The following is a 288,358-nucleotide window of genomic DNA, read 5'->3' on the forward strand; positions in this document are numbered from 1 at the left end:
ATCCTTAGGGTTAGTGTGTTGGTTTTTTTGTTTTTTCTCTTTTGATATTTTCACCCAATAAATAAGAATTTTCATGTGACTATGGATTATTTGCATCCTCTTCATCCCTATCCCCCCCTTGAAGCCAATCTTATCTGTGCTTTCAATTTTTTTCAAAAAATTATTTCTCTTAACCTTGTCAACTATTAGTCTCACCATGCATTTTGTAAGTTCATCACAAATTTTACTTTGTTTAAAAATTTCTTGATTTTCCAATTTGTGTGAGTATTACTATTTTCTTTTTTGAAGGTTTTAGGAAGTTCACAAACCTTGACCACTAGTTGTGAGTTTAGTTGTGTGAGCAAATGAGTGTCTAGCAAGTTTGAAGATGTGGTATAACTTCATGTAGGTTCCATTTCTTTTTGTGATAGTGCTTTATTCTTTCTATATGTAGGTTGGTACAAGATGTACATGTTTCCCAAGGATAATGACAATGCTTCATTAAATGCACATCTCATCAAAATCAATATATCACTTGGGTAGTGGATTGTGGGGCTTTATTGTGTGTAACATCTTTAGTATGTACTATTAATGTGAGATTCATTTCCAACATGCAGTTTGTAACTTAAAGGTTATAGCTATTGTGGTGAAGAATACTAAGATGGAGCATAAATATTTTCACAATTTCCTAGAGCATTATGAAGGAAAGAACTTAATCCCTTAGGACCAAAAGCTTCTTTAGATCAATTTAATACATTAGTAATATCTCCCTCTTCCATGCAATACCCTTGGATTAATAGTGGCATGTGCAAAATTTTATGATCCTATATAGAAGGAGATTTGAAAAGATGATGGAAACATGATAACAAAAATAAATTCTGAAAGCCTAGCTCAATCTCTAGGCATTTCTATTAAAAAAATGACAAAGAGGCTTTAAGTGGAGGCTGGTCACAATTATATCAAGGCACATGAGGAATTTTATCTCAATAGCATTGAAAAAACTTGGCTCAAATCTTAAAGCGGGGGTAAGTCCCAACTACCCAATAAATTAAAGAAGTCTCATTTCAAGGAACCCATTGTAGACATAATTACTTTGAACTACATAAAGTGGTGAGAAAAAAATGTTTAGATTTTTTTGAGTTTTGGATATGTAAATTCATTTTGGAGATCTTTGGTAAGAATGATTTCATATACTAGGCCAATGCCATGAGCTATCACCTCAATAAGTAATTAAGGGATTATTTAGGTAGTATGTTGTTCAATTTCTCCTCATTTTTAGTATACGTTGTTGCCAACCAAATTTTTTTTGGGAAGGTTTCTCCTCTGAACAACTACATTCTCTTTGGGCTCCTATATATAAGATGTTTCCTTAATTCACTATGAAGAAGCATAGTCAAGACTATATCTGAGTGAATGATGCTTTCCTTGTCAAATAATTTAGAGAGTTGGATGGGTAACCTAATATGGGATTGTATCAAGTAGATTTCAACTTTGTTTTATGGTTTGGGAGTGTTTAAAGTCAATTAAACTATTTATAATGATAAGAAAGAAAATATAAGGTTTTTATCTGTTGGTTTAGATCTCTATTCAATCCTTATGTTGGTTTACTGATAAGCCTTTCATTATCATCTCTAATCTTGATCTGCTTGGACACCCTTCAAGCAATCAGTCTACACTTCTCATCAACACTTAATCCTTTTGCTCAAATACACTTATCAATAACAACATCACATCTGCAAGCTTTCTCCTTTAGCTTCACATTCACACTCTTGTGTGCTTCTGATCAACCTTGCTCTATATATGAACTCACTTATACACATTGGCTCGAATCAGCTAAGCTTGACTAGACGCAACACCAAAAATTTGATTTGATCTCCCGTTAAATAGGCAATTTGTGCTTTACCATTTTCTACATCCACCATAGATCTTAGGGTTTACAATTAGCTTCAACTCAATTCAATGTATCTATACAACTTCTTGATCATCCTCTAGAATCCTTCTATTAAGTCTTTACCTAATCATCACCTTAAATTTAATGATCCAACTCATCAATGTAATCTTCAACACATTTTACATCACCCAAGAAATCAAATGAGTCAGCTTGATCTTACAATTCCTTTGAATTTGACATTTTACTGTCACTCAGCAATCACTAAATTCTAACACTCGGTCAACACTGAAATACTAGGTCAGTATTTAAGATTTTTAACTTGATATCAACTTACTCAATTGATGCTAATACTCGGTCAACACTAGGCTTTTTTGGCACTAACTATGGCTCGGTTGACACTAGCATTACTCAACACTCCTTAGTAATTTACTCTTTTTCTCGACATGTCTTAGCTTTCTTGACATAAATAATTACTTTGCTTAATTGAAGTCTATCTAATAAAATATCCATTGTAACTTCCTTTTCATAACTTCAACCTTTCATATAGGTGATATAGTAATGAATAACTCTCAAATTCTCTTCATCAATCAAATAGATATGATATTTAGATTAGGTAGCAATATGTCTCATCCATATATTTGACATCAATGACAAAATAATAATTGTTCCAATTGTAAGTTTCTAGCAATATCCCTCTTTGGTATTGATGGGAACATCTCAAATATCCAAAGTACTAATAACTTAGTTACCATACAATCCAAAAGATTTCACTTCCATGAGTGACCACTATTCTTAGTTTGATTCTGTCATCCATTCAAATTGTCAAACTCCCTTTGTCAGTTTACTCTCTTTCATGATTCAATCTCTCCCTCTGTCATCTTCAATTCTTTCATCTTATTTCTCACTAATATCTCCCTCTTTGAAAACAATGCTAAAGACATGTAGTTGTCTCAACTAAAAATTCTTTGTACATTTGAATTATGTATATTTTGCATGTCTAGTTGATACTTGTCATCTGACTATGACTAATCTTTGTATGATTTACTACAGTATTCTACCTTAGGCATATCAAAAGTAGAACTGTATTGTATCATCGTGTAAAACATGTTGTGTAGCACATGTGATGCAATGCATCGTGGCTTCTTAAGTAGCCTTAGTTAAGGGAATGACCCCTAATTTACCTCTAAGATATTCATGAGCATCTTTGGGTAATGGTTTTGTGAATATGTCAAAAATTTGTTCCTTTGTATTCACATATTCTAGCTCCACTTCTTTGGCTTGAACTAGTTCTCTCAAGTAGTGATACTTGATAGCAATATGCTTTGTCTCAGTATGCATCACTGGATTCTTTGAAAAGTTAATAGAACTTTTGTTATCACAATAGATAACTACGGGATCTTTAATCTCTTCTTTCATGCCTTTTTAAAATTGTATTATATTTGAATAGTTCACTGTAACTACCACATACTTGGCTTTGACTATTGGTTGGAAAATACAATTTTGTTTCTTTCTTGTCCATGACACCAATATCTTTCCTAGAAAGAATGCACCTTCACTAGTGTTTTTCCTATCATCAATATTTCTTGCCCAATTTGAGTCAGTGAAAACCTTCAGTTTAAATCTGTCACTTCTTCTATAGTATAATCTAGAATCTTTTGTACCTTTCAAATATCTCATTATCCTTTTTGCAACCATTATGTGATTCTCTTTAGGATTTTTTGAAAATCTAGCAACAATCCCAACTACTAATGTAATATTTGGTCTACTGTGAACAACATATTACAATTTTCCTATCATGGATCTATATGGGGTCTAGTTCACATTAGTAGAATCATCAATCTTAGATAGCTTATGTCCTATAGATATAGGTGTACTCACTGGTCTTGAATCTTCTATACCAAAAGTCTTCAATATTTCCTTGATGTATTTGGTTGTGAAATGAAAATACCAAACTTCATTTGGAACACTTGCAAACTAACAAAGAATTTGATCTCACCTTACATAGACATCTCAAATTCCTTTCTCATTTCATCAGCAAATGATTTACATAACACTTCTCTTCCTCCAAACATGATTAATGAGCCTCTAAAATGTCATTATTTTGACAACCTTTTATTTTGTTTTTAGACAATTATCCTACAGAAACATTCTATGACTCTATAGTTTAAGCAAAAGAGCTTACCTTTTTATGAATATGTTATCTATATGTTAAGACATGAAGATTGAAGTATAGATAGTTTGTATATGTTGTGTTTTCTTCAATCTATTGATTTCTATTGTTTAATGAAGGAATATTACATGCTAATAAATGTTTCCTTGTCCATGCTATGTTTGGGTAGATTCCTTCCTATAGCCATAGGATTTGCAAAGAGTGGTAGATTGAAAATTAATACCTTTTCTAACATTGATGATGAAATGAATATATATGTATGTGGAAGTTATTGTGTTCAATGTTTTGTAGGTACTTGCCATGCATATTCAAAGTTAGCATTTCAACGCTAAGTCAAAGCCGACCAAATTGATGAATCACCACACCAAGCATATTATTGTGTGATTTCTATTATGGAAGCACACGAATATAACTTCCTCAGCCTATTATATTCTTGGAGGAGTTAAATCGCAGTTAAAGATATTTTTGTTGTAAACTTTACGATCTATAATTGATCCTCATTGATGGAGTGATCATAGAAGTAGGAAGTTGTTATAGTTTTCCTTTAAATAATGCATGTTGTAGCTTTGAAAGAAGTTTTTACTAGGAAGAAGATAGAATAGATTGTTTGTTCATATCAACAATGTGTAATCTTTTTTTTAATCAGGTGTAATATCTTAGTATGAATGAATAGAATACAAAGTTCAAGTTTCCACCTTCTATCTTGTAGATTTTCTATTTACAACTTTACTCTAAGATTTAAGACAAGATGTCATTTCAGTTCCTAGCTTAGTTTCCTTTGGCATTTCTTTTATGTTTTAGTTGTAATGACTTAAAGAGGAATTAGAGCATATACTTTGCAGCCACCCTCTCAAGCTTATGCTCCTGGGTTGATAAGATAAAATGAAGTCAGTATGTTTTTCTTAGGAAAACACATGATTCTATCTAATCATAGAGTCAATGTGAAAGGATGTCCAACCCTTTATTACTAGGGTATTTAGCTAATCGACCACTTTTGGCACTATTGCCAGGGAAGGTGTTAATCTAATTCAACCTTGAAGTCATTATGTTAGATTAAATTTCACATTATCTTGCATGCATAGAAGAAGAGACCCCTTTGGGAGATTTCTTCCCCGTAATATTCATAAAGACATTTTTAATCTTGAACCTAAAGAACCTCACAATGAGAATGAAGAAGAACCTTTTGAAAATTCATTCGTTGTTGCTCAAGAATGAATACCCTCATCCTCTAATGAATCCTTGCATCTGAATGATCTCTTTGCTAAACCTAAATACCAAGATAATCCACTTTCCCTTGTCATCTATCAAGCACCACTATCAGTACCCCCTCCAAGAATGGCTCAACCTCAGCCTCAACCAACATTTCCTTTTTCTATCCCTCCTCAGCAAGGTAACCAAATTTTGAAGAACTTACCTACTATTGCACTTCCCAAGTTTTATGTCTTGATCACTAAAGACCCTAAAACCTTTCTCTTTTAGTTTGACATACTGTGAAGAAGTTATGACTATACAACCAATGCCCCCAAACTCAAGTTGTTTCCTTCTACCCTCAAAGAAGCTACTCTAAGATGGTTCATGGGGTTGGATGTCAATGTTGTAGCAAATTCACCTGCAATGAGCAATTTGTTTCTCACAAAGTATAAGGAATATTGCGAAGGTCAAGATTTAAAAAGGGATGACATTTTCAAAATGTCCCAAAATGAAGATCAAACCTTGGAAGATTATGTTTCTCAGTTTATGTTCAACTTGCAGTGTAACACACATCATCAATTAAATGAGGAATCAAAGAAACATCTTTTTTTTGAGAGGTGTAAATGATGGAAGGAGGGGATATCACTCAAAATACTTGGACTGATGTATAGAGTATATACCTAAATTATTCTAGAGCTACTGTAAAGAAAGGTAGGGGACTTAGAGATCTACCACATAAGTCCAATGGTAGTTTAGGAGTATCCAGGATGGAATTATCTAATTTTCTATCAGATTTCAAGCAAGATGTCATTAATGGTGTAACCACTTAGTTAGACACCACACAAGCTTGAAGAAAGAAATATGAAGTCGATGCCATGTTGACTGAATAATTTCCACATTGTAGAGAAAAGAAAAAGCACTGTAGATGTAAGTCTGTTGCAAGTATGGAGACATAACCAATGCCAACCGAGTTCAAAGCCATTGATGAAAATGGGGAGGTACTTTATGTCACTCAAAGAAGGCCATTGGATTAAAGACAAGGTATGCCTCAAGATCCTCTTAAATTTATAACAATAATAATCAATGGAAAAAATTTCAAAATACTAGTTTTAGTGGAATTCATAGTTGGCAACAACCTTAGCAGGATTGGCAGCAATCTCAGTAGGGTTGGCAACAAACTCAACAGGGTTGGCAACAACCTTAGAATTAGAATACCCAATCTAATCAACCAAATCTATTGCCACCACCTCAGTAGCAAGCTCTGATGTCTCCTCCTATAGTCACTAATACACCTTCCAAATAGACCCAACTACCAGTTCAACCTAATCCTAGTCTAAACAATACTAAACAATAGGCTCAACAACAAAGCTATGCCATCTCATTGAATGATATTCACTTAAGGTCAAGCACCACTCTTCTTGCACCCCAAAAGCCTACAATAACTGAAGTTGAAGATCCTTTGACTAAGCATACAAATGAGTCAAATAAGCAGACCTCTCTTGTAGCCAAAGAACCTCCATTTCTCTATAGGTTGATAAAACAAGGCCATTCCATGGAGAACCATGCAATCATTGATTTGCTTAATGAGCTAAAGTAGATTATAGTAAAAATACCATTGTTGGATGCTATTAAGGAAGTCCCTGCCTATACTAAAGCAATTAAGGAAGCATGCATTAAGTAGCCATGAAAGAAGAAGAAAGATCCAAAAACCATTCATGTCCTAGGATAGTTATCTGACTTAATGCTAGAGAAATTAATTGTACCTAAATACTCTGACCCTAGGGGTCCTATAGTTATAGTCACTATTCATGTGATCCAAGTTCAAAATGCTTTGGTTGACCTAGGATCATCTATTAATGTCATGAAAAAGGAGGTATTGTCTCGACTGCATATCATTGGCCTCAAAGAGATGCCCACCATCCTTCAACTTGTTAATTGCTCTACCATTATACCGAATGGAATGATAGAAGATGTTATAGTCACCTTAAATTCCTAGGAGTATCTAGTTGATTTTGTTGTGCTCTCCCCAAAGGCTAATATGGGAGGATATCCTTTAATTTTAGGAAGACCATGGTTGGCCATTGTAGATGCTTATATAGCTTGTTGATCTAGGAAGATGACAATATCCAGTCATATTCATACCAAGAACCTAACTCTATACTCCCCTACTCAAATATTGTTACTAGATGACTGACCATTTTTGCCACCTTGGTCAAACTTGGGTGATGATGATCCAAAAGTCAGTTCCATCTATTAGTTGATGATGATAGGTAGAAAGTCATTTTTAGCTTCTCGAGAAGAAGATGAAATAATTTCATCCATTATTCTGAAAGAATATGGAACAAAATCTCTAATGTGTCCTCAAGTTGAATGTATCCTAGAAACCATTGTACCATCCTTGAATTCACGATCATTTAGAAGCTTCATAGTTTCTCCATTCATTATTACCTCATGAGATGGAATTTTATCCTATTGCCCAATTATTCATGGCAGATAAGGCTATTAAGATGGAAATTGGTCTAAGCAAAGAACTAAATGTAAATAATGCCTTATCACCCTCTCAATAGAAAGCTATGTTGTAGTTACTGTAGAAGAATTAAAGCGCATTTGTTTGGGATTACATGGACATGAAAGGATTAAATCCTATGCTCTACACTCACAAGATTTACATCACCCCTAACTTCAAACCTATTTGACAGCCTCAAAGGAGGGTTAACCCTGTCTTAAAAGATATGGTTAAGAATGAATTGCAGAAACTATTAAGTGTTGGTTTTATATACCCCATCTCTGATAGCCAATGGGTCTCATCCCTGGTCATAGTACACAAAAAGGGAGGAAAATGATGAGTTTGTGTAGATTATAGGGAGCTTAATACAACCACTAAGAAGGACCATTTTCCATTGCCATTTATAGACCAAGTCCTTGACAAGCTTGCTAGTAAAAAGTATTTTTCTTTTCTAGATGGTTTCAATGGTTACAATCATATTCAAATAACCCTAGAAGATCAAGAAAAAATAACTTTTACCTGCCCATGGGGAATGTTTTCCTACTCAGTCCTGCCTTTTGGCTTGTGCAATGCCCCAGCCACATTTCAATAGGCTGTCATCAATATATTTTCAGATTTTTCTACTAAGTTTATGGAGATCTATATGGATGATTTTACTATTTATGGTGCTACTTTTGGAGAAACAAAAGAAAATTTAGAAACGATACTCAAAAGATTTCAAGACTATAACCTTTTCCTAAATAGTGAGAAATGTTTCATAATGATGGAGGAAGGGGTAGTGCTAGGCCATTTCATTTCATCTAAGGGCATCCAAGTAGATCCAACAAAAATTAAAGTCATTAGTACCTTGCCTACACCAAAGAAGCATAAGGATGTACGCAATTTTTTGGGACATGATAGATATTATAGAAGATTTATTAAAACCTTTAGTCAACTTGCAACACCTCTCTACAACCTTCTTAAAAAGGATTTTGAATTTTCTTGGGACTCTAATTGTGTAACATCCTTCAGCTTAAATTAGTTCTTACCACATCATGTGTTTTGAGAGGACCCAATTGAGACTTGCCTTTTCACATTCATATCGATGCCTCAGACTATGCTATTAGTGTTATGTTGGGACAAAAAGTAGACTCTGTTGAACATGTCATTTATTTAATTAGTGAGAATTTGTAAGGTACACAATTTAATTACACAGTCACTAAAAAGGAATTACTTGTAATCATCTATGCCCTTAATAAGTTTAGGCACTACATTACTAGATATGAAATATTTGTTCACACTGACCATTCTGCTATAAAATAGTTGGTGAAAAAACCAATAATTTTAGGAAGATTAGCTCAATGGCTATTGCTTATGCAAGAATTCAACATAACCATAGTTCATAAACCTAGTAAGGCCAATATGGTAGCCAAATTTCTCTCTCAGTTACATGTCCCTGATGATCCTTCAGCCATTAATGATAGTTTTCTAGATGGGCACCTTTTTCTATTGTCTATGCAAAACCCGTGGTATGTAGATATTGATAACTACCTCACCACAGGTAAAATGCATGTTTACTTCTCTACCCAAGCAAGAATGTTACTAGTAGAAAAGAGCTTTAATTATTCACGAATTATTAGGTTTATGTTCTATACTAGACCTGATCAAGTCATGCATAAGTGTCTAAGAGAGGATGAAACATATGATGTCCTGAAGGCATGTCATGATGAGGCCTGTGGAGGTCACTTTACAACTAAAAGAACGACCTTCAAAATCTTGACAAATGGGTATTACTGGCCAATCTTGCACAAGGATGTAGCCAAATATACAAAGAAATGTGACAAATGTCAAAGAATGGGAGGACCCGCTAAATCAGATGAAATGCCCTTGCAACCTCAATTAGAACTTGCCACACCCTTCGAAAAATGGGGGATTGAATTTGTAGGACCCATTGAACCTAATTCACAAGGCAAATCCTACATTTTGGTGTACACTGACTACATAACCAAATGGGCAGAGGCTAAATCCATGAAATACCCAAGGGATATCAACCTGGCAAAGTTTTTGTATAAGTCCATCTTTACATGGTTTGGTGTTCCTAGGCAATTAACATCTGATCAAGGAACTTAGTTTACATCAAATTTGATAATTTCTCTTATGAAGGAGTATATTATCAAGCATGGTAAATCATCACCTTATCATCCTTAGGCTAATGGTTAAGTAGAAGTTACTAATAGGGAGTTGGAATCCATTTTCACCAAGATTGTAGTGTTCCATAGGAAGGATTGGGCCATATGCCTTCCTAAAGCTCTCTTGGCTTATAGAACCACCTGGAAGTCCACAAATAGTTTACTCCCTTCAAGCTTGTTTATGGTAAGTTAGTGGTAATGCCTATATAGAATTTGAATATAAAACATTGAAGATCTCCTTACAGCTTGGGATAGAACTCATTATTGCCCAACAAGACTGAATCTTGAGTTTAAATGGTCTTGATGAATGGAGGAAATTTGCATTGAACAATACTAAGCTCATTCAACACCAAAGAAAATAGTGGCATGACAAGTTTATCAAACAAAAAATGTTTGCTATAGGAGATTGAGCACTCCTTTATGACTCAAAGTACTAGCATAACCTAGGGAAGTTCCAAACACCCTGGTTATGACTATATGAGATTATTTTCATATTTCCAAACAATGCAGTTCAGCTATCTACCATTGATACTATTCGCTTCAAACTACTTGTCAATGGGCATCATCTCAAGCTTTACAATAAACAAGTTAGCCATGAAGAGTTCTTGTACAATTCTAGCACAATGAGGACATTTTCATTCCTATAGCCAAAGAGTCTGGGTCTCCTATCTTGAATCCTGATACTTCTTGACTCTGTTCAAGGTGTTCATAATAAACACTTTCTTTTTTAAAGTACTTTCTTCACATCCATTCCACTTCACCTTCTCTCTCTTCCATCTTACCATTCCATCCCATCACTCTATCAATTCTAATAATCTTTTCCAAAACATCTTTCCTACAACAGTTGCCAAGTACCTACTACATAACTTTGCATGCATTTTATTTTATTTTATTCATGCTTTGTTAGGATTTGGTATTGTTTATAATTATTCACTCTTGCATGTCCTGGCTTAGTGGGACCCATGCCTTTATTTAGTCAAGGAAAGGGAAATATTAAATGTTTTCTTTTCAAATCAATTTAAAATCAAATAGCATGTAACCTCAAAAACTTTATTGAGATGACTGAAAATAATTGCATACTTAATATCACATGTTGGTCACTTGTCCTTTTGTGATTGCGTCATTATGAAATTAAGGACATTAAAAGTAGTTACTTAACTTTTGATGATGATTTGCAATGTGTTCGGGTGATGGACCTGTACACGAGCAAAAATTATGAAATGTGATATAAGAGGGATATTATGAGATATTGTGCATTAAACTCTCCAAGTATATGCTATTTTTCTAAAATAACAAGGGCTAGTGTTGTAATATTGTAAACCCTAATTCACTAAGCTCTGAAACATCACAATTTTTCCACAATTCAAATGGAATTAATCATGGGTGGAGGTATACAGAGGAACAAGATTGTTGATCATTGAGTTCTTTTGGGTGATGCAGTCAGTTGTGAAATATTTAAAAGAAGGGGGTGGTTGGATCATTGTCTTAGTTTGAAAGGATTTGATGAACAGGTAGCTCTTCAATTCATGAGTACTTTAAAGGATGGTGTTGCAGTGGTTAAAGGTCTAAGAATTGAGTTCTTAGAGGAGGTAGTAGCCAAGGTCACTGGGTTTCCCCAAGAAGGCAAAAATTGGGAGAAAGAGTTTGACCTAAAAATAGCTAGGGTACAATTTAGTATACACCAAGATCCTCCACTAGACATTGATAAGAAACAAGGTACTTCTAGGTTATCCTTGCTAATGGAGTTTATTCAACCATCCATGTTTTATCATCTGGTACTTCACATGTGAGGAACGTTAAAAATACCTACATGCCCTACATTTCACAATATTGGTTCACCTATGACATGATTAGAAATAGGTAAACCTTCCAAATTTCTCATTTAATATTGTTAAGAAGCAAGCTTCTCTAGTGCAGTTAGGAAAATATTAGTTTGTCCCTCACCATTGTTTAATAAAATTAATCATAGAAAGGGAATTGAATAAACAAACAATTGGGACATGGGAGTAGTTCTTGCAGTTAAAATAGGTAGAGCCTAGGTTGGTTGGCCCTAGAGGCTAGGGTGTTGGATGAAGGGAAAGAACAACTACTAATTTTTGTAAAGTTGTTCCCATAGCCAAAAATTCTCCTGAAGCCTCTCCCTATGGTCCTAGATCAAATAAGAAGAGAATTTACAAAGATGAACCCTCCATTGTTAACAAAAAGTGAAGCAAAAATGTAGAAGTTGCTAGTGCTCCTGAGGCCCCATCATTTGCTAAGAATATGTCTCCCACTGAGAAAGAAAAAGGTAAAACTTTGGGACTTGAAGCAAAAGGGTTAGAAAAACAACCAAGTGAGGAAAGTAACCTTAACAAACCCCTACACTCTTAAGAGGAGGAAAATTTAGAAAAACCTCTTGAAGCGCCTATGGCAGAAACACTTGCAAGCAAGAGGAAACGAAAGAATCCTCCATGCTTGACAACACCACCCACAAGATGAAGTACGAGACTCTTCAAGAGTAGGATTTCTAAAGCCTCTATTCCCATAGATCCCCCTAAGCTTTTTGAATATGAAAAGGATTCCTCTCTAGAGGAAAAATTATAGCAAACTCAAGTGAGTGAAATTGAGAGAAAAACCCATAATCTACAACCAAAAGTTGATTGTAGTGTTGATTATATGCTTATTGACAGTGATAAGGAGTATGATGAGTGTGAAATATCTAAAGAGTTTGAAAAAAACCTTGATATGCAAGAGATTAGTGAAAAAAATTTAGAACTCCCTTCGGAGAATTACCCAAAATTTAGACCTAAAATTGTTAAGGAAGTACTAGAAAAACTAGATCAAGAAGGGTTAAACACATTAGCTGCAGCAGCCGCTGAATCTAATAGGAAAGAAAATGTGGAGACAACTATTGTCATAAGAAAAGGAGATTTCTCCACAACATAGAGTGTCAAATAAACTTCCCATTTGACACCTGAATGGATAGACCTCTTTAATCAAGAGCCATTACCACTACTCGAGCTCTCTACACCTTTGTCTGCAGGAATTAATTTGCTCAACAGCTATTATGGGAGAGAGCTCAATGGAAATTGGAGAAAGAAAAATTAAAGCATGTTATTAATGAGTAGAGTTACCAGTTGAAACAAAGTGCAGATAAGAATGAAGTCTTGAAGAGAATAATTGAGCAGATCACAGGATTGATTCTTGAGTTAATGGGATGTAGGTCACCATCACGAGTATATACTTTATTTCTTAAAGAATAATTTACAAATTATAAATTGACTAGAATCATGGAAGGTCTTAATCCCTCTATCTCTACCCCACATGAATTTTATGATGCATTTCAATTTGTTCTCATGGCTTTGAAAAAATGACTTTGTGAGTTGTATCTTTATAATCTAGCAGTGTCTAATGACATTGAATGGAACCTAGTGTTATATGTAGGGGATATGCAGTTAAAAGCAACAATGTCATGGATATAGAATGAAATAAGTAGAGAATATCAAGTTACATCCTACAAGGAGAATAAAAAGACAACACCCTTGTTCATGAAACTAGAAGTTCAACATTCTAGATGCACATATTTGGATTAGATTTCTATTTTGGTCAATCCTACAGGACTTGGGAAGATGAGTAAAGTCAAAAAATGGGCCTTTACAGATTGGGAACAACACTTATCTTAGAATGTTAATACAACAACCATTACCTCAAGGAAATGATGGATTAGAATGCCACATGATCTAAAAATAAGAGAACCCCACTCTCCACAACACTTGAGTCTTGCTACAATTAGGATTCCTTGGTATATTGACTTGGGGAGAAATTAGTGCAAAAATATGTTACCATTAAGTTATCAGCCTCCAGTTCTCCTGCAACCACCACTATTAGCAAATGACAATGCAAAAGATCATGACATGACTGCTAAAGTTCAGTGCTAGAAGAGGATCAAGACAAATTATGGTTACTTTGATTAGTGCAGAATGAGCTAGGTGAAAGGACACCTAGTGATTGGAGAGTGTGAACCCAAATCAAGAACTTCAGGATTGCTAAGGACCAACAATAGATCAGTCGGGAGGAATGATGAGCCTCTAAAAGGCCATTATTTTGAGAACCTTTTATCTTGTTTTTAGAAAATTATCCTACAGAAACATCCTATGACTCTATGGTTTAAGCAAAATAACTTATGTTTTATGAATATGTTATCTATATGTTAAGACATGAAGATTGAAGTATAGATAGTTTGTATATGTTGTGTTTGCTTGAACCTATAGACTTCTATGATTTAATGAAGAAATATTACATGTTGATAAATGTTTCCTCATCCATGCTATGTTTGGGTAGATTCCTTCCCATTTGCAAAGAGTGATAGTTTGAACATTAATACCTTTTCTAACATTGATGATGATATGAATATATATATATATATATACATACATACATACATATATACATACTTACATATATATACATATACATATACACATATATATATACATATACATATACATATACATACATACATATACTTCCACATAAATACATATATATACATACATACACACACACACACACACATACATACATACATACATACATATATACATATACATATATATATGTGTGTGTGTGTGTGTGTGTGTGTGTGTGTGTGTGTGTGTGTGTGTGTGTGTGTGTGTGTGTGTATGTATATGTATGTATATGTATATGTGTGTATATATATATGTGTGTGTATGTATGTATGTATGTATGTATATGTATATGTATATGTATATGTATATATATGTATGTATGTGGAAGTTGTTGCACTAGTAAATTTGAACTCAATTTTTTATGATTTTTTGTCAAAATTTCAACCCAGGTTAGTCGAAATTTTGACCAAGCAGTTTGTGGTAAATTTTCTTGTCAAAATTTTGACCAACTTGCAAGTTGGTCAAAATTTTGACCAATACATTCGTAAAAAAAATTTAATTTTTGTTAGCTCTGATTTGTCATTACTGGTTGAAATTTCCACCAATGTTTGGTTGAATTTTTTTTAGAATTGGTGGAAATTTTGACCAATTCTTGGTAGAAAATTATCAAGAATTGGTCAAAATTTCCACCAATGTTTGGTCAAATTTTTTTTTTTATAATTGGTGGAAATTTTAACCAAGTCTTGGTAGAAAACTATCAAGAATTGGTCAAAATTTCCACCAATGTTTGGTCGAATTTTTTTTTATGCTGTATCAAGCAATTGTTTCTTATCCAACCTTTTAAATCTCTACAAAGATAAAGTTGGAGCAGGAGAATTTTTCTTCTCAAAGGTGTCCTCTGATTGTAAAGTGTCCATTCAAAGACAATGGAATGGATGCTTTACAATCAGAGGACACCTTTGAGAAGAAAAATTCTCCTGCTCCAACTTTATCTTTGTAGAGATTTAAAAGGTTGCAAATTAAATGGCTTGGATAAGAAACAATTACTTGATATAGCATGGAACAAATGGAAATTTATGCATAAAGAAAAGAATCAAAAACATATCAAACTTCTTGCCATCCTAAATTTGATTCTGTTATTCTAAGAGCATTATTGATATTACTGAAATTGACATAATAGATATAATTGTTTATATAAATTTATCTCCATTATCTGAAGTAGTCTAGATATAAGGTTTATATAGTTGATATTTGTTTGATTTAGATAACATCCACCAATGGTAAATAGTTAGCCTCTCATATGGGAGTCTTGGGTTAGAAAAATTGGAAAAAAATTCAACTGTGCAAAATACACTTTTTTTACCAATTTTTTGTAGTTTTACAGAAATGGAGATGAAGATCATGAAGAACAATTGATATTTTTTTTGTAAAAATCCATTGTGTTTTGCACAATCCAAAAACAATATAGTAGGGCATTCTGTCAGGAGCTTAAGCAAATCCATATCAACTATTAGTTTAATACTTGTAGTATAAGTCAAATGGGTTTAGTACAATAGTTTAAGTCATGGGTTTTCATGTTGGAGACCTAGGTTCAATCCCTTATGTGACACCTACATTGTTTAATGTATTATTTGTTGTTACAATTGAATAAATTGGGTCTATTACCCTATCCACTTCTAGTAGTGGGAAACCCCAAGGTAGGTGCAAGTCTCATGAGGGTTTGATGGAAGTGATAAACTTAATTTGTGGCATCTAATCCAAAAAAACTCCCTGTATCTAACTAATATCTTTTACTCTAATTCTCATTTCAAGGCATATAGTTACTTAATATGAGAATCAGGCTAAAAAATAAAGTTTGCAAAACACAAACATTTTTGTTAACTTGTTTGTGACCTATTATTGAGATAATTATTTATAAATAGAGGAAATGACAAATGATCTAATACTCTCAATGCTTCCAACTATGGAAGCTCATTTTTACAGTTAGAGGATCATTTTTACTATCAAATTTAGACAATATCACTACTTGATTGTCATAAAATAGTACTCCATATTTTAATGTATGGGTAGAGGTTATTGACTCTCCCATAACCAACACTCATAATTCCTCATCTTAGATATACCCAGCCTTAATATTTATAGGAATGCTACTGGTAACTACTAAAATTCCTTGCAATTTTACCAATTTAGGTAACCTTGATAGTAGTGTTCCATAGGGATACATGATCCCTATCTTGTCATTTCTAAGAGGAGGGGATCCTCAGAAGGCCATTATGCCAAGGAAATGCCATCTCCTCTCCTAGGATGTGTTCCTCAAAGAGGGGATATTTCTGAGGTGCCCTCCCCTAATGATAATATTTAAAAATAAATCTGCAATCAATATGATAATATAGTTGCTTTTGCAAGTGTGTAATACTAGTGCATGGAGCTAGATATGATGAGGAACAATAGAGAGCAAAGAATACTCAAGAAAGACTAGTGGAATGCTCAAAATACAGACAAATGAATACTTAGTGCACAATATTCTTTACATATAAGGTGTAGAAAAAAATCTAGATAGCTTGGAGTGTTCCATAGACCCATAGAGCTTTGAGTGCATGCACATAATCTTGTATAGTGTTTTTGGTAGGAAATTTATATAATAGTAATACATATTTATCATCTTTACTAACTATTATTATATATTTTGAGAAAGAATGTGAATCCAACAATTATCTTTCTTAATTTGTTTAAGATCATAAATCAGTCAAAAATTGTAGTCACAAAAGCATCCTAACCAATTTCTAACTCTAGTTTCATTTCTACATTTGATAGAAAATGTTTCCTCTATGATTATATTTGTGATCCTCTAACACTCATTGCATTCAAATGGAAAATGATGAATACCACAAGACATAGGTGTCTTAAGCTTTCTGAAGGAAATATCAAATAAGTAAGGAACACAAAGTATGAAATCAAACAACCAATAGAGAACTAAGTATCACAGATCTCTGGACATGGTGAGGTTGTAATTCAAAGCATTAAGAAATTTTGATATGATAAAATATTTTAAATGCTCTATGCAAAAAGAAAGTCGAATAGTATCTCATTAGAATAGTATGTACACTTCCCTACCTGTAGCAGCACTATTTGTGTGCTTCCTTGAGATCAAATTTAGAACTATTTGCCCTAATCTAGTTGATAGCACCTTCACTCATAGCATCATACAAATTAAATCAGTTCAATATTTGCTCAAGCCTGACCCCATATGAATGAGACAAAGATGTCTTTACCAAAATCACTTCCATTAAGAACATTGTATTCCAAAACTGAAGCCAGAAATTAACAATGCTAGAGTAATTGTCTTACTTATAGTCATAACAATAAGTGCACTAAGAGCACCAGACAAGACAATGGACTTTGGATGAAAAATTTCCGTGAGTGCAATAATAAAAGTCTCATCTCCAATCTTGTAGGAAAAAAACATGTAATCAACATACTAGAAGTCTTAAAAGTCATACTACAAGAAGCAATTATGGTGCAATGATCCCAGTGAATTCAATTTAAAAGCAAAATGCTCAAAAATATAATACTACCTCACTAACAATGATCATAGAAAAACTTGCAAAAAAACCATCAAGAACACCCAGTCCAAGGGATTTCAAAGCACCATTAACTATATGCAAAATTGCACCACTACAATTTAATGCAAGTATGGCACTCTTTGCCTACATCAACAGAAAGTATGATTTAATAGATTTAAGTAATGTTCCCTGCAGATAATAAAAACATTTAACTTGGTTTATGACAAACATGGCAACTAATATACAAGGCATTCTATAGAAAAACACAACATCCATGACTTAGGTAGCCAAAAGTTGAATCAAATCACACATTTAATATCTTCCTAAAGCAATATATTGACATGTATTCAAGCTATTTGTTGGATATTAGAAACAACCTCCAATCTATTTCTTAACTGCATCCCTGATTTCTTAACAACTACATTAGAACTATAGTAATTAGACTCTCTCTAAGAAAACCATAAAGACAAAGTGGAAAGTGAAACAAAATGACTTGGAATGGACTGCCTCTCCAGGTTTTGATGGCATACCTCCAACTTCGGCTAAACTCTCCAACTTTGGGCAAACTCGAGCAAGGGAGTCAACCAAAAAATAGCTTGAATAGAACTCTTTTTAAGAAGCTGAGTCTTTTCCCAATTTTGGCTTAGCCTTTTTTAACACATTCAAATCTTCTTAGTAAATCAGTCCATCTCTAGCCCAAGTTCCATGTCAATTACTAGGATATATTAACACACAAATTAAAAATTCTACAGTTTAAAAGAATGTCAAGAAATTAGGAGATACAAATATTCGTAGGTAATATGAGTCATCATATGTGAAAGGAACTTTGAAAGATGAGTACAGGAAAGTAGGAGAGATAAAATTAGCATAGTATGTTAACATTTTCAATTTTTCATTGAACTTGACTAGATATGAATCATATTGAGTAGAATTCATGATCAATTTTTCTAGCTTAATGACAAACCAGGCAAGATTACTAAGAAGGTTTTAAAAGCAGTCACAAGCTTCAATGCATGAGGTGATGTATCTACTCTAAGGATTACTAAGAAATATTTGGCTACATAATTGACAAAATTGAAATGGGATTGAAGAGCTATGACAATAGAAGATATTAAGTAGGAAGATGTTACGGTAAAAGTTCATTTGCTAAATTGAAAGATAAGAGAGGTTTAGATCTAGATCATGGATCAAGTTACAGAGATAGTGGAAAAATTGGAAGCCCCTAGACACTCAAATTGTGACACCAAATGTGTTGTGACTGACCAACATTTAGATTTGAAACCCATTGTTGAGACTATTCCTAATGAGAACCAAAACACAAGCAATGTATGTGGAAATAGTTTTAAGATCTAGTGCAATGGCCATGATCCAAATGAATTTTCTATGATTAGGGAACAACTTTTTTAGATTGAAAATCAACAATCTAGCTTGTTGGAATTTATGAAGGTAACTTGCCGAAATCTTGATCCTTTTAGGTTTGCAAAATATCCCATTGTTTTGAATTAGAAGAGCTAAAGACATATGAGTTTATAGTCAATTTCATAACAAACTTGTTAGTTAGAATTCTTTTAAGATTAGCTATTAGGTATTGCTCCTGAGATGCCCTTCAATTGACATGTATGAGAAATAAATACCATGCAGTTTGAGTGTGTGCAATCTATTTCTTTTTATGTTTTTTAATAATGATCCATTCATCTCTATTACAAATCATATATTTAGTAGAAAGCAAAGTGCAATGTTTTGTTATTAATATTCAAGTTTCTCATTTTAGATTCTAGCCATTTTTTTTTGAGTACAACCTCAGAGCTTCTAATTTGTCATAAGTGTTTCTGGTCACTATTGCTAGTTTAACTACTTGTTCAGTTGTTTGTTAATGACAACAATCCTATTATCTTCTCACCCATCTTAGTAAAAGGCTAAAAGCTCTTATGATAAATTTCAAAGTTAGTCAGGTGCTTGTAATTTCTATTGTCATAGAATCATTCCCAAGTCCAACATAGTAAAAATGTTCCTTTTGTTTCTTGAGGATTTGGAAAACTTACAGCACAACTCCATGGGTAAGGCTTAAATTTTTTTAATAGATATTGCAAAATTCAAAGGATCACTAAGATATTAGTGCAGGTGCATGGAAAATCAAAGTGAATTAAGAATATTTGCAACATACAGGGAATAAGAACAATTTTATGTTAACTCCTGAAGAGACAAAAATGATTTGTAGAAGAAGGCTACCCTAGTTTCTCCCTAAGTTACTATTGACTTTAAAACTAGCTAGTACTTCTTGAAAAAAATGTATCTGGAAACTGTCCAAATTTTAAAGTGCCAACAACTCTTTTGATTATGTCAGTTCTTTAGACTTCTTGATAACTTTGGTTGGTAAACTTAATTTTTGCTTCTAGGATTGAACTATGTAGGTTTTGAGTCAAATTCATTGACCCATGTTTCATGAGTCCTAGTTCACAAGAATCCATCTCTCATGAAAATGAAATGAACACTACACTCACTGCATCTAGGTGAGAAATAATGATGAAGAGGCCATTTTTTAATCTTAGTACCCATGTTTCTTCAAGCTTAATATTTTTGTGGTTTTGTGTTAAGAAATCATGATGAAGATATGTCTTAAGCAAGAACTAATACACATGTTCCCATGGGAGTACTTTGTTTGTGCCTGTAAATGGTAATCATGATGCTTGCAAGTTATAATTGCCCTAGAATGTCTTTGTCAACAAGCTTTGATATGTTCCTTAGTAATGTGCTAAAGCCTAAATCTAAAGATATTATATTTATATGGGCTCTTATGTTCTAAGTAGAATTTAGCCCGCTAGATGATGTTCATTTAATAGAGGCTACATGATGAGTGTTCAAGTGTTGCTCTAATTATTTTCACTCTCTGCTTTTCTCTGGGCATTTTTTAAGCAATATGTTTATCCTTTTATCAGATAATTTTATATAGACTATAATGGATAGTAGGACCAAGCATAAGTTGTATTCATTGTTGATCTAGCCTGTTAGTTGATTTTATGCATGCCTAGATGGAATTTAAAACTTTCTGGGGGCATTGTGAAGTACGGACACAAATGATAGATCAAAAATTAACTAAGAATAAAGTTTGAAATGTGCTTAATAATTTCATTATTTGTAGTTGCTTTCATTTTATTTCTAGATAGTTAAAAACTTAAATTTTATTTTTAATTGTTATGTTTTCAGATGTTTATGGGAAGCTCACAAGATGGGTTGCATTCTCTAGAACAAAGTGTACATGGTTTAGAAAGAAATGTAGATGAAATGGCTCAGGATCTTTCTTTATCATCTGGTAGGAATGCTACTGTTGAAGATGGAAGGGATACTTATTGTAAATTCCCTGGTTTTGTGCTTTTAAGCTCCAAATTTTGGAAGAAAAATGAAGATAGATACCCACCTGCACAACTTGTCGCATCTGAGGGATCATCAATGAGTAGATCTAGAAGAGGTGCATCATACAGAGTTGAAATGGGGATTGACATATGGGATAGGAAGTTCAAAGGCTTGCAGGGTGGTTTTATGGTGAATCCCTTGGCAGATGTCTGGGGAACATCAAAGAGGGCGACCACTGAGTTTATTTCAAATGACACTTAGAGGTCTATATTGGAAAAATTGGAAGGAAATCAAATATTTACCAAAGCACGAGATAGAAATAGGTCTAATGAGGGTCCCTCAGTAAGGAGCACATTGCAAGTATCAGAAGATGAAGCTATTAATTTCTCTAGTATGCAAGTTGCAAGAAAGGATGCAAAAATAGAGGTGTGTGATTCTGTGAAAGAAAATTCATGGCCAAAAGCCACTAACAATTTATTGAATAGCAAGATAGGTCAGGGTAGTGACAGTTTTTGGAGTGTTTGGACACGGTTGGTAGAATTTCTATGGAAAGGGGATGTGGAGTCAGCATTTGGTGAGGTCCTTTGCATTGGGGATGATCTCTTGTTGATTAGGCTTATGAATCAGACTGGTCCTGTGCTAGAACATTTATTTAAAGGAACCATTTTGGAAATGATGCAAGCTCTTAAACATTTCTTGTTGAAGCAAAAATTCTTGGGTTCAGTAATCCCCTGGATTCAATAGGTGATTTATCCAATGAACCTATATTAATAGGATGTGTATTCTTTTGTTTTGGTATAATGATAATTATAGTTTATTTCTTTAGCTAAGGGTTACGATTTTTCATTAATTTCGAAGATTATATTGGTGTAGTCCCTTAAAACAATTACTATGACTGCATCATTTACATGTCATCCCCCATCTCTTTGTTATTAGGAAATTGTAAGAGGTCTTTTTAAATATTATATCCTTCAACATTTGCATGATTGTCATAGAGACTAGTCTAGATCAATGGTGGGGTTCACTAATTTTTGTTTTGAATCTAGGATATCTTTTGTGTACAACATTTAATTTTCTTTTCTCCAAGTTTTTGCACAAGTATCCAAACCAAAGAACCATTTTGAAAGAAATAACTGATATAAGTTTCTTATATTATTTCATTTATATTACATTTTTTCTTGATGCTCAGGTTGTTGACTTGACTGCAAGCAATGGATCAGATTATCTGGGCCTCTCTCTTGATGTAAAGAAAAACATGTTATCTGCCTTACAAGAGGCTTCATCAAAGCATTCTTCTAATTCTTCAAATAGAAACTTCATTGCTTAGAGTGCATCCAAGTTGTCCATTCTTGGGATGGTGGACTCATTGAAAGGCAGGTAATCAAAGGAGTAGAAAAAAATTCGTGTCAACACTACTCTTTCTTCCGATGGAGATTGACAAAAAATGAGTCGAGAGCTTCTCTATGTTACCTTCTTTAGGCATGTAAATGTTCCAATTGAACACTCACTTCCACCAAAGAGTATGTTGTTCCTTTGTCATAGACACCAGTCTACTATTTCATGAAAATTTTGAGATTTCGTAAGCAATTTAGCAGCCTAGTAAAATTTTCTATCAGATTATAAGAGATGGAGAACTACTTGCTAGATCAAATATGTGGATGTGTTTCACTATTGAGTTGTAAATAATTCTTCATTAGTAAGCATGTAGTTTAGAATGGGATTGAAGAGCTATGACAGTAGAAGATATGAAGCGGGAAGATGTTACGATAAAAGTTCATTTGCTAAATCAAAAGATAGTAGAGGTTCATATCTAGATCATGGATCAAGATACAAAGATACAAAGATACAAAGATTTGGTTACACAATTGACAAAATTGAAATGGGATTGAAGAGCTATGATAGTAGAAGATATTAAGCAGGAAGATATAAAATTTTCATCTACGGTACTTGGCTACAAAGTTTACAAAAGAAGTAGAATAAATTCTATTTCTACTACCACTATACAATGCCTTAGGATGTTGAAGGAGAATGCATAAATAATTTTTTGTGGAATCTTGAGAGAGCAGTTGATGGAGAATTTGAATATTAAGAAGGATATTTGTCAAAAAACACTACTCATGAAACATGGGTCAATGAAATTGACTCAAAAAACTACATTATCATGATAATTGTTGTACCTAAACATTTGCAGAAATTGGTGTTACTCCTCTATCACAATATCCTTTTTGCAAAAAATTTGTCATCTCCAACACTATTATAGAAGTTCACCTTTTAACTTCATTATAAAAATTGTATTGGTTACACAAACACTAATCTAGCTAATGTTTATCTCACTATTCCAACTCATGTTTATTTAACTCTATAAATGACATCTAATTTTGTCAAGTGGTTCATTTTTAACTCAAACAGGATTTGTGCCCTGTATAATCTCAATAGCTTGTCTCTAAGATAGTATTCAAGCATTACTCTTACCAAACATTTTATAACAACACTAGTCCACCCATATTTTGGGATATTGTATGCAAGGCTTCCTGATAATATAGCATCTTGTCCTTTCTCACTATGATTCTCCTTGTGATGTTACAGAGTTTGCAGATTTTGTTCACCATTTGCATCATGCTACAGTGGCACATAAGGTAATGCTCTAGATAATAACAACATACAAATAATAACATTTAACAGTTTCTACAATATTATGCCTTAAACTTGTTAAAACCCTAAGCTCAACAATTGTCATTTCCTCGCCAAAATAGCTTGGGTTTCATGCAAGAGGTAGCAATAAGCATCCATCCATAAACAAAGCAACCATGTCACTTTTTCCTGCGCTCCTTGGTTCAAGGAAGGCATGCATATGTGCCCACCACCTGGCAGGCCTAAGTGACCAAAGGCAGATTGAAGGGAGCTATTTACTACCTTGAAAATAAAATTTGATTAGAGCCAAAGCCACAAATTTTATAAAAGAATTATTTATATCGATTTAATTATTTTTAGTTCAAATAATAATTTTTAATTGTAAATATGATTTTTAATTATGGTTACTAATTGGTATTATGATTAATTATTGATATTACATATGTATACTTATTTTATCAATTTCTTACATATGTAGACATTTGATAGAGATTTTTAAAAGATATATAAGCTAGTTTATATTGAATTTGTCCCTAATTTGAAAAGGGTGATTCCACCATTAATGTGTTATGTAATTAGCACGTACATATTTAAACTAAACAATAATTAAATATTATCAAATAGGTAAAACTTGGAAAGCAACCAATGTATTGATGAACTTATAATCTTAATGCCTATAAATTTTAATAAGTTAACCTTAAAATTGGAAGTAGGTAATAGTCACACATATTTTTTCCTAGTGCAGAGCATACATAAATTCAAAATACTCAACGATTACTTACCATTACAAATTCAACAAATGCAATACGCGTTGAATGAACTGAATCCCCAAGTAGTCTTAAACAAGAAACCTGAATGTAGGCTTAAAAAACAATCATCAACCAAGTTGAAATTTTTCTCAAAATTATCGAATAAACAAGAGAAGGACGTTGTCCTGGCACCCACCTCACCACAAAGTGATTCAAAAAACATTTGTATGTCTGCTTCAGAAACCTGCAAAGCAATTGAGAACCTACAATTAACTAGTAATCCACACAACTATTATAACAGTATCAAAATGACACATTTCAATGCAACTTTGACTTATATATCACACACTAAATGTCACTGAATCACTAAAACTCACCTTTTTGTCAATGTTTGTACAGTATATTGTGTGAGTACACATCTCCTACTCATCTTCAAACTACAGATAGAAATTAAAACAAATGAAATCCACTAAACTATAGCTAAAATGCATCCTCGCGGTCATTTAGATTCATTTGCATCACAAAAATATTATAGGTATATGCACCAACTAGAAAATTAAAATTAATTCCACCCTGACTGCTACCACATAATTTTGTGCTTTTTATATATAAAAATAAAAAGGATTGATCACATAGCTCACTTTTGGAAGATATGTAGGGTTAACTGGAAGAATTGTAGTCCTTGAAGGAAGGATCCTGATAGGATAATATCCTAGCATGGTTACTGCAAGGCTCAAAGCTCTTCTTGCACCCTCTACAAACACAAACAAGCAGAGCAATATTGCATTCAAATTACAATCCCAATGAATGTAAATTTGCCCATGCACACAACCAATTAAATTGAATTGTATTAAAAAAAAAATGTGGGACTCACCTTCATTATGAAACTCTACAAAAGCAAACCGAAGAACTAAATTTGGGACACTACATATGCAGCAATCAACAACCTTTACATCAAAAAGAAAGTACCCTTTTTAGAAAAACATGTTTCATCCAAGATCTGTGTTGCAAGATTACTAACTAGTCAGTCAATATGTACCATAACACAAATCCTACATTTGATGACTTGACCCTAACCATATAGTGTTTATCATAATAGAAGAAACCTACAAACCACTACAGGGTGTTTATCATATACAACCATTAGTAAGAATTCCCATTAACAAAAAACCTAAAACATATAATGCATAATGAATTGATTAGTACCCTTATGGTTTGAAAAGTAATTCATGTTGAATTTGATTGGAAGATCAGGTGAGTCAGCTGCTGTAAGACCTGGAAAAATTGGAGGATTGACTGGCTTATACAGGGCCCCTAGCTGCAGATTATTGCCCCCAATTCAGTTGGGTAGCCAAGTGGCCATTAGGAAAATAATTTTTCATAAACAACATGCAAAAAATTAGATTCATACATCATATGTGAATAGATTCATATCTTCTTGTAGTTGTAAAGCTAGTTGTTCCTATACTCCTAACTGTCGCTTACTTTTCTTCTGATGAGCATCTTGTAAGGAAATGCATGTATTCTCTTCAATTATATGTTTGGGAAGATTGCTATTATATGAGATCTCTCTACAAGAAGCATGTTACTTTGACTATGAAACATCTTCATGGGTTTTACCTCTAATCTTTTTATTTGTTAAATCTCCCCTAAAAATTGATACTTGAAGGGGCATCAAATTCCTAGCCTTTCCCTCAACTTCTACTTTCCTTGATTCACCCCACTAATAAAATACATCTGATTTAACACTTTCTCTACAAGTATTTGTGCTGAGGGGATTAAACTCGATATTATTTAAGGATTTGAATGCCCACAAACATTGCTTTCTGAATCATCAATAAAGGCCTTGAAATCTTAGAGATTGTAAATTATAGGAAAATACAAATAGTTAACCATAAAAAATTTAAACCCTAAATGTAATTTTTATTGTATTAAAATATCTAAGGTTCTGAAATATTTGAATTGAATAAGAATAACATATATGCATCATGCTACTTTATAATATGGAATTTCTATTGTAGACCCCACTAGATTCGACCCTCTATCATTTGCATCCAAGTGTTATCAAAGTGTTGGGTAAGGAATGGACCCCTAACCTAGAGCATAATTACTCATGGCCCTTAGAATAGTAGGGCCCATGACCTTTGCTTTACCATATTTTAGTCGAGGCACCAATCGCCCATAAAATTCTAGGCCATTTGTTCCCATAAGTGATGTTCATTGCATGTTCTGAGATCCATAACCTACAGAGGTTGAACCACTTTATCCAAATGGAGATCTAGATGTAGATTCTCTAGCAGAGTAATAAGTAGCAATTCTACCCCCACCAAGATAAATAGGACCATATACCGATAGGGGGCGGCATGGGCAGATCCATACATAGATCCTCCTTCACCAAGATAGATCAAAAACATGTATGTATTACACATAATGAACTTTTAGAGAGAAAATACTATACCCACCTCATTTTAGATCGATAATTGAGGAGCTCAAATTTATGAGGCATTGAAACATATACCCAGTTTGGTAATCGAGGGTGTCCAAATAGAGATTTTTATTTCTATTCTTCGGTAATGATGTTCATTGAAATTGGCTCGCGAACAAGTCAATCTAGATCCTCTAAACCAATCTGAAATGGCATCCTCTCTGAATCTTTATGATGGAGCATTGGTTGCACAAATCAAAATTAAACAATTGAAGAAGATACATAGGTAAGACTTTAGTAACCTATTATACTAATCAAATCAACGTAGGATACTGGTAAGTATGCTGAGGATTCAAGTGTAGAGATTCTGAATATCTTAGAAAAATTCACATAGAAGAAAATAATGCAAATGAAAACCCTTACACCATGCTTTAGCTCTTCGTGCACTCCATCAAACATTAATGAAATCAAAAATGATTTTTCATTTTAAAGTTAAGCATGTGTTGGTTAAAATTTTGATCAACACAGGCTTAGTTTAAAAAAATAAAAAATAATTCCTTCTACAATCCGAGCAACCTAAACCTTTTTTATTGATGGTCAAAAATTTTGGTAGAAAAATGAGGTCAAATTTAGTAGTGTTGTGTTTAATGTTTTGTAGGTACTTGCTGCACATATTCAAAGTCAGCATTTTAATGCTAAGTTGAAGCCGACCAAATTGATGAATCATTGCAACAAGTAGATTATTGTGTGATTTCTGTTATGGTAGCGTGGGAATATAACTTCCTCAACCTACTATATTCTTGAAGGAGTTAAATCATAGTTAATGATATTTTTTTTGTAAACTTTACGCTCTATAATTGATCCTCATTGATGGAGTGACCGTAGAAGTAGGAAGTTGTTATAGTTTTCCTTTACATAATGCTCGTTGTAGCTTTAAAAGAAGTTTTTACTAGGAAGAAGATATAGTAGATTGTTTGTTCATATCAATAGTGTATAATCTTGTTTTAAATTAGATGTAATATCTTAGTATGAATTAATAGAATACAAAGTTCAAGTTTCCACCTTCTGTCTTGATCGTCTTTTCTGATCACTCTTCCAAGGGGGCCCAGTTGGTGAGTGAATTATTTTTTTAGAATAGATTTCATTTCCTTGTTTGTTTCTTTGCAAAGTAGACTTTTGTTGTTCCTATAGCCATTGATAACATAATCATTGAACTGTTCCTACAACATAGGTGCATAGATAGACTTTTTGTTTATAGCATTACTCTAAGCTTTAAGACAAGATGTTGTTTCAGTTTCTAGCTTGGTTTCCTTCTGAATTTATTTTCTATTTTAGTTGTAATGAATTAAAGAGGAATCATGGCATATACTTTACAACCACCCTCTCAATTTTGTGCTCTTGGGTTGACAAAATAACATGACGTTAGTATTTTATTCTTAGGAAACTACATGATTTTGTCTAATCATAGAGTCAATGTGAACAAATGTCCAATCCTTTATTACTGAGTTATTTAGTAGACCAACCAATGATATCATCAACAAATATCTTAGGTAACAATATTTCATTATTCTTTCCATTTTTCAAGTATAGATTGTTGTTACCATTTGTTCTTTCAAAACCAATTTTCACTAAATAGTTATGTAACCTTTCATACCATGCTCTTGGTACTTTCCTTAATCCATAAAGAGCTTTGTTTAGTTTACATACCATGTTCCTCTTATCTAGATCTACAAATCCTTCAGGTTGTTCAATGTATAGTTCTTCCTCTAGTATACCATTCAGAAATGCAGATTTGACATCCATCTGATATACCTTAAAGTTCTTGTAAGATGAGTATGCAAGCAGAGTTTTGACTCCTTCAAGTCTAGCCATAGGAGAAAAAGTTTCTCCATAGTCAACTGCTTCTACACAATCCTTGCATACCAATCTTTCTTTGTTTCTTATTACTTCACCATTTTCATTGAGTTTGTTTCTGAAAACCCACTTTGTCCCAATGACAATTTTGTCTTTAGGTCTTGGTACTAAAGTCCAAGTATTGTTCTTTTCAATCTAGTTAATTTCTTTGTTCATAACATGTATCCAATCTTCATTATCTAAAGCATCTTTTATTGATTTAGGCTCGAAATCACATAATAAGCACATGTCACCTTTGAGTTTTCTCCTTGTCATAACACTTGATTCAACATCTCCAATTATTTGATCAAGTTTATGATGTCTTCTCACATATTTTGCTAATACAGGTAGCTTTCTTCTTGGCTCTTCTTTAGGTTCATCTGGAAAAATAATCTTAGGTTCATTTCCTCTTCTTTGTTTAGGTTCCGGTTCATGTTTAAATGCTTGACATTCAGTGTCTGATGGTCAACATTGTCTATTTGTGACTCAACATTCATAATTTGTTGCTTGACAAACAATCTCTATTGTTTGGAAATTTGTATTTTCACTCCATCATTTCATGTCTAATGGGAACTTGTAGCTTGATTTGTCTATTCATTTTGAGTGTTGGGAGCATCATCATCCACATAGATGAATGTACTATAGTCTTTGAGTTCTTCATTGCATGAAGCATCACCTTTTTCTACAATCTCATCAATTCTCACATTTCCACTTTCCACAACTTTGTTAGTGTTAGAATTTAAACACTTATAAGCTTTATTTTTGTGGAATAACCTAGGAATATGCCTTTGTCACTTTTTGCATCAAGTTTTCCATCTCTGTTATCTTTCAATATATAATGTTTACTTCCAAAAAATTTTAAATATTTAACATTGAGAGCATAACCATGTCATATTCCATAAGGTGTAGCATTTGTACCTTTTTTGACTTGAACTATGTTTAGGGTATAGATAGCAATACTAACCGCTTCTTTCTAATATTTTTGTGATACACCTTTCGCCATCATCAGTGTTCTAGCAGATACCATAATTGACATGTTCCTTCTTTTAGCTATTCCATTTTGAGGAGGGGTCCTTGGTACTAAAATATGGCTTTTAATTCCTCTATCATTTTAGAATGTGTTGAACTCATGTAAAATTAATTCACCACCTCAGTCAGATCTCAAACACTTTAAGGCTCTTCCCTATTTCTTTTTCAACTCTAGCTAAATACCACTTGAATAACTAAAAGGCATCAAATTTAGCTTTAAGAAACATTACAATCATCATTCTAGAGTAGTCATCCACAAGTAGAATGAAATATTGATCTCCACAGTAACTTTTAACACCAATGGGTCCACTTAGGTTAGTATGAACCAATTCCAAAATATTAGTAGCAATATATGTTTTGCTGTTAAAACTAGACTTGGTCCTCTTTCCCAATTGACATTGTTTACTCATAGCATTGTCAGGGTTCTTTAGTTTAGGAAATCCTCTTACTTTATTCATCTTATTGATATTTCCAAATTGTCAAAGTTCACATGACATAATCTTTTGTGTCATAACCAAACATCTTCTTGTTGTGCAAACGTACATGTCTCTTCTGATAGGTCTAGATAGAATAAGTTACCTCTTGTCTTCTTGCTAGTTCAAATTAGCTTACCATCACCATCATGTACCTTGGCCTTCCTATTATGAAATTCAACTTTGCAACCTAATTTTTTTAACTATGAAACGATCAACAAATTGTAGTTAAGTCCTTCAATCTAGTAAACATTTTTGCATGTTATCTTGTCAATCAGTTGAATAGTGCCTTTACCTTTTATAACACATGGTATATCATTATCAAATTTAACACATCCTCCATTGTATGGACCAATATATTCAAGTTTTTCTTTATCACCTATCATATGATTGGAACATCCACTATCAATTATCCATCTATCACTTTTGTTCACATAGGAAATTAATGCAGTTTTCTCATCTTCATCAAACTCTTGTTCATGGCAACATAGACAACTTCATCATCATTACTCTCAGATTCATTATTAGTATTTTGTTCAATAATATAACAATATTTCTTACCTTTTTCATCCTTTCTTCTTCTATAGTCTTTGTCATCACTTCTTCCTTTGTACTTGCTTTCCTTCTTTTCATCATCGTCTTCTCTGTCTGGACATCTAGTAGCAATATGACCAACTTTGTTGCATGAAAAAAAAAAAGATAGATAATTTACCTTTGTATTTACTTCTTCCTCTTCCAAACCTTTTTGTGATGAGGGCTCCAAGTTCATCAGAACTATCACTTTCACTCTTCACATGTTTTCCTTTCTTCTTGGCAAGAATTAGTCACACATGTAAGAAGTTGTAAAGATTGTGAGATGAAAATGTTGTGTAATTGCAAAATAATTAATTATATTAGTATGGTCCTATTATAATTCATTGGGAAACCCTCAAGGCTAACTCAAGGAATTATTTTCAAGACACGGTATAAAAGAAGGTTATTTTCCTTTGGTAAAGTGTGTGGTGCATGTTGATGAAGTGCAAAGTGTGCAAACAAGAGCAAAGCATTTGGTAAATGTGAATAAGTGATCCAAGGGATTATTGGATGCAAAATTGGTGATCTGGTATCAAGATAAGAAGAAGAAGAGTAATTTAGTTAATAGGAAAGAGGAAGAGGAAGTATAAGTAAAGTTCATTTCTATTATTCTACAAGGAATAATACAAAGATCAGTTGGACAATGATTTTAGTGATCTTTCCCCTAAAGCTATTTGGATAGTGGGTCTATCTACCTTCTACAAGTCCCAACAGGGTTGGCACAACTCCTAACATGGATTCAAAGTCTCCTAACGGGGACTGATATGTATTTAATGTTTTTATTGACTCTTAATAAGGTTCATCCTCTAACAAGGAATATTTATATTAGTACATCATTTTATGAATACCATCCCTACCAGGGTTTTCCCTATGATCAAGGGTTTCTTTAGTTAACATATCTGGTGTTATTGTGCATGAGTATCTTGTTATGATCATTGATTATATTTCTCAAATGGTTAAGGATTAATAAGGTTAATAATTGTTGTAGTTGGATAATTGATTCAAATCCCCCCTCCCCCACCCCCTCCCCCAACCAGTTATATTGATGGTCTTTACTTTCTAATAATTGGTATCAAAGAATCAAGTCCTTGAAGAGAAAGCTTGATAGCTTCAGGAGATCAACGGCTATTCACTTTAGAAAAGAAAGTCCTAAGTGTGATGGAGTTCACTATGATAGTTGGCAGATTAAAATATGAAGACTCGTCTGGTATGTATGGGTCTAGGATATTGGCTTTTAATAAAGGACAACAAGAAGATTGTGGAATAAAGCAAGCTTGAGGAATGTAATAAAGAAGAAAGTGATTTTTTTATCTATAATATGAGAGCCAAAAAATCCTTACTAACAGCTCTTCCTAAAAAGAGTACAGTTAGGTAAAATCACTAGAAACATCTCATAAGATTTGGAAAGCTCGAGAATCTACTTTAGAAGGACATAAGCATGCTAAAAGAATGATATCACAAAATTGGATTGCTTGTTTCAAGATGCTAGAATGATAGAAGATGAATATGTGAGAAGCTATATTAGTAGAATATATGAGATTATTGCAAGAATTAATTCTTGTGAAAGATCTAAAGAAGAAGATGAAATTGTATGGAAGATTTTGAAAACTTTAACACCGCCATTCAAGCAAGTAGCACATATGATTGAGCTTTTAATACCCTGTACTAAGAAATTCACCAAGGAGACTTTGCTTGGAAGATTGGAAGCAACAAAATCAAGTTTGAGATAATCCAAAGAATTGACAAGAGTGGAGACAACTTTCAGTGCTTTGAGAATTCATCTCTCCTTATCCAAAGGTGCAAGTACCCATGGAGATTATGCTAGTAGTAGCATATCCAGATTTGAAGAGGACAAAAAGATTGAAGAAGGTATAGCCTTACTTGTGAGAAGAGAATATTTAAATATTGGACTTGTAATGAATTTAGTTATTATGCTTTTAAGTGTCCTAAAAGAGAAATTTCAAGCCCAAAAGAACTAGATATTGTTTGAAATCAAAGGAGAAGATGTCTAAATCTAGAAGATTAGGAGATTGTTGGTACTGTGGGAAGCCAAGGCATAATAAGAAAGATTGTTGGACTCAAAAGAATAATGAAGGAGATAAACTAGAAGGGGAAAATGATGAAAATGTGGTAAGTAACAAATATGAAGAGGATGCTTTGCTTATTTCTTTAGAAAGTGTCGATGATTCTTGGGTTTTAGATTATGGGGCTTCATTTCATGTTGCACCCCATAGAAATTATTTTATTGATTATGTCCAAGGAGATTTTGGGTTTGTTTATTTGGGGGATAATGAACCCTATCAAATTGTTGGAAAGGGAAAAGTTAAGATTAAGTTGCGTAATAGGAATCATTGGCTACTACATGAGGTAAGACATGTTTCAAGACCAGGTAGGAATTTATTTTAGCAAGGCAGCTCAGTAATAAGGGTTGTGTAGTTACTTCTAATGATAAAAGTTGGAAGGTTTCAAAAGGTTCCCTTAGAGTAGAAAAAGGTGTGAAAGTGGGCACCTTATATCTTTGGGCAAGTTGTATTGTTCCTTCTACTTTAATTGTTTAAGAGAAAATGGAATGTTCAGGAACAGTTGTTGTAGTTGAGTAGGGAGAACAAATGATTGTTGTAGATTTTGATATAATATAATGACACAATAGACTTGGGCACATGAGTGAGGAAGGTATAAAATTAATTCATTTAAAGAAATTTTTACAAGGTCTAAAATGTGTCAATATGGATTTTTGTGAAAGTTGTGTATGGAAAACAAAAGAGAGTGAGTTTTGTGAAGAGTGGGAAGGAAAAGAAAGATGATAAATTAGAGCTTGTGTATACAAATGTATGGGGACCAACTCAGGTATCTTCCCTTGGTGGCTCTCATTATTATGTTACATTTATTGATGATGTAACTAGAAAAGTATGGGTTTATTTCCTTAGATAGAAATCTGATGTATTTCAAACTTTTAAGAAATAGAAATGCTTGGTTGAAAATAAGACTGGTAAAAGGCTAAAATTTCTTAGATTTAATAATGTCGGTGAGTATTGCAGTTATGAATTTGAAGATTATTTCTCCACTAATGGTATTTGTAGACATAAAACTATTCCAAGGACTCCACAGGAAAATGGGGTGGCTGAACACATGAATAAGACAATAATGGACCATGCAAGAAGCATTAGGTTGCATGCTATGCTACCCTTAAACATGTGGGCAAAGGCTATCAATACTAGTGTATATTTGATTAATAGAGGTCCCTCAACTTCTTTGGACTATTGCATTCTAGGGGAAGCATGGACTAATAAGAAGATGAGTTACTCTTTTCTCGAAACCTTCAATTGTAAAGCATTTGCACATATAGATTTTGAAAATAGAACCAAGTTGGAAGCTAAGTCAAAAAAAAGTGTATTTTTTAGATATGACATTGATGAATTTGGTTATAGGCTTTGGGATTTTGAAAATCGTAAAATTATAAGAAGTAGGGATGTCATATTGAATGAGAAAGTGTTGTACAAAGATCTGTTGTAACAACATGAGAAGAAAGAAAATAATTATGCAATGTTGGATGATACTCAAAAAGGAAGATGTTTTTGCAATCTCTCATGCTCTCCAACAACTACAACAACAAATACCACACACCTTAGTGAATGTTAGATGGTCAACAAGGCTAAGTAGACCTCTAGGCATATTTTCTCCCTCTTTGTGCTCTATTGTACTAATTGATGTCGGTGAACCTTAATGTTATGATGAAGTTGTGTAGCTGGATACTAAGATTCATTAGGAGTCTGCAATGACAAATGAAATAGACTCCTTGTTGAAAAATTAGACTTGGGATTTATGCAAGTTTCCTAAAGGTAAAAGGTCTTTACAAAATAAATGGATTTACAGATTGAAAGAAGAGGATGGAGGTAAGAAATGATTTAAAGTCGGGTTAGTTGCAAAAGGATTTGCACATAAAAAGGGTATTAATTTTAATGAAATATTTTCTCTTCTTGTTAAAATGAATTCTATTTGTACTGTTTTAAGAATTGTGGCTACTGAAGATTAGCATTTGGAGTAGCTTGATGTTAAAACTATTGAATTTGATGAAAGATCAACCCCACATCTCCCAAGAATCAGCTATATGTAAACACCTATCATAGAAAGAGAGAAGAAAAAGCTATGGAGGCTAGAATTCCCAGATCCATAGACGAGACATTCTTGATGAGCAACAAGAGAGATTGTTATAATCAAAAGGTAATAAATCAATAATTACAAAGAGATATCATTCTTATAACAAAGATAAAAACCCTAAAAAAGGTCAAACCTAGGTTGCATCATAATAATTAATAAAAGAATTAATTATTAGATGCCTAAAGTTTAGCTTAAGCAAACAAGAGTTAGTTAGAAAATATCTAATTACTCTAACACCCCCCGCGCCCCCTTAAGGTAAACTTAGGGAGTAGCTAAAAACCTAGGAAGTACTATTGAAAGTAAAATTGGGTCCCAACAACAAAGTCCGATGAGGTACCCAAGACCAATTAAATCTTTGAAAAGAGGTGAAATAGAGAAAACCACATGGGAAAAACCATACTCTAAAAAGAGATGGAGAAAATACCAAAAAGAACTACTGAAGGACTAAAGAATCCTCCAAACTAGGGAATGTCCTAGAAGATAAGAACAAAAGATGATCATGAAGAACACCACTAAAGCATGTAGAAGTTGCAAAGCTATGTCAAAAGTAACTGTTGATATGAAGAACCTCTACTGAAATAAAACCTAACTAGGTAGAGAAAATTGTAATCTACATCGAATCAAGAGGCATACAAAGGAAAACAACTAAACTCAAAGATATAGATGGCATAAAACATGGAAGGTTGCATCCAAAGTAGGAATGAAAAGAAGAGTGTCTATATGGTAGATGATCCATCTCACCGAAATGCATAGGTACCCAACCACTGCATCCACCTAGTACATAGGAACAAATATTGAATACATAGCTCACTCTATCAGACCAAAGAAGTATGAGAAATAACATAAAAACCCTCTCAATCCAGACAAGGGTGAGGTGACAAGCAACTAAAAAGGTGGGCCAAAAGAACTACATGTCAAGGAACCATGATCAAGATGCAAATATATATATATATATATATATATATATATATATATGTGTGTGTATGTATGTATGTATGTATGTATGTATGTATGTATGTATGTATGTATGTATGTATGTATGTATAGGTGATCAATCTCAGACACTTCATGAGGCTAATGTCACATAAGGGAAACTCGTTGGATAAAGGAAGATTAAAGTTTCTACATGTGCAGATTGAAGTGCCACATCAGATAGAGGGAAGACTCCAATAATATGTGGTGGGAAAACTAATGGCACACATGTAGTGAAAGCTTCCACAAAGAACCAAAGGTCCTTTGCAAGCGACCTACTTCATAAATAGACATGTACATAAAAGAGAGGATCACTAGGGTAGAAAAATAAAAGGCCCTCCATTGCACAAGAAGGTTGTTGATGTGGATATAGAAACTAAGGGGCACGCCTTCAAAAATAGAAGATATGCCACATGGTGGGAAGAAGATGTGGGCCTTTTGTCGAGACCAACATGCTCACATGGAATGAAGCCAACTCCAAAAAATGCACCTAAAACTAGTGCATGGAGTCTTGGTCACTGCACTGGTGATCTTCATAAAATATTGCTAAGTTCACCAAAAATTGAGGGGAAAGTACAGGAAAAATAGATGTACCAAAATGCCACAAAAAATGTAGGATCTAAAGTAACTAGTCTGTGATAAATAGAAGGTTATGTACATGCCCAAGCTCATTCATGTTACGTGAAAGGTGGTGGTACAAATTAATGGTGCCAGGCCTATGCTCTCCTAGTTTTCTTTGATCGGTGTAAAACCCTTGCGCCTTGAAAAAAGTGCATCCTCCTTTGCCAAAGTCTATGCAAGCTAACACTATCAACATAGGCCCACAAATCCAAATGAAAATTGGTACCTTTGCGTTGAAAAAGTCACATGCACTTGAAAAAGGTGTTGTTTCAAATATATTAAAAAAGCATATGCTTTCTATTAAAATTTGAAGGAAACAAAATATTTCCCTTTTTCTTTGATAAAAAATCAAATATTCATCATCTGGATTTGCACGTACTAGGTGCAAAAAAATTTGCCTCTAATTTCAACAACATCTAAATTAGACATATTTTATATTGAAATAGGGGTTTTCGAGTGCTATAAGCTCAATGGTGATGTTTGTTTGGGCTCACAATGCTCCAAAAAATAGGTCCTTCCCAAATCCAATACAAAATCCTCTGAAAATGATAGATTTAAAAACTGATGCCAAATCTCTCAACAAAAGAATAGGGGCATGAAGATTTGGAGCTCTAATACCATGTTGGAGTTGATGAAAGATCAACCTCACCACTCCCAATAATCACCTCCGTGCAAGCACCTATCATAGAAAAAGAGAAGCAAAAGCTATGGAGGTTGGAATTCCTAGGTCCATAGATGAGACATTCTTGATGAGAAAAGAGAGAGATTGCTATAATCAAAAGTGAATCAATCAATAATTACATAGAGATATCATCATTGTAAAGGAGATCAAAACCCTAAAATAGGTCTAACCTAGGTTGCATCATAATAATTAATAAAAGAATTAATTATTAGATGCCTAAAGTTTAGCTTAAGCAAACTAGAGTTAATTAGGAAATATCTAATTACTCTAACAAAAATAACACTTCTTTATGGTGATTTGGATGAAGATATATATATGGCACAACCACATGGATTTGAAGTCAAAGGTAAGGAGAACTTAGTGTGCAGATTGAAGAAAAGTTTATATGGCTTGAAGCAACCACCTCGGCAATGGTTTCTTAAATTTGATGGTTTTATGAATGAGCATGGTTATACTTGATGTCATTCTAACCATTGTGTTTATTTTAGGAGGTTAGATGATAACAAATACATTATTTTATGTTTATATTTTGATGATATGCTTGTAGATAGGTCTAACATGGATCATAGTAAAGGGGTTAGAAGAACACTTAGCACATTCAATCGCAATGAAGGATTTGGAGGCAGAAAAACAAATCCTTGATATGAAGATTTGTAGAGATAGAAAGAATATAAAATTGACATTGTCTCGAGATGATTATATTGAGAAGGTGTTGCAATGTTTCCGTAGGGAGAATGCCAAAGTTGTTAGTACACCTTTACCTGGTCATTTGAATTTGACTAAGGAGATGCGTCCAAAGATACAATAACAGGAGAATAAGATGTCCAAGGTACCTTATGTTTCAGCTGTAGGAAGCTTAATGTATGATATGGTATGTACTAGGCCATATATTGCACATGTAGTGAGAGTTATTAGTGTAATCACCTAAAAATGGTCATCTAGACTATTAGCCCCCTTTTCAACATTTTGGCTAAATTAATTGAATCATTTACCTAGACTAAATTGCTAATAATCAATTTATTTGATTATAACCTATAGTTTGACTATGCTATCCTAAGTTCATTATTTGATTAAAAGAACATGTCCCCTTTTAATTAAATAAAAGACCCCATTCTTATAACCCACTTAAAGTGCACACATAAAGTCCTTTTTCTATTTTGGAATTAAAAGAAAAGGCTTGTGAGACTTTTGTCTTATATGACAAGTCAACTTATATTCTATTGGTTGACTTGTGTGTACACATGGATCACACCTATTTTTGAATTCCACCGTTGATCATCCACCATCTTCATCTTGATCTCTACCGTCCGTACGACTTTAAAAGGGAGAGAGCTTTCCCCCTCAATCAATCCTCATTTTGAATATTGTTATGCTGCAAGTTTTCTAACAGGTTTCTTTGGAGCTTTGTGGAGAACTTCTATTTCTTGTCTACATTCTCTCATACCATAGCATTTTAGCTTAGATTCATGTTGCATGTTAGTTTAGCTTCTATTTTGCAATAATATATCTCACATTGCTTAATATTTGGATTGTAACACTCTCATCCATGCTTAGAATAGCTCCACTTTTCATATTCATTCTAGTTTCATCTTCATTTGCATTGCATTTTTGAGGAACTCCTTGGGACATTTGCATTCTTGCATCTTGTCTTTGGAACCTCCCATTAAATGGTTTACTAGCAAGAAGAGTATCTCTATGGCTTATCTGAGAGCCTTCTTATTCTTGAAATATACTCTCTTGCACTCCATGGATAGGGAACTCTAAGCCGGCATCCAAGCATTCCGAACTCATGGAATCGTTTGGATAGAAGGGTTTAGAGTGGGACACTTTCGAGTGTACATTTTTGGCGCCCACCGTGGGGCTTGAATCAAGTTTCTAGCTCCATTTGCTTTTATTTTTCATCTCTAGTTTTTTTACAGCAGCATATTGGATCTAATTAGGTGCTTTTTTAGGATTATCACTTTGATTTTAAGGCCAACCCATAAGTAGATTGGTTTGAAGGCCAAAAATCTAGTTGGTTTAAAGATTTGATCGTATCTTTTAAACCACTTGGATTTTGATTCTGAATTTTTTTTTGTAGGTTGGGTACATATCCAAAATATTTTAGTCCGATTTTTAGAGCATTTTGACGTGATTTTCAAAAGTTATGATATTTTCTTTTTTTTCATAAAAAGTCATTTTTGGTCGTACATCAGTGTCTTTTTCAGAAAAACTTACATTTCCAAAAAGAGTTTTCAATTCTAATGGGGATTCTTTCTTTGTGTTTTGAATTTTGAGGTCATATTAAGGATCAAAAACTCGATTTGATAAATTTGGCCTGTTTTGACAAAATTGATCTCTAGAGCGCAAATGAAGAGATTTTTTTAAATTTCTTGCATTTTTGGAAAGCTCTCTGATTTTTAATAGGGGTCTCTTCTTTTTATTTTTATTTTTGGATACGAAATCATAGCAAAAAAGTCCAATCTTGTTGACTAGGTCAAAATCAAAGAGTAAAAATGAGAGCATTTGTGATTAACTTGCACTTTCTTTGCATGCACTTGGTTGGAAGATAAATTGGATTTTTGAGACAACTCACCACTTTTTATTATAGATTTTTATGCTATTTCACACTAACTTTTGGTGCTAACAAGTTGTGATTATAGGTTGCCATCCTTATGAAAAAAAATTGAAACATTGCATAAAAAGAATGCATGTCAAAGCTTCAAATGCGCAAGGGCTATTAACATTGTTTGCAGGGCTGCCCAAAAGCATAAAAACTCAAACTTTCTTGTTTTTTTGTTTTCATGTGTGGCATTGAATAATTATTCATTTTTCATAGGCACATAAAACTTGTGATTAGAGTCTTTTGGTAATAGGAGAGTATGCTCTTCACCCTTGTGGTGAATCAAAAATCTTGACTTGCCATTTGGTTTCAAAAGCAAGGGGTAACTAAATCTTCTTGTCGTGTTTGGGAGAAAATGATTGGAATAGGAGAGTATGCTCTTCACCCTTGTGGTGAACCAGAAATCTTGACTTCCAAAAGTTGATCCACTTTTTGTGTAGTTAGAATCCTTTAGAGGGCCTGCTCTCGGACAACTTGAGAGGAACGATCCAAGTGGGGACAAACCGATTACCTGGCCCTTCCAACCCACTATAAACTCAAGGCTACCAAGGATACAAAACTTTGTTAGACATTGTGTTTGTCTTCACCTCGTGTGATCACTTATGAGATTTCGACCATAGGGAGATCACTAGGCAAGAATGCTTAAGGTACTCTTGTGATCGCAAGATCGGTTACTCATCGCAAGGTGAGGTGTCCCATAATTGGGAGCAAGAGGAACACTATGAACGGAAGCCCGATCTAAAAACCTTAAGTTAGTAACTACCCTTTTTAGCCGCTCAACTTCTTGGTGCAAGGATCGATCCTAGTGGACTACTCGGATCACCCCAAGATTTTACACTCACCATATGTGTTCCCTTGGTTGTGCTTATGGAACTTCTATGACAAAACCAATATCTCTTGTGGGCAACCACTTGGTGTGACGCGAAGGAGCATCAAGCGTGGGCCAAGTTGTTGAGCAATGAACCATGACTTCTAGGTAGATATTTCTTGATGTGTTCTTGAAAGTGCTAGACCTGTCAAAATCTTTGGAACATACACATGATGATAGTTATACAACTTTCTTTTAAGACCTCACATATGCTTGTATCATGCAAGGTTGCTTTTTCCCTTGCTTGATTGTTTGAAGACTACTCCATGTGTCACTATCTTGCTTGGAAAGATTTTTTTTGAACATCAAACTTGCTATGCTATCAACTATTGTCAAACTTTGTCAACCAAGTCAAAACATCAAGTGCACACATTTTCTTGTGTTGCTTGCTAAGAGGAGTCTCATCATTTGACTCTTCTTTTATGTGTCTCTAGTTCTTGAACATGCTTAAAGTGGCTCTTTGGTCTTAGTGCTCTTGGTCTTTTTGTCTTCATGGTCTATGCATGCTTGCTAGTTATCCTTTTGCTAAAATGGTTACCTTGATTTCTTGACTACACTCTTGGGTTGGTAAAGTTGTTCACTTGCTACCCCACTTGCTCTATCTATTTGGATATTTGGGCATCTTGCCTAGCTATTGACTTGAGTCATTCATGTCATAAGTTTCTTGGACATATTGTTTGACAAGTCACTTTAATCTCTCTCTACTATCTTGGCAAGTGAACACTCTAACTCCTATAGTTTCAACATCAAGTTATCTTCTAGGCGCTTTTATGCTTGGCTTTGCATCTAAAACTATGGGATCTAAACCTTGTGCTACCAAACCTCAACCAAATCTAGATGATCATGATATCCTCCATGTCACTAAAGAGTTTCAAGATCTATATGTGCAATACAAAGAACTAGAAGAGACAAATGATCTTTCTTACCTTCATCTCTCTAAGCGCATGATAGAAATGAAGTCTAAACTTGAGAAAAGGTTAGAGGAGAAGATTGCATCATTACATGAATCTTCCTTAAGGTCTTTACATGCATGTGAGTCACCTTCTTTGAGGTCATCCTCTTCTTCTAGGTCTACATGCTCTACTTTAAGACATCAAATGTCTTCTTCTTCTAGATCTAAAGACCTCTTTAGAGAACAAGCAAGTGATACCTCCTTTGAGCCTATGCTAAAATTTCATGATGGACCTATCTTTGACCAAGATAATGATGAAGACATGGATGCATACCATTCACATGAGAAACAACAAAAGGACTCTAGACATAATTTTGATAGAACTTTTGCTCCCTTGGAAGATTCTTATGATGACACTTTGCAAAAACTTCTTGGCAATAAGATCATCATGTTACCTGAGTCTAGCTCATATGGAAACCCATTCTTGGATATCTATTGTGCTTATCATCAACATAATGAGCATAGTACTTCAGATTGCATTGAGCTAAAACATAAAATCCAAGATCTTATTGATAATGGAATTATTGGAACCTCTAGTGACTCATGTGTTGAGGATACTTCTCTTGAGCAAGATTATGTTGATGAACCTATGTCTAGTAGTGGCTCCATTACATCTTCCACTTCTTCCAACACTCATGCATCTCCCAACACTTCAAATCTTTCCAACATGCCTCTATCAAATAAAGAACCTAATGCTTTCCACATTGACTACATGTATCCTCAAGGGCTACCTCTAAAAGAAACTCAAGCTAACCTTCACTTGGCTACAAACCTTTTCCATGCTACTAATCCTAAACATCCTCAACCTTCATGCACTACTATGCCTAATCCAAACACTACTCCATCCACTCTTCATTATCCCTTGTCCTTAGAAGTGGCTCCATGTCAAGAGGACTCTGAAAAAGAAAAAGCTATAAATGTCAAGAAAGATCAAGATCAAGCACCCGTTCATCTCTCTCAAGATTTTTCCATTCCATATCCTATATCTTGTCCACCTCCTAAGTATGATGAAGATATCACTTCCACTATCTCCCTTACTAAAAATTATGAGAAAAGTTCTCTTCCTATGCTATCCAAAGCTACTTGTCAAGATCAAAGTGTCCCCTCATGTTCTACTTCTCCATATCCACTTCAAAATTTTACTCAAGCTTCAAGTGCTCCTATTAAAAATGTTGCTCCTGTCAAAGCTACTCATGAGTCTATTGATGGCTTTGACCATGTTGCTCACTCTAAAGATGTTGATGTCCCTTTTCACTATCCATTTGCATCTCCTAAGTCTATCCTTGGTCCTTATCCATCAAAGCTAAAGCCTTCAAACCTTCCATCTATATTGGGACCTTATGTTCCGTCATCTCCTACATTTTCCACTCCTAGCTCTCTCGTCATACGTCAAGATCAACAAAGACGCTCATCCTTGATGAATTATCACCCATCTATCCACCTAAACCAGTCATATCAGCCTTATTCATCCACAAATCCCAAGTCCTTTGGAAGTGAGAATAAACATAAGAATCCATTGAAAAAGAAAGACCACTATGTCCCATCTAATCGACATGTGAATGCTAAGAAGGAGAATGCACAAAAGAAACCGCAAAGGTCCACTATTAAAAAAGCTAAATCAAAGAAAATATGGGTTCCTAAACCCATTATTGAAGAAATGTGTTTTGAAGTATCCAAAGGAAAATCTAAAGCTATATGGATTCCCAAGTCTCTTTTAAAAGACTTGAATATTGAAAATATTTCAAAGTTGACATTCAAGCTTCCAAAGGCTTCCATTCCATATTCTTCCAAAAATCTTCCTAAAATTATTCCAAAGCCTTCCACTCCACTTTTTTCCAAATCTCTTCTACCACCTCATACATCTAAACCTCAAGCTACTTCATCCATCATTCCTCCATCATTCCAATACCCTTCAAGGTGTGTGTCAATGTTGATCTTGTACAATATTTCAACTACCCTCATGAAATCCTCTAAAGCTTACACTAACTTTCTATACATGAACTATTATCCTCCATATACTCTTCCTACTACCATTTCTCTTTCATCACCCTATCAACATCTTTAAGCATACCTTTCTATGGTCTTGGCTTATCATGACTTATCTTTTCTATAGGAGCACTATCTACATTCAAACAGCTTGAGCTCTTTCTAAAAATTCAAAAAAGAAGAAGAAAAAAAAGCAAAAAACAAATAAAAATGAAAATGTGCCTTGGTGAAAACCACTTCTTGTGGCACCTTGGTAGCAAAAGTAAAGAGAAATAAATTTATTCTATGGTGAAAACTACTTCTTGTGGCACTTTGGATAAGTACCATGATGAAAACCTGGCAAACAGGCATCATGCGTAATTCTTCCATCATCCATCTATCCCCTCTTCTCTCTTTGATCTTGACAATGTTGAGCTATATTTGCATATTGGCTATCTTATCCACGAGATTTTCTATTGTGCTCTTCCATTCACTCATAGCCTCTATTTGGAGCTTTATTCTTATTGCTCTATCCCATTGCTATACTATCTAGTTGACCCCTTGGTCTTGATCATAATAAATGAAACATGGTTCTCATAGGTCTCTTGATATGGCTACTCTTTTGGACTACACACTTCATGCTATCTCACTTGTTGGCTTCATTTCTTATCCTACATGCTATCTTTCTCATTACTTGCATTGCTTATCCAAAATATGCTTCATATGACTATTTCACCTCTTTCCCTAGCTTGGGTACTCTTGAGGAGTTAGTCCTTGAGGATCACTTTCACTTGCTTCATACTCTTTTTTCATCCATCTTTGCTTATCCACTGGCTCGTTGCTCCATCATATCCTATACCTTGCTAGACATTGGGAGAAAATGATGTGATCTTGCTTGAGAACTAGTGATATCTAAAACCTTCTAAAAAATTCCAAAAGAAATCATATATGATCCTAAAAAAAATCCTAAAAATCAGAAAATGTCCTGAAAAAAAGACCTTCTTAGTGAAAACCTAGCAATAGGCACTTTGATGTATCACCAAAAAAATACAAAAATACAAAAATACAAAAAAATTGAAAAAAGCCCTAAAAAAAATAATAAAATATCTATCAAGTGGTGAAAACCTGGAAATAGGCACTACTTGAAACCCTTGCACCTATGTCTATCAGTCTCAATCACCTACTTTGCTACACATTTCCTAGCTTGGAATTGTTTCTTGTCCTCATCTCGAGGGCATAACTACTTAGCCTTTTTGAGGTATTCTTGTGCATTTGGGTTTCTTTGACAACTCACAAAATAGTGTTTCTCAACACTTCCCCCACCTTGACATCAAGTGTTTTTCAACACTTTTCAGATAGTTTACCTACGGTCTCTAATGTCACAATATTTATCACTATCAGAATCAAGTCTTGAAGAAATGGCCAAGTGACTTGCACACACGCACTTTAACACTTAAACGACTGAGCTATGCTGATCTTTATCTACTTTGTGTGTTGTCTATGATGATTTCTTTGCCATGTGTTCCCTACCTAATAGTCTTTCGAGTATGTCATTGACTAGAAGACTGGGGGCATGGGACATATTTTCTTGATTTCTGCTTGTGGGTATACTTTTGTTTGTCTATAGTGTTGTAAGCATTTATGCTAGTCCTATTTTACATGTTGACTTACAAATGTATCATCCTTGACTGTTTTGCAAGACCACACTTAGGGTTTATCCTAGCGCTTATGCCTTGATACAGGTGTAATCTTGCTAAATTAAACTTAGGGAATCTAATCGTGTAGTTATATTGACTTACATGTCTCTGATGCTTAGATTGGATTTCCACATACCTATATGATATCGATCATATTCATATCCTCATAGTTATACTAGTGATGGTTGTATGATCTCATGATGCCCCTAATAAATGCTCAATGATGAAATTAAGAGTCTAAATGTTATACAATTCTTGCTAGTAAACCACTTTGCATATTAGCTTGCATTTCAGGTTCATTTTCTAGCTTAGTCTTGCATTCTTGCATATGGGGAGAGCTCTCTCTTCATCTTTTCATAGACATATCGGCTAACTCCTTTCATATATTTCTTTACTTTCTTCTTGTTCATGTCTTTTCACCTTCTTAATATTTTGCTTCATCTCTTTTCTATCTTATCATCACATTATATAATTTTTTGACCTCTTAAATAATTTTGACGTTTTGGATTCATTTTCGAAATCAAAATCAAAGTTCATCTTGATGGTCAAAATCGCATTTTAAAATTTTACCTTCTTCTGAGTAGTTAGCTGACCATTTGAGGTCTAATCTTTGAATCATCGCTGGGGCATCTTCATTTCTTCATGACTTCATCATTTCTATGCTTCATATCTACTTCTATTCACCTTTTCACATCTAAGTCCTCTTTCTACTCAATTTGACCTAATTTTCATGATTTATCTTTCGCAGTCAACTTTGGTCAAAATGGGGTATTTTATTAGTTTCTTATAGTCATTCTTGGGTTCTAATCATCTATCTGTCATCTTGGACATTGTTATATCTCAATTTTCTCATGTCTAGCCATTTTCTACATCCGCTTACCTCATTTCAATTTCGATCTAGAGGGGGCAGAAATACTCTATCACTGATTGCTACAACTATCTATTTCTTAGGAGCATTTGTTTGATCTTCTCACTTGTTCTCGATCTATCTACTTTGCTAAGTGTTAGCATTCTTCTTGAATTCTGACATCATCTTTTCCTAGTGTTCAGTACTACTGCTATCAGGTTGTGCATTCAGGACTTGCTATCTATTTCTGCATTTCATTCTTTGAAATTAGATATCTATATCTATCACTGCCTACTTGGCTTTCTATTTTCTTTGACTTAATGTGTTCCCAGATCGATCACGCATTATTCAAAGAGAAGCAAATGTAATCACCTAAAAATGGTCATCTAGACTATTAGCCCCCTTTTCAACATTTTGGCTAAATTAATTTAATCATTTACCTAGACCAAATTGCTAATAATCAATTTATTTGATTATAACCTATAGTTTGACTATGCTATCCTAAGTTCATTATTTGATTAAAAGAACATGTCCCCTTTTAATTAAATAAAACACCCCATTCTTCTAACCCACTTAAAGTGCACACATAAAGTCCTTTTTCTATTTTACAATTAAAAGAAAAAGCTTGTGAGACTTTTGTCTTATGTGACAAGTCAACTTATATTCTATTGGTTGACTTGTGTGTGCACATGGATCACTCCTCTTTTTGAATTCCACTGTTGATCATCCACCATCTTCATCTTGATCTCTACCGTCCGTATGACTTTAAAAGGGAGAGAGCTTTCCCCCTCAAAGGATCCAATCCTCATTTTGAATATTGTTATGCTGCAGGTTTTCTAACAGGTTTCTTTGGAGCTTTGTGAAGAATTTCTATTTCTTGTCTACATTCTCTCATCCATGGCATCATGGCATTCTAGCTTAGCTTAGCTTTCATTTTTACATGTAGCTTAATCTCACATAGTTTAATAATGGTATTGTAACACTCTCATACATGTTTTAGCATAGCTCCACTTTGCATCTCATTCTAGCTTAATTTTCATTTGCATTGCATTCTTGAGGAACTCCTTGGGACATTTTCATTCTTGCATCTTGTCTTTGGAACCCCCCATTGCATGGTTTACTAGCAAGAAGAGTATCTCTAAGGCTCATCTAAGAGCATTCTTATTCTTGAAATATACTCTCTTGCACTCCGTGTATAGGGAGCTCTAAGCCGACATCCAAGCATTCCAACTCATGTAATCGTTTGGATAGAAGGGTTTAGAGTGGGACACTTTCGAATATACATTTTTGGAGCTTTGTGGAGAACTTCTATTTCTTGTCTACATTCTCTCATACCATAGCATTTTAGCTTAGATTCATGTTGCATGTTAGTTTAGCTTCTATTTTGCAATAATCTATCTCACATTGCTTAATATTTGGATTGTAACACTCTCATCCATGCTTAGAATAGTTGCACTTTTCATATTCATTCTAGTTTAATCTTCATTTGCATTGCATTCTTGAGGAACTCCTTGGGACATTTGCATTCTTGCATCTTGTCTTTGGAACCTCCCATTGCATGGTTTACTAGCAAGAAGAGTATCTCTAAGGCTTATCTGAGAGCCTTCTTATTCTTGAAATATACTCTCTTGCACTCCGTGGATAGGGAGCTCTAAGCCGACATCCAAGCATTCCGAACTCATGGAATCGTTCGAATAGAAGGGTTTAAAGTGGGACACTTTCGAGTGTACAATTAGCAAGTATATGAGTCATCCAGGGATTGAGCATTGGAATGCAATCAAATGGATTCTCAAATATTGGATAGGAACATCTAGTAAGTGTTTACATTTTGGGTGCTCTACTACTGATTTATAGGGTTACATTGACTCATATTTGGCAAGGGATATTGATACAAAGAAAAGTACTATAGGTTATGTATTTACTGTTGGTGGGACAATAGTGAGTTGGATTTCTCAGTTGTAGAAGGTTAATAGTTTATCCACTACAGAGACAGAGTATGTTGCTACTATAGAGGCGACTAAGGATTCAATTCTTCATGGAAGAATTGGGACACCCACATGGGGATAATATTTGTTTATAGATAGCCAGAGTGTCATTCAACTTGCAAAGAATTCAGCTCTACATTGAAAGACAAAATACATACAATTATGGTACCATTTCATTTAGTCATTTTTGGATGATGGATAGTTAAAGCTGAAGAAGATACATACAAATGATAATCCAGTAGATATGTTTACTAAGGTAGTAACAAGGGAGAAGTTGAACTCCTTTTCAACTTCAATTGTTCTTCTAAATTGAACAAAATAAAAGAACAACAGAGTCTAGGGTGGTTGATATTCTAGTGAGAGCTACAAGTTTAGCACTACTACGATTAGTCTCCAAGTGGGAGGTTATTGTTGTGGAGTGTGATTAGTCTCTAAGTGGGAGATTGTTGTGATATGGAGCCTAATCAAATTTAGAGGTTTATTCAACATTATTTTCCACCAAATTATTTCTATAGGGGTCAAGGGGTAGCACCCTAGGTGTGCTCCCTATTGTAGTACATGGTGGGGTCAAGTGGAAATGCCCTCAAGTGAGTATTCGAGGGTAGCACCCCCAAAGCCAAAAATGACTCACTATTGTAAAAGATGTCGACTCTTTATTTTTCTTCTATTGGACCAATTATTCTAGCCCTAATTTTTAAGTGACAAAAGCTTGTATAAAATGGCTTAGGGCTAGAGATTTCATTATGTATGATGATATTGTAGCTTCTTGTGGAGGTATTGAGTTGTAAGAGATTGTGGATTATAATCACTGGATAATAATAATATTGGAATTATTGTTGGCAGATGTAGCACAAGGATTGGGTGAACCAAGTTAAATCCTTGTGCCTTGTGTTCTCTTTTGTGTGATTTATTATTCTATGATATTGGTTATAATTTGCATGTAACTGTTATTTTTGTCTATGGTTGATCTTAATAGCCACTGCCAGTGCTAGTGGGATCAACTTTAATTGGATTTGAAGCTTTAACAAATATTTTATTGGGATGACATTCAGAAGTATAATATTTTTAGCCTTTCTGGATGAATCATCTTCAATCTCATCGAAGAGTCCAATGACTGGTTGACTTCCACTTTTTGGTGGGTCTAGTATTGCAAATTTTTTTATTCCAAATCCCTTCACCACTTGCACTTATGGACCCTATACCTACATAACCCATGTTTTGTATCATAGTTTCCCCTTTAGTATATGTTTGTTTAATAGAATCACTCATTTGAAGTTTAATAATATTTATTCAAGGCTACATTGACTCGAAATCTTGAGTACCTTAAATGTCTTCATCAGAATCAAAGTCATTCTGTCTTTGATTATCACTGTCACTGTCCATGCCAAATTGATATACTACAGATGGATGCTCTTTATTCCTATAATTGCTAAAACATTCATAGTCCTCAATTTCCCCAAAAGGTGTTGAGGTCATTGTCTCGCCCATATTTTTCCACATTTCCCAAAAATCATTCATTTTGGTCTTAGACCATAATTTAGATCCGCATGCCTCTTTAATTGCTATCGGCATAGATCTCTTAGAAGGTTCATTAGCTTTCCTGTAGAAATTGAAGTATGTCACAAGCTTTGATTTGTGTGACTTTGATATGTGAAATGTTGTAATTTGGGATGACAATTTTTGCATTGAAATATTATTCTTTGTTGCATGTTTCTCCATCTCTTTCTTAACCTCATCCCACGAATCCATGTTTTTATACTTTTCTATCAATGCCATCTCCTGATGTTGATATTTGCTTGTAGAGTTCCCATTGGAAACAAGTCTTTCTTTAATTATGTTGAGTGGATCAGAATTCCAATGACTAACAAGAAGAAAGCTAAAAAAATCACCAATTCATTTGCTACTTTGAAATCCATTCTCTCAAATGTGAGCCCTCCAATTGTGAAAGGCAAGGAAGCAAATATCACTTTCTTTTGTTGTGAACTAAAAAGATCATTTGCAATCTCTATCTGGTGTACATATTCCAGTGCAAAAACCCTTTCTGTCACATGCATTGGAAGTTTGCACGGTTCAACCACTAAACTTTAAAACCTTAACACAATGTAGTCCTCCATGAAGAACCAGTTAGCCAATTGAATTTGACTTCCCAATTGAATGCAAGCTTTACAAGGCACAAACAATCTAGGCATTATAGTGCCTACAATTTTTTGGTAAATAGGTGCCAAAAATAAGTCTACAAAATGGTTGTAGTAATTATTGCAACCAATCATCCTCATCTTATGTGTCCAATCGTATATTGGACTCATAGTCTTTGATTTCTTCTGGGTTATCTCATCAAACTTATAGACTTCAATATTAAGCTTGCTGTTCTCAGTCTCAAATATTGAGCAATGCTTTTCTAAAAGAAGGTAGCCCAAGTAACTTATGAGCCTAAATGTCTTCATCCTACATGTATTTGTACTTTATTTAATCATTAGTAATTGTTCTTGCATAGATTCAACAATGTGGTGAACTTAGTTATAACTTACTTCTACCTTGTCAAATGAGTCACATTGACAATGAACATTCTAATTCATTTCAAGAACACTGGCCCCCAATTTCTTGTTATTGTCCAATCCAAAAAAAAATGCCAACAAAGAAGTAGTATTTTGAACCCATGGCACGAAAATATGATATTAATAAGGAGGCTTATGATCTCTGTCTAGTGTAATAGTAACACTAGTATGATTAGTAGATGAATTCGAGTTTATTAAACCATTGATATATGAATCTTGAAAAAAAAAAATCTCGTTTATCATAAGCTTGTGCTAGTTTATCCAACTCAATGCGCTTGTTAAAGCTTTCTACTTCAAACTCTAGCCCTAATTCTAACAGAGTGCAAAATCCACTCCTAGTTATAGATAAAATTTCCTCTTGAGTGTTATGGTTTACAATTGCCTTTCTATTTTCATGATAATGCTGAGTGCATAACATTACAATTTATGGGCAAGGGGATACTTCAAGTACAACTAGGTTTGCTAATCCACTAACCAAAGCAACTAGTTTATTTGTATGTGCGCCAATACTCTTGGTATATTTAAAATATTTACTCCCCTTATGTGGATCTTTCCACTTATTAAATAATGAATGTCTGATTCCCATTTTTCCCAAATCTCCATGGATAACAAGATAAAAATATCATGATATTCATTAGTGAAACTTAAGGCTTTTAGCACTTGCATGAGTTTTATAATGTCTTTCTTTGTGCTTGCACTCGTACTAGAGGTTTTTGACTTTGTTTTGCCCATGCGTGCTACTAGTATTACACAAAGTTCAACTTCAAACCCTAATTAAAAAAATTATAAAGTGTAAACCTAAGACTTCTATTGTTGCAAGTGCATCACAATTTTTTTGTTGAAAATTTTAAATACCTAGAATTGAGATTCAATAATACTGGTGCTAGTAGAGACTCATATAATTGGTGCTCTCTTGTGGTCCTCAAGTTTTAGTCTTCAAAACATAAATTAGAATTAAGTCAGAGTCTTCGAAAAGTTGAAAACTCTATAGGCTTAGATTCTCAAAAACTTCATAGTCTTAAAACATAAAAGGAAAAACTTAAAAGTTAAAATGTAAGTAATTAATCGCTTAAAGTATTGTAGTATGTATAATGTATATGTAAGTTAAAATACCAAGTTACTAATATAACAAATATTAATAGTAACAATAATGTACACAATGACAATAAGTAATTACATAATACATTTGTACATTTTAAATAAATTAAAAAAAAAAAAATTGCACTTAAAAATTGATGACCCGATATGATTTTTGGGTTGTCAATTTTTCTTTCAATTGATTGTCAGGATTAACAAAGAGTAAAGAGACCCTTGTTAGAAGAGTACAACTGTCAATGTCATCACTTGTTAACATGCAATTTACAAAGTTTAAGTGACACTTAATTGAGTAATGAGCAAACATGTATCACAATTTTGGATGAAGTTAGGCACAAGGGAAAACATTCCCCAAATTGATCCAAAATTCATCTCAAAGCATCAATCTTTCTTTTAATCAATGATCAAACATAAGAAAGACTACAATTGTCACATTGACTCTTGAGTGATGTTGGGACATGTGTCCTAATTTCAGGTAGAAATAGAGTTTAACCAAAAACTTTTAAAATTAGGCCTAAAATAGAGCTGCGACTGTTGATCTATCTTTCATTTGATAGTCCATATCAATTCCTTAAATCTTTCGCATAACAAATATTAAATTGTCTTATTGTTGCAAATTAAATTATGCACAATACATCAAATTATTTCACATATTTACTATATTAACTAGTATTTAAATGTCACAGTGCACACATTTAGTTAAAACATACAAATTATTTGAATTTCTTGACAAATAATGATGTTATTGCCCAAACAAATATTAAAATAATTATATTAATATAGTAAATTTTACTACTTTAACTTTTGGTGAAACTTGAAACATTATTTCCAAACTTTATTTAATCATTTGAGGATATAATATAATTTAAACTTTAAACAATTAAAAAAAGACCATGATTTGGATTAGAATAATATTAAACATGAAAAAAAATGAAAAATGAAAAAATATAATTAGAATTGCTTGATAATTATAATATTTATACAATTATAATCATCGATCAATACAAATTTATAATTGCTTGATAATTATAATATTTATACAATTATAATCATCAATAAAAATTTGCATGATAATGATAACTTAATTTAATAATCATAGTATTTTTACTTAATTCAAACTTTTATTCAAAATACGATTAACCAATTTATAATGATATTTATACAATTTAGATTATAGTCAATAATTGCTTGGTAATGTTAATTTAAATTTTAATAACCGTAACATTTTTTAGTTAATTAAAAATATGATAATTTTTTTATGATGATATTTAAATAAATTTAGATTTGAAAATAGGAAGTAATGAATTAAAAAATTAATATATAATATTTAAATGAACATTTATATATAAGTTATAATTTGAACTTGTTATTTTCAAATCAAATTTCAATATAATTTATACAATTTAAATTGCATGATGTTACATGTATCATAAATTTATCTTTAACAAACTATTTTTTTATTTATTTAATATTTTAAAATAAATTACTATTAATTAAAAGTATTATAACTATTAACTAGAACTTAGAATAATTAATAACAATTATTATATAACTTTTCTAGCCCTGCGTTCATCTACCATGAATTATAAAAAAAATTCAGATTTCAAAATTTCAAGCCATACATATATATATTACAAATTTTGATTAGAGAATTTTCAATTGAATAATCATTAACTATAATTCATGAATCAAATATGAAACCATAAAGGGATTGTTGAAACCCTTTTTTTGTTTCTAATAGTTAATTTTTTATAACAGAGTCGTAGATTAGCATTTTAACAATGCATTTTAGAAAATCATGATTCATCAGTATCACTTTATTACAATTATAGTTGAAATCAAATAATTTAATTTGTAAAACAAAATTCAACAAAAGCGCACACATTTACAGGAACAATGAATTGAGAAGCCAAAAAATATTATTTTCATTGATTAGAGATTGTACATATTCATAGCATAGATATTCAGAGTAAGGCCTAATCTGAAGTAACTACTAATCATTTTTATCAACAAAACATAATTCTCAAAACATTTTTTGCGATAAGTGCACAAGTTGATTAAACAAGGTGTCAAGGAACAAGGTTTCATGGAACATAAAACAAGTAACAAGGAATAGGGAACAAGGAACAAGGTGAGAATTTGAAGTCTTCAATCAAATAGGTCTTCAAGCCCCTCCACGAGGAATCTCTTTGAGATGATAGTGTTATTGAACTCATGTAGCCATGTGAAGTCAATGTCACTGACATTCTCGAACAATAACCACTTCTGTAGAAAATCCATCCCAAGTCGTGACCACTTCCAATGGCGAGTCAATTGTCGTTCATTCATGCTCAGTGGGAAGGGCTACTTTTTTATAATGCTCCATATGCTTTGCTCCCAATACTTGTCTGCTATATTTGCAAAAGTGATTCCAACGCCCGATAACTATTTGACCAATATAATGATTTTGACGTCATCTTCTAAAATTGTTTCCTTAAAAACATTACATAGAAGCATCAAAATATTTACTTGATCGCCTCCAAGGTTGAGAAGAGACACGAGGAAGCAAGAGTTAATGTCCATGGACACGTGACACCTCTTCTCATTTCTTAAGAATTCATGGGTGAGGACCATGAACAAAGCATAACAGATAAAAGACCTAGTAGTATCTTCCTTGCAAACTATAGCTAGCACATCCTCAGATATCATGCCCAAAAAAGGCTTTTGCAGAGCCATTGTACTACATTTCAACCTAATTGGTGTATCCATGAAAATCTGCAAACTACCATAACTGATAACCAACGGGTTATTAAAGTAGACAACAAATCTTTACTAGACACCTAAGAAATTCTACAAACTATCAGAACTGAGAACCAAAAATAGAATTGAGAATTTGATAATTGATAGTGAAAGAGGATTTGAAGATACTTTTGATAGTAGTTGCATTCAATTATTTGCGATATTTCATATTTTTAGATTTTGTATTCCTATTAATTCACAAGTATGGGAAATGTACTCGCATTAAAGTCAGAGTGCTTGCTAATCTGGCTAGAAATTGTAGAAGTTGATGAAAGCCAACTTCATAGCTCACCAAGATCACCTGTATGCAAATAACCTGTCGAAGGGAAACCAAAGAAGGAAGAGGTGGAGCTTGGAAAAACTAAACGGACTGAGAGAGAAGATATTGCAAACAAAGAAAAATGTATTGCTATACAATATGCCTTGAAAATGAGTTGAGAAATACAATGAGAGAGCCCGAAAATAGAGGCCTTAAGGAGACTTCTAGAACAAGCTAGAAGATGCCAGGAGATAAGAATGAAAACTAAGCATACATCCACAAAAGGTGGAATATCGTTGATCAAGGTGAGAAGATAAGTATGACTTAGATAGGAACAAACTCCCATGTTGTCAACAACTCCTAGACTACAACTAATAAATAAATGCATTAACCTAAGTAAACTTAAGTAAAAGTGTAAATAATAATGATTTACTCTAACACCCCCCCCTTAAGTGCAACTTAAGGGAATGCACTTAAGCTCACAATAGCTAAGATGAAATGTAGAATGGGTCCCGACAACGAGGCCATGTTAGGTACCCATGTACAATGCAAAGAAATGCAACCTCTAAAAATGGGGAAAGAGAGAAAACCACATGGGAAAAACCCTCCCCCAAAAAGAGGTAAGAAAACCTAGTGAAGGATTGAAGAAGCCTCTAACTAGTGAAATGTCCCAGAAAATAGGAACAAAGAGAAGATCATGAAGAGCATCACTAAAGCATGAAGAATCCGCAAACTCTATCATCAGAAAGAAATTTCTAATCTGAAGAACCTCCATGGAAATATAAGGCACAAACCAAGAGTGTCTAATATGGTAGATGATCCATCTCACCAAAATGCATCGGTAGCCAGCCATTGCAATCACCTATTATATAGGATCAAGTACTAAATACATAGCTCACACTATCGAACCATCAAACCACGGAAGCATTAGAATAACAAAATAACCCCCCCTAAATGCAGACGGGGTGAGATGACAAGCAATTGAAAAAGTGGGCCAAAATCCTCTGCAGAAAGAACCAAGAACAATGAGAGAGAGGAAGAGGTACAAACACCTATAAAGGCACGTGTCACCAACACATCATGGGGCTAATGTCGTGGAAGGGACACTCACTTAACAAAGGAAGAGTGCACAAAAATGACAAAAACTAACCCCCCATGGTGCTTTATAAAATAGCACAAGTACAACTATCTCAAAACGACGTTGCTAAACCCAAAATACAAGAGTGGTACTTTATCTTAGTGATTTTGCATAAAGATGCTTACAAATGATAGCTACAATGATTAAAAATGGAAAAAAGCTAATACAAAAGGTAGTACAGCCCAAAACAAAAGATTTCATGCCATGAAAACGATCCTCGAACCTATAACACCCAAGATATCCACCATAGAGCAAAAATGCCAAAAACATGATAGAAAGAGCAAGGGGCGGAATTTGAAGAAAATGACAACATTTCTGAAAAGTAGAAAAAACTAGCTTTTCAAAAATATAATGTTTTCAAAAAACAGAGATGGGACGCAAAGGATATGTTTACTGGAGTCAAAAATAAAACTTTTAACTTTGACTACAAAAATGAGCCATAAAATTGCATCAAAACTAAAAAATACCTGCATCAATGTCTCCATCTCAGAACCAACTTTTTGGTGCTTCTTTCAGATTAGAAAAATACCTTTGTATGCTCAAGTTATGGCTAAAAAACTACAAGTAGGTCAAAAAGGACCCTAGAGAGCCTGCAGGTGTGATGATGTAGCAATGACGTCATACTGACATCAATAAATCATCGATTAAAATTGACGGCCATGGGGCCATCATAGCAAAAAAAGAGCCATGTGGCAGTTGCTGATGTGTTTGGGTGATGTGGCAGGGGCCACATAGCAAGTGCCAACATGACACTCGTGCCACGTAGCACCCAAAAAATGTGCCAAGTGTACAAAAAGACTGCAGATGTGGCAGGAGCTGGTGGGCCACAACAGAGCAGCGCGGAGGTGGCATAATAGGGTGGCATGCTAGTGAAAAAAACCTAGCAGAGGTGGTAGGTTGGAGGCCCACTGGTAGTAGCCTGGCCCTGGTGTTGCCATGGTGGTGTAGCCTGTTGTGGTGGCACGTGGGCTGTGCGTTGGCCATGTTGCCAGGGTGGCACCACGGTAGTGGCCATTGGGTGGCGGCACCCAAAAACCTTTTTTTTAGCATAAAAAATTTGTACAGTCCAAACGACTGGCCTAAGGGGGCTAAAAAAAATCTCCAGATGCCATGGAAGCCAAAATCGAAAAGTTTTATATGAATTTTGACTGTAACCAGCCTTTTCAACTCAATGGTAGTGTTTATTTAGGCCCAAAGTGCTTCAAAAAATTTCTCTTAACTCAGATTGAAGACAAAAATCATAAATAAACTAGGGTTTGTGTCTTTGAATCGCGGCTTCAAAAATCCTTCAGCCTAGAAGCAATAGGGAGGCTTTGATACCATGTAGAAGTTGATGAAAGCCAACTTCATAGCTCACCAATATCACCTGCATGCAAATAACCTATCGAAGGGAAAGCAAAGAAGGAAGAGGTGAAGCTTGGAAAAACTAAACGGATCGAGAGAGAAGATATTGCAAACAAAGAAAAATATATTGCTATACAATATGCTTTGAAAATGAGTTGAGAAATACAATGAGAGAGCTCGAATATAAAGGCCTCGAGGAGACTTCTAGAACAAGCTAGAAGATGCTAGGAGATAAGAATGACAACTAAGCATACATACATAAAAGGTGGGATATCCTAGATCAAGGTGAGAGGATAAGTATGACCTAGATAGGAACAAACTCCCATATTGTCAACAACTCCTAGACTACAACTAATAAATAAATGCATTAACCTAAGTAAACATAAGTAAAAGTGTAAATAATAATAATTTACTCTAATAGAAATGAAATGTATTAATTGTAACTACCAGTCCCACATTTATAATTTTAATCTTGATATGACATTCACTACATTCCAATTAATGGTTGCCATGCAAAACTTGCCAGGTGTCTCCATTATGGAGAATTTAATGTGACTTGAGTTCTTTTTGAGCAACTGATCCCAGAATGCATCTTTTGTCATTGATCTCTAATTAATCAATGGTCAATAAAAGTTACATATTAATAATACCAAAGTGATGGTGGACAAGTTGGTGATGGTGACACTGACATTATTAATAATAAAGAGTACACTAGTCAGTACACTTGGCAACCATAAAGCCTTAAAGGTTGCTAGCCACTACACTTGGAAAATTTGCTTTCAAATTAAACAATTTTTTAGTTTACCACTAAAGATTAGCCAAGACCATTATTATTTATTTTCCTACAAAATAAGTAATTCATCTCTGACATAACAAACTAATTTTTGGCAGGCAAAAGCCTATAACGAAATGGTAACTTGCGAGCCTCTCATGTGGGAGGTCTTAGGTTCAAATCTACCTTCACTTAACATATAATAATAATTAATTCCAACAAATAATAATAATTAATCTAGGCTTCAGTCGTTTATTGATAAAAAAAACAAACTAATTTTTGGCAAGGAAAAAAATAGCCAACATTTATTTATGTGTCAGCAAGAATTATTTTTAATTCACCACATTTGAAATGATTTTTGTTAGGGCAAGAAATTTTTTTGCCATCATATAATATTTTATTTCCTTACATGGAACGAAAAAAGTGCCCTCAAGATGAAAATTTTCCTGTCCATATAATGTTGGATTCGCCAACATTTTAGGTATTTTTTTTTCTAAGGCTTGATAATCCTCATTGGTGACCTCACAGGATTACCACATGTAATGGATAAGCCTATCTACGCAACACACTTGACTACTAGAACATTATGAGAATATTTCACGATAGTGGTCACCTTAAAGATAATGTCCTGACAAAAAGTTAAAAGTACAAGGGAAACAAAATTCTGTTAGATATAGAGAACATATAAGAAGTAGAGCCAAGACAAGATCCTAACAACTCTCGATGAAGTGCATAGATAAACAAATAACATCAATGGAAAAGGAAGACTTTGACAACTCAACACACTCATTTGCTGCTAATGATGCAACCAAGCTACACAATAGAAGGATGTTAAAACTATTGAATCACCCAATAGCAATAAGCATTGCAATAAGTAGAACGATAGAGAATGCAGTGAGTGAAGAACAACTTCAGAAACATATCTTACTTTGCAAAGGCCAACACATAATGCTAACAACAAACATATGGAGAAAAGTAAGGCTCACCAATGCTACTCTCAATGAAGTAACTCAAATTGTTTATGAACCCATCTGCAACTTGCCTAATATTCCGATGTATATTTCAACAAGAATAAAAAATTATTGTGGTCCCCCATGGAATGAAAATGACCCTATAATTATCCTAATAGTTCTCGTGTCGCTAGGAAGCCAATGATAAATACTGATCACAATGAAATGGGCTACAGCAATACACAAATCCCAAGGCTTGACACTACATAAAACAATAGTCGACATTGGTAGGGTTGAGAGGTAGGGCTTTACATTTACCATGTGAAGTGTCAAGTCATTAATCAACCTTTATAGTCAATCAATTCCTTTGAGAGATACAAAAAAGATGCAAAATAACTTGTATACTATACTAAGAGAAAAAGAAGAAGCTCGCTTTCAAAAACATCAAGTGTAAACAAATTAAAAACTGCAAAATCAAAACAATCGTCCCTTCTATATACCTATCAAAATACATTTAACACCGAGGGGAAAAAAATCTACTATCTATACCTATTATAATGTTTCACAATGATACAAGTTAATGTCATTTGTCAATGTCTCTATGAACACAACTATTACACCTCCTCCTAATACAAATACTAATTACTATATTGTTTTTTTTCAAATTTTGATCATCAAAATTAAAATTAGAAAACAATATAACTAAACTTTCACTCCACCACATAAAATCACACTCTTGAAAACAATTTGAAACAATGCGTACTATTTATTAAAGCCTTCCATGTTATGTGATAGGTAAGTAATATATATTTACGTAAAAGGACTTTATTTTTCGCAAAGTAAATAAAATATTTTCAATGCGGGCCGAATTTGACAATCCATACATGTCAATTAATTCTGGTATCTCCTTCGGATGCACTAGCACGATCTATGTCCATAGCGAAAACATTTTTCGTCGCATTTCTACTCTTGCATATACTGTAAGTACAACCGCTCGTTTGATCTCTGTTTCGTCATGTTTTTGTTTTCAATTATTGCTACATTTTTCGTTAGATGCCTTAACATAGTTGGAACAATTAAATTATCTTTGATTTTCGATTCTTATGAGCTTTGATCTAAGAAATGGCCGTTGCTTTTTTTTGTTAGATTATTTGGGGTTAGAAGACTTTTGGCCAAGTTTTGTTTATTGATGCGATTCCAGGGTTCTGTATTTAGTTGTTTGATTACTCTGGTATCTTTTATATGCGTTTAACGAACTTTTGATCTGAGTAATTGTTCTTTATTTATTTGCTAGATTGTGTGTTTTTTCAATGAACTCGACTTGTTTTAATGCAAGGAATGAATTCTTTATTTTTTTGCCGAATTGTTTTGGGTTCTCAGTTTGATAGATCTCGGATATAATACAGGTTGCCAAAACATGAGCCGTGCGAATGTCAGAGATTTTGGATTAGAGTTAGGTGTATTGATCGTGATAATGGAATGGCATTGAACTTGCACTCGGCGAACTGGTTTTTAGGATCTGTTAATGGATTTGTACTTGTTTTAAAGACTTTGTTTTATATATATTCTGTTTCAAAATGAATTCTCGAATATCTTTTAAAAATTTAACTTAATTTTAAATATAAGTACCTTTCTCGAGGTTGTGATTTCAAAATATTAAAAATGTATTGGTATCTTAAAAACTCACAGGTCGATGGAAAGTTTGTTAGGGTGGAGAGGTTGGCGTTTCTCGATGTCATTTACTATTCTAGTTAGGTTCGAAGTTGTTGTTGGAAGCTTGTGAAAAGCAGTAGCATGTTAAGGAACTACAGCATGAATTTTAAGAAAAGCTTCTTCATTCGGAGAGTTTGATTATATTCAATGTGCTTAAGATTGTTTTCAAATCTTGAGGTAAAATATGAACTAAATTGGGAGCGGTTGACTGTTGTGAACTCATGAGATGGGTCACAGAAGAGTTGTCTGGTCATGAGAGATATGTAAGTGAGATAAAGTACTACAAGTTGAACCCTAGAATGAGAGTTTTACTACAGAAAATCTAACAGCCCATGGAGTTTGTAGATATCTACCTCTAAGAGATGGATGCCTGCTCTAAAATCAAAATCATTGTAATGCCTTCTTCAAGCAATAGTCCATATGATAGCTTTGAGAAAACTGGGGATAGCTAACTTTCCAACATGAAAGGAATGTTTCAGATTCCAGAGAGTAACATGCCTTGCCTGTCCTAATATTTTAAAGTTTATTCAAGTCTTTGATTCCTTTAACAATATCATTTTGATGTTTTTAGTTTTGATTCTTCCAATGTGCCTTTTTTTAGATATACCTGATTTTTGTCCTAAAGCAGCAATTCCAACTTAAGACAGAGTGGCAATATATTTATATATATTATTTTATCAAAAAAGTGAAGAAAATTTAATTATAACGTTCAACTTATAACTCTATGAACTATGAGTAATTTAGAAGATAGAGTTTGATTTTCTGAAACAATTTTCATTCATGCCATCTTGTTGAGGATCAATAATATTCAGATCAATAAATTATAACACTATACTGAATTGATGAAATTGTGAATTCTCTTTAAATACCTTTCAGATTTGCTGAGATAAAAGACACCATCCCTATTTGAACAGTGAGAAAACCAGGGATCCTGTCCCTGGTTTGTCAAAGGTAGGAGAAGTTCCCATCCCTCCAAACATGGGGGTTACTTATGAAATCGTGCGGCTGGCAACTCAAGGAAATACTGCACCAATTAATACCATTTTTTTTTGATCGGTAATAGTTTAATATATTTATTAATAAAAAACAGAATTTTCATCAGATATTCCAAAAACATCTGCAGCATATTTGGATCGGGACTTGCTTGACACCATTAAACAGGCTGATAAATAGCTATCATCTATCTATCCTGGGACATATAAACTCCCACCAAATCCTTCTAAAACCTATGATCATAGTCCATCCAACTATTTCTACAGACCCATAGTAGATCAGACCACCAACCCTCCACACTACAAATTACTAGACCTTTTACGGACATCCCAACCTTTAGCAAAACGTGCACTATACATTCATGACAGGAAACAAAAAGCTGAAGAGCAAAAAACAGAGACCACAGTACCATCTTAAATTGGAAGCACTCATTGACTTAGGGGCTCTTAAGATGTTTTAGCTCCTGTCCGGTGATCTCTCTTAGAACACGGATGCATTTGTTAATGATTTGTAGCTTCAGTCTGATAACTCCAATCGATGAAAAATGCTTAAGTGGCCTATTGGCCTTGTACACTTGATGTCCATCCTTTCTCTATACTATTGCTATGAGTATTATTAAATAATTGATATTTATTAGATTGTTATATATATATATATATATATACTTGGTTCATGTAGTGACATGTCTCTACATGAGACATGGCTCGAACCATTATCGCTCGGCACTTAGAACTGTCGTTTCAATATGACTATTAGCATTTTGTATATATATATATAATATGTGTTACTATTAATCTAATAAATATTAGTTATGAATGATATTAACCAAATTTATATCATTGAAGAATATCGATCTGAGAAATCAATAATAATGAGTAATCGACTGTATGGATAAGTTGATCAAACAGCAATAAATATAATTGAATATGGGTATTAAACCAATACAAAATCTGTGCTTCCTTCCATGCTGTCAACAGTGACAAAACCGACTCATTGAACATGCATACGATCATTAACAAAATGCTAATAGTCATATTGAAATGACAGTTCTAAGTGCCGAGTGATAATGGTTCGAGCCATGTCTCATGTAGAGACATGTCACTACATGAACCAAGTGTACGTTAGTCACCTCTCTCTCTCTCTTATATATACTTCTGCAATGCGCCTTGGAAAACTGATAGAAAACCTATCAGTGCTATTACTTGTTACAGCAAGAGATTAATATATATATCATACCTACATACAAGCAGTGAATTATAGTTACAGATCTGCAGCCTTGTTCTCTTGTATAATTCTGTGAAGGAGCATTCACATTAGATTGAAAAGAGATCAAGTCAACAGTCATTTCAGATACATCATATTTGAAAGAAGAAATAAATATAAAATTCATCAATCTCTAATCTGATCACCATTCTTTAACATGTTATCAGAGCTGACATAAGAAAAGCTCGGATCAGATAAATTGGAAAAGAGGTCTAATCACCATTAAAAGTTCCATAGAAGCAAAAATGGTGAGAGGAGTTAGATTTGAAGATAGACTTGAAGGAGCCTCAAATCTTGTCTCTTGCAATTTCAGAGTAATGATGGTACTAAGAGAACATGAATTTAACTCATTTGTGGAGAAGGCTATACCTACACCAAATGATGATAATGAGAAACTTCTATGGACAAAGAACAAAACAAAGCCATGAAGATTCTAGTTGATGCAGTAAAGGACCACATAGTTCATATTATATCTAAGTTAGATACAACATACCAAATGTTCATAGCTCTAGAGAACATGTATGAGATAAATAATACTAGTAGGGCCCTTGCCCTGAAACAACTCCACCATGTCAAGATGAACAAAGGGTAAACCATCATGTCCTACTTTATGAGAATAATATAATTGAGGGATCAACTAACATTGGTCACCAGATTAATATTAAAGAATTGTCAATGCTGGCCCTCAATAGATTACCTACATCTTGGGAAGCATTTATTCAAGGGATATGTGCTCAATCCAAACTTCCAAATTTCAATCGATTGAAGACCGACTGTATTCAGTAAGAGTCAAGACTAATCACCAAAGGGATTGGGTTAAACAATTCTAATGGAGAGTTTCCAAGTATTGAATACAAATTAGTATTCAGTTAGAGTCAAGACTAATCACCAAAGGGATTGGGTTAAACAATTCTAATGGAGAGTTTCCAAGTATTGAATACAAATTCTCACAAGAAAGGGAAGAAAGGAAACTTTGAACAAAAGAAAGTAAAGGACCTCCTATATGAAACACTCATTCAAAAGGAAGAACATGTCTAAAGTATAATACTTTAGATGTGACAATAAGGACACCTTGCTGTGAAGCGCTCACATAGACTAAAAAATCAAGCCTCAATAGTAGAAGTGAGCAAGGATAAGGATACAAAAAGAATTGTATTCTTTTCAGCTTTATCAAGCGAAATATCCACTAGTAGGAATACTTGGGTCATTGACAGTGGGGCATCTTGACCTATAACAGGATTCAAAGAACAACTGGATAGTCTAGAAGAAAACTCAGATGAAGAAGTCACCATTGGAGAACTCCATCTACCTTGTGAAAGGAATTGGGACTTGTATAGTTCAGCTAAAATTTGGAGTTTCTCTTTAACTGTCAGGAGTACTATTTGTACTAGGCATCAAGCAAAATCTGATCTTAATCCCATCCCTTGAAGACAAAGGATATCAAATCACATTCCTAGATGGGAAAGTTCTAACATGGCCTAAGAACTCAAACATAAAGAAGGCATACACCTTAGGAACCTGAGATGGATATGTATACGAACTTTGCACTGCTCAATCTCAAGCCCTAGTCCATGATGTCTTTCTACAAATGAAATATGGCATAAAAGGTTAGGATATCTTCATTTTCATGCTTTACCTTCTATTAGAGAAAATTAATAGTGTCTTACCTAAATTAAATCAAAATCATAAAGGAATATGCAAGGGTTGTGCTCTAGGTAAGAACACTGAGCGGAGTTTTCATATTAGTGAGAGTAAATCAAATAATGTACTTGAACTTATTCATACAAATTTATGTGGACCAATTGTAGTAACCTACTTGGGGGGATTTTTGCACTATGTTATTTTTGTTGATGACTATTCAAGGAAAACTTGGATTTATTTCTTGAAACTTAAAGAATCTAATGAAGTTCTATCAAGATTTAAAGAATTCAAGGCCTTAGTTGAAAACATGTTAGGGAAAATAATTAAAACCCTAAGGTTAGAGAATGGGGGAGAGCATATCTCTGAAAGCTTTAAATAATTTTAATAAATCAGTTGGGATTAAGAGGGATTACACTATTCCTTAAACCCACAACAAAATGGGGTAGCCGAAAGGACAAACAAGACCATAGAAGAAGTAATTAAAACCATGATGCATGATCAAAACATACACATCTCATCCTGGGGCGAGGCCTCTAGCACCACTGTTTACATTCAAAATAGATGCCCTTATTCTCTTCTAGACAACATAACCCCTAAAGAATTATTTACTAAAATTAAGCTTGGTATAAGCCACTTTATAATTTTTGGTTGGTCTATATCCACATTTCTAAAGAGAAAAGGTCCAAATTAGAACTATCGGAGAAGAAGGGGATATTTGTCGGGTATAGTGAATCATCTAAAGCCTACAAGATATACATCTCTAGTTAGAAATTAATTGAGCCTAGCAAAGATGTAACTTTTGAAGAAGACATTGCATTCAAAAGATCCAAAGACATCAATGAAACAAATGATGAGTCTCCTCAAAATATGGAAGAGGATCTTGGCCCTGAGCTTCAAAGGGAGATACTTGTACAAAATAATGGACTCGTGAACTCTACTCCTGAACTTAGTGATTCTACTGTTAATTGGAAAAGGCCTCTTTGGGCAAGGAAAATAATTGAAGAGGCATAAATCTATGCAGCTCCAAAGGGTATCTTTAGAGAACGCGAGGAACCAACTGGTTATTCAAACTATGTTGTTCTGATGAGAGAAATTATTAAGACTGAAACTTCTAATGTTGAGGAAGCACTACAACATCAAGTTTGGAAGGATGCCATGATCAAAGAATACCAACCTATTCTAAAGAATGATATCTAGGACATTGTACTTAGATCTAGAGGCATGTTGGTCGTCTCATCCAAATGGCTCTTCAAAATCAAACATGCAACAAATGGAAGATGGAAAACATAAGACAAGATTTGTCACCAGAAGGAAGGAATTGATTATGAAGAGACATATGCCTTGGTTGCTCGCTACACTTTACTCAAGGCAGTAATTGCTATTGCTGCATCAAAAGGATGGAAAATTCACCAGATGGATGTGACAACCACATTTCTCAATGGAAGCATAGAAGAGGAAGTATATTTAGAAGAACCAAAAGGATTTGTTGTTCATGATGGTGCTTCTCAGGTTTGGAAGTTGAAGAAGGCTCTATCTATATAGCTTAAAATAAGCCCCTCATGCTTGGTATGAGAGGAAAATAGGATTCTTCAAGAATGATGCAGATCCTAACCTCTACTTTAAGGTAATAAATGGTGATGTATTAATTCTCATTCTCTATGTTGATGATTTACTAATCAAAGGAGAACATCATCTTATCACCATGTGTAAACAAGGACCTTGCTTCCAAAATTGACATGAAGGATTTGGGTATCCTACACCACTTCCTTGGCTTAGAAGCATGCCAGGGAGAAAATTGTATTATCCCCAAATCAAGGTAAATATACTATTGATATTTTAAATGATGGACAACAAGCCTATGTCTACACCCATGTAGACAAATCTACATAAGCTATAAGAAGCAACTTTGGAATTGGGATTAACAGATCCTACTCTATATAGACAAATAATTGGGTCCTTGATGTATTTGGTGAACACCAAACCATATATTTGTTATGCAACAAATGCATTCGACCAATTTATGTGTGAACCTAGGGAAATACACCTTGTTGCAGCAAAACACATTATGGGATATCTGCATGGGACTATAGGATTTGGAATTAAAATAAGATAATGTAGATCTAAATCTACATGGATATTCAAATCTAGATTGGGTTGGAAGAGTTGATTGGAAAAGTACCTCAAGATGTTGTTTCAGTTTAGGATCAGCCATGATCTTTTGGTTTAGCAAAAAGCAATCCTTAGTTGCACAAAGTTCTACCAAAGCTGAGTACATTGCAGCTTTCATGGGAGCCCAAGAAGCAATATGGTTGAGAAAACTATTGGTAGGGTTGTTTGGACAAACCATGGATTCTGCAATTGTACACCGTGATAACCAAAGTTGCATAAAGCTTTTTTTGAATCCTATATTTCATGATAGGTCTAAGCCAATTGAGATCCCCTACCATTATATTAGAGACATGGCAGAGAAAAATGTTATACAACTAAGATAAATTAGCACAAATGAGAAAACTACTGATATTGTAACCAAGCCTCTCTCTAAAATAAAAGTAGATCACTTTAGAGGTAAGCTTGGTATGGTAAGAAATGTAAAACTTATTTGAGTTTGAGTCTCAATGAATCTATTGTACTAGTATTAAAAGATATTTTATACATGTGAGTTATTACATGATTTTGTAGAAACATCATGAAAGGTGACGATCTTTCAATGATGTTTATTTGTGGTTGCTATTGTAAAGTGATGACTTTAACAATAGCTTAACCTACTACCATGATGGATATCATATGGTTGATATCTGTGGATATATCATGATAGTTCATATCTCTTACATAATATTAACTAAGTAGTGTGCAACTACAATGAGTTATATTATTGAAATATGTCATGGTAGATTTTATGAGATGTATCATCCATGGATATGCCGTGAGCAGATATCTTCATTGGTAGGCATCACAAGACTTGATGCCAGTGCACACACCATAAAAGATATGAGTATGGTGAATATCATACTCTTGATGATACCGTGAGGTAACATCAATAATGGTGGATGTCATGTTGATGTCCTTGAATATGCCATTACTTCAAATATCACGTTGAGATGATATTCTTCTTGTTAATGTTGTAGGTTTGGTCAGATTAGTTTGATCAAGAGATTAAATTGTTCTTAGTAATCATGTTTATTTGTTAAACATATTACCACTAATTAATAATTATTAGATGAACTATTATATACATACATACATATATATGTATGTATGTATGTATGTATCTATATATATGTATGTATGTAGGTAAATATATACATACACACACACATATTGTGTAATGTTATTAACTTCTAATAATTATTAATTAATGTATTTGATCAACACTTCATTATTATTGATCTGATTGAATTGATAATCTGTATGAAACAATTGTATTACAAATCAATACTGCAAATACCACTTGGTATTATTATCATGCAAATCGTGTATTGCAGATAGGGTTCCTAATAACAGCGATTACATGTTGTAATGAATTGTCATCTTGTGTTGCCATGAACAGATGGCTCCAGTTCATCAGACATGCCCCATGTAGGGTCATGTCCCTACATGGGACATGTCTGTTCCATCTTATATATATAATATCAAGATCGCTGCCAATTGGAAAATACAGAAAACAATAGTACTAATACAATTGTAGCGATCTTAAAGTAAATACAATTGCATATTATATTGAAAGTGATTTCAAGAAGATACTTACCGTTTTGTCAGTCAAAATATATATTCAAAACCTGCAAGAAAAAATAATTAATCACATTATCAAGAAGATTCAAGTTAGTGGATTCATCACATTAAGGGCATTCATATAAATTAAAAAAGTTATTTAATTTGATCCTTATTTCCTTAGTACTTCTTTCACAGGACATGAGCATAATGTACTGTTTATCTGGATAGAAACTATCCTCCCTAGCTAAGAGGGAGTGTTAATGATTTGTAGCTTTGGTCGGATAATTCCAATTGATGAAATCAAATGCTTAACTGGCCTATTGGCCTTGTACACTTGATGTCTATCCTTTCTCTACACTATTGCTATGAGTATCATTAAATAATTAATATTTATTAGTTTGTTACACACACACATATTATATAGGTGTTACTATTCATCTGATAATATTAATTTTATAATAATATTTGTTGATTATGACATTAACCAAAATTATATCATTACAGAATATTGATCTTAGAAATCAATAATAATGAGTAATCGACTGTATGGAGAAGTCAATCAAACAGCAATACGATATAATTGAATATGGGTACTAAACCAATGCAAAATCTGTGCTTCCTTCCATGCTGTCAGTGGTGACAGAACTGACTTGTTGAACATATGAATGATCATTAACTAGTTGTTAATAGTTGTTATGAAACAACAGTTTTAAGTGCCGAGTGATAATGATTTAGGGCATCTCTCACGTAGAGACATGCCTCTCTCTATCTCTCTCTCTCTCTCTCTATATATATATATATCCCTACGTTAGACATGTCTCTATGTTATACATGCCTCTATCTATCTATATATATATATATATATATATATATATATATATATATATATATAATGTATGTATGTATGTATGTAGATCTGCAATGCATATTGGAAAACACAGAAAATCTATGAGCGCTATTATATGTTACACCAAGATATCAATATATATATATCATACCTACATAGAAGCAGTGAAGGAGCATTCACATTAGATTGAAAAGAGATCAAATCAAGAGTCATTTCAGATACATCATATTGGAAAGAAGAAATAAAGCTAAAATTCCTCTATGTCTAATCTGATCACTATTCTTTAACAGCATTCATGCTCAAATTCTTTATTTTTCTGTTTAATTGGGTCTCTTTATATTATGCATCATCCTTTATTAATTAAAATTAATAATATAGGTCTTCCTTTATTAATTTAAATTAATATTAAATATTGACTCAATTGGTTCAAAACTCAATTGGTTAGCACTTATTTCTAATAGTGCTCTATTTCTCTACCAATGAAATAATTCATTTCATCTCATTGTACCTTTTATTAATTTAAAATTTATATTAATATAAAGGGGTTCAACCTTTATTTCTCTTAAATATTATGTGTCCTCTCTTAATAAGTAAATTTATATTTAAATTAAATGACTGGGTCCTATCTTAATTAATATTTTATATTTGCTAATATAATATTTAAATTAATATTATGTGTCTTCTTTTATTTTCTAAATTGAGGTAGACCTTTATTAATTTAAATTAATATTTCATTATTGATATTTAAAATTTCAATTTATTCTCCCAAGAAATCTTATTATGGGCAATCATTTAATTTCACCCCTTTGAGATGGGTCTTACCTCATTTTAAAGTTCAAGACATTGGCCACTTTGAGATCTCTATGAAAGGAAATTCCCTCATTTCTTTTTCTCATCTTCAAGTCATGCTAATATCTTCTAGCAATCTACATATTATGCAAGCATTCACTTTGGCTATCAAGCAAGGTTTTGGAGATTTTGGCATTCAAGGAGTTCAAACAAAGATTCATTTGAGGCCCTTTTTTCATGTTGCATTACCTCTTCAAAATCTAGCTTCTTTCATGATTGATAGTGGAGTTGGTCATCAAGGGAGAAAATTTACACTCATCACCATTGCATTTTCATCCGAGCATTCATCCTTCTTATATTGAGCATGTTTCATCCATGAAACTAGATGGCCTTGTAGATTCATTCCATATTTAGAGATATCCTACATTCAAGTAATTCAACATTCAAGCATCCTTGACAAGCAAGGTTAATATCTACATTTATCTTTTTTACATATATTTTCATTTCAATTTCAAGGTTGAGTCCTCAATCTAGGGCTTGACCAAGGCAAGCCCTCTGATGGGTAGAGAAATAATATTGGCGATTCATGTCTTATCTTCTATAAATTTGAAGATAGCAGTTGTCCAGTATCCTGATAGAATGTAGCACAATATACAACTGACATTTGAATCAATATCCTACTCAGCAAATTAGACAATTCAAGTGAATAAGGTATTCCAAGATCAATACGAGTTGCTTATTATAATTTCCAATTTGAAATGGATGTAGAGGGACAAAGGCCTTTATGGGATACATAATGATTTGAGGATTGAAATAAGTTGCAGCACAGGACAAGGATTGGAGGAATGGACAATATATACAAGTCAACAACCTCACAAGCAAGGGCAACATATTGTCATTGAAAGCACTATGCAATTCTTCTTATAGGTCGAATTCACCAAAGGAATTGTTAACACAGAGTCAAATATTGAAAAGAGAAACACTTTAGGAAGAAGACTCTGAACTTTCATTTCAGCGTGGAAAACAGTCAGCATGAACTTATATGCTTAGCATCTCTTACACTATGGTCAATGAATATGGGAGTTCAGTTTATTATTTGACTTTAATTAAATCAATTCTACAAATTCAAGTGGACCTTTCCACAGGCAGACAAAAAATGAATTACATCAAAAAACAATGACCTCAACATTGTATAAGTATTAAAACTTAAAATCAGAAAATAGTGATAATTGTGGGGAATTACCCATTGAGAGAAGACTGATGAATCCTATATATACAAAGTGACATCACATTAATTGCCAACCTCCAAATCATTCGATAGCAATGGAAAACAAACAAAGATTTATACATAAAAAAGATAAAGATGATAGCATATATTTTTTGATTCGCCAAACTTTATGGACAAGACTCAAACATGTCTATCATGGCTTGTGAGGCAAGTGAGTGGGAGTCAAGAAAATGGTCAACAGAGATCCGAGTCAATAGTCTAATATAAGGAAGCGAATCCCATAAAATAGGAGAACTGAAGGACTAGAGAAGTACATCCTACGCAGAAGGGCATTTGGTGTGGCACAGAACCGGTGAATTTGACGTAGCATTGCAAATATAAAGATTTGCATTAATGCCTAAAGAGGAAAGTAATATACGAAAGGCAAGTAGGAAGAACAAGCATTTAAAATAGAAAACATCACCTCATGTATATATCACCACCGAAGAAAAAAGGGAAGCTATAGTGGATCCATCGTGGGTCATTGAATAGATAAAGTGACCCTAATAAACCTTGGAGCAAAGAAATAAATGTGGCATTAATGAATTAAGTAGAGGGTAATCAGCGAAAACAATAAAAATCTCCCAATGTGATCAACAACAATAAAATAACCAATATATAGCACAGAGTAAATAAGGAAGAATTTGCTTTATTATATGAAGTGAAAATATCCAACAACTGAATCTCCATATTGCAAGAAAGGCGACAAAGTAATGAGAAACATTTGTAGTGTCTTATGGAAGAAGAATTAAAAGATAACAATGATAAGGGATTAGTTGTTGTAACATCCGGTTTCCTGGGTCTAAATTAACATCTATCATACTCAAAGAATACAGTTATTACTTTGTTTTAGAGGAAGACAATTATATCATTCATGTTCATGTGAATAAGATTTACCGGTAAAATCAGTTAGACAAAATTTCTTGACTATAAATTTGAAATACCATCAAATGAAATTACTACAGAAATTGAAAACCACATACCTCGGAAAACTGAGATTGAAATCAAACTAGGGATGCTTTTGCAACCACTCAGGTTAGTCCACAAATACACTATAACAATTTCACATGATGACTATCATCTAAAAACCGCCATCTCAAATCAAATGATGATCACAATTAAATACCACTATATTTAAAATTAGGTCATCACATACCAGTGAAATCATTAGGGCATTGATTACTATTGGAGCCTTTTAGGGTCTTTGATACTGTTGTATCACTTGAGGCTTCTGATACCACTGATTCAAATAGGGCTTCTGTTACCATGGATTTAATTAGGGCTTCCGATACCACTGATTCAAATAGGGCTTCCAATACGCCGGATTCAATTAGGGCTTTCGATACTGTTGTATCATTTAGGGTTCCAACTATCACTCAATCAATTAGGGCTTTAGATTCCTTTCCTTCTGATTACTTAACTGTGACAGTATCTTAAGATTAGAAATATACTTATATTCGATATTCATATAAATGAAAAGCAATATATGAATCTATCTCTTATATCTAGGTGTAAAATAACAGTAACAATGAAATAACTCAATTTAATCTTACCTCCTCATAAATAAAAGTGATATTACCTGTTTCCGTTAAACATTTAACTGCATAGCTTATCTCTATCTGACTCACGATTGACACCTTGGGGAGAGGTGAAACATTGTCAAAGGCTTAACCACCCAACCTTGGACCACAACTTATCCCCACACGATCTCTAAGAGAAAGGCCCTCCCTACTCGGAATAAACAGGGGACATCTTGCCATATTCTCTAGGCTTCTTGGTAATTAACTCACCACACGACTTGGCAGCAGGAGATCACAATAACAAGAATATGTACAAGCTGTTAATTGATTCATATTAAAAATGATAAACGTTGTTCGGTCATATTTGATACTGATTCATATTATTGACGATTCCTTTCTATCTCCTTGGCTACACAACTAGGTGAATCCCAAGTATTTGAAATTCTCAAAGCAGACAACTCTGTCAATTATTCAAGAAGATTACATACATCCAGCATTTCACATGTTGTGATTACATAATTATGTTTTTTAAAGATTTCAAAATTGAATGTTTAATTAATTTAATCATAATTGATTCCTCTACTGCGTTCTTGCAGAATAACTCCACCTCTTCACCTTTTTCATGGCTTCTTTGCCAGTGAATTCCTCAATGTTACAAATACTTTGAATATGTTTGGAAGATTTGTAAAAACATGTGCATTGATGTGGATTTATGTATTCAATTAAGTTCAATACAATTTCCAAATGAATTCACAAATGATGTATATATATACTCAGAGATACTGGGTGAATGATCTCATATACATTTCAAAATACAAATAGCTGGTATTATAATTTGATCTCTATTTAACATGCCTAACCGGCTATGAATGGATACTCAAACAGAGAGAAAAGGATTTAAAAAAAAAGAACATATTTAATACATTCTCAACCCTATCATTATGTATTAGCTGAAGATAGCCATTAAACTCAATAAAATCGATTCATGATTTATATTGCTTCTATGGTATTCATTTTTGAAAATAGGAAGATCCTCTCTCTTTTTTTTTTTTTTAATAAATTTTTTCTAGTCAGCTTAGCATGAGAAAACAAAACAAGAATATATCATTATCAGAACTCATGAACTAGGTTTCGTTTGTATCCTGCCCTCTCGCAAATTTGAGGCTTAAATCCGGCTTCTATCTGACAGCTATGATAAACAACAAAGTAATTGTATTTGCTAGACCGCAGGTATTTGGGTGCAAAAAGTGTGACCTGTAGTAGAGTGTTTCTTCCTCTCGCGGCCTGAATAAAAGAACTCCCACAACCTCCTTTGCTAAGTTCATGTTGACAGTGAAGAAGGGAAAAGGATTCAATTCGAAAATGGCTAGATATGAATTTTGAAATTATTCTGAGATTAACTTGGCTTGCAAAGCTTCAAGCAAATGTAAGGTAGAGGTAAATTGCAATATGAAGAAGAGAGTTGTCTCCAATACAATCAATGGTATTCTAAATATTGGTCGGCCATGTCTAATAAGCTACCTTCGGTTTAAAAGAAATCCATTCAAATTCCCAAGGTGACTATCAGATTCCAATTATTAAATCAACTATGAAGAGAGAAAAGAATAAAAGAAAAATAAGAAGTTGGAAAGAAGAATTGAAAGATTATAATTTGAAATTTATAATAATTCAATTATTATAATTCGAACATTATGATAATGTACAACTAAACATCACTCTATTAAATTATTAAATGATAATGGTGCCAAATCATTTTTATATTATATTAATATGCACATTTATAAATACTTATCAAAATAATATGATGAAAGATAGATTAAAATCCTTTAAGATACATTTTATATTTTAACTCAATTATTTTAATTAAATTATTTATTAAATAACTCATGCGGGTCGCGCAGATGTATTTTGCTCCAAGTCGCTAGGTCCTCTACCCATCTGCTCAGTGATGGTGATGCTCTTGCCTGATTCTTTTCTGACAATGCTTCCACTCCACTGACATGCTCCCTACAAGGAAATTCTCCACTGTTAAATTATATTATCATAATAAATTATTTAAATAATCACAACAGTTAACCATCTTCTTAATTCCATGAATTTGTGATTAACGATCAACTAACATGTTGTCTTCACTTGAAATCATAACGACTAACTATCTTACCATTTCGCTAGATTATAACAAATTAAATTGCCAATTGACTTCATGCGAACCTCAACGGTTATATTTCAAGTTAGGTAAAAAATTGGGATGTAATAGTTGTAGAAGTATGCATCATAGGCCTATCAAAGTGACATTGTAGTCATGATACAATAGCACACAATATTGAATTGATGTATGAATCTTGAAGTTTTTAGCCACATTGATTTATGTATGTTTGTCAAAGGCTAGTTATTCAAAGGAATATGATCTTGATCAATTCACTTTGCACACTAGCGACACTCTCATATTATTAGTATCAAAGTTATGAAGTGCTGAAGTTGGATATGATGAAAATGAAGCAACATTATTAATGATAAGGGTTATCATTGGACAAACATACACAGTGGATGATGACATGTTGTCAAAGAGAAAACACGAGGATGTAATGAATACTTGAACCACAGAGATATAGTTTTCATAACTGAAGTTTGATGCCACGGTAATCAAGGAGAAAACTAGGAAATGAGTGTCATCAAATTATTGTCCAACGATAAAGAGACCTAATTAACTGAATGATGAATCTTTAACACCGATGAAAAAATGGGACATCAGGAGCAACTTTGAACAATGGTAAAAGATGTCTTCATTAAAGCAAGGAACAAACAAAATTCTGTCAGGTTACTTTACACTGTGGCATTTAAAGTTTAAATCGATTCATGCCATATTGTGGACAAGGTTATCATAATCCAAAATAAAACTAAGTTTATAAAATGGTGCACATTGTGATTAGGGAAAAGTGTAATGGTTTTGAAGGGTAATGAGTTTCTTACTATGAAAAGTCATTCTTTTATAATCAAGTATAAATATTGAATGTTTCATTTGAATAGAGGGAGAGCACACAATGAGATATATAAAGAGAAATAAGGAGGAATAGATTTTTTTTGTAGTTTCGGTATATTGAATATTGTAAATGAAGCATAAACTATTTATATTCATTTGTCTTAATTTAATGCAAAAAACCTGTTTTCTTATTCATCTTGAAAATCAAAGTTCAAAGTATTTTATTCAGATTTATTCCTTGTGATTATTGATTTTAAAATCAATTGCTACTAATGGTGAAGAAGTTGATTTCAATATAAGTCTTTGATTATCAGATTTTGCATACAGAGTGTTGTCTATGTGAATTTTGTTTACTTGGTTTTCCCAAAGAAATTAAATTCAACTAGACTAGGGTGTGTTGCCAATTAAAGCTTCAATCTATAGAGTAGTGGATGGTGTAGCACTGTCTCTCAGGGTTGTATGTAAGGGTCTAGAGAAAGTTTGACTCTATTTACCCAAGGGTGGATAAGGGATGGTTCAACATTTTATTTTGTGGAAGTGGGTTGATGTTTGAGGTCTTGAAGTTCAATACTTTGCCACATCCATAACTCATAAAGGTTATTGCTTTCAATTAAATGATATTCATTTCTAAAGTAAATATATCAAATCAAAGCATTCATATAGCTTTATTTTGATCGAGTTTAAGAATTTTGCCAACTTAAGAACTCACAAAGTTTAACTTCACTATAGAAAAGCTTTAAATCAAGTGAATAGGGTTTAAGGTGAAGGTTTACCAACCTAGGTTTAGTGAAGCCTAAAGTGCAGGAGAATTGAATCAGGAAGTTATTCCCGTTCGTTGGCCAAGACTGATCGAGTAATCCTATTAGAGAATTGGCAAAACTCTTGGATTTCCTATCTGTAGTCTTGGGAACCAACACCCTCCTTCAACAAACAAAACCTTTTTTCTCTTTTTCGCAGGTTGAGGATCTAAGTTTCATATACTTATTTGGGTACCCTTTTAGGAGAACTTTTCGGGTCTATAGTCACGAACATGTCCGCTAGGTCCTAAACCTATCGAAACATGTCTGTTATGTTGTAAACCTTCTTGTAATAGGTTATTAGGAATTGCGAAATCGGATTCGAGAATCCACAACTGAGATTTGTTTGTAGGAACATGGTTGGCTTAAATTTTTCTCTCTAGGAACGTCCACCATTACGTTAACATATTGGTAGAGGTCGAGGTCGAGGAGGTCGACCTGTACCTAGGCAAAATTAGAGATTGACCTAGTTTGGATTTTCAAGTTTTTTATTGATTATGTAGACCTTTTTCAGTTACAGGTGGTCAAAAATCAGTATTGTTCTCCACCTATCTATTTTCCTTTCTTAAGGTATGCATTTTTTCATAGCTCTTACCTTAATGTTTCAGATCTGATCTTTCATGCGCTTAGTTACTATTTATGCTTCTTACAAACTCAATCAATTTAGTCAATTTAATCTAATCAATTTACCTTTACGGTGCAAATCTAAGGTTAATGAAGATTGCATGAAAGAGGACTTGCTTGCATACTTGATATCTAAGTCACAAGGTGGGAATTTGAGTTCGAGTTTGACAACTATAAAGTTCAGATGAAGTTCGGCAAGGTCCAAAAAATTGAAAAAAATTCGACAATAAATTCGCCTTGTATAATTTTCAAAAAAAATGAAAATATATGATCCTTCCTAAAATTAATAAAAAAATTACTTTAATTTACTTAGTTACAAATTAATCAATAAATTATATTAATAATAACTAAAATAAACTATTTATTACAATATGATTTTTGTATTTAGATTAACTAGTATATTAAAATAATACTAAATATTAGATATTAAAATAAAAAAATAATATTGAGTTAAACTTTTAACTTCTAAAATAATAAATAAACTTAAAGCGATGTAATATTAATAATAATAATAAGTAGTCAACAAATTAAAACTTTAAATTATAAACATTAGTAACTCTATAATAAACAATAAATAAATAAAGGAAATTGAAAAACCTAAAGTAAAATGTAAAGTTTTATATACATTGAAAAACTTTAGAAATTTAAAACATTTTAGCTCTACAACCATTGGCCAGTCGGCAAGCTTTGGCGGAGAGTAAACGACTTTGGCGGGTAGTGAATTGGCAGGTTTCAACAACCAACGCCGATGCAGGGGTTTCGAGCAATGTTAAGCCACGCATAGGGGTTTCGACCAACGAAGCAACCAAAAGCGACAGATTCCAGAAACGAAGCAACCAGAAGCGACGAATTCCACCAATGAAGCAACCACTAAAGCTAATGCAAACAAGAGACGATTTCCAAGAATACAGTGATAAATTTTGCCGTTCGCCACTTTTGCCGTACGAACTTGATGTTAACTTTTTCGAACTTTAATATTTTTTTATACATTCGCCAAATTTTGAACCTCATGCTGAAAATTCGGCGAACCTTGTGACACAGCTTGATATGATTTTGGTTTAGTATATGCTTCTCTTCATTTCACTTGGGTTGTGCTAATCTAACTTGGTTTATAGTGAGAGCTATGTGTGGAAGCCCCTCTTTCTCTTGTATTGAATGGCTTAGAGTGAACATGTTTAATTAATGCACTCATCTCATCTAGTTTACATTGTTATATTCATTGCTTCCATTTTTCCCCTAAATGACCACAACACACCAAAGCCCAAGTTCAATTTGCATTGTGTTGATGTTGGATAGCTTTTGTCGGAAAAACTCACACGCACATAATTATATGAGATATAATTGAGATATATATATATGAGAGAAATTAATATAATAAAATATACATGTACATATACACACACACACATATATAAATGTTTAAATATATTATTATATTAATTATCTGATTAATGAATAGACACGTCCCATGAAGGGACATGTCTATTAATGGCTTATACTCAATATAAATGTAAGTGTTTGTTGCATTTAGAAAATACATACCAAAATTAAATGGCAGTGCTATTACATTTGCAGCAGATCCAAAAATCAACATGGTATTAGAGTCAACTGCAAATGTAATAAATCCCTTTCTAATATATCAGGAGTTTCTTAACTATGGAATGGAGTCAATGAATAAATGAGTCACCAGTAGAATTATTTATGATCCCAATCTCAATCATATCCTCGATTGCTTTTGTTATGATTTTTCTTTGTTGGTCAAATGTATGAAGTCTTTGTGAGTAAAATCGAATGGAATTCAAGAGCATATTGTAATGCAGGAATCCCACCAAAGAAAAATCAATTAGAAGTAGCATGCCATTTGATTGGGTGATGTCTAAGGCTCATGAATTCTTGACTTTGTTAATGCTTCGGCATCGACATTCAATTTGAGCAGCGATGTGTATTCAACTCATATTATGTGACCTTTACAACAATTATTGGCAATACCTTTTAGAAAGACACATTACTTGGGAGCTGGGCACAAGATAAAGGAGAGTCCAAGACATGATTTTGATGCAACAAAGGGCAAAGCATCCGGTGCTTCTGCTAAGGATCTTGCATTTGGAGGAAAGGACAACAAAGAATTTGATAATGTTGAGAACCATGAAAGAAACCTTCGAATCCAAAGGGTTTGAGATACATCGAAGAAGTTGCTATTGAAAATTGCTGGTAGGCCATGGACAAAGACTATCACAAGTCTTCTAACATCTCTCTCTTACCTGAAAATGCCAAGGATGTTGAGACCCATAAAATGAAATAGAGTTGAACAAAGAAAAATGCAAATAAGATAAGGAAAATAGAAATAAGAGTAGTGAACAGGAATAGAGAGCAATAATCGAAGGTAGGAACAATGATAAAGTACAAATAATATGGGAATGAATAAGTCCAATCAGCATTTAATTGAACTAGCAATATCCTCTGTATTGGCTACAGGTTACATTGCAAGGTAATTGCATAATAATTATTCCCCATATCGTGGATTCCAAAATGGAGCAGCAAATTGGGATCAACATGATATTGTATGGAGGGAATGTAAATTTGAAACTATATTATTAGAAGCTATTAATATATAGACATCTCTACTTCGCAAGACACCCATGTAGTGGAAGACATCAGTGACAGGAGAAGCCTATTGTCCACACCGCGGATGCAACATAGATCAAAGGGCAAGGTGGGTCCATGACATAAAATACATTTTTCATATAAGGTGGATTGTAATGGAACAAGCATCAATAACATATTTTGTTTCAACTTATGGACATAATATGATATTATATAGAGAGTAGTAGGAGAAACATTTGTCGCCTATGCCCACATTCCATAGAATAGAGATAACGTTCGCGTGGAAAGTAAGTTAATGAATTTATTTTCATTTTACATAAATTTATGTTATTGATAGAGACTATGTTATATTCATTTATATATAGAGATGTAAATTTTCACATATTATTTAAACGAATAAATATATGGTGATTGTGTATGAATATAAAGTAAATATATTTATATGAAAGAGAATATCTATAGGAGAATATATGATACTTTGAATCTTCATAATGAAGAAATAATGAATGATTGAAATTGTACATGTTATTAAGTGGAACTCAAGATTAAGGAGATACATAAGTCCTTGTTATTATTATCTTGGAAACTAACTTTATTTACTTTTGTAATTAATTTTTATTCGTAAAAGCTATGTACCTTGATCTTTTTCCGAGAATGTTCTTGTAGGAAAAGGAGGATTGATATCAGATTCAGAGGGAGTCTGACACTTCTTCAAAGGAAAAGAAGATCAAAAGATTGAGATTTAGAGGGAGCCTGATATTTCAGTAGAGGCAACCTTGAAAGAGAGGGAGCAGATAGAGGATTTGATTTAGTCAACCTTTGATGATCTTGGTCTTATTGATTTAGAGGCAGTAAACTATGTTGAGATGGATTCTCCAGTGATCAATAAATTATATCAGTCAAGAGGACTATGATTCATGAATATACCTTGAAACTATGTGATTTTAATGGGCCTACCCCCTGTGTACATCATGAGTGTAATGGACACCCAGGAATGCCCAAAAGCTGAACCAAAGCTGAAATAATATTAATTCTAAAAATGTTGCAATCAAGTACAAAGAGATGTATTCCAAAGGCCAAACCCTAAGGGAATGACGTCTAGAATGTTACAAGAGAGGATGAACGTCCTCTAATGCCAAGAAAGATACGTGATTCACACATCCAAACTCTTATCAAATGCAATTCACAATCATCCGATACAATAATCCCATGCTAAACAATGAGACTCTCACCCCTATTTATCCTATTCCTTCACCCTTCTAGAAAGAACTAAAACATTAATTAATTGCAAGTGCTAGAAGCTTCCCCCTTCCAATAATTAATGCACTCTCTAGAAACTCCTCTCTTGCAATAATTAATTGTGCTTCTAGAGGCTTTCACCTTTCCAATAATTAATACACACTCTAGACGCATCTCCTTTGTAATACAATAATTAAATATAAAGCCACCTTTTAATTTTAATTTATTTAATGACTTTATAAGAAATTAATTTAATTTTTTCTTATCCTCCGCTTAGACTTTGGAGAACGTGAAGGCCAAAAGATGGGATCATTACAAATCCGCCCTCCTTGAAATTGCTTGTCCTCAAGCAATTAAGTAACATAATGGACTCCAACCTCCACCTGGATCCCAATATGTGATATCCATATGGAAGTTAAACCAACTGCAAACCCGCATCATCAGGACCAACCCCTGTAGCCTAGCATTCAAAACTTGTGCTGATGAAGTCAGAATGTCATCATAAGGCAACTCCATAGAAGATCTATGAAACGTCTTCTTCCCTTTATCCATCCACATAATATATATTGGACTGGAATGCATATTATCACCATCATGCATTGAAAAAGATGTAGTTGTAGGTGAACCATATGTACTCATGCTAACTGTATCAACAATAGGTGTTGCCGCATCGAAATATATGGACATAGGAACAACATTAACTGCTGCAACAGAAAACTGAACTGAATTTGTAGTTGATGAAAACTCATAATCATTAACATGTGTGGCTTCATTAAAAAATACATCAACCACTGCATTTATACCATTAAACTCTTCATTGGATGCTTCAACTGACATAGAAGTGGCTGCTGATATGATAGTATCCTCGCATTCTCCTAATTCCACTATTGCTACGTCATCATCCCCTAACAAGGCTTCATATGTGGTCTCCTGACTTTGCATGCATGTCTCTACTGACTCTGCGGAAATTCCCACATCACCAACATCATAGCTGGCTGGCTCTATACGTGTCTCGATCCCATCTGAGAAATCGACTACCTTCTGCTCTGTAGCAACGTACAAATCATCAATGTTGATGCCCATCTGTCTAGCCATAAGCTACAACATCATATCCATTCGCCTATTCTGCTCCTGTTGCATATGTTGCCTCTTCTCTAATGTACCCAATAACTGTCTAAACATCACATCTTGATCTGGACTAATATACATCTTTATCCGGCTATCAATATGATCTCCACAGGATGGCAAGACTTATAGTTCTGATACCACTGTAATGGACACCCAGGAATGCCCAAAAGTTGAACCAAAGCTGAAATTATATTAATTCTAAAAATGCTGCAATCAAGTACAAAGAGATGTATTCCAAAGGCCAAACCCTAAGGGAATGACATCTAGAATGTTACAAGAGACAATGAACGTCCTCTAATGCCATGAAAGATATGTGATTCACACATCCAAACTCTTATCAAATGCAATTCACAATCATCCGATACAATAATCCCATGCTAAACAATGAGACTCTCACCCCTATTTATCCTATTCCTTCACCCTTCTAGAAAGAACTAAAACATTAATTAATTGCAAGTGCTAGAAGCTTCCCCCTTCCAATAATTAATGCACTCTCTAGAAACTCCTCTCTTGCAATAATTAATTGTGCTTCTAAAGGCTTCCACCTTTCCAATAATTAATACACACTCTAGACGCATCTCCTTTGTAATACAATAATTAATTAAATTAATTAAATATAAAGCCACCTTTTAATTTTAATTTATTTAATGACTTTATAAGAAATTAATTTAATTTTTTCTTATCCTCCACTTAGACTTTGGAGAACGTGAAGGCCAAAAGATGGGATCATTACAATGAGGAAGTGACGACTTCCAAATGACGTCACTTGTATTTGCAGAAGTTACTGTAAGGTGACGATCTCACAATAACTTGTATTAGTATAGGGTGAATGTCTTGCATCTCAACATTCTGGAAGGCCATTACTCAAAGAGTATTTGGTGAATATCATTGATATTCTGGGAGGCCAATACTCCTGATAACAGATATGAAACCTTATTTTGAGTACTTGATGAATATCATTGATATTTTGGGATGCCAATACTATTGATATTAGGTGTGATATCAAATCTTATTTTGAGTACTTGGTGAATATCATTGATATTTTGGGAGGCCAATACTCTTGATATCAGATGTGATATCAAACCTTAATTTGAGTATTTGATGAATATCATTGATATTTTGGGAGACCAATACTTTTGATATCAGATGTGATATCAAAACCTTTTCATTTGGTGAATAGCATATGTTGATATTATAGGAGACCAATACTCTTGATATCAAAAGTGAAATCAAAATGATGGGTATCTTCTGATCAAAGATATCCTTAATCTTGCTAACTTGATATTACTTTGAGGTAATACATGTGTTTATCCTCCCCAGCTAAGAGGGAGTGTTGATGTTTGATAAATTCTGTCAGATAAACATATATATAATTATATGAGATATAAGTATATGAGAGAAATTAATATAATATCATAACATATACACATACATATACATATACATATTCATATACATATAAATGATTAAATACATTATTATATTGATTATCTGATTAATGAATAGACATGTCCTATGAAGGGACATGTCTATTCATGGCTTATACTCAATATAAATGTAAGTGTTTCTTGCATTTAGAAAATACATAACAAAATTAAATGGTATTGTTATTACATTTGCAGCAGATCCAAAAATCAAGACATTGCGGCTTCCACAACCAACATGACATCTACCATGCCCACTCGCCCTAGCTTTGGGTTGATGCAAAAACTCCTCCAGTGTTCTAGCCCTTGCAGTTATCTCAAATTCGTAGATACTTATCTTTGGTTTAATATCATTTCATTCAACCAAGACTTGCAGTTCATATACTTCTTTATCCACCATTCCCATCCATCCAATAAATGCAACAATGCCACATTTTTCGGCATCCTCTTTATTAGCATAACCTTCTTGAATGTTAGTTCTAAGCCCAGGCACTGTCCACTCCAAAATAGAATCCGACCTCAACAATAAATCCCGTTCAAACAAGGATTCCACAACCCATCTCACTGTCTCTAGCTCGTCCCCTAGTTTTAGTCCCTATGCTATAACCATGGAATATATTCATGCACCAACTCAGAGTGTTTTCTTGAAACAAGTGTCTAAGAACCCCCAACACTGCATTCACCATTCTCTCTGTTTTAATCTTCTACAACCAATGAATGTGTTCCTTGCTTGCAGGGCTTGGGAAGCCCTTTTGTTGTTTCTTCGTGCTCACTTTGAAGTTGGCTTCCATGTTGAAAAAACCACACCCTTTGCTACTAATGAAGACACAAATAAGAGACATGAGAACATTCTACTTCCAGCTTCAACTTATGAAGACACCTATCCATCACATCTTTCCATGCACTTGAAGTGATAAGACAACGTCCTTTTGTCTAGCTTGGCCACTATCACTCCCATCTTGGGTAATGATAACACACTCATACCACCTTCCTTGGTTAGTTTTTTAATCTTTTCCGTAAGAACGCAATTATTACAAATCCACATTAATAATGAAGTTCTATCCACCAAATCTCTTCACCATCCTGCTGACATCATCAAATCCCTATGCAATCATTAGATTATACTATGGGTATGTCATCAACTCATGTTACAAATCAAATACGCTTCTTAAATGCTTCACTCTCCATTCATTCTGTTTAGAGAAAGATAACGTCCATTTAGATAGTTTCGCAACCTCTATATTGGCTTTTCTAACCACATGTTCATTTTAAAATCTGCTAGAGCTCCCATATCCTCCTTTATGACATCCACAATAGATTGAAGGTGCTAAGCTTCTGTGTGACCCTTCATAATAGCTTGCACTGCTATCATAGAATCCCCGTCCAGATGAATTTGGTGGTAACACAACACCTTGCCAACTCAAATTGCAAAGAGTGCGACCTATAGCTCCACCAAATTGTTCGTTCCATGCATTATTCTTTTTGCTCCAAAAGCACGTGCCTCACCTAATTCATTCCTAACAATTACCCCAACTCCTGATAAACCTAAATTTGAATTGGCAGCCCTGTCAAAATTTATTTTCATCCATCCATTTTCTGGCCTTTGCTATGTGGCCTCCACTCCAAGTTTCATGGAATCTAAACACCATTGAGCTGTCCTACATTTTTAATGTTGATAGCCGGCTACTGTGACATGAATATGCTGATCCCACCATGTACAAGGAACACCAAATTGTAATCTAGCAGTAGCTGATCCCACCACCTCTTCAATTGACAAATTGATTCTGAATTTAATTCGTTCAATAGATTCCCGTTTTACATAAAGATCTATCTATTACGCTCCTTCCAAATTTCCCATATTATGATAGAGGGACATATAATTCACAAACAAGACAATAAGGATTTCTTCTGTTTGTGGGGCCAAGAAATAAACATCTCTCTTAAGGTTTGTGGCATTGGGCCATCCCAAAACATCCCTATCACCATTTCCCAACACTCCCTTGCAAAACTGCAATTGAGAAGAAGATGGTCGACACTTTCCTTAGTCTCTTCATGTAAGGCACATCTAGTAGGTCCTTGAAAGCCAAAGCATTTCCTCCTTTCACCTGTTCAGATTATGCCTCAGGCAGCTGGCCACACAAAGTTTCCTGCCTTTGGAAGACAACCTCTAGGCCATTCATCCAACTCTATTCCCTTAGACAGTAATTGATAGCCAATCTTTACTGAATCAGTCTATCATCTTTATGACAAAAACTGAATGATCTGTTTTTTAAAATTGAATTAAAAAGATCATATTGCTGCCTATTCAGACCCAAACCATGTAAAGCCTTCCAACTCCATTCCAAGCTCGCTGGACCTTGCTTCCATTCAACATAGTCACCAACCCTATCCCACCATCTTTGGGCGAGGAGCACCATCACACCCTGCTGATCCGCATTATCTTTGAGGACGGGAAAGCCACCCCGTGGGTCATCCCAAAATTTTGCTTTGGACCCATTGCCAATCTGCGGTGAAATGTGATTAGTAACTAGGAATCTGCAATCTAAAATAAAGTTCCACATTGCTGACCCCTAGGTGGGTCATTGATCGTCAGAATTCTATCATTTTCCTTGTTATTCAAGTATTTTGCTTTGATAATTTTCATCAATTTAGCATTTGCTCAATGTAATTGTCCACACCAATTTAGCCCCCAAAGCAAGATTCATCTGTTGCCAATCTTGTATCTCCACTCCACCTTCCTCTTTGCATTTGCAGATTCCTTTCCAAGCAATTGGTGGCCCTTTGTCCTCTTCCTGAGCTCCACTCCATAAGCATCTTCTCATTTTCTGTTCAATAGATCTGATAATTTTCATTGGAATCTTCATGCACATCATTGAAAACACTGGAATAGCTGACACCACTGATTTAAGCGTAAGGATTCAACCAACGAACGATAGTCATTTCCCCTTCCATGCCCCCATTTTCTAAAGCAACTGTCTACCAAGTTCTTCCACAGTCTAGATTTACTTATAGAGACCCCACCAAATAAAGGAATGTTCAAATATTTCCCTGGCAGTGACCCAATCCTCATCCCCGTGATTCTACAGATGGATCTCTGAATATGTAAATCAGTATTGAAAAAATAGATCTTAAACTTATGCCAATTAATGCATTGCCCTGAAGCTCTGCTATATTTATCCAGTGTGGAATGAATCATCCTTGCATCCCTTTCACAAGCTTCTCCCACTAAGTATGTGTTGTCTGCATATTGGAGATGTGAGATTGGATCCACCCCATGTACAATCTTTATACCTTTCCATTGCCCCTCCACCCTTCTCTTTGAAACTAGCTTCCCCAACACCTCCGCCATCATGATGAACAAAAAGGGTTAAAGGGTTCACCCTGTTGGATGCCTTTATTTGACTCAAAAAAGCCTTGAGGGCTTCCATTAACCAAGACCAAGAATATCGGGGTATTGATGCAACTTCCTATCCATTCTATCCAATCCTTGTCAAAGCCAATTTAAAAAGAAACTTTTTAGAGAAAGCCATGTTTTACCACATCTTTTGCTTTTTTATGTCTAGCTTAATCATCATTTTTGAAGTGTTCCCCGATCTTACCGAATGGATGGCCTCATGAACAACATTAATCCCCTCATATATTGATCTATTTGGAGAAAATTGACTTTGCTCTGAAGAAAGTACTGTGAGTAGAATATCCTTCAGCCTGTTCGCAATTGTTGTAAACTGTTACACAATGAAATTGGACTATAGTCTTTAATATCCAGTCTATCTTCCTTCTTTGGGATTAGAGTGATAAATGTGGTATTCAAGTCCTTTAGCATGAGTTTACCCTTCCTTGACTCCTCCATACCTCCCCACACTTTATTCTCAACAATTTTTCCAAAATCTCTGAAAGAAGATGGCTGGAAAATCATCTAGAATCGGGGCTTTCTCACCTCCATAGAAAAATGGTCCTTTTCACCTCTTCTTTTAAAATTGGCCTCATTAAGTTTCTGTTTTGCTCCTTGGTATTACATTTGGGGATCACATCTAAAATATCAATATCCTCAGTAAGTTTAGCATGTTCATTTCAGAAAATATTTTGAAAGTATTTAACCGCTTCCGCCTTGATATCCTTAGGGGAGAGTAATAAGTTCCCATTTGCATCAGAAATGGAGTATATCTTATTAAAATATCTCTTCACTTGACTGAGTTGTGAAAAAAACTAGTGTTTCTATCCCCCTCCAATAACCAAGTTTTTTGTGATTTCTGCCTCCATAAATCTTCTTCTCTCGCTAAGATCTCAGCATAATGCTTGTTTAAATCTTGTTCTAAAAGGAAATCAGACTCCACCATAACATTTTTAATGACAGATGAATGGAGGGAAAATAATTCTTCTTCAATCTTTCATTTTCCATAAAAAATGTTCTTAAAGACCTCTCTTTCCACACTAATTGGTCTTTTAGGAACTAAAGTTTCTTGAAAAGAATAAAAGCCAAGTTACCTTCCCTGTGAGGTCCATTGATCCACCAATTACGACCCTTCTCTTGCAACTGCAAGTCACGCAGCCACATTGAATTTAAACTTGAAGGGAGTTCGCTCTGAAGTACAGTCTTCCTAAATTCTTAAGCACACTGGATAATGTCTTGACACTGTGATGGGATGGATCTCAGCTGAACATACCCATCTGAAGCAGCCCAATTCACAGCTAGTAAAAACCGATCCAACATCTCTGCCACATTCAAACAACCACTTCGTTTGTTTGTCCAAGTAAACTGTCCATTGCACAATTCCACTTCTAACAACCCATTGTCAGACACTAATTTGTCAAAATTCTGCTGACTCCTTCCTCATCCATCCTTTTCCCCTTTCTGTTCCAAGGGACTTAAAATAGCACTAAAGTCCCCCCAATGATGAAAAAATCAGTCTTATTACTGTTAAGAATAGCTGAGAGCTCCTGCCACACCTGTCTTTTAAGCTCAGATTATTTGGGCCATAGATATTAAAGGCCTGCCACACTTTCAAAAGTTGTTTTGAAGCAATTTCTATCCATATTCAGTTCCTATTTGCAGATCTGATTCTAAACTCTGCCCCCGAATGTGACCACAAAACCCCCAGTCCTCCCGAGGCCCCCACTGAATCAACAAGAAGACTCTTCCATTTAGGGAAGCATCTCTGAAAACACATCACATTCTCCTTGCTTAATTTAGTTTCTTGTAAAAAAATAACATCTGGTCTCACATGATTAAACTGTCTTCTGATTAGACAACATTTGTCAGGGACAATGCAGCCCATGACATTCCACGTAATCATCCTAATTGTTCCTGGGAAACTCCATACCCCTTTTCTCGCTCTCAAGTGCTTAGTTTGGTTGGCTGCGCTCCCTGCCAATGCCAGTTTAATGGAGTTTGGACCTCGCTTTTTCTTTTCCCAATATTGGGCTTGTCAATATTAGAAGATAAGTAGGAGATAATTTCCACATCAAGTCAAATTGTGATATTGCTATCAGGATTTAACTGTTTGAAGACCCACAGATTGAAGACCCGCCAAGGAATCATATTGTCATGCTATCTGTGATGTCTGGAATGTCCAAAACCCCTAAATCATTTGCTTCACCATGTTCCTCTAGTTAGTCTCATAATCAGAATCTGTGTCACCATTACTATCCTTGACCCCTTTGAAAGAGCTGCACAACTTTTGGATTGGGGAGATTTCTACGTCTTAAAAGGCACTATCTTCTTGTCCATCCCCATGTCCAACTTGATAGATTGATAGGCCCAGGTCGCATAGGTCTTTCCCCATCTTTGAGTCCTTATCCAAAATTTTATTAGGCCTAAGATTCCGTCCATGTGATAGAGGCCCATCCTTGCATCCATCAAACGAACCTTGCATTACCCAATCCTATTCCACAGTCTGCATCTTAAAGCAGTTCCCCTCTGATTCTGGTTCTATATTTTTGGTCTAAATCCTAGCATCTGATCCCATCTCCTCCGATGTTCTTTTTACCCGTCACTCATGTGGCTGCACAGTGTCAGTATGTCCATGAATGAAAAAGTCTGAAGTAGGCTTCGTTCCATTGAGGTTTGTCTCCATAACATGATTCCTTGGTGGGTCTTCAATCTGTGGGTTGGACGAACTACATTCTGACTCAAAGGCAGAGATGATCACTGACTGACGATCAAAGACTCTATCAAGGTAAGCATCATCCAAGGACCAAAACCCACATGTCTAAAACATTATCCCAAATTGCATTGGTTACCATCATTTCAAAATCTACACATCATTTCTTCTCTAAAACCTTGACAATCTTCTGCTCGAGTTCATTCCGTTCCAAACCTTTTGCCTAGAGGATCTAACGTTTCCTCAGCTGGGTTGTATTCGTTAGATTCATCTAATCCTTTAACCAAAACACTCACATCGACCTCTATCCTTTGTTTCCGCAAGCCCTCTCCAGTTCAGATTTCAATGATTTTTGGAAGAGGATGCACCTCCTGCCATAAAATCTGTATGCACGGGTAAGTTGAAAGATCATTGTCATCAATTGCCTCCTCAAAGCGTAGGAAGGATCCTAGCTTATTTCCAGTGAACTTGATCGTTTTCGGATCTCTATATTCCTGAGGGAGATTAGGCAGTTTAATCCACATAGGAACCTCCTTAACTTCTTTGTAGCTGTGTTGAAATTTGGAGGCTAGTTAAAAGAACAAACCTTTGCCTTCTAGAATAAAAGGACCGCTATTGAAAATCCACTCCTTGTCATTGCCAATCGAGCAAACAACCAGAAAAAACCCATTAGTGAGGGTTTTGAGAATGCAATCCTTACCTTAGTGACGTTCATACCAGGCTTTAATTTTATCGAAAGATGGCCATGGTCCCACCCATTTAAGGAAAAAGGCATATTCTTTTAAAAAGCTTAGTATGGTACTGCATTCTGGGTTTTGTTGATCACCATAGTAGTGCTTAATGCTTGTTCTATGTGCTGGAAACTAGTTTCTTTTGAGATCTCCTTTGAAAATCCATCAGGGTTTGGGCCCTTCAGTCTTCATAGCTTCTTCTCTATCCTACGAAAATCAAAATCCTTGGTTATCTGAAGTGGGCATTCTACCACAGTTTTCTGCCTTCCTTTGTTAAGGCCTTCCTGCATTTGGTGCCCATTCCATTGTTCTTTGACTCCAGACATCACAACCTTCCCATTATTTCTTAGACTAGGGTTTGTGACAAGCCTTGGTTGGGTTCTTTTATTAAACGGCCAGCGACCATGCACATCCATCTTGAAAGGTCGACTTGCATCTCTAGTTTTGAAAAACTGTCCATTCTGCCCATGCTGCCTGGTAAAATCAGGCCACCGTTTCCACCATCAACGCTGCTCCATTCCACCCCTAATTTCTGTTCCCAATTAATACCATTCTTTCAATTGAGCATATGCAATTAATTAATAAAAAAATATACATTAGGATCTCATATTCTCAAATGAGTCACTGAATGATACAATGGAGTAGTATATCATTCACTGGAAAAATCTCATGGAATATAATATATCATCTGCTTAAGCAACTAGCCGCAGTAGCATCCAACTATATATATATATATATATATCTGAATATGCTCTTAAGACTGAATTCTGTAAGTTCATGTATACAATGGCCGACTGAAATTCAGAACTCTTCATTTCATGCTCTTTAAGCTTTGAGCATTCATTAAACTTAATTAAATTTTAATTTTTATATTTTATAGTCATTATATTTTGTTTTAATTTATTATTATATCCTATTTCAGAAAGGGGGCATTACAATTTTCTCAGCTTGTTTTGTGAAATTAAGCAGTGTAAATAGGAATGGCTGACATTTAGGTGTTCTAAATTGGGTAGTAGTGACAAATGATGCATAGAGACGGTAACAGTTGATTCACTAGATGAAGTCAATCATATTATAATTGAGTATACTCTCTTATCTTTTATTCCTGTGCTCTCAAAAAACAATCATGAGAATATGACCTGTTAAGCTCCATTCAAATTTGAGAATATGGGGTGAAGTAGCTGTAGAGACACCCAGTCTTGATAAGCATCTTGATATAGTCTGAGCATTACGAATTATGTATGGGTTCTGCTTTGTATATATTGTACCAACATTATTGAAAGTGGAATAACCAGGAATCCACACGTTCCAAATCTTGATAATGAAGAAGCTATTCTAAAATCTCTGAGTGATCATTTGTAACCATTTCCCCATTCTATTTCAACGATATGTTATAATGGTTAAGTTTTTGATCTTTCATTTGAGAATTTGATTTTAAAACTAGAACCAGAGGCCTTCTCTATAGGCATCCTTGTATGAACCCAGCATAATCTTCTCCCGGGTCCACTTGCGTACATAATAGCAATGTAGCTATGTTTGAACTAGTGGAAAATTTAGGGACAATCTAGTTTAAATGCCTTTTCATCAAGAAATCATATCAGTAATATAAAAAATACTATAAATTAAATTTTCATATCAGAGAACATTAAAAAGATGAAATCTAATTTTGCTTGTTTTCCACTAAGCTTCTCAACGAGTCTAAATTTATTCCCTCATTTGATATCTCCTTTGAAAAAGTGAGGCGGAATTAAATAAAGAGGCTTTTCCATAACAGCAAAATTTTGTAAATTTGTCATCTTTAATTTTTCTGTCCACCTATATTCTGTTTACTTATTTTACCAGAAAGGGAATGGACAGAGACTGTATCTCAGGGAACCTAATCAGAAAACCAAATAACTTGAAAAAATATAAAAATATAGAAAACAAAGTTGTCCATTTCCACTAACCTTTTCAACATTTGTCTATAATCACTCCACTAACCTTTTCAACATTTGTCTATAATCACTCTCTGGTTTGCTACCTGAAGCCGTAGTTGCATTATGCTTACATAGCAATGGCACAGAAAAACAAAAGGGTAAATGGAATTTAATTACATGAATCTGAATGGGTAGAGCATGGTAAATTAAGAGACTCCAAATACACATAAAACATGGAACAAAACTCCAATGCTATTTAATGCCAAGTAGACTGTGTAGAAAGAGAAACAAAGGCCTAACTTCCATTATAAATTCAATGTTGTCAGTTGCTCTCAAATTAATAATAAGCATCAACGTTTGTGTCTTGCATAGATTCATCATACATACAAACCAAAATTGGAGAGTACACTTGAAGAATTGTGGTTTACATGAGAGGTTACTCGCAGCACTGTAGTGCATTCTTTGCAAATGAAGATTGGAAAACATGCTTTGAACTTTACAGAAGATTTGTTTGAATGAAGACATAAACATGCTAAGGTACAAAAGCATTCATTTTGGTAGGACAAACATTTAGAAGATGAGGAACAATGTAGTCTGTTTTTCTTAATGGGAAAGATAAGATAACCGAAATCTGCTCTCCCAGAGCTCCAATTCGTGGTCCATATGTTCTACAAGATTCAGGGTAAAAATGCTGTTACTCATAATGAGAATGATAGACTTAAAGTAAAGCTACTTCAAAGTGCTCCGAAGTGTAGTCCATTCCTTGTGCAAGATGCCATACAATGATGTCTATTACAATACCCTTATCTTCACTACCATCCATGGTTATGACAAATGTAACCCCCTTTTCAGATGTCATAATGCCATTTGCAACTTGGATATCATCCTCTCGTAGAAGTAGTTAAATTTAAATCTGTTACCTTTCAATGACAGTAAATTATTGTTTTTCATTCACAAAATAGAACTCTATACAGTCATAAGGAATTGAAGGTATGGCTTATTCAATTCAAGAAAAAATAAAATACTCCATTGCTCAAATGTAGGAAGCATTTTGGTGCCTCTCTTTAATTGCTATTGTTTTTATTTGGGTATTTTTGGGATTTTTCTATCCTGTTATTCTTATCTTGTACATACATTTGGTCATTTGGTATACATTTTTTTTTATGTAGGCACAGGCTCTTGCATAATTCACAACCTAATTATAAACAAAAAGTATATGTATGTATGTGCACACATACCAAAATACTATTAAAGTGTTCAATAGGATGGCCTTTTTGAGAGTGTGGGCACTCGTGTGGTGTAGATTATTGTCTTCTACTAGGTTTCTTTGGGTAGTGTGCGTAGAGAGTTCTCAAATTATTTTTGAGAAGAAATGTAATTTTTTTATCTGCAACAATATTATTTACTCAAGGTCTCAATACGGACAAACATGAAGTAATTTATGACTCTGTAGACTCTAGTTTTTCTTGTTCAAGTTATCAGACCCAGGCAAACACTGAGCCACTTTGTAGAAACCAATTGATGGTTTGAGCTACATTATTGTGGATTACTAAATATGATCTTGCTTTCAATTTCACAAATAAATGAACTCAGGAAGTCACAATTTCATTTTCCAAAGAACAATGAATTGGTGTTCAGGCAAACAGTGAATCGCTTTGTAAAAACCAATTCAAGGATTGAACTACATTTCCCCCATTTCATATTATTTTATTTTATACACTAAACATAAAGCGAGGTTTTTAAAAAGTACTAAACATAAAATGATGTTATTAATTACTAACAGAAAAGTCAGTCATTCAAAAATTACTAAAATACTAAGTGATTATTCTGAATTTGAATGGCAAATTTAAACGAATTTAAGAGAGGGTGAGCCTTTCTTTCACCCATGGTGACTTTCACACTCCGTCACTCAAATTGTGCATACTACGCCTTCACTCTTTGATGCTGTCATGCTTATAGGTAGGTCTCCAGTAAAATCGGGTGCTTGTCCCTATGATCAAACCCTTGTGTCCATGCATTGTACAGGCTGACTGCTCATGCAACCAGGCTACTGAGATGTTGCTTCTGCTTATTGGGTGTATGAAGATGTTGGTTTAATGTTGCTGCTACAAGTTCCAGTGGCTATTGTAGAGACCACTCTCTGTCTTGCTTATGGCACACAAAAGCACTAGAACAATGAACCGGCTCTAGTATTATATTAGATTAAATGCTAAAGCCAATCTTATGCTATATTATGTCTTCTTATATAGGGAACTTGAATGACAAATAAAAATCCTTTGTAACAACTTGTTTAGGGAAATGCTAGCAATTCACCAATAAAGACTTAAAAGTATTACAGAGACATCACGTATACTGTGGATTTGTGCATCAATACAATATGAAGCCAAAAACCTGGTCCCTCAACCCACAAAATCCATGTCAATGAACCCACGAGATACACTCAAAAAAATATTACAATGGCAAAATTGTAATTTTGATTATCATAAGTTCTTTATAATGTGATGCACATACCTTTTGAATATCTTCTTGTCAAGCAAATTTAGACTTGGCATCTTTACAAGTCTGGGTTAATTTTTGATTCCCAAGACACCCAATGTCAGAATTGAGAAAAAGTCATCTTCAATATTGGGTAGACTAATTTTTTAAAATTTTATTTAACAAGGTACCCATAATTGGAAAAAAAAGACTTTTGTGATTTATTTTGTTGCTTGGAGTTGTTGTCCTTGCTGTTATGTTTCTATCTTATATGTCTTTTTATGTTATAACTTTGTCTGCAAGCCATTAAAATCTCAGACATTGAGTGTGGACTTTGAATGTGCAGTGATCTCTCTGTAAGAAAGGCTTAAAGGTAGCAGATTATCTCCTTCTGAATAGTACGCTCTTATGTATAATCAGAAGAAGTTCTGATCATTGTTCGCCAAGTGGAAAAGCAAGAGAAAAATGGGCGATTTCAATTTGGCTTTGGTTGTGGTAGCAGCAGTAGTGTGTGTCCTTGTTTTTCTTTTCAATATCTACCTGCTTATTAATTTTCAACATCCTGATGACCTTAATCAAGCGTATTTTCCAAAGCTAGTGGTAATCCTTGGTCTTTCAGTTGCCGAAATCTCCATTCTGATGTTGCCAGCCGATGTTGCCAATCGACATGCTTGCATCCATGCGATATACAATGGGGCATGCAAATTAACACTTCCTATGAAGGATCTGTGGTTGGCAATATATATTATAGATGCAGTATTGGTGTTCTTTGTCATACCGTTTGCCATGTTTTATTATGAAGGAGATCAGGAAAAGTGAGTCTCTTTCTCTCTCTCTGCCTCCCTTTCTCTAATAAAGGTTTCTGGCATTTCAAAATTTAAGTAGCTTCAAAATTGTACCATTATTTCTGTGGTTAATATTATACAGTGCAGTGCTTTATATTGTAAAATTAGTCCACTCAGCTTGCCAGTAGAGTACTGAAAACTTTTCCATGTCATGAAATTCCTTTGCAAATATGAAATTTAAGTTTTATATTTTGCATTTGACAGGAGCGTTGGTAAAAGAGTTCTTAGTGCTTTGATGTGGGTCATTATGACAGCTGTTGTCATTGGGCTTGTGCTTGGAATTCTTTATGGTGAGGACCAAAGGAGATTTTTTTAAGATTATCTTTCTATTCCATAGTTGATCCAAAGAAGAAGTATAATATAGATCCTAGTAAGGTGATTGACACAAATGTATCAATGTAAAATATGGTATGAATTTAATGGCATGAGGCTAATGTTGTATTATAATTTTAAAAATGATTTAGAACTAATAATGTTTGCATGCATGTGTATATAAATACATAAATTTTAAAGATGGTTGTTACCATTCAAGGAGATTAAGAAATCTCTTCTGACTTCCACTACATACAAGAACTAATGTTACATGGTTTTTCTCCTTTTGATTGTTTATTTTATTAAAGAATGTATCTTTTCAATGGAAACAAGTGCGGGTGGTGATGATTGAACATTTGATGATATTATATTATGTTACATGGTCCGGCATGGAGAGCCCTGTTGTAGGTCTAGGTTCAAGCTGAGTTGGGGTTTGTTGCTGAGTTTGCGACGGGTTCCAGCAAACAATAAATTGTGGTAGTCAACAAAGCGAAGGAGTATTAGTTTTGTTGTCAATCAATATTGGCTTTGCTGATTGTTTTTCTCATAATCCATAGGACATATCATTACCAAGGCATATTAAAGAAGTGGGCAGTAGCATTTCTTCATGTCCAAATAAACTAGGGTTTATCAATTTAATTTTATCTTATAAATTCATTGGTATAGCCGACTACATATTCAATTTCTATAATTTATATCTATCTATTATAATATATTATATGTATCATATTATATAATAGGGTTTTTATAATATATATTAGTATAAATATTGTATTTTATATAATATATATCTAATCTATATTATATGTACATATGCATCTACACATATATCTATATATATGTATATACCTGTGCATATACATACATATATATGTATGCATGTGTATTACATTTTTTTGTACTAACGAACAAAAAGGAACCTGAACTAGAATCGACAACTTAGGTATTATAGAATGTTTGATTACAATTAGTTATTGGAGCCATCATGTTGAGTTACTAGACATATCCCCCTAGTCAATATTTGTAATTATGACTCAATAGTTTGCCATTTTTTGTTAAATTCCAGGATCTCTGCAAATGTAATAATATTGCCGTTATAAGTGATATGTTTCAAATGCAGATCCCAAACTTTTATAAATATAAGAGTAGGAGACATGTCTCATGAAGAGACATATCTTTATGATTAATCATTATTAGTTAATATATATCATAATATAACATATGATGTATATATATAATATAATATAACATATTTATAATATTATATATATATATATCAATCTTGCATCTTAAGATTAAATCAATCTGATTGTAGCTATAATCTTAACACTCCCTCTTAGCTAGGTAGGATTTATTATGGAACACATATGCTCTCAAGCATATGGAGATTTATCATCTCAATGTGATATTTACAGATATCAACAAAAATCCATCAACTCACACATATATTAACATATATTACATATGGAATTTGCTTTAATTTACTATGAGGCTAAATTTCTCAACACTCCCTCTTGAACAAAGAGAGATTTAAAGGTATTTGATTACAAGAATTAAACACCACCTTAATTGTGGTCTATGACAGATTTTAAGTTATGATGTTCGACAAGATCCGACCCAAAGAACCATAGCAACTTTCATGGTGTCTAGCAAAATTCGGCCTGAAGAACCATGATGACACTTGCTCCAACACATTTTGGTGTTAGGAGATAGGTCTACTATTGATAAGATCGTCACCTTTCAATAGTTACCTTCTGTTCATTATCATGACTTTCAACTCTCTGAGACAACAACTTAATGTAGTCTGTTATGATAACAGGTCCAACTATTAATAGGATCATCACCTTTCAATAGCTCCCCTCTAAATATATATATCAATGAAAAATCATCACTTTCATGACATAATCACAATGCCATCATGTAGTAATTCACATGATATCCACCATGAACAAAGTCAGAGGGTTGACCTAACATAGCTGCTACTGGAGGGTGGAACAAGGGTTTTCAACTCAGACTTCTCTCTCATAGAGGAGAGCACATTACAAAGAGTTTCTCTTAGAACTTCTCATAGAGAAGATATCATCCACAAAGGATTACATCTCAAAATTTCTCCCTTTGAACATTGATCCTAGGAAGTTAGGTTCTCTAGTTACTTCCTCAGAAACTCTCTTCCCCAAGGATTCTTGTCAAAATCACTTTGAATCTGATATCTAATTTTTTTGTAATAAGTCATCACTTCCTCATGATATACATAGGAGTGGGCCCATCAAAAATCATGTAGTCACCCACATGTATTTCTAGACTCCCTCTGAGTATCAATCTTCTAATTTCCTACGTTTCCTTGGAAGAAGTGTCATACACCCTCTTAATGTAGAAGGATCTCATAACTTCAATCATCAAGGATGTTTGCTTCAAGAGCCTCGCTTCATCCATCTTGATCATCAAGGTCTTTGGAGCTACTATCATTAGATTGAGTTTGCATAATATTTGGTAGCATGTGTAAAGTACCAACCTTCTTTTTTGTTAAGAACATCCTCAAACATAAAGGAAAAGGTCAAGGCAAATAACCCTTATAGTATGTATAGAATTACAAATAATAGAGAGACTACAAAGAGTAGATAAATGTAAATAATAAAAATACTTATCTGCACATGAAGATTCAAAAATTGTCTTTTTAGATTATTTGAGAATGGAACAAGTGGGAATGGAACATTGACTATTATTCCCCCCACAATGTAAAATTTCCACTCATTCTTATATTGTTGAACTATTTTGTATCAAATATGACAACTCTTTTTTGTTCCAACTTGCTCTTTTCGTCCATAGAAGGTCCAAACATTCATTTAGTTTAATAGTAGAAGCGAACATGTCCTTCCATTTTATCTTATTAGTCCACAATATGACAATGTCTTGATTAAGTATGAGTGTGCCACATAAATGACTCTACAACTCATACGTTAAGTTTCATTCATCAAGGAGAGACTCGTAGATGGTTCAAATGAATTCTTAAAAACTTCATTAACGTCTCACAACAACTCAAATTTCCTTACAATAACTTCTACAAATACAAGTGACATCAATTAGAAGTCATCACTTCCTCATGATGTACATAGGGGGTTGACTCATCAAAATCACAGTCACAAGGTATATTCATGAATCGCAGTCCTCTTGATTGTTTTAATTTGTGGATCACTAGAGAATCCATCTTAACATGGTTTACTCCCTTTGAATCAATATAACTAAGATCGTTGAAGGTTGACAAAATCACATTCTCTATATTCTTCCTCTCTTTCAAGGTTGCCTCTATTGAAATGTTAGTCTCCCTCTGAATCTCAATCATTTGAGTGCCTCATCCAATGATGCTTCTGATGGAGCATCAAACTCCCTCTAAATCTGATATCAATCCTCCTTTGCCTATAAGAACATTCTCGGAGGAAAATATCAACGCAAATAGCTCGTATAGAAATATAAATAAGAGAAAGACAATTAGATGATACCCAAGGATAATAATAAAATTAGGAATAATCAATTATTCATAATAATCACAATAGGGTAATATTGTCTCTTCCCTCTAAACAATATAATTATTTTAATGTTTGAGTGACATTCTTATTTATAACTAATCATATTCAATATTTATAATTTTACTTGAATTGTATTCCATTTTATATTCTTGTTAGCAATATTAGAGAAGTCACAATATTACTAATAATTAAAAATTATTAAATAACTATTAACATAGTTCAAATTGCCTTGATGGTGGGTCCATTTTTATGTGTTGTGCAATCTCTTACATTATTAGTGGCTGACGTGGACAAAACTTAATGATAGGTGAAGTCAAAGAAAGTACAATACGTTCTTACTCATCTCGGTAACTTCATCCAGATAACTTTATGTAGGATATAGTTTATTTTTCTCCTTGTAAATCCTTAAATCACTCAATAAAACTTATAACTCTTGGTGGCTCCACCATCAACATGGTCGCCTTGTTTCTAGCATTCATAATATATTCCCCATCATAAATAATACTTAGCCCCCTAAATCACAGATTTGGTGGTGACCACGTGAAGTGTCAATCATTTAATCTTACACCATATCATATGTATCCTTCATTAAGGGCCAATTTACCAAACATATGTTTGTTTATATATATATGTGTGTGTGTGTGCGCGTGTGTGTGTGTCTATATATATATATATATATATATATATATATATATATATGATCACTTTATTTATTTTATTTTATTAATTTTTGTTTTGTTCCTTATCGTGGATTGAAAACATTTGTTATTTCTTATTTTGCCCATCTCGCAGGTATAGTGTTTGATGGCCACCCAATTGGTCCACACGATAGTGGGTCCAGTTAATAAGTTGCGGTCCACATACACTTTTCAGAGGTTGAGGAACTGATATGTCATCTTTGGCCCATTTATGACATGATTTACTTGCCAATTTATATGTCGTGATTTATGCTTTGATATTACACTTTCTAATGGTGCGTGTATCTCCCATTTAATCTTCCTCCATGGAAAGGCATGACTCATTCGGTTTAGTATGTGGTGAAGTGTCTAGAAACTCGTGGTGGATCTGACTACTCCATCTGACTTGTTTGCATTCTAGTTCTTTTCTTCTTACCGATCATGATGTATTTCATGCAAGCTAGTAATGGGTCCTACCAAGACATCGTCTCCCTAAATATAATAATATGATATTTTAACTATGAGTATATGTACTTGGTCATATTTATTCATTTGGTATAGAGATTATGTATCAATGTTGAATTAGTATAAGCCTATACTCGATATTTATAAGGCATACATATTTGGGGGATTGGGTTACTACACACATCTATTTGTATTTCTTGTTTCCTAGAGTCAAGCAACAGTGACATTGTAAGTTTAATGCATCTGTAAGTATTGGGGTGGTGCCCACTTGTTTAATATATTTCATATGTGATGTTCATGTAGGATACAATGGATGAGTTAGTGTTTTGATTATTCCTTGCAATACTCACTTGCACTGGTTTACATAATCATGTCTTCAAGTAAGGGGTCAATTTGTTAAAGTGCCGCCCATTTAATATGCCATTTTATTTGTTTTCACTCTCGGTAGTAAGGGTAGTATTATTGTTCGTTGTTGTCTGCGTGCAAAGCCCTATGCAATTATGTTTTGTTTATTGGGCATTTGTTTCAAATAATCATATCTCATATTCAATGCCTCGTCTTCCTTATATCTCTCGTGTCAGTGGTATCCCCATGGCATAGTTACAGTATAATCCTTTCCGTTCTACACCTTATCTCTCTGTTGCGTGTTGGGGTATTTAGTATATTATTTTGTGTGCCAATGCTTATAATTCATCCTCCTTTAATTTGATACTTTGCATCATTCATTGCCATGCCAAACTTATAAACTTCAGAAGTTTACTTGATTTTTGATGACCTGGTAATCTCTAGATTGATAGGTCCATGTGTGTTATGTTTGCGAAATGAGTAGTTATTCTGTGACCATATTTGGCGCCTCTAAGTCAAATTTTATAGTGCAAAGTGTGTAAGACATGGACACCCGTTTGATGGTATCTCAGGAAGTGGTGGGTTTCAAACTTGAAATACATACGCCTATTATATTATTTGGGTCACACCAAATTGTTAACCTTTATGAGGTTCGAGTCCAATATTCACTGTGTGAGTACTTTACTCACTTTGGGACCTTCTCATTTGAACATGTGAGATATCAACTAGCTTTGGTTTTCCCTTGTATCACATTCGATCCCGATTTTTTATTTGCCGTATCCACATTGTTGTTTTCCTTTGGTACATTTGCAGTTGGCTCTGATACCATGTTAAGTTCTAGGATCTCTGCAAATGTAATAATATTGCCATTATAATTGATATGTTTCAAATGCAGATCCCAAACTCTTATAAATATAAGAGTAGGAGACATGTTTCATGAAGAGACATGTCTTCATGATTAATCATTATTAGTTAATATATATCACAATATAACATATGATTATATGTATATGTATGTATGTATGTATGTATAATATATTTATAATATTATATATACGTATGAATATTGCATCTTAAGATTAAATCAATCCGACTGTAGCTAGAATCCTGGAACAAATATAGGATTTATGTATTGTGATATGACATTGGTGTTTTGATAGCTATTGAATAGTTTGGCCTCATATAAAAGAGTTTGCATCTCTTGGAAGCCTATGAGAAATGGTCTTTGAAGACATTGAACTTGTTGATTGTTTTATCTCCAACCCTAAATGATATTGCAATGTTGCTATGTAAGTTACTTTGTTGACTTCATGGGTCCTAGGTAATCAAGTGAGCACATGGTGGATTGTATTTGAGTACTATTTTGGAATGATCGAAGTTGGTCTTTTGGTACTTTTTTGTAGTATGATTTTTGTTAAACTAATTCAAATGTATGTTGAGAGTCGCTTTTGGAGTGTCCATGAACCTATCTATATTATTATGTGTGTGCATACTAATCTTATTCATTACTTTTTGTAGATAGCTAAAATGTATTTCTGCACTTTTGCCATTATCATACCAAATCCACCCTGCTTTTGTTATTGCAATGTCAAATAAATATATATTCTTATTTAATCAATCAACTTGAGCATTTTTCATAGGTTAATTAAATAAATAAATCCCGATAGTTTAATTAATATAATCAACCATTTTTGCAACATTCATCAATTTGTTCAAATTAACCATTCTATCCTTTTTGCTAATGTTCTCATGTTAGTTAAATATAATCACATTTGTGTAGTTAAATCAATTATTCTCTCAAGATTCTACCATTATCCCATATTTCAAATAACTACAACCATCTTGCATTCTTACTTGCAACATTAATTAAATCAACTCACTTATTAAAATTAATCAAATCTAGCATTCTCCTAATGTTAATTAAATAAATCACTCCTAATTGTTTAGTTAATACATTACCATTTTTCCAACATCTATAAAAATTTTTAATACATCTCAAACATTTATTAAATTAATCACTAATTATTTAGTTAATTTAACTAGTCTAACCTTTTTTCTAATGTTCCCAACTTAATTGAACATGATCACATTTATGTAAATAAGTCCATTATATTGCCTCATGTTACTTGGAGTTGGATAGTCAATTGCGAGGTCAAGTTGGTGTCCCTTGGTGGATGCAGATGCGACATAAATTTTCTTGGCCTAAATGTAACTTTTTCTTTTGGTTTGTGGCTCAAAATAAGTCTCACATAGGAGAATTTGTGAAAGAGAGGTTTCCAAGGCCCTTCTATCTATTTTATTTTCAACAATAGTGAGGATAGTACTTTACATCTTTCTGTATAGGGACATTTGGCACTTTTGGTAGGTGGTGTGGAATCATGCTTGTATTCACGCCACTACTTTAATATAGTCCCAAGAAAGTTCGGGACATCCTCTGGATAAGTCTTCTTTTCTTTACTTTCCCTTGGTTGTTGGCCCCACAATCATTGTTTGCAATCTTTGGTTAGAAAAGAATCGAACTAGGGTCCAAAATTTGTGGGCACTAACTTCTAGCGAAAGATTGTTAGTAGGCTACAAGGGACTATTTTTAGCATAATGAGTCTTTGGGACAATGGACTCTAGTGACTTGGTTATAAATTTTTATATTTGGCTAGCTACAACTTAGGTTCTTTTGTTGGAAGAAGATCTAGATAGGCCGAACAAAGGATTAATAGAAAGGTGACGCCTTCCTCCTCTTAAGGGAGTTTTGAAGGTCAACACTAACGGTTCTTGTAGGGGAGCACTGGACATGACAAAATTGGTGCTGTTGGCAAAGACAGTGATTGAGGTGTTTATTAAAATAATGTTTTATTATTTATTAAATGCTCAAAAACGTACTTCATTGTAATTTTAGGTGATAAAAGCATCTTTGATGTTATTTGCTGTTTCATTTAAAAAACTTGCATATTTTGTAATTTGTAAATATTGTAAGCTTATTTATTGACTGTCTTTGCTCATTGTTAACACATCAAATAATTTACCAATTACTTGCGTAATATGGTATAAGAACCATAGTTTTTTTTTGAAAATTTTCAGATTTTTTAAATTGGTTCGTGAGAAGGGTTTATGTATTTTTTCTTTTTGCAAATACATGGCTTTCTGGGCATCATTCTTCTACAACAGTTGCCATTATTGGTGGCGTCCCTTTGTCTCTGATTCGCATCAAGGCTTGCAACTTCCACCAAGTTCTTTTCAAATCTCTGCAATTTCTTGTGTCTTAACTTTTATTTCAGATGGCTAGGGTTTCCTCTGAAACTCCCAAATAATTTGCTGGTTGAAAAACTAATTGCAGATTTTTGGGTATTCAAACAATTGTCTCGAAATCTGTGCCTTGATTTTTGTGCCAATGGATTTGTATTAAAATTTATACCTGCCTCAGTGCATTGAAATTCATGTGTAGAATTTCATACAATCAACATCTTCATAGTCTTTTGTTTTTTTTTGTCTCATAAAACGTGAAGATGGCTTTATTGACCAACATCATGTCAGAAGGCAGTCATCATTTCAATGGTAGAAATTACAACACTTGGAAGTAGTGAATGATGACCATTTTTGAATATCGCTGCCTTTATCAGATCGTCTTGGGCACAATTCAATGTCCAGTCATAGTGAATAAAGATTAGGAAAAGTTTGATGCACGCAATCACGAAGCTATAATGCTCATTAAACTTTTTATCACAGACGGTCAACTTCCACAGACTCCCTCTGGAAAATCAGCTATTGAGATTTGGGAGCACCTGAAGGCCTTGCATGAAACCTCTGATAAAAGTTGTGCATTCTTTTTAAAGAAACAACTTTTCTCCATCATGATAGGTGAGATAATATCCTTATATAAGCATATGACAAAGGTTAAGGACATTCGGGATTAGTTGGAGGTGATTGGCTAGAAGATGGAGGAAAAAGGCATGGTGGTTATTACTTTGAAGATTCTTTTGAGGTCTTGTGAAAATTTTGTTGAAATTCTACCTCCACGAATTTTTATTTGATGTTTCTAGAGCTCTGCACCAAGCTTCTGTAGCAGGACCGTTGGAAATTCATGCTTAGAATTTCATACAATCAACATGTTCATAGTCTCTTGTTTTTTGTGTCTCAAAAAATGTGAATATGGCTTCATTGACCAACATCATGTTGGAAGGCACTCATCATTTCAATGGTAGAAATTACAACACTTGGAAGCAGTGAATGATGACCATTTTTTAATATTATTGCCTTGATTAGATCATCTTGGGCACTATTCAATTTCCAATCACAGTGAATCAAGATTAGGAAAAATTTGATGCATGCAATCACGAAGCTATCATGCTCATTAAACTTTTTATCACAGATGGTCAACTTCCACACATTCCCTGTGGAAAATCAGCTATTGAGTTTTGGGAGCACCTAAAGGCCTTGCATGAAACCTTTGATAAAAGTTTTGCATTCTTTTTAAAGAATCAACTTTTCTCCATCATGCTAGGTGAGATAATATCCTTACATGAGCATATGACAAAGGTTAAGGCCATTCAAGATTAGTTGGAGGCGATTGGCCAGAAGATGAGGAAAAAGACACGGTGGCTATTACTTTGAAGAGTCTTTTGAGGTCTTGTGAAAATTTTGTTGAAACTCTCAACATTACCTCCATGAGTGTTGATCTGAAGTTTCTAGACCTCTGCACCAAGCTTCTGCAGCAGGACAGTTGGAAATTCATGCGTAGAATTTCATACAATCAACATCTTCAGTCTCTTGTTTTTTGTCTCAAAAAAGGTGAAGATGGCTTCATTGACCAACATCATGTTGAAGGCACTCATCATTTCAATGGCAGAAATTACAACACTTGGAAGCTGTGAATGATGACCATTTTTGAATATCGCTGCCTTGATCAGATCATCTTGTGCACTATTCAATGTCTAGTCACAGTGAATCAAGATCAGGAAAAGTTTGATGCACGCAATTGTGAAGCTATCATACTCATTAAACTTTTTATCACAGATGGTCAAGTTCCACAGGTACCCTCTAGAAAAGGAATCTTGAAGAATTTTGAAGAAGTTTGGACTAGTTGCAAACCTAGGATCAGTCATCTCAAAATCTTTGGCTCTTTAGCTTATGTATGGATTCCAGATGCCCAACACTCCAAGTTGGATTCCAAGAGTCAAAAACTTATGTTCACAAGATATAGTGACAACCATAAGGATCATCGGTTGATAGATGTAGACATTGTTCATCTTGTCTTTGATGAAACGCGTGGACCTTTTCACCCATCCTCATCTATGTAGAATTATGAGGATCAACGTTTTGAAGGCTTTTGATTTGGGTGCCTATCTTCTGATAGGTCTACCTAATGGGAGGGATGGTGTAAATTCGAGTTTGAAGATGCTCAACCTAAGTTTCCTCTAAATGATGGTAATCTTCCTCTCTAAATGATAGTAATCTTCCTCTTGTTGAACCTATTCCAGATCTAGTACCGATTCTAGCTCCAACATTCGATGTTGGTTCTTCTACTCTTTGGCCTAAATGGTGGGCTAAGATTATTGATCTTCATAATGATGAGCTCATTGAGGGTAGATCATCCAGAAATAAGAGCAAACAACAACATACAATTAATTTTTCTCTCATGGCCAACATTCACAGTGTTTATGAGCCTTAAACATATTCAACGGCTAAAAGGATACCTAAGTGGGAAAAGGCCATGGAAGCTGAATATCATATTCTTTAGAAGAATCATACTTTGGTCCTTTCTGATCTGCTTCCACACCCATGAAAAAGGACTTAAATTGTTAGCTAAGTTCGATTCACCTATAGTAGATAAATAATTGTTCAGGCAACTAGTGGGTAGTCTCATCTATCTCATTGCCACTAGACTTCAATTTTGTAGTGAGCTACATTTCACACTTCATGACAACCCCTAAGGTTAATCATTGAGTAGCAACGAAGCGTGTGCTGCGTTATGTGAAAGGCACTTCTGATTTTGGACTCTTGTACATTCAGAGTCAAGATCCTAGAATTCCTGGTTACACAGTAACAAATTGGGCAGGTTTAGTTGATGACAAAAAATCAACATCTAAGTATGTGTTCAGTTGGGGATTTGGTGCAATCACATAGACTAGTAAGAAGCAATAGGAAGTGGCTCTTTCCTCAACAAAAGCAAAGTATAGTGGAGCTGTTAAAGCAACTTGTGAGGCAATTTGGCTTCGATGGATGCTTGCGTATATGCAAATATCTCAAGCAGGTCTAAATCCTTCATTTTGTGATAATCAGGGAGTTCTAAAACTTGCCAAGAATACAATCTTCCTTGAAAGAACCAAGCATTTGAAAACTAATCATCACTTTATTCAACAGCTTGTTGAAGACAAATCCATTCAGTTGCTGTATATTCCAACAGTGAATCAGACAACAGATATCCTCACCAAGTCCCTCTGTCTAGATAAGTTTGTAAAAATCAGGGGCTCTATTGGTGTTGTTGATAGATTCACATTAAGGTAGGGTATTAAAATAATATTTTATTATTTATTAAATGCTCAATTATGTACTTCATTGTAATTTTAGGTGATAAGATCGTCTCTGATCTATTTGCTGTTTCTTTTTAGAAACTTGCCTACTTTGTATATATTTTAAACTTATTTATTGAGCATCTTTGCTCATTGTTAACATACCAAATATTTTACCAATTACTTGCATAATAGTGTTGTGCTCTTTTTCTCTATTAATGAAGGGCAACATTCTAATAATCTTATGGAAGCTCTTGCTATTGTTCATGCAATTGAGAGAGGGTGTTCCCTTGGAAATGTGTTATTTGTGAATTTGACTCATAGATCGTGGTGGATATACTAAATGAGTAGAGATTGGATGATGTTATTTGGCTATTAGCTTTTGTGGCAAAGTAGAATTTGAATTTGTGTTTTTCTTTGGATCATTTTCTTTCTATCATATTCTTTGGTTGTGGGATAGAGTGGCAGATTGTTTGGGTAAATGGGCCTCCAGGAACTTGGACAAGTGGGGTGTGGATGATTGGGGGATTTTGTCCCTAGAGTACTCGGTGACTTTGGAGAAATTACTTTGTCCCTAGGCTTATGTAGTTTTGTGGCTGTTTTGGTACATTGTCATACTGTATTTGGTGTATCTTTTTTTGGGCATGAAACCTTTGACTTTGTACTCTTTGCCTTTTTAAAGCAATTTTTACCTTTTACCTAAAATAATAATTAAATCAATTATTTCCCCATTATTCTCCCATATATTAAATAAATACATAATTAATCTAAAACCTCATCCATCATTAGTTGATTAAACACCTCAAGTTTAGTAAACTTATTAATCATTTGCACATTTCTTTGCAATTTTGTTTGAAATAAAAGAAGACTATCTTGCACAAAGCTTCAAATGCATAAAGCTCTAAACTATTTTTTTCAATCCTGACCCTTCAAAATTTTGAAAATATCAAACCCTTCCTAGCTTCCAATCTTTTACCTAATCATGTGCATCAACCACCAAATGCCACTTGTAAGTTTCTCATCCTCTCTTGCAAATGGATCAACCCCATCCTTCCATTGCACAAGATCAATCGTGTCAATCATTGTCCTCATCCAAAATCTACAAATCAACTATTCCTTTAGCATTTCTCTGCATAGGATTTGGATGATGATAGAGATCCCAAGTTTTGGATATGCTATAACTTGTAATAGCACTTGTAGGTTTTATGTGTGTTTCAAGTTACCTTCTCAAAGCATATGTATATGATTTTAAGAGGCATGTCTTTGTATGGACATTTCTCTTTAACTCTCAATAGCTATCAATAACATTTTCTTATTGTCATGATTAAGAGTGATAATAACTTATATGTGTGTGTGTGTATATCTATATATATCTCTAGTGAGTTTTATTTGACTGAAGCTACACTAACATTAACACTTCCTCTTTTTTAAGAACGATAAACATATGAGTAGATATTACACCACTGGTAATTTAGGAATGACAAATTTTAAGGGTATCTTTGATTAGATCTCCAACATTTTGATATCACATTTGATATCATGAGTATTGGTCTCTAGAATATCAACATATGATATTCACCAAATACTTTGAGTAATGTTCTGCAAAATATCAACACATGATATTCACCAAATACTCAATAAGGTAATGGCTTGCAGAATATAACATATGATATTCACCAAATACCTTCAAACAACTCATAGACCATCAAGTGAATGGCATCTAACACGTAGTTGTTGATTTACAAGATATAATTTATCATGATCTGTTTCAACATTTACATAAAATGTATATCATGATTTAAGTTATTGTAAGATCGCCACCTTCCAATAAATTCTACAAATACAAGTGATGATCATTTGAAGTCATCACACCTTCATGATGTACACAGTGGGTAGGCCTATACATGAGTGACATCAAAAGTTAACATGAAGTCACAACAGATATTGCCATGTGGTGTTGTTATGACATCCACCCTGAACCGTATCAGAGAATAAGGTTTTCACCCTAAACTCATCTCTCATAGAGAAGAATGTATTAAGAGGGATTGCACTCAAAACTTCTCCCTTACAAATAAACTCTAACCTTTTGACCCCCTTGTCATGGTTACTAATAAAGTGTCAAAACTCCCTCTGAGTCTGATATCAACTTTTTTGACCTCTTACCACAATGTTGTCTTTGATGAAGTGTTAGACTCCCTTTGAATCTGATATCATCCTTCTGACCTCTTGGCAACAAGTCATGTCATACTTCCCTAGTTCCACAATTATCTTGATGGTGTAAGGCCTTCTAGCCCACATACATGAAAATTTATCTCATGAATCATAGTCCTTTAATTGTTATTGATCATCGGAGAATCGATCTCGACATGGTGTACTCCCTCTGAATCAATACGACCAAGATCATCAAAAGTTTTGACTGAAGCATATCTTCTATGTGCTCCCTCTCTTTGTCAAAGATTGCCTCTAATGGTTTATCAAACTCCCTTTGAATGTTTATCTTTGAAGAAACTAGTTACAATCTATATAGAACCTTCCTCTTTGAGAGATGTCTCAACCCAATCCTTAATTACAACATGGGCAGGCCCCTCACTCTCGAATTTAAAGATTGTCATGCCCAACTTCTAGAAGATTTGCTTCTCGATGTGCAAAAAGAATCCTGAATCGATCATGATCTCTGTGAAGAATTCAAAGAATTATAGAATTGGACATATGCCACACTTAGATACTTTTATCTTCATAAGTAATCACCAATGTGTATCTCCAATACGACAATCCTTCTGGTGACATAGCGATCAATGTGATTTACTTGTGGTGCGCCTAACATTAAATATACTACAATTACAAGTCATATTTTTAAGATGAATAATAGAAGTTTGGGTTGGCAAATTCATTCTTCTTATACTTCCAAAAACCTGTTGTGTTTTTGGCATGATTATTTATATATTTCTCATGTAAATATAATCACATGTATTCTTTTGCCATTATTGGTTCCCGCCTAGTGTCTCATGCAGCTTGTTAAGTTTATGAGGTTTTCCAAATATGCTGTAACTTGTAATGGCACTTGTAGGATTTATGTGTGTTTCAAGTTACCATCTCAAAGCATATGTATATGATTTTAAGAGGCGTGTCTTTGTAGAGACATGTCTCTTTAACTCTCATTACTTTTTCAATAACATTTGCTTATTGTCATGATAAAAAGTAAGATATTGACTTATGTGTGTGTGTGTGTCTATATATATATGTATATGGATACATTAAATGAATTGAAGTATATACCTCATATATATACAAACTATTTAATATATTCTCATATATATTAAATATCATTTTATCCGACTGAAACTACACTAACATTAACACAACTAACTTCTTGTAAAGCTCAACAATGATAATATTTGCCCAAAGATGGAAATATGAAGTCACAGAAACCATATAATATTTTGACTCAAACTATACATGAAGGAATGAATTCGATGGCAATTACAAATATTTGGCCAATATTTTGTAAAGTCAGCCATGCATATATTCAATGCTTCTTTCTAATAATCTTTAAAGAAATAATTAACTACTTCAATTCTTAACATTCGATCAGACCAAATAATTAGAAAAAATCTAAAGATGTCTTATAAGAAATCAAGACCCACAAATTATTTCAAATAATATCTTATGAAATGTCAACTCCACTTTAATCACGAGGCATAAATCCATGGAAATTTCATTTATAGATAAACTCATGAACATCTACAGTATATTCTCCTGCATTTAACATATCCAACCAATCGTCGGCGGCTCCCCAAATCGTCTTACTCTAGACCCAAACATTTTTCTTGGCCCAGTTTCAATTACTATGAGTGGCATATTCTTTGTAATGTCATAGTGGATGCAGATACCAAGCACTCAAAAGTCTCCATGTGGGATCTAGACCATACTTTTTCACTACGGCTATTTAACAGACTACAAGTTACAATTTATTTTTGCATCAACAGCGACTAGTTTGGGAATGAGTTAGACACGAGCATTCTATAAAACTTGTATTTAGTTAGGGCTCACAAATCAGGTCAATCCTTGCATAGCAGAGGCATTACGGGAACACTGTGCATCATCACAGATCTTGCCCTTGTGCATTTGATGGTCTACAGGGGTTTTTAGACCATTTGTATTTGATGGTCTACTCATATGTTGACAAGTCCTTGATGAATGTAGATTCCATGAACCAATTTGGTGAATGTCGAAAAGGTGGCAAACAAGGTAGCATGTCCATGTATGAAAGTGAATCAACCTCCGAAGACAATGAAGAATCCTAATAGGAAGATATGGGAAGAGAAGCAATGTAGCCTCCCCTCAATGATGAATGCACACCCATGAAAGAAGCTCCTTGATGACTGAAGAAGTTGCACCATGAAAGCTGAATGATGTTCCTCCTTGTAGGAAGAAATGATGTCATAGGTGTAGTAGAGAATGCTCCTCAACTAGTAGGAAGAATCCTTAGAAGATATGATGTCTGAATCATGGTCCTCGAAGAGGTGAAGCAAAAATGGTCTCCAATGGCTATGAAACGATGCTCCTATGGCGCTGATACCATGTAAGAATTTGGTATAGCTATGATACCATGAAGAATTTACCTTAGGGCAAAATAATGCCAAGATCAAGAAGCACAAGACCAGTACAATATGGACCAAATAATGTATGATCATAACAATATGAGAATGAATAATTGATTATCTTTGAATATCAGATTATTCAATGATTGATAATTGATGTTGTATTGATATTGATGTTGTAGTACACTAGAAGTGCTTGTATATAAGGGCCTCTAGAATGACTAGGAGTTAGCAATGTGATAAGCCTCACAACTAAGCACATGTCCACCAAGAGTGGATTATCCTCCACTGAGCACAGAGTTAGTGCAATGATGAGAGGATAAGCCTACATAGGTGTGTCACGTAAAATTATGTTGTAGACACCATGTGCTTAATCAGAGTGCGAATAACTGTGTTGTCTACATGACAACTCAGTTAATTATGCAAACTCTAGTGTTGTAGACACCATTTGCTAAAATAGAGTTGCTAACTCTTGTGTTGTCAACATCACAACTCATATGAGTACGCATACACCTAGGTGTCTAACTAATAAATAATAAAATAATGCATTTAACCTAAGTAAATTTAAGTAAAGTGTAAATAATAATTATTTACACTAACAATTTTTCATGTCGTGTTATCACATTGGACCTTCTCTTATACCATGTTAGAGATCCCAGGTTTTGGACATGCTGTAACTTGTAATAGCACTTGTAGATTTTATGCACGTTTCAAGTTACCTTCTCAAAGCATTATGTATATGATTTTAAGAGGCATGTATCCATAGAGACATGTCTCTTTAACTCTCCTTAGTTATCAATACCATTTGCTTATTGTCATGATTAAGAGTGTGATAATAACACACACACACACATCTTTAGTGAGTTTTATCCGACTGAAGCTACACTAACATTAACAGATGCACGGCAAGCTTGTGCTGTTGAAATGAGCAACCATATTCTGTTTCCTTCCAACCACAATCAACCATTGTGAACACATTACATGTTCAATAAGGTTTGTTCTGGTTAGAAGTTTGCACCTTTTTAATTACTTGTTTACTTTGCATAGCTCAATTGAAAATGCAACTAGGTATTGAATCCGCTAGTTTACTATTGTTTTGTTATATATTTTGGGAAACATTTCATGGATATACATATCAGTCCTATCCTTTCCTTTTGTAATTCAGGGATCAGTATCTCTAGGTTTGCGAACATGTGGTTTCTATATCTGAAGATGACAGTTTTCATATTCCTTTATCTTTATTATTTATGGTCTGAATATGGAATCAGTTCTACTTGTTTATGTTTTCTTACTTTAAGTTTCATGATTTATGAACCTAGGTCTTGTTGGTAAAGTTGATTTTACTGTACGACATCTTTCATCTGCAACAAATACATTTCCAAGCAGTTGGTCTGATCTCTCAAGAAACCGTCCTTGTCTGCAAGGAGCAAATGGCAATAGTTTGCAGGTATTAGTTTTCCAATTAACCAATCATTGACGAGTCACTTAAATTTCAATGTCCTAAACCCAAGTTTCTTGGATGAGCTGAATTAGGGAATTTATGTTTGTGTATGCATCAAATGATTTCTGTTCATTTGCAAACTAAAATACAAACCACGCCTTTGATTTTAATTGTTCTTTGGTTTTATGCAGTGTGCTGCTTACACAGCTAGTTCATCATCAGAGACTACTTGGACCATGCGGACGACCTTTCCAGAATATGTTGTAGCTCTTGCTACAATTGTTGGATCAGTACTATTTTCAGTATGTTTTGCTTTCGTATATGTGTTTATACATTGTCTGTCATGTATTGATTAGAGCTAATCATGGAATCACTCTTTCAAGCATTTATAATTCTTAACTTGAGCATTTGTATTTTAACATGGGTATGGGCATAATTGTTCTAATTGCACAAGCACCATGATTTTTGACTGCAAGCCACTAAAATATATTTGATAAATTTGGGTAATAAAGATGTGACAAGCAATGTATAGTTTTCTGTCATCTGCTTGTTAAAAATTGATAGTCTGTGTTTGAACAAATTCATAAGATTATTGTGGTGAATAGAAATGATTAATCTACAGCAACGGAACAGAAAATGTTTATTCTGTTTGCAGTCTTTTCATTGGCAGCTCTAGTTTCCTTATTACAATATGAACTTTCAAAGTGGCTATTTGGTTATTGCACTATCTTTGAATCTTTATATTCCCTCTTATTTTTCAGATTTTCTACTTTCAAAAACAAATACCTTTTTAGGCCATAATGCACCATCAAGGCACTATGTTACAAAATACAAAGATTTTACTATGTTACAAAATATAAAGATTTTCAAAAGACTCACTCTTGCATTTATGCTTTCCAGAAGGTGATATATTGGGAAAGAATATTGCTGTTCAGCAACACTGCATTAAGTTTAGGAAGAATATATGTATATTAGTTGTTAATGGGCTATGGTTTGGTTGTTTTTTGTATGATCAATTAACTTTTGTGATATCAATTACTAAGTTGATGTTTGTATGCTTATTATATAGATATTTGGTGGAGTAGGAATTGCTTGTTTGCCTTTGGGTCTTATATTTTCTTTCCTTCGCCGACCAAAAGCTGTTATTACTCGTGCACAATATATCAAGGTTGGTTTGAACTTTGGATCCCAGTTCGCTATCTGTGGGATTGGTGATTTTTTATTTATTTATTTTTTCATATAATGATGAGGGATTATAACCACAATATAGGAAGAGTATAAAATAGTTTGCTTTTTGTAGGAGGCAACTGAATTAGGGAAGCGGGCAAGAGATATAAAAGAAGCTGCTGCGGCACTTCAAAGAGAAGAAAGAAGTGGTAGTAAGGGAAGGAAATGGCGAAAGAATGTTAAGGCAGTTGAGAAGGTAATATTTATATTTTTTTAACATCAGTTTTATATTCAACTTTTGTGTTGCTTTGAGTGTTGATTAAATTCAGGTATAGTAAATACTGGATGTGATCCCAAAGTGAAGGGAGTGATAAGCTCAAGGAATAGCCTTGTATGTACAATGGCTATTGATAGCATTCATTCCTTTAACATTCTTTGTGTTTCATTCTTTTCAACTTGTTGGGTCCATATCTACATAGTGACTAGCCTCTAAAAGTTGTTCACTTTTAAAAGAAGACAGAAGACAAATGTAACTGCACAAAAAGTTGCATAGAAATATAATGCCACAAAGAGCTTATTAGTAATGCAATCCTTTGATACTAATATGGTTCTAATTTAAGAAAATGTTTGCTGGTGTACGAGTGCATAAATTTCATCAGTATTGTGGATTAAAAGTGAAGATGCATGCTGATCCTTTGAAGTCAGTAATGCTATAAAAAGATTTATTACATGCATGCATCTTTTAAAAATTCATCCTGACTATTATCATTTCTACTTGTGCTATGGAGAATCTGTCTCATATTAACTTGTTTGGGAATATGAGATTGTATTTTATTTTTCAAATAAAAAGCTGCTTCTTGTTTCAATGATCGTTGGAAACTGTGGGTCTCTATAAGTGTTCCATGTGGTATTTCTATCTTGTAATAGGGTAACTTCAAGCTTTTAGTGAAGTTTAAATTTCCAAAAAAAATGTATAGCTATTTCCTCATATAAGATTCTATCATTTTGTCTTAATGTGGGGAAGAAGTTGATTTTGTTTCCCTAGGAACTTATCGGCAAGGCATTCTCTTCTTGGGTTGTGTTAATGTTAATATAGTTTCATTCTGATAAAACTCACTGAAGATATATTTGTTATATGCTTTGTGTATATATGAGATATATTCTTTTCTAAATTAATGTGTGTGTGTGTGTGTATAAAATTTATTATCATATGATTAATCATGATAATAACCAAATTCTATTGATAACTAATAAGAATTAAAGAGACATGTCTCTACGGAGACATGCCTCTTAATATGATATACATATGCATTGACATGGTAGCTTGAAACACACAGAAAATACAGAAGTGCTATTACAAGTTACAGCTAAAAAAGCAATCATACTCTTAACATGGTATCAGAGCAAATCTGGGATGAATAATCAGACACATATAAAGTGATAATGATACGAGATAGTTTCTACCATTTCTTATCATGAGTTTCACCTTGCAAGTAAAATTTGAATTCAATAACAAGTCATCTATGTCTGGTTTGGTGATAGTAAGTCATCTGAGTTTGGGTTGATGATTACAATAAATAATATTGAGCTCTGTCAGGGAACAGAGGTCTGCCAAAATAGAATCAGACCTTCCAGTATTGGTGGATATTGCGACAGATGAATCCTGATGGTTATATGGCCACACGTTCTCTAGGGATGTGATAAAAATCTATTTAGTATGTACAAATATGAATGCCAATATTAATAATGTAGAACCTCTATAAGCAACTACACTCAGAAAATTATCGAATTGAAGTTGTAATGCTATGTGGATCGTCCTGAATGTTGTTACTCCATTTTGGATGGTTCCGGTTGATATTGGAGTACTACACAGTAATAAATATCGATGTGGTAATGAAGTATTTTTTTTCCTATGTTTGATACGCAGGTCCTTAAGCTTATGGAAATTGATGCAAATACCTGAAATGAATGTACCGAGTTAACATTTCTTTTGAAGTCATTTGGGAGGATATTTGGAAGCTAGTAAAATTATTCTTATCCACATGAGGGTCCAAGTCGGCAATGTCAAAAGCGTGACCAAATATGCCTTGCTAGGAAATATTTAGGGTTTACAGTACTACAGTGACTGTGGGATGTCTTTATAATATTTTTCTATGTGACTTAATATCTATTTAAAGAGATGACATATATCAAGCAGATTTTAAAACTTGATTATCAATGGAGCCATATGCAAGTGCAACTCTAATTAGACACTATCCCATTGCTGAAAACATTTTATAAACATCAATTACAATATTGATTCAGACAAAGAAGTGTTGCATGAGCTGGGAGCTTACAAAATGAAGGGAAAAACCAAGTCAGATCAGAAAGGCTCACATTCAATGGTAAGATCGTAGTGCAAGAAAAATTGCTAACAATACATTGTAATGAAGTTGCACGATCATGTGTGTCACCAATTCAAATACTATGAATCACGGTTGGAATGAGAGGATCATTGAAATGGATGCTACCACGTGATCCCTAGCGATAGATAAGGTCTCTCACTTTTACAATGAGGCAACACATTGAAACAAACTTTAGTGTGTGAGATTGAGTCCTGCATTGAGAGAAAATTAAAGATTGAATTGGTAAAAGCTAGAAATCGCTTAAACTCCTTGAGTGGTCCTCACTGTTGGTGTATTGGTTGAGAGGGAGAGGGAACTCATGTTGTGGGAAAGGAAATTTTGATGATCGATGGGATTCTAAAAGCATTGTACAATGATCTTAAGCATCGTCTGATTATTGCTTGAGTCCATGTTCCTTGTTTTCACTGAGCTGGAAATAGTTAGAGTGTCAGTTACAGCCAGTGTATATCTGAAACAACAAGAATTGGGAGCGATATTATTAAAAGGTGTTATAGCAACTTGTGAACTCCTTGTGCTTGGTTGTTGTCTTCTTGAATAGAAAGAAGGAACGAATTGTCCTCGAACAACAACATCCTTAAGTCAGGCAATCTGGCATTGATCATCGTCATAAGTTTTTGTAGTTAGGACCCATAGTGATTAGGGCAAGTAAAATGATTTATCATCGCAGGGATTGATGAGGGAAGATTCTTTGGTGTTGCAAACCTTACCTTCAGAAGAAAGTCAAGCCTGGGGATTATTTCAATCATCTAGCATATGTTGTTTGATTGTGTAGTCCTTTCAAACAGAATGTATGAATCATATATCTTGCAGATCCCTGCAAATATCTGTAGAAAGGATTTTTGGATCCTCAAGTTTCGGAAAATATAAAAACATGTGTTGCTGCTGACGAACTTTGTGAGGTAGCATCAAGTTGTATTTTTGGTAACATCAGAGGACATACATTGAAAAGGAGGAGAGAGAGAAAACTCGCAATGAGGAGATAGTGAGATTCCTAGTGAAAGCCATTCAAATATCATCTCGAGTATATTAATCTTTGATCACAAGAGATAGGTATTTTATGATTATACTTTTGATTACTGGTCATGAATTTTATGTAGTTAATTCATGTTATAATAATGGGATAATAAAATATTGTATGCTTCCATCATTAATATTTTCCTTCTAGATAGTTTAGTTCTATGAACTATTTGTAATCTCTTCAAATGAAATACTTTTAGGATGGATTAAGAAGTATAAGAAATTGTACTCAAGTGAGAAAGATCTTGATGTTTGCAGTCATGAGATTGATGGATGAAGATAATTCTTCACAGAGGAGAATTTCACGTCTAGAGGGAATTTGCCAAATCCATCGAGGGCAACCTTGAATGAAGGAGTTAAGGAGGTTGATGTGCACTTTCATGAATAATGCTATGAGAGGTAACCTTTGACAAAGAGGGAGTAGACAGAAGATATGCTTCAATCAAACTTGAATATTGTGGGTGTATTAATTTAGAGAGAGTAGAACATGTCAAGATGGATTCTCCAGTGATCAGAAACTATATTAGTTAGAGGTCTATGATTCATGGGATACAATTTCATGTATGGAGGCTGGAAGGCCTTATGCTATCAGGATACGTATTGAACTAGGGAGAGATAAGTTTGAGGTGAAAACCTTATTCCTTGATATGTTTCATGGTGGATGTCATGCCAACACCACATGACAGTATTCATGGTGACTTTATATGACATTTCAATGTCATATGTATGGCCCTGTCCCCTTTGTACATCATGAGAAAGTGATGAATTTCGAATGATCATCACTTGTATTTGTAGAAGTTATTGGAAGGTGACGATCTTACATAACTTAAATCATAACAAACATTTTGTGTAAATGTTGAAATAGATCACGAAAGGCTTTATCTTATAAATCAACTACTAAGTGTTATATGGCATTTAATTGATCATCTATAAGTTGTTTGTATAGATATATGATAGGTACTTGGTGAATATCTTGCCTTGATATTTTGATAGGCCATTACCACATTGAGTACTAGGTGAATATCATTTAGTTGATGTTCTGATAGGCCATTACTCAGAGTACTTGGTGAATATCATTTGATTGATGTTCTGATAGGTCAATGCTCAAGTTACCTAATATGATATCAAAAGTGTATTTGGTGAATGTCATATGTTGACATCTGATAGGCTAATGCCCATATGATATTATATAATGGAAGTCTTTTGATCAAAGATTTTCTTAATGTGTGATTTCTCAATATTACCAATGGTGTAATATTTACCCATGTGTTTATCCTTCTTAACTAAGAGGGAGTGTTAATGTTAATATAGTTTCATTCGGATAAAACTCACTAAAGATATATTTGTTAAATACTTTGTGTACATATTAGATATACTTCACTAAATTAATGTATATTTATATATATAAAATTTATTATCATATGATTAATCATGATAATAAGCAAATTCTATTGATAACTAATAAGAATTAAAGAGACATGCCTCTTAATATGATATACATATGCATTGACAAGGTAACTTGAAACACACAGAAAATACATGAGTGCTATTACAAGTTACAGCTAAGGAAAACAATCATACTCTTAACAGGTTGACACTTCTTTCTAATCCAACATTTTATCCACATTGCTACCATTTTAAGTTAAAACTTGAAAAACTAGTTATAAAAAGCTACTTGGAAAAGTAGTTATAAAAAATGGTATAAGAATTACTTTTCAAATGAAACTTGGGCAAAATAGTGAAAACACTAAAATTTTGATTAGTTGATTACTAAATGGAATTTGACAAAAGACAAAATCAAACTGGAGATTTCTGTTATATCAAATATATCACAAAGATGATAACACTGAGTAGCATGATGTCAAAATAAGTACACAGTGTCAAAATTTAGTGAAAGGAGGCCTCTTATCATCTCCAAATGAAAGCTCCTCATCACTTGAACTACTAGACTTGTTATGGTGAAGCTCCACCAAAATAACATCAACCAGCTCTGCATCTGAAGTCCTGGAATCCTCATGACCCTGTGCTGACTCTTTTGGCTTAACAACCCATTGTGCTGTTAGACTCTTTGTACACAAGTGTCTTGGGATCAATAACACACAAAGCACTATGTAAAACCACAAGCTTCTCTACTGTCCTAGAACTAAGTTTTGTTCCTCTTAAGAGAGTGAATGAAGCTTTAGGTAGACCAGTTTCTCTCAGCAGCTGAAGAACTCTAAACTTGGGATAGCAATTGATGGCTAGAGTGGTACTCTTGGATTCAGGTCCATGACAGTTACACTGCAATTTGGGTTTCCTGTGCCGTATTTGCCACATCAGTCTTTTCTGTCTCCGAACAACCCCCCAAGAGGGGCAAACTGGGTCTACTGTGTGGATCTTGTTGGCATCTAGAGGATTATACATCTTCTCAATGTGCCTAAAGTACCTTGACTTCACCTTAACATCCTATATCAGTGTAGCTCTTCTAGTCCTTGTATTGTACCACTGAGATTTCATGGATTGAAATAGAAATCCTGTAGTAGGCTTCTATAAGGAGAGACTTATGCTCCAAATTAGCGTCTTGCACCTATTTTCTTATGATAAACTTTATGTTTTTGTTTGATGAAGAGGTTTGAAATTACTTCTATATCTATAAGGAGAGACTCATGCTCCAAATTAGTGTCTTGCACCAATCTTTATATGATGAACTTTATGTTTTTGTTTGATTAAGAGTTTAGAAATAACTTCTATATCTATAAGGAGATACCCATATTCCAAATTAGTGTCTTGCACCTATCTTTACATGATAATACTCTATGTTTTTGTTTGATGAAGAGGTGTGAAATAATTCCTATATGAGTGATTGTTGCTACCGCAATCTTGATCATCCAGTCAAGTTTTGGTTCTATTTTTGGTTATATTGGCCATCTGAACAAACACCATGGAGCAGAGAAATTTCCCTATGGAGGCTTGCAAGAATTCCATGTAGATTGGTTACATAATTCCGTGTGATAATGTTGAGGACCAAGTTTTCAGATTAAACATTTCATGTAAAATGGGATTCTTTCTCTTGTTTTGTTTATTACATACAAAATATATTTATAGATATGATCAATGATATATATAGTGCTAAATAAATTCACGCTCTTCTTGGTTATGTAAAGTTTGCTTGGTTTTAGTACATAACAAAAAGTACACAACACCATTATTGCAATATGAAAAGTACATAACAATCAACACTTCTGTACTAAGTGTGATGATAAGACAGATCTTCACAGGGTTGAAATTACACTCAGAGATGAAAAATACGAAACCTATATTCTCATTGCTGCAAGATGCTAATCTCTAAGTGCAGTCGACTAAAATGACAACACCTGATACTGATACATCTCTACAAAATACTCACAATACAAAAACAGTAATAATGATTTCGAACAGCAGTTGAAATCCTCAGAGGTATCTCTCTGAGGCTATTGAATGCATTACTCAACACATACGTTGTTGCCAAAATGAAATCTCTCATCAAATACCAATCAAGAGATGTTACAAAATATACACGTCCACATAAAATATAAAATGACACCCCCATAAAGAGAAAAGTTAATGTGAACAAGAGAACTGATGGCTTCCGAATATAAACTGCCAACATAAAAATGATGCCATTTCATATCATTTACGGTGCCAATCATCACACATGCGGAGCCATGAATATGATTCCAGTCATCACAAACATTACCATGTCATGCTAGCTGACTGTGAGTAAGATAAAAACAAGCAGCAATCGAAAAGACCAAGATGAATGCTGTAATCAGATGACTGGCAGAAACAGAACTAGATGAAGGAAGTTGAAGGATCACACAGGTAAGAATGATATCTCTCGTAGCTACAACTTTGAGGACATTTTCCCAGAAGGAATTCCTCAAGCCAGTGCAAACTAGAAATGCTAGCTACTTTATTTTGTTGGAGAAGATGCTTGAGGTTCAGGGGAGCCTACAAACAAAGGTGGTCAATACAAAATGGAGTAGATGACATTAGTTAAACACACTGGAGGGAAGAAGTGTCAAGCAAAGAATCCTTGATGATGACTGGTGGTCCATAATGACGTAAGAAAATTGTTATTGCAGAATTAATAAAACTATTTCTGATTTTGACAGTTGCTAATTTAATTAATTTAAGAATTAAGAATTTTAAACTCAAAGATGTTTTTAACTTGTAATTTTCTTGCACTTGCTGATACATTTGCTCCTTCATTAAACCTATTGTGCGAGTCATTAGATATGCTGATACTGGCTCTCCTCACCTTGGAGAGATTTATGAGACCTTTGATAGCATGTTTGGTAGATTAAGCAAGTTATTCACTTTAGGGATCCTATTTTGATATTTTATGAGGAGCATCTGTGACACTACAGTGGAACATCATGAACACAATGCTTCACATAGAAGCCTATGCTCTCAATCCAAAATAGCATGCACTGAGCAGTAAGACCTGGGAGAGTGGCTCCATCAACTTATGAGGAGGTGAGTATCAAATCTGAAATCTCGAGATTTCAATTTAAACTATAAATAGAAAAGTTTATGATTATCTCTTCATTTTTATTTATCATTACTTAATATGTTATTTTGTGTGTTCAACTAAGGTAGGGCTTCATAAGGCCCTCATAGAGATGATGCTACTAAATTTTGGGGTCAATGACTTGCAATAGCAATTTTTTTGGTCCAACTTTTGGTAGACCAGAGGCGAGGACAATAGAGCTACATTAGCCCAAACTGATCCTATTAGATGGTGGATGTGGCATGGTAGGGATGCATTTGAGCCAAATATACTTTTTGTTTGTCTTCTTTTAAAGGTTGTCAATTGCTTTGTTGCAGAGAGGAATTGGTCCACATATAGCTCCTTCCAATTAGTCAAGAGGAACAATCTTACCTTTAGACGATTAGAGAATTTAGTGGCTATTCATAGTGCATTGCGGCTACCAGATCGACAAAGTATCAAGTATCGTCATACTCCAACCTTATACTGGGATGTCAATCTCGAGGATGCTATGTAGGTGGAGGAGGATGACATGCCTCTAAGATTGCTTGGGGTTCCATTGGATGAGAAAGACCCTCGACCTACCGGTGACTTAGAGGCTAACCTTGAAGTTCTTCTTTGTGACTAGTAAACTTCAACTGACAAAGGAGAATTTCAAGGTTACCCCAAGTTTTTGGAACCGGGGAACAAGGGGAATGATTTTGTTCCACCGTTTTTTGTGCCAAATTTAGGAATGGCTATATAAAATATGGGGAAAATTTAAAAGATATAGGGAATTTTAAATGGTCATATGAAGTCATGGATAAAGCATGAATATGTGCATTACTGAACCTTAACATTTTAGATTTGTGTTCAATTGAGGCATCTGTTAAAGATATGATCCATTAAACTATTCTGTAACTTGTAATAGCACTTGTGGATATTTATGTGTTTTCCAAGTTACTATACAAATGAATATATATGTGATATAAAGAGGCATGCCTCTTAAAGAGACACGTCTCTTTAATATATTAACTTACATTAGTTATAGTTATAACACAATTAATATACCCTCAATATATTATAATGATTATATATATATATATATATATATATATATATATATATATATATATATACTTAATATAAGTTAATTATCCCATATATAATATTTGTTATATATTATATATCTCCTATATATAATATAATTTATCCAATAGAATTATAACATTAACACTCCCTCTTAATGAAGAAGGATAAAACACAGATATTACACCATAGTTAATATTTCAAAAATAATAAAATAATATATGATATCATGTAAGTATTGGCATATCAGAATATCAACATATGATATTCACCAATTACTATTTGATATCATGTTAGGTAACATGAGCATTGGCCTATCAAGATATCAATCAAATGATATTCACCAAATACTCTAAGTAATGGCTTATCAGAACATCAACTGAATGATATTCACCAAGTACTCAATGTGGTAATGGCCTATCAGAATATCAAGGCAAGATATTCACCAAGTACCTAAAATATATCCATACAAACAACTTGTAGATAGTTAAATCAATAACATCTAACACCTAGTTGTTGATTTATAAGATAAAGCCTTTCATGATTTATTTCAACATTTACACAAAATTTATATCATGATAAAAGTTATTTTAAGGTCATCACCTTTCAATAACTTCTCCTAATACAAGTGATAATCATTTAGAAGTCTTCACTTCTTCATGATGTACAGAGGGGATGGGCTCATACATGTATGATATTAAAACTTTGCTTGAAGTCTCCACGAATACTGTCATGTGGTGTTGTCACAACATTCACCATAAAACATATTAGAGAATAAGGTTTCTCCCTCTTAGTTTGATATCAACTTTTATGACCTCTTAGCACAAGGTTCTCTTCGATGAAGTGTCAGACTTCCTTTGAATCTGTTATCATCCTTCTAACCTCTTGGTAGCAAGTCATGTCATGCTTCCCTAGTTCAATGGGTATCTTGATAGCATAAGGTCTTTTGACCTATCTGCTCCCTCTCTTTGTCCAAGATTGTCTCTAATGAACTGCCAAAACTCCCTCTTGATATAGAAGGTTACTCATAATCTCAATAATCAAATATATTCACTTCAAGAAGCCTTACTTTATCTAGCATGATCATCAAGTGACTAATGAATTCTAGATCAGAAACTTCTTTAGAGCTACTGTCATAAGATTGAGTCCTGCACAATATTCGGTAGAATACATAATGTACCAATCTTCTTTTCCTGCAAGAACATCCTTAGAGACAAAGGAAAAGATCAAGGCAAATAGCTCTTTATAGTAATTATAGAAATACAAAATAAGAGAGAGACTACAATGAGTAGATACATGCAATACCCAAGGATAATAAATGCTTATCTGCACATCAACAAGTTGCTCCAATCAAGGTCCATATGCATCAAATCAGGAAATGCCTCCATGTAAGAATTTGTCAAACAATTTGAGTATGTCTTTTCTGCTCCCATATAAGGATGGTTCAAATGGGAATAGAACATTGGTTATCACTCACCCTTACAATGTTAGATTCCCACTCTTATATTATTGAACATATTTTGCATCTCATCATATGTGATCGACTTCATCTTTGACATTGTTGGTAATAGATGGCCAGAACATACCACGAGTTTATAATCCTCTACGATCACTCGTCTTTGCCTATTTTTGTTCATAGACTTCATAATCCTTATCAAGAACCTCTCAATCAACAACAATCACATGAGCACTAGTAGGAACTGGGTCTAGGGCATCCCTACTATTCGCCAAGGCTAGGTGGCCCCTTTCATTGGCATAGGCTTGCAAATTCAATAACTTCCTATTCCTCTACATGGGAGATAGAATTTTACCAATCATAGAAGTGAACAAAATATAAAGAAGATCAATTTGGACCAACTTTTCTCGATCATGAGTGTACTCTTGAAGACATAATAGATGTTTCTACATTGGAGCTCATGAAGGACATGGATCCAAGCCTCTCACGTGCTTAGGAAGAAACACATGTGATACAGATCAACTTCCTTTGTAGCTTTGTACAATTTATCTTTCACTATCATTTCCAAGTGCCCTTTGTGCATGAACCCAAATGCATTGAATGGATGATTTTCCTTGCATCATGTCGAATCTCTAAAACCCTTATTTCTCTCAATGGGATTGGGTAATGTCTCCAATTGCCTCAACCCAATTTGAAATTCATTAAATCTCTTTCCATTGGCAGTTGGTCCCTCGCATGGGTGACTTGCACTTACACCGTGAATTTGGCGGATCTTTCATACATAATTCCCTCCACTTCCAATAGTGAGTTGACCAATAATTTTCTTAATGCATCATTCCATCACCTTTTTATTTTATTTCTGTGATTTGCAGCCGGTGTAAGAGTCACTAATTTTCTAGAGTCACTAATTTTCTATGTCTCAGTTTATATATTCAAAGTGTATCCACGTATTTGCCATCATGGCATTATGAATTGGTACGATACTTCATGGGTTTCATACATTAAATTTTTTTCTCCTTCTTATCGCTTTGTATGTCCCTGTGGGGTGTCAGCAATAAAATAAAGTAGTTTGGTCATACTGATCCATTTGTCACCCATGAGGGTGGTCAACACGTTTCTTACATATGGTGATGATCGAGCTGGTAACTTGAGGGGCCCTCCTCATTTTAAATTATTTTAAATATACCACCATTATTTATGTTTGTCATTGTTCCTTTATTCTTTTCTTCCCGATATCTCCCTCAAAGCTATTCTGTTTAGCGTTGTCATTCACTTACATCTTTTTCATTATTTGGTCCATTGTATATTTTATCTATTCTCATTGATCCACAGGATGGAAGGCTGGAAGGTGGAGTTTGTGTTCACAACATAAATGAATGCAAGAAAATGAAGTTGCCTAACATATTACACACTAGGCTTTTCCCTCAAGTAAAGGATTTCTCTCTGTGGTATGCAACCATTGTACCTTGTCTTTTGTATGCAACTTCCTTTTGCAATCACTTGTAATTCTGGAGTGCTAGAAGATTGTGATATTATTTTGTATGCTATTACAATTGATGTTTGGTATGTTTGAGATCAATGTTTATCATCAACACCATCGACTACTCCCATCTTAGTCAATCTGTTTTGTACTCATCATCTCTTAGCCAATGGTATCTCATATTTGCATACTCTGCTTTTTGTATGCCATTAGTTGTCTTAGATTATTTTTTCCAATCACATTTATTGATAAATTGCTTATCTTGATCAATTGAGGCATGATTTATTGTCTTCATCAACTAATGATTCTTGCATCTCTGTATTTTTCTTTTTGTCACCATGTAATCTGTTTCACACGGATTTAATGATGCTTGGTGGAATTCCATATCGCTAAACACAAACAAATATTTTATTAATAACTGCAGCTTACGTCTGCAACCAATGCAGAGAATCACATTAAAACTCTCTGAAAAACAATCTTCATACCCCATTCCATATTTTGGGTAAATATGTACTTTTCTGCCAGTGTGCTGCCCTCGACCAAGTATAATATCAAGTTCACACTCAAGGTGATTACGTGGCCCTTTCCAAGGATTGACGCTCAATTCAGAAATGTTGCAATGCACATACAACCTGGGTCTGAGTCGGTGATCTTGGCACTGCAAACATTAACATTTTTTAGATACGGGAAGACATTCCTTGACATAATTGCACCCACCAGTATTGCACTCCAACAGGCATCACTAAAAAAAATTGAATCAAGTAACTTGACTCTGGATGAGACCATATTGGTACTGATCTATCGAGCATTTTTATCCATCAATGCATTCTTCTCATTGTATATCTAAAACATTGAATCAAGTAACTTGACTCTGGATGAGACCATATTGGTACTGATCTATCGAGCATTTTTATCCATCAATGCATTCTTCTCATTGTATATCTAATAATCATGATAAGTTGAAGAAACTTGTCTCTCATTAAAGAGAAGGTACAGGAAACAAATGCTGCTCTGATACCATGTTAAAGATATGATCCATTAAACTATTCGATGACTTGTAATAGCACTTGTGGATATTTATGTCTTTTCCAAGTTACTATACGAATGAATATATATGTGATATAAAGAGGCATGCCTCTTAAAGAGACATGCCTCTTTAATATATTAACTTACATTAGTTATAGTTATAACACAATTAATATACCCTCAATATATTATAATGATTATATCTATATATATATATATATCTATATATATATATATATATCTATATATATATATATATCACTCTTAATATAAGTTAATTATCCCATACATAATATTTGTCATATATTATATATCTCATATATATAATATAATTTATCCGACAGAATTATAACATTAACAACATCAATTCAAAAATTCAAACACTAATACTAAATTCAAAGTGCTTTCAGAAATTATTGTCAATATGCACGTGATATTAAAAATAGCATACAATTTATAAACTTATAATAGGATTCCCAAAGTTTACGTTGCTGCTATATAGTTTTACTTAAAAACACAGTACAATGCTGCATGCCCCTAATCTGTGTCTCCCACACCTCATCAAAACCAGTTTCTATGCGATGTCCCCTTTCTTAAAGAAAATTTAATAAATAAATAATATTAAAATATAACTACAATTTTATCAATTTTCTGAAAGAGACAAAATTGCAAGAACATACATGAAGGGACTAAGATATTTAAATTGAAAGATATTGAGTATGAAAGACTAGCATTAACTATTTTTAGTTGAACAACTAACCCATATAAGGCCTAGAACTCATTATTAATAAGATGACACAATAAGAATCAAATAGGAGATAATAAGGCACATTCAGTACTGAGGACCATTGAAGGATCAGGAAGGGAGAAGATATTGGTGTACTCATTACAAGGAAGTGAACAGTAGAAAAATAGTCATATTTAATTGCTGCAAGCATTGTTGGTATGCTGTACGAGTCAATGCTGAAGTACAAGATATTTATCTGAATTCGGTCACGGATAAAAGAGCCATTATATGATCTCATATGTATATCTATATTATTATATACCTGGTAATATATGTATGTATGTATGTATGTATTGATATATATCCAGTAATAATAATTAAATCTGAATTATATATATATATATATCACTAATTACCATCAACAAGATAGGTTGGTTTGTGTAGGGACAGGCGGAGTATTTCAGCCACATGATGGGATGGTCCCGAGATGTGTAAGAACATTGAGGGAGTCCACTTGTAGATTTTTTTTGAGTCCTAGCATAGTGATTCCCTCATCTTCCTTAGGGTATTGATTAGGAGAGGAGTTATTAAACGTGATAGTTTGATATTAAACAATGGAGATGAAGTCTCATGAAATAGAAAAGTACAAGACGATATTTCTAAACGAAACAATCGTTAATTGAATATGAAAGTAGATACTATCTAGTAAAACTAAACTCACTATAGGCAACAATTAGAAAATGATGGTTTGGTATTTTAAACAATGGAGACAAAGTCTCCTAAATAGAAAAGCACAAGGTGATGTTTCTAAAGGAAACAATCATTAACTGAATACAGAAATATAAATTATCTACTAAAACTAAACATACTAAAGATGACCATTAGAAACATTACACTATTAATTTAATAGAAGTAAGGAATTAGGGCTTATGTATAATTGACCAGTGATTATTTCTTAATTTAAAAGTGATGTATGATAATGATTGGGAATTGGCATTCTCCTAGCAAGGAACATTAAAAATTGTCATTTTCCAACATAATCCAAACCCTAGATGGGAATTTTAGGGTAAATCAAGGCCTAATGGGCTAGATTACACACTATATGTTCTTGGAGAACATATACTACTTGTGGTTAAATTACACAATACAAATCCCTACTACAAGGAACTTGTTCTTGTGCTCTTGTCCTAGTTGGTGATAATTGTGGCTCAGAAAGATAGGTTAGAAGTAGAGTTCAAGTAGGACTTTATCCACCTAACTAATTAAAGCAGTCACACATGAAGAAGAGTGCATGTAGGACTCTACTTTATGGAAGCAAACTTCAAGAACGACTCTATTTTGTGGAAGTGGACATCAAGTAGGAGTCTACTTTTTCCAACTGCTGTTATAAAAGGAAGCTGAGGTCTATTATAGAACTCAATTATCTTTCTGAAGGAGGACATTGAGAGAGAAAATCAGAAAAGAGATTTCTGATTTTTAGTAGGGCTGACAAGAGAAGTTTTACAACAGTTAACAACAAAGGAGAAGGTAGCAATACAAAGTATAATCCATGTTTGCTGTTTTGTTTGTTACTTGTTTTAGAGCCATTTTACCATGTACTAGGAGCCCTTGTAAGTTTTGAAGTTATTTTGAATGATGAACTAATTCAAGAGCATATGAACTATGTATGATTGTGTTTTGCTTTTATACTTTTCTGCAGCTTTATTTCATTAAATAAATCTAGTAGAGTAAATCAAGATCTGATCTATTTACCTAGATATTGGATTTAATAAATTAACGTGGTATCAGAGCTTTAAAGTCTAAAAGAAAAGCACAAGACATATATGGCATCCAACAGTCTCAGGTTCGAGAATGGGCTAGATCAAGTTTCAAAAATCTAGCCATGGAAGGCAAGAGTAACAATGCTTTTGAAAGGGCGACTTGTGGGAGAATGTGGATAAGGTTCTTCCAATACGAACATATCTTGCACTTCAAACATCATAGCATAAGGACACTAAAGGACAAAGGGTGATTCTAGATGCTATAAAGGATCACTTGATTCCACATATAGTAGAAAGAGTGAAAGCAAAGGACATGTTTAATGCCTTAGTCGGTCTATTTCAGGGTGACAATATGAATTAGAAGGTTGTTCTAAAGGACAAGTTTTGAGAGAGTCGGATGACCAAATCTGATATCGTTACCAGATACCTTATGAGGATCACACAAATCCGCGACCAACTTACAACTGTTGGAGAAAAGATCATGGATGCAGAGTTAGTGAATGTAGCTCTAAATGGTTTCACAAAGTCATGTGAACCATTTTTGAAGAGAATTTGTGCTTGAGAAAACATTCCAAATTGGCAGAGGCTATGAGATGATTGTATTAAGGAGGGGACTCGAGAGAAATTTAGATGCAACAAGCAAGGAGGTGGTGATGAAAACTTGGCCCTCATCACCAAGACTAAGAAAAGCAAAGGCAAATCTTCTATTAAGAAAGGTAACAATGATGGAGGACATTAGCCTAAAAAGAAGAAAGACGAGCAAGATCAAGTGCTTTGTTTGCCATAAGCAAGGTCGCTATGCTTCTCAGTGTCCAGAGAAGAAGAAAGGCATAAGGAAGACACAACAAGTGGTAGAAGCAACAATAGAGACTTAGTTGAGTTAATTTGCAACATAGTTTGGGAATGATTTTTTCCAGTGTGCCTTTCAACTAACACTATAGTTCTAAGTACTTGGTACCTAGACAGTGGTGCCTCCTGTCACATGACTAAAGCACAAGAGTTGTTTAGTCAACTTTTTGAGTACAACTCATGGATCATTATGGATCTTGGAAATGATGCCTTGTATGTAGTAAAGAGACAAAGAATTGTGCAGTGCTAGCTTGAGTTAGGAGGATTGATTGATGCTGAAGAAGTGTTGTATGTACTTGGTCTGAAGAAGAACTTGTTGTCCATCTCTGTTATGGAGGACAAGGGTTATACAATTACCTTCCAGAAAGGACAAGTGTTTATATGCCTAGAGGGAAGGCAACTTATATAGGGTACAAGTTAACTCCATTCAGGCATTGGTGCATAACAGTGAGAGCTTGTATGAGTTGTGGCACAAAAGTATGGGGCACTTGCATCACAAAGCACTACCTATATTGAGATATATGGTTACCGAACTTCCAGAGTTTAGTTTGGAGCAACATGGGGTGTGTAGAGGTTGTGCTCTTGGCAAAGATGTCAAAGCTTCTTTTCCCAACAATTAGACTTGATCTAAAGAGTTTTTGAATCTAATACATTCTGATGTTTGTGGGCTCATGTCAGTAGCATCGATGAATGGTTCATCCTTTTATATCACCTTCATTTGTGATTTCTCTAGGAAGGTTTAGATGTACTTCATGAAGGTTAAAGATGAGGCCTTCGGTCTATTCAAGGAGTTGAAAGCTTAAGTGGAGAATATGACAGAGAAGAAGATTAAGGTATGAGACAATGGAGGTGAGTGCACCTCAAATGAGTTTAGAGATTTTTGCAAGGATGCGGGAATCAAGAGGGGGAAGATAATTGCCTATAATGCACAACAAAATGGGATTGCAGAGAGGAAGAATAGATCTACCATCAGTTTTGTGAAGACCATGATCCATGAGTAGAGTTTTTCATTGTTTCTATGGACAAAAGCATGCACTTGTCATATATTTACAAAATAGGAGTCCTCATAAGATTTCAGAGGACAATACCCTAAAGGAGGCTTTCGCCGGTATTAACTTTGAGATAGGACATCTTAGGATTTTTGGTTGTCCACTCTATATTCATGTGGCTGTGGAGAAGAGGACAATGTTGGACCCCTTAGGTGAGAAGGGCATTCTTGTGGGATACAACAAAGAGTCAACAACCTACAAGGTCTTTACACCAACACAATGGAAGGCAGTTGTGAGTGTGGATGTCAATTTTGAAGAAGACTTGGCCTCCAAGAAATCTCATGATCAACCCATAGTTGCAGTGGATGATTTGCAGGAGGATACAAAAGAGGAGAAGTTTTCATAAACTTCTGGTACAAAGGGACAAACTTCAAGAGAGGGACACTTTTGAATTAGTTAGGAGGCCTAGATGGTTTGAGTAGACCTTGAGAGATGCTTGAGAACATGTTAAGGCTCCCAGAACTTCAGTCAGGGAGAGTAGGCCTCCATAGAAGTTTTAGATATATATGGCCTCAATGACCAACATCATAGACTCAAAACCTTCCAATGTTGAGGAAGCAACTAGCTAATAGGTGTGGAGAAATGCCATGGTGGAGGAGCATAACTCCATCATGAAGAATGATGTTTGGGAATGTGTGCAAAGACTAGTGGGGAAGTTAGTAGTGACTTCTAGATGTTTGTTCAAAATCAAACATGCAACAAATGGCCATATGGAGAAGTATAAAGCAAGATTTGTGACTGGAGGATTCTCTCAGAAAGAGGGAGCGAACTACACGGAGACCATTGCTTTTGCTGCTAGATATTCTTCTATTCAAGTTGTGATATCCATTGCTTCAGAGTTAGGGTGGAGGATTCAATGGAAAAAGTATATAAAGAGAAGCCACAGGGGTTTGAGGTACATGATAGAGTGTCACATGCATGCAGACTTAAGAAAGTCTTGTATGGACTCATCAAACAAGCTCTAAGGGCATGGTACTCCAGGATTGACAACTATTTGCAAAGCATGGTCTTCACCAGAGTGACTTAGATTCCAACATATACTTCATACTAGTTGGATCTAAGATCCTTATCTTGGTGCTCTATGTGGATGACTTAATTCTTATAGGGCTAGAGAAGCCGATCATTGAGTGCAAGTCAGATTTGGTAGCAGAATTTGAGATGGACATTGGGTTGATGCATGGCTTTTTGTGATTTGAGGTTTGGCAAAGATCGAGAGAGACCTTTCTTGGACAAGGGAAGTATACACCACAAATCCTTAAGAGATTCAAGATGGAGAACTATAGATCAATGGCTACTCCAATGGTAACCAGCTTGAAGAAGGTTAATTTTTTGAATTCATAATTGTTAGGTTCCATAAAATATAGGGCAATTAATTGGCTCATTGATTCATCTCCTCAACACTTGACAAGACATTTGTTTTGCTGCAAACACCTTGAGTCAGTATGGTATAGAGCCAAGGCAAGTTCATTGGATTGCAACAAAGCACATGCTCAGATATTTGCAAGGCATAAGGGCCTGTTTGGTTGCTGGAATTAGAATGGAATTGGCATTCGGAATTCTTAAAAAATTCTAATCAATTGTTTGGGTCCACACAATCGGAATTGGAATTGGGAAAAAGTGGAATCCGGTATCCCCATTTGACCCCCAAAACAAGGATTCCAAATTCCTTCAAAATACTTGTTATTTGGAATTCTCATTTTAATTCCCATTTTTTTAAAATGAGGATTTCAACTAAAGTAAAATTTAATTGGGTTTGACATCCGGATGCCCATTTCGGGGTACCTTTTTTTGCACTAATTTTTGAAATTTAATTTTTTTAAATGGGGAGAAAATTTTCCACTATTACTTGCTCATATATTTGCCACTGTTGAGTAATTTATTAGGGTTTTTCTGCCTAATCCGCTTCGTTAGTTACTGCAAAAAAGTTTGGTGAAATAACTTTTTCACATACATTGTTTCTCAGTTAAATGAATCGTAAGTAGGACAAAAACAATCTAGTCTATTGATTTTTTTCTGGCGTAAAAGTGTTTCCAGGTAAGATTTCGTAAAATTTTAATATAAGCATTTAGACTCTGCACCTATGAGTTTGAATGTTGTGACGATCAAATTTTTTATTGGATCTCTACAAATTTTTTTTTTTAATGGGATGTTTCTGACTCGTATTTCATCAATTCTTGTGATTTAGATTCATTCAACAAGACTTGAACAATATACATATTTCATATCAGTAATTATGTGAATTATAATCAATGGTATTTTTTTTATAGAACAAGAGTCATAAAAGTTTTAGTATCCATTAGTACAATCTCATCCTCATCTATTATGATAATGTTTACTTTCAACATGACTTAATCTTTTTATGCTTGTTAAAAATGTTTGGACTTCAACAAACCAAATAAGTATTGAATTTTTTTGCATGATGATAATGCTATAGCTAGACGATAATATTTTGCATGTTATTTTGGCTAGTATTCCAATTCCACAATGTGCAACCAAACGGAGGAAATCTATATTCTCACAATGAATCCTTGGTCAACCAAACAGTCCCAAATTAGATTCCCTAATCATAATCTAGATTCCAAATTCTAGAATCCCAAAGCCAGCATTTTGAATGCCAATGCTTAATTTATATTCCAGCAACCAAATGGGCCCTAATGGAGTATGGTTTGCAATACCTTGTAGAGATGTGGTGAAGTTGCAAGGTTATTCTGATTCTAATTGGGCAGGGGGTGATATAGATCATATGTCATTTCATTGCATATTAGGTCTTGAAGGGAGCAATTAAGCTTTAGTATATGTGGACAGAGGAACAAGTTGCAGACATACTCATCAAACCCATTGTAAAAGGGAAGTTTGTTTTCTTTTGAGACAAGCTTGGAGTGGTGGTGAATTCCTTCCTCTCTAAGAGGGGGTGTTCATAATTGTAGCACAAGAAGGTAAGTTAGAAGTAGAGTTCAAGTTGGACTCTTTTTGGAGGAAGTACAATTCAAGTAGGAATCTACTTTGAGGAAGTAGAGTTCAAGTAGGACTCTACAATATCCGCCTAACTAATTAAAGTAGTCATCTAAGAAGAAGAGTTCAAGTAGACCTCTACTTTATGGAAGTAGATTTCAAGTAGGGCTCTATTTTGTGGAAGTAGACTTCAAGTAGGAAGAGACACATTGAGAATAATTGCGGAATCTTCCAACCTATTGGAGATAAGCACGTTGCCCCAAAACAAATTGCAAAATACCATGATTTGAAGAGTACAAAGCATCATTTTTTCAGTTAAAGTAAAAACCCACAAACAAAAATCCTTGAAATAACATCCCACACAAACTTGCATATGACAAACTAGAAACAATTTTTAAGGTGGAAAATTGACCAAAACCAAACACAAATTTTGAGGTGAAAAATTGATCAAAACCAAACATAATTTTTGGGGTGAAAAATCAACTAAAACCAAAAGAGAAACAGAGATACGAATTAGAGAATATGGAACTCTGTTTTTTAAGAAAAACGGTAAAACCCAATTGAAATTTTAGAGGGAAGAAATTATGAAAACCCACCAAATAAATTTTGGGGAAAATTCTTAAAACCTTCCAACAAGATTAGCTAGTTAGAATGCAAAGGAGGTTGTCTCCTCATGTGAATACAAAGCAACTGGGGCCTTATGCTAAGACCCTTCGTGTGAAGATTGCGTGACTACCAACCATTTCCTACTATCTTTGTTCATTTGACCAAACTTTTGACAATAATTGCAATGAACACTCATCTTTTTGGCAGATGTCAAAGGTTCACGTGAGCCTTTTTACTTGGGAAACTAAGGTGTACCTATGTTCTTGTCTGAGGCTTGTGCTAGGAACATCACCTGCTTAGAGGATGAGGAACTTGCACAAGTTCCAAATTGTTGATTCCATCTATGTTGTTGTAGAAGCTTGTTGCAAAGAGTAGAGAATGTTGAAGTGATATTGAATCTCTATAAAGTGCTTGTAAGATTGGGGCATGCTTTTCAGCGTGATCACAACCATATCTTCTTCCTTCATCATGCGACCAATAGCCTCTAACTAGTCATGTTGATCCTTGATTGTTATTAGATGTGCATGGAGAGATGTCTTCCCCTATGTCATTGTAGAAAACAACATATTCTTCAAAAAGAAAGCACAACTCTTGTTGGACGTCTCATAAAGATCATTCAAGATGTACCAAATTTCTTCAACATTTTTACTAGAAGACACTTGAGGGAGTTGATCATCTTTAACTAAAGGTTTGAGTAACTTTAATGTTACATTCATCCCATTTATCTCGAGTTTTATGGTCTGTTGTAGGAAGTCTTTCTATACCCAAAATGATCACAACATGACAATGCTATTCAAATATTGTCATTATATTTTGCTTCAAGGTGTTATAATTATAGCCACTAAATCCCTAATTTCCATCCAAACATAATGTTGGTCAAAGATGAGATCACCAAAATAGAGGTTATTGGTCAACCTTGTGAAGATAGAAATATTGAGGCAGATAAAACACATTAAAAAAAATGGAATTTGAGAAGAAAACAACCTAGATGAACCCGCAAAAAAAGTCGAAAAGAAAAACTTTCTTTTTTCTTTTTTCTTTTGAAAAGTTTCTAGAAAACCCTTATTAGGTTTAGGGCTAAAAAAATAGAATCCTAAAAAGGTTAGAAGTCTATTGCTGAAATCCAGATTCGAATTATTGTTTTGGTTAGAAAAAAATCATGTGACCCAACAATAGCAAATAGTTATGATTTTTTAGAAAATTGTAGAAAACATGATTTAAAAAAAAAAAATTGTAGCAAAAAATGATCACTAGTAGGGCTACCGCAAATCATGATGTCGGGCCAAAGAAACAAACTGCAGTCATCCTTTTGGTGTTTTATGTTGACATTCGGAAATATGAAGGGCAAGCTAATTTTTGTAAGTTGACAAAGTCTTAGAAAACATTGTAAGTCCCCTTATGATACCAATAAATCATAATATTTCAACCAGGCAAGTATCCAGCACCAAAAGGAACCCTAAAGCCACCTTATGATCTTTCATTGCAATTTTAGCATAAGAAGTGTCTTTATTCAAGAGAGAGTTGGGAATTTGGTGTTTCATCCTGGAATACGAAGTATTTGATTTTGCATGTTGTAGTGGCATAAAACTCACATAAACTCAGCCTTGTTGGGGCCACACTGAGCTTGAGTTTCGTCCATATCCAGAATACTGTATTACTTCTCAAAACGATAAGAAATTGTTCCAGCAATCATAACGCACCAATTCCAACTTGAGTGGCAATCAATCACCTGAGGATTGAAATAAATATAAATCCACCCTTGCAGGTATGGCAGTGCCCTAACCTCTAATATATAACTTTCTAATTTAATATTGATAAGCTCCTCAAGGAAATGGTGACCTAATTAGCAATTTCCATGTCAGTTGTCACATAAATCTCCAGTTTATCTGAACTTGCAACCCCTAAATTGAATGCGCAAGAGAAGAGATAAGGGATTTCATCCTAACCTGTTGGAGTAGTTTTCATCTTTGACAAGAAATCTAACTGAAACTCAAACAAAAAATTGCGCAAAATGAAGAATCAGTGCTCGTAAATATACCTTTCCTGACTAGGAGTCTTGAGCCCTATTTTGCCTAGAATTGAAATTGATTTGATTTTTATTATAATTATTATATATATATATATAGGAAAAGGGACATGACAATTCAAGGGACTTCTTTGTGTCAAGGTAACAAATCGTGAAGTGATGCTTATTGATCCCATGTCCCACCCGTCTACTAGAATATATTTTGTCTGAAAACACCCCGCAAAGTCAAATGAGTGTCTTTTTTGTCTAAAACATTCAATAATCACATATACTTTAGTACAAACATACCAATGTCATGAATTTCATCTATCCAATGTTTCTCCCCTCTTTTGCTCATGATGATTGCAAAGAAACCATTTTCTTTTCTTGCTACATCTCTGGATTATTCTCATGTAATTGATAATTTGGAACATCTATTTGAGTTGCATGAATCCATATGTAGGTGCCTATGGCCTCTTCAAAGAGATTGTGATGTATACTTAAGTACAAATCACATTAAGGGGTAGAATGAGTTAAAACAGTCAAAATTCACCTTTACCAATTTAGTTCCAAGGTGTCTGCAATGATGATTCCCTTCAGTTGGAACCTTGCATTAACTTCTTCAATTAGTGACAAAATGATATTCTATTCCAGAAATCAAAGGCATGAGTAATGATGAGGCTAAAAAGCACTCTATTAGATTGTAAACCCATCCTTCCTATGATGGAAACTCGTTTCAAACCAATTGTACGAATATTATTGGAGTGATTTGAGGAACTCAGGAAAACCACATTAAGACTATGGGTCGGGTACAACTGTCTCAAGGGTGTTCCTTGCATCCTTGGATGGTGGGATGTCAATACTCAATGTTTCCCTAAGAAAGGGTGATTCTTTGCATGATCATCCAAATATCATTGTTAAATGGTTTAATGTTTGGAATTTCACATCTTATAGGATTCATGCATTTTGATATGGCCTTGGTATGCCTCGGTTTTGTGTACAAGACAAGACAAGACGAGATAAATTTATTAATGTCCAACCAAAGACCACCCAAGGGTCTATGGAACTAAAAAGCATACAAGATGAAAGACAACCAGCTACAAGAACACCAAACAATGTTTGAAAAAGAGAAAACAAGAAATCAAGAAGCACGGAGCAAACAAATGAGGCAAGAACTAGAGGTCCTTCCAAGACTGAAAGAAGTCAAGCACCGAAGGATACAGACTAGGGAGAGCAAGGGCCCCTTGCTGCCATCGAGAGCTACTTAGGGGGGTATTGCTGACGAATATAACCATTATGAGGTCTCACAGGTCTGGAGTGATTGTGGCGATAGCACAAGATGGTTGCTTGGTTCCATGTGCTGGAGACGAGAGAGAGAAGAAAGTGGTGATTAGCTGAATTGGGGCCTCTCTTTGGGGGAATAAGAGATGCAAAATGTGGTCACAGAACTGCATAGTCTATCTGAGATACAGTGCGAGGCATCTCTGGTATATGTTGCTAAAAAAGGCCGCAAGGGAACTACACTCTCTGAATAAGCAATAGAATCTCCCATGAATCTCGTAGTAGGTGGTTCAATGAAAAATGAAATGGATCTTTGTCTTAGCTATAGCCAAGGTACACATATGACAAGTCCGGTCCTCTGTAACAATGTGATGATTTGTTTGAATTCAAAGTTGGTGGAAGCCAACCTTGAAGGACGTAAGGGAGATGCATAAGGCATGGCACCAACGTCGAGACAAGTAGTTAGGGCGCACAATAATACTATCCCAGAGATCAAGGAAGTGCTTAGCATAAAAGGCCATCTTCAAATGTAACCCCCTAGCAGGGTTACACCACGTCGTACTAATGTATTGTCTATATATGTCAAGTTTGACATGCTTGTTCAAGTCTTGTTGTGAGGGGAGGAGGTGAGCGAGAGCATCGAGCAAGAATTGGAAGGGAGGGAGGTGGTCAATATTGATCCAAATCGAGCTCATCAATGAAGAAGCCTATGCAAACCAACAACGGGCACAAGAGGTCAGATTAGAATTCGCAACAATGACTGAGGAACAATAATCCAAGTATGAGTATCTATGTTGGTCATCCATAGAGTTCACAAAGCCACGAACATGTTGAAGAAACCAAATCAGATAAAAAATGGCAACCAACTTGAAGGGACGAGTCCCGAACTTGGCCAGAATAATGCTATGAGGGGTGAGCCGATGATATCTAATAATACGCCACATTAGTAGAGTCTGGACAAGTCTAGACAACAAAGTCACAAAGGGAATAACACTAGGAAGTAATTAAAGACCACTTCTTGTAGCAGAGGAATGACTGTAAAAGCGACAAATGCTATGAAATCATCAGAGTGAGATAAGAAAACAAAGCACAAGTGACGGTGGAAGGACTTACAACCATCATCAAACCATTGGTTCTTAGGGAAAGTGCTCGGTGGTGGGGGCAATGGGAATGGAAGGGAGAGTAGGCTCCTAGATCGCTACAGCCAAGAGGTCAAACATGGGGGAAATTTGGCTAGACATGGAGAAACCACCAGGGTGAAGAAGCCGTTTGAGATGGAGGACAAGGTCACCATCACTCTCGAGGAAGTGGAAGCAAACAGGGGTGCAGGTAGCTGTCGATGGGGGTGGGAGAGGGGAGGCGAAAGGTAGAGAGAGAAGCAAAGCATGAGGCTAAGGAGAGTGTGGTCGGCCAAGGGAAGGCGGGTGACGGTGAAATAGTAGATGAAGGAAATAAAGGAGGCACAACTGAGGGCATAGTCCACAACACTTGCACCCCCACAATGGGGCCAACAAGTGAACAACTTAGGACTATGAAAGCATGAGAGGTCGTTCAAAATCACTAGGTCAGAGGACTCACAAAGCTAGAGGAGATGATGACCGTATATAGAGAGTGGCCCTTGACTATCCTTCGAGGTGTGTTGAAGCCCCAGGCTAGCGGGATTTGTCTTTGAAGTACAAGTCTAATAAGAATGATGATCGTGCATAGGAGTTTGCAAATCTCTGGACTGGGCATTAAATTCCCTAATAAAATGATGTTGCCAATGGCTGTGAACTTAGAGATGCACTCAATCAAGTCCAAGAAAGGGTCCCCATCCTCAACACTATGAATAGCATGCGAAGAAGCAGACAAAGAGTAGTATACAATAATATAGATATACCTCTAACACTGACTAGTAGGATTGATACAAATCCACAAGAATTTGGTATAGACGTAAGAGTGGATCAACGAGGTAGCACTGAAGAGATCATCTCTAACCAAACAACCCACACCCCCTGAGCCCCAAACGTCACCAGAAGCATGTGCCTCCTTACAAATAGATAATCACTGATATCTACCATAACCTCGAAGAGGACATACAAGACTCTCATGTGTCTCAGTGACAACTAGGATAAATGTAGAACCAATAGCATCATGAAGGAGACCCGGTAGGGAACACAACGAGTCGTCGTCGTTCTAGCAGTTGACAAGAAGAGAGACTAAGAGGGTCGGCCCTTGTCCTATTGCTGGTGGGAACGTTATTTGGCCTCGGTGGTCTGTCTCGACTCCCAAGAGTCCCAACCACTATGAGGAGAATCAGGAATAACTGTCGTAAGGTTACAAATAACTATCCACTTACCGTTGTGCCTAGCCTTAGCCATGAGGCTCTTGAAATGTTTCAACTCAACCCATTAGGATTTTGTGAGGTCCTCATCCAAATAAATCTTAGTGGGAATAGGGAATAACTTCCTCGCCCTAAGAGCTTGTAACTTGTCAAAAAGGGAGAGAAATTGGATAAAGAGAATGTCGTTTGGTCCAACCCAACACCTGTCAAGTGTGATATTTGAGATACCAAGCTGGTCCATGAGAAAAGAGTAACTAGCCACAAACGGGTCAATAGTGGAGGGAGACCATGGACCCATAGGTTCAATTCACAAGCCCGCCTAACATGCTCATCGTCCATCTTCCCTTGAACCAACTTCTCAACGCTTGACTAGGGTGCAACAGCAGTAGAGTTGCACAAAGAGGCCCAAGTTTTCACCTTATCTTCGGTTTCTATCCATAGGGAGGAATGCCTCTCCACAATCTTTGTTTGTTTCTCTTTGATAGAGTCCAGTTCCACTAGTTGACCGATAATAGAATCAAGATCCGATCTAATGCCTGTAGTATTAGAGACAATTGATGAAGAGAGAGTCATGTTGGATTCTGTTAGTTGTTTTAGTTTTGCAATAGACTCGGATAAGTCTAAGCTATGTTCCTCAGCTATAGGTTTTCTGCTTCAATCTTCACGAATCTCTCAAAAGGTCTTTGGTAAGTGAGACACGGTTGGTGCGGGTCATCACCAGCAGTCATCATGAAATGGTATAGATAAATCTTAGGTTATTGACTAGTTTGGCCTTTGATAATAGGGTTTGCATCCTCGTGGAAAAGCATATGAGAAAAGGTCTGTCAAATCCTTGAACATGTTGGCTGTTTTGTTTCCAATGCTTAATGATATTGCAATGTTGTTATGTACAACTATTTAGTAGGCTTCATGGGTTCTAGGTAATTTGAGCACATTATGGCTTGTGTATAGCCCAAGAAACTAACATGTTATTATGTATGTACGTACCAATTTTATTCGTTATATTGGTAGATACCTAAAATGCTTTCTTGCACCTTTTGCCAACATTACATTGGATCTATCTGGCAATCTTACTTCCAACAATAATTAAATAAATATTATTATTTAATTTAATCAACTTAAGCATTCTTTTAACATTAACAAAATAAATCTCGATTATTTGATTAATAAATTTAACCATTTTTCAACATTTATCAAATTAATCACATTTATTTATTGAGTCAATTTAACTGTCTAGCCTTTTTCCTAACTTTCCCACAATTGAATAAAATCACATTTATGTAATTAAATCAATCATTCTCCCAATATAATATTTTAATAATTTTTTCTAAAATCCAATTTACGATTAGTTGTATAAGTAAATCAGGTTTAGTCAACTTATCAATCATTTGCACATTCCTTTGTGACTTTGTTTATTTTAAACAGAGTCAATCTTGCACAAGGCTTCAAATGTACAAAGCTCTTAAATGACCTTTTTTTCCAATCCTCATCCTCCATCAAAATCTAGAAAATTACCACCCTTCATTGCACCCAATCTTTTCCCTATTTACTTGCACCAATCACAAGAAGCCACTTAAAAGTTTCTCATCCTCTCTTGCAAATCAATCAACCCCACTCCTCCATTGCATAAGATCAAATTGTATCCAATCATCATCCTCATCCTCATCCAAAATCTATAAATCTTTGTTTACGCATTGTTTCTATTGTTTTGTTATGTATTTTGCTAGCAATTCTATTCACTCATGGAATATTTTCATGAATATACATATCAGTCCTATTCTTTCCTCTCGTGGTTCAGGGATCAGTATATCTAAGTTTGAAATACACATGGTTTCAGTATCTGAAGATGACAGTTTGCATAAACATGTAGTTTTATTATATGTGATTTGTATTTGGAATTAGTTTAATGTTTATGCATTCTTACCCTAAGCCCAAGCTTCTTGTTAAAGATGAGTTGAATGAAGGAATTTAGGTTTCTTAGGCGTTAAATAGTTGCATTATAATTTATGTGTGTTGTTGAATAAAATATGGGGATCAATTATGGAGTACACCATCATTCCAACAAGAAACTAAACATGAGAACCTTTGCAAACACATGCAAGAGTGGTTTGTACTTAGAAGTAAATAAAATTCTGAACTATATGTATTATCATTCTTTCTTATGAGACCTTAGGACTAAATTTCCTTCTGCAGGAAATGTGGACTCTTATGTTCATTAGATAATATCCTCCTCTTCCTTAAATTCTGACGAAACCAGAGACACAGATTGGGGCTGATTAATTTTATGCAGAAACAAACCACCTAAATTGCATACTTCTGTATAGGACAGATTAGATTACTTATAATTTTTCCCCACTTCGAATGGATGTAGAACAGGAGTGTGAGCCTCAATAGCTTTAGCCTTTGGGTGAAGCACTCTGAATGTTAGATAACATCATATTCACCAATGTCATTTCTGCAATGGATGATTTTGAGAGAGTAGGGAAATTAGTACTGATGTCATCTCCCAATCCAAGGATCGACAAGGTTGTAGCAATTTATTGAGTGTAGCCTAACCAACCTCTTTAGGTAACATATGGCACCCACAACCTTCTGTTCCTGCTGAGGTATTTAGCAAAATATTTTATCAGGATGTTTTGCCATATCCAAGTTTGCCTTGTTTTAAACCATACATCTATGATTTACAGACTAGTTCAAAGGGGATTTCAGAGAGGAGCTCGCTGAATCACATAAAGGGTCTGGAACAGGCTGGTTAACAGATAAATGTCCATACATGCTCTTTTCCGCCAGGTGAAATTTTTAGGAGAAGATTAAGTAGCATTGCAAGTCACTACTATATGGCCTATCTGGAAACAGAAAACTCTGATGGCTGCAGAATGGAATGTTTTCACTGTGAGATTTTGCTTCCGTAACAAAACCTCATCTGGTGATCCATATGATATATCTATTTCTATTTGTATTCTAGCCACCATATATAGTGACTATGACCACCTTTTGCTGGATAGATAGAAATAAATTGACTCAAAACTACACCCTCGTGGATATTACTAAAATTCGCTTTAGCAGGTTTACTAGTAGATATCAAAGCTTTATAATCAGCACATGGCTACCTTTATGAAATACCAAATATTTCTCTTCCAGAGAAACCTTGGGTACTAGGAAACTTTTCAACTGCACCTTTCAGATGCAACTTCCAAGAGCTATAAATCCACACATGCAAGTCAACTAAACTCAGCCAAAAAGAGTTGAACTTTAGATTAAACCATGTTTGGAATACCTTCTTTTTTTCAGATAAAACATGTTGCCTCAGAGTGTGTCCAGATGTTGTGCACAAAAGGGTATACTACCCATCTCCCTAATGAAGTCTTAACTTGCAATGTTTATTGCATAAGATGTATTCTCATTCAGTTTAACCACACCCTTATGGATATTACTAAAATTCTCTTTAGCAGGTTTGCTAGTAGATATCAAAGCTTAATAATCAGCACATGGCTACCTTTGCGAAATACCAAATATTTCTCTTCCATGGAAACCTTGGGTACTAGGAAACTTTTCAACTGCACCTTTCAGATGCAACTTCCGTGAGCTATAAATCCATGCATGCAAGTCAATTAAACTCAGCCAAAAAGAGTTGAACTTTAGATTAGACCATGTTTGGAATACCTTCTTTCTTCAGATAAAACATGTTGCCTCAGTGTGTCCAGATGTTGCGCACAAAAGGGTGTACTATCCATCTTCCTAATGAAGTTTTAATTTGCAATGTCTGTTGCATAAGATGTATTGTCATTCAGTTTAACCACCTGTTCAGGAAAGTCCTGGTTTCTTGAAACCCTACCAAATTCTGCCACTCAGAAGAAGAGGTTCTTTGAACCAAAAGAAACCTTTTCTTCTACCACAACCAAAATGACTGAAAAACTATGTTAGATCTCATTTCTTAGCTTAGGATTGAGTATGAGCATTGCATCCATTAATGAGAAGGGAAATGATTAGTGCTAATAGTGTTTATGCAAAGCTTCACTAAGCTTCATTATGAAATTTCTAACAACTACTAATTTAGTAAAATTGATGCTATTGAAAGGCCAAAAATATTCATAGGTCAGCATTATATCGTATCATGGAAAGAACTAAGATACACAGGTAAATATTGAATTGGCATGAAATGTACAACCACCTTACGTGATTACGGATTGGTTTGCTGCATTCTGTCAACCATTGTTTGAGCATGATGTTGGTTTGCTTTTTTATATCATCTTCCATGTTCACATTAGCATCTTGCCTGTATCTTTTATATTTTTACCATGCAGTATTTGATGAACAATTGTTCTAATTAATTTTTTTTACTTCTAATTATTGATGACTGACATTAAAAAGGCCCCTCAAAATTATATACTAGATCGCACTTGTGTTGCCTTTTAGATCTTGTATGTTATTGTCTAGGTTCGTTTTTTTTTCCACACTAATACTAATAATTGCAGGAGCTTCTTTTTCTAGAAGAAGATGTTAAAGGGCTAGAGGAGATGTATCCCCAGGGGGAAAAGGTAACTAACAAAAGTATATATGTCAGTACTTCATTTGTCTTGGGATGCCCGGTTCTTTGAAGATAGTGTATATCTTACTGAGATTTTTATTTTTATTGCTTCTCCAGGCAGAGGTGTCTTGGGCCTTAACTGTCCTTACCTATTTAGGAAGACTGATAATTGGAATTATCGGGTAAGAAGATTAATGGACTGTTTTATTGGTTGTTGATACTCATAATATTGATATATTTATGCAGTAGTTTACTTCATTCCTCTTAAATAAATATGGTAATCCACATTTTAATGAGGATTTGTTTATAGTTCATGTATCTTGGCATTTTCTTGAGCTTGTATACCATTATTTTTTAGTACACCTGTCTTTTGTGTGCATCCTACTATCTTCTAATTTTCTTTAAGAAGCAGATAGATATGGAAATAGCCATACAAGTGAAAAATAAGGTTCATAAAACACGGAAACTAAATGGCTAGAATGAAAAGAATAGAGGGAATAAATTTACTTGCAATACAAGCTAGTTCTAAATTGTGCCATGAAAAAAATCCTTAGTTGCAGATTCGTGACACGAATCTGATTTGGGCACGTGAATCAGATCCGTGGATTTGGGATTTTTTTTCCCCCAATTATGATTCGTGGAGGATTCGTGCATATATATGTGCATTATATATACTAAAAAATAAGAGAAATATATATAATTCTAAAACTAAATCATTTCATAGTATGAATCTATGATTCTAGTAGGCATCTATGAATCTAGTATACTTGATCAATGACATTGATAATTAATCTATTTTCATGATTATAAAGAAAATCAACACATTCACATTGAATTACTAAAAGTGAAAGTTTGTAACATTCAAAATATAGATCATTAAACTTAAAGTTTGTAACATGATTTACTCATAAAAGAGTCAAGAGTCAACACTAAAGTTTTTGATTTAATCATCAAATGGATTTTCAAGAAAATCCGCATCAAAGGGGTACTGATGAGTTGCAAGTGCTACATCTGTATTAGTAGAGGAACCCAACCCACTAGCAGTGGAGGGGATTGTTAACTCATAATCCTCCTCCTCATCATCCACATCAATCAAAGTGGATCTAGCAAGATCTCGGATGGTCATATCTAAATCAGGAGTCTCAGGTGCTATGTCCCGAAGCTTTTCGGGCCCCTTCTTGTACTTAGGATCCTTCCGTGACAACAAGCACAAATTGTTGTGAATGAACACAAGGTCTTCTGATTTTTTTGGAGCCAACCGGTTGCTTTTGACTGAGTGGATAAAGGAGTAAGTACTCCAATTCTGCTCAATTGCAGAAGCGCTGGCAACCTAAAGAGAAATTAAAAATCATCAATACAACCATCAAGATAAATAAATTAAATAATAAATTCAAGGAATTGAGAGTGTTAACCTTAAGCTTAATTTTATAAACTTACTTGGGATAGGACCTTTATGGCAAGAGGTTGGAGGTACATGAAGGCTTGCCCATGAAGGTACCACCATTTGATGGCACCCATCTGGCTTCGGTCTGCTATGGCAATAGGGTGGAAATCCTCACCTGAGTTGAAGGCAGCAAATTCACTCCTCACACTTGCCTTAATCTCTGGATCTTGGAATATCTTAGCTAGTGCCCTCTTATACCCATCTGCAACCTCTGCATCTCTAAATGGTGGCACTTTACTTGGAAGGCGAAGTACATCTGCACTATAGTACCTGGGGATAACAAAAGACAATTGAACACTATCAAATATCTGTAACAATCTGCCTTAGGGCAGAATTCACTCAAGACCAAGGAACTCAAAACACAAGCACAAATTAGACCAGAGTATGATTAGAATAACTGTATAGTATTCAATACAATGTACAAGTACACTAGGAGTGCTTGAATATAAAGTCCTTTGAGATGCATCTAGAATGCCTTGGAATCAACATCATGATAAGTCCTACAATCAGGCACATGTCCACTAGATATGGGTTATCTTCCATTAAGCACGGAAGTAAGTGCGATGATGAGAGGACAAGCCTACAAAGGTGTAACACGCACATCAATGTTGTACACAACATGGGCTAAATTAGGAGTGCGAATAATTGTGTTGTCTACATGACAACTCAGTAAATGATGTAACCTCTTGAGTTGTAGACACCATGTGCATAATTAGAGTTGCGTACTCCTGTGTTGTCTATATGACAACTCAAAAAGGTGCGCAAACTCCCAATTGTCTCATAAAAATAAAAAATAAAATAATGCAAAATAATAAAATAATGCACTAACCTAAGTAAACTTATGTAAAGTGTAAATATTAAATACCTATTTACACCAACACCCCCCCTTAAGTGCAACTTAGGGGAGTTCACTTAAGCTCACTAATGCATAATGGGTCCCGGCTATGAGGCCATGTTAGGTACCCATGCACAAAAGCAATGCTATAATGATGCAATGCAATCTCTCATAAAGCGGAGAAAGAGGGAAAACCTCATGGGAAAAACCCTCCTCCAAAAAGAGAGATAAGTACAATAAAGAAGATGAGAAAGAAGAAGACCTCATAAGAGAAAAAAAATCCCTCCCAAAAGAAGAAGAGAGAAGTCAAGGGACTCCCCTTTCTGCAACATCTCGCACCCCCAAGAGATCTCGCAAATGAGTATACTTGACCTCCATGAAGGGTTTGGTGATGTAGCAAACCCAAGTCTGTCATGGCAAATCTGTCCTGTAGAGAGGTCTTGACACTGTCAATGATGGATGAAGTGCTCCTTGTAATAATCAAGTCATCGACATAAAGCACTAGTATCAAGTGAGAGTCATCCTTCTGAAGTATGTAGACATTCGAATCAGAGTGATACTTGGTGAAACCTGCTGAGAGGAGGAAGGAATCCATTTTGGCATAACAAGCCCGAGGAGCCTGCTTTAGACCATAAATAGACTTCTTCAATTTGCAAACTATTGTAGAATCCTGTACAAACCCCTGTGGCTGCTCCATATAAATTTCCTTATGAAGATCACCATTCAAAAAAGCGCTCTTAACATCCATCTGGTGTACAACCCAACCTTGAGCTGTAGCAATTGCTAGTGTCAAGCGACGGGAGTTCATATTGGCAACTAGTGCAAAAGTCTCTGTATAGTCAATACCTGGAACCTGCGAGAAACCTTTGGCAACTAGTCTAGCCTTATGTTTATCCACACTTCCATCCGTTGCAAATTTGGTTCGATAGATCCACTTACATCGAACCACCTTTCTTCCCTTAGGAAGGGGAACTAAGTCCCATGTGTTATTTTTCATCAAGGAATTATATTCTTCCTCCATAGCCTTATCCCATTTTGGAATCCCTGATGCTTCCTTAAAAGACTGTGGATTTGAAACAATGGCTATATATGCATGTGGAAATGACTTGTGTTGTGACCTAGTCCTTCGAGTGTCTGAAGGATTTTCCACCAATGAATGTGCTGCATCAAGAGTTTGTTGTGACCAACGAGGTTTAGTGGAAGAAGAAGGAGGAATTTCCTCAATTGTTTGTTGACCTTGCGGAGGTGGTGTCCTGCGAGTCAAAGTTGGAGGAATCTCATCTTCCGAGTTACTGTCATCACTATAATCACTATCCACGAAGGAGGAAGAAAGAGGAGTTGAAGAAGCCAAGCTTGGACATGTCTCTTCAAAGTGAACACCCCTCTCATAAAAGATTTCATGAGTCTCTGGATCCATTAGTTTGTATGCCTTGAGATGATCAGGATATCCAACAAATATGCATGGTTTGCTTTGTGGTTCTAATGCCTTTTGCTTTTGTGGAGGTATCCTTGCCCATGCCGGACAACCAAAAACTTTGAAGTGTTTGACACTTGGTTTTCTTCCATGCTAAGCCTCAAAATGTGTTATTCCATCTAAGGTCTTATGCGGACTTCTATTTTGGATGTAGTTGGCACAACACATGGCTTCAGCCCAAAACACTTGAGCTAGAGACTTGTGTTGAAGCATACAAGTGGTCATTTCCTTAAGGGTTATGTTCTTTCTTTTAGCTACACTGTTCTGCTGTGGCGTGTATGCAATTGAATGTTGAAGATCTATCCCCTCATGTGTGCAGAAGTCTATAAGTTTGGAGTGGACATATTCTCTGCCATTATCTGTCCTTAGGATCTTGATGGCTTTTCTTGATCTTTTCTCAACTTGAGCTTTGAAGGTGATAAAGTTGTCAAAGACTTCACTCTTATGACCAAGAAAAAGACCCAAGTATACCTTGAAAAGTCAATCAATAAATGTGAGAACATAGCGGGCCTTACCAAATGAAGGTATTAGAAATGGGCCAGCTACATCACTATGAACCAATTCTAGAACAGCAGATGCCTTCCAAGACTTCGCCTTGTCATATTTCTCTTCAGGATGTTTACTTGCTTCACAACCTGGGCATACACTGTCAAAAAACTTGACTTGAGGTAGACCAATGACCATTTCCTTGCTTCTGAGTTGCTGAAGGTAGCGATAATTAAGGTGTCCAAATCTTTCATGCCATAGTTTACTTTGTGTGTTTGAATGAGTCAACAAGGCAAGAGACGTGGACTTAGGCACAAAATGTGAGAAAGAATAAAGTCTAGTCTCATGATTTGCCTTTCCAACCACCACCATTGAATCATCTTTGAGATTTTTCACCACTATTGTGTCAGGGAGGAACTCTACTTTGTTGCCACATCCATAGTGAGTGATTTCATAGATAGAGACAAGGTTGGTGCTAAGGTTAGGAACATGAAGTACATCCTTGAAGACGCCATTTTTCAACTCAACATTTCCTTTACCTTCTACTTCAACTTGAGTATCATTACCCACATAGATGTAAGGTACATTTGATGGTTTCAAAGAGAAAAATTGCTCCCTTGAAGCACCCCTATGATGTGTTGCTCTTGAATCAAGTACCCATTCCTCCGCATTGTTTGTACTTGCAACTAAAGCTTGTCCCTTGCCCTTTGAAGTGGATGATGATCCCTTATCCTTGTATGCATTTGGAACATCAATTTTGTGTTTCCTCATAATGTTGACCAATTCATCAATCTGCTTATCTTTGCACTCATGTTGATCATGACCATTCCTCTTACAATAGGAACAAGTTTTCTTCTCCTTCTTGTTGGAATTGTTTCCCTTTTGATTATTTTTGGAAGAAGACTTTCCTTGTTTGACCAATTCATCAATCTGCTTATCTTTGCACTCATGTTCATCATGACCATTCCTCTTACAATAGGAACAAGTTTTCTTCTCCTTCTTGTTGGAATTGTTTCCCTTTTGATTATTTTTGGAAGAAGACTTTCCTTGTTGTGAAGAAGAATGTTCAGTGGAAGAAGATATCACTTTATTGATTATAAAATGTTCAAGTGTACAGTCATCTTCACTTGATGCAATATTTATAACTCTTCACATTACAAACGAAGGTCTCCTGAATTTCCCAAATCATAAGTCTTTATTTTTAAATGTAACTCTTTGTATTTCCATGCTTCAACGCATGTTGTATGACACATGACTTTATATTTAATATTACAATTTATTATAAATGTCCTCTTCAGTTGAAGGTGACCATAACGGTATTAATGCCTAGAGATAAAGATCTCTATCATAGCTTCAAGCTCCAATACTATAAAGATGCTGATTTTAAAAGAAACAATTGTGAACTAAAGATGGAAACAAAAACTGCCTAATAAATTAAAGACTAAGTAAGATGATCATTAAAGAAACATTATAATATTGTAATACACATCGTACAATTTTTATAAAAAAAAAGTCCAAAAATTTTGTGGAAGACAAAAAGCCATGTTTTTGTTTAAAATTTTTTTAAAAAAATTCATTATGAGGCAAAAATGGTAAAAAACACAATTTTAAAAAAATTCGTCAAAACCAACAAAGCAATGGCAAAGAAAACCACAATTTTTGGGAAAATTGAGCAAAAGTCTTCTCCATCAAAAGAATCAGTTTTTTTTTTTTAACAAAGGTGCAAAACCCTCCACCATCAAGAAAATCAGTATTGTGTGGTATTGCAACATTGCAAAAACCCATTGGATGAGTAAAAAAACTCTTTGCACCAGAGAGGACCCACAAATTTGGATGAAAAAAGCATAAAAAAGCCTTGCAGATGTATATATAAAGAAAGCTGCAGAAGCCACGATTTGTGTCCTAAAAAATTGTCCAAAAAATCAACAAAGCACAATTTTCAGTAAACAATCATGAAAAAACCTATTACTATGACAACCACAAAGAAGTTAGTAACCCTCAGTCACAACAACTACAAATCCTTGCAGATCTTAAAAACTTTATTTTTCAAGTAAAAAACCAGTAAATAAATCTGCAAAAACCACAATTTTTGCTTAAAATATTTGCCAAAAACTGAAAACCCCTTGATTTTATTGAAAAAATTGAGCAAAAAAATCTATTGAATTTTTTCTCATGAAATATTTAGGAAAAACCACAAATTTATTTTATTCACAATCAGTCAAAATACCCCACATTAAAAAAAATGGCAAAATACTTCCAGAAATTTCCTCCAATTTCTAGGGTATCAAACTACGATTTTTATTGGGAAAAAACATAGAAACCCAACTTTTAATCAATGTTAATCAAAGGAATGGAATAATCCTTAAATAAACAATTACAAGATGTCTTGATAACAGAAACAATGGAGAGCTAAAGACTGAATGGGAAGTTACCAAACTAACAAGCTAGCGTATAGAAGTAAAATGTCACTAATTGAACTAGGTAGATGACTTAAATGACCATTATAAGCTAATAATGCCCTTTTGAAATTAGATTATTTTTAGAATCCTAGGTTCTTGCTAAATTTAGCTCATTCTTCTAGAATCCTAAATAATGGTCATTTAGGCTTTATTTTTTATTTTTTTCCATATTTAGCCTATTTTTAGACTACGCTATTATTAGCATTCTTAAACTCTATTTAAGAGTAAATTGTTGATACAATTTATTATTTGGATTTTAACAATCTTAGGTTATTTGAGCAGATTTTTTGGGAGATTTTTTTTTTGGTAATTCATGTTTGGAAAATGCACGAGGAAAAATAAACAAAAATTTCATCATATCAAAGTGGGAGTCACTTTGGGTATGACTCCCTTATGGGAGGATTTTTTATAATATTTCCCTGAAAAATAATTTGTTGGGTTATAATATTTTATTCTCAAAAGTTATTTGATGAGTTTCTAAAGTTTCCCCTTCAAAAAATTCTAGAGGGTTTTATTAATTTTTCCTCAAAAATTATTTGGTGGGTTATAATAACTTTTTCTCAAAAAATTATCTAGTGGTTTTTAATAATATTTTCCTAAAAATTATCTATTGTGTATTCTCTGTTTTGTGTCCCAAATTTGGTGTTTGGTTTTGATTGATTTTTCACCTCAAATTTTGTGTTAGGTTTGATCTTTTCACCTCAAAATTTGTGTCTGGTTTTGGTCAATTTTTTGCCTTAAAAATTGTTTATGGTTTTTGTAGTTTGTGAAGCTTGTGTGGGATTTTATAACAGGTGTTCCTGCTTTAGGGTTTTTTCCATTTTCCCCAAAAAATGATGCTTTCCAAACTTCAAATTGAAGTATCTTGCATTGTGTTTTGGGACATCTTGCTCAACTAAACTACAAATTTTATTGGGAAAAAGCACAGAAAGCCAACTTTTAATCAATGTTAATCAAAGGTATGGAATACTCCTTAAATAAGCAATTAGAAGATCTCTTCATAATAGAAACAATGGAGAACTAAAGACTAAATGGGAAGTTACCAAACTAACAAGCTAGCTTATAGAAGTAAAATGTCATTAACTGAACTAGGTAGATGACTTAAATGTCCATTATAAGCTAAATAATGCCCTTTTGAAATAAGATTTATTTTAGAATCCTAGGTTCTTGCTAAATTTAGCTCATTCTTCTAGAATCCTAAATAATGGTCATTTAGGCTTTATTTTTTATTTTTTCCATATTTAGTCTATTTTTAGACTACGCTATTATTAGTGTTCGTAAACTCTATTTAAGAGTAAATTGTTGATACAATTTATTATCTGGATTTTAACAATTTCATTGTATTAGAGCAAATTTTTTGGGAGATTATTTTTTTTGTAATTCATGTTTGGAAAACACGTGAGGAAAAATAAACAAAAATTTCATCATATCAGAGTGGGAGTCACTTTGGGTATGACTTCCTTATGGGAGGGTTTTTTATAATATTTCCCTCAAAAATAATTTGTTGAGTTTTAATATTTTTTTCTCAAAAGTTATTTGATGAGATTCTAAATTTTTCCCTTCAAAAAATTCTGGAGGGTTTTATCAAATTTTCCTCAAAAATTATTTGGTAGGTTTTAATAACTTTTCCTTAAAAAATTATCTAGTGGCTTTTATTAATGTTTTCCTAAAAATGCTCTGTTGGGTATTCTCTGTTTTGTGTCCCAGATTTGGTGTTTGGTTTTGATCGACCTCAAAAATTGTGTTTGGTTTGATCTTTTCACCTTTTACCTTAAAAATTGTTTATGGTTTCTGTAGTTCGTGAAGCTTGCATGGGATTTTATAACAGGTGTTCCTGTTTTAGGGTTTTTACCATTTTTTCCACAAAAAATGATGCTTTGTAAACTTCAAATTGAACTATCGTGCATTGTGTTTTCAGACATCTTTCTCCCCTGCAAAGTTTGGAGGGTTCGCTGATCTTTCCTCAAAATCGTGATAGTTGTAAGGACAACTCAGTTACCCAACATTAGGTTGGGTGGTTTTGTGATGATTATTTGTCAAAGGTTTTGCAGATTTTGGCAAGGGTAGTGGCGGAGTTGGTGGCAAGCTTTCTCTTTGCAAACCATTTTGAAGAAGGGGACAACCTTCTTTGTTATTATTTTGGCTACTCTTGGTCATTAACATTCTATAGATCCATGGAGGGTCTTAGTAGCAGCAAAATATTTTGAAGGGTTCATGACCACTAGACATGTATTGTCATTTGCATGGTAGTTGATAGAATGATCATTAAGGGAGGGCATAAGATTAATTTATAATATCCTAGGTTCTTGCTAAATTTAGCTCATTCTTCTAGCATCTTAGTTGATGGCCATTTAGGCTTTTCCCCTCTTAATTTAGTCTATCTTTAGACTACAATATTATTTGAGTCTATAAACTCTATTTGAGAGTACATTATTAATACAATTTATCATCTGTTTTTTAACAATTTCAGAAATTTTGTTTTAGAAACCGGCAAAGAAAGCCCTTGTTAACATCTTGAGCACCATTGAAGTTGAGCTTAAACCACCCATGCTGTGGTGGTTACCAATTGCGCTCTGTGTCTAATCAAGCACTCAATTCTCTTGGTGCCATTAACGGAGGTGTATTTTGTCTATCTATTTTATTAAATAATTTAGCATTTATTTATTGATAATATTTATTATTACATTTAAGCTTGACAGATTGTTCTATGTTCTTTTGTAAGGCTCTATATGTTTATGATCTTTATATGTTATTGTATAGATGTACTTAAGCCGCCTCTAAAAATTTCTTTTACTAGCATATTGTAGCCATAGATAAGATAAGATAAATTTAGTAATGTCCAACATGAGATCAACAAGGGTCTAAGGGACTGAAAGTTTACAAACAAGGGAAACCACCCAGAGCAAGGACACCAAACGGTGCTCGTGAAAGAAAAAAGAAACAAAGCAATAAAGCATCAAAGAAACACTAGAAGACACCAAGGAAAAGGACTAGCGGTCCTTTGGTTAAAAGAAGTCCATCAATGAAGGATAAGGAACAGGTTGACCAAGGGTCCCAGAATGCCTTTGACTACTATTAGATGAGGAGTACCACTGTTTGGTGAGTCCACAATAGGGTATCACGGATTTGGTATGGCTAGGAGTAGGAGTGCAAAATTGCTACTTTATGCCCCAGGTGGGGCACATGGGTGCATAAAAGTTGGTGATATGCTGATCCAAAGCCTAGTGCTGAGGAAAAAGAAGTTGCAAGGTACAATCCCAAAGTTTAATGGCCTCTCGAAGATAGAGCACTAGGCAATGTTGGTCAATGTAATTGAAAAAAGACGATAAGGACCTGCAATCTTGGAAAAGACAGTAAAACCTTCCTCTGATTTCATAGTAGATGGGACAACAAAAGATGAAGTGGATCTCCATTTCCGTCTCAACCAAGGTACATAAAATGACAAATATAGTCCTCTCTGTCGATGCAATGGTGGGTCTAGTATCTAAGCCGGTGGGATCCAACTTTGAAGGAACCAAGAGAGATACAAAGGGCATGACACCAACGTCGGGTCAAATGTGCAGGACACAATAATCCCATTATGAATATCTAAGAAGTACTTGGCATAAAAGGCCATCTGCGAATGTAGCCCTCATGGAGGCTTGATCCAAGTTGTCCTTAAATATCAGGTTTGACATGCCCGTTCAGTTTCTGACGAGAGGGGAGGTGGTGAGCAGGAGCATCCAAAGAAAACTGATAGGGAGGGAGACGATCAATCTAAATCTCGATCGAACCAAGTAGAGTAGTGACTTGAGCATACCGGCATCAGGCCCTAGTGGATGGGTTAGAACCGACAACAGTGATTGTGGAGAAGTAAGCTAGGTACGAATAGCTATGTCAGTTGCCAGTGGAATCTGTAAAGCCTTGGAGGTGGCGAATAAAGCAAACCAGATAAAAAATGACCGCAAGTGTTACATCCCAATTTTTGACCTAACTTGAAATATATCCGTTGAGGTTCACATGAAGTCAGTTGGCAGTTTAATTTGTTATAATTTGTTATGATTTCAAGTGAAGATGACATGTTAGTTGATCGTTAATCACGAATTCATGGAATTAAGATGAAGGTTAACTGTTATGATTATTAAATTTAATTATGGAGAAATTCCTTGCAAGAAGCATGTCGAAGGGGTGGAAGCATTGTCAGAAAAAAATTAGGCAAGGCATCACCATCACTGGGAAAACGGGTAAAGGACATAGCGATTTGAAACAGGATACATTTGTGGAACCACATGAGTTATTTAAATAAATAATTTAATTAAAATAATTGGGTTTAAATATATAAAGTATCTCAAAGGATTTTAATTTATCTTTCATCATATTATTTTAATAAATATTTAATTACGTGCATTTAAATATAAAAATGATTTGACACCATTATCATTTAATAATTTAATAGAGTGATGTTTAGTTGTACATTATAATAATGTTAGAATTATAATAATTGAATTATTATAATTTTCAAATTATAATCTTCCAATTCTTCTTTCCAACTTCTTATTTGCTTTTATTCTTTTCTCTCTTCATAGTCGATTTATTAATTGGGAATTCGAATGGTTTTACATCTTTTATGTTTTGGAAGCCAAGAAGTCATGGGTAGTTCCTTATATTGGAAGCCGTGAGTAGAGCTAGGGGATATAGAACGTCAACATAAACGTTTAGCCTTTTTAGTGGTGAAAACGAAACTACGTTGACTCATGGTTCGACTTTCTTTTCCTCCTTTTCTTTAAACGTTTTGTATAGCATTCGAATGAAATCTTGTAATTGTTGGGAAGCCGATGAGTCAAATTAAACTTTATATTAGAGTCTCTCGAGTTATCAACTCATATACCATATTTCCTTTTTGTTTCCAATGAAACTCGGCTCACATCCTTGAAGGAGATAATCTACAAAGTATTTCGATTGCTATTTTCCTCACACAAAACTCTCCCATCCTCAGAACTGCGAATCAAGCTAGGCTCGGGGCCATAACTAGCTGTAATAGGATACAGGACAGTCATGTAAGGGTATTCTTTTCTCTTGCACGTTTTTAATATACTTTCATATGTCGATTGTATGCATCATCCATATTATCATTGCTATGCCGACTGTAAGCATCTTCCATAACATTTTCTATGCCGATTGTAAACATCTTTCCTATCATTTGCTATACCGCCTATAATCATTTTCCTTATCATTGCTATGCCAACTGTATGCATAAACCTTACTAATTGCCATGCCGATTGCATCATTTTGTTATGCTGACTGTAAGCTATCTATTTGATGGAATTTGCCTGAAGTTGGGATCAAATTATAATTAAATCCCAAGTTGTGAATGTGCTATGTTTTAAATTAAATACTGAACCCACCTATTTCCTTTCAGTCTGAAATCAATTTGATAAGAGAAGATTCTTGTTCAATATCTCCTTGATAATCTTTGTTTTAACTTAGAGTATCAACCTTGAATAAGCCACAATAACCTTGCATAATAATTTTGATCAGAACTTAATACATTCTTTCTTTTCATAATGAGATGATAAATGAATCCACACCGAGGAATTCACTGGCGATAATGCCATATTAGGTGGAGAGGTGTATGGTGGATATGACTCGTGAGAACTTGGGAATCACCGGCATGGTAGCCTAAAATGGTGAGGAGGTGTAGAGGGTCTACAAGAATGTGGAAGAGAATTCAGTTATGATTAAATTAAGTAATTAAGCATTCGAATTTTGAAATCTTTAAAGAACATAATTTATGTAAAAAATAGAATGTGAAATGATGGTTGTATGTAATCTTCTTGAATAATTGATAGAGCCATCTACTCTGAGAATTTCGAATACCTGAGACTCACCCGACTGTGTAGCCAAGAAGATGGGTGATGAGGTGAGAGAAAGGAATCATCAATAATATGAATCAGTATCAGTTATGACATTTCAATATTTATCATTTAATATGAATTAATTAATAGCTCATGCATATTCTTGTTATTGTGATCTCTTGCTGCCAAGTTGTATGGTGAGTTAATTACCAGGAAGCCTAGTGGATGGCAAGATAACCCTGGTCTATTTTGGGTAGGGAGGGCCTTTCTCGTTAAAGATCATGTGGGGATAAGTTGTGGTCCGAGGTTGGGTGGTTAAGCCCCTGACAATGTTTCATCTCTCCCCAAGATGTCAGTTGTGAGTCAGACAAAGATAAGCAATGTAGTCAATTGTTTAATGGAAACAGGTAATATCACTTTTATTTATGAAGAGGTAAGATTAAATTGAGTTTTATCATTGTTACAGTTATTTTACACCTAGATATAAGAGATAGATTCATGGATTGCTTTTCATCAATATGAATATCGAATATAAGTATATTTCTAATCTTGAAATACTGTCACAATTAAGTAATCAGAAGGAAAGGAATCTGAAGCCCTAATTGATTGAGTGATAGTTGGAACCCTATATGATACAACGGTATCGGAGCCCTAAATGAATGCAGTGGTATCGAAAGCCCTAATTGAATCCATGGTATCAGAAGCCCTAATTGAATCCATGGTATTGGAAGCCCTATTTGAATCAGTGGTATTGGAAGCCTTAATTGAATCCATGGTATTGGAAGCCCTAAGTGATACAATGGTCCTAAAAGACTCCAATGATAATCGATGCCCTAATGATTTCAGTGGTATGTGATGCCCTAATTTAAAATATAGTGGTATTTAATTGTAATTATCATTTGATTTTAAGATAGTGGTTTTTAGATGATAGTCGTCATGTGAAATTGTAAAGTGTATTTGTGGACTAACCCGAGTGGTTGTAGAAGCATCCCTAGTTGATTTTGATCTTAGTTTTCCGAGGTATGTGGTTTTCAATTTTTGTAGTAATTTCATTTGATGGTATTTCAAGTTTTTAGTTAAGAAATTTTGTTTAATTGATTTTAATGGTAAATCTTATTCACATGAACATGAATGATATAATTGTCTTCCTATGAAATGAAGTAGTAAGTGTACTCTTTTGAGTATGTTAGATGTTAATTTAGACCCGGGAAAACCAGATGTTACAGCAAGTCTGAAGGAGTGAGCCCCAAACTTTGCCAAAATAACACTGTGGGGAGTGGAAAGGTGACATTTGACAATATGCCGTATGAAAAGCGTCTGAACCCACTCAATCAAGGCCCTGTCATAGTCTAGGAGGAAGGTGCCCCAAACCACAGGACCATAAAAGACTGTGGGTTTTACCAAAGAGTCCAGGAGGGACAATTTGGAGGAAGTGTCCTGAAAATGGTGTCTAAAGCACTGTCTCTCTCACATGGCAAGGGAGTCCAAACCTTTATTAATCCTATGCCGAACGTGTCTCGAGCTGAAATGAGAGCCAAAGAACTTCACCTTGAGGTAAGTATATGAAGAAAAAAACACTATCTCTTGGCCTTGTAAACATAAATGGAGGGGTGAAGTCTTCAGACAGTTGAAGACCATAACCCGAGTCTTCCTCAGGTTCACAATGAGCTGACGAAGAATTACTTGAGTTCAATGAGTGAGCAATGAATTCAAAATATTTATCATTACATTTGAGTTATGACAAATTGTAACTAAATAAGTATATTGTATTATATATATGTTAGTTTTTTTTCACACATGCACTAAGTGTGGTATGTAAAATTTTAATATTAATATTTAGGCTGAAACTATGTATGTTTTTTGTACAGACTTACCTAGCTGGCCCACAATTTTTTTCCATAATGATATTGTACCCAAAATAGCTGTTATTGTGAGGTTCTCACATCATTGCCCCAAAATTTTGGGGACCCCCCTTTTTTTGATTGCCTTGGTGGATTTTTTTGGAGTTGTCCAAAAGTTTTAATTTGGAAATTTTACACTTTGGACACCTTTGGGCCAGGAGGGATGTGGTTGGATCTCTTTTTTCACCCGGTCTTAACTTGATTTTCTGGAACTTGTAATTCTATCCTTAGGCCAAGCAAATTTCAAAGACAACATTTTTGATGGTTAGAACAATATCGACAAGATAAATTTGCAAAAAATTTTGGGACTTAGATGAATTTTGGAAAGTGGAAACAATTGTATTTAATTGTTTTGGAAAATCTTGAATTTTTTTTAGTGAAAAAGAAAATTTTGTGATAGTGAAATTAAATTGGAAAAATCGATTTTGAATGCTAGAAAAATGATTTATTTTGGTTAAATTTAAAATTGCATTGCAAAATTGAAGGTTGGCTTAATTGCAAAGTTTTGCATTAAAATGGTTAAAATCACTTAATATTAAAAGAGATTGGTAATTTAAAATTGAAAATCGATTTTAGCCTGGTAAATCCGATTTTAATGATATTTAAACTACCAAAATGTTAGTAAATGAAAATTTTGACATCTCCAAGGCTTTCTTAATTGTATTTTGCAATTTTTGGTCACAACCGGCAATTAAATGAGCAAATTACACTATAGGCAAAATAAAGTTTAGCATGGAATTTAAATTTGGGCCATTAATAAAACACTAATTTAATTTTTTCTCTCCTACAAGGCTAGTCCGCCAACTTGAGGGAGCAAGGGGATTGTGGTATAAGAGGCCTCCCCCCTTTCTCATCTCCTCATTCCATCTCAACTTTCTTCTATGTTTGGCGATTTTCTCTTGGAGGAGCAGCTTTCATGTGTTTAACGATTTCTCTTGGAGGGCAGCTTTCAAACCTTGGCAATTTTTCTTGAAGCAGATTTTTATTGCTTGGCACCATTCTCCTTCCAATTTGAGCAAATTTCTATCCTAGACGATTTGGGGAGCAGACCTGATTATTTTCTCTTGCTTGGCAATTTGAAGGAGTCTGATTTTTCTTGCTAAAGGCTGCAAATTTTGCACGAGATCTGGGCAATTTTTATTTGAGGATACATGATCCAAGATCTGATTTTTGGTCGAATGTGGGCAGTTTCAAAAAGATCAGAATTCTGATTTGTTTTTGCGAGGAGGCTCGAATTTTCTACGGTCTGATCCAAACTTGAAGAAGGTCCGACTATTGGTAAAAGACAAAATTAAGGTAAAATTCTACTCATTTTCGAAGTGAAGATTGGTTTAAAGGCGGATTCTACTCCTCGTTCTTTCTTGGTTTCGTTTTCCTTATGTTCTTTTTGCATTCATCATCCACCACTTCATCATCCCATTGATAAGTTGAAGTTTGGAGAGATAAGTGTAGATTTCATGACAGGACACTTGGCGAGGCAGAAATAAGCTAGACCACCCTAGGTTGAAGTTGGGAGATATAAGTGTAGTCCACCTTAAGGTAACGAAGAGGCAGAAATAAGTGGTAGTCTCACTTCTAGGTTGAAGGGTGGAGATTGATAAGTGTATAGATAGGACTTGGCGAGGCAAGAATAAGCTAGATTCCATCGATAGAAAGGTTGGAGATTGATAAGTGTAGTCCATATCATTTTGAACAAAGGGGCAGAAATAAGTGTTTAGGATGGTAAATGTTAGTGCAAGCAAGAACCCAAAAGGAATGAATACCAAAAAGGACAAGGAAGATATGATGCCTAAGACCACATTTTTCTCGAAAGTGAGGCGAATAAGTGACACCAATATCGGCACAGTGAACATGATCAAGTTAAAGGACAGATTGAAGGAAGGACAATCTTCCATGGCAAAGAAAATTTACAAAAGCGAAATTGTACACGCGGTGGCCTTCCCTCCTACCTTGCCTTGTCCAGAGTTGGTAATGGAGTGTGCATCCCGGTTCAATATTGTTACCAAGTCCATCATTTTGATGTAGAGAAGAGAGTGTTAGCCAACATCGGCGGACAAGTGGTCGAAGAAGCATTTAATATTCCCTAGTACAAAGGCATGACAATGGTAATGATAGATCAGGCGGCCAAGTTATTTCAGGATAATCAGGAGGCTTTCTTCATTCACCTTAAACAAAATTGGTTACACGAAGGCAAAAAGGGAGTTACCAGATCATCAAGGCTCACTGTGTTAGATTTCAAATCAGAATATGTCATTGTGCTTCTCAGCTGGATCATGGGCTTAGCTCAAGGTATGCAATTCGAGAACTGGATGTATTATTTTATTGATGGAATTGAAAATGGAAAAAGAAGATTTGATTGGGCTAGGATTATAAGCGAGAATTTAGAGTTGTAACTTAGGACCGTGCAAAACAAAAAATAATTCTATATGGGGTCCTATATGTTCTATCTGATTGCGAGATTGTAATCTTGGACGTAAGGCCTTAGGAGTAATTGGCAATGGGTTGGAGCAATGTTTGATGCACGAGTGCTATCCACAGCTTCATCTGCACAACACCAAGGATTATAAGATGTTTTCTGATGCCTTTGCCATGAAGACGGTAAGGATATTGCAAGGGACACCTATTAAGAAGCTCTCAACAGAAGCGGAGGTAAAAGTCAAGAAGTATGGGAATTGTTTCATCCAATTTCCGCAATTCACTTATATTAGAGTAGCAAGAAGTATAGTTTGTCCCAAGAGACTTCCAAGGTACCCACCTGATAAGGTTGTTTTGATGGAATTGGCTGGGCAACCGGAGCATTATGACAAAATGATGAAACTTAAAGATGGGACAGGGATTACCTTTTCATTTGAATTGGCAATGATAGTTGTCCCAATCTTGTCGCCTTTGCAGCTGTGGAGAAAGAATTAGAATGGTATTATCTAGCATGGTATAGAGCAAGGCAAGGATTTGATCGTAATTCTCTTATCAAGGCATCTCATGGGAATACATTCAAACATGTTCCTACTATAGAGAATTTTTGGGCCAATGCACGGGATGACTTTCACGTGAGAAAGCTAGCTTTCTCAAGATTGCCAATGAACATGATGGGGGCAATCAGATAGAGAGGCCTTGATATTCCCAATCAACTGGAAGATGATGAAAATGTGCTGAGAGTAGATTATGATACAGTGGATGGAATGGAGTTGAATCCAGTGGATTGGGATGATCACCAGGATCCTTCCTTGGAAGGGCATTTGATCTGCACACCGAGTCATGGTACAACACGAAGTTAAGGAAATTACAAAGTTAGAGGGTACACCTTACTTATGAGAAGATGAAACCAAAGGAAGGTCCAATAGAATCAGTCAGACAGAAAGGTGAAGGAAGTAGCCGACAACAACGAGCAGTTAGAAGCAAGAAGAGAGGTGTGGAGGTTGAGAAAGGAAAAGAACATCAGGAACCTCCAACAAAGAAACAGAAGGCAACACCATCAAGGGAGAGCATAATTGAGGCTAAAAGCCAAGAAGATAATACAAGTGGACAAGGGGCTGCGATAGAGGCGAGTTCTTATTTAGAATCAAGTGGTTATAGCAATAACACCGAGTACTCTCCTCTCTCGGAGAACCATCATGGAAAAGATGTGACAGTCACTAGTGAAAAAGAGGATCGACCAATTGATATTGAGGAAATAAGCTAGGCGCTTGAGGCCATTGGTGACGCTTTGCTAGTCATAGGAGTAGGAGTAGAATAGCAAGTAGTTTAGTAATTGGAGTCTTGAAGAAGAAAGTTAGGAAGGTAAAAGTCATTAAAGCATTATTGCCCCCATCATCACCACTATCAACATCATCTGACACTCATACAGAACCATCACCATCACGTCAATAGCTGAGTTATCATCCACAGGTGTAAGGAACGTTGGAGTTTTTCTCATGTCTTTATGAGTATTAACTTTTCAAGAGAGGAATTGAGTATTTGATATCCCATATCAAGTGTTCGATTGCTATATGTTATGTAGTGTTACAAAACTGACATCAACACTTGTATGCACATCTATTTCAGATTTGGCAACATAATTTTCTGGTATGCTAAATAATGAAGATTTTAACTATGGGATCTAGATGTAAGGTACTTAATTTCAAATAGGTGTCCCTTGGGTTTTTATATCATCTCTGTGTCCATGGAGGTCCAGGGCTATTGAATGGAGGTGAAATGTCATCCCATTGTTCCCCTTGGGAGCACTCCAATAGAAGTTCATACTTGGGTTGGCCATGTGCGTGCAACAACAGCCTTTGGGATGTTCCCTGTTGTGGGATGCCTGGGCACACCCTACTATTGTGGGGCAGCTAGGGGACTGACAAATCTCCCATGGTTGCCCTTGGGACACGAGGACATTCCTCGTGTTCTACTAAGAGAAAATCATGTTAATAACACTTTAAGGTAGTAAATGGCAACACAGTTCTTGTGATCATAAATGGGAATACCGCTTTAGGGCCATTTTGGTTCTTGGAATTGGTATGGAATTGGCATTTTTGTATACTGGAATTGCCATATTCCACATTTGTTTCAAAAAAGACAATAGAATTGGAATTTCCAAATTCTAATTTTACCTCGAATCTAGGATATTAATTTCCCATCTAAATACTTGGAATTGGAAAATGAATTCCAATTCCACTTATTTGTGGATTGGGGTAAACAATATTTTATACATTTTTTAAGTCTTTCAATTTGCTCCTTCCGAGAGTTGACCTCCCATTTCACTCTAGAGAGTTTGCAGCAAGTTGGAAGGTATTGTTTGTTGCAGCTATTGTATTTCTGCTCTTCTCTGGTATGTACTGTATTTACCACATGGAACTGCAAAAACTTGAAGTCCACAATCTCTAGAAACTTCTCTACTCAATTTTTCTTTTGTTGTTATCTGAACCAAAGTAACAAGACTCGGACCCGACTTGGACTAGGTAGTGATTTGACAAAGTGACAAAACCTTGAAATTTTGAGATTTTTTAGGATTTAAAGAACATTCCATGCACCCATTATTGAATAAAGCTTAAAGACAGAACAACATCATAAAATAGAAGGTAATTTGATTACATACTTAAACATACATTGATTACATAAGTACAAAGGTAAATTGCTAAATACTAACTAGTAGCTGAAGGAAATAGAAAACATAGATATATAAAATCCATGAAACCCATCAAAATGTATATCAAATCCATGAAATCCATCACATCAATAGTCATCATCAAATGATCCGATCATATGTTAAGTTAAACAAAAAGCTAAAACAAGACTATAGCTATGGCTTCAAGTCCTCATCCTCATCCTTAGCCTCAGTATAATCTATAATATGTCTCTTAGTAAGGCGTCTAAGGTGCCAGTGCCCATGAGGTGCCACTAGGAACAACTGTAGCTCTCTTCTCCTTTGCTGCCATAGTCACAGCCTCAGCCTCAGCGTCTCTGTCTACCTCCTCAACCCACTCTAGGTCCTCATTATCAAAGACAGTCAGTAGCCTCAATGATCCACTCAAACTCTGGATCAACCTCCTCTAGAGTAATCGGAGAGGTGTCACTATCCAAAATCTCCCTGGTCTTAATGTGTAGGTTGTAATGCACAAAAACTAGTTTATTCATTTTCTCCATAGACAACTTGTTACACCTCTTTCGAGTGGATGTGCTTGAACATCCTCCAGTTGCGCTCACATCCAGAAGTGCTACTTGGCTGGCCCAATATGTGGATGGCGATTTGTTGAAGGTTTTTGATTGAAGGCCCAAACATTTGACACCATTTATTTGAATTTTGAAAAAAGTAAAAGAAAAAAATATTAGTCTCATTTCAAACTTTAAAGCTAGGAAGTTAGAAACTAGATAGTATAAATGCGCATCACTGTATATTGTATAAGGCTTAAGTTGCAATTTTTACCTGGCTACAATTTTGTACGACCTTCTTTGCAAATTTGACCTAAAAAAATGAGCTTTTTTGCATTATTATGCACATCCATCTCAAGCAATATATCTGTGGCATTAGTGGCCATCTTCAATATCACAGTGTATAGGCTACTAAGAACCTCCTCCTTTGCCTTGAAATCATCATGGAAATAGTATACCGAATTGAGATAATAGGCTGCTGCATGAATGGGCCTATGAAGTTGATTTTTCCATCTCCTATCAATTGTGTCCCAAAGAGGGCCATACTTGTCCTTAACTCCTACATATTTGGCTCTATTAGCCTCCTTGGCTTGTAATGTCCCTTTTTTCTAGGACATTATAATTTTGTGTGGCTAGCTCACTTTGCCTAGGTTTTGGGCGCAAAAAGGTTCTTTACGGCGTTCAGTTCGAGAATTTGGCCTAGACATTTCCAGTTCCAGACCCATCAAAGCAGTTTTGGTAGGTTGTCCAGATGCTTACTATTTTTAGTAAGTAATCAGAGTTCAGTATTTTTGGTACCTCAGTGTTGGGTTGGAAGCATCTCACCGAGAGCTTTCTAACAAGCTATTGCACATGTTTATCAGGGTTTATTTGGTCAATTATTTTAATGCCTGATGACTATATGGTTTACTGACTAAGTGACTATTAAAGTTCATTTAACTTGTTACTTTATTTTAAAAAGGTACTATGTTCACTTAAGTGACTAAAGGACAAAAAAGGTGCTTTATCCCACATTGCTCGAATGAGCGTGCATCACATTGGGAAAAGTAATAAAAGTACAAGCAGCTACACATGAGAGGATATATGAAGAATATAATATTTAAACAAATATTAATCTGGGCGCTGGAAACAGTTGCTAGTTATTTCTTCGAGGACGCAAACTCTTGAAGAAGCATTTGAAGGTTGGACGCAAACTTAGCCTTCCTACAGGTTTATCTACATTACCAATCTGATTGTTATTTTTGTTTCTAAGATTGGATCATTTGGATTGTTGCATGTTATTGTATTGCTGTTGTATAGTACAGTAACATTGCTTGGCGGCTATTTGTATTAACGGCTGGTTTATGTATGTATTTTCTGATTATTGGAGAAATAAAACAAAGTTTTCTGAGTTTCTTTGTATGCAATCTGCGGGTTACAAGTTGTTTAAGGTTCTTAAATTTGTATCAAACATTAGTCTGCTGTCCAGATTTAAATCTGCACGTATATATCACGGGTTTTTGGTAAAATTTCCAGAAAGGGATATTACAGTGGTATCAGAGCCAAAGGTCTTGTCAGCCTGTGAGGTTCAATAATAGTGGTGTTCTATAACAGACTAGTTATATTTCTAGAGAAGGGTCTTATAAAATTTCTTTGGGGAGGAGATATAGCTTTATTTTTTGAATATATTATTACAGATTTTAATAAACCTCTTTGCGGAAGGAAAAGATATGAGATAAGAGATTCAGCAATTGATCAGTACCTTTGTTAGAGATTGAGGATTCAAATTCAGACTCCTTTAGTCAAAAAAATCAATGACTCGCCTTGTGGAGATATGATGGACATCGTTTTTCCTAATTCCATGGCAGAGGGAATATATTTTTGGGCAATACAAACCATTGGGTCTAGCAAGAAAACAATATTGAATATATGATATTAACAAATTCAAAAGATTGTTCCTCAGATTTTCTTTTCTCATCACACGCCAGTACATGGCCATGCAAAGGAGTCATCAGCCAAATAGTAAAGGATGTTGTCCAAGCCTAGTGGATAATGATCTGGTCTCTAGGGACAAAATTAGCATATCTGTAATTTTTTGGAGCCTTCTGAGTTGTGCTGGCAATCTGCTGAGGCAAGCACGTTCTAAAGTGGAAGTTGATTTGGAGAGTGCTAAGAAAAGACAGGCCGAGTTAGCTTTGCAAAAAGAATCTTTATAGAAGGGTAGGGAAGATTCTGTTGAGAGGGACACTGCTTTGAATGACCTCAAAAAGATAGAAAAAGAACACATCCAAATTTCGTGGTCGGGTTTTGGAAGACGTGAGTGTGGACATAGTTGTGGAAGGAGGGAAGACGTCAGTTGAACACAAGCCGATAGGTGACGGATTAGCATTTACGGGCACATAATCCATTCAGCAGTTGTAACCAGTGTGGATACGATTGATGCCAGGTAAGAGTAATAACGTAGGCACTAATCTTCATTACCTACCTTCGTGCATAAACTGGATTCCTTCACCGTGAACAGTACAATAAGAGGCTCGAGTTGATGGTGAAGTCAACCACAGCCACACAGTGAATATGGACCTCATACCAGTAAAAATCACGCCAAAACCACGGGTCACTAACTGGCGGCACATTTTGATGTTACGGGTTACAAGGAATCCATGGGCCCAGATGTACACAACAATAGACACCAACTTTCACTCCCAGTAGGAGCTATGCAATGGTTGGAACATTTCTTGTTAGCAGAGCAACCAAGGACGCCGTGACAGCATTATCTTTCGGGTTGGGTTTTTCTTTCCAATGGTTGCCTGGGCTGCTACAGTCACCTCATTTCCTCCATGATGCAACTTCAATACATAAAAACTTAGTGGTCCATACCAGTAAAGTTATTACAGTGCTGTTAGGGGCAGGTCTTGAGTCTGGACGTTACGAGGTTATTGGAATTCAAGGAAGGCATTTGTGACCCACAGGCTGCTGCTTGAGAGGTCAGATGATACAAATGACAATGAAAGCATAGAGGTCTCTGTTTATACATTAGAATGGGAAAGGCCATCTCTGCAACGTTTGGACAGATTTATTGTGCAAGATGGGGGTATTTCACTTGTTGTGTGAAGTTGTTCGTGGCGAAAAGAAATTTTTATGGATTCCAGAACTGAACCTTGATGCAAGTTATACATTCTAAGGCCAGAAAAACTTGAGCAAACTATAGAAAGACCACAGATGAAGAGGGGATTCTGTCCCATTAGTGTGCAAGTGATATTTCCTTATAGGAGAGGTTGTAATATGGAGAGGGTCTTATTCGTATGGCAAAAAATTTAGGTCCAGCTGATTTATGCCTGAATCACCTGTTACAAAGGGGGAACAACAACCAGGGTAATATCATCAGGTTTACTAACAATTTAGCAGCACAGTTTATGAGGGAGAGAAGAAGAACCTTCAAGTTTGCTCTAGGCAAGTTTGTAGCAAATCAGAAATTTAGGAAATCTAAGATTGCTAAGACCAAGCATTGGTCTTAATAAAAAGTCAAAAGGTCCAACACATTAGATTTCAGAATCTTAAGAGAGAAGCTATGGGAAAAATGTACAATCTGGGAAAAGATATTATTAAAGTAGATAAGTAGTTAGCCCAAAATCTCCAATCCGATATGAGGACTAAAATAATGAGCATATATGATGATTACCACAAATTTCCTCCATAGATTTAGAAAGAATTACCTTTCATGGACTATGTTGACTTTCAGCTACAGCTGCAAAACAAGATAGATATGATGAGAAACAAATACTATGAATTGGCCTGAGGTTTCCTTGCAGAGGACAGTTATAGAGAATTGCATAGGGAAGATATCAATCAACTTGACAGTAGTACTAATAATGGCACAAGTATGCTAATAAGTAATTCGGAGACAGAAGTATCTTATGGAGCTGTTTACACTAGTCCTTTTGATGAGCAGGTTAATGGCCCATGTAGTAGAGTTGACCAAACTGTCAATGTTGGCAACTCTATCATCTTTTTTGGTGACATGAAAATTAACTTGGATGAATTTTATGATAATACCGGGCTGAAAATTATGTCAAGTTTCAAAGAGGAGCAAATGGACCGCAATGTTGGTAGGATAGATGATCTAGCACACATCGAGTTAGAGGATATTTCTGAAAATGTTGTTCTCCTAGGTGATGAAAAATTAGAAAACTCTATGGAGAACAACCTATTTGTGTTTGAAGGAGATGGTCAAAAACCATCATCGCTTCTTGACTAATTGGATATGTTTTTGGTCAAAGAAGACAAGATTGTCCAAGTGTTGACAAGGTTGGATGATTCTTCCAATTTGATTGAGGATCTCATGCGGAAGATTGTGATAGAAGAGAGGTATGAGAATGTTTGCGGTATCACAAGTCCTCTTTTACATACTATTTTTGAAACTTTGAAAATGATAAAATATGAGTACTTGCAACTAGTAATGGATAGAGATCTAGCAATAAAATTTGGAAGGGACAAGGAGAGTGAGGTAGATGGGCTATGTCTTCAATCGAGTTTAACACATTATTCCATCCACAAAGCTGAAAATCAAACAAGTGGGGCAGCCACTTATGAATAAGATTACAGTGGTTCAAGGGCACAAGAAATCATGCAAATCATTGAAGGAATTCATAAAGTGGGTAGATGTGAAGGCAAGCAATGTGATTCAATCATGTATTTCCTATTTGAGACTATCTATGGTGAGAAATTTTTTATGGATCAGCAAGTTGATAAAGAGTAAAAATTCTGATTTTTATAATAGCAGCTGCACATTTTCACATGAGCACATGGTTAGTGATACCACGAGTGAGGATAATTCAGAAGTTTCAAGTAATAGTGAACATTCCTTTTATGAAGACTTTGACATGAGCGAGAGTACTTATGGTGGAGTAGGAAGTACAGATTTATCCTTAGTATACTCTGAGGGATTTTTCAGCTTACTTAGAGTTTTATCACCTAACTCTTATGAGATGGCCACGACCTACTTGTTGATTGGGGGTTTTTCTTGCTGGTATACTCTAGTTATCAGTGATTTGCTTGTGTATGTTGGTAATATATTTGCTGATTCTATTTGGCCCTCAAGGGTGAATGAGTTATTTGCAGGAGAGTGGGGAGAACACACATTATCATACGTTGTTCATGAGGTGTCTACATTTTTTATTCAGTAGGGTATTGAAGACAGTGTTAGCACTCATGATGTTGGTGATTCACCAACCACTCTTTCATTTACCCAGGATTATGTTAATTGGGTAGTCAAGAATCCAGGTGTTAATAGTATCTTACATCTGGCAGATTATGCGGTGTTGCTACATAGTCACATGATTATGATCTGTGTTTCAGCTTTCTGACATATCAGAGCTCCAGAGATTACGATTACTCCTTTTCCACCAGAGTGATATGGTGGTGGGGTCGGATTGGCCGCATCTATCATTGACATCGGAACAAATATTATAGGAGTTGTACAGTGATACAGTGGTGCAGATACTTCAGGAACTGGTCAGTGGTATCTCAAAAAGCGCATGAGTCCTCACTTAGGTGGAGCATCCCTAGGTATTGCCTTTGGTTGGGGAGCTAGATGGAGAGTTCGGTTATGGGTATATTGTTGGGTCCTCATCTTCACTTGACGCTAGAGACTCATAGGGTCATTCATGGAGTGAGATTTTCATCCCGATTGAGAGTATTGGCACACAAGGCAGCAACACAAGGCAATTGGTGTCCCTTTATGGTGAGACGTGGGATCCTGGCATTCAGTTACTTGGCACATTGATTCCTATTGTATTGTTTCACCATTCTAAGTTTGAGAAGATGCATTTCAGGAAACATTGGCTGAGGAGTAAAACCTCATTCTCTAGGCGAGTATGGGATCTTGGCATTTGATTTTTGCAGGTATGAGAAGATTGCTTAAGGGCAAGCAATATTTGAGAAGGGAGGCCTTGTAATGTCCTTTTTTTCTGGGACATTATAATTCTATGTGGCCAGCTCACTTCGCCTAGGTTTCGGGGCCGAAAAGGTTCTTTGCAGGGTTCAGTTCGAGAATTTGGCCTAGACATTTCCAGTTCCAGACTCATCAGAGCAATTTTGGCAGGTTGTCCAGATGCTTACTATTTTTAGTAAGTAATTAGAGCTCAGTATTTTCAGTACCTTGATGCTGGGATGGAAGTGTCTTGCCGAGAGCTTTCCAAGGAGCTATTGCACATGTTTATCAGAGTTCATTTGGTCAGTTATTTTAATGCTTGATGACTATATGGTTTACTGACTAAGTGACTATTAAAGTTCATTTAACTTGTCATTTTTTATAAAAAAGGTACTATGTTCACTTAAGTGACTAAAGGACAAAAAATGTGCGTTGTCCCACATTGCTTGAATGAGTGCGCATCACATTGGGAAAAGTAATAAAGGTACAACAAGCTCCACATGAGAGGGATATATGAAGAATATAATATTTAAACAAATATTAATCTGGGAGCTGGAAACAGTTGTTTGTTATTTCTTCGAGGACGCAAACCCTTGAAGAAGCATTTGAAGGTTGGATGCAAACCTAGCCTTCCTACAGGCTTATCTACATTACCAATCTGACTATTATTTTTGTTTCTAAGATTGGATCATTTGGATTGTTGCATGTTATTGTATCGCTGTTGTATAGTATAGTAACATTGCTTGGTGGCTATTTGTATTAACTGCTGGTTTATGTATGTATTTTTTGATTATTGGAGAAATAAAACAAAGTTTTCTGAGTTTCTTTGTATGCAATTTGTAGGTTACAAGTCATTTAAGATTCTGAAATTTGTATCAAACATTGGACTGCTGTTCGGATTTAAATCTGCATGTATATATCATGGATTTTTGGTAAAATATCCATAAAGGGATATTACAGCCCTATCCATGCCCCCATATATGTAGCCCATAGCGGGCTTCTCCCCATCAACTACTCATAGGAGGGTTACAAGGGGCTCAATGATCTACACAACAATTAAACAAAAAACAATTTAGTGAATGATGAAACTTTGCAAAGTTGTTCAATGAAAATAAAACAAAAATATGTATGAGATAAATTAATTTATAAATTTTAAGACTCAAGCTTTTAAAATTTAAATTACCTCCACAATCTCCTTACATGGCTCTTAAAAACCTTCATCATAAATTCATTTTGTTGTATCTATCCCTACAAGGGTGGTGGCAAAGGTCCAGGACGTCTATTGTGGACCAACAAACATACACCCCAAAGGTAACCTTGAACTCAGCAAGGATTTTAGTGTGATAAAATTAGAGGCAAATCTTGTGATACCGAGATGAGTATCCCCTCATGATGTTGAGGACCAAGGCATGATTATAGATGAACTTGCAAAGATTTTGGCCTTACTAACACATGATTTCACCCATTCAATCTTGCCAATATCCTCTAACACGAGGTTGAGGCAATGGGCCACACATGGAGTCCAAAAGATTTTTGGATGTCTCTCCATCAAAAGTTTTCCTGCAGCAATTTTAAATTAGTAAACAATTAAAAATTTAGATGTGTTCAAAAACTCTTAATTTTCAAATTTTAATGAAAAATTAAAATAGAAAATTTAGAAACTTAGAAGTTAAAATTTTACCTGCAGCAACATAATTAGCTGCATTATTAGTCACCACCTGGACAACATTCTCTTCCCCCACCTCCCTTATGACCTCAATAGCCTCACATAAGTATTTTGCATTTTTGACATGTGAGGAAGCATCTATAGACTTCAAAATCATGGTGGATCCTGAAAGTTAAAATAAAACAAAATAATTATCATTGAATAATCAATAAAACAAAATTTTAGTTATTTAATAATACATTAAATTTTAGGCTTTGAGAAGTAAAGGATGATGAATTACCTTCGCTAGAAACAAAACAATTTAGGAGAGTCCTATTCCTCCTGTCTGTCCATCTGTCCGTCATAATGGTACACCCCTTTTGCTCCAAATCTTTCTAGGGTCCTCCAACTCAAGTTTCATCTCCTCAACCATTTCTAGTAAGAGGGGGCCACTCAACTAATCTTCAGTGGGGTCTTTAAATCCCGCACCATAAATGGAAACTGCATCAATCATCCCCTACCAATAAGGAGTTTTGTTACATTTATAAAAATATTTAAATTAACATATTTCAACATCAAGTTAAAATTATAAAATTTTATTTTCAAAATTAAAAATAAAAACTTAAAACTTAAAACAATCAAATGTAAATGAAGTTGAAGTACCTAGCTGCTGTAAAATGGAATGTTGCAAAAAAACCAAAACTTGCAAATTGCTCTTCTTCCAGTTTCATGGATCTCCCTATTCCACTCCAAGCTCTCAAGTGAGGGTTGTGTACTAGGAGTGGCACATGGTACAAAAATATTGTCCAACCTAGATTTTTTGACTCCAAGACAAAAGGTATATCCAATACCACTATCAGGGGCAGCGACACTAGCAGTGCAAAGAATAGATGTAGAAGCAGCAACACTAGTAGAAGCATTAGGACGACAGGGGGGAAGAGAAGAACCTTCTCCAACACAACCTATTGAACCTAGGGGTGTAAAACTAGATACAAAAGCAGTTCCAGATGAGCGTAGATGGGAAGTGGAACCAATCTGAGCTAACTTTGCTAATTGTTTTTTATCTTAATTCCTTTTCTATTTCATATTTTTCTAAGGCAAGATAAAAAAAAATGTTGAGCCTCAGCAGTTGCAACTTTACAAGGTTGAGCATCATGACCACTTATGCCAGCGATATGGTATTTCAATCTATTTATCCCCCCACTTTTAATAACTTTACAAAATAAGCATTTTGTTTGAGTTCTACCTCTACTCGGAAAGTCTATGGTGTACTTCCAGCACCTCATCTTTTTTATTGCCTTTAGAGAGCTTGGGTTTTCTAGCTGAAGGAGCCATTATGAGTAAGGAAAAATGTCAAAGTTGCTGCAATAAGACATTTTAGACAAAAAATTACTGTTTAAACATTGCATTTTATGAAGATCTAAAGCAAAAGAAAACCCATAAACATACAGGAAAAAATCATCCAAGAACCCAATAAGCATAGAGAAAAAAATCATCTAAATCCAAAATATCAACTCTTACCTCTTTGAATTGAGTTGACAAGTGTTGAGAAGAGCTCCTATAAACTCCTTGATGATCAAAATGCAAGTATATAGCTGCTCCAATGTCACAAATGCAAGTTTTTCTCCTCTTCCTTTCAGCTGGTTGCAAAACAATGACACTCTATTTCCATTTTTCCTCTCTCTTTCTTTTTCTCACAATAGTGTGTTATGAAAGCCTTTTTAGGGTTATAAGGATAAGAAAGACCAATTTTTATTTTTTTTTAAAACTATTTAAAATTTTTGTCTTAACCAAAACTTGACTGTCACAGCCGAGTCACGACAATCGTGACCCGCGAGTCAGGAGAGTCAAGCGAGTCACCTAACCTGACCCGCCGAGCCCGAGTCACGGGTCATTTTGACCTGGCAAGCCTTGCTCGGCTCGCCGACTCGGGATACTCGCCCAACTCACGTTACTTTAGTCTGGACATTCTAAATGCATAATGACATTACCAGCCAGAAGAAAATAAATTGATCTGAACTTGAGGGCCCCCAAATTTTCCCAAACACACTGTGTTGAGGTAAATTTTGAGAGATTCTCTAGTTTTTTGAATGAGTTTGTCTCAGGAGGGATGATCCCGAAGATATTTCGTTCGCAAAACCGGCATTCATATGGAGAGAAAAGGTCAGATAACCAATTAAGCTATATCAATTTTTTCTTGTAATTTTGTTTGATTTTGTTTTGGTTTTTATTTTGGTTATGATAAACAGGGAGGTAATATCGAAGGAGGGAAACAGGTAATTGACTGGCTGGCTGAAAAGCAAACAATGGACCACCGACATACAAAATTTATATTGGGGTTTATTAACAGAGTATATAATAATTGCAGCAACTGAGTCCACCTTTGACAACATTTTCTGCAGTCCACAATATGTGGAGAGGCGTTTCATCATTCACATCTGGAAATCTGTGCAATCTTTTCACTGACCTTCTAGGTGAATAAAACTGTTGCAGCCATATTCCAAAAATCTGTCGCAAGGTTCGAATTCAAATTCGTGTTCAGCAACAATAAAATATGGATGGTGTTCAACAAAGGGGAAAAATTTGACGAAAAATTTGTCATCAAACTTGATTTATAGAAATCTGATTTAAAAAATAAATAAATAATACATCCATAAAACTATTAAAATATTTTAATATTACTAAATAGAATTACAAAAACTATTTTAAAATATCCATAAAACTATTTTAATATTTTAATGTTACAATCTTTTTTATAAAAATATAAATTTGTACATATTTATAGTCTAAAATAATATATTAATAATATCATATACTTAACCTATGTATGTACATGCATTAATGAACAAAATTACTATTAAAATGAAATTCAAACTATATAGATGCAATGATAAATAAAAAATTTGAGCATATACGATATAGTTTTAATAAATTAAAATATTGAAACTTAAGATTGATTGTCGGCGGCAGGAAAGAAATCAGATAACTTTGTCATGTCTTGAGAACTTTGTCATGTCTTGAGGAAGCCTGCACTTTAGCAAGTTGTTTGATGATGCCGCTAATCTGTTACAAAGGGCATGTGATTTATGTATGCAGAAAAACAGTTTATCAATTTTATTTTTAAAATTTTTTATAGTGTTTTGGAAAGGGGTCAAGCTCGTGATTTAGAACAGGGACATTCATTCAGGTTTGTCTCAAGTGTGTTGCAATAAAAAATCGAAACCCTTGGCGAATTGTAAACTGTTAAAAAGGTGAAAGGGAACTCTGTAGATTGTTCTTTTCAAATTTGTTTTATATAAAAAATTATGCCCTTTATTTAGCTGAACAACAGTTGACCTTTAACGATTTTTTTACAGTATTCTAAAGTTCACTGAATTCCGAACCTCATGGCCGAAATTCACCGAACCCTGTGACTTAGCCAAAAATCTTTTCTGGATTTAAAACTTCCTAGATTGGCCAATTCCAATTCCAATATTAGAGAATTCCAGCATTCTGCAATTCCAACAACCAAACGGACCCTAAAGGAGAGCTTGCCAAGACACCCCACTTTGAAACCTAAAATTATGCTAGGCCATGATGTGAGTGATCGGCAGACTGTACAACTAACAGTCATTTAAAATATTTCTTGTTTAAAGGAAAAAAATATTGTGCATATACCATGAAGGTCCCTGGCATTGTTGCACCTGATTAAACTCCATTTATACTTCTGGTTTTGTATTTCAATTTTGGCTCCGAGTGATATTACTATGGTTAAAGTCAAATGATTATAAAGTGAATATGATGATCTTTATGAAGATGCTTGGATTTCTGGTACATACATGCTGGAACTGCAACTTGTTGTGCATCTCTTTCTCCTGTTATATTCTCTAGTGAGCCCCTTAGTTTGTAACATGTTGAAGCTCCTGATTAATAAGTATTAAAAAGCCCATTCAGAATTTAGTTGCATTGCTGTATATATTTTAACTTGTTTCATGATTAATAGTATATAGATGTCCCCTTGCTGCCACAATATTTGAGAACATTTCAGTCCTTGAAACTCATCCCATCCCCGCTCCCTGGAAACTTTGTTGAACACTGATTTCAAGCTACAATGTCAGTGAATGGTAATTTCTGCCAATCTGCTTTCATTTTAATTATGAAGCTGAGCTCCTGTTCTCTAGAGCTTGCAGAGAACATGGTTGTCTGATAGTGCTTTATTCATAGGTGTTTGGCTTGTACGTGCACTGATAAGAAGTTAAAGAAAACCGAAAATATGCTAATGTTTCTATCCTCTGTATCTGATAGTTTAGTTGAATTTGTTCTTGACCATAAGTGATTACCTTTTTAGTGCTGACTAGAAATATTTTTGATATTCAGATCAGGCAGGTGTAAAAACCAAACAGTTTGTGTTGATATGTCATTTGAAGATTATTGTGATGTAACACTTACCCTTATTAAGGCTCACTTAACATAGACATTATGTATACAAACTCTTAAATAAAATGTATCAATAAGTGGAACAATGAACTGATATTCAATGTTTTAGGGACGATAATGTAATATAGTAAAGGAACTTTGTTATTGTTTATATCTCCCATTTTAAGTTCTATATGTTGATATAATGTCATTTGCATTTAGAGAAATTTGATTTAGATGTTTGCAACTTTGTGGTTTGACAATAGAACATTTCGATTATATCAATTTGAATTGGCCCATTTGACCATACTTTATTTACGTTTATTTTGAAAATGAGGTGTTATCCATTTCATTTGTCAGTTAATAGTTTTGCTCCTCTTTCAGGTTTGTTGTTTCTGTTGCATGGGTTGCTCATATTGTGATATACTTGTTGATCAACCCACCTATTTCACCTTTCCTTAATGAGGTGTTCATCAAGTTAGATCATGTATGGGGTATGTAAACGGGCAGCTTTTATTTTTGTATGTTAACAGAGATTACTTTGACTGGTCTGTCTGCATCTCATCTAATGGATTGCACTTATGATATCTTCCACAGGTCTTCTTGGAACTGTGGCATTTGCATTCTTTTGCTTCTACCTTCTCCTGGCAGTAATAGCTGGGGCAATGGTTCTTGGTTTGAGGCTTGTTTTTATAACAATCCATCCAATGAAGTATTGTTAATCTCTTTGTTCCCACTGTCTACTTTTCACAAAATCTAACATATCTGTATTCTATATTCCTGTTTTCAAATTCTCATACAGTTGTAGTTGGTGACTCAGGTGGGGTGGAACATTAATGAATTCATTCCTTTTCAATGTGGGACTTATTCTTCTCTCTTCAATCAGGTACACTTTGTTCTTTATTTTTCAAATATTTTACAGTCTCAATTAGAGAATGAATAACGGAGAATCGAGATGAATCATTTCTTGAGTTTCAAATTTTATTGCAGTGTTATTCAATTCTGCGCAACAGCTTTTGCTGTTTATGCACAAGCTACTGCTGCCCAGGAAATATTTGGTCACACTTTGGAATCCTTGCGTGGCATCAAGTACCTTTACAAGTATGATTCTTCAACATTTTGTTTTTGAACTAGACAGTTACAGTTCTGCCAATAAGTGATATGATGATAATCTCTTTACTTTTCCATTGCTTGGATGGGTTAATGTTTTTCATGGATATCTAATCGTGCTGGATTTAGAATTTTGAGGCATTTTTCTGAGTTTGAGATTTTTTGATTTCCAAACTTGTTTACTATGTTTTCTTTGCTTAGGATGCTGAACGGTGATCTATTTTTTCAAAATTAATGATTAGAGGCTATCTGTTGGAGCCTCTGCCCATAGGCATAACAGGAGATCAAATATATAATTTAAAAACAACAAATACAATTAAAGACATGAGAATCAAAACACCGGTGGGAGATTCCACAAAAATTTGCTACACCAAAATTTCCGAGGGCACACTTTCAAAAAGGGTCCTGGGAGCTGCCAGTAATTTCTTTGGGCAGCAAGACACCTGCCCACCAGAGAATGGACCAGCAACACCGTGTACAATGAAAGCCAAGCACCTAATTTACCCCAGTCCATTGCCAGAAAGAGTAATCAAACAACTCCAGGTTCTTATTAAAAACTCCAGACATGCTAATCAATGGTGACACTGTTCGGCGTTTTTACATGCCCCAATACATGTCCATGCTTGAATTAGACCAGAGCGCAGGGAAACAATGTGCTCGAGGTCAAGAAATAATAGGGAGTATAAAGATTTTGGGGACTGAAACACTAAAAAGGATTTGTCCTTTGCCATTAAGTGGATAGATGACCATGTAGAGCCATTCAAGTGTCTTGTTTAATCCTGCAAGAAAATCCGCTGCATGATTTGCTTTCCAATGACACTGCTAAGATTTAATCTCAGCAAACTTAGAACCCAAAGGGACCACTTCGGTTGCATGTTTGTTTAGCTTCCAATTCAGGCGTGCTCCCATATTAATAGCATTAGCCATTAGTGACCAATATTGAGTTGCCTTCAACTATTAGGTGTTGCACACCTAGAGAAGTAGCAACCATGTGTGCCACAACACCTTCCCACACTGTTTTTTGGCTTATTATGACTCCCGGGTTTTAAATTACTCTGTATTTCTTAACAAACAACTTTCTCCCACATTACCCAGATTTCCCGGGGGTGCATCATCAAAGTTCACTTTACAGAATTGTTGGGGGAGGGCTTTCATTCCTTGTTTTTCTCATCTGGAGAAGAAGCACCCATTTTAATTCTACAAATATGAGAGCACTTAACCCATTATAGGCGGTAATTTGAGTGAATTATTACCGGGAAATACATAACAAAAAATAGATTGTTTTTTTGTGCATTTGTGAATCAAAAGCACCAGTGTTTCCAACTTTTGATTCAGGCGATGAGAGATGTCTCAGCTCTAATTTTGATGTGTTGGCAGGTATAATGTCTTCCAAATAGCATTCATAGTTTTGGCTGCTGTTACTATGGTCTACTATATGGCATTTGTGAGTGTGTACATTTGCACTGCCCTAGATGTATTGTGTTGTGCTTCAAGTCTAGCACATTTTTTGGTTTAATATTTTCTTTCTCATTTTAGAATTGATTTTTACTTTTTTGTGAATTCAGGGATGGAAAAAACGAAAACCAAGAGGAAGGCTGCAGCTTGCTAGTTAAAACATGCAGTTCTGGAGATGTACTTTCATACTAGAATCTGTTCTTGGTCCTGTAATTGGGCAGTTGAGATCTTAAGCAAGACCATTGCCAGGTTCTTTGAGTGCAGGAATTTGCTATTTGGTGTTCAACAGTTTATTTTACCGTTGTTGAGGCATCATATTTACTAATTGTTTATGAGACGTTATAATCTAGATTAGTGTATCAATTGAAATTCTATTTGGCTTTTGCCAATTATTTATTTACTAGGGTGATTTTGATGATCGTCTTTTGGTTCATCCCCCGCCAAAACTCTACAGACCTACATTTTACTTTTGAGAATATGCATGTATATAACATTTCTTGTGTAAATGTTATGTGGGTACTGTATATACTATATTCTATTGCTAATATATAAATCTAAATTTGAAAGCAATTTTAGGTTTAGATCAAAGATTCTACACGAACCTTAAAAGCATATAAAAGTTTAAAGTATATTATTGCTATAAATTTATGATTCATTAATCTGTTTTGAATTTCCTATAGCATTTGTAGGGATAAGTATAAATTTTAATAAAACTATTGAAGTTAATGTGTCGTATGTAAGTAATTTGGATTGGAGACAACTGCACAAAATAGTCTGCAGTTATCATCAAATGCATCAAGATGCATGTCAGTTTCATTATTTACAGGTTGGGTTAGGTATCCTTGGAAGCCTTTAGTATTCTCTTTGGCACATCAACTTATAACCTAAGCTTCTCTTTTTGTTTACCTACTTCGTTTCTGCGCCCTTGGCACAGAGTTCATTGTAAGTGTTGTAACTTCATATGATGTCTGAAAGAGTGCCTTCCCGCAGAATAAGCATATCACTGACTGTATAGTTAAGCTTGTGAGACGTCTTCGAGAAACTACCCTTTTATTACTTTCTACCAGCTTGAAAACATAGTTGCAGTTACCTGAACTAAATTTACCACTTAAAATTCCATTTTTAAAAATCGAATGAAGTCAAAATTTTAAAAATAAAAAAATATTTTCCTCACAAAATAATTTTAAAAGTAATCTGCGGGACTGGGCTTGTTTCTGTATATCAACAAATACAGAAGTAACATAGGCCGTCTGATCCAGCTGAGTAGAATAAAACCCGTACAGGGAGGGCAGCCATTAAAGAAATCAACAGAAGGGATATCAAGCTAAGATTTGCAGTCATACTTTTCTATACATATGAACGTCATCGAAAAGATTGAGGGGCTTAATAGTCACTCCAACATCACTGTGATGGGGCATCCGTACTAAAACAACGTATCCCTTCGAATGAGTGTTATGACGGCCACTTTCAACTTTTTCATTTGAAACCCCACTGGTCTATCGAAAGGTTGCAGGGGAGAGTGGGCACAAGGTGTTCAATGCCTAGCCAGAAGTCATTATAAAATGAACCCACATTTCTTAACCAGACCGTCACACAGATTTTTATCTTGGGCGAAAATCTTTTCTTCTTCGTGAATTTGCAGGGATTTACAGAATACTCATGTTTTTAAGGGCAGGTATTCAGTTAAATGTTTAGCTTATGATGGTTGACTGGCTGTCACTTCTCAATAATTTAATGAGTTCTCTGTGAAATTGGTAGTGTATGAATATTTGATTTTACAAAGCCATATTAATCTTATATTAATAGTTATGTATAGGTTATAAATTGGCCTTTTCGTTAGTGAAGATTGTCCATATGATGTGTTACATAAGAATGTGTTTTGACCAAAGTAATGAGAATCGAAATCGGATCAGAATTGGCAAGGCCGAATTGCATTGCGAATCGGGCATGAATCGGCCACAAATTGACAAATTTAAAAAATCCTGGAAATTTAGAGATTTTAACAATTTAAAGTTTATTTCATACATCCTTTATTGAATATAACTTAAACACACTAACATCATCAAATAGAAGTTAACATACCTAAACATGAAACATAAATGATAAATCCTTAACATACATAACTATGTTACACGTAAAATGTAAATTATAGGTTGTAGCTGAAGTAAGTAGAAATCATAGGATCATAATGGTTCAAATCATAGAATGTATGTAAGATGAAGATCCATACGATATCAAATCATAAATGTATGTAAGAATCTAAGATGAAGATCTATGAAACGTATGTACGTAAGATGAAGATCAATGAAGATCCATGAAACGTATGTATGTAAGAGTCTAAGATGAAGATCCTCTCTTCTACTCATACTAAACAATTAGAAGACCCTTTAGGGTTAAAACAAAGAGGAAATACAAAAATATATATAATAAATACATGTGGTTTTATTAAAAAAATGTCTTCACTTTTTGTTGTTTGTGTCGATTCATGACAAAAAATTAGTGATTTGATTTATTGGCTCCAAAAAAATCACCAAGCATGAATTGAATCACCAAATCGGCGATTCTGGCAATTTTAGGGTGATTCTCAGAACTATGGTTTTGACAATTGGCAAGGAAGTTCTATACGTGTGATCTGATGTGACACATCCTCCAGTACCACTTGATCTTGGAGAGAGTGGACCTCCTAATCTTGTGCTTCACCATAGGAAGCTCTCTCCGATTGTGCTCGATCCCTAACCCTTCCACTTTAATTGGTAACTCCACTTACAGTGCATTAATCACTTTATCATCCTCACCTTTTAGTGGATGTGTTGAACACACTTCATTCCACTTTGGAGGGTGATATAGGTGACACTTCCACTAATTCATCTTAGGTGGGTGAGAAATTGTCTTTTTATTATCATGTCATAAGATTGCGATACTCATTATAGACTTATGCCTTCATATGTCTCACCTTGTTCTATTTAACCAAGGAGTCTTTTGTAATATTAATACAAGTTATTGTATTGCATTTATTATTATGAGACAATGTATTCTTATGATATTCATTCTCTTGTTATTATGCATTCCATTAGGCTTTTAGATCTTGAGTGGCTAACTCTACAGTCATATCTTACATGGATATGAGAGCTTGTTGAGTGCCATTGGATAGTCTTTTGTGAGAATTTTGGGGCATTTTGGAGTTGGTGTTTTTGTCACTTAGTGTTTCAAGGAAAGATCGAAGCTTTGCTAGGCCCATATTCAAGGTCGTTGCTACATGTAGAAGGTTGTTTTCAGTCAACTTGGCTTTTTTATTTGCTCAAATTGGATTTTAGTGGCCAAATCTACAAGTAGGTAGCTAACATTTTTGAGCATGTCGAGCCAAAATTGATTCCACCATTACGGTTGAGAGGGCCTAACTAATTAAGATTGATTGTTAATTTGTCAAAATTAGAGAAGTTGACTTGAGGCATGAGGATTGTTTTCCCTATTCAGTTGTGTGCATCATTAAGAAAGTTTTCAACAATAAATTATTAAATCTTGATTTTATATTTTTATGAGCATTGTAATATAAAAATAAGAGGAGAATTAAATGTAAAAAGGCAACCATGATAATAAGTAGTTATTAAGATATGTATGTTGATTACCCTTTATTTCACTTATTAAATTAGAGAAAATGAAAGAGAGATCTTGAAGCATAACCTTTCAAGGGTCCAACTTGGATCGACACTACCCAAGATGAAAGGGATGCCAATGTTGAATCTAAACCTTTTTCCCAAATGTATACTCGAGGGATCTCTTTCTATGTGACGTTCTTTCCCTTTACTATTAAGTTGATGATTGATTTGATTATGTGTTTATTTACTACAAGTAAATTGACTAATTTAGATGCAAGTAATGAAAAGGACATATGACAACAAAATAATTTACAAGAATAAGATATGGGATATCAAGTTAAGCACCATAAAATGGCAAAGGAAGTCAAACTCACCTTGAGGATCAATTGGATGGATTACTTTAAATATGAGAATTAGGTAGTAGTTTGTGACCAAAATTGAAACAAATTAGGGTTCAGGACTTGGAAACTAATATTTGCAAAATCTAAAAATTTGAAGGTCTTTAGACATGGTTGACTTGGAGGTAAGGGATGACCCAAGTCAAGGATGAGGTCACCCTGACTTGTTGTGCACAAAATTATGAGATGTAAAGTGTCACTTGCAACTTGAAACCCTAGTTCTGACATATGAGTTTGCTACTCTGAAAACCTGTAAATATTCACTTATATACAAGAAAATTGAGATTTTGACGAGGGGGGAGGGGCTTGCCTTGGTCAAGCTTTGGTTGAGGAATCAACCTTAAAATGAGAAAGCATAGAAAAACAAGATAAATGTAAGTATTCACCTTGCTTGTCAAATCTCCATAGATGGATCTAGATCTGCTATCCACAAAGATGCTTGTATGTAGATGTAGAATGATAATGTAGGATGTGGGATTTCTCCAAAAATATTGCAATAGATCTACAAGTGCCAAATTATAGATCCATGAATGTAAATATATTCTTGAATGCTTGAAGAGTTGAGCACTTGGATGCACCTTGAAAGTTTGGTTTAATGGATGATGACTTGAATGGATATTGCTCTTGAACTTGAAACACATGGGTAGGCTTCATATATATGAATCATGGATGAACAAATGAGGTAAGTCCATTTTTATAGTGTTTTAGAATCAGAATCAAAAGTATCGCCTATACTAGGCGGGAAACAAAATTGAAAAATCCAAAATTGTTTTGGGATCTGAGGCAAAATACCTTAGATAAGTAACAATCTCATCCCTTACTAGGGGGTTGGAGATGGGATCATCCCTTATATAGGGATAAGGGATGACCTCGTCGATTACCAAGGGGTTGGGGACAAGTTCCTCCGATACCAAGGGGTTGGGAATGAGTTCCTCCCTTGCCAGGGGATTGGGGATGAGTTTTTCCTTACCTGGAAGTAAGGAATGGCCTCGACCTTGACCCTGAGGTGTTTGGACCTCAAGATGCACATCAAAATCTTGGGGATGGAAAAAGAACAACCCAAAATAGGTAGGAACTCGAGAGAAGACATCAATTTGAACATAAGTTCTTTCAGGCGAGTGTTAAAGTGATGGCTAAAAGGTCTTAAAAAGAAAGTGTAGGCTTTTTAAGACAATACATTTAGTGGAAATATGAGTTGAACTCATATGCATAGTAAAGTGGATCAAACACATAAAATGATCTCATCAAGACTAAGGAGAAAAGGATATAATCAAAAGCCCCAATCAAACTTGAGTCCTCATTGAGTCCAAAATTAAGATGAGAGAAATCGTTGATTGAAAACAAAAAAGAGTTTAATTAACTCTTGCAATAAGATTTGTGTTTCTCACTATGAATCACACAAAAAAACATATTACAAAGAAGATTGCTATTTAGTCTAGCAGGTATGTGTGGCATGCTAGTCAAACCATCGAGGATTCACCCACGAGGATTTGTGTCTCCAAAGGCAAAATCCAACAAGAGGTAATCAATGCATAAGGATGCATGTGTCTGTAGGGGAACAAAATTTGGGCCTAAAAAACTATAAATAGTCCAAAGAGAGATCCAAAATCTCAAGGAAAAGGCATTAAGGACGGTTAGTAATCCAATAAGGGATCCGAAGAGTGCAAACGATCATAAAACATAGTACATGTGTGCGAAATGTGAGTGGAGTGTATGCCCCCACATTAAAGCAGTAGCGAACACATCAATGAGAGTAATGAATTTAACAAAAGCGTAAATGCATCAACTAGAGATGTTCCCATTATAAAAAGCCCTCAAGAAAGGACAGGTCAAGGAAAATGAGCACACGACAAAAAATGAGTGCACAAAAGGGATCTACTGACTATGAGGTCTGTATGATCATATGATAATATATGAAACATTATGTCAAAAATGAAATGTCATCATTTCCCAAAGGAAGTAGAACTAAAATAGAATGGAAGAAAGACACATTAGAGTTATGGAGAAGAGTCTTTTTGGGCAAGGCAGTAGAATCCCCAAAGGAGATGTCGTAGCCCCCAACAAATAATCACACAACATAATATAAACAATAAGAGAAAGATTTAGATCCAAATAATGCCAACTCTCATAATAAAATCATAATATTTTCATTCAACATGCCCGAGTGTAAGGCCTTCCAAGTTACAACCAATTACAAAGCAATTACTGTAATAATTTTGCAAGACCTCACAAGATCCAACCACTAGCTGGTCCAAAACCACAATTTCGTAGAGAACTCTAAGAAGAATCTAAACTCGTGCTTGCAAGCCACCAAGCAACCTTCTTTTTTCCAAAGCCACACTTAGCTACTACCTTTTCTCAACTTCGCTCCTCTCAGCTACTCCATACTGAATAATCATAATTGAAAACTCCACAAGACCCTCTACTTATACCCAACTGAGCCACAAGTTGGCCTAGCAAGGTACAAATTAAATAAACCCTTACATTAAATACATATTTGAGCCACAAGTCGGCCTGCAACATATATTAAACACAAAATGTTGTAGTCGGCTTACAACACCATTAAATGTGCCTAGGATAAAGATCCAAAGCCCAAATAAGTCCACACACATCTCCATATTGATTTATGTCATGTTCATTTTCTACGTGCATTTAAATGCACCAAGTCATCTGATTAAATTCGCAAGAACTCCATTCGGCAAGCCAAACTACCGAGCATCAACAAAACCATCAAGCATTGTCGAGCAACAATACATGTCGAGCTACCAACACATGTCGCGCAATATAGTATATGCCGAGAAATGCAGTGTATGCCAAGCCAAATATACATCGAGCTCCTTCAGAGACTGAGCTTCTCGACCAACATGAAAACTCAATGAGGATCGAGCACACCTCTTCTTCAATCGAGCTGCCCAACCTCAAAACCACTACAACATACAGGATTGCCGACTACCCTTGTATGATCCTTCATTAGACACCCTAGGTGCAAAAAATTGTTCTAACAACTGGAAGAACATCTTGTGGGATTCAACACATAAATCTCAAACTGGTTCTTCACATACATATCCTCTAAGTTACCAACTCGCCCACTCTTCCCTTCATTGCACTTATGCTAATCCTTTCCAACAACAATCATGTGGTTGCTCTGCTTCTGTACATCTATTCTTGATGTAGCATAGGTCTATTTTCCACACTGACACTAGTAGGATTGACCTCTTTTTTCGATGAAATTTGGTCAAATTTGCTACTGCGATTGGTCAAATGATCCATGAATGGTCTTGTGTCATGCCCAAAATAGGGGGCAAAAACACACGATTTTTTTTTTAAAGTTAATTAAATCTACCATGTTAGATCTGGTTGACTAAAGACATACATAAGTCACATTAGGTTTTGATATAATTGATACATTTGTTTCACAAGTTAAAGTATAGGTATGTTGAAGGATAGATATAGGTTCCTCTAACAACACCTTAACACTTCATTTCAGTTTATAATCAACGTGTAGGAATAGATCGTTAAATTTGAACAATCATTATTTAATTGATTTCAACATTTGTTCGCATTTATATTAGACCCTATATAACACTCTCACTAACAATCTTTAGTAACTAACTCATCCTTTTAAGGTAAATTTTAATTCCACAATATTAATATTAATAAGATTAATGTTGTCAATCTTAACTCAAGCATTACCAATACTAATTAATATTACAAGATAAATAATATACATTTTAATTAAATTAAATTAAATTTAAAGCATTATATTATTTTTATTTACTTTTCAAATAATCCATACGGAAATCAACAATCTACTAACTATTAAAATTCCAATTCAAAAGATTACTAACTAATTAAAAATATTAACACCCTTAACTAATATGATATTAACATTAAAACAAATAACTCACTAACTCTAATATTTAATCCAATCTTTAACCTTAACAAATTAACTAACAATCTAATTCTAACATCAAAACTCAACAACTAACCTTATCCAATTAAAATCTAACATTGAAATAATTCTAACATTAATATTTAACAACTATCTTAAAAACAAATTATAATTTAAAATTAAGTAACATAATAAAACTATCTAACTTTAATTATTTAAAAGAAATTAAAAACTAATTATTAACTCACTAACTAACTACTAACATTTAAAACTTAACTACAATATTAAAACAAATTTATAAACTAACTAACCACATCTAACTTTAACTATACTAAACTAACCACTAACTATATCCTACACTAATTACTAACATCTAACATTAATTACTAAACTAACACTGACTAAACCCTTCTAACTAACTCCCTTACCACTAACATTACCCTAGCCGCCCACTTCCCTACCTAACTACCCCACACCCTAAAAACATGTGGTCGAAGACAAGCCACAACACCTCCACCTCCACCCCCCCCCCCCCACAAGATCCCTCACGTAGATCATGATAGACAAGTATGCATGGGAGAATGAACGAATGCAAGCCTGACATCATTAAAGGCTTCCTCGAATCACATTGAAGGTGGAAACTTTCATGATAGCCCTAATCGCATGGGGATACACAGGGAAACAACTCACCCCATTTAATGTGCCTTTGGTCAAATATTCCTACGACCAAGGTGGTGAGGGTTAATGGTTATGACGTTTAGTGATTGGTCTTTTTTTTTTTACGATGAGGTAGAGTAGTTAGGTATTATATGTATTTATTTATTTGTTTGTTTTAATTTTATGATATTAATTAAATTCAAAAGAAGGATTTTAAAAGAGGATCTAAAGAGAATATTCCTTGTTACCACAAAAGAATTTAATTTTTTCTTCATACAAAAGATAGAGAGTTTTTTACTCTTAGGATGTAAAATTTTTCTAAGTCCCTTATTATTATTTTTAGTCTATATTTTTTCCTAAGGTGTTAGATTTCAAATTAATTTTACATAACAAAGGGGACATTTTTTCTTTCTTTCTCGTTGGATTATAACATAGGGTTAAAATGTGTTGTTGTTGATACAATAACGTAGGATTATTTCCCCTTCCAATCAAATACAAAAATGAGAGATAAGATTTCATTCATGTATCTTTAAATTTACTTGACATAATTCGAATTTTAATTGCATAACTTGATATATACCATCATTTCATCTAATTACAATTTAATCCATGAATACAAATTCGAAGTATAAAAATGCCACAGTAAAGGTAAGACATCATTACATCCATTTCCAACAACATATGCACATAAATCTAATCACAAAAAAAATTCAATGAACAAAAAGTATTCCATTTTTTTAATTCATTCATCTAACTCAAGGACTCCCTCAAGAAAGAACTAGGGAGGAAAACTCGAGATCATAATTGTTTCAAAAGAAAGTTTAACAATAATGTTTTTATAACAAGATCTTAATCTCAAGGAGAAATCTCCCAACACATTTAAATTTAAATAACTTTAAATCTCCTGCTTGGCTCCACAATAGGGTAGCCATTACGAAAATCTGCAAACACATCAAGGTAACCATAGAGAGAATGAAACTGACTGGGAGACAAACAATTTAACATGAAGACAAAATCAAACATTTACTCCCATCCAGGTTTGCACAATAGGTTTGTCATTGAACCAGACTAGGGAGAAGGTGGATTTTTCCAAACAAGAGACGTTGCTCACAACACCATAATAGGTGCCCTTTCGGGGCTATAATCACAAGAACTTTCGTTCTTCCATTTCTTAGTTTTCAAAACACAAAACATGGTTTGTATTGATGAGTAGGGGCCCGTAACACCCTACTCTTTCCCTCTCCTCATCATGAGGAGAGACTCTGCACTATCAGAATCCAATTGAAGCCCTCCTCTCGTACATGGCCACTTTTGCCCTATCTGAGGGTGAGTAATGCCAATACAACCCTTACAATCTCCGCAAAAATCAAAATAAAATACGAAAGAAAAACATTTTAAAAAACTCATTACAATCCCATCTCAAACATGTTCATCAAACACAAGAACATACATATGCAAAAACCTATTTAAGAAATGAAACACAACATGAACAAAATAAACTTGAAGGATTCCTACCTTCACAATAAGGTTATGGTAATTGAAATTTGAGAAGAGCTATCCCTTCCTTCTCTTTCAATCTTGAATTTGTTCTCTAAAACTAGAAGTTGGGTGAACACTCTTCCTCTCTTAAATCTGCCTCTAAATAGGATCTCAACTCAACCACTTACAAAATGCAATAACTCCCCCACTTGCCTAAAGGTTTTTAGAGTCTTCTAACTCAATTCTTTCATTGAGGCTAGCCTCAAGGTGGAGTTTAACTTATCAAACTCATGGTGAAATTTCAATTTTCGCAATAAAGAAAAAATGAGATATTTGGGTGATCACATAAGTCAACAAAAGGGGCTAGAGGGGTGGAAAATGCCCCCAACCCATACATATACCCCCTAGATATTTAATTTTTATGATTTTTGGCCTCTATGACTATTTAGAGACCTATTAAAATGATTGAAATAATTGGACTTTCTAACAACCCTCAAAATGCAAATTTATCACTAATCTTGATTAGGATAATTAATCTTGATTACTAACTGATTTGTAATAGGTCACTAACCTAGTCCAACTTAGATCTTTAATTTACTTGGTTAACCCTAACTATCATGTTGAAATGCATATACAAATCACGAGTGTCAAGTGACACTATAAAATAATTGTTACAAAACATTAACATGTAAATATTACAGAATGATACACATTCAATTCACGATAGAAAAGAAATATGAAACAACAAGGTCTTCATAGTTTTCACAAACGGTACATAAGGTTCAATTCTGATTCTCCGTTAGATTTTTCGGCTAATAATCCTACACACTCATTTCATACATCAGTAGCTTGAGAAAAATCACATGCACATATATAAACTCATCTGGACAGTCACATAAATCAAAACATAAATCTTTCAAATAATTAATTGTCTATCTCGTTTCTACTCATATACTTAACTATTAAAAATTGCATAATCAATGTGTTAATCATAGTCCTAATCCTGCATTCACTTACTATACTACGTCATTAGTATGCATATTCATAAAACATTAAATAACATGATTTAACATCTAAAAGTAAAACATCACATGACATAAAATAACATAATATTGTCTAAGGTATCCGACAATGTCTTGAAATTTCGAGTTATGAGTATCAAAATAATGATGTACCAACTATGCTATGATGGGTTGGGGCGAGGCCTCACATCTTGTCAGTATTTTTCCCATTGAAAATTTTACAAGTTCGTGCTAAGGTTGCAATTTCTATGCATGTCTTTGTTGAAAGTGATCACCACAGTTGGCCAATGGGTTTGTTGAAAGTTCAACGAACTTTGGTTGAAATGTCTGCCCTATGCGACAAGGATGCCAAACCACGATGATATCTTGGCTAGTGATTGCATTGAATTTCTGACAAAGCTTGGTCAAAATTTTGACATTTATGTGACTAGGATGCTAAGCCCACGACAACATCCTGGTTGTCATGTTTGTCAAAATTTTGATGAATATGATTTGTTTTAAAAAAAGAAACTCAGGGCCCACCCTCATCAGTGGGGGCCTACCCAATATTCCCATCTTTTCTCTATTCCAGATTGGAGTGTAAGGATTTTAGAAATGTCAGAGAAACTTCCCTTGTCCAATTTGTCAATGTTGCACTTATGCCACTACAAGTCTTGATGAATCTTTTATACAATTCCCAAAAATACTAACTTGTCCTAAAATAGTTTAATCTTTACATTATTAATAAATAACCTTTCTGCTCTAAGTATTCAAAGTACTATCCTCAAATGTTCTACATGCTCCTTAAGAATTACTAAAGATTAAGATATCATCAAAATAGACTATCACAAATTTCCTTCTTTGCATTCTAACTACCCAATTCATTATTGAAACGAAGGTAGTTGATGTGTTGGATAGTCTTAATAACATCATCCCCCACTCAAATAACCCATCCTAATCTTTGAAAGGACGTTTCCACTCATCAGCTTCTCAAATCTGAATTTGATGATAGCCACTTCTGAGGTCATTTTAGAGAAGATCTTAACACTAAATAAATAATCTGATAAGTCATCTATTCTAGGTAATGGATAACGATACTTCATTGTGATCTTATTAATGGTTTTGGAATCCATATGAAGTCTTCACTTCCCTCCCTTCTTAGGGAAGAGTAGAGAAGGTACAACACACAAAATTGTACTCTCTCACAAATCCTCTTTCTAATAATTTTGTCTCCTCATCTCCTGATTCTCTAGACGAGTCATAATCTAAGCTACTAGATATAGAATTCTGGCTCCAAGAATTAGGTCAAGTTTGTGAGTAATGCCTCTAGAGTGAAAAATCTAGTTGATAAATCACTTGAGGTCAAGTCTAGATATTGTTGCAATAATTCTTTCACCTCTAAATATAATGCCTCTAACCTTGACATGTAATTGAAAGCACTAAGGAATGTAATTAGAACACTAGGGTTATTTGAAGGTAATTTTAAAAAAAGTGATTGGTTCTAAATGGTATATAATCTATCTTGATAGTGATATGTGTATGCATGTAAGATACCATAACCAAGTGGATGTGTTACTATGAGCTTATGTTTGATAACATGCTCCCTAATTAGGATCTTGAATATTACTCAACACAAAATATCTCCTATGATTTGTGATAATCTCATGTATACATGATGATCTTCTTGTAAAATATATTCTAATGATACTATCTATTGCATTTGGATTTTGATGAGGAAATTTGTTATTTGCTTATTATTGATGAAATGAATATCAACTAGATAATGTCATTTTTGTTATTTTGGAACAACATCTCAATTATTCAATTTTATATTGATAATGATGCCAAAGAGATGGGGGAGTATCTCTCCATTTTAGAGAGTAAGAATAATAATTTGGAAGAAGTTGTTATGCATATTGGTGAGAATTGTTTCAAGATCCTTAAGGACTCTCTTAAGAACTTGAGGATTTTGGTCACCTTGGCAATGAAAAGGACATTATTCAATTGAATGAAGATAAAGATAGCTAAGGTGATTCCATGTCTGACACTAGTAAGATAACTCAAAAGAACACTTGCAAGAAGGAGCAAATAAATAACATGGATTTTGTTTGTTTTTCTGCTAGCTTATATGTCTTGTTGTTCAGTCTATGTTGGACTTTAGTGATATATCTATTACAATTTTATTGCAAAGAGCTCCAGGGCCTCTTCAAAACTTGCTTTCCCATAATGAAAAACATGTCTAGACATAAGTGTAAAAATAAATATGAACAACATACATTTCCCACATATCAAGTGATGAGAATATAAGGACTAAATAACTCATGAAACTTAATTGAATATGAACTTCTCTAATTAGAACAATGCTAGATTTATATCAATTTCTCCACACTTAAATTATTCAATTTCTCCAATTCATGAAAACTATTGTTGCATATTAATTAACATATTCAAACTTGTTGATCTAGAAGATGAAATAGAGTATTTGTAGTTATGAAAATTGAGGTTATAGAGCAACATTGGATAGTGCACCTTTTTGCATTGACGTCTTCTCTTATCATACAACAATTACTACTATTTTTACCTTTTGGTCAACAATTGATAAAGAAACATCTTGTATAACAATTGTCATGTAAACCACAATAAAATTGAGATATGGGTCAATGAGTTTGACTAAAAAACTATATAGCTGAATCTTGATAGCAATATCACAATGACTTTTTAATTTCTTAAAAAAGATGATGACAATGTTTGCCTCTTTGGTTGCCCTCTTGATGCAAGAGTGTCCCAGGTTGCCTTGTAATCCTTCTCTTTTGTTCATTTTGATAGTTATTACCAAGTTTGTAGTATTAACCAACAGTGTTAACTGAGTTTTAGCAGTGTTCACTGAGTTCCAATAGTGTTAATTGATTTTAGTGTTAACTAGTAGTGTTAACCAGGTTGTCTAGTGTTCATTGAGTGTTCCTTCACGCATTTAGTGAATCTAATATTTGCTAATGCTTGGTTACTTCTTTGACCAAGTTTGTCTATGATTGGTTCTTAGTTTGAGTTGACTTATGTATTTAATTTGGATCATGAATTTAATGATAGGATCTTGTCTTGGGATGAGTGCAGATTGTTTTAAGGTCAACCTTTCTATTATGTAATGATCTAGAATATTCTCTAAGCCATTTTGGCAAGTATAAGTAGAGGTATTTGGTTTAGTTCAAGGGGACTTCAGAGAGAGTTGAGAATAGATGTTTTTGGAATTGTGAATTTGAAGCTGGATCATGGATATTGAAGTTATATTTTGTATTTGATCGTAACCTAGAAGGCTTTAAAGTTGGGCATATATGCTGATAATTTAATGAATCAATAAGTGTTTTTTTCGTGTTGAGCTATCATTTTGCACGATGCTAAACGATAGGGATCCTTAAGAATCCCTCTCTTGCAAAGCTGATCAAGGACCAACTCCAAGGTTCTGGGTGGTTTTGCAACCTAGTGGGTTCACTTAATTGAAGATAAATGTGTATGTTCATGAGGAGGCCTTTGCTAGTTCAAACCACTCTTGGAGAATCTATTGCTATTTGAAATATAACCACAAGGGCTATATATATATATATATATAATTTTTGTTTTATGATGAATGCAATTTATCAATCCAACTATATAAATTCCTATTTAACCAAGTGTTTGAAAAGAAAATAACAAAGATAGAGTAATGAGAAATTAAAGAAAATAATTGAAAGGGAAATTCCTAATAGACATAAACCAAGGTAACAACACGTCTGTGAATTAAATTATTAAAAGATCAGGTAGGAAACTAATGAAATGAAGAGAAAAACTTCCTCAACTCCATTGATGCAATTGTCGATGAGATATCAATATAAACCAAAAGATGTTTCGCATTTCATTAAATCGCAAGGCCGCAGAATGTTCGCTCGTGTGAAACAAGATGCTATGCAAGAACAATAGATGATCATTTCTCCAATTCATCACAACATCAGAATTTGTTAACACAAGGCAAAACACTAGAACTAAAAGATTGCATAATCATAAGAACACGATGAAACAATTGGATCCATTACTATTCATGAACATGCATTCACAAAAATAACACATTCTGACAAGAATAACTACACATAGAATGATAGCACCAATAGCATATATTATTGCATCAAAATAATAGCCTCAAGTACTAATTACATCCATGTACTAATAAGAAAACATCTCTTCCCTTTGTGTTAGGAGTGAGAGCTCTTAAAATGAAAACTCATAATAAAAATTAATAAAACAAATCTAATTATATACAAATTGAATCTCTAAAATGGTGCTAAGTAGGTATCCACCCTTGTTTATATCCATTAATGAGTGCATGAGCCTTTACATGACACAAAATAATCAAAGAATAAGAATATAAGAAGGAAATTGTAAGATGATTTGAAAGTCTGTGGAAGCTCTAAAACTGAGATCTCAACCTTCTTTAGGTGTTTCTTGGAGTTAAACTATCGTCAAAATAAATTTCTGGTGCATATAATGCTCTAAATTAGGAACTGCCAGTTAATTGTTGGTGTACTGCTTCGTCTTCAAAACTATTGGTGCACCTCTGGGAAAAGCACATCTGTGCACCTTGGTGACAAGTTCCAAAAATCCAAAAACCTTTAAAGTGTCAAAATTGAATTTCCAGCATCTGGGTAGAACAGTGCTTTTTCAATTTTGAAAGCTTGTTTGATGTCATCTTCTGACGGAGCTTCTTAAAATATTTCTCTAAACTGTTGGACTATTGATTGCATCACAAAAATCTTGTTCTCAGACTCATCTTTAAAAATCTCAAGGCAAGCTACATTATAGTACCTCTCTGTTTCCAAAAATTGCTCTTGAGATTTGTCCTTAATCTGTTGAATCTCCTCATGCAATCCCTCCATTACTTTATTGTCTGCCAATATTTTTTCAATCCAATCATCAAGCTTATCAAGCTTCTCAACAACATATACCTCCATAAGAATCCAATACTTCTAACCCTTTATTGATCTTAATGTCTATAAGTCCTTGGCCCAGGTATGTCCTTCATCCATCAACCCAAAATCTTGGTTCACTATAGAAACCAACTTGTCAACACTTGATTGGATGTGATGCAACAGTTCCAAATTGCCCTTTATTATTTGCACTCCTTTCTCAAAACCGTCATGCCATTGCTGACATGCATCCAAAAATGAGTCCAATTGTGTTCCTGACTGCTTTCTTCCTAGTGCAACTCCAAGGGAAACCTCTGGATTCTCTAGGTCAATAGGTCCCACTACTTTGTTCAGGTAGCCTCTTAATAGCTCATTCTTCTTGCGCAATGTTATCAATTCTAACTCATCCTGATCAATATGTTGGAACACCTCTTTAAGGTTTGTAATGATTAGTACTTTGGTCATATCTACCATGGGCTTTCCCAACATGACCTCCTTGATTTGGTAATCTTTTAGAGTCAGTTCTTCAGTGTCGATGTGAGGAGGAGGAATGCCAATATGTGCAAGAACGTCCTGGTCTTGGTTCTTTATTATGAAGGTCAATGTTCTTGCATCACCCTTAGGTGGCTCAGGCCTCTTCACCACTCTAATCAATTCCTTCATTCCTTCCTCTATTGTTAGCTCCAACTGCCTCTTCTATGGAAACATAACCTCCCTCTTCAACCATGATGGTGTGGTGCCCATGGGTAATATATACTTAGCTGAAGAGGTTGGTTCTGCAACAAGATCCTTTCCCTTATTACTTCACTCTAGAGTCTTCTCATTTGAGGAGGATCTTCAAGAGTCTATGTGTTATGTAGGGATAAGGACCTAGCCTCTTGTTAGTGAACAAATTGTCTTCCAAAGAAAAATATATAGATTAACCCCAAAGCCCAGATCGGAAGGCTAAATATGCACTACTAGTTGGGTCATTTCACTATTGACAAGCGTAAATGCCCTCTGAATTTATCAAGGTACAGCTCACTGTGCATGATTTACAATGAATTCGTAGCAATAAAAATATGGATTCTTTTAACTAGAAAGCATAAAAGGTTTACAAACATCCATTCGTAAACACAAAATAGGTGCCAAAAAACTAGTCTGATTGAAAGAAAATAAATAGTAAATGACACATAGTTCATCTACCCAAATGTTGCATTACAAAGAGAATGAAAACCTAAGAAAGTGAAGAATCAAAGCTTTAAATACATCTTGAAATTAAACCTATTCAAAAAACAACGACACTAAAATGCGTTTAGAGAAAATTGAAAATTACACAAAGATAACAATTAGTGGAAAGATAACTCCCCAAACTCAAAGTTTTGGTGTGCAATTATCTCCCAAGTCTCCCTTCTCTAAAATGTATAAGATAACACATATCTCATTACATATTGCATCAGAATCACTATCTAGAAGAAAATAGAATCCCCCCCCCCCCCCCCCCTGCCACTTACATTACATTTAAAATCAAAATTTCCCACTCTTACTAACACAAAGTTTAGAAAAATAAAAGCTCTACTCTTCCTATTGTCCCAAATTTTGCTTTCCCTTCCTTGAAGAAAATCTCAAAAAATTGAGAAACTGGAACCCCTTTTAGTTTGATCTCCTCCAATAAATATAACTTGGAAAACAAAAACCTCACTCGTCTCTATAACCATTCCTTAAAAATTATTCCTGTCTTTTTCTTCAACAGGATCTTTTCAGTTATGATAATTGATTCCTCATTATATTTGAAATTTATTTCCAGTGACCCAATGTTTGTTCAAAATTATCTTAATAAAGATAATATTGGGGGTGTTTATTGAGTCTAAATCTTCAGACCATGACACCTATCATATATTTGCATGCACATTCACACTTGTCTTATGTTCACACCATGTGGAAATGTGGTCATTATATTGAAGTTGCATTATGAATCAGAGTCACCATGAAGAAATATAAAAAAACTCCGACCACCTTCCACATAGATAGATCATTACTCTGCCTTTTCTTAATGTGCAAAATTTATATGTCAATATCTATAGGTTTTACAATCACTTGCATGTGTTCATGATGAATTGTTCGAATTCATTGGATGTCTGATGGTTTATTAACATAATGTTAACGGTGTGGGTGTGGATTGTTTATGTGTTGTCTTCCTAATCTTCCTTCACCACTCACACTGCCACCCTGTCCACAAACCCAATTGCATTGATAGTGTTTTACATTTGAAATGTGTTGCTTTGGAATTGAATGGAGTCTTGTTGGCTCTATATTTGATTTTCCACTGTAATGTATAATTTCACCATTTGAAACATGGCCCTATCACCATTATGAATTGAGGTCTTTATCATACCAAATCATGTGATTTCATCATGTTATTATGCCTACAATTTCCAAGACTTGATTGATGTTGAGCATTTTGCAAAATACTTTGCGCATATCCATGGAAGGTCATAGAAATATGAAGCTTCGACCTTTGCATGAGGCACCATGGGAACATTATTCATTTGATTCAAAACTATGAATCTCATGGTTGAAGGCAGGTAGAATATGTGGAGGCATTCTTTATTGCAAATTTTGATTCGTCGATCTTGGAAGAGCATACACCATATGAAGCCAACTTCTTATGTTGGATTTGAGATGATTTATTCATGACATCAATATACATATCTCCACCCTTCCCAAGCTTTTTTCATAATGAACTTATCTCTATGGGTTTGAATATGTCCCTTACAGGTCTCATGATCTTGATGGAGTTTGAAGGTGGGGAGTCACCCGTACATGTGGTACTTGGATCAAGCCTTTTTCTCTCATCCAATGCCAATTGAAAAACTCATGAGAAAGAGTTGTCTTCTTTTACTTCCATGATTGCAAATGCTATCCACATTGAATTATAATCCATTAGTAATCTGCAATGTAGTACTTGGATCGGGCATCCATGAGTGAAGTTATCACTAAGATTTGATAGATGCATTTGGTCAAACATTTCACTGGCATCCTTACTTCATCAACATTGTTGATGAGTTAATAAGCTCACACTATCTTCTTTGCATTCCTGTCGGCACAAAAGGAGGCTTGGGTTTCTTTATGGACTATCTCATGTAATGACAATCATCTCTTTATGAGGGTAGTATTTGATTGACAACTCTCATGTCTTTGGTGGGCTCATGACTATGCATACCTTGCTTGAAATTCCTAATGGCTATCATTGTCGGCATTTTGTCAACCAAACCACATCAATTCTTACTCTCTTGTATGCACTTGATCATGATGAAGTGATTGGGTTTCATTACTGAAAGATCTGATTACTTTACCTTGTGCTTACTTAAGCCAATTCCTAGGATCTTCCTCCATGTCTATCATTAGGATATGTGCTCTCATCTTTATCAAATAATCTCCTCTTTTATAGTTTGAATCACCAGAAATAGGGGAGTCTCTGAATCAACTCCGACTGAGTGGAGAAACATTAGAAGAGGATGGCACACCACGAGACTGATGATGTTCTTCACATGAATCATCAATTTGAAAGGAAATTGGTTTTCTTGGTAGCATCACCTATTATGAATAGGACTCTCTTTTGGGGAGATTATCGAATGATTCATGTTCATTCTCTGTTTATGATATTCTAATTATATTTGGGAGTCACGAGCACTCAAAGTCCATTGGGGTCTCTTCTTTTATCTATGCACACCACATGCCCTATAAATTCCTAAACCCCTGAATCAGCATGTTCTGACTTTTGAATGAAATCTAGAACTTGAATGTGGAATGAGATCACCAGAAATCTCACAATTTTGAACTTCTACATTGGACTTGCAAGATGGGCCATCTAAACCATTGAACCACTTCGAACTGCTTTGAACCTTAGTTCAAAGGAGTTCAAGACCAAAAATCTAAAATTTAATCAAAGTCTATAGTGGGTACCAACACCTCTATATCTCAAGGATTTTGTTGAGTTTCTTCCAGTATTTGTCCCTCCTCAGATACTTGATCAACACGAAGCTATTGAAATTATCCTTCCTCAACTTATTGCTCTTCTACTTCTTCTTGAATGATTGGAGGAGGTAGAGTTATCAACGCTTTGTCCAGAATAGCCATATCCTTTAATGATGGTTGTGGAATGCCCAGAGGTCATTGTACCCTCCCCACTCAATTCCTTCACTCTCTATTTTTGCTATCCACTTATGTTGTTCGTCTTCTAAAGTTGACACTTGAATACGATCTCTTAGAGCAGATGGAGGTGTCTGTGTAGAGATTTATCTCCTCTCTTCCTTTGCGGCTTTGGAGCTAAAGGGAAGGCTTCTTCCTCTATAGTTTTTGGCGATGGGACCCTCTATTCCACTATTTGTTCCTCCTCTAGTTGTTCTGGCTATGCCTATTCTAGAGGTTGATCTACTGGTTCTACTTGAGGCTTAGCTTGAACTTGCTCGGGTTGTTCTTGTTTAAGATGTGCTTGGGCCTCAACCGCTTGTCTCTTTGCCCTAGGTCTTCTTTCCCTTATCACTCTCGAAGTACTCAACCTCTCGCTTGTGTTGATGTTCAATTTATGACCTTACTAGGGATTGAGTGGGGAAGGTTTTTATGATGACCTTTACACCTTCACCTTTGATAGGCATGGTTGTGACTTGTAGAGGTATGGCCTTGGGAACTGGATTCATCCAAAATGGCTTTCAAATCCATTCCCTATTCAGTTCAACCACATTTCTAGCCCAATGATCTATGTCATCATTGTTGGGTGATGCGACGCGCTCTCCTGCCCACAGGTGGTTAATTATGTGGTGTTCCATGTTCACTAACAGTCATGGCTTTTGGTGCAACGGCAAATGGGCCCAACAATTGGTATCAGAGCCTAGTTTTGGCTTGGTCATGGGTTCAAATCTCCCCGGTGCCTTCCCGACCCGCGTAAGCACTTGGTATGCGCATCGAGGGGGAGATTTTTGGGTGATGCGACGCGCTCCCCTGCCCACAGGTGGTTAATTATGTGGTGTTCCATGTTCACTAACAGTCATGGCTTTTGGTGCAACGACAAATGGGCCCCACAATCATTTTCCTCTCATCCTGTCTTTGCATTCATGATAGAACTGTCATAGATTTTGTTCCTATTGTACAAAGGATCCATAACTTCTTTGGCATTCTTTTCTATGGCCTTAAGAGGAATCTTCATTTTCAACACATTTTCTACTAGATATAGACTCATCCTACAACAGTCCCTTATATAGACATCATAGTCCTCTATTATGTTCATCCAGTGATCTTCCAGGGATTCAACATGTACACACTCTTTTGTTGCCAGATGCTGAACCATCCCAATGTTGTCAAAGAATAGGCGAGGGGAGTTGTATTCTTCCAAGGGATACTAATCCCATTTACAGTCAAAGGTGGCAATGTCTTGTTTTTGCTTCACCTTGAATGTGCCAATTGTAATTGGCTAGACCCATATCTTCTTATGTTATTTCCTCACTCTAGCATAAGAAGAAGTGAGTTGATGGGCTATCTACAAAAGTATGAGCCTATCTGAGGGGTATCTTGAAAGCTTTTTGGGGAAAAGGAGAGTACCAGCTATCCAAAGATATGTGAAGGTCTTGAATCGAATATAGTAGGTACCTATTTCTGTGATTCTAGCTGCAATCTCTACTAACATTCTTTTTGTGTGGTAAGCTTCAATGAATCAAATGATGACGAAGATGAATCCATCATTAACCACTTTGTATTCCAAACTCTATAGCGGGAGCTTCATTTTCACAAGTTGTGGGTATACCACATAGGTCCAAGCATTGGCATCTTGCATGCTTCCCTTTTTGTACAACCTTGGATAGTTAGTGGTTTTGGTTGCTACCAAGTACTCCATGTATGATGTCATGTAGAAGTGAGGGGGTCTTCTTTGATGGGAACTACTTGCTCATCAAAGTTATCACTTAGGATGGTGGCCTAATCAATGGGCATGTTGGCGGTCCTTATGGTTTTAATGAAATGAAACATCCATGTTTGAAGGTGACCCACTACAGGAAGATCCATAACTATGCTAAGGAGAACAATCAAGTATTTGATGTCATCTTTCATGTACCCTTTGTTCATATACACCTTACCTAACCTTCAACCTTATCTACTCTTCAACCTAGAGGTGTCTTGTTGATAAAAAATGTGGTTTGCACTCCTTAGCCTCTTTCTCATTCTCTTTGTACCACCAATTTGATCCATCATATGATATTTGTAGGTATTGGTATGCCCTTGGAATGTGAAACACTTTCTCTATGTTTTGGGGTTGGAGGTCCATGACTATCTCTCCAGTGACACTCTTTACAACCTTTTTCTCTGTCACATAGTGTTCCAACAACATCATTATCAATTCATAAGATTGAACCAAGAGTGGGATGTGACACTGAATTTACTAGCTAGACCTAATCAATGCAAATATCATTTTTTAACTCTCCCTTGGTTTGTTGCAGATTGTCAGGAAAGAATTCTAGTCGATATGGCCCAACTCTATATCTCTAATCTCTACATGCCCATCCTAGAATCTTGATTTCTTAGGCACTCCTTTATATTTGAAAGCAACAAGTTTTGGTGTCATTTTCTCCACCATGGAAGATGATGATGATGCCATTGATCTATAAGAAAGAGGCAAACATCAGTATTATTGATAATTTAGAAGGAAAAAATGAACTCTACAGAACTTCGACTATCATCAAAATGAGTGAATAACTGGTTAGAATAGACAAAATTGAAATCCTCCCCTCAAGACTAGCCTAATGTACATTTTAGTGTACCTTGTGTTCCCTTACAGGTGCGCTAGTGCACTCATTAGTCCTAGAAATGGAAAAGTGCATAATTGTGGACCTGTACATGTACACACCTTGGCAAGGTGTGCATGGTTGCAACTGCACATGTGAGCACCTTGGAAAGCTACATACATGCACATTGGCCTTGTGCATATAGGGGGGAGAAATTCCTTAATCTATTTTAAAGTTCTGGTATGGAGGTGCGCACATGTGTACCTCGTAGAGGTGCGTATGTGTGCACATTCACAAAGCCCCTTTAGGATTTTTAAGTTATGTTCTATTGTTTGTTTTTATGTTTTTTTGGATGTGTGGAGGTGCACATCTTTTAGGTGTTCTACCATGTTTTCTTTAGTGTGTGAAGGGACTAGAGCAATGGAGTTGCATAGTGCAAGGAGGTGTAGAGGTGCTACATTGAGGTGAGAGCAGAGAGTGAAGTGAGTAAAGGGGAGGGGGTTAGGGTCTTTTATAGGCCTTGAGGTTCCAAGTGTGCACCTCTGAGGGTGCATAAGTGTGCATAAGCGCACTTCTAAGGATGCTCAAGTGCACACTTATGGAGGTTGTGCATATGTGTGCCTCCAAAAGGCATGCATGTGCACACCTCTTAAAGGTGTACATGTGTGCACCTATTTGAAAGATGAACATTCCCCCTTCTTCTTATGATTTTAGCCTTCCCCTCGTACTTAACTTTGCTTGATTGAAGACCTAGTTTTACCTAGACCTAGGGGAATCTTTGGCTCCACCGATCCATTCATCGAGAATCCTCGTAAAACATATTTTTCAATCACTATCTAACCAGATGAGATAATCCATTATGAGATCTCTTGGTGAGTTATCAATTCTTTCTTTTCTAGTCTTTGGTAATCCCTTTTGATTTGTTTCACAGATCTTGCGTGTTTTCGTTTGATTCTTCCTTAAAGCATTTTGTGTATAATATGATATCTATTTTGGAGTGCATATCTCTTTATCTATTACCTTTTAGAAATGTTTGGAATCTTTAGATTTAACACTTCTTTTAATTCCTTTTTCTTTATTTTATACCTTGACCATGCTTAGATTGTATGGCCAAGGCATTGGTGTTGTTTTCAAGATTTGTTCTTAGTTTGATAACTCTTGCATTCCTCTTTTAATGAACTTTTGGAAAACTCTCACACCAAACAATGATCTTAGCAGTTCATTCAAGAAACCCTCTGTTTGGACTAACAAGTTTTAGATTATCCCTTACTACTATTAATCTAGATTCGAAAATCACGAAGATAATCAACTCTTAAATATGTAAAGTGTTGAGCTATCAATCTATGATTCTAATTTTAACACTGAAAGTCCTCTACAATTGCAAGTAACACCTGTTTTAATTGGCACAAGAAACAAAATGATCTGAATGATTTGACAAAGAAATACCTCTTCCCTAAAGTCAAAACCAAATGAAGTGATCTATTGAACGCATCAAGAAAATTCTTGATTGCACCTAACCCCCAGATTGACAAGAAAAGGTAGACACAACTTTAAAGGAAACACACTTGCATAATTTTTTTTGGAAATGTTTCAAAAATTGGCCATTCAATGGTAATGGGAATAATTCCCCTTGTAAAGATCTTAGACTAAAAGTATTTTCTCCCAAAATCTCCATAATTTGATAAGGGCCAATCCACAAGCATTGAAACTTGGTGTGACTACCTAGTTTTTCTTTTGCCTTGTCCTACAAGAGAACAAGGTCTAAGATTCTAAAAGATTTGATTGTGGCTCACTAGTTGAACCAACTTTTTATAACAGCTTGATGTTTTGACATGTTCTCTAATGCTACTATCCTTTTCTCATCCAATTCTAAGAGATTCATCAATTTGATCTTGATTCTATCAACATCCTCCATGTACCCTCTCATGAATTTCAACACTGGAATCTTGAGATTGAGTGGGAATACAGATTCCTGTCTGTAGACAATTAGATATGGGGATGTTCCCAAAGCATTTTTAATCTTGACTTTGTCCATCGATAGTGCATATTTCAGTTGTGTGTGCCAATATTTTGGATTCTCTTTGAGCAAGCACTTTATCACTGTGATCAAGTTTTTATTGGTGGACTTAGCCACACCATTCCCTTGGGGATAGTAATTAGATGAGAACTTGATTATAACCTGATTGTCTAATGCCCATTAAGTAAGGAAAATTAAAGTAAAAGATGACTCATTATCGCATACAAGGAAGAATAACATTCCAAACCTGGTGACAATGTGCTCTTCCAAGAAATCAATAACTACTTTTGTTGTGCAATTTCAGAAAGTTTTAGCTTCTATCCAGTGCATGCAATAGTTTGTAGTTGTGAAGTTGAACATATGTCCTCTAGATGACAATGGGTTTATTGGTCCAATAAAGTCCAAACCCCACTTGGAAAAAGGGCATAATTTAAACACTAGTTGTAGTGGCATAGTTGGATGTCTTTCTCTATTGGCACTTGTTTGACAAGTGTGACAAGAGTGTACATGTTCAAATGTGCCCTTGAAAATTGTAGGCCAAAAGTAACCTAACCTCAAAATCATATTGGTCGTAGCCTCTACTAATCCATGTCTCGTGCTATACTTATCATGAATTGTTCCAATACCTCTTTTTCTTCCTGACATCCAAAACACTTCAAAAAAATTCCCTCATAGTTTCTTTTATAAAATTTCCTATCTTGAAGCATATATGATTCACATTTCATCTTGAATCCTCTACATTTGGAACTATTCATCCAATTAGGGTATTCATTCTGTAAGAGGTAGTACACAATATCTTGATACCAAACATATGTGATTATTCCTTTGCTAATGTCTACTTGAGACACTATGATCATTTGTTCATTGTCAGCCTTGGTTTCAACATCAAATTTAATCTCATTGTCAGCTATCATCTTGGTCAACCCTTGTCCTCTCACCAGCTTCATTTGTTGAATTTCCAAAACAAACTCTTGTAATATGGCCATCCATTTTCCTCTTCTTTTTCCCAATTCATTCTGCATGAGTAATTATTTGACTCTAGGATCTAGTACAATAACATATACCTTACTCCTGATTATGTAATGGTGAAACTTCTTGACTGCCTTGATCAGGGCGAAAGATTGTTTGTCAAGATTGGAATAGTTCAATTCAACATTTTTTAGCAAAGAACTCATAAATGTGATAGGTCTCTCATCTTCTCTATCTTTCTTTTAAGTAAGAATCCTAACACATGGATGTTCTGAAGAAAACAAATAGATTTTTGAAACACAAATCATAATCTGGACTTACAATCTTTCGAGCCATGGAGATAGCCACTTTGATCTTTTTGAAATATTTCTTGATTTCAGGAACCCATTCAGTTTTCACTCCCATTTTTAGCAAGTCATTAAGGGGGTGTGCTATCTCAACAAAACCACTAATGAACTTACATACAAAATTAATCTTCCCAAAGAAAGATTTAAACTCTTTGCAGCTATAAGGAGGTGACGACTTGAGAATTAATTCTATCCTCTTAGGATCAATGCATATCTCAACTTTAGAATTAATAATGTGACCTAGAAGCTTTCCTTTGGTAACCCCGAATGAACACTTCTTAGGATCAAGAGATATGTCATATCTTTGGCATTGGTTGAAAACTTACCTTAAATATACAATATGAGTACTCTGATCTTTTGAAAAGACAATTAGATCATCCATATAGATAACTATACATTTGTTTATTATCACCTTGAACTCTTCATCCATTGCTCTTTGGAATGTGGCTCCTGAATTAATTAATCCAAAAGGCATTCTTCTATATGCAAAGGTTCCCCATTTTGTTGTAAGTGTGGTCTTTAACCTATCTTCCTTATCTACCATCACCTAGTTGTATCCTAGATATCCGTCTAGAAAAGACATCATTTTGGATCTGTTCACAATTTGCAATACTTCATCAAGTGAGGGAAAAGGTAGTTATCTTTCTGGAATGCTTGGTTTAAGTTGTGAAAATCCACACAAAGGAAAATTTCTCTAGTCCCTTTCCTTATTGGAATAAAGTTAGCAACCCATGTAGAATATTGGATTGGAAAGATAATTTTAGCATCAAGCAACTTCTGGACCTCTCTCATTATTAATGGTTCAATAATAGGATTCACCAGTCTTTGTCTTTGATGAAAAGGGTTGGCATCGGGCTTTAATGGAATGTCATTAGTGATGATTTTAGGATCATGTCTTGAGTTCTTCATAACTCCATGCTATGACATCTTTGTATTCTATAAGCAATTGAAGCATACTTTATCATTCTTGAGGATTAGATGTCTTTCCAATTCTCGCCATCTTAGGATCTTCTTTAGTGCCCAGAGTATACGAATCACATTATTTAATCCCTTTTTCTTTAATAGTTCTTTTATTACATGTTGATTCATCTCGGTTAAAGATACATTCCATATCTACCATCCCCTTATGAATAGTATTGGTCTTCAAATTTATAATCCCATCTTCATCTTCTAGTTCACCATCCTTAGGTTTATCATCAAGAGTATCATCAATCTCTTGTCCTTTGAAAAGACCATTGCACATAATGAGCTCGAGAATATGTTGGTCATCTTGGAAGACTTGGAAGTTAGTAATGTTATCCAGAATAGACAGGGTGAGAACTAGTTCAATTAAAAATATTTTGAGGCTTGTTCTTTCAACATGCTATAATGCATTGGCTGAAATCACAAGGGCATCAAATACGATGCCTTTCCTTCTTGAAATGGACCTTATGTTTAGCACCTAAAAATCTTCCGTCAAGTCCCAAACTATTTTTTGGTAAGAAAGTAGTCTTCTATCATTGCAAGAGTATATTGATTTAACCTATCTAATGACTAACTAGGAGTCTCCTTCAATTATGAGAGTTTTGATGTCTTTCTTTAAGGCAAAGAGAAGTCTGCAAATCAAGGCTTCATACTCTGCAATATTGTTAGTACTGCAGGGCTAGAAAATGGGTTAGAACCTAGCATACTATGAGCAACCACAAAAATCAATAAACATACACTAAAACCCTTATAATCTACCATGAAAGCCAACTAAAATAAAAAAAATCAACACAAAGTAAAACTCCCTCTTTAGTTGTAGCTCTCATGTCCTTCTTTCTTCTCTGTTTGATGTAGCTCCAATTGCCTATAGTGCACACAATTGAAAGAAAAAGCCTATGATGACAAGGATGGTTCTAATGAAGTTATCATGGGAAATGGTGGCTCTGAGGAAAAGAGTGAGAAACCTTCGTGTAAGGCACTCCTACTAATATTTCAGTGCCAGTTTACCTTGAGTAGGCTTGTTTTGAGAGTAGGTTTGAAAGGATAGTAGTTTCAAAGTGTTTTAATGGAAGTGGAAGGACTACAACCAATGGAGATAGATGGGATGTCAGAGATGGAGGAGCCTCTCATGAACATGAAGATGGTAGGAGCCCTTCTGACGATTTGAAAATCCTAACCTTGTCTCCCAATGAGGATATGGTTAAAGATGTTAGAGCATAGTAGAGTCAGTTAAGAAATATTGCCATATTCTTTGTTTGTATAGATGTTAATGCTTTGCCTTTGCATAAATTTCTTAATGATTAGTTAATGTTGTGTGGGGAAAAATTTTTGGTTTACATGTCAACTTTTGTAGGATGATTCAGAAAGGGCTCTTCATTATTTTTAAAAAAACCCATAATATGCAGGAAAGAATATTAAAAAAGGGTTTTTGGAATGTTGGTCATTCTTTATTTAGAGCATATCCATGATCATATAATGGTAATTTTGAATAAGTTATAAAAAGATCCACGCTGAACTAGGTGGAAATTAAGAATCTCCAAGCTGAATTTTGGCCATTTGTTTCTCATATCTTGAAACCCTTAAGGATGGTTTTGTAGATTAAAGAGTCTAAGGTTACTCTCCCTCATTCAAATGTGCATGTTCATGTGGCCCTAGACCCTGATTTATTTTTTCCTACTATTATCTCTTTAAAATTAGTAGAAGAAAAGTTCTCTTGGGAGGTTTCTCTATTAGGCAATCTACATGCATGTTTTCATTGTAAACTTAATGGTCATATTAAGAAAAAATGTCCAACTTGTGATATGAATCTTGAGAAATCTAAGGTGAAAGTTGATAATACCAAAGAAACAATCCTAGAGAGGGTTAATATTGTTGAAGTATCTGACAAGGATGGTTTACCATCTACTCCAAAGTAAAAGTTGGATAGCAGTGTGTCTAACCAGTCCATGCCACCAAAAGTTCCTTCCGAAGCTGATTCATTGGAATGTGGTGGGTTTGTTTCATTAGATGATCCTTTATATGATAAAGAGTTTGAGGTGATACCAGATTTACAAGCTAGTCATATTCTTGGTGAAGTTCAACCCATGGCCTATGTTGTTATAACCCCAGAGGTGGTTGAGATTAGTCTTAGTGAGATCCCTATCAGATTGAATGCTCAACAACTTGCCATCGGATCCATTAAAGAAAAGGTGCATGCTATTAAAAGTAAGGTTGGTATCCCTAAGGAGATCAATTCTTCCTCAGTTGTGATTGAAAAGACTTTAGATGCAGAGTCGAGGGGGCAATTCACTGATGTTGTTAAAAGAAAAAGAAAAACATACGAGAAAAAGTCAATTTTTGGTAGTTTTGGTGGTAAGAATGCCATCCCGAATTATTTCAATAGGCTCTATAAGGCTCCAAAGACTCCCTCTATTCAACCCCCTTCATGATGATCAATATTCATAGTTGGAATATTAGAGGACTGGAAATGACTGATAGGAAATATATTATTAGAAAGTGGTGTAATAAGTTAAAAGATAAGGATATCATATGTCTGCAAGAAATTCAAGTTGTTGGTTTTCAAGCTTCTTGTATAAATAATTTTTTATGGGATAAAGTTGTAGGGTTTCATTCTGATCATGAGAAAGGAAAAGGTGGAGTGGCCATTTTAATTGGTCCCATTTGGGCTGAATCCAACTTGGAACATGGATGCTCAACATGTCAAAGGGCACTTTGGGTGACATTTAAATATGAGGAGGATATAATTGGGGTATGCAACATTTATGCCCTAAATGATTACAGAGAAAGAGTTGTGCTATGGGATTGGTGTTCATCTAACCTTCCTAAAGCATTTCAGATATTTTTAGGAGACTTCAACATCGTGGAAGTTGGATGTGATAAAAAAGGAGGTTTGAAACATCACTGGAAAGGTAATGAGCATTTTTTTTGGGTGTAAATTTAGAAGATTATTTAATTTGATTGACTCCTTCGAGAATAATAGGGAGAAATTTAATGTCATTTGGTTCACTTGGTGCAATAATGAAGGGGGGCAAAATAGAGTATATTGTAGATTGGATAGGATATATCGTGACTCTTCTTTTTTCTCCTTTCAAACTAAAGAGGGTCATTCTCCTATTATTGTGTCACCTACTGCAATGTCAGGTCATTCTCCTATTTCTACAAGGATACTGATAAATAAGGATGATAATGTTAATAGAATGAGTAACAAAGGAAAATTTCTTAAGTTAAATACCTCTTTGCTGAAAGACACTAATCATAAAGAGGCAATTAGAATGGTGACTTTTTTAATCTAAATTGTGTAATCAATCTATAAAACCAGTTAAATAGTGGTGCCATTTAGTGGAATCTTGGAAAAAAACTTATCAAATTATTGGGAAAAAAGTAGCCAAAGATAAAAATGAAGAGAATGACCTTTAATTCAAATTAAATAAAGTTGAATTTTCCCTTGAAAATTTTCTAGATGACCTAGTGTTGCTAGAGAATTTGGTTTTCATCAAGCATCAATTAGGGTTTCTTCATAGATATAAGATCCAAGGGCAAAGGATTCAAGCAAGAACGAATTGGCTTAGAGATGGAGATATAGGGTCGAAATAATATTTTAACATCATTAGTGCAAAGCATAAGGCAAAGAAGATTGAGGATATTCAGATAGAGGGTGGTAAAACTAATGATCCAAAGGCTATTAAGGAAGCATTTTACAGTTTTTACTTTGAATTGTTCTCTTCAGAATTTGATCAAGATCAACATAAAGAATTGGAAGAATGTTTAAAGATGATCCCTAAGAAGGTCTCTAATAGTGAAAGTGATAAGTTGAGTAAAAAAATCTCTGTAGAAGAGATTCAAGAGGCTATCAAAGCTATGGCTAATGACAAATCTCCAAGAATGGATGGACTGCTTATTAAATTCTATAAAGACAATCTAGATTGGATTGGGGAAGAGCTTCTATTATTTTATAATGATGTCTTTGATAATAGTTCTCTGGGCAATAATGTAAATAGAGGAGTCATTAAATTTCTTCCTAAAGTCAGGGATAGATCCTTAGTCAAGAATTGGAGACCCATCACCCTGTTTAATCTATCATATATAATCATTGCTCAGTTGCTGGCAAGGAGGATTGCAAAAATTACTAAAAACATTGTTTCAGTAACTCAAACTAGTTTTATAAAAGGAAGATATATCTTGGAGAACCTTGACACCAGTTGGAAAGCTATGAATTGGGCTAAGGCTAGTAGGTAGGATGTGGCTACGATCCTCCTTGATTTTGAGAAGGCTTAATATGACATAGTTGAGTGACCTTTTGCTATTGGAATGTTGAAAGCTTTTGGCTTTCCCTATTATTTTTGCAAATGGATTGAAATTCTATTTAAAGATTCATCCACTGTTACTAAGGTAAATGGGGAATTTCCATAACCTGTTATTCTTCAAAGATCTATTAGACAAGGATGTCCTATTGCACCCTCCATACTTGTGATAGTTGTTGATGCTTTGTTCTACATTCTAAGGGATGCTTCTTTAGGGCTTCCTATTGAGGGCATCACCCTCCCTAATGTAGAAGAATTGATCAATGCTCAGTTTGTAGATGACACTGCTCTCTTTTTTGAATTATCTAAAGATAAATTTTACGTGGCTCTTAATAGACTTAGTTTTTTTTGCATTGTTTCTGGAGCCAAAGTGGCCCCCCATAAGTCATATGTTATGGGTTGGAAGGAGATGCCTCCTAACTGGTTGTCTAAGATGGGATGGAATTGGACTAGACCTAACACTATTACTAGATTTTTGGGTATTCCTTTTTCCCTAGAACCTTCATTTGTTGATATGTGGGAGTGGATGTTCAGCAAGATTAATAGAAAGCATTTTAGATAGCAGACTCACTCCCTTTTATTGGTTGGGACAGTTCAGGTTGTGCAGAAAGTCCTTTCTTCCCATCATATCTTTTTTGCTTCAGCTTGGTTATTTACTAAATCTCAATTTGGCATGCTTGAAAAAAATCTCAGAGACTTTTTATAGTCAGATGGCTTGGGATCCAAGAAGAGACATTGTGTTAAGTGGGAGTGGTGCTACCTTCCCAAATAGTTGGGGGGATTGGGGATTAAAGATATTAGAATTCAAGGTATTGCTCTTGAAGCCAAATGGATTTTGAAAGCATTTTGGGGGAATGAACCTTGGAAGGTTCTTGTGAGAAACAATGTTGAAATGTTTTTTATTAAAAAAGGTAAACATTGGGCTAACATTCCATTTTGGGATCATATCATGGGAGACTTTAAGATGAAGATGTTTTGATCTAAACTATTCGCCTCCCTGTGGTCTACATAGTCACAAGTGAGGGAGCTTATCTCTAGTAGGAATGCCACTGGGGTATGTCCTAATTATATTGTTACTAACAAATCAATCTAGTGGGGATTGTATTTGAATGATAAGCCTCTTACTCTTACTCAAAGTTGCTCTACTAAAAAATGGAATGAGAAAGGTATTTCTCTAATCAGTGACTTAATGGTTAATAACAAGATTGGGTTATGGGATGAGATATCTAGGAAGTTTGACATCCCCAATTATCAAAGGAAGACATATACTCTTTTGACCAAAGTTTTATGCAAGGAGAAAGGTGGAAAGTTCATGGATAGCAATACTTTTATCAGAAATGTAAAATGGAATGATGGCACCAGTATTGGCAACACCTCTATTAATTATATTTATGATATATTTAAAGTTGATTTGTGTTACAACATATAGTCAATTGTTGGGGTCTTTACTATCCTTTCTCAAACTGACATTTTTTCTTTGATTATTTTTGGAAGGGTCCATGTGAGCCTAAGTTTATTCATTTTAGATGGTTATTATTGATTAAGAAGCTTGTTGTTGGGTCAATATTGTCATCCATTAAATTGAGTTTGTGACCTACAATCTGTGTAATAGACTCGAGAGTTTTGAGCATATTTTTTCTAGTGTATTTATGCACCTAAAGTTTGGTCCATTTTCTTTGGTTATCCTATTGATTTGAAAAACAATAGTAGTTTTTCTTGGTGTGAAAATTTGGCTGGCTATGTGAGATCTTTTGACTTATCTCTTAACATATTTTGGTTTTCTCTTACTGGTGAAGTACTACGGTTTCTTTGTAAGGAAAGGAACAAGGAGATGTTTCAAAATGTGAGAAGGTGCCCTAATGAGTTTAATCTTAAACTCATATATTTTTACATCATGTCACATGTTTATTTCTACTTGGAGATTACCAAGTCTAGATTCATGAAGCTTATGCATGTGGGGTGTTGTTGATTTACAAAGATGAAGTTAAACCTACACAATACATTGAGAGATACAAAGTTTCCTTACACAAACAAAAATTGAGAAGCTTAGTAGTCTCCTAGAGAAAAGCCATCTAGATTCTGATATGAAGACAAATACATGTGTTGGATCCGCATCAGCACATGTTCATAATATTGATAAGCCATAACATGAATATCAAAAATTATAGTTCTCTAGTGCTTCTATTGTTTATTGAGGAGTGTTTTTTTTGTATCCTATATAAATGTGGATGTTCATCTTAGAAACAATATGTACAATCTTATAGTTGGTTTAACTCCTCCATCCATTTTTGTATAGTATTTAGGGTTAGTTGTTTTTCAAATAGATATGTTTTTTGGGATGTTTAAACTTTTTCACTATTAAAAAAAAATCCTATGATGACATGGTGCTATTGAGAGTACTAGAAGAGTGATTTCAAGCCTAAAGGATGCTAAAGATGAATGCTATAAGAATATGGCTCTTAAGGATTGAAAATGGGAGCAAGATGGATCAATTTATAGCCAATGTGCAAGAGGAGAGAATTGAATGAGAGGATGGACACTTGTCAACACAAATTTGAAACTTGGCATGATAATCCTTAGAATATCGATGACACATATGACACAAGATGCCAAATATGAGATTCTACGATGCATGAAAGTCAACATGCGTAAAAGTGGAAGATAATCTATGACGTGCATATGTCACCTCAAAGCTACTTGTAAGATTCTATGATGCATGGAAGTCAACATGGCTAAAAGTGGAGGAGAATCTATGACATGCATATGACACCTCAAAGGCACTTGTAGCCAAGAATCTATGATGATGGAGGCTTATTATAGACATGTGTAAGGAATAAAATATATCAAATATGACATATTTTAGCCAAGTGTAGGGATAATATCTATGACGCATCATGTCCATGTGTCAAGGCTAGGTGGAATATTTGAATTAAAAATTCATATATCCATACAAATAGAAATTAGTAAAATGGAAATTATAAGTGGAAAATAGAACTTAGGAATTCCTATAGTTCGAGAGGGATGAATCAATTAATTAATTAATATTAATTAATTGAGCATGTCAGTTAGGAAGATTAATTAGTAATGCGGGATGAAAATGATTGAAATGACATAGGATTAGATTATGGGTTATCTAATCCTATAGGATAAATTAATAAATGATTGCCCAATTTGATTAGATAAATGTGATAATATCCCTTTGATGAAATGCAATGATTATGCAGATCGACTAGGACGATGATGGGTAGACCAAAGCCACGATCAAATTGAATGATTGATTAGAATTGATAACATGCCAAGGACACATGACATGGATTAAGAATATGTAATATTTAATGAACATTGTAAATGTTAAAGGATTGAAATTGATTGATAAGGTTGATCATAATAACATTGAAAGATATTGTCAATATTATTAAATTGGTTTGATAATGTCACAATCCAACATTGAGGGACTTGAAAATGTCAATGATTGGAAATGAAAATGATAGTTGACCTAGCATTGAGGGACATGACAGTACTAGGTTATATTTGATGGGTTTGATAATATTTGATAGGTTTACAAGGCATTGAGAGATGTGACAATGCATAGGGTTTGGTAGATGATGATTGATTTCAGAAATCTAACATGTTTCAGGTTGATTATGGTTGATTTGGAGTGATTCCAGGTTGATTAGAGTTGATTTTGAGTTGAGTAGGGTTGACTATGGGTTGATTGGGATGATTCCAGGTTGATTGGATGTGATTATGAAATGATATACAATTGATTTGAAAGGGGATATGAATGATGAAGGATATTGTTGCAATACGCTTGAATGATAATCAAGTTGGCCAAAAGATCAAAATTAGTGAAACTAGAAAATGGGACAAGTTAGTATGAAAATGTGATTAAATAGTAGATGCGAACCATTTTTTGGACATCTACAAGTACATCTAAATTGTAAATGATATGCAACATAAAAAGACCTACTTTTGGGATTAATTAGTTCAATACCTACACCAACTCCTAATTTTTATTTAGAGCAGTCAAACCTGAGTGTCCAAATTGGTTGTTCTTTGGGCTTTTTGAACTTGTGTTTATCTGTTTGAAGCTTTTCTTTCACTTGAACTTTGAAGGATTGTTTCTTAGGGATCCATTGCAATCTTTCACATGATGGACTTGGTGAGCTACCATTGTTTACCTTTGATATGGGGATTTTCTATTTCTCTTGTTGATATTGAATCTCCCCAATCAATTATGTGATTTTACCAATTTGTGGCTTAGGATGAACAACTATTGAAGTCCAGTCTTGAACTTTTACAAAATGTCTTCTCCTTAGGGCTTTGATCATCCCTGGTAGGGGACAAGAAAAAGCTCTAGCATCTGAAGAGGTATCATTGTATGATGCATTAAGATCTTCTCCCTCCTCTCCATTATTCTCTAGGACTTTAGATATGCACATGGGATTTGAATTTTCCTTTTGTATATCACTTGGAGTTTGACCATTTTCAAGTGCATTAAATGAGTCAATACCCAAGCAATCACTTCTTAGCAATGCGAGCATTCAAATTTTGAATGACTTACTTTGTGTAACCTACAAAATCTTGGAAGGAGAAAAACACTTGGGTTCACTTCTTCACCTAAGCATTGCAAATTTGCAACCATGATATCTATGAACTGAGTCATAGCCTCTTCTTTTGGGGTAGGGATCATAGATTCTCTATTAAGATTATTTGGTTTCTTGGCTAAAGTTATGTCATGAGCCATCACTTTATAAGAGCCTAAATCTGATTAGAAAAATTCCACCTCATTCAGGGCATTATATTATGTGATCATTATTTTTAGCTTTGATTCAACATTTATCTTGATCTGATTATTCAATCCTTTCCAATGTAACCATAATTGGGTAAAATTAGTTGAAAACCATCCTCTTAGGCATCTTGTCCATTCTATACTCAGTAGTAATCCGTACGTTTTTGGAATTTACACCACATGTATGTCTATGATATCTTGAATTCTGAGGTCTGTTGTCAACTATATTCGAACATCTTTCAATATCACAAATAACTTTTACTTCCATCTTGTCAAGTTGAATCACTATTTGATTTGAGGGTTGCGAAGTGACTCGGAACCTTTGAGCTATCAAAAGTGGCATGAAATTACAAGAAGCTCCTGAATCTATGAGACAATTGTGAAGGTTTCTTCCAAAAATTCTAATATTGAGAAAGGAAGGAGGTACTTCTACTTTGCCTCTATACATGGTTGGCATAGCCTCAAAAGTGTTGACTTGTTGTGATACTATCTTTCGAGGTCTTGTGTTAGGCATTTCCTTTGTATGATCAAGAGTCTTTAGCACTACTTCTCTCTAATTAGGACAATTTCGTAGCATATCAAACAAGGATATATTAGCATTTGTCCTTTTTAGATCTTCAATTACACTATACTTTTCAGCTAACCAAGAAAGATTCCTCAGTATCATAGGTATGTTTCCTTGGTTATGATTCTATTGTCCAACATAAGGTTATCATGTAGGCACTATATTGTTATTAGCCCTTAGATTTGGAAGTGTTGGTTGTAATGTTGGAGGAATCCCATCAGTCATGGGTTCCTTTTAGTTCCACAAATTGTAAGTATTTTGATTGTCATTCTAAAAAAGAGAACATCTCTTCTACTTACAAATCTGATTCTTGACTAAATGGAAAAGTAAATTCTTCATTGACTTGTTCTTCCATTTTAGGATTTTATGGAGAATCATAAGACTCTAATAGCATATTGTTGAACTGCATAGGGTGCTCATTATTAATGCCTTGTGAATTTTGGTTCACTTATTGATTTTTGTTGAAATATGAGCCGCCATCATTGGGTACATTTTGATTATTATCAAATTGATTGATGTCCACAAATTGAGCATTGTTATTGTTGTCTGTAGGGATGCTTTCATTGTTTGGATGGGTGTTTTATTGTCAATTCTATCTTTGGAAACCATTGTTGCGATCTAGAGGATTGAAATTATTCCCTATATTGTTATTTCCACTAAAATTCTTGTTGTAATTCTTACCATAGTTGTTATTGTAAGGACTTGTATTTTTTCTTTGAGAGTTATTGTTTTTCCCTTGTGACAATCTCAAATGGGTTAGTTCATTGGTAATATGAGACATGGTCTTCTTCATTTGGCTAATCTCAGTTGCAACATTATTTTCTTCTTTAGCCAATGTTGTCGCCTTTTGTTGAAAGAAAGTATCTTTTAGAGGTTCATATCCTAGGTAGTTTATGGCTAGAACTGGTATAGATGGTACCTAATGTAGTAAAATTAGAGTCATTGGAATGAACTGACTAGGCATTACTTGTGCTCCAATAGGATATGTCGGTACTACTATACTAGCTTGAGCTAGAACCATCAATCCTCCTTCATTAAGATTGGCTTGTTTAGTAAATGTAAATGCTTCTACAAAGACTTTGTCTAATGTATCGATGCCTATGATAGACAACCTCCTTAAGAAGATAATAGTGATGTGGTCAATAGCATTAAGATAAATTTGGATTGTAGCTTCAAGTGGTATGGTGTAGGGTGTCTCCAACTAGTAGTATGCCATGTGAAAGCAATGATTGAAAAGTGAAATGGTCTTCATTGGGTTCCTCTTGATTGATATGAATCAATGATGTATCATTGCTTGGTTGATGAATGTTTTGAATTGATATAGGAACAATTTTTCAAAGGCCACCCGATTCTTTATACATCCTGGTGGAAAATTCATGTACTCGTTAAAGGAAACTGCTCCCAATGTGTATGGGAATAAACAAAGGACCACATTCTCTTCTTGAATCTATTTTGGATTTCATATTTCTTTGAAGACCTTGATATGATCCTCAACTTTTTGTGTCTCTCTGTAGATGAACCTTGGTAAGAATTTCTCAGGATTCTTGGGAAGGTCATTAAGTGCACCTTGAATGTTGATTGGTGAATCTACTACATTTCCAAAAAAGGTCATTGGTGGAGGATTGTGTGAAATGATAGGTGGAGGTAGGTTTGGAGGTGGAATTGAAGAAGATGATGAAATTTGGAATGGAAGTAGTAGAACTCTTGGAAATCCTTTATTGTTGTGACACTTGCAAAAATGAGTGAGTTTTAAGAACTCGTGTCCACCAGGTGAAGACCATAAGGCTTGCTTAAATGGAGACGGTGGATCAAGATATTCTAGTTTGTGGAAATTATGGAAAAGCGCACCTCTTCAAAACAACACACCTGTGCACCTTCTGAAATTGACAGATGGAATTTTTTTTTGAATGTCCAAAAACTATAGAATTTTCAAATAACAACTTATTTTTTCTTATCCAAATGTTCTCAAGCCCACCTTCTAGTGCCACTTCTGTTGGGATGTCATTTTACACAATGCTAAACAACATGGTTCCTTTCAAATCCCTCTCTTGAAAAGATGATCAAGGACCAACTCCAAGGTTCTAGGTGGTTTTGCAACCTACTAGGTTTACTCAATTGAAGATAAATGTGTATGTTCATGAGGAAGTCTTTGCTTGTTGGAACCAATCTTGGAAAATTTGTTGTTGTTTTGAATATAACCACGAAAGAGATATATATTTTTTGTATTTTTTATTTTATGATGAATGCAATTTATTGATGCAACTATATGAATTCCTATTTTAACCAAGTGTTTGAAAAGATAATAATAAGGATAGAGTAACAAGAAATTAAAGAAAATAACTTAAATGAAAATTCCTAATGGACATAAACCAAGGTAACAACACGTATGCAAATTAAATTATCAAAAGGATCATGTAGGAAACCAATGAAATCAGGAGCATCACTTGCTCAACTCCATTGATGCAATTGTCGATGGGAACTCAATATAAACTGAAAGATGTTTCATGTTTCATTAAATTGCAAGGCCATAGAAAGTGTGCTCATGCAAGAAAAGATGCTATGCAAGAAAAATAGACAATCCTTTTTCCAATTCATCACAACAACAAAATTTGTTAACACAAGAAAAACATGAGAACTAAAAGATTGCACAATCATAACAACATAATAAAACCATTGGCTCCACTATTATTTATGAACATGCATTCAAAAAAATAGCATACTCTAGGAAGAATAACTACACTCAAATTGAGAGCACTAATAACATATATTATTACATCAAAATAATGACCTGGAGTACAAATTACATCTATATATTTATAAGAAAACATCTCCTCCCTTTGTGCTAGGAGTGAGAGCTCTTAAAATAAAAGCTCATGCTAAAAATTATTAAAACAAATCTATTTATATACAAATCAACTCTCTAAAATGGTGCTAAGTAGGTCTTCACCCTTGTTTATATCCATTAATCGATGCTTGAGCCTTTACATGAAACAAAAGAATGAAAGAATAAGAATATAAGAAGAAGGAAGATGTAGGATGATCTAGAAGTCTCTGGAAGCTCTAAAAATGGGATCTCGTCCTTGTTTAGGCATTCTTGGAGTTGAACTACCATCAAAATGCATTTCCAGTACATAGAATGCTCTACATTAGGAATTGACAATTAACTGTTGATGCACTTCTTCTTCTTCAAAACTGTTGATGCACCTCTATGAAAAGCGCACCTGCACACCTTGGTGTTAGGTTTCAAAAATTCAAAAACCTTCTAATTGTCAAAATTGAATTTCCAACATCTAGGTTTTCTTCCCCTTTACACCAAAACTATGTTTGGATGTTTACTCTTAAATTTATCAATCATCTCAACTACTTGTCTAACTTCTGCTAAATCTAAAGCCTCATATTTATTCTTTTTTACTTGTTGGTAATTACTAACTTCTATCTGAGCCTATACAAAATCCTCAAGCTTGGTGTCTAGTTCGAACAATGCTTCTTCAATTTTTAAAGCTTGTATGATGTCATCTTTTGATCAAGCTTCTTCAAATGTTCCTCTAAACTAGTGGACTACTGATTGTACCAAAAAAAACTTGGTCTTAGACTCATCTTCAAAAATCTCAAGGTAAGCGGCATTATAGTACCTCTCTACTTCCAAAAATTACTCTTAAGCTTTTTCCTTAATCCATTGGATCTCCTCATGCAATCACTCCATTACTTTATTGTCTATTGATATTTTCTCAATCCAATCATTGAGCTTATTAAGCTTCTCAACAATGGATACCTCCATAAGAATCTGATACTTCTGACCCTTTATTGATCTTAATGCCTATAAGTTGTTGGCCTAGGCATGTACTTCATCCATTAGCCCAAAATGTCGGTTCACTATAGAAACCAACTTGTTCGCACTTGACTAGATGTGATGCAATAGGTTTAAATTGCCCTATATTATTTGCACTCCTTTCTCCTCGAAACTATCATGTCATTGCTAACATGCCTCCAAAAATGATTCCAATTATGTTTTTGATTGCTTTCTTCCTAGTGCAACTCCAAGGGAAACCTCTAGATTATCTTGGTCAATAGGTTCCACTACTTCATTCAGGTAGCCTCTTAATAACACATTCTACTTGTGCAGTGTTATTAGTTTTGACTCATCCTGATCCATATGTTGGAACACCTCTTTAAGGCTTGTAGTGATATGTACTTTAGACGTATCCATCATGAGCTTTCCAAAGATGTCCTCCTTGTTTTGGTACTCTTTATGAGTCAGTTATTCAGTGTTTATGTGAGGAGGAGGAATGACAATATGTGCGAGCAGGTTCTGGTCTTGGTTCTTCATTATGAAGGCTAGTGTTCTTGCATCACCCTTAGGTGGCCCAGTCCTCTTCACCACTCTAATAAATTCCTTCATTCCTTCCTCTATTGTTAGCTCTAGCTACCTCTTCTATCAAAACATAACCTCCCTCTTTAACCATCATGGTGTGGTGCCCATGGATGACATGTACTTAGCTAAAGAGGTTAGTTCTATAGTAGGCTCCTTTTCCTTATCACTTCTCTCTAAAGACTTCTCATGTTGAGGAGGATCTTCAAAAGGAGTCTCTGTGTTCCATTAGGCTAAGGACCTAGCCTTTGTATCTCAAGGAGTTTTCTGAGTTTCTTCTAGTATTTGTCCCTCCTTGGATACTTCATTGGCATGAAGCTATTGGAATTATCCTTCTCAATTTTTTGTTCTTCTTCTTTTGCTTGAATGACCAAAGGAGGTGGACTTATGAACCCTTTGTCCAGAATAGCCATATCCTTCCTTGAGGTAGAGGAGGTAATTGATTCCAATCCTCTCCTAAAGGTTCACTCATGGGAGTATCTTTGATCTTCTCTCCCACCATCTTAGTGCCCACTAGCATAAAATCAAAGTTCGAGAGACCAAAGACATCAATTCCTTCACTCTCCATCTCTGTTATCTACTTTTGTAGTTGATACTTAGATAGGATCTCTTGGAACAAATGGAGGTGTCTGTGTAGAGATTTTTCTCCTCTCTTCCTCTATGAATTTGGAGTTGAGGGGAAAGTTTCTTCCTATATAGTTGTTGGTGGTGGGACCCTCTAGTACTTTGTTTGTTCCTCCTATTATTCTAGTTGTGCCTACTATGGAGGTTGATCTGTGGCTCTACTTGAGGCTCAACTTTCCCATTCTCGAGTTGTTCTTGTTCTAGATGTTCTTGGGTCTCAACTGCTTGTCTCTTTTTCCTAAGAGGTATCATCTTCCTCTTCTTTCCCTTATCACTCCCAAAGCACTCAACCTCCTACTTGTGTTGATGTACCATTTCCAACCTTACTAGGAATCAAGCGGGGAAGGTTGGTAGTGACCTTTACACTTTTACCTTTGATAGGCATGGTTGTAGCTTGTAAAGGTATTGCCCAGGTAAGTGGATCCATTCGAAATGGATTTCAGATCCATTCCCTATTTGGTTCGACCACATATTTGGCCCGATGATCTATGTCATCATTTTCCTCTCATCCTATCTCTGTATTTGTGATAAGTCTGTTATAGATTTTTTCCTTGTTGTACAACAGATCCATAACTTCTAGGGAATTCTTTTCTATGGCTTTCAGAGGAATCTTCATTTTCAACATATTTTCTGCTAGATATTTACCCATGCTACAATAGTCCCTTATATAGACATCATAGTCATCTATTGTGTTCATCCTATGATCTTCCAGGGCTTTGACATGTACAAAATCTTTCCCTTCTAGATGCTAAACCATCCCAATGTTGTCAAAGGACAGGCAAAGGGAGTTGTATTCTTCCAAGGGATACTAATCCCATTTAGAGTCAAAGGTGGCAATATCTTATTTCTGCTTCACCTTGAATGCAACAATTATAATTGGCTAGACCCATGTCTTCTAATGCTATTTCCTCACTCTTTCATAAGTAGAAGTGAGTTGATGGGATATCTCCAGAAGTATGATCATGTCTGAGGGGTATCTTGGAAGATTTTTGGGACAAAGCAGAGTATCAACTATCTAAAGATATGTGAAGGTCATGAATTAAATGTAATAGGCACAAATTTCTATGATTCTGGATGCCACCTCTACTCACATTCTTTTTGTGTAGTCACCTTCAATGAATTTGATGATGAAGAAGATGAATCCATCATTAGCAATTTTATATTCCACACTTTATAGTGAGAGCTTCTTTTTCATAGGTTGTGGGTATACCACATAGGCCCAAGCATTTGCATCTTGCATGCTTCCCTTTCTATACAACCCTAGATAGTCAATGGTTCTGGATGCTAGCAAGTACACCATATATGATGTCATGTAGAAGTGAGGGTCTTCTTTGACAACAACTAGCTTTTTATCCAAGTTATCACTTAGGATGGTGACCCAATCAACGGGCATCTTGGCAGTTCTTATGATTTCAATGAAATGAACCATCCATGTTTAAAGGTGACCTATTGCAAGAAAACCTATAACTCTGCTAAGGAGGACAATCAAGTATTCAATGTCATCTTTCCTGTACCCTCCGGTCATATCCACCTTTCCTACTCTTCAGCCTAGAGGTGTCCTATCAATAAAAAATGAGGTCTACACTAACTCCTTAGCCTCTTTTTTATTCTCTCTATACCATTGGTCTAATCGATCGTATGATATTTTTAGGTATTGGTCTGCCCTTGGAAGGTGAAACATTTTCTCTATGTTTCACATAGTATTTTTCCAATGTCATTATCAGTTCAGAAGATTGAACTGAAGTGGGATGTGATGCCGTGTTCACCAGCCCAAACCTGATAAGTGCATATATCATTACTGAACTCCCCTTATTTTGTTGTAGATCGTCAAGAAAGCATTCCAATTGATGTGGCCCAACTCTATATCTCTAATATCTACATGCGCATTTTGGAATCTTAATTTCTTAGGTGCTCCTTGGTATTTGAAAGTAATAGGTTTTGGTGCCATTTTCTCCACCATGGAAGATGATGATGATGTCATTGATTTGCAAGAAAGAGTCAAACATTAGTATTATGGATAATTTAGAAGGATTTTCTACGTGGCTCAGACATCATCAAAATTAGTGAACAACCAATAAAAATAGACAAATTTGCAGCCCCGCCCCCCTCTAGATTAGCTTGATGTGCAATTTAGTGCACCTAGCACACCCTTACAGGTGTGCTGGTGTGCTTTATTATCCTTGGGAATGGCAAAGTGTGTAGTTGCACTCGTCTGCACCTTGTCAAGGTGTGTACATGCACATGTGCACAATTGTGCAGATGTGTAGTATCCTAATGCATTGGGGGGGGGGGGGGGGGGGAGAAATGCCTCAATCTCTTTTTAAGTGCTGGTGTGGAGGTGCACACAAGCGCACCTTCATGAAGCCCCTTTAGTCTTTTTTAGTTATGTTCTATTGTTTAGTTTTATGATTTTATGGATGTGTCATGTGCACACCTCTTAGGTGTTCTACCTTATTTAGTTTAGTGTATTAGTTCTTTGGCATCAGGGGGAGAGTGGAGAGTGAAGTGAGGAAAGGGGAGGGAGTTAGGGTCTTTTATAGGCCCTGGGGTGCCAATTATGCACCTCGAAGGGTGTGCACATACGCACCTTCAAGAGTGCACAAGTGTGCACCTCTAGAAGGTGTGCATTTGAGCACCTCTGAGGGTGTACAAGTGCACATTTTTGGAGGTTGCACATATGTGCACCTCCAATGGAGTTAATCAAAAGAGTTTTATAATATGCTTTATGTGATTCTTTATCTAGAATCTCATCTCATTACCTATTCAGTTTATAGTTTATACTTAGAGTGGATTAGATTATTAGGGTTCTTATCTAGTTTGAATGAATAGATCAATTAAAGATTATATGAACTAAATTCAATAATTTTAGATGTTCATTGATTACACTCATTCTTATCGTATAATTATGAGTTTAAGAGGAGAAGTTTAAATCAGTAGCCAACTTGAATTCATTCATATCACCTAACTAAGATTGTAAAATAATCAATAGCAGGGAAATTGATAAACACCTTGTTTTTCTTAAAGCATAATGAAGTGCAAACTAAATCCATAATGATTAAGGGGAAAAAGGAGAGCATTGGTCACCAAACAATATACAAATTTAGGCATACAGGCACAAATGTTTATTTTAAATACCTCACAAATACAAATTGGCTTAATATTCTATCTAAGTCTCCTTCATTAATTATTACTAAGGAAATGAAATCAAATAAAATAACATATCATAGATCATCATTAGTAGCTAAAAATCACTAGCATTTGTTCATTAATTATTACAATTTATTATAACAAAGAACAAACTCAATCCCATATGACTAGATAGAAGAAATCAAAAGGGAATATAAGAGGCTGCAATCTAAGCTAGGGTAAGGCAACAACTAAAGTAATCAAGAAAATCCATTTAAGATTTTAGCTATACATTGAGGAACCTAGCTAACAGATACTATATCTTGGCCTCCTTTACACTTAAATGCAAGATAAAGCCATAGCACACAAATATAAATTCTTTCTTACTAACTAAAGCATTTATATATTTATAGAACCTTGTGTCTATTAATATATCATATTAACGTTATCAAATTTCCATAATCCATTTGTAAGTAAATTATTTTCTGGATTTGATGGTGTGTGCTTTTTAACCATTAAATGTTTCGGATCATACTACATGATCCATCATCAGGATGAGAAGTGCAGGAGATGAGAAAGTGCAGGGCATTTCTCTACTCCTGCACTTTCTCATCCTGATGATGGATCATGTAGTATGATCTGAAACATTTAATAAACCATATGTTTTCTTCATACTAATAGAACTCTAGCTTGTTCTCAAAATGTTAGATTGTATAAAAACTTTCAAACCAACTTCATAATACCTATATACTAACAATTAATCTTTATACTATAATAGCTAATCTTTAAGGAACCCTGATAACAAAGTAGTTCCCATGCGAGAAACAGAGGAAAAAACCAAAATGGTCGTTCCTAGGGCCATACTATAGTATTAAAATTTAACCCTAAACCTAAATGAGTAGATTCACCCAGGGCCACCATACGACTTTTAATGCTAAGCCTCCTCTTTCTTCCAACACACCATTATAATGTCCTTGGCTTAATCCTCATCATTGGTTGTTGATCCTGGTGTAAACACATACATTGTGAGCTCTTTGCTGGACTTAATATAATTCAACAGTATAAACTCCAATCTACCCAGATCATCAAAATTGATATTTGGTTCAACATAGGCTTCAAACACTTGAAGAAAATTCATAATCCAGTCCTTGTAAGGGTCCTCATGAATTCCTTTCCACCTCAGTAGGAAATTAATATTGGCTTCCATCTCCAGCCATGCATTGAAGAATTTAATGTTATCTCTTATAAACATAGACCTCCTAACAACATTGACAAGTTGAAGCTCCTCTAGTTCATATGCCATGTAGACCTCTGGGAGCATAATTCACATTTTCTCATCCATACTCATAACAACATTTTCCAAACCCACAAGCTAGGTGATATCAAAGATGTTATAACAAAGCCTGACAATTTCCCCTTTCTCGACTCTAGCCCTAGCCAGACATCCTATTTAAGAACCTATGATAGAGCTATTGGTACATCGGGTATAATCATAATTAAACAACCTCTCCCCCATTGCCCAAGAGATTGCAAACCTAGAAACATCATCTATCGGGTTAAGGATCCTATTCCACCTCTCTTCTTTGCTAGCCCCTCTGAACGCCATTGTCCTCACTTCCAGAGCATGAAAGAGGGCAATAGAAGACTCCATGCTTAGAAAGAAACAATAGGGTTTGTTAATCATTGAGTGATGCCTACTCATATGTGTGTGGAATTATTGAAATACACTAAAAGAGACTATACTTAATGTTTCATGATTGTATCTCAGATGCCTTATAAATGTAAGTAGATTTTCTTGCTACGATTGTTTGTCTAATAATTACTTTTTATAAAGGTGTGTCATAATTCTACTAAACTGTCCTTTGCTCTAATCTTAGTGTTCTACTTAACTTTATTATGTTATGCTAAATATATAAAGTCTTCTCCCTCTGCTCCTTTATTTGCCAATTTATCAGCTTCTAAATTTCCTTCATGATAAATATGTTGTATTCTAATCTCCTCAAATTGGTCCATAAGATTAAGTACACTTTCTAGTTTAGCATTTAATATCCAATTTTTTAAAAAATAAAAATAAAAAATGCATTAAGCATTAGAACCAAAAATTCCTCTCAAAAAATAGTCTAATAATTAAAATAGACATAAAAAATATTAGAATCATGAAAATATATAAGTGAGCAATAATTTCTTATTATTATCAATGGATTAACTTTCTTCTCTTTAAATTTTATATCAGATTTTCAATCAATCATGTGTAAAAGGAAATTATTATTTTTACATTTAAAATTTAAAATATCTTATATGATCACTTTATGAATATCTAAATATAAATATTATTACAAATGGTAGTAAATTTCAATTGGTTTGGCTAACAAAATTTAATCACTAGTTAAAGCCTATTTGTGACCTCTATTTCTATCATAGGAACTGAAAATGGCCTAATTAAAATAAAATTTGTAGATTGACTAATTGAATACCCTATTTAATATTCCCTTAATACCACACAAGTCTACATTAATAAAAGTTATAAAAATATTTTATTCAGTTTGAAAAAAGATTATGTACAAATAGATATAGTCTAAATTTTGATTCTATAAAATATCTTGTTCACTCTTACACTTCCTTCTTTTGTTCTTGTTTACAATTCTATCTTTCAATCACCATACAACATATATTACTATCTACATAACCGATTGATGCAAGTGCTAGTTATATATACTTACAAAGAATCCATATGTAATAAGTGCTAGCTTGTTTTCCATTTTACTTCAAATGCTAATGTCTCAATAGGAAATTGACCACAAAGATATAATGAATGTTTTGATATATGAATAAAATAATTTAAATATTATTTGTACTTAAAAATAATCAAAATGATTCTAACATTACTAAGACTAGTTATTAAAATAAAAATAAACTAAAGAAAAATATTCCACATTTTTTCAAACTTACACCAACTTTCTCTTACAACACTCTCCTTTGAACCATAATAATGATATCATTATTATTCAACAAACACTTGATTTCTAACCATTTGTTGAAACATCTCCATTTCAATATTAAATGACTGCAATATAACCTTTTCTTTCTTCTTTATGCTCTCTACCCACTCTTTTTAGAGCTCATGTGATCTCCCCCTCTCCTTTTGCATTGTCTTTCTTTTCCCCACTACCTACTACTCATATCAAACTCCATTTCCTCATCATTCAAAGTATTCATTTGCACAATTCCCTATTGGAGACCCCATCTTGTTTCTTTTAAATTGTCTTTCTTTAACACAATCTCACATGTAGACCCCACTTGATGGAACCCAATGTCTTAAATACTTGTACAATTTACAAATAATCCAAAATCTTTTATAAACAATACATTTTGTAATCATCTCATTTCTACCCTTTTCCAATCTCCCTTTTAAGATGGAGCCCAAATTCCATAATAGAAACCCCATCTCATTGCTTTTAAATTGTCCTTCCTAATACAATCCCTCATTTAGAGTCCACTTTAATGAACCAAAATGCCCTAACTTTTTTACATTGAACAAATACTCACCACAATAGCTTTGATGAACCAAAATGTCCAAACTTTTCCACATTGAACAAATACCCCACAATGTATTTCTTAACCATCTCCATTATATGCCTTAATATGCCCTCCAACGACCTTTTAAAGATTTTGTAAGCCCTAATCTTATCCACCATGCCAAAACATATAATTGAAAAGCAAAAGACAAAAAAATTAAAGTCCACGTGGCGAGTTTCCTAACTCCCCACGTGAAAACCAGAGTTCTACTAAATGGATTATTTTATGTAATTCGTACATGGAACGGCAAATATACTACGCTGACGTCATCATTACAACTGGCCGGACCAGTAACTGGGGCGCGGTAACTGACAGCGCCGGTAGTGATCTAGATTACAATAATTTTAGTTTCCTTAATAAGCAAAAAGATCGTGACTCAGCTTTTCTGTTTTATTTTTCCGTTACAGTGAGTGGACGGGAAACGAATACCTGAAAGAGCGAGTGGAGAATTTTTATCCTCAACCACAGCGGCATGAAAATCTGCCATCTCTAAGGTCGCTAGCGGATCACGACGATCCCGGCGATCTCGATTTTATCTGCATTGCTTCTCTATGTGCAGGTAAAGTGTTAAATCACTCTTGGGCGCAATTAGGTGGAGTTTTTGGGCCATTCTTCTGAGAGGCTGGCCTGGCAAATGTATAGGAATGCAGTTATAAAGAATTTGAATCCAGGTTTTTGTCTCAAAGAAGGAATCGCATTGGGTTGCTTGCTAGAGATTGAGATTGCGCTGCACCGGAGCAAGAAGAACATAACAGTTTAGGGCATTGTACGGGCAATAGAATGCTGGTGGAGGCATTGTTCTTGCTAGAGATTATGATGCCCATGTGGCCCAAATGCCGTTCTGAAGCCACATAACTGCGTGATCCTACAATGCAGGTTGTTTGTTTTGCCTCTTAGGGTTTTAACTGAATTGTTACTGTTGGGTTTTCTTGCATTTTGGTTCTTTGATTTTTGTGGAAAAGGCTCGGGATAGCGGAGAGATCATATCGTTTTTCATATTGAGTGATTTCGAATTCCTGAATTAGGAATTTGTGTAAAAGGGCCTGGGTAATGATATTAGGGCTTTTTGTTGAGGCTTCAGTTTGGGGAATTATGGAATTGATTTTGTTTAGGTTCTTTGCATTGTGTTTGAACGTTGAGCATTTTCGAATTCTTTTAGCGAAAAGCTTAGTAGCTATTTTGAAGTTAAAAGAGTTTAGAATGGATCCAAGGGTGAAAGTGGACAAGCCTAATGTTAGGAAATCGAAATTCTAACTGGCACTGGATAGAACAGAAAAAGAATGAGCTTATGCTTTAGAATGTCTGGTTAAATTGATCATCTGCTATCAAAATGTCTTTACTGATTCGCCCAAGTAAAATTGCTGCAGGTTGGATAGCGTTCTTTTAAAAATCTGTCTTCTACAAAGTGGACAGAGTTGAAGTGGCAGATTCAGATTAGCTCAAAAGGATTGGGTGCGTTGAGATGTTTTCAAATTAGGAGGAGCAATGGTGTGGAGAATTCTTGGCCATGGAGAAATGTGGAATTGGTACCAGAGAATGGATCTGAAATCTGTTGCTTCTCAGTTAAAAGGTGTTAAAGCAAAGCCTCCAATGCTTCAAAGAGCTAGAGTTAAGGTCTGGTTTGTTCGTGTGAGTTCCAGCATTTTGCTATGGACATGCCTTATTCAGTTGATGGCTCTGGGAGAACTCTGGCATCCTCATTTGCCGATGGGCTGGCCTACTTGTTTCAATCGTCGTGAACTCGCTGCTGCTCAGATTCCTAACACTACCCTAATTAGCATCCATAGACCAGATGTCATTCATTCGCCACCATATGCTGTTCCTTCACCTCCAGATGTTAATCCTCTACCAAGTGAGTAACATTGCTAATTTTTCTTATTTCGTAATTACTCAATCTTTGAAAACTTGAAAACTTTCAAATAATGATGTTAACAAGAACATAGTGATAATATTACCACAGTTCTAGACCTCACCACCGAGGAGGATCAGAATGTGGACAAATGGTCCAATGAATGATGAAGTTCTCAGCCATGTTGTACCTATTGTAGAATTATGCATTCGTTTATCGCAATAAATTGAAATTACTGCAATGTTTTACCTCAAAGATTCTTTGATCTGGCAAAAAATTCCTAGAAGATATGCCAAAAACTCCTAGCCGTGTCTTCTCCAGCACCCTCTGGAACTTCTTCAAGATTCCTGTCCAACAAGGCAACAACCTCATTGTATTATAGTGTAGTTTGCGATTGATTTTTTTACCCTGTTTCTTATTTATGGCTTTCTTTGAATCTTGTTCACGTTGCCATGCTTTGCATATTGGATGTTTGTCCGGAGTTAATATTTCACTAGGCAATATGGAGGATCATGTGGAATTGTTTTGGTTCATTATAATTGCTTTTGGTTTCATGTTTTATTCCCATTGTATTGTAAATCTGCTTAGTGGTTTTCTCAAGCGACCTACCTATGAATACTTGCACATGCATTAGGGTTAAACGCCAGCTATTAACATCTTATTATATTAGGACTAATTAAGTTAATGAAGTAATGGGTGCTGTTTTTGCTGGTTTTCCAACAAGAGGGTTTCCTAGTGTAAAATTCTTGTTATTTTGTCAATGTTTGATTATTTCTTCCCATTTTGTTTACAATTTGTCGGCCCTTGCTTCTCTTTGCATAGGTTTTATTTTAACTGTTTCTCTTTAATGCTCGTACCAGAAATTGCTTTTGTAAAAATAAATAGTCAGTGAAATTGGGCACCGGAGTCACATGTCTCATGGTTGGTTCATCATGTGTATATCAATGCGGGTGGCAAACTTAGCTGGAGTTAAAAAGAGATGAAGAATAAAAAAAACCATAAAACCCAATAATTGTTGCTTAATTCAGGAAAAGCTCAGAGCATGCAGATTGATAAGATGTAGATCACTCATATTATTTAGGCTATGCTACGTTACTTTCTATATTTTGATATTACTGGTGTGCTTAAGTTTTTGGTGATTTCTGAATAATTGATAAACTGTACCAAAACTGACAAGTCTGATGGGTTGGGAAAACATGTTGCTATTATTTAAATGTGGGTTGCAGAGATATTTAATAGTGGGCACGCTTTTCTTTTTGCAGGAATATATAAGAATAATGGCTACTTGAAGGTGTCTTGCAATGGAGGTTTGAATCAAATGAGAGCAGCGGTATGTTTTCATATTATCTATTCATCACTAGTCATATTGTAACTTGTTATGTCGTGCATAATTAATATTAACACGCCTTTTAAGTTTTATGTTTATATGCTTCCAATTTCATAAAGATGGAGTGTTAGATTGAATTGAACGTATGCTGTAATCAGCAGCCATGGAAAATTGCAATAATTTTACTGTCCAATTGTACAGATTTGTGATATGGTGACCATAGCACGGTATTTGAATTTGACTTTAGTGATTCCGGAGCTTGATAAGACATCATTTTGGGCTGATCCCAGGTATGCACAGGTGCAAGTCTGTAAATTTTTGTAGTGATTTATAACTGCAAAATATGCCCTTGATATCTATAACACTTCCCATTTTTTTCAGTGAATTTGGTGATATATTTGATGTGAAACACTTCATTACATCTTTGAGAGATGAAGTGCGCATTGTAAAGAGGCTCCCAAAGAAGTTTAATCGGAAGGCACAAAGCAAACAATTTGTGATGCCACCTGTAAGCTGGTCAAGTCACAAGTACTACTTGAAACAGGTATGCCTTTGTCAGTGGATATTTATGTAAATGTAACTACATATTTGAAGATTGTGATTTTTTAATTTTTTCTTATGTAACCTTTAAGAAGTGGTCTTACTAAAAGTGCAGTGTTGCAGGTTCTACCTTTGTTTCGCAAATATAAGGTCATCCATTTCAACAAGACAGATGCACGTTTGGCAAACAATGGACTACCTTTGAAGCTACAAAAGCTGCGATGTAGGGTCAATTATAATGCATTAAAATTTACTCCACGAATAGAAGATCTAGGTCGGAGATTAGTAAAGATGCTTAAAGATAAAGGGTTTTTCATCGCTCTTCATCTAAGATATGAGATGGATATGCTTGCATTTTCTGGCTGTACGCATGGCTGTTCTGAGAAAGAGGCAGATGAACTCACACAAATGAGGTTAGTAGACAATTTTTGTATGTTTGCCAACTAGCTTTTGTTGATGTCTTAACTCTGACTGAGAGAATGGTGTGACATATCAGGTATGCATATCCTTGGTGGAAGGAGAAAGTAATCATATCTGAACAAAAGCGATCAGAAGGCCTGTGCCCTCTGACACCAGAGGAGGCTGCACTGGTTTTGAAGGCCTTAGGCTTCAATAAGAATACACAAATCTATATTGCTGCAGGTGAAATATATGGTGGTGAGAAAAGATTGGCGGCATTACGTGCAGTGTATCCGAACATTGTAAATATCCTCAGTAGTTTTTTATTTTCCTTCCCAGGGCTAAGATTATCATTAGGTGTTTTTTTCCAAAGTCGTGGATTGATCTTTAGGGCTCATTCTATCATACTGTTCTGCAGGTCCGCAAGGAGATGCTTTTGAGTTCAGATGATCTTAAATCCTTCCAGAATCATTCATCACAAATGGCTGCATTAGACTATTTGGTCTCAATTGCTAGTGATGTTTTCATTCCCAGCTATGACGGAAACATGGCAAAGCTTGTTGAAGGGCACCGAAGGTTTGTCTTACAAATATAGACTTTCAAGGAGATGCAGTTTATACTTTGTTAAGTTAGCTGAAACTTTCTTTTATGAGTTGTTCCCTAATTGCTTAAGTAAAAGGTGCAGAAATTGATTTTTTATTTTAATGTGTTTGGTTGCTCTCCAGATATCTAGGTTTCCACGAAACTATTTTGCTAGATCGTAGAAAATTGATCCCATTTCTTGATATGTACCAAAATCGAACATTGGTGTGGGATGAATTCAAAGTGAATGTGAGACAGCTACATAAGAATCGTAAAGGTGCACCTATGCAGAGAAAAGTTATATCTGAGAAGCCTAAAGAAGAAGACTACTTCTATGCCAACCCTCAAGAGTGCCTTTGTAATTCATCATCCCTTTCGAGTTCATGATGTCTGACTAGTTAGTTATTTCAAGAATATTCTAATTATACAATGAAAATAGTACTATGCCAGTTTCTATATCACCCGTGTTGTATAAGCATCTTTCTGAATATGGAAAGACGAAAAAATACAGGGTTTGATGTCAGCATTAAAGCTTCAACTGGTAGACAGACATGAAAAGAAAGACCTTTGGACCTATGGAAAAGGTGGTAGGTGCAAGAAGCCATTTCTATGATTGGATCCACATACAAAGGTGTTGGTAATTCCAGGGCAGATAATTCTTCTTGGAGCAATCCCAGAAATAAGTAGCTGATTGACAGATCTATTCAGAGCACAGACAGATTTGTGTTTCCATTGAACTCCAACAAGAATTTGTAAATTAGTGCCAACCTCTGGAAGCCATATGCAGGCTACAGTGGTATTTTGATGTTGCGTGATTATTTATTGTTTTGAGGCATTCTTTGTCCAATGCTAGTTGATTCGTTCAATTTGTCCCAGCAATAGAGAATGGTCTTTAGGCCTTCTCAAGGTGCTCAGAAGAGAAGGCAATTGAACTTGTTCTACTTAAAAATAGCATGGAAAATCATTCCTTTTTGGGGAGATGGCATCTTATTCTTTTGGTCATGAAAATTTAGTTCACATTTTTATGCAATACCACATCTCTGGATTACCGTTTGGTAGAGGTGTAGTGTTTTGGTTTCCAAGTGCGCATTTCACAGCCATGCTATTTTCACACACTTTTACAATCATTTTTTTCGTACTTTCACAAATAGAGTACAAGATATCAATATTTTATGCCCACAGTATTTGAAGATTGAAAGGTCCTGTCAATCGTAGAACTCAGTTTTACTGTGGGCACAGTCCGAACGTTATTGTGGCTTATTGCAGCTAAAAAGGGAAAGAGGGAACAAAGCAAAAGTTCAGAAAATAAAGATAAATAGCTTTGAATAACAGCCTAAGGCAATTGTGAAAATATTTGTTTAGAGTTCCAAATGTTATTCTTAAGGTGTATCTTTTTTCTCGTTGTTTGCTGATAAATAAAGATAAATAGCTTTGAATAACATGACATTAAGCCTAAGGCAATTGTGAAATTATTTGTTTAGAGCTCCAAATGTGATTCACACTGTCTTAAGGTGTATCTTTTTTCTCGTTGTTTGCTGATAAATTAAATTCCTTACAAGTTTAATTATTGATAATAAATTAAATACTCCATCTGACAATATTCACTTCAGTAAATTGTTGTCACATTTATCCTCTACCGACGATTTTGAAGCGCTTTGAAGCAGTGAACCTCAAATGTGAAGATAAACAAAAAAACGAGAAGGTTATTTTTGATTAATTCATTTAAATGATGATCACATAAGTTGATTGTTATTTTTGAACAACATTATTAAATATCATCATTCACACGAACTGTCCGCTGACAGCATGCTTGGTAAAATGCAAAAATACGTATGAGAAGATAAACATTTACTGGATTGATTATTTTTCATTCAGCTGAATGGACACATATAAGCAGTGTCGGATAACAGCGCCATTCACAAGAACAGTCCACCCGCAATAAATATTCATGGTAATTTTGTAAAAACAGGAAAGTTCACTTGTCGCCAACTCTGAGCAGGTCACAGAAACCAACAAATACATGAAAGCATAAATGAGTACGACATGCAACCGGTTGTAATTTGACCAATTAAGAGGGGCAACTTTAGATAAAAAAATTTTAACAATAATTTTTTTGCCGCTAAACTCACTTATTGGTACAACTATTTGTAATATGGCCGTCTTTATATTGATTGTTATGAGCATAAATGGGTCTTTCAATATTAAATTTGAATTCCCTTAATTAACTCTGATAACCCATTTCAACGAACTCCATAAGGCCATTTATACGGGATTCTGTTATTCTTCAAAGGGAATTAAACAAATCTTAAATTTATATTTTATAGTGTTACGAATTTTAACTTAAAAACCTTGATTTTACTCGCATCTCTTCGCACTCAATGACAATAAATGTTGGCCAAAGAAGGTTGTGTCGCCGCGTAACGCCTTATGAATTTCTGGAAAATTGGCAAATGTTCAGAGGTTCTTGTGCGCTAGGTGGGTCCTCTAGTCTAACTTTACCAATCTATTTTTGGATTGCTGCTTCAGAACTGGTGGAAAATAAATGCAGCTATCAACATTAATCGAAATGGGTTGGAATGAACCGAAAACGAGTATTAAAATTCTGTAATCAGAACTCAGTTACCGTTACCATAAATCCTCTAAAAAGAATAATTCCGAAGAGAGCTTATTAGAAAAGTAAAAGAAGATGATACTCAACAATGGAAAGTACCTCTGACGATTCTTTTAATGATCTTGCTAATTTAGTAGAAAGGAGTTTGGAGGAATCTTAACAATGTAATTGCTAGAGAAACCAATCTTGGAGATGCAACGAAGATTATGTCAACAAATTTGTAGAGGAAAAGGTATCATAGCTAACGTAAAATCCAAATAATTGGAAATTAGATAATGAGGCTCTTTGTAAATAGGTAAGTTGTGAATTTTCTTATGATTATGGTATTTGATTTAGACTAATTGTATGGTCTAGAAATTATAAACAAGTTTATTTAAAAAAATGATAAATTCATAAATAAATAAAGTAAATTAAAATGAATACTAATTCTTATGAATAAAAATATCGATTACGGTGATTTCGTATATTTCTTTGAACAAAAGAGAATCTATTCTTATGCCATGCCATGTCATTAAACTTTTTAAGTTATTCAAATATAATTTGAAATAAGTCACCACACAACCTTCTTGCTCAAATTAACATGTTACAAAAAATTTATGGACCAAAGGAGTAAGATATACATGTTACAATGAAAACAATGTTCCGAAGCATGTTAATTAACTTTTTGATTGGTTCGAACCCGAAGGAGTGTACCACATAATTGTTGCAATATGAATGGTACAAAGACAAACAAGACCAAAGAAAGATCAATGATGTACATCGTTCAAAGCATGCTAATCCAGATCACCAAGGTACCAAAACCTCAACCAAACAACTACAATGTACTGAAACCAATAACAACCATTGATGATAACAACAATAATAGAATCAACATCACATTCTAAGAATCTCCCCTTTATTGATGACAATATTCAACAACAATAAATCAAACAACTCAATATCAAATAATGTCAACACTAAAACCTTTGTCCTTCTCCTTCTTTAACAACAACGACAAAGGGGAAAACTCCCTCGTAAGGGACAAAACCCTACTGAAAAGGCTCAAAAGTATTTTTGCACAATAGTTTTGTAAAAACATCTATGCAATCTACTCTTTTCTTGGTACATATTCAATTCTTACTTCGTTGTCCAATACCTTATCTCTCAAGAAATGATATCTAAAAGATATATGTTTTATTTTGAAGTGTTGTATTGGATTCTTGAAAATATTTATAACATTAGTGTTACCAAACATAATTGAGATTGGTTCATCAAGTAATAATTCTAATATCCTTTAGATTCTATTTCATCTACAATACCTAAGTGTGACACAAGAATGTTGCAATGTATTCAGCTTCAATAGTAGATAATGATATATAATCTATAATCTTGTTTCTTACTTTTGACTATGCAATCAATCGAGAGTAAGGAAATATACTTCACCACTTGTACATTATTAATACATCTGACCCAATCAATATTAATGTAATTTGTTAATGATGCAGTGTAAGGCCGAAGAAACCCCAAAGGAGATTTTGCTAACCCCCAACTAATAACCACATAGAAGAAGAGTAACAATAACTAGAAGATTTAAATCCAAACAGTGCCAATTCTTATAATAGAATCATAAGATTTACATCCAACATGCCCAAGTTGTAAAGCCTTCTAGGTTACAACCAAATATATAAGGAATTACAACAATAGTTCTATAAGACATTGCAAGATCTAACCACTAGCTAGCCTAGACCTACAATCTAGTAGAAACTCCAAGAAGAATCTAAACTTGTGCACATAAGCCACCAACCAACCTTCTTATTTTTCCAAGCCCACACTTAACTACTAGCTCTCCCAAACTTCGCTCCTCTTAGCTACTCCATGTTGAACTCCATCCGACTCTAGACAAGACAAGACCCTCTACTAATATACCAAACCAAGCCATAGGTCGACCTAGCAAGTTACATTAAATAAACCTTTGAGCCACAAGTTGGCTTGGCAAAAAACATTAAATACATGAAATAACTAAATACTCAAGACAAGCCTTAAGTTTACAATGCATAACTAACTCATATGACAACATAAAAGTATGCACCCTTAGGCATAGGTCCATGTGCCATCCAACAATCCAAATTCAAGATCACATAAGCCAACTCCCTCGAATTGAAGCTCGAGAAAATAATCTCCAAGGTCTTCCTATAAATTAGGGACATGTTACTAGTAGCCACCAAAATGGTTCTAACTCCAAGATGATTACTCCAAACTTTATGCCTACTTAGGACAAGGTTCCCCAATGTGCCTCAAACACATACCCAACAATGTGAACCATGATTCCACAAAATCAAGCTCAATGGCCCTACATACAAGATTACTAGCTACCCTAGGATGCTCCTGTTGGATACAATCATTCAATTGTATGTTGTCTTTGATGTTACACAAAATGTCAAATCTTTACTAGTCAGTGTATGTCGAGCTCACTTGGGCGATGAAGGCAGTTTTCAGTGTCTGTCGAGCATTCTAGAGTTTGTCAAGTTCACTTAGGTACCAAAGGGAATTCGCAGAAGTCAGTGTCTACTGAGTTCACTCGGGAGACAAAGGAAAGTTGGCATGGAACTAGTGTTAACCAAGCTCACTTGATTACCAAAGGAAGTTTACAAAGATGTAGTGTTAACCAAGCTCACTGGATTAACACAAGAAAATCATTTCAGAGTTAGTGTCTACCAAGATAGGTCAGCTAACAAAGGATTTTCTTATTTTGGCGTATTGAGTTTAATGGATTTGTTTATCAATTCTTACTGATTGAGGAGATGAATATTAATTGTTTTGAGTTGTATTCAAGCTAACTTGATAATGTATATGATATAAGTATAAGGTCAAGTTGTGGGATAGAATGTGAGTAATTGTGTGAAGATAAGAAGATGCTTAGAGGAAGTGAATTGGAAGGGTAAGTAGAATATCCTTGTTGGGCTGCAAAGATTTATTTGATTAAGAAGGATCAAGTATTAAAGACAAAATTGAGATATGAAATCAGCAAAGATAAGTTTGCATCAGCAATCAAGTCATATCATTGTTGCTCTCTAACCATTGTAGCAGTGAACTAAATCTCTTAATAGAGTTGGCTTAACAACTATTTATAAATCCTCTAACAAGGTGCCATTTCTACTTGAAGTGTCTTGAAGACCTTTAACAAGGCCACTCCTAATAGGGTGATTAAATCCTTTAACAGGGTCACACCTAACAGTGTGTTTTGTAACTGTTATCTCTAAAAGTTTCACCCTAACTGAATCCTAGAATTCAATCACTTCGAGTAACATGGAAACACTCCTAGGTAGTGGGTGTACCAGGGTTAGGAGTGAATCTTCGAGTTCTAGGCTAGTTCCTTATGATGCTTCACCTATTTTCTCTTCAAACATAAATTTAAAAAACTTGGGAGGGAAAGGGATAGAATGATTGCTTGCATGAAATGTAAATGTTGAAATGTAAACTTGACTGAACCTAAGGTGATGCACCAAACATTAGAATGAAGATATTGTTGGCCTCACACAATGAAGCTTTTCTGAACGGTTAAAGGTGGGCACAATATTGACCTCAAAACATTCATATATAAATATTTCATAAGAAGGATAGACTTTAAACAAAATGCTAAGGGGAATTAGTGACATTTGTAGTTAGGCACCTGAAAAGCACAAACTCACGACCTATAACCTATATAAATATTCTAAAACTCACTTGCAGAAAAAAATTAAGACACAACTCAGGGATTCAAAATAAATCACAAAATTTATATCAAATCAGTGGCTTATGCAACAAGATGAACATAAGAAGGGCTCTCAATTGTTCCTTTATTTAAGCTTCTAAGGTAGTTCAACAACATTCCTCAAAGTGGTTACAAAGTAATCTATAGAAAAATATTATGAAGGACTCTTGAGAGATCATGACAGAACTTTTTTTTTTTTTTTTTGCGAAAACCAAAACCCTTACTCCTCATTTAGGAAATCCTTATATAGAGAAGGATTGCAACCAACCTCAGATGGAAAGGACATACATCAAATCTAACTAGTAGATCTAATACAGGGATATCAATAGTGTTGCATTTAAACATTCTCTATATTCAAACAAAATTAGGATAGTAGTTTCAAGTTCAGCATGGTGATACTTGTTGCATGAGTCTTTCATTTAATTCTACTCATCCTCCCTTGCCATGGTTGTCAAGATTTGCAACTGCCTCTGCTGGTAGAGCCTTCATTGCTCCAATCTGTCTCCCAAGAATTTATTTCTCTCTGGATGGGCCATTTCGTGTACCTGATTTCATCTAGATTGTTTACTTCCATACTCCATATGAAGATCATATCCCATCATTGCGTATAGATCGAGCACTAAAGCCTATCTCTCAGTTTTCCTTCTTCTTGTTCTGCCCCTGCAATCTGAATCTTAAACAGTATCTCTGCCACTTTAATGAGGCGTCAACAACCTATTCAATGTTGCATGCATGGTACTTTTCTTGAATTTTATTCCCCAAGGACCATATGTCGCCTCATATCTTCTTACGACCCTACGATGATAGCTTTTCATGAGATCGAGGTATTGAATGTCATATCTTCTTTTATGGCTGCAACCATGTGAAACGGGTCATCCTTAACTACTTCACAAGCATTTTTTATCACTGACTGCTTGATGTTGTGAAGCCATGCCCTTTACATTGTGCTTTATTGTTGCTTCATGGTCGTCTATCACTTTAACACATTAATTGTGGTGACCATGCGCACAGCATGAAAATAACTTTCTCGCACCATCACCACAGTTTAGACTTAACAACCCTCTAACTATGCAATGATGTGATATAATCATTTTTCTCTTGCCGCCCCTTTGCAACCATTTCTTTGGTTAACATAAAATGTGTGCGACATCGTGATTGTCATGAACTTAACTATTAGCATCACCATTCACACTATCATGACTTAAAACTTGATTGCAGCTCAGACATCTGCAACCGTGTAAAGACCACATGAAGTTGACTATTTGATAGTCCTCGCAACATTGCAACCATTTTCCTTGACTGTAGACCAGACCCTATAAGACTATGAAACCTTCTAAAGCTAACCATTCCCTTTGATCGCAACTTCACCACTTCATTTCTCTATTGACCATACTAACCTGTGAAAACAACCTTCAATCATTGATCACTCCATCACAACTATTTATTGTTTCTTTCTACTAATAGCTTTGATAGAAAGAAACAGTAAATAGTTGCAATGGAGCGATCAATGATTGAAAGTTGTCTTCACAGGTCAGCACGGCCATCAAACTAACAATCATCACACCATCCCCACTTAAATCATTAACTTTGATGTTAACCCTGCGAAGGTACGCTTAAGGTATATCGTTGCTTCACAACCTTAACCAAGGTTTTCCTTGAGCTTCCTGTGACAGTGCAAACAAAGGGGATCACCACTTCATAGTCCAAACTAGGGTTTTCCTTGACTCATGTGTTACCGTGTGAAAACACTTTGCCTAACTGCATGACACTTTTTGTGGCTTTGCAAACTAAGAACACTTAGCTGCTTTGCTACCTGTGAAGTTGTGAAGACCAACCTCAACTATTGATCGCCCCGTCGCAACCTTGGAACTTAACCATGCCTTTAACCCTGCTAACGAGTGAACAAGGCATTTCAGATCATCACCACATTAACTTAGGATAATATTTAACTGCATACAAAGATGTGAAGTCTCTTGATTTGACTACAACACTTCATTGTCGCACCATCACAAACTAAAATACTAAAGCTTTTTGATGGATTTGTCTTGATTCAATTGATCTACTTTCATTGAGTGGACAACTCCTTCAAAACTGGTAACATCAACTGCCCTTGCGATGATACGATGAAAGACTTTGCATGAACCGGGCCCTCTAGGACACGCATCCATTTGTTACTTCCTCGCATCCAGAAACTAGGGTTAAACATTTAACTCTGTGCCAGTGCAACAATATGCTTTCCCTACTTCGTTACTTTGACTCTAAGTTAAGCTTGACCATACGCAAAGATTGGAAAGCCATAAAACCTGACTGCTTTTGTTGATCACAACCTCGCAACTTACAATTACTCATGAGAAAAGTCATAAAGATAAGATAATATAAGGACCTAGGGATATAAAGGGATAACTTAAGGCCATCATTTTACACATCCCTCTCATGCATGCATGGCAATTATGAATAGTACAAGAACATAGAACATGACTATTACCTTGTGTATTTTCATGAAGGTGGAAACTCTTTCAGAAATGAAACATATGCGTACACTATATCTTTTCACAAGCACCTAGCTAGGAATAATTGGCAACAATTCTACCAATTTACACAGTGGTAAAAATTGGTAGTAGTAACCTTTAATGAGGTTGGATCCTAACAGGGCTCACTTCAAAAGAGTCAAAAATAGTAACTAGTTGCAATTGGTGGTTTTTCCCAAATTGGGTTTCCATGTTCAATGTTTGTGTCTCTTATGTTCATGCTATTTCTTTTATGTGTATGAAACTAAGTTAATTAAAGTTAATCACACTAAATATCATAAGATCTTAATATTCAGTTATTACTGAGTTACAATTGATATTCAATGCTTACTAAGTTACAACATTTTTCTAGTGTTAACTGAGTGCTTGTGTGCTTACTGAATTAAAATAGTAAATCAGTTTCAGTAGAGCTTATTGATAGAATAGAGATTCCTAAGATGAACATAGATAACTTCCAGGCATGGCAAAAACTTATGAGGCTGCATTTGGCAACCATTAATGATTTAGTTTTGAAATATCTAGAAAATTAGTACAAGGCTCCTACTGGAACATTGATGGTGGAAGAAATTGCTAAAAAAGAAGAATCATAACATAATGATGATTGACATTGCTTCTTCACTTAATTATGTTGAATTTGATGAGGTCAAAGATTGTGGTACTACTCATGAAATGTCAGTCAATCTGAAAGATATCTATGGAGGTGATGGCAATGTGAGGAGAGCCAAAGTAGAAAGTCTTAGAGGCTAGTTTGATCAAATAAAAATGAGAGTGGATGAAAACATCACAAAATATGTTGAAAGAATCAAAGCAAGTGTAAGTGCAATCAGAGCCTCTAGAGGGGACATTGATGATAAAACGGTTGTAAGCAAGGTACTCAATGTTAGATTAGGTAAAAAACTAATGTCCCAAGAACACTCGCATGCATAAACCTGTCACATGGATGAAGCAAAGAACAGAGGCAAGGAAAAATCAAGGAGGCCAAAAAGCCAGATCAATCTTATGGACATGCAAAGAGCAATATCTCATATAATGCAATAAGTGAATCAATAAAATACAAAGAGGTGAATCCTTATAAAGGAATCACAAAACCCGAAAAGGGAAACTAAAGCCTAAAAAAGCTAGGGTTGCACAATATAATTAATAAAATATTAATTATATGCACCTACAAGATAGCTTAAGAAAACTAGAGTAATAGAAAACTTAATTAATTAAATCAAAGTGATTTAATTAATAAGTGCAAACAAATAATTACTCTAACACCCCCCCTTAAGCGAAGCTTGGGAGGAAGCTAACCTAGCACAGCTATGAAAGAGAATTGGGTCCTGGCAACAAGGCCAGATCAGGTACCCAATCACAACAAAATCTCTATAAAGAGGAGAAATAGAGAAAACCACATGGGAAAAACCCTACTCCAAAAAGAGATAGCAAAGAATGTTCTAGAAGAAGGAACAAAGAGATCAGAAGAGAATCATTGAAGCATGAAGAACCGCAAAACTCTGTCAAAATGCTGATCTGTAGACCCTCCATGGAAATAGAAAGCACGAACCTTCAACCAAAGGAACCTCCATGAAAATAGAAGGCACGAACCATCAACCAAAGAAGCATAGAACAACAATATAACCTCCCCTTAAGGCAAGTGAGGTGACAGGCAGCTGAAAAGATGGGCCAAGAATCTCCTACAACACAGGAGCCAAACACATCGAGAGTGAGGTACAAAACACCAATAAAGGCACGTGCCATCGACACTGCATGAGGAATTAGAGAAAGAGGGCCAATAAGTGGCAAACAACTATCCCCCCATGTCACTTTATCAAAATAGTGCGAGTACAACGAATCACAATGATGAAAAGGATCCCAAAACGCAAGGGTGGCACTTTATCTCAGTGCGTTGCAAAAAGATGCTTACAATGAATATCAACAATTATCAGAAAAAACATAAGGTTGAAACAACAGAAGGTAGAGCCCAAAATGAAGCAACTGAAGCAACAAAATCGATCTCTGAATCTAAAACAATCAGGATATCCGCCAGAATGCTAAAATGAAAAAGAATGAATAGGATGTTCTTGGAACAAAATCTGGAATAACAAATAGCATCATTAGAAAGAGCACAAAAAGAGCTTTCCAGCGATATAAAGAAGTCCAAAATCGGAGATCGGATGCTCAAGATACGCCTCTCGGAGTGCAAAATAGAACATCTGGCTTTGACTGCCAAAACAGGAAACCAAACTACATCAAAATCCAAAAACACCTGTACTAGCATCTATGTCTCAGAACCAACTTTCTGGTGCATTTTTCAGATTAAAAAAATACATCCGTATGCTCAAGTTACGGAGAAAAAACCTCCAGGGCCTCTGAAAATGCAAAAAAAAAAAAAAAAATTTAATAAAAAAATAATTAAAAAAAACAAAGAACCTCCACCACCACCACACCGCTGGTGGAGCGGAGGCCAGGTGGTGGGAGGGAGGAGTGAAGGCCGCCACGGGCCGGGCTGCGGTGGGGCCGCGGTGGGCGCCGCTGCGGGCCGCCAGCGGTGACCGCTAGCGGCTCCACTGCAGTTTCTTAACCGCGGCGGCTTAAAATAGCCGCAAAATAAAATTTTTTGCAATTTTTTTTATTTTTGTCTCGTACTGCGTGCAGGGGGTCATATGGACCTATCGGACAAATTTTTTTTTGCCTCCCAGAACAACAGTGTCCAAAATGGACAAATTTTATATGGATTCTGACTGCAAATGGCCTTCCGAATCCAATGGAAGCATCTGTTTGAGCCCAAAGTGCCCCCAAAAAAAAAAGTTGACCGTACAGCCTCCCACTGCTCCGAAAAATGTAGCTTATGAAATGCTTCAACAAACCACGAACAGCGAGCAGCAAGCTAGCTTTGATACCATGTTAGATTAGGTGAAAAACTAATCTCCCAAGAACACCTGCATGCATAAACCTATCACATGGATGAAGCAAAGAACAGAGGCAAGGAAAAATCAAGGAGGCCAAAAAGCCAGATCCATCTTATGGACATGCAAAGAGCAATATCTCATATAATCCAATAAGTGAATCAATAAAATACAAAGAGGTGAATCCTTATAAAGGAATCACAAAACCCGAAAAGGGAAACTAAAGCCTAAAAAAGCTAGGGTTGCACAATATAATTAATAAAATATTAATTATATGCACCTACAAGATAGCTTAAGAAAACCAGAGTAATAGGAAACTTAATTAATTAAATCAAAGTGATTTAATTAATAAGTGCAAACAAATAATTACTCTAACACTCAAAACCCTTCTTCCTATTTATGCAATTAGAGTATCAACTATTCAAGAGATGATATGTGATCCTAATAACAAGATAAACTTGGATGCACTAGTGGGAAGGTTGACAACATTTGAACTAGATAACTATGATAATTATGGTCCTAGTTCTAGCAATATTGAATCTACATTTCAAGCCAAGTTGTCACTCAAGAAGAAAGCTACAAATTCTAAAGGAAAACAATCTGAAAGTGAAGAAAAAGATAGTTTTGATAGTGATCTTAAATTCATTGAAGCCCTACTTGCAAAAAGATATCCTAAAGGAAAAGGATAGTACAAAGGCAAGAGATTTCCCTAATATATTTTTCTTGTGAAGAAATTGGTCACACTACTACAAGGTGTCCAAATAGAGAAGGCAAAGAAGAAAAGAAGAAGAACAAGTACAAAGGCAAAAAAGAATTCAAAAGCTACAAGGACTACAAAGAAAATGGTAAGAAGTCATGTTTCGTGGCTAAAGATTATAATTGTAGTGATAATGATAAAATGGTTTACATTGCTGTAAAAGATGAATATGATGATGAAGATGATAAGATGGCACTTATTTCTCATGTTAGTAAGAATGATACATGGATTATTGATAGTGGTTGTTCTCACCATATGACTAGTGACAAAACAAAGTTTGAACATATGGAACACTATGATGGTGGGAGTGTTAGATTTGGAAATAATGAACCTTGTTGTATAGAAGGAAAAGGTTGTATTACACTAACCAAGTAACTCAGATGTGAGAATCCTTATTGGGTTAAAGGACTAAAACATTGTTGACATTAAGGTCAAAGTTTGTTTATTAGTAACTCACACTTAGTTAATCGATTAAGTTGCTATCAAGCTTATTGTTCAGTTTGCAGTGTTAATCGATTTCTCTAATTACTACCAAGTAATATAGTTACTACCGAGTTCTACAGTTGCTACCGAGTTCCATAATCTTTATACAGTTCATGATGAATAGTATGTACCAAGCTATTTAGTGACAATGCTAACCAAGCTTCACAGTATTAAGCAAGTTGCATAGTGTCAACCATGCTCTCTAGTATCTACCGAGCTTGCAGTATTGATGATGAGAATCTAGTGTTGATCGAGCCAAGGAGTGTCAACCAAGTAATTTAGTTTATACCAAGCTCGTAATGTTAGTATTGATCAAGCCATGGAGTGTTAGCCAAGTGATTCAGCTTATATGTCGAGTTTCATAATGTTCACTAAGTCACACAAGTGATCACCAAGTTCTATCTACATAGAAGTGATTAGTATGAACCGAGCTTCTACGTCTATCGAGTGCATGATGATACCGAGTGTTGACAATGGTTGCTGAGTATTAAAACATCACTGAGTTTGTCTTTAGAACCCGAGTGCCAATAGTTGGGCCAGCTTTGTGATCTTGATGGAAATCTATGTTGTAGCTGACTTTGATGAATTATGATTTGGATCGGTATATATGTAACAAATTGTATCATATCCAAATAAGTAAATATTAAGAAAATATAAAGAGTAGAAGTGCGAATTAAGAAAGCTACAAGTAGCATAAGGGACAACAAAGATTTATTTATCATAGCAAGGTGATCTTCACATTTCAAAGGAATCTCAACCATCAAATCAGAGTTGCAAATCAAAGATCAACCACTGGTTCATCCTAACAGGTGTATTAGCTAAATTCTTTAACAGGGTAGACTTAACAGTCTTTGTTAAATCTATTTACCGAGTGCATACTTCATTGTATGTTTTGTAAATCCTTTAAGAAGGTGGACCTAGCAGTCCTTATTGCTCCTAATAGGGAAGATCATCAAAATTGATCAATTGTAAGCCTTAACAGGCCAACTTTATATTGCAGTACTAAAGCTTGTGGGTATCATCCCCACACTAGTTTTACTTTCTATTTGGAAGGTTTCTAGGTCACCATATCTTGTGTCAAATTTCTATGAATGTTTATTTTCTTTCATTCTTTCATGCATTTAATTAGATCAAAATATTAATGAAGGACTGATTGGTGAAATAAGTAAAAGTTTTATTGGTTTCTGATTCACCCCTCCCCTCTCAGTAACCTTGTATATCTAATATTTCCAACAATTGGTATCAGAGCTTTGTGGTTCTTAGAGAAGAAGTTTAACAGGTTGAGCAAACATAAGAGGCAATGGAGGTATACAGGCTAGATAAGGATATTGACAATGAAAAGTTGGATTTGGAATTAACCATTGGTCAACTAAAGAAAGCAAAGAATAAAATATTTCAACCATTGAAGAGAAGGAAAGATCTTGCAGTAAAAATGAATGACAATCTCTACACTGAAGAAAGAATTGAAGATATCTATCCAGAAAGAAATTCAGATGAAGCTGATGAAGCAATCAAAGACCTATTAGAAAAGAATTCCAATCTTTAAGAAGTTAGAAAGCTGAAAAGAGAACAAGAAATCCAGTCAATAAGATTATGTGAAGTCATGGAAGAAAAAGCCAAAGCCATAGAAGAGATAAAAGAAAATAAAAATGAAATTCAACATCTATCCCTTCAACAAGTAGACTTCATTGATCAAATTACTCATGCAAATGAAGAAATCATGAATCTACGATCAGAGAATGAAAGACTGTAGAATGATCCAAACACTAAAAAGAAAACCAATGAAAGAATGTTAAAATCTAAAGAAATCATGAATCAATTGAATGAGAAAAGTCAGTATAGACACAAAGGCAAAATAGGAATAGGATACACAGAAGAAGGTGAATCATTCAAGCAAGGAGCTCAAAAGAATCAAAGGCCTACTTGCAATCATTGTAGTAAGTTAGGTCATACATCAAACAACTATTGGAGTAATGGTAAAGCAAAATTCAATGGAAAGTGTTACAACTACAATAAGCATGGTCATAGAGCAACTAAATGCAAGGAAAAATCTAAGTTTGAAGGTAAATGTCGCAATTGCAAGAAAGAAGGACACAAATCTTTTGAATGCAAAACCAAGATATTGAATCCAGCAGAATAAATTGCAAAAGCTATATTTGGATGGGACTACAACACATGGTGTAGATGCCACTACTGTGGAAAATTTGGGCACAATGGAGCAAATTGTGTGAAACATCACATGAGGAAAAGAGACACCATTAGAAGATGTATCATTTGTACAAAACTTGGACACCTTGCCAAGAATTATATCAACACTAGAAGAATTGAAGATGAAAAGAAAGCCAAAGCTGTCAATATTAGAAAATAAATGAAGCACCAATGGGTGCCAAAGTCTCTTGAGAATGCAAGTCTGAGTCATGAAGCAAATTTCACTCAAGAGTTGGGTGACTCAAGCATATCAACTTGAAATCCCACACAAAATTATTGGAACTAAAATTATGAAGAAGGCATCTCTCATCAGTTCCAGCCAGCTAGAAGGAAAGATCCATATCAACATTCAAGATGCATAAGGATCAACAAGTAGTTGTGAAAATTCAAGACCTTTATCGAGCTAGATTGGGTCGCAAGACCCTACCAAGCAAGGTCAGGTTACACTAAAATATTGCATGTGAACTCTAAGTTGTTGAAGACTCTATCAAGTAATGTTGAGATTATTGAGCTATGAATATCTATTGAGTATTAAATGATAGAATCGAGTGGAATACAATCTATCATTGAGCAAGTGGTCGTACCAAAGCATTTATGGAAATTGAAAAGTGAAAATTTGTTAAAAGGAAGATGATGAAGAAGATGTGTAAATAAAAGATGTAAATATGGATGATGAGAAGGAAGAAAAAGAAGCTAAAGAGGAAAGTCTCTCTAAGATTTAGAGTATTGGGAAACCTTACCTAGAAAAGATTGTAGCAACAGTGATGGCCTCATTTCCTCATTCTCTGAGAAAAGCTTTAATGCAATCAAGCTCTAAGAAAGCTTCTACTAAGTTGGTTTCCACAACCACTACAACACTAAGTACCCAACCAATTTCTACACCTATTAGGCTAAGTACCATATTGACTGAAGTGATCAACACTTCATCTATCGAGTAGCAAGTGCCACCATCATCAGATTTGACAATGTAGCAACAAGGTATTTCTATTTTTAGTACTATATCTACTTTCATTGCAAGCCCCTCAATTTCTACAATTGTTACAATTCCAAGTGTGTATATAGCAAGTACAGTGATAGTTGAGAACCAGTCTTAACCGAGTACTGAAGTATAAATCAAGAGTAAGAAAATTGTTTCTCATACTCTGAAAGCAAAGGATGAAGAAGAGGAAATAGATTTCAATGAGGATATTGTTATTCCAAACTGGGATATCACTACCCTCACTACTAATAAGATGAACATTCTAGGGAAATTACTATAGAAAATAACTAAGCAACAAATGCTTAAAGAACAAAAAAGGAAAGAAACCCAAGTACTTGAAGATGTAAAGGACATATTTGTGAATGCACTAAATATAGAGGTTGATAGTACACAACCTACTTTGAATCAATTAGTAGAATTTGTCCATAAATTCAATGAAGATCTGAATGGACAAGATAAGTTGCTACAAAGATTGGACCAAGTGGCACAAAAAATTGCAATAAACCAAGTAGAATTGTCTATTATTCTCAATTCATTAGAAACATCTACAAATAATGTAACTTCACTATTTGGTAAGTTGTGTGACACATCTATCTTCACCCAAGGAATCAAAAGAAAATTATCTAAGATAGATGAAGATTTGAAGGCAAGTGCGCAACAGTTGTCACTTGACCCAAGCTATAGCTCTGCTCACTATTCAAAGATCATATAGCTGACAAATTTGCAAGCAAAATTATTAAGGGAAGAAGCCAAGATCAGGACCACACTCATAGACATCCAAGGCATGATTCTTCCAAACATGGATGCATTGTAGAAACACATTGCACATGCCAAGACACTCATTCATGACAATAAATTCTCCATAGCTGAGTGTAGATTGCATTGCATGCAAGCAAGGTGTTACAGGAAAATTGGGACAAGAAAATGGCATTGATTTTGAAGGTACATTCTAATTTCTTGTCACATTTTGGTATCACCATGTAGTATACACCTTTAGCATTTATGTCAAAAAGGGGGAGAAGTATATATATATGAAGAATATTGGGGAGAAGTATAATACAAGGTATATATATGGTATATGTATGGGAGAGTAGCATAGTATTAAACATATACATGTACATATAATCAGAGAACATCTTTTACAAAAGCAATTTTGAAAAATCTCAAAAAAAAAGTATGTTACCAAATTGTAGAAACAGAAAAGAGATAAAAGAATGTTTTAGGCTTGAAATTATGAGCATTCAATTTTGGATTGATAAGTGTTTTTGTCACTAATTCCAAAGGAGAGATTGTTGACATTAAGATCAAATTTTTTGTATTTGTGACTCATACTTAGTCAATTGGTTAAGCCACTACTGAGCTTATCTTTTAGTTTGCAGTGTTGACTGAGTTCTCTAGTTACTACCGAGTAATATAGTTACTATTGAGTTCTATAGTTGCTACCAAGTTCCAGAATCTTTATTCTATAGAGACTCCATTATCATACTTTCATAGTTAGAGATTAATATAATAATGGTAGACTTTTATCAATCTTTAATAGAGATAAATTGGTTTTGAGTTCAGATATGACATTGTGTGTGTATATTATTATGTGAAGCTACATTTGAACATTATTAGAGTATGTGCAAGGAAACATGTTATAATAGAATAAATATATTTAGATAAGCTCAACTTGCTATATTATTGTTTCTTAGGCTATTGATATCTCTGAGGGATCCAACAAAGGCTTTATGTTCTATAATATTTCATGTTATATCAAGCTTATCTAGAGTTTTATGAAATCATTGCATTGATAATTGGTTTGACTATTTTTTTGGCTAGCTATCATGCATACATTGTGCACAATTTATCCTCGGACTATAATAAATAAAGGTCTATGCATACATTGATTTGGGAAATGCAAAGATTGGTTAAATATTTTGATTAGTCAGAGACAGGCTCTATGTTAGTGATTCAATATGAAACAAGATAGGATTGACCATATAGAAAATGGAAGAGATGGCAATATCAAAGATAAAAGGAAAGTTGTACCCTAAATCATTTTAATAGTCTATGATTTGTGGTAATGAATTTAAGGTTTTTGGATGTGGGGTTTACGAATCATAGAATGGGCTAAAGAAGGAGATAAGTATTAAAAACACACTATCTTATCCTTACATTATGTCTTGTGTCATTGTGCAAAGTGCACAATAGAATATTGGAGTGACATAAGTACAAACTTTATAACCCTTCCAACATGGCATTCATGCAAACATCAGTTTAAGCAAACATGGCATTCATGTAATTCGAATGATTTAAATACTACATAAAATAAAGGGTTTAAGCACCCACCAACCCATAATACTTTGAGAGATTGTCAAAAGCTTCAAGATGAGAATTTGGAGATTATTCAATGCAAGTCATCGTGGATTCAGAAACAAATATTTCAAATAACATTTGAACATTAAAAATTCAATAATCCTAATTGGGGACATCATGATGGTATTGAGAGGGTGAAATATTTATACTCATGGATTTAATTTAGAAAAATTTTCTAATTTGTTGTATCTGGATCCTCACTGGAACAACTTGTATCAAGAATGCACAAATAAGTATTCTTTAGCTTTGGAGTGTTTCAATTTATCTACTCTCTTTTAATTGTATTTATATACATACTATAAGAGTTATTTGCCTTGATATTTTTATTTCTCTTTAGAGATGTTCTTGGGGTAAAATAAGATTGGTACTCTACACATGATAATAAATATTGTGTAGAACTCAATTTTATGAATTTTTGATCTCGAGTTGTTTAGTCATCTGATGATAATGTTGGATAATGTGAGGCTCTTCAAGAGAAAATATTTGATGATAAAGATAATGAACTATCCTGCTTATTAAGGAGTTAGATAGTTTATTAAAGGCAACCTTGGACAATGATAGGGAGCATATAGAAGATATGCTTTAGTCAACTTTTGATGATTTTGGTTGCATTGATTCAGAGGGAATAGATCATGTCGAGATGGATTCTCTAGTGATTAGAAATTGTAGCAGTTAAATTACTATGACTCATGGGATAAATTTTCATGTATGTAGACTAGAAGGCCTTATGTTATCAAGATGCCTATTGAACTAAGAAAGAATGACACAACTTATTTCCAAGAGGGTAGAAAGATGATAACAGATTTAGAGGGAGTCTGACACTTCATCAGAGACAACGTTGAACTAAGATGTCAAAAAATTTGTTATTTGACTTAGAGGGAGTTTTGATATTTTAATAGTAACCTTGACAAGGAGGTCAAAAGGTTAGTCTTTCTTCATGAGGAATCATTCTGAAGGAAAATCCTTTGTAATACATTCTTATCTATGAGGCATAAGTTTGAGGTGAAAACCTTATTCTCTGATATGATCCATGGAGGATGTCATGACAACACCACATGATAGTATTGATAGTGACTTCATGTGTATGAGAACCCCCTTGTGCAAATCATGAGAAAGTGGCAAGTTCCAAATGATTATCACTTGTACTTTTAGAACTTATTGGAAGGTGACAACCTTACAATAACTTTTATCATGATATACATTTTGAGTAAAATGTTGAAATAGATCATTGAAGGCTTTATCTTGTAAATGAACAACTAAGTGTTTGACATTATTAAATTGACTATCTATAAGTTGTTTGTATAGATATATGATAGGTGTTTAGTGCATATCTTGCCTTCATATTCTGATAGGCCATTAGCGCATTAAGTACTTGGTAAAATATCATTTAGTTGATATTCTAATAGGCCATTACTTAGAGTACTTGGTGAATATCATTTGATTGATGTTCTGATAGGCCAATACTCATGGTACCTAATATTATATCAAAAGAGTATTTGATGAACATCATGCATTGATATTATGATAGGCCACTACCCATATCATGATATTATATAATGGAATTCTTCTAATCAAATATTTCCTTGATGTGATTTCATAATATTACCAATGGTGTAATATTTATCATATGTGTATCCTTCCTAGCTAAGAGGGATTGATAATGTTTTATAGCTTTAGTTGGATAAACCTATGAATAATTATTTATGAGATATATTGTGTCTATTATATATAAGGTTGTGTGTGTGTTATTATATTAATTATATAATTAATGATTAGACATGTCCCTTGAAGGGACATGTCTCTTCATAGGCTTATTATCAATATAAATAGAAAGATATTTTTGTATTTGGAAAGATATATAATTCACACACAATGTTATTTCATCTACAACAATATTTTACATTTTTATAGAAATAATGATGAAGGAGAACATGGAATAGAAGAAAGTACTAATAAGTATGTGGATTTCAATGGGTATTTGATGAGTTAAAATTTGGTTAGATAATGTTGATTTGATTGTTTTACACAATTTTATTAAGTGTTGAGATGGTAGACAAGCAAATTACTTTATTTTGGAAGGAAGGAAAGAAATAATGAAGTGGAAAGACAAAGAAATAGTGAGCTATATCAAGCTAGATTAAGGTTTTTAAATGAAGAACTAATGGTCACCAAGCTATCACAATAGTCACTGAGCACATGTTAAGTAAGTAAAGAATGAATAGTATTACCCAAGTAAGTGTAGTGTTAACCAAGCTTAGTATTGATTGAGAAAGCATAATACTAACCAAGCAAGGGAAAGATGAACAATTTATGGAAGAATCAATTTGAGGCCAATGTGTGGTGAGAATAAGGATTTATTGAGAAGTTTCTAAGATAAGGATGAAGTAAATAAGAAAATTTAATAAAGGGATCAAGTCAGTTATGATATGATGGTGGAGATTTAATGATCAGAAGAGAAGTTCAAAGTTTGAGGAAAAATTGTCTTGATTGAGTATCTAGATTTAATGAACCTAATATGGAAGATGATCATATGGTTAATGGCTAAGTGGAAAAATATTAGAGAATCTGTTATGTGGTAATAATCTATATATTTAAGAGATGAACAATATTTTTATAGTTTTTTATCAGTGTTATTTTTGAATGAGATAATAGAAGAAAATGTTGAGCAGAACTAAATTGCAAGATCAAGTAAGTGAAGTGCAAAGTTGATGCATGTGAGTGGATCAAACAAAGAAGAATACAATAGGAAAAAGTATGAGTGAAATGGTGATCTAAAATGACAAAGGTAGTTGTGTTTTTATCAAATCATTTCACTATTACTCTCTAACAATTGTAGTAGAAATTCTCTTAGTCGAGTGGACTTAACAATCTTATTTGTAAATCCTTTTTAAGGTGACATTCCATTGAATGATTGTAAGTCCTTTAGAGGAATCCACTCAATTGAGGAGTGATATGGCCTAGATGATCTTTTGCGTAAAGCCCCTAACACGATCACATCTAACAATGTGCATTTGACCTTTAATAGGGTTGGCTCCTATTTGAATTTGCTTTAGAAGAGTGAAAATTTTGGGTTACTAGTCCTAGGTGGTTTTTCCCTTAACATGGTTTCCACATTAAAATCTTTGTGTCAAAATATGTGGATGATTGTGTTTCATGATATTTTCATATTTATTTGAAGTTTATTGTTTATTGCTACAAGTCAGTATAAAATATTTATAGTTAACTGTCAATTGCTCTAATTTTTCAGTATAAGCTAATAGTTTACTAGTAAAGATTGAATTGATAATTACTATGAAGTATTAATCTAGTTACCAAGTTTACATATTAAAATTGTTAAGTTGTTAAATTATTTAAATTATTAAAGAGGACATGAGGATAACTAATTCACAACCCCCCCCCCAAAGTTATCTAACAATTTGTATAAAAGCTAAGTGTGGTGCTTGAAGAAGAAAGTTTAAAGGGACTTAAACAAACAATTTGAAGATGTATAAGAGAGAGGTAGAAAAGTTTAACAAAGAGAATTTTGTGTCATGTCAAAGTTGGATGAGACTGTACCTATCAAGAATTGGAGACTATGCATTGTACTATCTGGATAACTAGTACACTTCACCACCACTTGGACCAATGATAGTTGAGAAGCTAAAGGAAAAACAAGAACACAATACCCTGATCATAGAGGTTGCTTCTTCTCTTAATTATGTTGAGTTTGATAATGTCAAGGATTTTGCTACCACTAAAGAAATATGGGATAAGCTTGTACTCATTCATATAGGAGATCAAAATGTGTTGAGGGAAAAAGGTGAGATTTTAAGAGGAAAATGTGATGAATATGGATGAAAGGAGAGAGAATTGCACAATACAGTAACCAAATCGAGCAAGTGGTTAGAGTCATTAAATCTACTAGAGGATTCATAAGTGACAAAGATGTTGCATGTAAAGTACTAAGAGCTTTGTCACCAATTTATGCTATTAAAGTTTTACTATTGAAGAACTAAGATCTATCCCTAGTAATTTCCTTACTCTCGATGCTTTGGTTGGTAGATTGACTACTTATGAGTTAAGTAACTTTGGTAATTGTTTACCTAAGTTAGAAAAAAATTTCAAGACATCACTAACTATTGGAAGTTAAAGAAAGATAGAATTCTTACTATAGCAGAGATGAAAGTGACTATGAATAAGATGAGAAGGAACAAGATTAGCTAGGATAAGTGTTGGATAGGAGATTATCGAGAGGAAAAGGGAAGTTCAAAGTAAGTCACGCTTAATATGTTTCAAATGTAATCAATTTGGTCATTTTACATCTATATGTCCTAACAAGAATGTGAATGAAAAGAGTCACAAAAGGGAGAACAAATACCAAAAGAACAAGGATTACAAGACAAGGGAAAGAATTCATGTTATCTAGCTAAGGAAGAACACATTAAGTCAATTTTTTCTAATCAAGATGAAGGTGAGGAAGTTGTGTATGTTGTTGCAAAATAATTTAGAGGAGGAAAGTTATGAAGAAGAAAAATCCCTTATATCTCATGTTAGTAAGAATTATACTTGGATTTAAGTACAGGCTTATGAAGTGGAATAAGCAATGTTTTGGGAACCTACAGGCTTAGAGGATAGCTGCTCAGGCTAAGTTAGACAATATCAATTGGTTGATTCGAGATGAAGGGAGGACCCTTGATCTAAGTGAAGATGAGTCCTTGGCTCTTAAAGGATTAGAAGAATGGGAGCTTCGAGAGGAGATCTTCTAGAAGCAAAAATCTCGTGTTAACTGGCTTTAGGAGGGGGATAGGAACACTACATTCTTTCATAATTCGGTCAAGGCTCAGAGGTAGGGGAATTCTTTCTCCTCTTTGATCTCACCTGAAGGGGCTCGTCTCTCTTCCAATGTTGATATTTCTAGGGCCACAGTCAACTTTTTTCCAAATCTCTTTTCTAAGGAGGATCTTGATGCTAGGGATGAGGAGAGGGCAATCTTGGAATGCATTCCTCACCTGGTCTCTATGAAGATGAATGGGACTCTCTTACATCCTATTTTGCTACCTAAATTGGAGAAAGTAGTCTTTAACATGAAAAAAGGTAAGGCTCCTAGCCCCGATGGGTTCCTGATTGAGTTCTTTTAGGAGTTATGGAAAATAATAAAGTTTAATCTCCTTGAGGTAGTACAATAATCTTATAGGAATAAATAGATGGTCAAGTCCATGAATTTTACTTTTTTGGCTCTCATACCTAAGCAGGAGGGGGCTAATCAATTAACTCAATTTAGGCCTATTGTACTATGTAATGTTGTTTATAAGATCATCACCAAGCTGATTGCGAAGAGACTTAAGTCTCTCCTCAGTACTCTGATCTCTCCAGAGTAGGAGGTTTTGTGGAAGAAAGACAAATTTTAGATGGTGTTGTGGTTGCAATGGAAGCAATTCATTCTATGGCTAATTCTAAGGAGAGGGCTATGTTTATGAAGCTTGACATGGCTAAAGCTTATGATCAGGTAAGCTGGTAATTCTTACAAAAATTTCTCTTGGTGTTTGGCTTTGTTGAGGAGTGGGTGAATTGGATTCTTAGTTGTGTGACCTCTTCTTCCTTTTCAATTCTTATAAATGGGGAACCATTAGATTTGTTTAGTGCTTCTCGGGATCTTCGAAAAGGGGACACTCTATCTCCTTATTTATTCATTATCATGGTGGAGGGTCTTGGAAGATTTATTAAATCTCAAGTGGGGCAGGGTCTTATTCAAGGTTGGAGTTGGAATGACTCTCTTCCTTCCTATTCTCACCTTCAGTTTCTGGATGATACTACGCTAATGGGCATGGCTAGAGTTAGTGAAGCTTTTAACTTTAGGAGAGCCTTAGACATCTACTTGAGGGCTTCAGGTTAGTGTATTAATGATGAAAAATGTTCCATTTACTTCTTCAATACCCCTTAGCCTATTCAAAATAGGATTGCTAGGATCCTTAGATTTCAAATTGGTTCTCTTCCCCTGATATACCTTGGGGTCCCTTTGGCTTTGGGATCTTAGTATAGAGTGTATTGGTAGGGGATCTTGGATAAGTTCTCGAGTAAAGTTAGTCATTGGACTTATAGGTGGCTTTCTTCTGTTGGGAGAGTGGTTCTTCTAAAGACTACAGTGTAGTCTCTCCCTACTTACAAAATTTGTGTGCAAGTTCCCCCTTCCACCTTTGTGAGGGATTTTGATGCTCTTTCTCGATAGTTTCTTTGGTCTGGCACTCTCCTCTCATCGAAGTGGAGTTTAGTTAAGTGGGAGTATGTCTACAGGCCAAAGCATGTTGGGGGCCTTGGTCTCAGGTCTATGGCACTTGTCATTATAGCCCTGGCTACTAAGTTGTAATGGAGGTGGTGCAACAATCAGCAATTAGATTGGGCCAAGATTCTTACTCACAAGTATTTTTCTAGTGTTGATGGTTTAGATGTGTCACGACTTGCTCTGTTGGGGAAAGGTTCTTGTGTTTGGAATACCCTTAAGAAGGGTGCTTAGCTGATTAAGGAGGGTCTCTTTTGGATTTGTAATAGAGGCTTAGATGCTATGTTTTGGCAAGACTCTTGGGATGGCCACTCACCCATGATCTCTTGCTTTCCCCAATTTTAGCCTCTTTGCCACACTTTTGCTAATGCTGGCTAGTTTAAGGTGGAGCATTTTAAGACTATCTGGAAGGATTCTTAGGAGTGGCCTACTAGTGGCTCTAATGAGGATCGTGCTCTTCTTTCTCATGTATTGGAGAATAGATTTTGTAGCTCCCTCAATGGGAGGGATGTTTTGGCTTGGAGTCCTAGCCCAAAACGCAAATTCTTTGTGGCTCAAGGATATGCGATAGTTGATAGGAACCTACATGGTCCAGTTGAAGTGCACTGGTGGAAGAAGGTTTGGAATAACTTTTCTTGGCCCAAATGTAATTTTTTCTTATGGTTGTTAGCTCAGATGAAATGTCTCACTTGGGATAATCTTCACAAAAGAGGCTTTTAGGGGCCTCATGTTGACTTCTTATGCTCGCACAATGAAGAGCGTATCTCTCACTTTTTTTTTCTTTGCCCTTTCTCAAGGGAAATATGGCATAGATGGTGGGAGGCTTGGAGTCATGGTTGTATTCATGCCACTTCTCTCATTGACTTTTAGGAAAGCTTGGGCAGACCTCTAGCGAAGACTTCTTTCTTGCAGATGCCTAGACGATTGGGCTGATTTTTATTCTCTAGAACCTTTGGTTGGAGAGGAACCACAAAAAATTTTCTGACTCTAAGTTAGATAGCCTTCAGTTGTGGAGGAAGATTCTTAGTAGGCTTTAGTAGACTATCTTTGCAAAGTGTGATATGTCTAAAAGTATAGACCCTGGGGATCAAACTATTATGAGGAATTTGAACCTAGATGGAAATAGTCAAGGATGCACTCTGGGAAAAAGGCCTTACCATGGCAAGCAATGTGTTTGTAGGGCTGGACGATTGACTCCTGCCCTGACTGGGATCTTGAAGATTAATATAGATGGGTCTTCTTGGGGGAATTGTGGTCATGCTGGTATTGGGGCTATAGGTAGAGGTAATGATGGTGGTGCGGTTTTTCTCTTCTCTATTTATAGGGGTCTACACTCTAATAATTTGATGGAGGCCCTTTCTATTAATATTGTTGTGGAGAGATGATGTTCTTTAGGCTGGAAAAAGATCATATGTGAGTCTGACTCTCAGATTGTTGTTGATATGCTAAATAACCAGAGTTTGGAGAATGTTAATTGGAAATTAGCCTCTTTGGCCAAACAAATTCTAAGTCTATGTAGTAGTTCCTTGGATTCTATTTTCTTTTGTCATATCCCTCATGAATGAAATAGAGTAGTGAATTGTTTGGCGAAGTGGGCTTCAGAGAATGTGGATGGTTGGGATATTAGCGGAAGGGATGAGTTACCTTCTAAATATCGTGGGATTTTTGATCAGCTATTATTGGAAGATAGGAGTATGTATTGTTGTTGTGGCCCTTTAGCCTTTTCTCTATAATTTTCTTTTGATTGAATAAATTTTTACCCCTTTTTCAAAAAAAAAAGGAAAAGAATTAAACTTGGATTATTGATAATGGTTGTTCACATCATATGACTGGTGATATTGATAAGTTTGATAAACTAGAAGAGTATGATGGTGTATTTGTTAAAATTTCAAATGATGTTCCATGTCCTATAAAAGGAAGAGGTTCACTAATGCTGAATGAAAAGATTAGGTGTGATGATGCTTATGGGTTTTAATTGTTGAAAATAATTGATTAATTGTGTATTGTCTTTGATCTTACACAAAATGTCATATCATTGTCAGTCAATGTATGTCGACCTCATGTGGGCATTAAAGACAGTTTCCTATGTTTGTTGAGCATTCCAAAGTTTTCCAAATTCAGAAGACAGTGTCTACCAAATTCACTCGGGTGACAAAGAGAAGTTCATAGAAGTTAAGTGTTAACCAAGCTCACTCAATTAATGAAGAAAATGTTGGATGGAACTAGTGTTAACCAAGCTCACTCGTTTACCAAAGGAACTTTGTGAATATGTAGTGTTAACCAAATTCATTTGGTTAACATAGGAAAATCATTTCTGAGTTAGTTTCTAACGAGTAGGGTTGGCTAACAAAGGATTTTCTTTTTTTGCATATTGAGTTCAATTGATTTGTTTTTTGGTTCTAGTCGACTGAGGAGATGAATATTAAGTATTCTAAGTTGTATTCAAGATGACTTGACATTGTCTAAGATATAAATATAAGGTTAAGTTGAGGATTGAATCTGTGGAATATAAAAGAAGATTTGAAGATGCTTAGAGGAAGTGAATTAGAAGGATAAGCAGAATATCCTTTTTGAGATGCAAAGATACGTTTGATCAGGAAGGATCAAGTATACAAAAACTAGAGTTGAGATTTGTAATCAACAATTTAGTTGCATCATAAATCAAATCATCTCATTGTTACTTTCTAACTATTGTAGTAGTGATTTGAATCTCTTAATAGAGTTGGCTTAATAGCTATTTGTAAATCCTCTACAAGGTGGCATTTCTAGATTGAATGGTTTAAAGACCTCTAACAAGGCCACTCCTAACAGGGTGATCAAATCCTCTAACAAGGTCACACTTAATAGTGTGTTTTGTAATCTTTAACAAAGTTGACTCCTAATAGGGCTCACTTTAGAAGAGTGAAAATTAGTAACTAGTTGCAATTGGTGGTTTTCCCCAAATTGGGTTTCCACGTTAAATCTTGGTGTCAATTGTGTTCATGCTATTTCTTTTATGTGTATACAACTAAGTTAAAGTTAAGGTTAATCACATTAAGATTAGTATATTCAGTTATTGCCAAGTTAAAGTTGATTCTCAATATTTGCTGAGTTACAACATTTACTAGTTTAAACCAAGTGCATGTATGTTTGTCGAGTTACAAAAAAATATAGTTTAATTAGAGTTTTTATTTGCATTGACATCTAAGGGATCTAGGATTTATTTTTGTAGTAACCGATTCACCCCTCCCCTCTTAGTTACTCCTCTTATATTTTCAATATTAAGGTCTAAGATACAATGTGTTGAGTGTTGCATAGTTGAATAACACAAGTGTCGACTAGATTTTCAAAACCAAAAATAGAATATCTTTGATGTTGATGGGAAATTGATTAGGATGGGTGAACAAACAAGAGATAACCTATTCTACCTAGATTCCATTGCAAATATGTGTTTGTTTCCTAGAGTTGAAGATAAATGGTTATGGAATAAGAGGCTTTATCATGTGAGAGTTGATAATATGATTAACATTAGTAGGAAGAAGAAAGTGAGAGGTTTACTGAGCTTACATAAGCCCGATAATGTTATGTGCAAAGAATTTCAACTCGGTAAGATGAATATGTCAAGTTTCTCTAACAAATCATATTTAGCTAATGATATATTGGATTTCGTTCACACTAACCTTTATGATCGTATGAAATTTGAAAGCTATTATGGTGATAGATACTCCATTCTAGATTTTTTGATGATTATTCAAGCATAATCATTGTGATGTTTCTAAAAGTTAAATCTGATGCATTTTAAATGTTTAAATGGTATAAGAAAATGGTTGAGAAAGAAATAGGTAAGCAATTGAAATTTTTAAGATCTAATAGAGGAGGTGAGTTCATTTTTGATGAATTTACTAACTTATGTAATGAGAATGGAATTAAAAGGCAAGTATATGCATCTAGGACACCACAACATAATAGTATTGCTAAAAGGAGAAATAGAACCATTGTTGATTATTCTAGAACATTGTTGATTGAGAAAGGAGTTGAAAAAATGTTTTGGAAAGAGGCAATATGTAATGTTGTCTACTTCCTTAATCAAGTACAATTGAAGAAAGGTACAAGCAAAACACCTTATGAACTATGGTATGGACACACACCAGATCTAAGTTATTTCAAAATCTTTGGAAGTAGGTGTTATATTTACAAGGATGCTAGAAATCAAAAGTTTGATTCAAAAGGAGACGATGGAATATTCCTAGGATACTCCACTAGGAGCAAAGCATATAAGTGATTGAATAAAGTTATTGACACTATGGTGAAAAATGAAAATGTGAGAATCAATGAGTTTGTAAATAAAAATGATGAGGAAATCAAGAAAGAACATGAAGACTAAAATAGATTTGTATGTGTTTAGGGAGGTGCACCTAATACTTTACCTAAAAATAAAAAAGAGCCATAATAGATGATAATTGAATAACAACAGAGAGCTACCAAGAAACAACCTATAGTACTTGAGCCACATCAAGAGCACACCAAGAAAAATATTGAACCCACATTGAATATTGAAAATGATGATGAACCTCAAATCGAGCTTGCTTAGAAACTTATATAAAGAAGGCACCATTCATAGAATTAGATAATTGGAGACAAAATGTTGGGGTTATGACAAGAAGTAAGTCAAGAGATATCATATGCTTATTTTTTGAGTTTGATTGTCATGCCCTAAATTTAACGAGGCAAAACACAACCAATTTTTTTTTTGAAAGGTGAACTAAAGATAATGTGTATAGAACTATACTTTTTATGAACGTTCTATCGAACTGTGAGGTGTTCGAATAATAATTCATAGTTCCTTGAGGATGTTAGAAAATTACTAATTTGATCATTGAGTTTGGAGATGATAAAGTGAGTTGAAGTAAAGGAATTTGTTTTCATTGAAAGCATATACTTCAAGTTTCCATGGGGGTGCCAATTTATTTCCTAACATTTATACGAAATCTAGGTTGTGATACAAGGGCTAGGTGACATTATCATATCATAATTCACATCCTATCCTCGAAGGGAGACATGTAAGTATGAAACACAAATTTTGCATCAATGTTGTTATAATGGTTCCATTGTTGATTTTGTGAAGATGTTTTATAATTGTCCTAGGTTAACAATGTTAACTCATTACATTCTATGTCCCATTATTATAGTAGGACCATTTTGGTAAAAATATTGCACTATATCCTTTAGCAACTTCCACCAACCAGATGTTTCACAACTAGGTATTCTAAATCATTTGTTATGTATTCATTTTCTCAAATTCTATGATGTATTTCTATTTACCAATCCTTTATTATTATCTGGAAGTCATACCATTATTACTTAATAAAAATAAATAACGAATAAAAGTTCAATTAAGAATTACAATTCTCATTAATGATTCTTAAATAATAAATTTATGCTCTACTAGAAACATCATCTAATTATCAACTACTTAACTAGTACTAATACATATACTTATCTGACCACCAATATTTATATATAAAATAGTTACTTTATAATTAGTAAATAAATCCTACAATTCTATGTCTATTCACTACAAATCTATTAATCTACATTTTTCTTTAATACACCCAAACACCAACTTAATTATTCATACCAACTACTAACATAGAATCTTACACCCCCAAACATTCCACCAATCCTTTTAATAAGAACTTTCCCTAAAAATTGTAATAATACCAATTAATAAAATGCATTCCCCAACCATCCTAATAATTCCATTTCATAACATAAATTCCTATTTCTATACATAAATATGAAAAAAAAATTAAAAAAATTAATACCATCATCATTCTAACTTACCACCTACACTTCTCCTATGCCACCTAAGACTTTACTTTTTTCCCAAAACATTAATACTAATCCTATAGCATGTCATAAACTCCTCTTATCCTAACCACTAACACATGACTCAATAACAAACTAACCCTAAACATTAACACTAAAATATGACCTACTTACCTTAACAAGGCACCTAACCTCTCTTGACAAGACATCCTCTTTCTGTTTGTCCCCCTAACACCTACCCCAAGGAGACATCACTATCACATGCACTAGGACAAAGGGTGTCACCTTTTTTCCTTTCTCCCAAAGGTGAAATTGACTAAGGAATATCTCTGACTTATGTCAGTCTTTAAAACATGGTTACAATCCCCATGCATACACGCCTAGGAGGAAGCTTGAAACATTTTCAAAGGCATGAAACATTCTTTTAAAAATAAAACCCAAGTTAGCTTGTCTTTTGTCAAGATGGAGGCACCTTGGTGGGTAATCTTGATTTCATGTCAATGGGTAGCCCCTTTTTCAAATCTTGTCACATGTGCCAAGATGAAGTGAAGGTGCTTAGTCTTGGGTGCTAAGTTGCCTTTTTAGTATGTATTGTTTTTTTTCTTTTTTACTTTTTAACTTTATTCATCCTTGGAAAATGAATGCCTAGTTAAGTGGGGGGACAAATTTTTTCTAGGGCTTGATTAGCCCATATTTTGGGGGGGGGGTTCTCTATTTATTTATTAGTGTGTTTAGTTTTCTTTTATTTTTTATTTTCTTTTCTTTTCTTTGTACCACAATTTGATTAGTTTGTATACATATACATATACATATACATACATAGATACATACATACATACATATGTGTGTGTGTGTGTGTGTGTGTGACTTAGGAGACCTAGTGTTAGTCAATTTATATTATAACCCCTAAGTCTTTTACGTTCCTATTAGCAGTATCAAGTATATTCCCTTATTATTTTATTGGTTTGTATTCTTGGGAGAGACGTTATTTTCTCATCCCATACATTTTCCAGAGAGTAAAATGTGCACCTTCAGCAACTTTTCTCTTATGGTTTTTTTTAAACTATGTCACTTAAAATTTATTTTCTTCTACTCTTATCTTAGGAGGCTATGTTTATGAGTTGTCATTGACTTATTTTTTTGACTTCTCTATTAATTATTAACTTGCAAGTGTATATTATTATAATGTATATCTCATCTTAGGATCTATTAGAACTTGGAATCCAAATAAACTAATATTCATGCATATACAATGAACTATCAAAATATAATAATGTTCTTCCATTATATTGAATGCATAACATATAATTTTACAATGCAATCATCAATATTAAATCAACTATACCAGAAGAAATCTTTCACACAACAACTATGAAATGTTCCTAACAAATCATTTATAGATCATCATAAGAAGGAGGGTCTCATTCCATAATTTCTCCCTATTACATCAAATCACATAATGTGGAAACTTACAATGAATATTTCTTTACAAGAAAACTATATACAATTTCTCAATCTTTCCCTACACAATTTCAACAATATTCAATGATAAACAAATCCCTTTTTACAACACAATGATCACATCTCATTTTGAGATGACATAGAACATTGGTCTCTCCCTACACACTTATTTTTCTATCAACATTGCCAAGGGAAACCCTAGTCTCGTCATAGAAACATATTCTCCAAAACCTACAAAACAACACAAAACTTGGAACCATGGAGGCTCACCTCCTATCTTAGGCTTCTATGAAGCCACCCACTAAGCAGGGTAAACAAGATTCAAACCAGGTTTCATTCCAATCTTACAAATGCATAAACATCACAGTTACAACACTTGAACAATCCCATCCCAAGGGTATTTCACAATGGTTCACCAATGGAACCTTGGACATAGGGTGAAGGTGTGCTTTCAAAAAGGAGATTTGCTATATCATACCATACCTACAATAAACAATTTTCATGTCCTTTCAGGGCTTTCACAAACCAACAATCTCCATGCCCTTTTGGGGCTTTCACAAATATCCTTCAAATATACTACCATCAACTATAGCATCCTTGAAAACCCATACTCCATAAACTTCCTTTCTACACCATCATTTCCCTTATCACCCCCAAAGAAAGATATGAATGAATATGACATACAATGGAGCCCATACTCCAAGGTTCTCAACTATATTTCAAGCCCAACTAAGCCCTTCACCTTGGACTTCTCTTCCCTTCCCAAAGGGTGAGCGAAGCCTTCACACCCATAACAACTCTTGACATTCAAATCAAAACAAGGAGATTCAAGAAATAAAAATCAAGAAATTTCATGAAACACAATGCACAATCACACCACCACAACACAATACCAAGATTTACAATAGCAATACAAGAATCCCATAACAACACTCCATGCTTGCAGATTCATTATGCAATGCTAAAAGAAAAATGATCATGGTTTAAACACCAACCTTGGTCCAAGCTAAAGGCAATGATAGTTGTTGTAGAGCTCCCTTAGTCTTCCTCCAAAACCCTAGTTGTCCCTAAACTTAGAGAGTAGATGAACACCGCACTAGTTTGTCCAAGACTCCCTAAAAATGTCTTCCACTAACTATTTTGGCAAAAACACCTAGCCACTTCCTCTTACAAACTTGTCTCCCCCTAAGTTTGTTATTTTTGACTTAGTGGAAACATGGAAAAGAGCTCATGTGACAACTCCATTTTCGAATTGATGTAAGAAGGTGTTGGTAAAGGGGCCCCCTAGGCTACCTAAGCATCAACATGGTCAAAATTAGGTCCCTAACATGTTATACTATCATATGGGTAGCTTTTTTTCACACAAAAGGCAGTTTGGGACCACCTAATGACCCTTCAAAACCCTAGTCAAGTCTAATTTCGAAATTCCTTTGATTGTGACCCATCCTATCCCTTATCAAGTGGGTTTACTTAGTCATTAACAAGATAATTAATTTTAGGTTAAAATGCTACCATGACCAAAACCCTAGGTGACATGTCATTAAAACACACAAATCTACAAGTGTTAAGTGACACATAAAAGCACATTCCACATCATCATGACATGTCCCTAATGCATCATTGAGATTACAAATTTCCACATACAAGCAAACTTACATTTACGAAATAAAATGCATCACAATGAGGCTTTTGAATCTTCCAAAGATTCGTCTTGGTTAAATTGTATTCACATAGGTTTGGATCTTGTTTCCCCCAAAATTTCCATGGTTCCACTTCCTGCATATTAAAATTGAGCATCAATCATCCAAGGAGGTCATATAAAATATATATCATAGATGCATATAATTTCAAATGTTACATAACCCGTATTAACATAATTCAATTAAATTTCCTTTCCTAATCATTCAAAATGTTAGAATGTCAAAATCTGCATATCACAAATCATCATAATCAAATTAACATTTATCTGCATATCACAAATCATCATAATCCAATTAAAATTTATCTGCATATCATAATTTATCATAATTAAATTAACATTTCACATCACATCATAATCTAATTCTATGATGTCATAAAGTTGCATCCATATGTGTTCGATCATCTCATTCACAATATTAGGTCCTATTGCATAATAAAATCTATCCTCTAATGCTAACATTATAATTTGACATTTCAAGCATTTCTACAAATTCAGTTTCTATTAAAGCAATTGAAATAATTTATAACATGAAATGGAATCATTAATTATATCAATTAGGTCCTAATGTGCGGATCATCAAAATGCAGATATTAAAATGAAATAACCTTATAGTCTCAAAAATGTATCAAAATGTTGAATTAGAAGTATCATAATGCAAATATGTCATCTATACCATGATGGTTCAGGTGAGGCCTCACATTGAGCCTATAATAGTCAAAGATGCAATTGTATATGAAGATTGGAATGAATGAAGAGATAGATCAAATTGAGAAGTATAGTACATGGACACTAGTACCAAGACCCAAATACTAGAATATGATTGGAACATAATGGATTTTGAAGAACAAGTTACATGAAAAAGGATAAGTTATAAGAAACAAAGCAAGACTAGTATGTAAAGGATATGCTTGAGAAGAAGGAATTGACTATGGTGAAACATTTGCCCCTATTTCAAGATTGGAAGGAGTAAGAATACTAATTGCATATGCAATATATAAAAGATTCAAGGTATACCAAATGGATGCCAAGTCTGCATTTTTCAATGGAATCATGGAGGAAGAGGTCTACATTGAATAACTTGAAGGATTTGTTAAAGAAATTAGAGAAGATGGTATACAAACTACACAAAGCATTGTATGGATTGAAACAACACCCCAAGCATGGTATGAAAGATTACATTCTTATTTGATCAAAATTAGTTTTGTTAGAACTAGTGACAAGAATAATCTATACATGAAGAATGAATCTATAAACAAGGTCTTAATAGAAAAGATATATGTTGATGACATTATATTTGGAGGAAATGAGTTGATGTGTAAGTAATTTTTTGATGAAAGGAGGAAAGAATTTGAAATGTCAATGTTTGGTGAGATAATAAAAAATTATTGATTTTCAAGTTCAACAAGTTAAAGGTGGAATATACATTACTCAGTCCAAATACATCAAAGTGATACCAGATACATCTAGTATGGAAGAGTTAAGACCAATAGGTACACCTATGGTCGTTGGATGCACATTATCTAAGGAAATAAGTGAATGAGATACTATACAAATCTATGATTGGGAAGTTGCAATTTGTAGTTCATGTGTAGAAAGATAGGAATCTTTCTTCATTGATGTCTCTACATAGGATGGTTCCATGTGTAATACTTCCATGTGTGGGGTCAACATGGATTGGATACTAACTAGAGTAGATCTAATATTAACATCCTATGCTTGCATCTTGACAAGCCTACTCTAAGTCATTAGTAACCTCTAAAAATGTAACTGACTATTACCTAGAGATTGTTTGAGTGTTGTACCTATGGGTTGCAAATCTCCCTGCAACTGGTCAATAGCCTATTGTACCTCCTTCATAAATATATCAAAATTGCATAGCTTAGTGTATAAAGAGAAAATGTTCTCTAATACCCTATTTACATTTTCCATTTGGGTTGTTGGATCAACTTGTCTAAGTGCAATAGCACTAGATATTTTCTCCAAAACCTAGGTATGAAACTTTCTTTCAAACCATTCTAATAATTTGACATTAGAGTCTAGATCTTCATCTTTTATTTTTTCCATTATGTTGACAAGTTTCTCTATAATAGGATTATCTTCATTTGTTCCTGGGAGGCTAAAAGCATTAATAAATATGTCTTTGATTCATGTAAAACTTTCTTTTTCTTATGCTCCCTCCTTAAGATCTCTTGCCTTTTCTTTTGTTGTATAGCATCTTGAAAAATGCTCATTTATTAAATATTGATTGTATTCAAATCAAACTTGGGTAGCTCAATCACCTCATCTAAGCTTACATCCTCAAATGATGTAACATCAGTACTCTTGGGTGTGTTAGAACTTGGCCTTGATATTTTCAAAGGTATGTCCTATGTACTTGACCTCTAAAGGGTTTGAATGCTAAGAGGAGATATAGAAACTGGAAAAGTAAACAGTGTCAGTATGGAAATTTTTTCCTCATGTGCAATAGTCAACTTGATATCTTTAGTCTTTTCTCCTTCTTTCTAAACTTCACCTTGTGATGGTGGAATTGGTACAGGACTTGCTTCCTTACCCTTTTTTACTTTTGTTCCATCCTTGTCAACAATTACTAAAATCAGTAGACCTAAACTATTTAGGCTTGGCACTGATATATATGTAGGTTGTGCTTATGCCGCTTTCATCTGAATGACAACTATTGGCATTGTAGATGGTTTCTGTGTTGTAACATTTGTCTATTCAAAGTTTACACTTTGATCTATATGTAGATCCCATGATTCCTTTTCCTTTACCTCTACAGGTTGTTGGGGCACATTTGATGGGTCTTGTTGCTTCTCCCCTGTAGATGCAAACTCTACCTTTTGAATCTCATCTACTCTCACCAATACTAGAGTACTACATAGAATTGTTGAATTGGTAGAGTTTTGTAGAATTTTCTTCAAATAATCCTCAATCAAAGGATTTAGATTTTGAGATATATTATCAAGAAAATCCTTGATAATAACTAAGTCTTGTTGGCTCTCTTGATCTCCATGTGTGGGATTGGCACTCAGCACTTGTACATTTTGTACATCCTACTGCTCTTCTCTAGCTATGAATTCCTTTGTTATTCCTTCAGTTCCCTCCATAGTACCTTCCTTGGTTAGGTCCTCTATTCCTTTCTCATCTTGCTCTTCCTCATCCTTTTCAATTTCATGCTCTTCTTCTCCTTTCTCTTCTACAGCCTCTACATGGTTAACCCATAGATTGATTTCCAAATCAATGTGCTCTTGGTTACCACATCCTCTACTTTCTTCTTTAGAATCTAAAATGCTTTGTATTTGGGAGAAAATTCTCCTTTATGTTTCTCCATGGATTCTACCATCATCTATTTATCCAAAGTAGGCATAACTTGGGATAATGTAGCCTCTCTTATTTGTCTCTTAGTGATTAAACTAAATTGCCACTTTTACTCTATCATATAGACTCTTAGGTATGGTGTTGGAAAACTCTAGAGGAATAGTCTTAAAAGTTACCATCATATCATATATGGATTCCTCTATATTGTTCTTGTCAACACTTCCTAACTTATCAAGATCAACATGTGTGAAACCTAACAAATCTACATTGGTCCTAATGTTTTCACACAAATTGTCAATGTTAGAAAAGGGATTGTGACTTACCACTTTTAATCAACTTAATTCATTAGAATCTATCTTCTCCTCATTTGAATCCTCTTGTTTCTTGTACTTCTTCCTCAATCTCTTGTAAGTCTTCTTAGCAGGCTAGCTTGGCTCTACTATGACATTTGATCTTTTGCCTTAAGGCTTTGTAACTTCTTTAGCCTAAGCAATGGCTGCCCTAGTGCTTGACCTAGTTAAAGGTACATCTGGCTCTTTTTTTACTACTTTATAGTCTTTTTTGGTTTATCCACTTCCTATTCCTTTTCTTTTCTCTTCTTCTTGGTTGCTTTAGGTGCTTCTCTGGCTTCTTCTTCCTCATCACCTTCAACATCATCATTTTTATCTTCTCCTAGGTCTTGTGTTAGTTCTATTGGTGCTTGGCCTTCTGCTTCTTCTTCTTCTTCTTATTCTTCTTCTTCTTCATCACCTTCACCAAACTTCTCTTTAAGCTTTTTCACTATCTTATTCTTCTTCCTTACCACTGAGGTAGTTTGTAAATTTATTATTATTCTTGATTTAGCCTCATCATAGTTTCCAAAGGATGTAGCATCCTTGTCAATTTTCTTAGCCACTTTTGTTGTGATTTCTATTGAGGCTTCATCCATATTTATTTTATATGGCAAGGGTCTTAACCATCTAACCCTAGGTATTGTTACTTGTACATATGTATAATCTGCATCAACTAGGAAACACACATCATTGTAATATTGTTCCACTAATGATATAGGAATCCTAAATATTTGCTTCATGGATTTCTTGAAATCCTCAAAATAGCTTATCATTACAAAATCAAAATGATCTCCAATTTGCTAAATGAATTCTTCTATCTATTGTGTTACATTTCCACACTACTTTACCAAAAGTAGGGAATTCATTTTGTACATAGAAAAACATAAAAATGATCAAAGAACCAAACTTACATGATGCACTTTTGATCTTCCTAATAGCTTCTAGATTTTCTAGATAGTTGTTGAAATTGTAACTCGGCTAGGTCATAAGTGTGGTCTTTCTTTACAATTTTATAACCTAAATCAATTTCCATATAGGAAACACTATTCAATCAACTTGACTGAAAGAATTTATGAGCTATTACTTTGACTACAAAGAAAACTAAGGGATCTAAAATAGTATCAATTGACATCCCTCTCTTGTTCCACATGACACTTGTGTTCTTCTCAATAACCTACTTTACAACACTTTGCATGCTCTTTGGTCTATCTAGGGTAGGATACCTTGATACTCTTTGTACAATCCTTTTCAAGATTATAATTGGTCTATTCTCTAACCAAATTTGACCATCATAAATCTAGCTCAATTCAAGTTTGATCCATTTAGTTTTGAATTCTTGAGTAAAGTCTAGGGCATGTGTCAACCTTTTCTTCTTGATGAATTTATTCTCTTCCCTCAAAACTCCATTATCACATAACTTAATGTAGATTTATCTAATCTCCATGTCACCTACATCTCCAACCTTACAATTATAACAACATCTTACATCCTGAACCATTAAAACTTTTGGTGGTATCATGGATAATGCACCAGATGGATCTCCCTTATATACAATTTCAGGAATAGCATGAAATGGGGGTTGTCTTACATCATTATTGGTTAATTGAATGTTGAAAGATTCCTTCCCCTATTTCCTAATTGTATTAGAAGATCTAGCTTCCATTTTGACTTCCTAAGGTTTGTGAAAAACAAAATAGTATAACTCGACACAAGCTAAATACCTCTCAAATCTGATGAATGATGTCGAGTAGTGGTTGAATCTAGTTTGCAAACACTTGAATCTCATTTTGCAATTCATCTATGTTCTCTTTGTGCCCTTCAAACTTTGGTAAGTGAAAATGAGTCAAAAATTAACTATATAACCCTTTAAATTTGGCATTAATTGCTTAGTGCTTGCATAGATGTAAGCTCACCTATCATAGGATTTTCAACATGCTCAGCCAACATAGTGGGCTCAACATTCACTACCATATCTCCTTAACTCAGCAACAACTACAATTCCTTCCATGTTTGACAACAACATAGAAAAGAACAAAATAATAGATTTTCTCTAGGTTCTAATCACTTACATTGCATCTTGATTCATGCATATATAATCTTTTTAGATCTCAGATTCTTGGAACTGATACATAATATAACTTTTCAAATATCAGCTCCACACATACCTTTGATTGCCTAGTTGGTGGTGATGTAATCACCTGATCCATTGGATGAAGTGACCTCATCTACATTTGATGTGCCATAATCTCTTTTTTTCCATGTCTTTCTTATCTGTATCTTCACCTTTTTAGCATCAATATTTTGTTTGCCTCTACTGAATTCATTACTTGGTGCAGGTGACTGAGTTGGATAGTTCCTACTGACACAACTGGTCTTAAGACAACTAAAGCATACAATCTCATTCAACCATATGTTGTAGCTGCCTATGAAATGTTTCCTACTGCAATTTTTAAAAATGTGACCATACTATTCGAAATAGTGACAACTATACCTTGTGTTATAATCCCAATCATAAGAATTTCCATTATGGTTTATTTTTGTCTATTTGTTTGATGTCCACTTGGATTTGAATCTGCATTCATATGCCTTGTATCCATACTTCTAACAGTTGTAACATTAACCTTCAATTCTCTGAGTGTTGGTGGTCTTGGTCCTACATTCATGTGCATGATGTCCTTGCTTCTTGCAGTTATGAAAGTGTCTCTTGAATTTCTGATTAGGGTTCTGATTTCCATTGTTGCTCCTACAAACATTTGTTGTATGACCTAGTGATGACAAGTGGGCTTGATTTTATTTTTCATATTTTTCCTTTGTTCACCACTTTTAGATGATTCTCCTTTTTCAATTGTGGAATAACCTAATCTAGTAGCATCATTGCTTGATCTTAGTGATTCCATCAATTTCTCAAAGTATTTGATGGCTTCACTAGGCTTGTTAAGCTTTTCTTTCTTAGTCTTCAATTCATTCTATAGTAGAGTATTATATGTTTCCAAAGTTGTAATCTTAATGTCTTTCTTATTTAGTTCTTGATTTGCAATCATCAATTGATTCATTGTATCCAATTACATGTTTGCAAGTTTTTACACATCTGATGTCTTCTCTTCAAGTTTTTTAGCTATAAGTCTTTTTTTCTTCTTCAATCATGGCTCTATCTTCTTTAGTTATCTTTTTTAGTTCAGTGTCTCACACAATAGTATTGATTATGCTTCTTGTTCCTTTTTTAGATTCCTGACTTCTTCATAGGACACCATTATTTTCCATCAGATCTACAATCGTTGCATCAAAATCTTCTAAGTTTTTATCCTCAAATAATCTAGTAGTGCTAACTTCTTGATATTGAGTGTCATAATGTTGAATAGCTATTGCTTTCCTTATCTTTAATGAATGCATTATTTCATCTCTTACCTCCTTGACTTGATGTGAGGAGATAAGATCTCTTATAATCTCTTATCTCCTCATGCATGGATAAAATCTTTAGGGTTTACCTTCCTTAAATAAACATAGATGGAGAAGAACTAGATCAAAATCAATAGTTGTGGTTGATCTATATTTCTACCTTAAGCTTCCCTTAATCTGATTGGTTGCATACATTGCATAAGGATTTGAAATATTACTCCATACTTATCTCTTATAATCATAAATTCATGATTATGCTAGCCAAAAATGATTTATATAGGATTTTGTGCCATAACAAATAACTATGCCAAAAACTATTCACTCCTCATTCAAAGGATCTAATGCTTGAACTTCATTGTGCTCTTAATGTTGTAACTCAGCTTCTATAGAACTCAACTTAGTGTTACTCGAAACTTAAATCACTCGACATGTTTAGACTACTCGGCACTGGAGTGACTCGACACATGCTATTTGCTCAATACATACTATTGCTTGACACTAACTAGTCATATTGCTTGGCAAGTACTGTCTGAAAACTTATGCTTGAGATCACTCGGCTCACACTGATTTTTTAGCTTGCAATGTGCTTTTCTAAATAATGACTAAGTATTTTGTCACTGCCTTGTCAAAACCAAAGTGAGATCAACAAAAACTGGCCTCCAAAAGCATCCATCACCATGTATCATTTAGAAAAAAAAAACCATTGCAATAAAACCATGGAAGTCTTCAAATCCATAGCCACAACCAATAAATCCATGTGAACAAGCATGAATCCACACATCTCATGCCATGTTTCCAACCTCTACAGATACCCCCTTGGCTAACTTGCCTCAGCTTTTCTTGCATCTACAACTACCCTAGTGGTTTCTTTTATAATTGAAAGCTCCCACAAAGCCATTTAGTGGTATTAAATGAAATTTCCCTTTTCTAATTTTATATGATATTTCAAGCCTCTAATCAGATCTTTAAGATCAAACAACCAATCTTTCAAAGATCCACCAATTTCTCAATAAACCCCAAATCGGGTATGCCGAAAATAGTGCCAAAAACTTCAAAGCTTCACATATTATTAGTAAATCTGAAAGTGGACATTTTTATAGAAATTTCAGAAGCATGACAGCCTACAAAATGAAATTTCTAGACCTGTATAACATTTACACAACATCTCCCAAATGGAGGGCAAAAACAATGCTCATCGAGCTCCCGAAGACAAAACAAAATAGCCAGAAACACCACAAAAGCACTGATAATCTATCTTAGAAGTATAATCATGACCAAATACATATATTCAGATCTATTTTAACATCTAAATGTATGATATACAGCAGAAACCCAAACTGATATGAAATACTCAACCGAAAACATCAAACTCTTACAAAAAGCACACCCGAAAAACCACAAATCTGCACTGTTCAGCACAAAGGAAAATTTTTCATGAGCATGCACATGGAATGCCTTCAAAATCCCATCCTTAGCCTTCCTGGAAACCTACAAACTCTCATTCTTGGGTCTCCTTCTCCACAGTTTTGGCAGCCTCTGAAGAATAACAAAGAAATGAGCAAAAATCAAGTTCTGGAATGAGCCCAAAATGCCTCCAAACTCCTTAAAAGAGGGCATAACCCTAACTCATGTCCAAGAGGGGTTAATAAAACATATTTTAATAATAATTTTCATTTATTATTCCATTATCTTCCAAAGATTATCCCCTTTTTCTGAAACTTCACCTTTTTGGGCCTGCTTGCCTTAGAAAATATTATTATTTTTAATTATTTGAAAAGGGGACATGACAAGTCCTCCCCTTCCAAATATTGCTTGTCCTCAAGCAATGGCTGAACAATAAACCAATCAATCCACCTGGATCCCAAATGTAGTCATGAACTATACTATTGTCAATTAACACAGGCTCCTGCAATATCCTCTGCAATATAACCAAGAGGAATCCATAATCAAACTGACAATTACTACTCAACCAAACTCCAAAGTCACAACTTCCACAGTCAGAAACCCACGAGACACAAACTCTTAGAACATCAAAACCCAAGTAAAGTGGACAAATCAAACTACCGACACAGTAAATACCATCAACGCATTCCATTGGCCTATACAAAATGTACAATCCAACTCTGCAACAATGGTGAATGCTCCCGAATGAAACTGTACCAAGTATGGAAAATCCACACACTATACAACTCCTACAGTCAATACAACTCTGTAGATCACTAACCACTATCTCATAACCATAACTCCCATGCACCCTTGATGGTGAAAAGCCATCACAAGATAAACAGCAAGAATTGGAACCCAAACCAAATTTGTCTGTCGTCAACTCCTCAACACAAGGATCAAATGCTAACTGATGTACATACCTTGCAATATAATGTTGATAAAAAAAACCAACCTCAATCAACAGCTCACCATGAACAAGTGATACAACCCACTGTGACTAATCACCAGCTAATTCAGGAGATGTCATAGCCAAAGGAGTAGAATCAATAACAACACCCGTTGAAGCATAACTTTGAAACTCTTGCTCTAAGTCACGTATTATCAAGCTATCAACTGCAGAACCTATCTCCATGTCGTGCCCATCACAACTCTCATCTCGATGCATCAAACTATCCCATAACTGATGATAACACTAGGAAACAAAGTACATCTCTGTATCATCATCTCATCAACATGGTCATCAAAGGTAAATTGATGAGCATACCTCACAATGTAATGTTGATAGAATGCGCCAATCTTAGTTAGTGGCTCAGACTGCAATCCAGATGTAACTAACTGTAATGAATCACTAACCAAGTTGGAACTGACTACTACCTCTAAAGACATCGCCAAGGGAGTAGTATTACTAGTAGGAACCATGCCAACTATCGGCTCACCAACATCACACATGGTCTTTGATACAACATCTCTAGTCTTCATGCCATTAGTGCTAGAGGTCACCACCATGTCAGGCATACCACAACAATCTGTTGCAGCACCCAACTCAACTAAAATTGACTCTAGTGGGGATGAACCCGATATGCCAATGTTAGTATCAAGGATGGATGCATCCCCATCTCCACTATCTTTGACAATCTCGACCATGGACATCCTCAGATCATCAGACACCACAGCTTGTGACTGTATAGAATCTAGTAAAGACTGTAGTTGCTCTAACTCCATGGTCACCTTAGCCAAATGAAACTATGACTCCTTGAAAGCCAACTGTGTACTCTCAAGAATCTCAAAAGTCACCTCAAGCTGCTCAGTAAGATCACTCACCTCATCTTCCTTGGCCAACAATGCATCATATGCTGTACTGCCCCACTCCATAAGATAATCTCTGTCGGCTACCAACTGCATATAATCCTGTCTCAAAATCTAGATAGCCTCCCATAAAGAGTGGAACTTTTTCAAGGAAAGATAATTGCCTCCCTGCTCATCACTAGTAGGAGAACCCCATCCATAAACTATTAACAATTGACGAGCAGCATCAAAATGTTGGCAAGCGATAGCAATGTCTCGCTCACTAACTCTCAACTGATTAGACACATGATGGCATTGGCTTGACTGTCTCCTACAAACCTCCTCTAATACACTGTCTAAAGGAGTATCCTCAAAGTTACTAGTCTCTAGAGTATTACCATCCATATCCTGTGAATCAACTCTAAAGCTCATATCAACATACGAAGTATCAAAAACTGTAGCACTGCTATCCAACTCCTTTGTACCCAAGGAAACTGAGTCTTTAAAACTGCCCACTGCATCCTCCTGGATGTCATCAATGCCAATATGATCCTGGGACTCATCTGTACACACTGCCAAATATGAAAGATCATCAACACATTCTAGCAAGTATGGTCGACTGGATATATGAACAAAGCCCAACACTGGTGTATAAAAACTAATACCAACATTAGACAAGCTGCTAGCACAAGAAAAGACAACACCGTGCAATCTACTAATCAAATCCATGATAGCACCCAAACAAACACTGCTACCAAAAAGTGTTAAAGATCTCCAATCAACTGAATCCCAAATGCCAATATAACAATCTTGAGTCCATATCTGTAAACTAGAATCAACTGGTAACTCAAGAAAAATCCTCACTTGAGTAATATGACCAATATCAACTAAATCCACATACCTGTCATGATGAGATAATGAAGTCACAATATTGTCTTTGTTCACTTTCAGCTGGTTGGACAAATCGTGTGAATTACTACTAGCCTCAACCTCATGTGACGAAGCATCTAACTGTGCCTAGTACTCTTTCTCAGCAAAGTCATGATTGCTCAATGTCTGCTCATCTCTACCAGGTATCTCACCATCATACACAACAACATCCTCATAATCATCATCTGAACCCACTATGCTATAGTCACTACCTGTTGTAACTATACCATCTTGAAGACCTGTGATATCACCCTTTAACGACCTGTATACAATTGTCTCAATTTGAGTATCAAGTTGACCATTACTATCAATCTACGTAGTATCCTTTCTTACTACCTCTTGTGGCGGAGTAGAATCTGAGACCTCTGCCTGGCTATAAGCTAGTTTCTCAAACTCCTCATGCAAGTTCTTGGTAATTGTGTCACCTACCCTGTGAGAAAATCTGCCAAATAGAAATCTGGTCAACTTATCCACCTTAGCTGGGTCGAACAACATGTCATTCATCATACGGTGGTGCTCAACCAACTGTTCAGACATGTCATGGCTTATTTTCCTAAGTTTATCTCGAATGTCTAAATAACCATCCTTTCTACTATTCTGACTCTGGATATCAATTGTCCAAGATTGTGTCTTCTAAGACTCTGTACTATACCTATCCATTCTGGATAAAGTAGAGTGTAACCCCAATAGGTTATAACTTCTTCAAACACCAAGAACTAACATGTAAATGATTAGAAAAAGCATGCAACTATTAATTTTGACATGCAGCTGATTAGAAGCAACATGCAACCAACAAATTCACCAAGAAATAACATGAAAATGATTAGAAGTAGCATGCAACCATAAATTTTGACATGTAGCTGATTAGAAGCAACATGCAACCATAAATTATGACATGCAAGATTTGGGTAGTTGTCAAAACTGACATGCAAACTTCTACAAACCCTCAGGCTGGCAAGATCATAGTTCTGATACCACTGAAATGTCCATTTTCTGATTTTATATGATATTTCAAGTCTCTAATCAGATCTTTAAGATCAAACAACAAATCTTTCAAAGATCCACCAATTTCTCAATAAACCCCAAATCGGGTATGCCAGAAATAGTGCCAAAAACTTCACAGCTTCACCTATTATTAGTAAATCTGAAAATGGAAATTTTTATAGAAATTTCAGCAGCATAACAGCCTACAAAATGAAATTTCTAGACCTGTATAACATTTACACAACAACTCCCAAATGGAGGGCAAAAACAATGCTCATCGAGCTCCCGAAGACAAAACAAAATAGCCAGAAACACCACAAAAGCACTGATAATCTATCTTAGAAGTATAATCATGGCCAAATACATATATTCAGATCTATTTTAACATCTAAATTTCTGATATATAGCATCAACTCAAACTGATATGAAATACTCAACCAAAAACACCAAACTCTTACAAAAAAACACACTCAAAAAATCACAAATCTGCACTGTTCAGCACAAAGGCAAACTCTACATGAGAATGCACATGGAATGGCTTCAAACTCCCATCCTTAGCCTTCCTAGAAACTTGCAAACTCCCGTTCTTGGGTCTCCTTCTCCACAGGTTTGGCAGCCTCTGAAGAATAACAAAGAAATGAGCAAAAATCAAGTTCTGGAATGAGCCCAAAATGCCTCCAAACTCCTTAAAAGAGGGCATAACCCTAACTCACGTCCAAGAGGGGTTAAAAAAACATATTTTAATAATAGTTTTCATTTATTAGTCCATTAGCTTCCAAAGATTATCCCCTTTTTTTGAAACTTCACCTTTTTGGGCCTGCCTACCTTAGAAAAGATTATTATTTTTAATTATTTGAAAAGGGAACATGACATTACATAAACCATGTGCTAAAACCATGTCCTACCAAACCCACCATTGACCAACATTCAATATTGGGAATTTAATTATTTTTCCCCAAGATTAAATAACATCAAATATTATCACAATATTATAATACAACTCATCAAGGATATTCCACGAGAATCTCTACATGTTCCATGGGGATGCTCCTAGGTGTAACATTATGTAATAAATTATAATAATACAACATAAACAATATTTTGCAATGGATGTAACTCACATAATATCAATGATTACAATAAAACCATTCATTTATAAGTACCATTTGAAATACATAATAAGTTGATCCAAAGATGAATTTAATGTGTTTGCACAAATTTAAGAAAAGACCAAAAGAAAACATAATAAGAAGGAGAAGAAACAATATGTGTGGAGATACATACTTAGTCAGTGCACCATTCAAGAGAGTACAAAAAATGCACAAACATATGTTACCATATGTAAAAGATTGCTCTAGACCTACCACTGCTAAGAAACCAAAATGTTCTTAAACAAGGTTACAAAATATCTCCATATTAAAAAAAAGTCTCTAGTCTATTACCAAAGAATCAAGATAGTTAAAAATATAAACTTTATATAATTCCAAAGTGAATAAGTCTAAGAAAGGTGATTCTCTTCACACGGTATATCTTCGTAACCATGTTTCAATAATAAGTCAATTGTCATCTTTTGAACCAGAGTGAACATCACCAATAGAGAATGCAATCTCAAAGGTATCATAAATATTACATCCATTCCCATCATCATGATCAAGTTGTATCTACATTCAATTTGAAAGCACCAAACTCTACCAAGAGAATTAAATGGGGATCTCACCAGCATGTTACCAAGTTCCAAAACTATATATGGATTGGAGTCATGAACCATATCACATAACTATACAAAGTAGAAAAAATCATTAGTAGAGGTATTATACAAAACTATTGTAACAAAATCTCAGATACAAATAGAAATTGAGCAACATGTAGACCAAATAATTGTTGGAGCAAGATATCTAACTCATTTCCATAGAAAGAACATCTAGTAATTCATACTAAATTAATTATTCTCAACTTATCCAAACCATCAATAGCATACTATTGGACCAATATACCATCAACCACAATACTACTAGAAAAACAATAAAAGTACCAAGTGCTTCCAATAGCACAACATCATCATTACAACCTTTTAGTTTTATACAACATCTATCACCAATACTTCAACCTTTCAATAGATACAACATTATCTCCATTTGTCATTGCTAACAACACTAGTGAGACTAAAAAAGACTTCTTATACTTTTACATCAAGGAAAAATGGTAACCAAAAATGTATCATGAGTAAAAATAGTTTTTTCTCCTTGTAGACACCCAAAAATTGGCAAAAATCTAAATCACGCAATTCTAATCAATCAAGTCAAAATTAAAGAGAAAATCAAAAGAAACACAACAGATTTTCAAATCAAAAATCACATTAGATCATTAATCACCTATCAAATTGACAAAACCTAAATCAACTTTAAAAGAGGAAGAAAACAATTCAAATTCATAAAATAAAATTCAAAAAGGGAGGAAGGAAAAAGACAAATTGTTGAAAATAAATCATTTATTAAATCAATAAAATCATTTTATTCTCACAAGATTGAAAATCTCCCTTTTACCATTTAAAAGAATTTGAAAAATCCTCATATTATCCTCAAAACCAAGTCTATCGGACTCTTCCTCCTAGCCTCTTATGAGATATTTTGAGTTTCACTTTCACCCCTAGTCAAAAGTGAAAATTTTGGTTCTTACCCCAACCCCTTATGAAATCCTATAAATAGGAGGGAAATCTAAGAGGTAAGGGACCCAAGTTTTTTATGCATCTACACTATAGGCATATTTAGACTCACTGTTTTAGCATTTTCATTGTAGCAATTTCATAGCATTGTTAGCATCATTTTGTGTCATTTAGCATCATTTTGTATCATTTAGCTTCATTTATTGCATATTTAGTTCATAGCATGATCATTTCAAGAGCATTTCTAAGAGTTGTATTTCACATATAATTCACATTTTAGTCATAGATCTTGCATTCTTCACTGTAGATCTGCATTTTTAGCACAATCTTATTCTAGAATTGTCTCTAAGATGCTAGTCTGAGAGCCATTTTAGCAGTTGTAGTTAGGGAGACATGAGAAACTTATAGAGATTACATTCTGATGATGATGTCTTAGGTCTAGTATAGTTTGTCATCAGTCCATTTGCTTTCTACAGTAAGGTTTCATGAATACATGTTCTTACCGTGTACAAAATGGTGCCCACGGTGATTTTCAAGTTTTTCAGTCTAATCTTTCATTTCTAGTATATATTTGTGTTTTTTTTCGTTATTCTCTTGTACAAATCTGATCAAATATAGGTTCTACTACATCCGAGAGACCTCATATTAGCAAGAACAACATTCCAAAGTCTTTCTCGAGCATAGAAGGGTCAGATCCGAATCTTTTGATGCTTTTCTGCTCTATTTCAATGCTTCTGAGAGATATTCTAATGCTTATGAACTCTATTTTAATGCATTTAATCTTACTGTAGTGCATTTGCATTGTTCTGTAACACATTTGCATAGTTTAGTGATGCATTTGTATAGTATTGTAACACATTTACATTTCTCTGTAACACATTTGCATGCTTCTATAATGCATATACTTATTCTTATAGCGCTTCTGAATATTTCTATAACACAATTGATCATTTTTGTAAAGCATATGAAGCATATAAAAGCGCATTTAATTTTCTTATAGTGCTTTTGCATGATAGAATAGCGCATATAAGGTTTTCTGTGACGCATATGAGCATTTTTGTAGCACATTTAATAAAAGTTGTAATTTCTTGAATCTAACATCCAGATCCAAATATCTTTTGCATACAGGTCCCTTCTACATTAACAAACAAGCCTTCAGATTATAGACAGCATGTGACAGGAATGAAGACTCTCACAAATGCACCTAGCCTTTGCTAGCTCTGAATCAGGTAGGTGGACCTCGACTCTTGTTAATTAAAAGTGTGGCATTTCTAAGTTTTCAAACATAGCTTAATAAGAACATTCAATCTTGCTAATTTGATAAAGAAGTAGGCCTATGCTCTCAACTCCTTCGAGTTGATCAGAATGCTCGACCTTCTATAAAGATCGATTACAATTGAATGAGGAAAAAGAACCCACACATAGTCTAATTAGGAGCCACCCTATCTTCAGTAGTATAAGGGCTAGGAATTAAATCTTTGTGTTTGTCATGTTTGGGGAGCCAAAATAGTAGGGATATGCTCTCACTCTTCTCGAGTGATCAGATTCCTAGACCTGTCTGTGACTTCTATTTCTTGCTTTTCACTAGGTAGGATAATCTAGCCATAGAAGGGTTACCCTCCGAGTTGCCTTAGTAGGACCAGTGAGAGGGATTGCCCCCCAATCTTGTATTCCTAATCGAATGCAAGCCACCTATGTTCAAAACATAGCCTTCCTCTAGTAGTCCCACAAGAGATTGCTCCAAACCTCCTTGGCATTGGTGGGAAGCTCTCTATCACAAGAGAGGTAAATCTGAACACAATTGGAACACTAAGACCCACTAGTTACTAGCCTTAGATAACCTTGCTAGGAAGCCATTTTTTTTCATTTTCTAGGTGCGTGTGATTTTTCATTTTGTCTTGATCTCACTACTATTGTGCTTGAGTGCTTTAAAACTTAATAATGAACACCAATGCTGATCATAGACCTTCTAGAAAGACAAACCTCAAACCGGTATCGAGAAGCCAAGTTTAAGATGAAGACATTATTGAACAATCTTTAAAATAATGCATATACTACATAAAACAATGCTTTTGAACATTTCTATAACACTTCTGACCTCTATTATGACGCATATGCCTATAAAATAGCACATTTGAGACTTCAAACAATGCATCTAATTTAGAAAATAGAGCATATGAAAGTTAAAATAGCACATGTGAGCATCGAAATAGTGCATATAGCCAAAGAAATAGCACATTTGATTACTGAAATAGCGCATCTGAGCATTCCTAAGATGCATCTAAGAAAAAACATGAAACAGAGGCTATTTGCAAACATGATACTTGTGAACAAACAATAAATTTGGATACCTTTTCCGTGCTAGTATTTTGCAAAGTTTGAGAATTTCTATGTCTGAACAAAAACATCTTTTGAAATAAGCAAAGCTACATCATCATCAACCCAAAAGTTACCATTACCTCACTTCAAGCACATCAAGCCAGGAACATTTGGAAACACACATTTGTACATGACTTTGCAAAAGTGAACCTTATTCTATTGACATTGGCAAACACCTTGTACAATCTAGCTTGTTGCTACAAACAAATCACGGTCAATGAAAACTTTCATTTTTGAAAAATGCCTAAAAACTAAAAGAATCCAACTCACCTTTCATGCCACCACACAAAATAGGTGTACCATCAAAATTGAAATGGTCGCCCATACAAGTGAATGCTAGGATAGCAAGTAGAACTGTCAAACGCACAAAACCTCTAAACCTCCTCAACTCAACTATAGCAAAGGATTAGAACTTAGATACACCTAAGTCACCCTTATTCGATCAAAATTTAGAATCCCTAGCCACAATGGGCTCATTTCATACGTGGGATGACATAAGTATTGAATCTAAAATCAAAGATTTCTAGCAAAATCCTGAACTTGTCGATATCATGGACAAGATTCTAGAAAAACACAAAGAATGCTACATGCTCACATTAACACAACAAGGTGCAAAATTTCCATCTGATTTTGATGTGACCAATCTAAAATGAGATGAAGAAGAGTCACCTTTAGATGCAATCACACAAAAATTGCAAGACTTACAACTAGAAATGGAAAAGATGAAAAGAGGAAAAACACAACCCACAAAGTTTAGCTTTGAAAAGGTGTGTCCCCTACCATTCGATAAAAACATTACCTTCACACCTTTTCCTCCAAATGTGCAGATACCAAAATATGATAAATATTTTGGCATGTTAGATCCACAAGATCACCTGAGGCAATTTTATATACTAAGCATGGACTTTGTCCATGACACAACATACCTAATGCATCTATTTCCTAGGAGCCTGGGGAGGCAAGCCATGGAGTGGTTCTCTAAACTACCCTCCAATATTAAATCCTTTGATCAATTGGCCTCTATTTTTATCACCCAATATTCTTATAACAGTGAAAGAGAGGTTACAATGATTGATCTATGTAACACAAAACAACTCCTAGGTGAATCATTCAAGGCATTCCTACTATGGTGGAGGCACATGTTTGCTAAATATCATAGAGACATACCGAATAAAGAGAAGACAAATATCTTCATCAACAGTCTCTCAAAACTGATGAATTATTGGCTCCAACTCCAAGGGCCTAAAAAAATTTAAACCACTTTAGAAAATGCAGCTAAGGTGGAAGAAACCTTGGTAAACAATGACATAATTAAATTATCTAAATATCATAAAGGTTTCTCCAACAATTCCACACAAATGCACAATTCCTCTGATCGGTCCACTGACAAACAGAAATCATGGTGGAGAAACACTAATAAAAACATCACAAATGAGATGGTAGTTGAAGCCAGTCATGTCAAAACTCAAACTCAACCCCCTTTAAATCAACTGGGTCCCATTGTCACACCTCAACAAAATAATGCCTGCCCATTTTACCAATGTAACACAAAGACTCCCTCTATGTCTAATCAACAAGTTGCTTACAATCAAGCTTGTCCACCACGAAGATATCAATCTTCTAATATACCTAAGAAGTATAAAACCATAGGGGTGTCCTATGAGAGTGCTTTACAAACACTATTGGTCAATGACCTCATTGTGTTACCCAAGGCTAAACCATATGAACCCCAAGTCAAGCCAAAATGGTCGAACGAGAAACACATTTGTGCTTATCATCACAATTAGGGGCACTTAACAAACAATTATTTTTCCCTCAAGGGGGTCATCCAAAAATTATAAACAATGGAACCATTGAAGTAAACAATCTCAGCAATAACAAAGACCATACAGCCTTTGCGAACCCCTTCATGAGTCATGAGAAGGGGGAATCTTCCAAGGCTAATCAAAATGCACCTTTGCAAACAAAGGTTAATTATGTGCACCACTACGATAATACCATTGGCATGATTTCTGGATTTGATGACACTATAAATGTAATCATAATTAAAGATAAAAATAAAAATAAATCCTCAAACGTCGTCACCCAAGATCAAGCCTCCAAAATTATCCTACCAAGGCCTGTGACAAATCTTGACCAAGCAGCTCCAAGTTCCTTCATGCCCAAGTACAATCTCGTTAACCAATTACTCAAAACTTCGGCCCACATCTCCATTTTCAAACTATTGCAAATCTCCCTGGAACATAAAGAGATACTCACCAAAGCCTTAGTGCCAAATGACTTAGATGTGAGTAGATTCCAGAACATGGTTAGCAATTTAGTTGCTCCTCACTATGTGTCTTTTTCAGCCACAAAATTCTCCTTTGCACATAGATGTTTTCATCCATAAGAATCGAGTTAAGAGGGAATTGGTCGATGGTGGGGCTGGTCTCAATATTTGCACACTCAGTTTAGTGAAATCCCTGAGGTATGTAGAGGATGTTTTTGACCCAAGAAAAAAGATTACCATCAAGGCTTATGATGATGAAGAAAGATCCTCCAAAGGCATGGTCATATTACCAATCAGAGTAGGGCCAGTCGTGAAAGAAATGGTTTGTCACGTCTTAAACCTGCAATTAACTTATAACATCATATTAGGAAGACCATGGATTCATGACATGCAAGCCATTCCCTCCACCTACCACCAGTGCCTTAAATTTCCATACATGGGTCAAGAGATAACTATACCCGGATATCAACACTTTGCCTAGTATTGTAACTCACTTGCCCCTCATAATAGAGAAGAAGTTGATACACCAAAATATACCAGTAGTCAGTCCACAGTTATAGGCACTTCACACTCCACTAACCAAATGAGCAACCACTTATCAACATCAACTAAGGGTAAAGAGAAAGTGGTTTGTTTGTGTCCTTCCACTCCTTCATTGCCATCATCATCAAAAGATCATAAACGACTACACTATGAAGAAATGGATAAAATGATGAAGGAATTCAATAGAAAGTGTAAGTTGCACTGTAAAGGGGTAGGCAAGTACTCAGTCTCCCTATTTGATCCCCCACTTTCTCCAAGGTCTCATGGAAAACCAATTTCCACTAAACCATATCACACACATTTTATCAAAGCAAGTGGCACACCTCCAAACCTAGTGGAAGACATTAGTGAATAGAAAATTAACATCTCCTCCCACCTACATGGGAAAGGCTTTGACTTAATGATAAAGATGGGATACAAGGGAGATGGCCCCTTAGGGAAAGGGAAAGGAATCATCGAACCTTTGATGGCATAGTTCAGGTCCAATAAATCTAAAATAGGGGTAGGGTATGATGGACAAGACAAGGCACAAATCTCTTCTGAAGCTCGCCCAAAGCATGATGATCCTTCCTCCTTGGTGTGGGTACCTAAAAAAAAGGACAATCATACCCTAGCAACAACTAATATCATAAATAAGAAATTGGTCCTCACAAATTCACATTCCACAGAAGAACCACCCATAAATACCTCTAATAATGAAGACGACGACGATTCTACTATGTGGGAATTTGAGTCACTATCTAAGGAATCTCTCCATAACAAAGAATGTGATGTTGTCCACATACCCACCCCTGATAGTTTGGCTATACAAAGAACAACTCATGGTTCTAGATCCACTTCACCAAGAAATAGAGTACACCAAGATGGCTTAGAAGATGATGAACACATTGAAGGGTTTCAATTTCAAACTTTATTCCCTAACTTCTTTCTAGTAGAAGTCAAAGATGATTACTATGAGTTTCTCATAAGCTCTACTTTCCCAACACTCTAGAAGAAGTCCATGTCATAGATCTGACG

The 288,358-nt window shown here is 34.8% G+C and overlaps 2 protein-coding genes and 1 pseudogene across 4 annotated transcripts; all 3 read left to right on the forward strand.

Annotated features, from left to right (window-relative positions):
- Window positions 1-18,811: 18,811 nt before the first annotated feature.
- Window positions 18,812-22,588, forward strand: LOC149536395 (microtubule-associated protein TORTIFOLIA1-like; annotated as a pseudogene).
- Window positions 22,589-60,055: 37,467 nt separating this feature from the next.
- On the forward strand, window positions 60,056-181,049 carry LOC149536396 (LIMR family protein At5g01460-like). 3 transcript variants are annotated; one of them, XM_089806861.1, is made up of 16 exons: window positions 60,056-60,200; window positions 60,367-60,451; window positions 95,330-95,798; window positions 96,033-96,118; window positions 113,575-113,702; window positions 113,888-113,998; window positions 114,766-114,864; window positions 114,997-115,119; window positions 145,853-145,915; window positions 146,023-146,087; window positions 178,299-178,408; window positions 178,512-178,626; window positions 178,735-178,800; window positions 178,905-179,015; window positions 180,402-180,468; window positions 180,590-181,049. In XM_089806861.1, exons 3-16 carry the CDS (start codon window positions 95,449-95,451, stop codon window positions 180,635-180,637), a joined length of 1,542 nt encoding a protein of 513 aa, XP_089662987.1. In that variant the 5' UTR covers window positions 60,056-60,200; window positions 60,367-60,451; window positions 95,330-95,448; the 3' UTR covers window positions 180,638-181,049. The 3 variants fall into 3 exon arrangements, with proteins under 3 accessions (XP_089662987.1, XP_089662986.1, XP_089662985.1); XM_089806860.1 differs by lacking the exon at window positions 60,367-60,451 and adding an exon at window positions 60,627-60,753; XM_089806859.1 differs by lacking the exon at window positions 60,367-60,451.
- A 48,147-nt stretch (window positions 181,050-229,196) lies between these two features.
- LOC149536397 (O-fucosyltransferase family protein) lies at window positions 229,197-234,509 on the forward strand. The gene is made up of 9 exons (XM_089803036.1): window positions 229,197-229,710; window positions 230,202-230,686; window positions 231,946-232,013; window positions 232,212-232,300; window positions 232,392-232,554; window positions 232,674-232,963; window positions 233,047-233,251; window positions 233,368-233,525; window positions 233,675-234,509. The coding sequence occupies exons 2-9, from the start codon at window positions 230,320-230,322 to the stop codon at window positions 233,916-233,918; spliced, it is 1,584 nt and encodes a 527-aa protein (XP_089659162.1). The 5' UTR covers window positions 229,197-229,710; window positions 230,202-230,319; the 3' UTR covers window positions 233,919-234,509.
- Window positions 234,510-288,358: the final 53,849 nt, after the last annotated feature.

This window comes from Cupressus sempervirens, chromosome 10, assembly GCF_028749045.1.
Source record: "Cupressus sempervirens isolate cs-2001-9-10 chromosome 10, ASM2874904v1, whole genome shotgun sequence".
NCBI classification, from domain to species: Eukaryota; Viridiplantae; Streptophyta; class Pinopsida; order Cupressales; family Cupressaceae; genus Cupressus; species Cupressus sempervirens.

Excerpts from the sequence above, each read along its gene's own strand:
- LOC149536396 (XM_089806861.1), top strand. The coding sequence starts at position 95,449 with ATGGGCGATTTCAATTTGGCTTTGGTTGTGGTAGCAGCAGTAGTGTGT. Across the intron at positions 115,120-145,852 it reads ATGTTAAGGCAGTTGAGAAG|GAGCTTCTTTTTCTAGAAGA; the intron begins GTAATATTTATA and ends TAATAATTGCAG. Across the intron at positions 146,088-178,298 it reads CTGATAATTGGAATTATCGG|GTTTGTTGTTTCTGTTGCAT; the intron begins GTAAGAAGATTA and ends CTCCTCTTTCAG.
- LOC149536397 (XM_089803036.1), top strand. The coding sequence starts at position 230,320 with ATGGTGTGGAGAATTCTTGGCCATGGAGAAATGTGGAATTGGTACCAG. Across the intron at positions 230,687-231,945 it reads AGATGTTAATCCTCTACCAA|GAATATATAAGAATAATGGC; the intron begins GTGAGTAACATT and ends TTCTTTTTGCAG. Across the intron at positions 232,964-233,046 it reads GATGAACTCACACAAATGAG|GTATGCATATCCTTGGTGGA; the intron begins GTTAGTAGACAA and ends GTGACATATCAG.